The sequence below is a fragment of the Denticeps clupeoides genome, chromosome 10, assembly GCF_900700375.1.
Source record: "Denticeps clupeoides chromosome 10, fDenClu1.1, whole genome shotgun sequence".
NCBI lineage: Eukaryota > Metazoa > Chordata > Actinopteri > Clupeiformes > Denticipitidae > Denticeps > Denticeps clupeoides.
Window position 1 is genome coordinate 9,896,661 of NC_041716.1, and position 288,358 is coordinate 10,185,018.

General features: G+C 43.3%; 9 protein-coding genes and 1 long non-coding RNA gene across 23 annotated transcripts; 3 read left to right on the forward strand and 7 right to left on the reverse strand.

The window, feature by feature from the left end:
* The first annotated feature begins 52,150 nt into the window (after positions 1-52,150).
* Positions 52,151-82,285, forward strand: myt1b (myelin transcription factor 1b). Of its 4 annotated transcripts, XM_028993284.1 has the most exons (22): positions 52,151-52,171; positions 56,232-56,332; positions 60,078-60,132; positions 60,946-60,976; positions 64,031-64,302; positions 65,077-65,967; positions 67,549-67,683; positions 68,397-68,487; positions 68,888-69,010; positions 71,316-71,530; positions 71,796-71,989; positions 74,261-74,518; positions 74,690-74,844; positions 75,488-75,550; positions 75,782-75,850; positions 76,668-76,730; positions 77,196-77,279; positions 78,001-78,222; positions 78,607-78,698; positions 78,807-78,910; positions 79,359-79,502; positions 80,123-82,285. In XM_028993284.1, exons 3-22 carry the CDS (start codon positions 60,078-60,080, stop codon positions 80,264-80,266), a joined length of 3,405 nt encoding a protein of 1,134 aa, XP_028849117.1. In that variant the 5' UTR covers positions 52,151-52,171; positions 56,232-56,332; the 3' UTR covers positions 80,267-82,285. The 4 variants fall into 4 exon arrangements, with proteins under 4 accessions (XP_028849117.1, XP_028849114.1, XP_028849116.1 ...); XM_028993281.1 differs by lacking the exon at positions 52,151-52,171 and having other exon boundaries at positions 55,459-56,332; XM_028993283.1 differs by lacking the exons at positions 52,151-52,171; positions 77,196-77,279 and having other exon boundaries at positions 55,459-56,332.
* A 5,578-nt stretch (positions 82,286-87,863) lies between these two features.
* Positions 87,864-94,898, forward strand: pcmtd2b (protein-L-isoaspartate (D-aspartate) O-methyltransferase domain containing 2b). The gene is made up of 6 exons (XM_028993572.1): positions 87,864-87,995; positions 89,246-89,570; positions 91,969-92,071; positions 92,139-92,310; positions 92,517-92,640; positions 93,121-94,898. The coding sequence occupies exons 2-6, from the start codon at positions 89,264-89,266 to the stop codon at positions 93,597-93,599; spliced, it is 1,185 nt and encodes a 394-aa protein (XP_028849405.1). The 5' UTR covers positions 87,864-87,995; positions 89,246-89,263; the 3' UTR covers positions 93,600-94,898.
* A 1,321-nt stretch (positions 94,899-96,219) lies between these two features.
* On the reverse strand, positions 96,220-105,646 carry kif3b (kinesin family member 3B). 6 transcript variants are annotated; one of them, XM_028994680.1, is made up of 9 exons: positions 105,504-105,646; positions 102,395-103,904; positions 102,005-102,106; positions 100,498-100,620; positions 100,071-100,189; positions 99,664-99,780; positions 98,721-98,826; positions 98,421-98,638; positions 96,220-98,342 (listed from the first exon to the last, which is right to left on the reverse strand). In XM_028994680.1, the coding sequence occupies exons 2-9, from the start codon at positions 103,799-103,801 to the stop codon at positions 98,237-98,239; spliced, it is 2,298 nt and encodes a 765-aa protein (XP_028850513.1). In that variant the 5' UTR covers positions 103,802-103,904; positions 105,504-105,646; the 3' UTR covers positions 96,220-98,236. The 6 variants fall into 6 exon arrangements, 4 of the variants coding, with proteins under 4 accessions (XP_028850513.1, XP_028850516.1, XP_028850515.1 ...); XM_028994683.1 differs by lacking the exon at positions 105,504-105,646 and adding an exon at positions 105,154-105,338; XM_028994682.1 differs by lacking the exon at positions 105,504-105,646 and adding an exon at positions 105,049-105,158.
* A 167-nt stretch (positions 105,647-105,813) lies between these two features.
* On the reverse strand, positions 105,814-120,075 carry pofut1 (protein O-fucosyltransferase 1). 3 transcript variants are annotated; one of them, XM_028993448.1, is made up of 7 exons: positions 119,972-120,075; positions 110,096-110,217; positions 109,494-109,676; positions 109,122-109,234; positions 108,770-108,962; positions 107,126-107,368; positions 105,814-107,039 (listed from the first exon to the last, which is right to left on the reverse strand). In XM_028993448.1, exons 2-7 carry the CDS (start codon positions 110,162-110,164, stop codon positions 106,845-106,847), a joined length of 996 nt encoding a protein of 331 aa, XP_028849281.1. In that variant the 5' UTR covers positions 110,165-110,217; positions 119,972-120,075; the 3' UTR covers positions 105,814-106,844. The 3 variants fall into 3 exon arrangements, with proteins under 3 accessions (XP_028849281.1, XP_028849279.1, XP_028849280.1); XM_028993446.1 differs by lacking the exon at positions 119,972-120,075 and adding an exon at positions 110,526-110,710; XM_028993447.1 differs by lacking the exon at positions 119,972-120,075 and adding an exon at positions 110,389-110,657.
* plagl2 (pleiomorphic adenoma gene-like 2) lies at positions 119,127-146,015 on the forward strand. 2 transcript variants are annotated; one of them, XM_028993445.1, is made up of 4 exons: positions 119,127-119,253; positions 142,645-142,754; positions 143,511-143,950; positions 144,142-146,015. In XM_028993445.1, exons 3-4 carry the CDS (start codon positions 143,661-143,663, stop codon positions 145,601-145,603), a joined length of 1,752 nt encoding a protein of 583 aa, XP_028849278.1. In that variant the 5' UTR covers positions 119,127-119,253; positions 142,645-142,754; positions 143,511-143,660; the 3' UTR covers positions 145,604-146,015. The 2 variants fall into 2 exon arrangements, with proteins under 2 accessions (XP_028849278.1, XP_028849277.1); XM_028993444.1 differs by lacking the exon at positions 119,127-119,253 and adding an exon at positions 125,626-125,747.
* Positions 146,016-150,624: 4,609 nt separating this feature from the next.
* On the reverse strand, positions 150,625-160,678 carry tm9sf4 (transmembrane 9 superfamily protein member 4). Of its 2 annotated transcripts, none has more exons than XM_028993254.1 (18): positions 160,642-160,678; positions 159,355-159,462; positions 158,898-158,997; positions 158,553-158,721; positions 157,556-157,685; positions 157,262-157,385; positions 157,027-157,145; positions 156,805-156,916; positions 155,282-155,352; positions 154,868-155,000; positions 154,611-154,692; positions 154,421-154,496; positions 154,229-154,312; positions 153,903-154,078; positions 153,662-153,725; positions 153,413-153,532; positions 153,125-153,214; positions 150,625-152,609 (listed from the first exon to the last, which is right to left on the reverse strand). In XM_028993254.1, the coding sequence occupies exons 1-18, from the start codon at positions 160,654-160,656 to the stop codon at positions 152,460-152,462; spliced, it is 1,923 nt and encodes a 640-aa protein (XP_028849087.1). In that variant the 5' UTR covers positions 160,657-160,678; the 3' UTR covers positions 150,625-152,459. The 2 variants fall into 2 exon arrangements, with proteins under 2 accessions (XP_028849087.1, XP_028849086.1); XM_028993253.1 differs by having other exon boundaries at positions 154,578-154,692.
* Positions 160,679-161,245: 567 nt separating this feature from the next.
* On the reverse strand, positions 161,246-173,049 carry hck (HCK proto-oncogene, Src family tyrosine kinase). Its single transcript, XM_028993260.1, has 13 exons — positions 172,805-173,049; positions 170,530-170,660; positions 169,673-169,709; positions 167,889-167,985; positions 167,428-167,523; positions 165,887-165,990; positions 165,350-165,499; positions 164,873-165,025; positions 164,428-164,610; positions 164,264-164,340; positions 162,749-162,902; positions 162,449-162,580; positions 161,246-162,369 (listed from the first exon to the last, which is right to left on the reverse strand). Exons 1-13 carry the CDS (start codon positions 173,031-173,033, stop codon positions 162,167-162,169), a joined length of 1,746 nt encoding a protein of 581 aa, XP_028849093.1. The 5' UTR covers positions 173,034-173,049; the 3' UTR covers positions 161,246-162,166.
* A 2,137-nt stretch (positions 173,050-175,186) lies between these two features.
* On the reverse strand, positions 175,187-184,338 carry rbbp8l (retinoblastoma binding protein 8-like). Of its 2 annotated transcripts, none has more exons than XM_028994014.1 (14): positions 184,199-184,338; positions 181,736-181,836; positions 181,587-181,629; positions 180,029-180,124; positions 179,702-179,814; positions 178,990-179,065; positions 178,756-178,913; positions 178,619-178,668; positions 178,334-178,440; positions 177,330-178,088; positions 176,254-176,333; positions 176,123-176,175; positions 175,923-176,046; positions 175,187-175,698 (listed from the first exon to the last, which is right to left on the reverse strand). In XM_028994014.1, the coding sequence occupies exons 1-14, from the start codon at positions 184,288-184,290 to the stop codon at positions 175,610-175,612; spliced, it is 1,941 nt and encodes a 646-aa protein (XP_028849847.1). In that variant the 5' UTR covers positions 184,291-184,338; the 3' UTR covers positions 175,187-175,609. The 2 variants fall into 2 exon arrangements, with proteins under 2 accessions (XP_028849847.1, XP_028849848.1); XM_028994015.1 differs by having other exon boundaries at positions 176,254-176,329; positions 177,329-178,088.
* Positions 184,339-213,535: 29,197 nt separating this feature from the next.
* On the reverse strand, positions 213,536-219,626 carry gata5 (GATA binding protein 5). The gene is made up of 7 exons (XM_028994484.1): positions 219,541-219,626; positions 218,321-218,885; positions 216,824-216,993; positions 215,360-215,488; positions 214,820-214,904; positions 214,205-214,332; positions 213,536-213,730 (listed from the first exon to the last, which is right to left on the reverse strand). Exons 2-7 carry the CDS (start codon positions 218,838-218,840, stop codon positions 213,614-213,616), a joined length of 1,149 nt encoding a protein of 382 aa, XP_028850317.1. The 5' UTR covers positions 218,841-218,885; positions 219,541-219,626; the 3' UTR covers positions 213,536-213,613.
* A 35,405-nt stretch (positions 219,627-255,031) lies between these two features.
* Positions 255,032-256,004, reverse strand: LOC114798806 (uncharacterized). The gene is made up of 2 exons (XR_003751122.1): positions 255,787-256,004; positions 255,032-255,620 (listed from the first exon to the last, which is right to left on the reverse strand). It is a non-coding gene; the product is annotated as an uncharacterized LOC114798806 (long non-coding RNA).
* Between the last annotated feature and the right edge of the window lie 32,354 nt (positions 256,005-288,358).

Genomic DNA, 288,358 nt, shown 5'->3' on the forward strand with positions numbered 1-288,358 from the left:
AGAGGAAGTAGTGTTAAGGCACATCCAAGGGGTCTTTGTTATAGGTCACGTATTAGAGTGCAGACGGATTGCTTTGGCCGTTAAGATATATAAAAAGCAGAAACTGCAGCTGTGTGCAGGCAGTGCATGATTGAGGTTTATTACCTGAAAATGTGCTTATGACCTTTATCTGAACTCTAGTGGGTCACTAGCCCTTGCAATGGTTCATAGTTAGATAATACGTTGATGTATTACAAGACTGTCATTGTGCAACAAGTTTTTTTTGGAGCAATTCATAGTGTTTGCAGTGCGTGTCAGTTCATATCTTGTTTGTGATGTTTTGTAAAACAGAAAAGGTGGGGAATGCCTAAATATGAAACAAGACCACCACCTACTGGTAGAATGCATCTCTTCTCAGGTTGTGGTAATTAGGGTCAATTCAAAATCATTTGGTGTATTAATTTAGGCATTTGTCTGATACAACAAAAATTCTACAAAAAATGCATGTTAAAATACTGACCCTTGTAACACCATTTGTCAAATCCCATTCTACACCTACCACTCCGCATTCTGAACAAAATGTCATCAATATTTTTTAAGATGATAAGATGGTGAATGTGGAGATTATATATATCACAAGTAAAAGCCCCACAAATATTACCATTCTCAACAATTCCATATTACCACTTCCACTTCACATAAAAACACAATAATTATTAAAACTGAAATTTGTTAATGACTTTACAGTAAAGTGTACCCCAAAAAACATATGACTTGCCTCTGTGCAGCTTACGGATCATGCACAATTTTGAAAAAACAAATAAGTGTCAATGGGTGAAAATTTTTTTTATTCATTATTATTTCAGTCACTTTCTGGCCACTTAATGTGGGTCATATCGAAGCCCGCACACTGGAAAGCTATATATCAAAAATTATTACTCAATTGTGTGAGGTGTGCTATTATTTTTATAAGCAATCGGAGTGGGCATGGCCAAGCTATTAACGCTCAAACAGGGTCATTTCCTCTTTGGAATGCATTGAATGTTAATTTTAGCCTTGGTAGCATTTTTAAAATGGTGCCCCTTACAAGTGGTACTGTTACAGTGTCATAGCATTTTTGACATTAAGATGCTAGCATTAACATGCAAATTTTTTAACATGTTCCAAATGTCACCAAATTTCACATGACTGCCTGCTCCATCGACTACTTTAATAATACCGCCTGCTTTTACAGCTGACGCCAGCTTTGGAGGCCATGCCCATTCCGGTGACAAACACCCGGACAGGCCCATCAAAATTTAATGTAACACAATGTAACACAAAAAGTAAGAAAATTGGAACATTAATACCCTGCAAACACAAGAAAGTGTGGGGGATTTACTCTTTAATTGTAATCTCTGTACAGTAGTGGCTTCCAGTTGAATACCGTATCGACTTCAAGATTCTACTTCTCACTTATAAAGCATTAAATGGTATTGGTCCAGTATATCTTAGTAACCTATTTTAACCTAGTCTTTCATAACCCATCCTGAACCCTTTCAATCTATGAGTGAAGGCTTACTTGCTGTAATTTTGTTTGCAAAGTTACTACTGGAAACAGAGTTACCAGTAAACAGATCAAGTTACTCTTGAAATCAGATCATTTGCACTGGAATGAACTTCCAAATAGTTTTAAAAGCATTTTAGAACAACATGGACCAACACCACATTTGAGCAGGCAAAGGGAGGCATGTGGGCTGGGGCTCGGGGCTGGTGGATTTCCATGCTGTGGAGCAATCTTCTTGCCTCCACCCCAGGGTGAAGGGAGACCATCTCCTGGGCTTAGTGTAAACTGTATCATAAAGTGCCATTTTTAAAACATAAAACTGAAACAAGCCCATTACACTTTTATGAGCTCTGAGGCACAACGTTGTACTGTAGAATGCTGCTTAAATGTGTCGGCAACATAAAATAGAATACATCTTATTCAGAGGACATTGTCCATTATCAGTTCATTTGTTCATTTTGCCTTGGAGCATAGGAGGAGTTGATTGTTACGTTGCTAATGTAGCTGATAATGGTATCATTATACACTGACATGCAAAATGAATGACATTGATTATCTTATTATCAGATTGGTTCCCGCCAAAGGGAGGGGTATTTTAGGTAGGCAATCATTTGTTAAAAAAAAGACAGATGTGAGGAGCTGAGTGACTCTCCAGAGCATCTCCAAAAGAACAATGCCTGTGGGACCTAAATGTATTCCAAGAAGATTTGAACCACTCACTGAGGACAATATTAATCCTACTCATGGTAGATGGGTTTTAGAAAACAGAAGATTTTACCACTGGGGACAGTAGTGACCTAGTAGTTAAGGGAATGGACTGCTCCCTGGGCAACATTCATGGCTGCTTGCTGCTCACTTTAATGCATAAATGCAGAGGGCACATTTTGGTGTGTGCACCTTGTGCTGTGCTATGCTGTGTAGCAACCATGACAATTGTATTTCTTGATAATATTGAATCAGTACAACGTTCAGCAAAGGTCATTGAGGAATGATGTGTGGAAGTGGGATGTGCTAATATGATGGTCCAGCTTTACGTTTTATGTGATCTTGGTACCAGATACAACAGTATCAGTGTTTGTTGCTGTTTAATATTGACCAGGATGTGTTAAGATGCTTTGGTTATGATATAAAGCTGTTAACGCAGGATGAGCACCTTTATAAAATAGAAGCAGGTCTTTGAGTGTCAACACAACTTATGTCCACTGAGCCACAGCAAATCACTAAATTCCCTTGTAAATGTACTTAGCTTTTTTTTTATCTGTGTTTGCTTCTCTGTTTATGTGTTTATTCATCCTTGGAGAATGCAGTCACCACGGCGCCTGAGATTAAGGGGTTTTAAGTGTTTGACAATTGGAAAGGTTAAGCCTCCTATGAGCAGAGCCTGATCTTGCTTGTTTTCCATTAAAAGAACAAACAAGTAAAGCAAGCAGCCTTGGTGGACAAGATGTGCATGCTCCTTTTAGATAATTTCATGGTTTATCTATCTATCTATCTATCTATCTATCTATCTATCTATCTATCTATCTATCTATCTATCTATCTATCTATCTATCTATCTATCCACCTGGGCTGCACAAAACATGTGGCTGATGTTTTCTGATGCTATGTAGATGCAGTCAAATGAGCCTTGTGTACAGACAGAAGGCCTTTTGGCCCATTTGAATTTCAGGTACGCCCCAAACCTGTTTGCATAGGGAAATCACAGCCAGGCCTTTCTCCTGTGGGCCAGCATCAACGGACATCAAGGCAGATGTTCTGCTCATGAAACAAGGTGAGTCCACGTTGCTCTTACTGATGTTAATATTTTTAAATCCTACGATATGGTGTAAATGCATCAGCCATGGCTTGTACAGTTTGAGGACGTTTCCTGCCGTCGTCTTTTCTTGTTTGCTTTTACTTTTCCATTTCTTTGGCCTTGTTTGACTTTGCAGTCACAAGACAGGCCACCGTAACGGCTCAGCTTGGTGAACTGAGGGGCTGTGTCTTCTGCTCCCTTTAGGGCATTGTGGATTTTTTGCATTTACAGTCACCTGGGCTTACCACACATTCACTCTTTCGTTGCTGCTTTAGGTTTTCTCTAAAATAAGTCAGCTTTTTGAGTGGGTGACCTTAGGAGGCTGACATGAACACACCGAAATGTCTAATGCATTTACATAGCCAGCAATAACTGAGCAATCCATCGTTTGAGAACAATGATAAAGCTGTTATATTCCATTACCAAGTGAAGTATGCAATGTCACCTTTTTTTTTTTTTTTTTTTTGAGATGTCGAAACACTTGTGGCAGAACAGGCAACAGTACTGAGCAAGACTTTTTTTTACTGTAGACAAGCTGGACACTGGACAGGCTGCCTCGGGCTGTGGATTCTGTACTAATTTGTTCAGAGGAGTGTGTGTGTGAGTGGGGGGGGGGGGGGGGGTAGTAGCAATTTCTGTGATGATCCATATTTCTCTCCTTCCTTTTGCACTCTGAAAGAGCAGCATTGTCTGTACATATCCCCCACTTCAGGAATGCTTGAACATGGATGCTAAAAGGGGGGAAGGGGGTGAAAAAAGTGGACTTTGTGGGTTTTGTCACCATCTGTGGATTGGAGAGTGCAAGATGAATGATCATTTTAAAGCTCACAGTGCTTCAACAGTTTACAAAGTAAAACGATAACTACAGAAGTTCTTTTGCACACTAATCTGCTGCACCTGAAAGGGTGAGTTTTTTTTGGTTGGGATTTTTTTTTCTCGGTATGCACAAATTAGAATGTTATTGATGTTTTTATTATATTTTATGGCTTTGGGGCTGCTGCTTGGCTTCTGTAATGGACCTGGGCGTGCAGTCTCTAAGTTGCCATGGGTTTCCTCTGGGTGCTGTTCAGATTTTTCGGAGAACTGTCGAATGTGATGGTGAGGGTCCATGAAGGACATTCACCGTAACTGTGTTAGGTTGTCTCCTTACAGAGAAAGACTCCAAGATAGACAACCCTTACCCGAAGATATTGGATATATAATTTATTTAGTTATTTATCTTTTTTAACCGCTTTGATGACGCGTCACTCTCGAATGTTTACAGATGGATGTGTGAGTCCGGAAGTAGATTATTGTTTTTTTAGTCATTTAATTTTTTTCCATTCAATAGGTGACCATTGATGCAGTTAGTACTCAGAGGTCATAGGTTGGACCTTCGGCTCCAGTGGCATTTGAATGCGCCAATGCAGAAATGAAGGGTGGCGAGAAAGGTAAGCCTCTGTGGGTACAGTTTAATAACGTCTCACAGTCACTGTTTCTTTACTTCTAGAAGCAAGTTTAGGTTTTCAAAGGACTCTTTTCTTTTTCTTTGCTTTTGCTTTTTTGCAATAAGCAGAAAGTCAAATTTAGCAAAACCTAATTTCCTCTTTTACCAATTAAATTGTCTCAGTGTGCTGTCACCAGAACAACTGCTATGGACCAGATGCTCCATTTACATTTACATTTATGGCGTTTGGCAGACGCCCTTGTTCAGAGCGACTTACAACATGTGATGATCTGGTGTGATGCTCCGGTGTCTTGATGACAGTGCTGGGGATACCATTTTGAAATATCATACACAGACATGACGCGTGATATTTACATATTTTTTGGGCCATGTAACATTTTTATTCATCTTGTGCTTAAATATATCTGCATGCATCCTTGTGTCTGTGTGTGAGTGTATGCCTGTGCTCTTTGAGGTTATTGGATAAATGGGAGCTGCGGTTTAGCTGCCTGCATTGTGTTTTATGGGACGAGAAGCTGTAATGATTCTGTCAGCAGCAAATGAGCTTTGATTTGTGCTGCAGCTGTCCTCCCATTGCCTGATAAACGGCATTATTTCATGACCGCGCACCCAGAAAATGCACACATATACGGCTTTGGCAGCAGTATGTTTATTCATGTGCCTAAATCTTCATTTTGCATCGAATGTGCATTTTCTGTCCCACGTATTCTCGGTTTGTCACATAGACACTTGCATGCATGCACCCACTCTGTGGCTGATTACCATGCTGGCAGAGACATTCTCCCTGGTGCGGATGGTCGATACAGGCCGGAGTAAATTGCAATTTGATATATAATCAGTGAGAAATTACAGTCATTCAGGGCCACCAGCTTGGTGCTTGGTTGTTTCATATAAAATCAATGGGTCCTTCTTTTAGTGGAAACACTGATCTGTATGATGAAGACAGAGTGAGGAGAGCTCACAAGTGCATCTCAGGCAGCTTGGGAAAATAATGCAAACAGCAATCACTGATGTTTGACCAGTAAAGTACTCCTTTTTTTTTACTCTATTTCTTGATGCTAGACGATACCAGTTTTTTTATGGGAAGCCCAGTGATCATTTTAGGGTGTGAATGACAAATTGTTGATTGTGGATCTGAGTTATGAAGTATAGATGCAGCATAATGATTTACAGACTTTGCTATGAATTATAATTGTTAACTCTATCCTCAAATGGAGTTGCTCTAGGGGAATGATCTGGAACATGTTCATCCTGAAATTAATTCAGCAATGTTGTCAAGTTCATGGTTTGGTATAGTACTGATGTACTAAGATGAGCCAAGCAGAGTAATGTATCATTTTATTGTCATGCTTAGGTAATAGACAAAACTAAGGTAATAGTGCTCTTTGACTTGACCATTACAAATAGGTTATAAAAATAACAGCAATATTGCATGAACCGAAGATAATTTGAAAAACAGTTAAATAAAATTATTATACAGTATTATTATTAAGATCCGTGTGTGTGTGTGTGTGTGGTTTTGGGGGGTGTTTGTGTCTTCTCATGTCACTATCGATCACGCTGTTCTCCTTGCCAGGTTAGAGAATGTTATCGGGATTAAGGGAACAGCCCTTGAATGGTTCAGATCATATTTGACCAACCGATATCAGTTTGTGGACATCAATGGTGTTTCGTCTTCACATAGTAAAGTAGAGTTTGGTGTTCCACAAGGTTCTGTCCTAGGTCCGTTACTTTTTTCTCTATACATGTTACCTTTAGGCGACGTCATCCGCAAACACGGTATTAGCTTTCATTGCTACGCTGACGACACACAGCTGTATCTGTCAGCAATGCCAGATCAGAGGCAGCAGCTGAACAATATAGAGAATTGTCTGAAGGACATTAGACAGTGGATGCTCACCAACTTTCTCCTGCTAAACCCTGACAAGACAGAAGCGCTTGTACTTGGGCCTCAAGCAGCCAGGCATAAACTGGCTGACTACACAATAACCCTGGACAGCCTTTCTATCTCACCGAGTATTGAAGTGAAGGATCTAGGTGTCATCATTGATGCAGGTCTCTCATTCAATTCACACGTAGATAATGTCACTAGGATAGCATTCTTTCACCTTAGAAATATTGCGAAAATAAGAAATATCATTTCAATGCATGATGCAGAAAAGTTGGTCCATGCATTTATTACATCAAGGTTAGATTACTGCAATGCATTACTGTCTGGATGCTCTAGTAGGTGCATGAGTAAACTCCAGCTAGTACAGAATGCTGCAGCCAGAGTTCTAACTAGAACCAGGAAATTTGACCACATCACCCCAGTCTTACAATCACTGCACTGGTTACCCATCAAATTTAGGATTGACTACAAAATCCTACTTTTAACGTATAAAGCTCTAAATGGTCTCGCCCCACAGTATCTGAGTGAACTTTTGGTTCTTTACAAATCTGATCAGTATAAAATGCATCAGTTTTATGAATGGTCATGTAAGCGAGAACAACACAAATGAACTGAGCTGTAATGCATTACTTGACCATAAGGTGGCAGTATAGGCAAGTGTTGAATTGACAAGATCATGGTGAGAAATGTCTGAAAATGCATACAAAGCAAATGCATTCTAATTATTGAAATGTTCTGCGTTCAAAGGCAATAATAAAAAATTAAATATCTGCACTGAACACAACATGTCATACCATAACATATATGAAAAGAAATTCAAGATTGGTTTATTGTCATTACAACAGATTACACAGTATACCGTGTATTGTAATAAGGTTTCACACAGACCTCCCCCCCCCACCCCCATAGTGCAATCATAAAAGAAAAAGATATTTATATACAAACTAAAAAAAACTACACTAACTAAAACTAAAGCTTAAATACTGTACAGTATCTCTATAGGTGAAAAATATTTTTTTTCAGTAACGTGAACAGGTCAAACAGGACATAACAGGACAACATCATGTAGGAGTGCTTGTAACTGGATATGTTGGATATTTCAAACAGGACACACAAGACAAGACAAATGTGCAAAATGTGCAGAAATGTGCAAAAAGAGCAGAGATGTATAAGGCTTGAAGTGCATCAGTTTTGGGGTGATTGAGTGCATTGGGAGCTCTGACTGCTTGGGGGAAGAAGCTCTTGCAGTGTCTGGCAGTTACAGTTCTGGTGCTGTGGAACTGTCAGTCAGACGGTAGGAGGGAGAACAGGGGTGGTGTGAGTCCTTCATTATCTTCTGAGCTCAACGGATGAGGTGTTTCTCATAGAGCTGGGAGATGGGTGGAAGTGGAACCCCGATGATGCACTCTGCTGTCTTCACTATCCACTGCAGGGCCTTCTGACAGTGATGTGGCATCAGAGAACGCTCTCAATGGTCCGATGTGAGGATGGGAGGAGGGAGGTTGGCCTTCTTCAGCTTCCTGAGGAAGTGCAGACGTTGCTGTGATTTCTTGGTGGTGGAGGTGGTGTTGAGGCTCCAGGAGAGGTCGTCTGACATGTGCACACCCAGGAACGTCACGCTGTTGATGGACAGTCCATATTCTACCTGAAGTTGACAACCATCTCTTTGGTCTTGGTGACATTGAGAGTCAGATGTTTTATCTCCTCTCTGTAGGCAGACTTGTTGTTGGTGATGAGCCCCACTACTGTTGTGTCATCTGCAAACTTGTTGATGTGGTTTGAACTGTACTGTGCAGCACAGTCGTGTCTGCAGAGTGAACAGCAGTGGGCTGAGCAGCATCCCTGTGTGGAACCTGTGCTCAGTCTAAGGATTTTGAAGGTGTTATTTCCTATAGACACCGACTGAGGCCTGTCTGTTAGGAAGTTCAAGATCCAGCTGCAGAGTGGAGAGATTATTCCCAACTTCATTACAAGCTTCTGAGGGATGACAGCATTGAATGCTGAGCATAAATGGAAGCTGGGTCTTCATGTGCCTCAGAACCAGCCTCTCAAAGCTCTTCATAATGATGGGTGTGAGTGCTATGGGTAATCCTTGAGGCAGGACACTGGAATGATCTTCGTGGTTTTGATGCAGGTAGGTACCACAGCTGAACTCAGCGATGTGTTGAAGATACACTCCCGTTGCAGCCGACCAGGAATGTTGTCTGGTCCTGCTGCTTTCCGCGGGTTCACTCTGCAGAGGGTCATCCTGACATCTCCCATGGAAAGACTGAGGAGAGGGACTGTATTGTGGCTGTATGTAACTGTATTGCGGAGAACAGGATATATTAAAATATGGCACAAATACATTACTCTGCTTGGCTCATCAGTTAAATTGTGTTAACTGACTGACCAGTCATTATTAATGGCTGTGAATAGGTATTTGAACTCAAGAGGAGTCTCTCTGTGCGTTTTGAGGACAGTTCCAGTGTTTTTGTTGACCACACAGTTACTATCGCCGCTAAATGAACACGATGAGTTGTGACATCAGGGTCCTGCTGAAACTGGTAGGCCAGCCATTTCCTGCTCTGTCAGGCCAATTCACGCGGCCGTTTATTTATTTGGGGGGCAGGGATGATGAGCCAGTGCGATATGGCAGATGGAGACGTGGCCTTGTATGAATTGGATTGCTTGCTTTGATGCTGGTGCAGATTGTAAACTGTGATTTTATTAAATCCTTCATTAGGATTCATCAGTGAGATTGGATCAGAAGGTCACTCTTTCCCTCTGTCGTCTTATTTTTTTCTCCACCCCCCGTCCTTTCTTCTCTCATTTGTGAGATAATGTTTGTGTGTGTGTTAGAGCAGAGGTATTGTTTTCCAACACTGAAACAAATTTACTGTGAAAATGGGGAAAAATGATCATTATGGTCTGTTGCTGGAATACAAGGTGAAAGTGACATTATGTTATCCCTCCATCCTTCACTCCATCCCACCACCACCCCCCTCTCTCTCTCTTCTTGCTTGGTGCTTTTGTGGGACGCTGGTGCCACATATGATTTGTATGCCCTCATCTGTGCGCAAAGGGCGCAATGGTGCTGCTCTGAAACCAGATGACTTTCAGGGGGAGAGAGAGAGAGAGAGAGAGAGAGAGAGGGAGGGAGGGAGGGAGGGGTTTGAGTGCAGGGGGAGTGACTGCATTTGGGCAAAGAAGCCCATCAGTGGGAGTTGGAGATGAAGAGAGAAATTGTATGCGCCATATGTCAAGTTGTGAAAGGGGAGGGGGCAGGGTTATTGTATGGGCCTAACACGTCTGTTGGTGTGTGTGTGTGTGTGTGTGTGTGTGTTTGTTTATTGAAAACTAAATCACATTAGCTTTTTTAGACTTGCTTAATGCTGTGCTGTGGTTAAAATTAGCAGCGTTTGTGTGTGTGTGTGCGTGTGTGTGTGTGTGTGTGTGTGTGTGTGTGTGTGTGAGTATAAAATCCTTGACAAGTGTCTGGTCTTTAACCACCTCCCCCAACGCTGAAGCTCTCATCGTACACACCCCTCCCTCTCACACTTTGGAGAACAGAACATCAGGATTCTTCCACAAGACTGCATTCTCACCCCTCATAAGTCACACACACACAAACACAATGCCTGAAATGACTGCACCGCCTCATAACTTATAGTGTCATCTTTACCAGGCATTATAATCTCAGTGAATTTCGATACAATACTAACACATTCATTTATCTACAAACACACACACATACAACCACAGAGATGTTATAATAATGTGCACACAAACTGACACAAACCCATTGTGACGCACCACTCTGCCAGCATTACCTGCATTGAGATCAGGAGGACCCTGGGGCCAAGATAATCAAATACTGTATTGATGTAAAAAAAAATTATATATACACACACCCACATATGTCTGTGTATGTGTGTTTCCTCCTCATACTTATTTGTGGGATCTATAACCCATTAACCCCAGCAGAGGCAGAGTAGGGCTGAGTGACACTCACATAAAGCAGAGATGGGCTACTTTGACACCCTGACACCTCCCATAATGCTTTGCAGCTTGCACTTTTAGCATTCACCTTAATTGTCATTTTGTTTGAACTTCACTGATTTTCAATAACGTATTTTATTTTAAACCGACCAAACATGCTCATTGATCATTTCACACTGTTGCCTTTTTAGACCAGTATTTATAAAGGGTGGAAATAGGCCTCAGTGTGCCCCACTCCATAATATGAGGTGAATCAGAATATGCAAAGAATAAGGCATAGCATTTACAGCCCTTATCCAGAGCGCATTGCAATCAGTAGTTGCAGGGACAGTCCCCCTGGAATCAATTGTCTAGCTCAGGGACACAATGGCAGTAAGTGGGGTTTGAATGTTTGACTTTGTGGTTCATAGGCGAATGTCTAAGCCACTAGACTACTACCACCCCATTTGGTCCAGCATCTTGCATAAGAGGAATAAACACTTTTAGAGAAACAATGAATGCTTTTTCCACCACTACACACTGTGGACATAAAATACTCCAATTCAACTCACATTTCCCAAAATGTCACTCCTTTGTTACCCTTACTGTAATTACCTATCAGAGGGGTCTGCAGTTCAGTGTGGGCTCTTCTGAATGAATTGAAGTTGAAGTTCAGCATTTTTAGCATGTTAGTTAATAAAAGGAGCAATTAATTAAAAGGACACAGAAGGACCTAGAATGTACCTAGAATGTCTTTTTTCGATAAAATACAGGATGAGAATAGATACATCAAACCAGAAAAGTGGAAGCAGGATGCTAATGCATGTTGACTATACACACACAAACACACACAAACACACACACACTGCTACAAAAGCAACTTGCAAGTAAAGATGGTTATTAACCATAAATTTAAAGGGGGCATCTAACAATACATGCAGCAAAGAATATATCCCAGGGTCAGGAAAAACAAAGCACATAGGAAGAATAAACACAATTAAAAACAATATTAATAATCCCCCAGATCATCTTTAGACCAATGCCATGATCTGACCAGCTTCATGAAAGTGACTGCATTAAGGTAAAAAGATGTGGCTTGGACTTTGCTTATGTTGTGCATTTCCTGTAGATTCTCTGCCATGGACAACAGGAGTATATGTACCTCTAAATTGACTGTTGTGGGTGTGTGCACCCGGTGAATCCCAACCCTGTGCCCAGTGTCCAGGGATGGACTCCAGCAGCCACAACCCTGAGAAACAGGTTAGTGAGAGGGATTAAACTGACTTTCATGGTTTAATAATCCGAACCACAGTTTTTTCCATTTTAGCTCTATTCTTCCAATCCAATAACCTACGCCTAAGACTGTTGCATTTTTGAGCATCTTGCATAAACTGCCACCTAGATGAGTATACGTTCCAAGTGTCAAGCAAGGGCACATTTTTTGTTTTATGTGAAGGAAATCTATACACATCTTATTAAGCTCTTTTGTTTACTCTGACATTAGCAGGTTGAGTCTTTAGATGTTGATGCAGGCACCTGCCCATCCCGGGATATTGTGCGGGACAGGGACTCACCCAGAGCGGGGCAACGGCCCAAGGTAGGGCACGTGCTCCATGCACTCACATCCATGGACAGTTTAGTCACTAATCTACCTACCGTGCATGATGTTGACACAACTGCCATGAATTTATTGTTCGGGTCCCGTTTAAATTTATGATTCATAAGATAATTTGAGTTGTAGGAGGGGAGTCATGTGCTCTACAGAGCATTCTCTTTCTCACTCACTCACACATTCCCTCATTGACTCTCAAGCCCTGTTCTCTGTTCTCTCATCACTGCACTTCCATTGCGAGTGACAATCTTGACAAGTTTCATTCCCATAATCCTCACAGGAAAATCTGCAAGTGTTTTGTCATGTGAAAGACTGAAGACTGATTTGTTCTCATAACAAAACTAATAATTTGCTTGCATTTTGCTTGAATATATGGTGTACAAATTGCGTAGTGTGCACATTATTTATCTTAGCTCATTAAAAAGAGCATTCCAGTGTCCCACGAGCATAGACTTGTGTGCTTTGAGGGTGAGCTGGGATGCTAGCAAGTTAGAACCTCTCCCCCTGACTGGTAGATGAGATGGAGGGGCCAGAAAAGGCAGTGGTTAAATGGAGGGGTTAGGTCTGCCAGTCACCCTTTCACTCTACCACAGACTGTCTAGTTTGGGAATATTGAATGATGTTGTTATGGAATAATCTTGTCTTTTTGTTGTAATGAGTTGGTTGGGCACAAGTACACAACTACATCTGCCATTAGTTATAAGAACGGATCACACAGTCATCGCACATTGGGCAAAAATGGAATAAAAAGCAACTCTGTATCACTCGGGAGTCTCTGCCTTCCTGAGCCTGCTCCAGACTCATCTGTTTGTGTCCTTTTTATTCTGACCTTGAGTAGCATTCTGTTGGCAGAAATGCTGCTGTCTTCAATTTACTGGTCTGGTCCTCTGGTCTGTAACGTCAGGGAACTTTATACATTATAAAACCTAAAAACTGTGGGGTGACGAAGACAGAAACAATTTCTGGATAATCAGGGAAAGGCAAGACAAGACACGTGCTAAAGCTTGACTTTATAAGGATCAAATGAATTGTAAGGAGCACATGAACTCTGACCATGTAGGCAGGTTTGAGCAAAAGTAGTGATGGCTGAATATTGAATTTGTTGCCATGAATGTGCTCAGTGATGTATATTGTTATAGTGCATTCAAAGTGCTATATTAAGACTGCTTTTAAATGCAGTTTTGAAGTGTACTTGTAATACTCAGAGCCAAAAATATGTTAATACACTACAGTTTTCAAAATTTAACATGAATATTCTTTTTAATTCATGTTTGATCAGACAAAGCCGATTTATTTAAATATTGCACTATTCTGATCATTACTATATATTTTTTACAGTTTACGTAAAAAACTGATACAGTTTTTTGTTTTTTTTTAATACTGCCTTGCAAAATGTAGCTTATGCAAATGATTAATTATTGGACTAGTTGCATGTATTCTGTTACATCCAAACGCTGATTGTAGGTCAGCAGAAACCCAAAAGAAAAAAACAGAAAAACAAAAATAAGGAAAACACTTTTTTTCTGTGGCCTTTTTTTAACACTCTTCATGATAAGCACAGGTGCACTCAAAACTTGCGTGTAATGTACAGTAATGGACGTCGGATGGAAAGATTCACTTCGCAACTCGTCCATTTGCATGCAAATTGCTGTAAATATCCATTCACCGCCGCCGCAATGTGCTCCCTGCATTTCACTTCTTACTTACATTTGTGCGAGTGTACCCTGCACAAAACAGCTTCATGACAGAAGGAGTGTTTATATGGCTCCATTTTCCCATGAACCACCTTTTTGTTCATTTCCCCTTCCGTCCCAAAAAAAAAAAAAACTGGCAAAACGACATTACATCCTCTTCCAATAACACAAAACTAATAATGGAGGAGGTGCGGGTAGATTTGGTGTTTTGTTTAGTTTTCCTCCGTCTGATATTTAACCCAGAGTCTTTATGTAAATTCCTGTTTAACGTTTATAGATGCATGACTTTGATTTGATGGCCTTTATGCAGCCCGGGGCTATGAATTATGGGATATCACTGGAGAGCTCAGTTGTTTTTTTTGTTTTTTTTTTTCCTTTTCCATCATTGTTGCGAAATGTATTTCCTTCTCTTACAGTTCCACTCTGCTGACTCTGATTGAACAGAAGGCAACAAAAGTACCCACACCCCCCCCAACACCCACCCGCCCGCCCACCTGCCTGTATGTTCCCGTCTCTCTCCCTGCTTCCATTGCTTTCTTAATAATATGCATCTATCTACCCCCCCTCCCCTCCCCTCACCCTTTCCCCTTCTCATCTCAGTCGATTTCCCCCGTGTGCTCTTAAACTGCTTGTGTAATTTCAATACGGACCCCTCTCTTAGCGAGTCCCACTCTGGCTATCTGATAACGGAGAGGATGGGAGAACAATAGCATGGGTGGGGGGTGGCAGGCAAGGCAGAGGACAGGAGAGTGAATTGGCTTACATTATCACCCGGCATCTAAAAACCTCCGACGCGACGCGACATTTCACACAGAGGCTAATGCAGAGGGCCCGCTCTTGGAGAGAGAGATAGATATATATATATATATATAAAAAAACACAGAGGGCCACTCCGTGCATCTGAATTTGGCAGGCCGAGGCTGGAAAGGTTGAGTCGAGCGTCTTTTGGAGCTGGAGAGGGTTTTAGTGCTCTAATAAGCTACTGTGAGTTTGCCAAAGACTTTTGCATGGGAGGGCATGAGCAGTTCGTGTGTGTGTGTGTGTGTGTGTGTGTGTGTGTGTGTGTGTGTGTGTGTATTCGTATCCACATGCACCCTTTATCAGCAAGACAATGCGTGCACAACATCTCCATGCAAGTGTTTTTGAGGTTAAAAAAAAAAAAAACAGCCTTGGAGAGAGATCTAACCGGCCCTTCATCCTCTTCACCCACCCCGCCCTCTTCCCCCTCTTTTCCCTATAAGGCAATATTAATGGGAGTGACTCTTGAGTTGCTGACCAGCTCTGTATTGATCAGCGGCCCTTTCTGGTGTTGGTTTCATTACGCTGTCCGTCCGGGCGCTCATCAATAAAAACCAGGCGCAGAAATGATGAAGACAGGGCTTTTTAAAGGTGCTTTTATTCCCCTCCGCAAACTGCTTTTGTAAGCCACTTCTTTAATGGATCAAGTGCGTGCTACTTCTCATCCTGATAGCCTCAACACATCTTCGTCACCAGGCTGCAGGGCTGTATTGCCGTTTCCCGACACATAACGTCTGTGTTATTAGCTTATTGCACATTGGATGCAGGAAACGCGTTGCTCGCGTTTTTACACCCCGGCATCTTCAGGTGCCTGACTAATGCCGCTTATGATAAACCAGGGGCACTCTCTCTAATTCTGTCTAATAGATTCACTGTCAAGGCTTGACTAGCCTTGTCTGGGAAGCTTTTAGCTACCGCATTAGTCACGTTCGTCTCACAGATGACATCAAGTGTTGCTCACCTGAATGCCCCTTGTGACGGATGCATATTTCCTGGTAATGAGGATCAGATCTCTGTGGCGACGGGAGCACTTTTAAGAACAGCATCCTAATATTATGCATATTTGGCCTGGCTGACAGAAGATCACACTGAACTGCATTTGGGAGACCTGGAGGCTTTTTTTTTTGGGGGGGGGGGGCATTTTTTATGGCAATAGAAGAGAACTGTGATAAAAATGTAGCCGTCCTATTGCTGAAGGAGCTGCCTGGATGCCATATCATCAATGTTTCTTCAGTCTTTTCCCGTTTCTCTCTGTGCACCCACACAGAAGGTCTTTATAGGTCTGTTATATTAACCTGCACACAGCACAAGGCCTACGTCAGACTTTGATCTTTTTTAAACTGGACGTATCATGTGTGATGTTCAATTTGTAATTGAGGGGACTACAATTACAAATTACAATTGCGACCACTTTTGACAAAAAAAAGTTATTTTCTTATGACGTGCAGACATAAAAAAAACAGGCATGATATTATTATTATTCCAGAATTAACCTCAACAAAGTTAGAAATGTCTTATGAAAATGACCCATGCACGGTAATAAATAAACCATATGACTGCAGTGCCCAGCCAGGCTCCATGAATTCTTTTCATCTGTCTCCACCTTAATTGTGTTCACCTGTGTTTACTTGTTTTTGCCCTCTTTCCGTCCACCTATATTTCCTCACATTTTCTTTGATATCATCATAAAAGTGAGCTCTGTTATATTAATCTTGGGACCAAATGTGCATATTTTTAATTTGAGAAATTCCATTGTCATATCCAGTAACTGGAAAAGTACCCCCCTTTGTCTTGTTAGACATCAAATGATGGAATATATCGTACCAGACTGACACAATTATTATTTTTTTATCTGTCTCCTGTCTGTAAATAAAGAATTGAGTGTTCTCTCATTGTTTTAGAAGCTGCGTGTAAATGCTGTGGTTTATAATGAACTGATCTTTCCCACTCTCAGTATTTTTTTTTTCGTGGTTGATTACATTTTCCCTAGAAGAATATGGCCACTTTCTAACCCTGACACACCATATGGCAGAGAGATAATCAGAGTCTCTCCTGCTGATTGGGCGAAGGGTGACTTCTGTAATTAGATCAGATTAGAAGTTAGGTGGGAGGGGGGGGGTGTGCGCCTGGATTGCGCCGTCTGGACCGAGGTCTGGGAGGGGACACCCTAGAGATGAGAGGAAAACAAAGGAGGGGACAGGATGCAGTAGATAGGGGTCTGGAATCAAACACCATGTGACTAATGTGCAGTGGAGGTCTGGGTGAGCGTCTTGACTTGGAAAAAAAAAAAAAAACTTGCACATGGGTCTTTAATATCAGATAATCTAATTACAGCAAATTAGAAGGAAAGTAGAGATTGACCCCCTTACCCCCAAGCACAACTGCCATAGTGCTATAGATTTTATTCCATAATGAACCTCAACATTGATACACTTGATGTGAACAAACAGCTTATTTTGGTTCTGGAGTAAGCGTAGGAGTCCCATTGTAGGATTACCATTCTTTAATTGGGGGGTTGGGGGCTCCTTATTAACGCTGTTTGCATTTGGCGTGATTGTCGACTGCTCCTCCACTCAGCGTTTTTGAGATAATGGACCTAAAAAGGCTCCTTGCAGAAGAAGGAAAGTTATCTCTTCCTCGGCAGCCTTTTTTTTTTTTTTTTATTTACAACAAAATCAATATCTTTGTTCCAAAGGATCCGGTTCATATTTTTGAATCAGATGGTGAGTCTCAGCCAATTAAAATGTCATGAATGAAGTGTTACGATTTTAAATGCAATGGTTTTTGGGATCTTCGAGGGTGCGTGCTAGGCCAGGACTGCGCTGCACGCCCTCGTCTCGCTGTCAGAAGCGTTTTCCAACTCACATTAAAACGTTTGGTGTGTTATATGCCACATTAAAAGTAGTAATAAAGTTTGTGGTGTAGCGGCACCTTCAGCATCGCCATCGCCGGGACAGCGGGGCCGAGAACAGCCTCCCATTCCCCCCTCTGTTCCGGATAATTGTGCGATCCCTCTCCGGCACAGATGCCGCTGGAACGCGGCCCATTATTATGTCACATTTCCGTGGACTCTGCGGTAAACAGACAGGGTTTTGTCTCCGTCTCCTGTTATCCAGGCAGGGCAGTGGTGGCCTAGTGGTTAAGGAAGCGGCCCCGTAATCAGAAGGTTGCCGGTTCGAATCCGGACCCGCCAAGGTACCACTGAGGTGCCACTGAGCAAAGCACCGTCCCCACACACTGCTCCCCGGGTGCCTGTCATGGCTGCCCACTGCTCACCAAGGGTGATGAGATAAATGCAGAGGACAAATTTCACTGTGTGCACCGTGTGCTGTGCTGCTGTGTATCACATGTGACAATCACTTCACTTCACTTTCCAGCGGGTGTCAGGGGGAACTGCGTTGCTAATTAGCCGTCCCCATTGTTGCAAACTTTTGCATGTTGCCCAGGCTGACAGGATGAAGTGAGGAAGGTTTTTTTTTCTATTTTACAAGTGGGAAAGTGGGAGGACCCTCAAGACCTTTAATTGGTTTACCTCTAGTTGCGTTTTTTTTTTTTTTTTACACCCTGTCCTTCCCCCCCGACTCGCAGAACCAGCACTCCCCTGTGCTTGAGGAGGTGACAGAAGAGAAGATGGTTAAAGGGTATCTTTCTCATCTTGCCCTTCTGTCCCCTGTAGCCCTTGCTGAGGCCAGAAGTGCCCAGAGGGAGGTACGTGAGCGTGGAAGTCATCCCACCCCACGGGGGGACGGGGATGGAGTCCTTTTTTGGCCCAGGCTTTTTACTTTTAGCTTCTTTTTTTTTCTATGGAAGAGTTGGTTTTGTAGGAATGGGAGTGTATTTATTTCAAGCTGGATTGATTAGATAACTCACCCCCTGACCAAAGGTAGAGGGGGGAAAAAGACCCCGAGATCACTTCTTTGTCCAGGAACTATTTGCTGTTTCTGTGCAACAGATTCACAATCTCCTTTTTTTTGTCTCGTTTCTTTTATCTCATCTTCTTGCTCTCTCCCAGGCACAAATTCTCTCAGAGGATTTTTTCTCTTTCTGACTCAGATAAGTTACCAAAAGTCTTTTTTTCCCCTGAATTACTAGTATTCTTTTTTTCATGGGGCATTATCACTTTCTTTCCAACTCTGCATAATCTTTGGCAGGCTGTAATTGCCATAATTATCGGCGCTCTGGTGCTCGCTAGGATCCCCTCCCCAATAATAATTAATAAAAATGAAAATGTATTCCATTGGCCAGTGGTTTGCTTTAGGGCCTGGAGAGAGTAGCTGTATTGATTTTCTCACGAGGGACAGTTCTAGCTTTGGTTTAAATCATTGAAGGAGAGGGGGGTTGAAAAAAAGTCTCTTTCAGCCAGGGACTTTAACCGAGAGTGTCAATCGAAAAAAGGCAAGCCCTAATCAGAGATTCATCTTTAATCTTCATGAATAATGAATTTAGCACTGTGGAAAGAAAGAAAGAAGATGCATTTACATAGCCCAACTGACCAACTCATGTTTTTTTCAGCCCTTTTTTTCAGCTTTTTGACAATCAGAATCAGTTTTATAATATTTAACAAGGTCATTTGCATCTTCAAGCTAAATTTAACGGTGCCGTATTGATCTCGGGTGTCACTGCTTACTCATTAAATTGCCAGTGGCCCCGGAGTGGAGTGCACTATTTATGAACTGCTTGTAAAGGTATTTACAGATTCATGGAAGGTGGCTTTTAAATTTCAAATGAGACCCTTGAACGCCGGCAAGGCAGTAAGGGGGGGCTGGGGGTGGGCAATTGACTGAGGCAGCGCAGTATCATGTCAACCTTTTCAGAAAGCCCCTATATTCTCGCACAAGGCCCGTGAAGCGTGTTGTCATGTTGCTATGCTACCTGAATGTCAAGCAGAATGTCAAAGTGATGGCCGTTATTTGAATGTGGTGGGGGTGTTAGGGATGGGGGGTGGGGGTCCCTCTCATCTTCTCCCGCTCGCACTCCTGAGGCCGCAGGAAGTGAGTGAGATCATCTGTTCGCATCAGTGGAAAGGTGGTTGGCAACCTGTGCAGCATCCTCCGAGCAGACGACAGAAGCAACGGTGGCGGCGTAATTACGCATATTATTAGTAATAACGATAATGAAAGAGGCAACAACAACAACAAGAGTGACAATATTAATGAAAATATTAAACGGCTGCCTCGTCATACCGCTGTGATCTCTGGAGCGTCTTGTCACACAAGCCTTCGCGCATTTATACAACAAGCGCAGCATTTAATTTGCATTAATTGGAAAAAAAAATTACCAAGACCCACGGCCATTAAAGTTATTACAGTTTGTTGAAATGACATCCACAGAAGATGGGAATTGAAACCCCTCTCCCCGCCTGCCGCTGCTTGCCCCTTCCTCTCTTTTTCTCTTCCATCACCTCTTGCTGGGGTCTGCAACGGGAGGGGGGGTGGAAGAGAGGTGGATTAAAAGTCGCTCGTGGGAGATGGAGTAGCAGAAGATGATGTGCTTCATAAACTCTGGGGCTAGTCAATGACACCGCAGTAAAATGGGGTGGGGTACACTGTACATGAAGGTTTTTGCCCCCTTTTAGAATCATGCTTGGGGCACGATTGGGAGTCTACTTATAAAGATAAAAATATAGTTACCCAACAAAGACAAGAGAAAGGCATCAGTTTCATAGACCCTAATATTGCAATTGAAAAGTAATTTACACTGGATCCAAACCAGCTAGAGACATTTTTTTTATGACTGACAACCCATTGCATCACAAGGAGAATCGTTACTTCATTTTGTATGCCATGCAATTCATTCCATCTTCCGGTTTTAATGCTGTTTTGTTTAAATTGTGAGGTGGTAGTAACATAGTGAGTAAGGCACTCGCCATTTCGACCCTTCAAACACTAATTTACTACCATTCTCTCCCTGAGCAAGACCCTGAGTTGCTCCAGAGGGACTGTCCCTGTTACTGCTGATGGCAAGTAGCTCAATGGGTGAGATCATCCACGTGATGAAAATGTAAATGACTGTGTCCGCTTGTTGGTTTTTTGTCTTTATGATTTTGTTGTTAATGATTACGGGACCAAGTAATGGTTTTTTATGTTCAAATGTTTTGTTTTTTTTTTGGTCAAGTTTGATGGTTTTGTCGAGGTTTATTTTAATTATATGATAATAATAATCCTGAAATTTCATACAGCAATAATCTCTCTCTGTTTAACATGACACAGTTCTCTCCTGAATACTATTTTTATTCCACTATTACCAGTTGCCAGATGTTTGTTGCCAACTTTTCAGTTTGTTTAGTGTGAAGGATTTTTGTCAGATTTTATGCTCCAAATTATTGTTTTAATGAATTTATTGGTTGTTTTTTGAGCAAATCTTCTTTTTTAATAGGATTATTAGTCTCTTGAGTAGCATGCTACACTCATTATTGCTTTCAAGGCCGTGATTAACTTGATTTGCAGAGCGGATCCATCAGAGGCACATCAGAGGTATGTATGTATAAATGAAAACGTGCACGCGCCATAATGTGATTATGCGATTTAATAAGTAACTAATATAGTTTCGACTCCGGGAACATCAGCGAGCAAGTCGTGCAGAAGTCACCCCAATCCAGGAGCTCTGATGGCCAGACAACCGTGCAGAATGCATTTCACCATTCGGTTAAGCACGCGGCTCAAAACATTTTGTAAGTTAAAATGAACACAATTAGAAAATAATTGCAGTGTAGACATAGCCATGCTCCACGGACAATGTCAAACACAAATAAAGAAAATCAATAGCATATTATTGTTACAATTTCAATTAGTTTATTATTACATGAAAATAGAAGAATGGTAGGCTAGTTTTGTTCATGATTGTGTCAAGTACATTTTCGTTTTTTCGAGACCTTTGCCTAGTTTGTGCATTCTTCCATGTTTATCTGACTTCCATTTCATGTTTGAATTATTAACCCATAGCAGAATACCCTAATTAAAATTTTGTATTTATTGGCTTCATATTCAATGCCCAATGTGTGCATAAATAATGTATTATAATGCATTCCCTTATAAAACTAAACACTTGTAGTGTCCATTTATATAACTTTCAAATGAAAATAATGAATTGCAAACTACAGGATTGCATAAGTTTTATAAAATAGTGCAACTTATTCTGATAAATCATAATTCTGAGCCCATTTGTGATGCATTATGGATGCGTATGGATTCTCGGTGAACAGGAGTCAGTTCACGATGGCTTGGACATGGATAACTCGGAATGTTTGCATAAGAATGAGTAAAATATATTTATGGTGAGATTGAGGAACTAACATGAGGCATCCCATCCCACATGTGATCAAGGAGTCAATAATTCCATATTCGGAGTCTGGGCTCGGGAGGCATTCTGCAGCCTGTTATCCTTCCAAATGCTGTTTTAAATGACAGCCGAGTTTGGAGATGAGACAAAGCTGTTTATATATTTCTTCCTGTTTCTCCATCTTTCTGTCTCACTGTGTGTTCACAAGAAACAGCCCTGTAAATGTATTAATGGTGCAGCATTGCTATTACTGACCGTCTCCACTGCCTCCGAGCACTGCCCCTTGTCACCAAAAACAATAAGCAATTTCCTATCATTATTAAATTCTGAAAAGAAAGGTGAGGACAGAAAGCCAGGTAACTGTTGACTTGTTGTCATTGTCACTGCTGCTAAGTTTTACCGAAGCTATGAAACACTTGCAAATTATTGATATGCGGTGATAATTTCACAATGGGACAGACTTGGGACAACATAAAACATTGTGGACATCACCAGCGCGAGTAAACAAGGACTTGGTTAAGACTGTGTCATGACATTAGATTGTGTGTGGGGATGATCTATGGTCTTGTTCCCCTGGATCCAGTGTGGATGTGAAGGCAGCAGAAATGTACTATATTGCAGCTTTTTTTTCTCCTGACAGATCGCCAGTCAATCACGTACCTGGGATAACCTCAGCCCGGCTGGAATAAAGCAGTCGTACGGCAGAAGGTTGGCACACTTACCCTCCTAAGGTTTGCCTCTATTCTGGTCTGTGAAAAGCATCAGCACTCGAAGCATCATGCTTATTTTTTTAAGGCCTCTACAGGGCCTTTTTCGGCCCTTTCTTAGAATTTACGGACGGCTGAAGAAACATCGCCCCGCATCTCGCTGTCATTTGCATCTGCTGTGGTCCCGTGTGCATGCGTACTCACGTGAAAATTAATCACTTGGCTTGTGAATAAATATTTCTCCTGCCTCGGATAGGTTAGTGCACCTCGCATACAAATATCTCATTCGTATTCTCGCACTGAGCCCAGACAGGGCGTCTGCATCTGTTTTCCTTTAAGTGTGCCGCAACGAGGGTGTTGACAGTCAGGTGTACATTCATGCTCCACACCTGCCTTTGTACCTGAGAGAGGCCACCGTCACGCCCGCTCACCGAGACCCTCGTCCATTTGGGCGCTCAAAGGGCGAGTTCGTTCACACCCATGCACAATTAGGGTTTTTAGTATTGATCTACGGGGGTCTTGAGGCACAATTGCATCACACACAGACGTAGCATAGCTCAGAGGGACTTTCCTTTCCACCTTCACTGAGGTACTTACACACACACACACACACACACACACACACTCCCAAAAAATGCAACTTTAATCAAAGGAGTCTGCAGTGCCTCTTTTCACCTGTCACCTCCCATTAGGCCGTGTGGAGACTGACCTTGGGCCGTCTGCCTCCCCATTAGGGCCGGGCCGGGAAAGGGGAGTGTTATTCCAGCGTTATGCGAATGTAATGATTGCACTGTGAAATCGGGCCCCAGCCCAGAGCCGCCTCTCATTACTCTCCCCCCAAATTAATTTGTAACGTCGATTCGGGCCGCTCATGCATACGGCTCATGCCAGACTGTCCTCACTCAAGGTAATCATGACCCCACCCGGCCCCCCGCGCGCCCCCCCCCCACCAGCATCCCCCAACCCACCTACCCACCTATCTTCCATATCTGCATGCAAGCATGTGAACATGCAAACGTGGCATTAGTGCTTCTGGAGCACATTGCTGCGTACTTTGTTGGGATGAAATGACTTAAATGGAAATTTTGATTTGATGGAGGAGGGGGAGTGAGCAAATGCCTGGCGTAGAGGCGGAGGATTAATGAAAGTGAGCGAGTTGGTGGGGGTGCGGGCAATTCTGTTTTAGGAACAAGGAGTGTTTGATGGTCTTGGACAGATTATGGGTGTGTAGTTAATCCGAGGTGACAGCTACTGTAATAGCCGTTATTTGTGTTTGATATTCACCCCGAATTGAAATAAGAAACGAATTGCTCCATGTTAGGCTTGTTTAGGATAATGGCCTCCGGTGGGACAGGAAGTCTGAGGATGAATGATTCGACTTTCAGCACAGAAATAACACTTTTCTTTGCATTGTTCTTAAATGGTTTTTAATGACCACAATGGGCATTTTCACACAGGCAAATGACCCCTGAATGACCCTGCTTACACTCTCCAATGTTCAGTTTAGCAGAAGGGTCTTTCAACTCTGCAAGTGAATCGCATTTAAAAACTTTCACCCTAGGGTGATGTTCTGACCTCAGGGTGCAGATGAAAGGGTCGTTCCCAGATGTGAACATACAAGGAGGTCAAATTAAAGAAATTTTAAATGCTGAAAATGTCAGAACCGAGCAAGCAAAGGCTAAAACAAAATTGTCAGGGCTTTGGTGTATTGACACTGGTATTGTCATGACCCGGTCCGAAAGGGGTTTCACATTTGTCCTGTGTAATGTTCCCTAATCGTTTTCACCTGTTTAAATGTATAAAGCTGCCCTGTTCCTTTCTGTCTTTGTTAAGTGTTACACGTTCACCATGTTATCGGATGTCTACCCTGTCCTGTTCTTCACTGATTAAACCCCTGTATCGTGACGTCGTGCGAATGCGTTCTTCTTCCTTGTCATCTCATCTCGTCGTCATCTCTGTTCACCTGCCTCGTCGAGCCACCATGGTTGTGACAGGTATATTGTGTCTTTTATTCCTTTTCCATTTGAACGTCTGTTGGAGTATATATATGGGACTTGGGCTACCTGTAATATTAATTTACATAAAATCAAAGAAACTTGTACAAGTACTAACATGTACTAATGGCTATCAAAGCACATCTTTATATATATATACAGGAGTTGTCATTAAGGGGTTGACAAATTTTGTTTTTAAGGGAACCCTCTACACAAGATCCCTGCTCTTCTAGCAGGTGTATGTCTGAGTGCCATTCGTTTTCTACAATTAATACAGAATGCAGCAGCATGACTGGTTTTCAACCTTCCCAAATTCTCCCAGACCTCCCGACTGCTACACTCCCTCCACTGGCTCAGAATTCTAAATACTGATGCTGGCCTACAAAGCCTCAAAGCACTTATTATACCTCGCACTGCAACTCACACTCTCCGACCCTCCAGTACTGCCCGTCCGGTCCCTTCACCGCTGAAGGTACGAGGAAGACACTCGTCTTCACTCTTCAATGTCTTGCCCCCTAAGTGGTGGACTGAACTTCCCCTCGAAGTCAGAACAGCACAGTCGCTGAGTATTTTCAAATGGTAGCTTAAGACCTTCCTCTTTAGAGAATTCTTAGACTTCAGGTAAAAACTACAATAGAGTGCATAAAATGGTTGTATTTAAATTTGGTGCTTTTACTTCATAAAAGCAAGTTGTAAGTCGCTCTGGACAAGAGCATCTGCCAAATGCCATAAATTTAAATTTAAATGTACCACAACAAGCTACAATTAACAATTCAACTTCACACTTATGTATCTTTCCTTTTTGCAGAGTTTGTAAAATGTAAAACAACACTGATAACTGAAAACTGGAAAAAAAAAAAAAGCTTTTTGAAGCTGCAAGTTTTTGCTCTGATGACAGCATTTCACACTCTTGGTTGTTATACAATGGAAATGTTCTCAGTTCTCTAAAGTTCCTATAATAAGGGTTTGTTGGCTCATGAAGCTGCTCAAGATTTCTGCAGGTGGTGATACTGTGATACAGAACAAATACTTTCAATCAATTCAACAAATACACATTTACATTTTAAAATTGTGGAAGTTTTGGAGTAATTGTGAAACAATATTTTTTTTTACCCAATTTATGGGTATCATGAAATTGTGCATTAGGTGTGTCCCGTTTCTGAAGCCAGGTCCACTGACTTTAACTTGGCCTTTGCACTCCACGTCCTTGGAATCCTGCAGCCATCAAGTAATGTTAAATGGGATGGTCTAGCCTAGGCATAATTTCCAATTTGTGACACCAGCTGCCACCAGGGCGCCTGGAAGCTTGGGATATGTTGGGATATATCCACCCCTTTGGATCCTTTCGGAGCGAGAAAAGGGATTTCTTTTCAGCCACATCTTAGGGTCTTTGTACTGATACATCCTTTGCATTTACAGACAAGAATATAGCGGCTGCCACTTCATGGTACAATACCACATAAAACGTCACAAAACAGAGGTCACAATGTGATATGCATTACAGATATGTTCCATTTCAGAGGCGGATTCTTGGTGAACCCCGTCTGTGAAGGCTTTGGCCTTGCAGACTATGTCTTTTTTATGCTACAACCTCTAATGTTAAATGAGATGTCTAGCCCGCTCATAATTTCCTATTTGTGTCACCAGCTGTCGCCAGGGGTCCAGTGATCTGTAGTATACAATTAGAATCCATCCTTTGGATCCTACATAGATGGATCTCTGGTCCACAAATGAGACCTGACTGAACAAAGGTCAACAACCTAGCAACCCCTCAACCATATCCACCATGCAACATCTTAGCAACATCAATACATTTCTTCTTATGTGCCTACCCAGTGGTGATGACGCTAACTAGTGTGAAGTGTGTGTGTGTGTGTGTGTGTGTGTGGATGTTTTTGTGTTTGTGAAAGCACTGTATCAGTATGCCACTTTCATTTCTGTTTTTCTTTTCCTTTTGCTCTCCAACATGAAAATAGTTTACGCCTCTGACAAGAAAATACCTCTAATCCAGTGGCTCGTTGGAGAGCACACAGATGCGATTGGCCAGCTATTATTCTGTGTGGAATTTACGGCGCGGGGTGTTTGTGGTCTCCATGGTGACTAAGTACAGTGCACAGCCCCCCCCACCACCACCACTGAAGAGAATAAGAGAGGAGGGCATGATTGAGAGTGATAGAATAAAACTCACATGCACACGCGCACACACACAAACACACACACAGATCTCACTTATTGAAAAGCACGGGGCAAGTCGAAACCTGCCGCGGTGTGTGTGTGTGTGTGTGTGTGTGTGTGTGTGTTCTCTCTAATTTATCTATGTGCCTATCTGACTATGTGTTTACATGCAAGCCTCTATTTGTCCGTCAATTATGGATAAACCTTCCCCCTCTCCGCACATGAAAACGAACGAGTTTGGGCTGAAGTATTCATGCGGTGCGTGTTTTTGCTGGAAGCCCATCGGTTTCCGCGGCGGAGATGGAATTGGCGGGCGTCGGCTCCAGCTGGGAGCGTGTGCGGGAGAAGCGGAGTGTGTCAGTGAGATAATCTCTGGCAGAACGGCCCCTTTCTCCTCTGTGTCCATACTTCCTCCTGACACCAATCTAACACCATGACAATCAATGAGCGGTGTGAGGGAGAGGTGTGACTGCCGCGGCCATGGATGCAGCCATCAAACAGGCTTTGTGTGCAAGTGTGTGTGTCCAGCGGGGGCTCGTATGGATGTGTGTTTATGTGTGTGCTGTGCCTTCAAGTGTGAATGAGGCTTCAAAATGCATAAAGAAAAAAAAAACTGTGCGTGCTTCGAGTTGTGGGCAAAAATCTGTGCCGGTAGATGGGCTGTCTAATGCACTCAAGGGGCCACCCTGGAGCTACACTGCATGCATTTTCAGGCCTTTCCAGCCCGTTCCAGACCTTCTTCTGAGGTCAGCTTCATACCATATGGCATCTTCTGGCTTGACTTTTATAGTGTTGGACCTCTTTCTACCAAGCTGTTCCAGTCCTGATACACTGCTACCTACCCCTTACCATCTCAGTGCTACTGGTGACCCAGCCGACAGATTGTGAACAACAAGCCTGCGCACACCAACAGTGTGTATCGAAAGTATTTGTTCTTAATCGACTGGTCAAATCGGTTCAGTTCAGCAATAGTTCTTCTCCCAGATCTCCTCTGCCCATTTTTCCTGTGTTCACTGTGAATAAAATGGAAGCCGCTGGTGGGGATCAGGGCTTTGTCATTGAACTGCTGATTGACCTGGAAGCGATTTCAGCACTGCCTGGTTGTGTTGGGGTCAGAGGTGAGGGTCTGCCTGGATCACAGACTGTTGCTCCAGGAGTCCAGTCGCAATGTGAGGAGGATGTTTAGCATGTTTCGGGTACTGGGCAATTCCTCACATCATCAGTCAGTCTCTGAATCTGTTACTGAGTGCTTTGAAGTGGGAGGGTTTCTAGATCTTGTGACAGAGACAATACTTGAATAGCACAGAATTTGTATTAATTAATTAATATATACTTATGTTAGATTAATTTGTGAAATGGATGTATAAGGAGGGGAATATCTGGATACTGTCAGCAACAATTAGTCTTGACTTCCAATGGAATGCTGTGTTCAATAATCTGTCACTTTATAAAAGGTTGTTCATTGTGTAATATTTTCTATTCAAATTTCATTAAAAAAATGACATTTCAAAATGACCCTGAACCTGCGCTTGTGCAAGGTAACACAGACAAATACACAGTCAATTGTGTCTCATCTGGGAGCACCAAACAATACAATCTAACAGCACAGATTAATAATACAATGAACAATACAATGTATTTACTTATTTACAGCAAAGCACAATATGGATTTTAAATGATATGTGTTTGTAATAATTTTTATTACAGTTTATTACAATTTGTCATATTTCAAGGGTTTTATTATTTATGAAATTCAGTGAAACTGTACCAAATTCCACATAAAAAATAAAACAAATAAATAAATAAAGATTCACTTTCTTCTGGGCGTTTGTTTCTCTATCGGTGCCAAGATGCTTATTTTGAATTTCTATTCTTGAACATGCTCGCCTGTTTCTTTCTCTCATGAGATCTGGCAACACTGTAGACCACACACACACAACAGAAGTTACCATAGATGTGGAATCTGCTTATATTCAAAGGCTGGTCCCAATGCCCTGATCACAAGCTGCTGGAGGGCAAACACAAGTCTTCCTCGCAGTCTCCAAAACCATACACTACTCTCACCATGCACGCATTCTACAGCACGCATGGTACACACGTAAGCAGGCCTTCAACATCCTCATCCACGACTGGCAGTTACGGCAACTCTCTAATTGCTTTACTAATTAAAAGGACCGATTGGTTCCCTGCCGGTGCTGTCTCTGCATGGAGTTCGAGCGTTCTCATCATTCTTTTTCCATGGTTATGAACAGAATCAGAGGAGAGATGGGTGAAGGGATAGCTGGGTGGACGGGTGCAGTCTGGCAAGAAGAATATTACAATACTTCTCTATATACGTCTTGATAAACTCTACACATGGACATTCTGATCTTTTTTTGTTGTGACACTTTTGTAAAAACCCTCTTACACTCATGCACACTGCATGCAGCCCATCTCATTTGTAATCTGGGTGAAAATGTGTGCTTATCACAAAGAGAAACCCTTTTCTGAGATTGTGCAGTTTTAAGAGACAACATGGCTTCTGTGATTTTTTGCATAGACATGGCTGTTTATCCCAACCAGATCAAACTGACACAACAACTAGAATCAGACATTAACACTACTTGAGCAGGCCTGCAAAACCCCGCCAGACAATGTGCTTTGATGAAGTGCAGTCTCTCTGATTTCTAGCCCTTTTCTCCTTCTGCACCTGTTTCTTTTGTTATTTTTCTTTCAGCATTGGTCTTAGTCCCAATAAAGACTTTCATCTTTGACTTTGTCCCATAGCTGTTTCTTTTGAAGGACAGGTTGCAAGTGTAGAAGACACAACGTTCCACTGTAGGTGAGACAGATCGTAGACTCGCAATTTTTTTTTTAAATATTACTTAAAAAACACTCTACTCATGGTCTTAGTAAAAATAAAATAAACAAACTAAAAAAAAAAAAGAATAAAAAAATGGATTTAACCCTGCCTGTATTTCTGGTACGAGATGAGCATTGGTAGGAGGTTAAAAGGTGCTTCGAAGTGACCCTTACTTTGGTCTTTTGCCATGATATTTGTGAATTTTTCCTCTTTTACTGTCATTGGCCTGCAGATAGGGCTTCATGCCATGTTTCCATTAATCCTGGGTAAGACCCTGTCACCGGTGTCCTTATGTTTCCCTTCGGAGCTTCATTCAGAAGAATACAATGCACTTTTCCCACGTCTTGCTGAGCCGTCTTTGCCTTCTGTCTCCGCCTGGGCAGCCCTCACTGCTAATTCTGCAAACTGCGAGCCACGAGATGGGAGGCAGAAGGAGAGGAAGAGAGAGGGATTACATTATTTTATTCATTTTTTCATGATGGCCCCGATGCCGTGGATCTTCCTTCTGTCCGGTTATCGGAGGCGTGTTCATTTGTTTGCCTGTTTGTTTATTTGCGGGCACTCGTGTGTAATGACCGGGGTCTAGATTTCCCATCTGGCCCGCACGGACCCCCATGCTCCTGTTCAGTCACTGTTCAGACTTTTGCACACGTCTCAGGAATTCGTTTTATCTAATGTAGAGTCACCCTCCCTCTCAGACTTTGGGTTGTTTGTCATGATTAATAGATTAAGGGAGATCGGATCAGGACAAAACTCCATAATTAATTTCTCTTGCAGATTAAGGCTAGCAGATTAGCTAGCGCACTTTTATTTATATTTGCACACACATTTGCTTAGCCGAGATTCTTATCCAAAATGATTTCCATTCACAAATAAAGGTGGAGGGGGGTGTCGAGTCTATCCCAGCGTTCTACCCATTTGCACACATACTGTATGCACAAATGGGAAGTTGCAATACATGTCACCTGTTTTTCAGAAATTTTTGTGTGTTGTTGTGTTGCTCAGGGTTACATTTATTTGTGTTGTTTTCATTTTTAAAGCTATATCCTGCATGCATCCCATGCTATTATAATGCCTGGTGTGTGTGTGTGTGTGTGTTCTGTGGGTTTGGATAATTCTCCTGTTATTTTTGATCTCATTAGGGTTCAATAGTCCCGGATTTCTAAAGCCTCCCTGCTCATAATTGTTCGCCTTCCAACCCCCCATTAGCTCCCCCTTTAATACACTGTTACAGCTGCAATTCATTGAGTCTCTTCTTCAGTGGGGGGCTCTGGCTTTTTATTCTTCTTCCAACAGCTGTCGTGTGCAGAGAGCGCTGCCACCAGCCAGGGGGCGTCCAAGCTCTCACTCTCACTGACTTCAGTACTTTCAAATCCTCAGAAGTGTGAATTTTCCCCTAACATCCCTTCAAAGCCAACAAAGGGTCAAGAAAATAACAGCAAGGGCAATTTATTGAAGGAGAAGAGAAGAATGAATAAATTAGTAGGGCAGCTCGCCTTTGGTCCTCTTGTCCTCACACAGGGAAGAATCACTGTGGATCAAGATCATTTCGCAATAAGTCCTTCCCTCATCTACAGGGCGCTAGTGCCAATGAATATGACACGGTGTCTGCCAAAACACTCTACTCCTCCCCAGTAGAGTAACAGAGGCTGGGGTTTCTGCATCGAGGGGCACCAAAGCTGATCTTTATATGAATTTATATGAATAGGTGCTTTATATGAATTCCTCCCTTTTTTCAGTTTCATGTCACCTTCAGAATTTTAACAGCTGAGGATGCTATATCTGCAATGATGTCCCATCAAGCAAAGAATATGAAAAACGGAGGAGGAAGGGAAGGGAAAGAAAGAAAATGAGGAAGTAGGGTGCACGAGAACTGTCTGTCCTCACCACAAGCTTCTCGCAATGTAAAATTAGTTTTTGCCAAAATATTTCTGTAAATCCAGATGGTGTGTAACACTTCCATGCAGTACGTGTAACATAGTGGCATGAAAACCACATCATGTTAGCACGTGTATGTCAGAATATTAAGTTGCCATATGTGTTAAACACATATTCATGCATCAAACACAAAAGCACACAAACCTACAAAGTCTGTGAGACGTATCGGATGTCACTCCACCCATGTTGCATCCCTCAAGTCGATTAGTATTCGCTCTGCATTCTCTCTCGCAAAAACATATGTGCATTTATCTACACACACACACACAAAATAAAATAGTTTTTTAGACATGGCCACTTCCACCGGCAGGACCAGCGGTTACTGTGCACGCGTCCACGGCTCAGAACGAGAAGAGATTTCATCAACCGCGCATGCAAATGCAAAATGCCCCCCCACATTGAGAAGCAAATCACACGCACGGTCTCAATGGATCAGGCCAAACAAAAGGTAATAAATCAAGCATGCGCACATAGGTATGTAGAAAACAGTACACGCATCCCAGAAATGACGCGTCCCTGTACATCAGATAGCCATGAATTATACAGATGTCTGTGGGGCTCTATTTTGCCACATAGAAATAGGAATTTAAATAGAAACTGCATTATTCATTCTCCCACTTCTTTTTTTCTCGGGGATTCTGTTTGGAGAGTAGCTCACCGACACCCTCAGCCATTCATCAACATACCTACAATATGACAGAATTTCTGCTCTCTTTCTTGTAATGTTTACAAGATGCACAATTATATCAACTGCACTAGTATGAACATTTGTCAAGACAAAGCAATGACTAGAATGTTAGAATCGCTTCAAATTGAATGAATATGTGAACATATTGTGAAGCAAAATATTTTCTCTGGATGCTGTTGGCTACCTATTGACTATGAAAAAAAGTGGGGGGAAAAAAAACATAAAATGGTATAATGAAGTTATTTCCTGGAAAAAAAGACAAAAGCCCTGAACTGGGGCTGTCAGCATTGATTGTGTACCCAAGGCCTTTCCCCTCACCCTGCTGCTCTCTTGACTTAGTCTCTCCTCCAACAAACGCGTAGGAAATTGCTTCATCTCTGAGAAATTGTCCTTTTCTTTTCATTTCGTGTTTTTTTGTTTTTTTTTGTCATAGCCACCTCCAAAGTACTGGGAACACTGGTAGAACTGTTCCCCAGCTCATGCTCAACATTCCGCTTGCACTCACCGAGAAAATTAATTTAATCAAAATGTGGCAGGTAAGGCACAGGTTATTAATACTATTTAACGGGTGGCAAAAAAAAAACTACTTAAAAAGATTGTGCAGCATTATTTTTTGTGGGGGTCATGAAATCATGAGGCACCTACTTTGTTGGAGGCACCTACTTTGTGGCAGTTATGGTGATTTTCATTGTATGAAAATCCAATGCAAGAGACATCTAGTATATTTTATAGCAGGAGAAAGTGAAGCATGTTTGATGAATCTATTTTTTCAGACGCCTCTTTTTACCTTCATGGCTGATTTGTTCATTTTTACCATCATCAAAAACCACTTCATGAGATGCTCATTAACAGGAGTAAATGATAAGGAAGTGTTCAGCATAAACCTGCAGGACTGTTGGAACCTGGTGGAGAGAAGACAAGAGTATGAAATTATCCTTATATTACTAGCAGTGGCAATGGCCAGAAGCAGCTAAGCTGCACCGAATATGTTTATCCACATGGGCCGCTGGTCAGCAGTGCTCATCTGACATCAGGAATCACTGCAGTAGCAGCATAACAGGAACGCTGTTTGGCCTTGAGGGTAAAACGTGAAGTGAGGTTCAGGAAATTCGTCAGTACATTCATCAGTGATAAGTCATGCTTTTCTTCATTAGTGTGGCGGGCATTTGAGTTGGGCTTGTGCTACACGCCAATGCATGAATACATGTCACCATTGAAATCTGAAAACGGCCAACCCGGCAGAGAAATACAGAGAAACACTTTTTCTCAGTTGTGACCCAGAAGCATTGACATACAGATATATTTATATTATTGCTGGTGAGGTTTGTTGAGTGTGTGAGTGTGTTGTTTACTGCGTGTGTGTGTGTGTGTGTGTGTGTGTGTCTAAAGGGCGGGGTTGACAACTAAAGAGCAGGTGCAATTCCAAGTCTTTGTCTGGTCCACTTTACTTGTAAAAGTTGATGAAAACTTGTCTTGCCTCTATGAAGAGGACAAAGAAAGGGATCTTACGTGCCACAGATGACAGGTGTTTTCTTTTTCACACAAACTGCTCACCTGCCAGGGCTGACTGGGAGGTCAGGGGTCAAAGCGTTTCTTTGTTCCAGTGGCTATTCTTTGTTAAGAAGCTATTTCAGAACACACACACATAAAACCCCAAGCACATTCAGACAGGTAAATCGATACTCCTTATATGAGGAAATGAGCAGCAATAACCTTTTTTTTTTCTCTGAGGTAAACAGTCACACAACACACGATTTTCACATATTTCTATTTCTTCACGCTGTAGGGACAAATAATAGAAATTTCTCAGATAATAACTACAACTCTACATGGTTCATGCTGACTGAGATTTACAGCAAACAGCATCCTTACTTTCCCAGAGTGACAGATTTACATAAGCACACTGACCTTGGATCAGTCCTATACTTTAACCCTTTTAACGGCCTCTGTGAGTCAGATTTACATAGATGGCCACACTGTACCATCATCTCCAGTCCATGTGATGTGTGCTTAAGGGAGGCTTTTTAAACATTTACATTTACGGCATTTATCAGGCGCCCCTTATCCAGAGCGACTTACAATCAGTAGTTACAGGGACAGTCCGCCTGGAGACACTCGGGGTTAAGTGTCTTGCTGAGGGACACAATGGTAGTGACTTTGTGACTTTGTGGCCTTCTGGTTTCAAATGGGACTGTGTTACCCACTAGGCTACTACCAAAATGCACACATACAAACACACTACTTATTACTGTCCTCACATGGCTAATGTTGCTAAAATCAAAAATTATTATGGCAGCTGGAAAATCTACTTGCATTGGCAGCACAATTAAAAACACAGAGGAGGAGGGTCTGTAAAATTGGCTCTCTTTGATATTTGTACATTTGATTTATCGCAGACCAAACACCTGTGATGGTGCAGCGTTAATATTTACCTTTTGTCCTGTTTATGCAGGAGAGTGTCAGCGAGCAGCTGTTCGCTTGTCACAGTGGGATTAGGTCTGTTTGGATCTGGCAACGCAATCTGCTCTCTCGCCACAATCCAAACACAGCCAGGCTTTTACCGTGACCCTCCTGCATCAAAGCCCTGTTTTCTGCCCCCTGTGTGTGTGTGTGGGTGTGTGTGTGAGTGTTTGTGTGCTTCTTGCACCATGTATGCCCACACCTGGATACTCTGAGCTCCATCTGAGCAAATGAGCATCTGAGCTCCTCTGTTCTCCTTTCGCCTTCTGAGAGGGTGGCAGCTTTTAATGTCCCTTTGGAGTCCTGTTCTTTTTCCAGGTGGAGCTCCACAGTCAGATGCCCAGTCTGTGTCAGGCCTAATCTGAACTCTGTGAAAAGTTTTTTTTAAACAGAAAACATTAACATATTCCAAATTATATGTGTGCATAAGTAAAATACTTTTTTTTTTTACTTATTTTTGCTGTTTAAAGGGAAACTTTTCAAATGGCAGTTTACTTGTTACAAAACAAGAGCATGCAAACACACACACACACACACACACGTACCAACAGATTTTTTGAAAAAAAAAACAATTTGCAAACAGATGTATGCAGAGCGCAGCTCTGAGGATGAAAGTGCTGTAATGTGTGGCTGTAATTGGGCTGCGTTAATGAGGGACTTTTACCCCAACATTAACACTGCTGTTCCCCAGCTGTCCGTTCACTCGCTCCGAGACCTGGGGTCTCTCGTACAACACACACACACACACACACTTGTTTATTAACTCAGACAGACACACTGACAGAGGTACACAGATGTACCATTCTCACCATTACATAAGGACACACACTTATATACCTACTCTTAACTCAAACACACACACACACACACACATGGCAACACAGCAGATCAGTGCACTTCCAGCATTACGGCCCCCATCAGCAACACTCTCTTCCTCTCGCCGTCTCCTCCTGCCGCTCTTCTTTACCAGTGTTTGTTGTTTAAATGGCACTGAGAAAATTGGCCACTTTGCGCTCGCGCTGAGCTCCTGCAGCTGCCGGTAATCGCCATGTGGCTGTGCGGACTGGGGCTTCACGGGGCGTGTGCGGGGGGTTAAGGGCAGCCACGAGCTTTGGGTGGATGGTGGGCAGGGGGGGGGGGCGGAGAGATGGGATACGCAGTGAGCAGCACAGAAAGGCCCATTAAGAGAAAATGATAGTTCTGTGTCTCAAACTCCATTACACAGCAAACACTTTAAAAAGTGCACCGCGCTTCATTATGGGCCACCATGAATAATTCAACACTTCAGCCACCACCACCGACCGCCACCCCCAACCCCCCTTTGCTTTCTCCTTTTCCTCTTTCCTTTCTTTCTTTCCTGTGTAAATGAATAGTGTAAGTATTTCAGCTTAATCTCTTACTGCCTTATCTGAAGTGTACTGTTAATTGGAACAGGCGATAATTTCATAGTCTCATAACACCTAGAATAAATCAGACACGCCTTGGAGCCTATTCTTTTTCAGCGTTCTGCGTAAGACGCAGCGTCTTGGGAGCGCATTCAGGATTCTTGTTTAGGCCATGAAATGGTTAGAACAGAGGTTATGATGACAGCGATGTGAACAGGTATTATGAGCAGAGAAAAAAACGAAAGTGAATGGAGGGAAAGGAGAGGAGACGGGTCCTTGCACTCGTTGTTACTATAAACTCTTACGTAGTCACTACAGTTAAATAATTATCTGATAATATTGGGCATTTTTTGATATTGTGGCTCAAACACATTTCTGGCAACACTGCTTGCGTTACTTTGCATATGGAACATTTTAACACAGGGGCCATGCATCACAGTCCCCAAGGGTTGACAATAATAGGCTCCTCCCATTATAAACTTAGTATGTAAAAATATTACTAAACTTTATGCTCTATGTGACAAAAGCAATGATATTAAAAAAAAGTTCTAGCTTCTTCTCTGAGATAAGGAGATTACTAGATTGCTTTATTGTTTCTGTCTGTTTGGGCTCCAAATAGAACTAAATTCTCATTAAACGAGAAATGTGAGATGAATATGTAAGTAAATAAAGGTAACAGCAGCAGGAACCAAATTGTTTTCCTTCTGGACTGAAAAATGCAGTGTTTATCATATTTAATAGGAAGTATTGCAATGAGATAATGTTTGGTTTCACATCTCTATGACACGGTTTAATTAACTTTAGAGTCCAAATGAAACAGTAAAGCTAGCTTACGTGTTTACACAGACATGTGACTGCTCTTCCAGGAGGAAGACTGTCTCCTTTTTCACTACCAGAAACCAGAGGCTAAAATTACCTTTAGAGTTTTAATTACAGTTGTTCTCAAGTGGCACTTACCTGTCTGTAATATCTGAAGACCCTGGTTGATGTGAGTAGACGTCCAAAATAATACACTTGCCATGGTTTGTGTATGTGTGTGTGTGTGTGTGTGTGTGTGTGTGTGTGTGTGTTGTGCCAGTTCTATTCTATGTGCAGATAAAAGGAATAAAACGTTTAACCTGGAGCCAAACGTGGTCAGAATGAGCGAAGGGGAAAGCTGTTCAGAGAAGAAATGAGAGAGACACGCATGTGGGGTTGATCGAAACATGTAAAAAGTCAGAACAGGCGATGCTTTGTGTCACGATGATTGTCAAATGAAAAAAATCTTTCTGAGGAACTGAGTAGTGATAGAGTGTCAGACCTCAGACCCTCCCGTCCTTACTACAGTGGCCTATGGGGGCATGACGTGTGTGTGTGTGTGTGTGTGTGTGTGTGAGTGTTGGTCACTGGACTGCGTGAGGTGAAGCCCTGAGCTCTGTGTGACATTTCCTGCACCCCCAGTATGTGTTGTGACTGTTCCAATTACCCATCAGCCCCTGCCACTCACTCGCACTCCACAGGCACAGACATCACAGCCAACGATGGACAGTCATCAAAACTCCTCCCTCGTTCTCTCTCTCACCCCATCCTCAGTCTGTTCTCTCATCTCATGATGATGCTTATAGGAAGTTATCGCTCTGGTACCTCAGTGCACAAATAATGAGTTGCATTCTGGGATTGTTTCACAGGTAAATAGAAGGGAACACAATATGAGCAAGCCTCATCTTGAAGAGACTATTCGTGGCAATTTTCCATTAAGTGCCTTTCCGATAAAGTCATTCAATACATTTCAGGTTGTGTTATCTCATGTTACAGCATGTCCTTGAGTATATTATTGAAGCGACACCTCCGTTTTCCATTGAATATTTATGTGATATTACTTTAAAAAAAAAAAACTTTAAAATTACAATTCCACTGTGAAACTGTTACGCAAAACAGTAGTAAAAGAAGGGATCAACGTTACGAGATATTGTCACTCCCAAGCGTCCTCTTAGCCAGTTATCATTCCAGGTAGTGCAAACCTCACATGTCATGTAAAGAAAGAAGTTCACCTCATATCAGGGCAGCTGGTTAATCTCAGCTCTTTGTATACCTTTCAACTTCAGTAAATTATGCTGAGAAGCACATGAATTAACAACCCAGACCCAACATGCTGACCCCTCTCATTCCCCACCGGGGTCACAAAGGTGTTTCACTTTGTCTTGCTAGCTACTGCTATCCTAAGGTACGTAGGGCAAGAGGAAGCTGGTGACCGTCAGGTGCCAAATGATGTGCTTCCAAAAGGTCCACTGACATAGCTTTGGCCCTGTCTCTTTCTGGGACAATTCCTGGAAGCTCTACCCTACCAAATTTTCATGGAGGCCTTTAGACTGTGTCAGATACTGGGCCGCCTCTGCCGATACTGCCACACGCTCTCCTCAACCCCCATGACCACTCAAACATTTCTATACCATAATGACATTTGCATACAGATGCCTTCCAAATAACCTCCAGCTCCCCCCATACGGCCCCTCCCATGCAATCAGCTGATCCTTTAGTCATGGCAACAGAAGTACACACACACACACACACACACACACACACACAGCTATTAGTTTACAATATCCCTCAGCCTGAACAGAGCGTTGTTCTGCTCCAGGTGGCCTCAAACACACACATAACTCACAAACACACTCACTTCATTCACACTCGCTCATTTTTTTGTCCCTCACCCTCGTGTCCTACAAGAGGACAGTGTGTGTGGTGTTAGATTATGTGCGAGTCACGACCCGGGTGCTCCAAATTTGGGAGGGGGCTCATTATTACAGGCCAGCCGCCCCCCCACGTCCTCACCCCCACTGGGAGGTGACTGAATGTGAGGGGGAAAGTGAGCGCCTGCTCTGATGGAGATGGTAACTGTGTGTGTGTCTTGGGGTGGGGGTGAGAGGGTCTGGAGAGTGTAATCTCAGATTCTGTCTGAACACCCGACCCACACCACACACCCTCTTATTATTGTGAGGGGTTTTTCTGGTTCTTTTTTGTCTTCTTGAAACAAGCCACCTACTCTTCAGGACATCTGCTAAGCTGATTTGCTGGAGCTTAGCAGCTTCACAGCAGCATCAGGGAGATTAGGTGAAACAACATCCATTTCTGGGCACCACGGTCGCCTTTGTGCCCAGCCCCTCTGATGCAGGGCGCAGTGTGTGTGTGTGTGTGTGTGTGTGTGTGTGCAGGGCCAAATATGTGCAGATCAAACAAGATTTTTCTTCTTGTTTGTTTACTGTGTTCTGAATGTAGTTTTTTTCTGTACAAAGTATATGCCAGCTCAAATCCTTAATCTAATTGATTTGGGTGTCGGACAATCAAAATATAAAACATTTCAGCTCTTCGTGTTTCTGTGCGCACATGGGCATATGCGGCTAGATCAAGCAAAAATCCTGCTGTTCTTGTTTGCTCACAGTGGTCTGAAATCTGATAAAATACTGAGCATCACAAACCCATTTTTCAACTGGACATGGGGATTACAAATAAACATATATTATGATATTTTTAATAATTAAATAAATATATACTTATTCTTTTTGATGTATCTCCAGAAAAAAAAACATTAAAAGATGCATCATATGGATGAAAACATACCGATCAGATATCTCAGTGGCATGGATCATAAGGGTGTTTTTCTGTTCACAAGTATCCCTGCCAGGGGCTCAAAATTTGCTTTCACACAGTTTTCACTTCAGCTCATTTTAATATTTGCATACAAGCAGTCTGCAGAAATGTAATATCTAGGAACCCTAATACTGTGTAATTGCAACCTTTTTATAGGTTTAGTTCTCAGTTTAATTGCTGCAGACTCAGCCTGTTTGTGTGAGTGTGTGCGCATGCACACGTGCATGTGAGCAGGGAAAAAAGAAGAGATCTTTTAAGCCCCCCCCCCCTACAGAGAGCTTTTACTTTTTTGTGTGAGTCCAAATCGAGTGAGTGAATGAGAGAGGCATGGACGGAGGGAGGACGGGGGGGGGTAAAGCGGAAGAGAGGCTCTGCATTTGTCTGATATTGTCCATTCGTGACAGCTGGGCCTAGAAGCTTGCGCTCTTTTCTTCCTCGGCACAAAGCCCATTAAGTCTGCCTCTCGCCCAGAGCCCCCGCGGCCTCCAATGGCCACTGGCTCCACCCTGAAGTGTGGCCGTCCTTTGTCATTGTAATCAGGGCGTGTTTGTGGAGGGCTGCCTGTGTTTACCGTCGGCCTCCTGTTTATCCAGTCTGCTGCCGCGAGGGGAGGGAGGAGGGGTTACGATTTGGGAGCAGGGCAGCCAGTGTGTGGTGAGAAGGAGGGGTGCGTGGGGTTTGTGTATACTTTTTTTGGGGGGGTGTGGGGGATAGGGGAGCCCGTGCACCAGATAAGACCAGCTCACTGAGCGGCCCTGCCCCAGACAGACAGACAGAGATGGATGCCCCCTGGCACCACTGACCTCCGGGTGACTGGCGGGGAGAAGAACTGACAGGGGAAACCAGAGATGACGATCATGAAGAACGGCACCCAGACCCAACTGAGTGTTTTCTTCATGTGTGTGTGTGTGTGTGTGTGTGGGTGCGTGTTTTTATTCTGTAAGAACTGGGATGAGTGGGTGAAGGAAGCCCTGCAGGCAGAGTCAGACATGCTTTCATTTCTTCCCTTCTGTCTTGTTCTGCCAAGTTATGTACTATTGATCTACATACAGGAAGCGCAGTGAAATAAAAGGAAATAGAACAAAATACTCACATTACTTACCCCGTCACACACACAGAGACGCACTTGAGAGGGTGGGGGGATGGGAGAATAATGAAGTCATCATGATTGTGTTCTTCAGAAAGGAACCATGTGCGCCCTTGCGCTCATCAAATGTAAAAAAAAAAAAGTCATGACATTTTGTTAATCCTGACAAAGAAAGAAAGAATGCTTGTATACAATTTTTTTTTATTTAAATTCAGGAATTTGTTATATAGGTTACAGAACTCGTCTCAAAAATCTTCATAGAGGGGTCGTCTCAAAAATCTTTCATAAAAGTGACTACACAATTATAATGAATAATTGTGAGTAGAGTTATTACTAAAAATCAATCAAAGCACAATTCTTGGTAATGAAAATAATGTCTCATGGATCATAATTCACTTGGCTGCTGTAAAATATATACATAAATATATACTGAAGATATCCAAAAAGTATTATATTTGATATTGGTTTTACTAATCCTCAATACAACAGGCAAAAATGCTTATATATAAAAATATTCTATTTAGAATATTCTATTCTGTTTTTTCTCTTTTTTTCTCAGTCTTATGCACAGTTCAGGTCCACAATAATTTCAAAGTTCATCTCCGAGTTGTGAGGAACCCATGGCAGCGAAGTAGAACAGGGTGAACCCCGGAGGTTAAGAGGTTAATGAGACTGTAGAGTGTGCCAAGGCCGACCACAGAAGGACGTCTGGCACCCTCTGATAAAACTAAATAAAGAAAGAAAGAAAAGTGCACCCTGCCCTCCTTAAGTATGAACCGGTCTTTGTCATCATGCGCAGAAAGCAAATTTAATAAGCGCCCAATCCATTCCGTGTTCTTTTCCCCCTTTTCTCGCCATGGCAACAGCGGCGTGGGGCTGTGAGACGAGCCTGCGGAGGACACCATTATCAGGCCCTGCCATCTGTTAAAGGACTAGCGCTGTCCCACACCCGGCCCGGCGGCCTCACCTCCAACTCATACGCGTTTATTACCCGGAGTTACCAGGCGCTGCGCGGGCCCAATAAAGGAAATGGGAAGAGTGGGGAGGACGGGAGAGGAGCTGGAGATGGGAGATATGGTGGGGGGGGGGGGCTGGAGTCGGGTTCAAATGGAAAGGAGGGTTGGGTCGGCTCCTGCCTGCTGAGTGCAAATGGAAATGTAATCCAGGGCCATGCTCTCCTGAGTATTTACCGCCTCTCATTGTGTGCGGCCGAGAGGCAGGAATAATCTTCCACGTGTTGAGCGGCCAGTCCCACCCGCTTCCGATTCCTGAAGAGACGAGGCGCTGGAGGACACCGCCTGAAAAGGGCATGCCGAACCAGTTTCGGGATTTTTTTTAATGAGGAGACTGGGACCGTTTTCCATCTCGTGGGCCAGGGACAAGAGGTCATCACTGGTCCTGAACTGTCATTTGCCAAAAGTGCCTGTGTTGAGCTCGCCCACATTTTAATTAAGTAATTGTGAGGTACATTTAGGGGTTTTGGGGTTTTTTAGATACCTATGTCAGGATTGCCTGCAGCTGGCCTCCACACCTGACTTTAATCCTGATGCCCCATAAATGCCGGAAGTTTCCGCCCGTTCGGGGTCGCTGGCATTTTCGTGAACTCTATGCACGAACTTGACCTTGTTTAGTTTTATGTGTTTTGAGTTCTGGCAATCGCCACACGCCTACGGGTTTGTTTATGTTCTTTATTTAAGTTTAAATCGTTTTCGGCCACCGCGCCAGTCTTTATTTGTATTTCTTTGTTTGTTATAATAAAACCCCCTTCCCAGCATGTCAGACCTCTGCGTTTCCTTCCCCCGTAAGTCCGTAGTCGTGACAGAATGCCAGCGACCCACCCAAAAGCGCAGAGGTAAAAAACAGAGGAGAAGAAACGCCGCGAAGGACGCAGCCCGGCGCGGCGAACGCGGACGGCAGGGGAGAGACGCGCCGCCCGTTCTGGTGGAGCGTTTTCTCCCCGAGAAGCCGTGGTACGCGGCGCCGCGTGATGACGTCACCCCCGGGAAACTCCGCGAAACCCGGAAGCGACAACGTCGGCGGGTGAGTGGGCGGAGCGAGGACGTTGGCGTCGGCAGCAGCGAGGAAGTGACGTGGGCAGCGAGCGCAGAAGATGCGACCCCCACGATCTTCGCCATGTCGAGCCAAGAACTCTGCGCTCTGCTGGCAAGGCTCCCCGTGGACGACACGGACGACAACGAGAGCACGGGAGACGAGAGTTGGGCTCCGCCCATCGCGCCAGTCTGCGATCGTCGCAAGGTCCGTGGGGACCCACGTCACTTCCAGGGGGGTGAGAAGCGGCAACAACAACGGCGGCGTTCCTCCAGCGAGGAGGTGGGCAGCCTCCAGCCCGAATGGCCAGAGTACTGCCCATGGGAGCTTATCGCGCCATGGGTCCAGGATGTCCGCAGGGTGGACGACCCTTGGAGTCACCGGTGGGAGGACACGGATGACGAAAGCGATGATGACGTGGATTTTCGGTGGGCGGTCTGTGCCGGGATGGCTCCGCCCAGCGTGCGCGTCCGAGATCATCGCGGCGTCCGTGATGACCCATGTGACTTCCGGGGGTACGAGGTTGACACGGACGACGACCAGGATGACGCCGTTTGGGCAGTCGGTGCCGGGATGGCTCCGCCCATCGCGCCCATCCAGGATCGTCACGAGGTCCGTGGAGACCCACGTCCCTCCCAGCAGTGTGAGGAAAGCTGGTGGAAGAGGGCGACGGGAGGTCGCCAGCCAGCAACTGCGCTGCCGGGACTGCCTCGCAGGGAATCCTCCATTCCTGCTCCAGTCGCCGACCCGCCTTCCCTCTGCCCGGACGTTCCCCAGCAAAATGGCAGCGCAGCACCAGCGTCCACACCTGCTGGAGAAGACGTCCACCCCCCTCCACACCACACACCAACCACCATCTCCAGCGACGTGCCCAGCCCCGTGTGGGACAGCCCAATTGTCCCGGGACCCTTCAGTGGGGCAGCAGACACAGACGAGATCACTACCATCCACACGTGTCTGACTGGATCAGCATGGGGCTGGAGCACAACCCTCTGGCAGCAGGGAGAGACAGACAGGAGTTTTCGGGACTTCCAACAGAGACTGAGGGCGGAGTTTGATCGGCCTGAGCCAGGGATCGAACTCTGCCCCTCCACCACATCCAGTGCCAGTCAGGATCCGGGGCAAGAAGACCCAGCACTGGTGGGCGACGAGAAGGTCGCTCCTCCCGAGATCCTGGCTGTGCCCCCTGAGGAGGTCCCGGAGAGCCCAGAGAGGGAGCCAGACGACCCTCTCTTCTGTCTGTCTCTGTCTGTGTGTGTCTGTGTGGCATATGTGTCCGTATGTCGCCCCCACTTCCCCTCTTTGTGTCCACCAGATGGCGACCCAGCCGCGGAGCCGAACCCCAGGGAGGAGGTTCCTGACCCGAATGTGCTGGTCCAAGGCGAGGTGGACAAGCCCCAAGGTACCCCTAGGTCCAGCCGGGGGGGGTGCTCCCCCAAAGAATTTTTTGGGGGGGTGCAGTTCGGGTTGGGGACTCCTCCTGAGGGGAGGGGAGGTGGGGAAGCGATGGAGCTGGGTCCTCCGGTAGCCAGTGAGGAGGGCGGGGCAGGCATGGGCCTGCGTCTGCCTCCAGAGGGGTGGAGCGCCATAGAGCCCCCGGGTAGGCATGAGGACCCAGCTGGGACAGGCAGGAAGAGGGCCTGCTTGTCCCAACGGACGCAGAAGGGGCTAGCCGGATGGTCTGGCAATGCCCCCCCCTTGACACCAGGGCCGGGCAGCGAGAGGGGCTGCATAGTCCCAGAAGGCACCAGCCTGGGGTGCCTGGAACAGTCGCCGGAGGCTCTGGGACAATCTCCCTGCGCGGTGCAGGGGGGTGACACAAGACGTGTCAGAGGGGACATGTGGAGACAGGGCCCACACGTACCCAGATGGATCGGCCTCCTGATTATTGTGTGCAGATACGGGAGTCCGGGGCCGTCATGCGGGACCACGCCGGGGAGCCAGGCCGAGGGTCCGGGGCCGCCATGCGGGACCACGCCGGGGAGCCAGGCCGAGGGTCCGGGGCCGCCAAGCGGGACCACGCCGGGGAGCCAGGCCGAGGGTCCGGGGCCGCCAAGCGGGACCACGCCGGGGAGCCAGGCCGAGGGTCCGGGGCCGCCAAGCGGGACCACGCCGGGGAGCCAGGCCGAGGGTCCGGGGCCGCCAAGCGGGACCACGCCGGGGAGCCAGGCCGAGGGTCCGGGGCCGCCAAGCGGGACCACGCCGGAGAGCCAGGCCGAGGGTCCGGGGCCGCCAAGCGGGACCACGCCGGGGAGCCAGGCCGAGGGTCCGGGGCCGCCAAGCGGGACCACGCCGGGGAGCCAGGCCGAGGGTCCGGGGCCGCCAAGCGGGACCACGCCGGGGAGCCAGGCCGAGGTCCGGGGCCGCCAAGCGGGACCACGCCGGGGAGCCAGGCCGAGGGTCCGGGGCCGCCACGCCTGACCACGCCGGGGAGCCAGGCCGAGGGACCGGGGCCGCCACGCCTGACCACGCCGGGGAGCCAGCCCGAGGGACCGGGGCCGCCACGCCTGACCACGCCGGGGAGCCAGCCCGAGGGACCGGGGCCGCCACGCCTGACCACGCCGGGGAGCCAGCCCGAGGGACCGGGGCCGCCACGCCTGACCACGCCGGGGAGCCAGCCCGAGGGACCGGGGCCGCCACGCCTGACCACGCCGGGGAGCCAGCCCGAGGGACCGGGTCCTCCAAGGGGAGGATACAGCAGGGCAGGAGCCCTGTGGTTGCCGCCGTCCACCCCGCCGCCTCCACTGATGGTACTGTTGGGGCTCCGAGGACGTAGCCCTTGGAGGGGGGGCTCTGTCAGGATTGCCTGCAGCTGGCCTCCACACCTGACTTTAATCCTGATGCCCCATAAATGCCGGAAGTTTCCGCCCGTTCGGGGTCGCTGGCATTTTCGTGAACTCTATGCACGAACTTGACCTTGTTTAGTGTTATGTGTTTTGAGTTCTGGCAATCGCCACACGCCTACGGGTTTGTTTATGTTCTTTATTTAAGTTTAAATCGTTTTCGGCCACCGCGCCAGTCTTTATTTGTATTTCTTTGTTTGTTATAATAAAACCCCCTTCCCAGCATGTCAGACCTCTGCGCTTCCTTCCCCCGTAAGTCCGTAGTCGTGACAACCTAAATGATTGGTTGGTCTTATTAACAGCAGATTCCAGGCAGATCCATTCTAAGGTTTGTATTATCCCGGTTACTTCACTAAAGATAAAACACTATCCAAAAAAAAATTTAACTAAAACAGTGCATCTTCACTCAGGATTAAAATGGCAATTAATGGCGATCAAAACCATTGCACTGACACCTATTGCACACTCACTCTGCCCAGGAAGGGGGGACCTCTCTGATTTCCCTTTTCTTTCTCCCAGAGGGGTCTAGTGGAGTTTTTCCTTTTGCTAAGAGAGGGTCAAAGTGTGTGGGGGTGTCAACTGTAGGGCCCGTCAAAGCCAATCGAGACATACCGTCTGTAATTTGGGGATATATAAGAAATGTTGCTGTTGTTGTTATTATTATTATTATGGTGGCTGTAGTCGATATGATTACAACATATCACAACCCCCCCAGCAGCCCCACCAAGATACCGATACCCAATCTCGTTATACATACTTTTACATTATGTATGTAAGTACCAACTCGGAAATAAAAAAAAAAAAATGGAAATACGGAAAGTCGTAGTTAACTGAACTGGTCCGACCCCTCGAATGCTCTCTGCACACACGCCATAGCTTTTTTTTTACGGCATTAAAAACATGCAGCTGCAGTGCTGTGGGTGCTGATACCGGCCGTGTCTAGGAGAAGTGCCTAAGGTCTAGCGTATTTAACCATACGGTTACTGATAACGGTTTAGCCAGGTAAACACATTCTAAAAAAAACACTAGGTTGTTTTGTTTTGTTTTTCGGGACCTTACAAGTGTCCCTTTAGGCCCATTTGGTGTGAGTTTTTGATGCATGCATATCAGAGTGCAAATTAAGTAAGAATGGCAGAGCGGCACAAATAATAAAAACCAGGCTAGTTGTGCTCAGGCCAGGAGACAAGTTGATGGCCAAAGTGCATATCTGGTTAATTAAAGTCATCGGTCCCCAACTGTCCCGCTGATTAGCGCCGTCTCGCTGGCGTCCCTGAACTCACTCAGGCGCACATCAGGGGTCAGCGGGTGCGATGTGCCCGACCAAAAGTTTGCACGGATTTGGCCCATTCCGAGTGATCATGTCTTCACGCTCATGGACACGGTTTTCTTGTTTTTCGGAAGGAACAAGTCATCTGAGTTGAACCGCATCTGTGTATTGCCTTTATTGCCATGCCGAAGGCAGCCGGACACCCATAATCTCGCCTCACTACAGTCAGTGGGCCTGCATGCATAACATGAGTGTTGGCGTTGGGAATTTATCGTGCATACGCTGCTCCGGAGTGGGTGCTCACGGTGCTCCTCTAAATGGGTTCACGCCGCAGTCTTTTGCTATAACAAATCCTCTTACAGTTTTTGCCTTTGTGGTGTATGCTGCACAAAGTATGGACGTCAGGTTATGGGGATGTGTTTTGTCCTGAAATGTTACAAAAGGCAGCTTCTGTATTTCCAAATAGTATTACATTTACATTTACAGCATTTATCAGACGCACTTATCCAGAGAGACTTACAATCAGTAGTTGCAGGGACAGTCCCCCCCCCCTGGAGCAACTTAGGGTTAAGTGTCTTGCACAGGGACACAAGTTGTTACCCACTAGGCTACTACCACCCAATTAGTATTAGTTCTGTTAATTCAAGCAAACAATAATACATGTTTGGTGCATTGACAAGACGAAAACTCCAGTCCAGTCGTTGTTCGTGTTGTAAATGACTCTAGTAGCTGGAAGTGGCTGTTAATGGTTAAATATCTGTGTACACGTAGAGACGAACTTTATTAGCAACAATTAGTCAAGAATTCCAGTGGAATGCTGTGTTTGTTACTTTAAAAGCTTCATTCCTCATTTTAAAATCAGCACAGTTGCACTGATTGTAGAAGCAATGAAATTCACACTATACAGCATCTAGTACATCAGAAGATGTGGGTTGGACCACATCATTATTTCAAACGTTGTCAATTGTTTTTGTTTTTTATTTATTGCTCTTCTATGCATTTATTTCTTTTTATATTTTATGAAATTCGGAATGACTCCAAACTTCTGAACGTTGTGAAGAAATGCACATGGTTGGCTGTTCTTTATAGCAACACCAAAAAGAAATCCGTCTTCTACACTCCTCTCGCTTTCTTTGTGAGCCACGTATGTATGTATATGTGTGTGTGTGTGTGTGTTTTCTGGTTTTCTGTCACGGCTGAAATCTAATTGGTTTGGCAGTGGGGTTTTTTACGACCTCCCACCCCTGACACGCCCCCTTCCAACAGCTTGCGTCGCACCGCCTGCAACTTTTGCGAAGTGAAACTTTTTAGCCCGCGTGGGACAGGAGGGATGGCCACCATGAAGCTGTGTGGAACCTTTCTAGGTGGGTTTCAGCATTTCTCCTCTTCTTCTGTAGAGCTGTGCTGCGTTGGATTTGTCCTGAATGAGTTATTATAAATGTTCTCGAATTTGAATTAAACGCAACAGATTGCAGTGCGCCGTCGGTATCCCGAGACTCTCGATTAAGAATAAGAATATCAAAACTTTATTTTTTAAGTGTATGAATTGTTGTACATGTGTTATGATTGTGTTTCGGGATCCCGGCATGGGGGAGCAGATTTAGAAAGCTGGTTGTTCGAGTTTGAACGTGGATTCGATGACGGTTGGGTAAAAAATAAAAATAAAAAGGAGAGACATTTTATTTCCTAACTGTGACGCGGACCTCAACACTTTTATTGAAAAACTTCTCCCTCCGGACAAAGGGAGCCCCGTTCCCCCGGGAGCGTGTCGCCGTCGCCTGTCTGCTTCTTCCATCTGTCGACGGACTCCCTCATCTGCTCTTCTGTGTGACCGTGTCCCCTGTCGCGACTTGGTGACCCCGGTGTCGCAGCTGGCACTCGGAGAAAGTTTTTGGAACTATGCGGGAAAAAAAGGAAAAAAAAAAGTTAGATGTGAGTTTCGCACATTGCCTTTGTTCGTTCGTTTTTTTATTTCAGTAAAGTAGAGAACGTTACAGAACACAGAAATATACTCCTGTTCTGTGGCCTCCTCCACGTGTGCACATTTTCATCCAATCAGAGGCCACGTCACCTCGCTACTCACCTGCCTGATATTCAAGATTCGAGATTCAAGATTCAAGATTGGTTTATTGTCAGTACAACAGTATACCCCGTATTGAAATAATGTTTCGCACAGAGCCCCCCCTAGTGCAATCGTAAAAGATATATATATATATATATATATATATATATATAGATATATATATATATATATATATATATAGATAGATAGATAGATAGATAGATAGATAGATAGATAGATAGATATATTTCTGTATTTACACACTAAAATATACTAAAATAAACTAAAACTTAAAAACTCTGCATATCTCTAGAAGAAAAAGTACAACTTTGTTGTACAATGAACGGGACAAACAGGACAACGTCATGTAGGATGCTTGTAAGTGGACATGCTGGATGACGTCATAGAAAAACTTTTTTTTTTTACTCTCGTTTGTAATCGGGGGGGACTTGTTCTGCGGGACAGACCTGGGCCCGCGGTCTTTTCTCTTTTCCCCACCCAGTGGGAGAGTGAGCGTGGACAGATGGACGGAGTTGCATGCAGGCCCCGTCTGGCGTCCGCTGTCCGTGGTGCTGTCCGCGCTGTCTCGGGTCCTGAATAGAACCGGGGACGATCGTAACGGTGCATCGTCTGATGGTTGCGTGATTTGTGCTGGGTGTAGCGGAGTGTGTGTGGGGGGGGGGGGTGAGCAGGACCCCGCCAGCGCTCCCCGCACCCCAAAACCTGCCCGCCCCTCTTCACCCTCGTGATTTAATTTTTTTTTTCATCTGCACCCTTTTTAAATGTTTTTTTTTTTTGTTTTGTTATTTTGTGGTTCGGTTTTGTGCGAAGCCTCTCATTGCGTCGCATAACTGAAATCATATTGATGCGGCGTGGACGCCGGTGATTGATTTCACTTCCAATGCATAACAATGGGATTGTAAAAAAGAAAAAAAGAGCCTGGCGCGAAGAGATAAGGATTTAATAGAATTTGTGAAAGGCGAAGGTTGCCTCGTTTTTTTTTTTTTTTTGTATATTCCCTCCGCGCGCGGCGTGGAGACAGGAGATAAAGGGTGGCATTTATGGAGAATATTCTCAAATGGCTTGTAATGAATGGTTGTCATTTTCTCTAATGGCCACAAAACAACAAAGCGACAACAACTGTGTTGCGAGTCGCTCCAAGTCCCCGCTCGGCGACGGGCTGAGGAAACACGCACCTCGTGGCGGCCGTGGTGGCTTTTACTCCAGCCACGGGACTCTTTTTGCGTCGAGCAATAGTCTCACTTTACTTATTACTTACTATCAAACGTATATTAGTCCAAATTCTGCCTTGCAATTCTTAGAGTCTTCGCAAATGTGACCAATTAAGTCTCTTCCCGGGTGAGTTCCGCGGCAGGCCACTTCCGCTATTACGCATGCGCGCAACGGGGCTCGTTGTCTAATTACCTCATTACGCAGTTATCACTGCGAACTTGAAGAACTTCCGTCGTTGGTGGTTTGTTTGCAGTGTTATTATTCAGTTTTAGGTTCTCAGTCTGAAGGGGAAACAGCGAGCAGCGGTCACTATTCGGAAGCGCGGGCGTCACGTGACCCCCCCTTTATCGGATGCTGTCATCTCTGGCTGTGCCGACGTGAGCAGACATCAATTCCGTCCGCGTTGCGGGCGCCGCTGCGGACCGTACCACGTTACCGGGACGGGAGGGGGGGGTGACATATGCACGCTTCTGGTTGAGCATTAAAGATTAATCGCTTGGCGCGTAATGGGGACCTTCTGGTGTCGCGCAGACCCAGCAGCTACGCTTCTTCGTTCCTTTTCCACTCGTGACACTTTCCACGCGCGCTGCGCCCTTCTTTCTCGGTTATTTTTTTTATTAAAGTCGAGTGCGCACAAAGTACACACTTGGTCAGCTCTTAACGTGCACGCAGTAAAAAAAAAAAAAAAAAACAAGGTCGTAACACGCGTCTAACGTGCAGTAACTCGTGGAAATATGGATTTTTTTTTCCAATATAAGACATATGATATGTATCCATATCCATCTTTTTTTTACATCCATCCTTTTCTCCTTAATATTATTGTTTGTATTGCATCAGCCCTTCAGCACTTGATTCAGAAAAAACATTTCCAGGATTTTTTGTGTCTCTCTCGGTGTTTCTCTTCGTACAGACACACACACACACACACACACTCGAGCTCTCACCTCCCCCCTCCTCTCTCTCTCTCTCTCTCTCTCCTATGTAAAGAAGAAGAAATAGAGCGCGCGCGAGTATCTGTACACACTCCCATTGAATTATTACGGGGGGGGGGGGGGGGGGGGGGGGGGGGGGGGGGGGGGGTTGTAGGTTTTTACTACTGCCTCCGTGACGTCATGGCAAAGGGCGGGGGGAGGAGGAGGCGGAGGGGGGGGGGTGGGGGGTGAGTGGCGAGGGAAGGGTTGGGGGGGGACAATGGCTCATGAGGGAAAGGTAAGTCAATATTACGTTTTTTTTTTTTTTTTTTTTTTTTTTCCTCCTCTTCTCTTCTCGCTGACAAAGGCAAATGAAGCCATGTTTTCTGCTTACAAACAAGTAACGTTTAGCGCCCCGGTCAGGAGCTCCGCGTTCGGCGCTGGCAGCATCGGGAGAGACGCGCCGCGCTCCGCGCCGCCGCCGGACTGGATGTAAAATAAGAGAGAGAGAGAGAGAGAGAGAGAAATACTACTAATAATAATAATAATATTACACGCACGCGTGATAAAATCTGGATGTGGGATATCTGGCAGCAAACCGCCTGACGACGAATCGAACTGAGTGGGTTTTTTTTTTTTTTTTTTTTTTTTTTGGAGGAAGAACAAGCTTGATGCTTTTTTATTCGCCACGACGATTCCGGAAATATTCACTTGTTCAGGTAAACAATCTACTACAATAATGACAGTAAAATGTGATCGTGGCGACGATGACCTGCATTTCTGTTCGTGTGCATGTGTAAAGAATATGGCACGTGTGTGCGTGTGTACGTGTTTATTCGGTACAGTTGGGGGTTATTAAGAGTTTGCGCGGATTCGTGGAGATGCCCGACCTCGGCGGTGAAGGTTAAGCGGCGCTGATCGGAATTAAGGGGAACGGAGAAGTTCTACTTCTTTAACTTCTACAACTTCTACCCCGCGCGTCCGCGGCGCCGCGTGGGCCGCCGAGGCAACGTATAGATCCGGTTTTTTTTTTTTTTTAATCTCGTCTTCAGTCGCTTCTGCGTGTCGAACCTCGACGCGGGCGTGGAAATGCAGCGGCGCAGGGTCGAGTGATACGGAGCCGTGGAGGTTTACGCGGGCCGAACTTGACCCAACCCCACCCGCTGCGTGGAACCGGCGGGGAGCGAGGCAGAAGTGACGGGGACGCCGCCGGCCGCCGAGCATGGCGCGCGCGCTTCTCCCGTGACGTGGCGGCAGGTTTTGCGTGGAGACGCGAGCGTTTTGCGGGTCTCGCCGCTCTCTCTCTCTCTCTCTCTCGTTTTATTTTTTTTACGCGTGGCTAAAATAGCATTTGCGTCTCTCACGCTCCCGGCGTGGGAAAGTCGGGGGGGGGGTTCTTCCTTTCGAAATTTTGCGTGACAACCGTGGCATCGCGCCCTTCTCTCTTCCAACATGTTTTTTTTTTTTTTTTGTATTTTGCTCGTTTTATTTTACGCGAACTGCCCGTAGTTAGTTCCATACTAGCCGTGCGTAATAAAGGTCGAACAATGGGCGTAGCGCACGCATGAAGGAGGGTAGGAGGAGGAAGAGGAGGAGGAGGAGGAGGGGCTGTGGCCATTTGATTTTCCGCAGCAGAAAACAGAGTGGAGATGCTCTCTTTAAATGTCAAACGCCCCTAGTGAGATGCGCAGGGTGGGGGGGGGGGGGGGGGGGGGGGAGAGAAAAAGTGAGGAGAGGAGAAGAGGAGGAGGAGGAGGAAGGGGAGGGCAACAGCGCGCCCGTAACCCTTAAACGATTTGGGTTGTTTATATATGTTTTGTCGGTGTGTGTGTGTGTGTGTGTGTGTGTTTGGAACCAGCCTGCGTATTGTGTTGCATGCGGCGTGCTAATGCACCTGATTCTAAGATGGAGGATGCGGAGTGGGGGTCGTGGCGGATCGGGGACTGGCCAGTTGCGTGAACTTCTGGAGACGCACCAACTTGCTGCTCGCCGAGACGACACGAGCACTTGTAGCTGCTGAGACGTTTTCTGTCGCTATACAGTTTAACGCGTTTATTTTTTACAAAAATAATAATAATAATTAACAATAAAACCGCAGACATTGCCGATCAGCAACGGCTCTAGTGGCAGCGGAGCCCAACTGGATCCCGTTATTTTATTTTATTTTTATTTCTTTTATTCCTTCTCCGCTAAGCCACGCCCTCCTTAATAACTTCCACGAGATCCCGATCTGGGGCCTTTGCTTCCCTTGACTGCTCATTTTCACCAGACATCATCGTGTGCGGTTCGTAAAAAAAAAAGGGAATCCAACGGCAACATGGCAATTAATATAATCATTTCAGGCTTATTAAAAGTAAAAAAAAAAGAAAAGAGTGGCCAATCAAATAACGTTTCGAAACGAACGTATGTCGTTTTATTTTCCAACAGTGTTTTGTCCATCTAACAGAAAGTTTTGGTGCTAAATCTGTGCCAGGACAGGTTAAAGTTGCACCAGATGGGTGAGGTGGCGATCGACTCGGTTTAGGGGCGTTGCCGGGGCTGTAAAATTTCGCCCTGTGTTGAATTGGACCGTCGTGGGTCCGGCGACGTGGGAAGGGCAATAAACGCGAAAATTGCGCACTTGTCATTCAGCGCAGAGAAGCCCCCCCCCCAAAAAAACCCTCGCCGTTAATACGCGGTTTTTAAAGAGCCTCGAAACATTTCTGAATGTTAAACTCGTTTTTGTCCAGTGAAGGCGGCGACGAGTGGTGTGTGGGTCTGTGTATGAAAATAGGGCCCTGGTCAAGGCCTTGTCCCGCTCCTGAAAGGCACGTTGTCCCCAGCTGAGGGGCGACAGGAGGGTGGTTTCATTAGAGTCATAGTTCATGTAGGGGCAAATAAATAAAGGGGGAAGGAAGCACGGTGCACTGGAGAATCTTCAGGAGGATAACGTAGCTGATGCTTGGAAAGTTTGGGAATAAATCCTCAAATGGGAAAATGCCGTTAAATCCACCGAGGGATAAAGATTTTAAGACCAAACCTCCAGCTTACTGCGAAGTGCAAATATAAATGAAGATTAAACAGTAATACAAATCGGTAGTCGTGAAAGTAGGTGCGAACTATGAGGAATCCAACGTTTTTTTATGGTTAGTGTGTTGTAAGTGTGCACGTGAAGGTATATGTACATCACTCGGTGATGCTCTCGCTTTGAGCGGTGGGAGGTGAATGAAAGGCTTACGTTATGGAGGAGGGGGCAGTGGTAAAACGGGCCGAGAAGGGAGTGAGGTCGTGAGGGAGAGAATGGAGTGGCACTTGAGAGTGGCACAACAGTAGCGAGCTGAGTCTTAATTGGACGGCTTGTTAAACAAGTCCAACTCTCTCTCTCTCTCTCTTTCTCTCGTTGCGCTGTAGCTCCAGGGACCCTGTGTGTGTGCCCAGCCAGGGACAGATGGGTGTACGGTGCTACAGCCCACTGTCAGGAAGCAAAAACAGATTGGTAGAGGAGTGGGGAGGAGGGAATTAGGGGGGGAGGGGGGCTGGAGAAAAATGGCAAAGATCACCAAAAAAAAACTGAGCAAAACGGCAGGGCAGGCGTGGTCTCTGGCGTCTGCGGGGTCTTACTGCAGGGCTGGCGGGGTGGGATCTGAGCGATAGTGTCAGAAATGGGACTTTTAAAAACTACAACTATAAGTATCATTTAGCCATACATACATCTTGAATTATACAACCATAATTCAAGAAAATATCTAGATATTTGTAGATATGTCGAACACAAGGTCAGTGTGCGATAAAAAAGGGGCATTATGCATTATGCAAGTTATAAGCAAGTCAAGGACATATCAGTGCAGTCTGTGCACAGAGCAGGTTGAATTGCATCACGTTTGCATCACGCGCCCCCTTTTTTTTTTTTTTGGAGAGTCCCATTGTGATGGACCGTGAAAGGTGGTCCGATTCCGGCTCCTATCCCGGTGATAGATGTCATGGCCATTTTTGAATATTACACCCGAGTGTGTTAGGGTTGAACTGGGGAGGGATTTTGAAGGATTTTTTTTTTTCCCATCAGGTTTTATCAGGATGCTCTTTTATCATTTCACCCTACACGTCTTGTCATGCAGTGTAAAAAAAAAGGGGGGGGGGGGGGGGGGGGGGGGGGGGGGGGGGCTATTACCCAGATGAAAAAAGCAAAGTGCAAAAAAAAAAAAAAGAAAAATCTTGATTTATGGATGATTCATTATTTACTGACTGCCCTCCCCTCCTCCAGTTCACCCCGCATCTTCATGTTCTCCCAACTACTAAAAGCTCAATAAAAATGCGCAAATTTGATTGATTCTAATAGCGGACTGACAGAAAATCCAGCTGAGGCACTGTGTGTGTGTGTGTGTGTGTGTGTGTGTACATGAGAGTTCATATGGTAATTGTGTGTGTGCGTGTGTGTGTGTGCTTGTGCAAGTCCTCTAGTTAATAGAAATTCATGTGTGTGTCAGAGGCCTGCAACCCCCCACCTCTCTCTCTCTCCTCTTTCTCTGTTTTCTCTGTCCCTCTCCCTGTCTCCCTTCACTGACCGGCCTGTAGACGTGGCTGAGATCTTGCTCTCACCCCAACTTCCCCTTTGTTGGCTGCTACCGACCTCTCCCATCTGAAGCTCCGAGTCTTGTAGAGCTCCCTCTGCCAGGGCGATTGATTCATTTTATTGGAAGTATATATTTATATGTGCGTCTTTTAGTTTTGGTCGGAGATGCGTTTTGCTGATGGGGATGTTTTGAAATGACATCTGAATCTCCCTCTGCTGATTCTGCTGTTTGTCTGTGCGTGTGTGTGTGTGTGTGTGTGTGTGTTTTCTTTCACCGTTTGTCTCTGCTGATGTTTAAAGTTGAAGGTTTTTTATTTTCTCTCTCTATCGCTCCCTCTCTCTCTGTCTCGTCCGGCGCGGCTGCTGAGTTTGTGGTTTGTTCTGACAGATTATTCCTCCACTCTGCTCCCACAGAGAATGAATTTCGTGGCGAGTTGGTGAATCAGCGGTGGACACGAGGCGACAGGATCAGCCGCTGCAGACCCACACTCAGGCTAAAGAGGCTGTCAGTCAAAGTGAGTGACATGTCACACACCAGGTGCCTGTTAAAAGTGTCCTTTTTTTTTTTTGGACAGCTCTTCATTGCCACGCCCTCTTTTTCTAGAATTTTTTTAAATGGACTGTTTTTAATTGACAATAGTCAGTGTTTTCAGCCTAATATCTGAATAGACTGTTTTAATAATAACTGACAGTGAGAATTATATCATCATCATTATCATCTTAGATCAGTTCAGACTTAATTATTGTTCCATTTTTTTTCCCTTCTCTCATTAAAAAAATTCGTAAGAAGTTTTAGAGGGTACGTCCTTGAGGTGCTTTTATTTTTTTTTTGTTCTTTCATCAGCACAAAAAAGGAGCCCCCCTCCATCCCTCCATCCCTCCATCCTCCCCCCTTCTGCTTAGGTGTGTGAATTGTCTTCTGTGTTGATCTTTTTCTTTTCTTTTTTTTTTCTATCTTTCCTCAATCAAGCCCTCTTCCCTTGTACGATGAAGGGAATGTGGAAAGTGTTAGAGGGGAGAGGTGATGCGACCCCCCCCCCCCATCTCCTATAACACCCCCCCTCAGAGATTATTTTTGCTCCCCCCCCCTCTCTCAGAGTCGGTGATCTCATCTGCAGCCGTGGATTTATTGACTGCGTGGCGTCTCGCGAGGCTTTCGGTGCGGTTAGCATTGTTAGCATCGTCGGCCTGCGCCGATCCGTGTGTGTGTGACATAAACACACACTCAGTTCGAGGTTAATCTTTCCACGAGATGCACACACACACAAACAGGCACGTGCTCAGCGACCAGGCCCGCCCTGGCCTTTGACGGATGGCTGCCCATTGCCGTAGCGACAGTATCGAAGCCCCTTAATTGGCCGTTGCCGTCCGCAGGTAATTTCAGGGACGCCAGTCTCCCCGCAGCTCGGGACGTGGTTGCCAGGGCGCCCCTCTGCACGCGCGCGTCTCCAGGCCCTTGTAAATGTGAAAATGAATAAAAGGCTCGTTTATGCACGCCGGGGGAAGAGGGGTGACCTTCTGCGTGAAGCCACTGCCCCCCCCCCCCCCCCCCCCCCCAGCCAGCAATTTACATATAGCTGTCAGAAAGGCTTCCTGCCCGTACGGGGCAGGGCGAGGGACACGATTAATAACGTACAGCGTAGCCTGCAGGGGGCTCGTATCGCAAACCACACACCTCACCCCCTCCCACACAACTCGCCCTGTCCGCCCTCGTCAAACTCCCGGCCCATTTTCAGCCCTTGACTGTTCCAAGTACCACTAGTGGTACTAGTATTAGTACCCGCTTTGCACGGTGGCATGTTCATTGGCGGTTGAAACTAGCACATGTATTATGGGATTTTTTTTTTTTTGTACAATTTTTTCAAGAGATGAACTTTGTTCGAGCCGTTTCGTCATCGCACATTCCTACTACGCCGATGAGCGGACATGAATAAAAGGCGGTAACATCTTCCAGAAATGAGGAGATGTGGTGAGGTTCGAGTGGCTTTGCCTTCGTGCACGTTTAAATGAGGCGGAATTTGAAGAAGGGGGGATTAAAAGGGGAAAAGGAAAAAAAAAAAAAAACGACTGTGGTACGCTCACCTGTTTGAGGGAGCCGGTGAGCACCGGGTAGCTATGGTTACACAAACATGAAAGCCGACGGAGTCTCTTTCACATCCTTTTTGATTCGTGCGTCAATGTAATAAATAAATGAATGAGGGAGCGTGAAAGAGAAGTAAACTGCTCAGTTTTTTTTCCCCCCCGTTTTATTCTTCTCCCGTGGAGACGACTCAAAAAGCAGGGAAAGAACCAATTTGTTTGTTTTCTCCAGCTTTTCATTCTTCCTCGCAGTCTGTGTAGACCTTTGAGCGTCAGAAGACAAAGTGGCCTTTCTGTGTGGCGTGTGGCAGTCACTTATTTAAGGCAAAAAGTTGGACAGAATGCCGGTCATTCATCACCCCAAAACCCCTGTTCTAACTTTCCACCCGTCCAGCCCTCAGGAGAAGGAGTTGAGCGCATCCACGCGCCCCCTGCCCCCGCGCCCGGGCACAAAGCGGGCTTGTTGCATGCGCTCCCACCCCCCCCTGATAAAAAAAGGGGCAGAGGAAGAGGGAGGGGAGGGCCATCCTTGCACCTGTACGTCCGGATCTCCGTGCAAGAATAACACTTTTAGTTCCCCATCCCCCCTCCCATACGCACACACACACACACACACAGACCTTTCGAACTGCGCACACTAACACACACACACACACACACTGCTCGCTCTTCATCCGCCAAGCCCAGCTCGCGAAAGTCGTCTATCAGCAGGAAGTTCCACTGCCAGAGAGAAAGAAGGGAAAGTTAATGAAGACGAGGATGAAGGGGCACGCTGGAGAGAGAGAGAGAGAGACCCCCGTGTTTAACTCTGCTGTGTCTCTGCCAACTTCACCGCTGACTGCAACAAAGATGCTAAGTGTAGAAAAGGAGAAATGGGGGGGGGGGGGTGTTTGGGTGGAAGGATGTACGGCCTTTGCTGGGTGGGACCAAAGGGGCTGATGGGGGATTTTCTGTAAGTCCAGTAATCAAAGCTAATGGCCCAATTGTGCATTAAAAGCATCCAATAGCTTTTAAAAGAAGAGCACCTAAATGGGGGAGTGTGTGCGTGTGTGTGTGTGTGTGTGTGTGTGTGTGTGTGTGTGAGTGTGTGCACGTTCCCTTATCGTACATAAGGGGGCCAACACCTGCTCTTTTATGCCCGGGAACCCGGGGCCACCGTAGCACAGAGAGTCGGCAAACTGCGGCAGAAGAATTACAGTGATTCCCCCCCGGCCGCTGTTTTTTTTTTTATCATTGTCGTCGCTATTTGGTTAGGATTACGATCATTATTCCCGTCACCCCCACGCAGCGCCGGGGTGCAAATGGCCCCCTCCACAGAGGCCACACACTGCCTCGGCAGCGGCGGCGGTGGCGGCAGCCAATCATATTGATTGTTCAGGTGCAGTAAATTGCAGGGCGATGGTGGAGGGGGATGGGGGCGCAGGGGCAGAGTTGTTACGGGTGCAACTTTCAGTCCTTTCTTTTATCTTATTTGATGCCTGGCTGTTAATGAATGGGGGTTGGTGAACTGGCCGGGGTCAGTGATAAATGCATTATTAAAATTATTATTAAAAGTCACCTCAAGTACATCTGGCCATCGTGGGAGAAGCCCATGGTGATGACTGGCCGCTCTCACCCACCCAACGTCCTCATTCTGGACCATTTAAACCAGCCAAGGTGCAGTATTGAGAGTATTGACAAGGTTGCAGTATTCTCACCCCACAATCATACAAAAGCACAAAGAAGTAGTAGTAGTAGCCTAGTAGCCTGGTGGTAGTAGCCTAGTGGGTAACACACTCGCCTATGAACCAGAAGACCCAGGTTCAAATCCCACTTACTACCATTGTGTCCCTGAGCAAGACACTTAACCCTAAGTTGCTCCAGGGGAGAAAAATCTTCTGCCCAAACTCCTTCGAACAACACCACTTGGTTGCGGCACTTTTATTCCAGAAATCCGATTCCCAACACACACGTCTCCTGCACGTAATGAACGAAATCCCGCTAAGGGTCGACTAGGACACGCCGCACTGTGTGAAAACGTACATGCATTCGAGTTTGTGGCGGTACGGGCGTGTGCATGTTGTGCGAGAGTGATAGAGCGAGGGAGAGAGTGTGTATGAAAGGGCGTGTGTGTGTGTGTACACGGCATCCCCTCCCTGGCGACTGATGTCCTGACCACACGACTCATTTCCTCTGTTGCAGATGAGTCTGGACACCGGTGACAAGCGCACGCGCACGCGGTCTAAAGGAGCTCGAGGTGAGACGCCCACCCTCCCCTCCCCTCCCCTCCCCGCACGCTCTTCCTCTCCTTTTCTCTCTATCTCTCATCTCAGCCTCTACCAAAGGTGCCTAGGGTTTCTTCAGAAAGAAATACGGCGGCAGCGCTTATCGTCTGTGCCGATGTGTTGTTAGCGCTGTGGCGTGGCAGCTCTCAGCCCTGCTGGAACGGGCCCAACCCGGCATTGGCTCTGAGATGCGGCTGGCATGATGAAAGTGTCAGAAACACTGCCGGACAGAGGCGCCGCAGCGCGTTAAAGTCTATCTCTCACTTATCATGGAACTTTCGGTTTACCGCTTTCTGTTCGGCTTGCCGAAGCTTCACCACGGCCATTAAAAAAAAAAAGCGCCGGGGCCTGGTTTCTCGGGGTCCCGGCACTTTCGTCCTGTTTATTCTTTCCACATAATGTCTGGTGGGCTTGTTCAATGTTCATTCATTTAGAAAAAAGAAAAAAAAATTAATAATAATAATAAACTGGAAAAAAAAATAGGCCGCTTTGCAACTCAGCCCTTTTCTTTCTAATTCCACCTTCTCAATTACTAACCCCGGGCAATTAATCATGCGCTTGTGCTGAAGTCTGCACGTATATGAAAACCCGCGTTCGCAAGGAGTGATTTGGCTGAGGCAGCTGCTTTGGGATGGGCGTGTGCGTTTTCTGCTTTCCGACGGGTTGATTTCGCCTAAGTAACGTGCTCATGCGTCTTTCTATGAGGACGGGAATTCTAGGAATTGTCGGCATTTGTTGATGTATGATTTTTTTATTGTTGTTTTTTTTTTGTTTTGCTTTTCCAGTTCCTGCCGAGGTTGCTGGACCAGACGTATGGTAAGAAAACCTGGTTTTGGACATTGAGGCTCTGCCTTCAGGCTGCTGTATTGGCTGAATGGAAGACAAATTCAAATGTCGTATTTGATGCCATCAACACCAGTTTCTCAGACGTACTTTTTTTTTCTGTTGCCAATATTCCAATATGATATTTATTCATTTATTCATTGTTTTGGTGGAGAGGCACATGGATCCATGTGTGCATGAAGATCTCGCTGATCGTGAGCAGAATCAATAGTGGTTCAGGGGTCACACAGACATCCAGTATCTTCTGAAAAGCGAACATGAGGAACTAATGGAACTGTCCAGCCTGTGACTGGCAAGGAGTATCCTGTTTAGCCCCGGCAGGGGGTGTAACGTTTTAAGAGCAGCCTTCACCGTAAGGAGCTGTAAGGTCCCTGAATTGAGCGAACGGCGTGGATACGGAGCTATTAGCGAGCTCTCACGCAGCTGTGTGTGCAAGGGAATCGCTCAGCAGCGTACTGGACAGCGACAGCGGAAGCGCGGCTGCTCAGGGTCGCTGGGGTATCTCACGGTCATCTGTCCTGATTGAGATGGATCGCTGCTGCTGGTTAAAGTGAAACTGCAGTGGCTGCATCCTGCTCTTTATGTGGGCTTCAGTCCTCTGTGAGGCGGTTCTCTGGGGGCCAAGCGCGGGCAAGTTTAGTAATATACAGAACCACTGTTCACCTAAACTGTGGGGGCAGTGGGGCCTAGCGGTTAAGGAAGGTCGCCAGTTCGAATCCCGACCCGCCAAGGTGCCACTGAGCAAAGCACTGTCCCCACACACTGCTCCTCGGGTGCCTGTCATGGCTGCCCACTGCTCAATAAGGGTAATGGCTTAAAAGCAGAGGACATATTTCACTGTGTGCACCATGTGCTGTGCTGCTGTGTATCACAATGACAATCACTTCACTTTTTTTTAAAACTGCAAGTAAAAACTTTTGTAAGATGCTGATAACCGGTTGTTTTTTTACCTAAATGGATGCAGAATTATGGCTAGACTAACCCTCTCCTTTTAGAAATGGACATTATATATACTATTAAAAATAAAAATTTCCACCACTTCTGATCTTCACCTTAAGTCTGCTTTACATATGCAGACTTTTTGTAATAGGAAGTCATAAAAACAGTTTACAGAGGTATGAGAGGCCAATTCTTGGCATGTGTTTCGACTGTGTTTCTGAAATCAATTTCAATTATTGTTGCACACACTTTTTTGTGTGTTTTGCACTTTTTTAATATGCTCTTTCTGAACAATTTTATAGCTACTGATTGGAAGCATTTTTGGGATACAGCTTGGTCTATCCACAGGGAGTTTGACCATGGTCCTTTGTTCAGGATCCCTTGTCTAACAGTGGCCATGTTTCACTTCCAATCACTGATCAGAAATCTTTTGGTGAGAATGGCCTGCAAGTGAGGTGGAGTTCATTCTTTTCATTAAAGATGGAAATTCAGCCGTGGGATTTAATGAGAACTGTAATGGAGCCAATGAGAGTAATGAAGGGGGCCGCAGAAAGAGAGGTGGGGAGGGGGTGCTTCAACAATTGAAATGATGAAAACCTGATTAAATCAACAGAAGTGCGGGGGCTTCCCGAGACATGACAGCAGCTCGGTTTGAATGCAGTCTATCCCATTATAGGCTAAAGTCATCTCCATTTATTTACAATGTGAAACTAAAGTTCCTGTCTTCCATGGGGGATGGGGATGGAGACAGGATTTGCTCTGGAATCCAATTGCTCAAACTGGTATTTCATCACTGAGACAACAGCAGATGAAAAAAACACAAAAACAAGCCAAAAAAAGAAATGATTGAACACATTTTTTTGACCCCATTCAGCTGTCCCACTCCAGGATGCAATGGCTCCGGCCATGTCAGTGGGAAATATGCCCAACACAGAAGGTACTAAAGATCTGCCTTAGCTGCTTGGTCCCCTCACACTCGAATAGCCTCTGTCTCCTGACCCATTAGCCTCACTTTAGAAGCTACAGAGCAAACACTCGCCCCACATCTCTCTCTCTCCCTCTCTCTGTCTTAGAAAACCACAGAATCCATATCAAAGGGGACGCATTAAGCCTCGTTTTGTCGAGAAGCATTAACACTAAAAGGTCCCGTTTTTTTATTTAGTGTTAAGTTCTTCTTGCTTTCTAAACTATGCTCGGGTAGAGTCCTTAGTTAATCTAGGATCAGCACCATAGACAGGTCCTCTTTTTATACTTGGTTTTTCATTGACAAAATGCAGTAACCACCCAGAACGCGTGGAAGACATGAGAGGGTGTTAAGTGATAAAGATTTATACTGGTTTATACTGGTGACACAAGGGTCATGGTTAAGCAAGAATAAACTCAGACCTTTATGGTTTTAGCAGACAGAATAATTCATTTACTCATCATGTCCTATTAAATGTGTCCCTTGGAATTTCTGGTTCTCCGCTCACTGTCTCTTTTCTCTATTTCTCTGATGCAAAAACACACACACACGCACACACAAGAAGGCCATAGGCCAGGCGCTGAGCCGTGTCTCCAGCTCACAGAAAACTGATTAAGCTCCAGTTTATTTACATGTGTACTCATTAAGCAGCCTGAATGTGATGCTCCGTGTTTATAGATTCTTCCATGCCTCTCTCTATCACCCCGGTTTCTGGGTTTATTGAATTCTATCCTTCAGTACTCTTCTCCCTCTCTCTCTTTTTTCTTTTTCGTCTGTGTGTTTCTCTTGCTCGTGTTAATTAAAATGCCATGGTTAAAAGCATGGCTGTGACAGCATCGCGTTGAGACACCCTCTACAGGTCAGCACTCGTCATTGCATCCTCTCTTATCACATCAAGGCACAGATGGACTCTAGTTTGGTTAAAACCTTTCCAGCAGCTGCGGTGTATTTCATCAAGTGCAAATCTAAATCCTATTACTATTCCAAACTATAGGCTCACTCTCATGATGGATTTTGATGAGTATGTGGATATGTAATAACACACTTATATTACACATCTTATTTTATGGCACGGCATAGTTTGTTTTATTGACCTTTTATTCTTCTCTCTTTTGTCCCTGCAGTGCTCTAAGCTGTCCACTAGGGAGAAAGAGGAGGCTACAGGTGGCTGAAGCTGAACAAGAGCAACCCACTTCAAAGAGGAAGTCCCACCCCCTCAAACTGGCAATGGATGAGGGCTATGGCATGGACAGCGATGGCAGCAGTGAGGAGATGGAGATGAAGGAGGAAGAGGAGGAGGAAGAAGAAGACGTAAATGGGAAGGAAGGACAAGATCAGCTAGAGGAGGAGGTGAAAACTGTGGAACCAAAAGCAGAAGAAGACGATGAGGATGAAGGTGAGGTTTCAGATTCCTAGGATGACTATAACTAATGTATGCTATGATTGAATGTACATTACCAGTTAAAAAAGACAAAGGACTGTAAAATAACACACATGAAATAAAATACCAAACAAGGCAAGGTTCTTCAAAGCAGGGAGTTTTTGCTGTGATGGCAGCATGTCACACTCTTGGCTTCTCTCCACCACTTTAAGTCTGATAACGTAGATGGTAGTGAACAATAGTGAACAAAGCACTCATGAAGGTACAATTAGGCAATTCATCAAACAACTTTGCTTTCTCCTGCTTTAAAAAAATACTAAATATGTTTCTTCTTCAAAATGACCTCAATTTTAGTCTCCAAAACTGCCACACAGGAGGTGCGTCCAAACTTTTGACTGGTTGTGTAGATTATTATAATTTGATTCCTAAATATGTATTCTTATAATAGGAATATGGAGCTAGTTCTCCAAACCACCATTCGACCCGGGTGTTAATAGGTGCCTGTGTTCCCTCAATCGGAGGTCACCATAAACACTCCACATGTAATGGGGTGAAAGCTATCACCCCAACCTTTCTTCAACCCAGTTCTACAGGTTACTAAACTAAGCCTTGTTTAATAGTATTCAATAATTAATTATTTTTCCCATGTTAAATCTTTATCAAATATAATGTGATGGATAATTTACTAATTATTGAGATATTGTGTTACTACTGAGAACATTGTTGGCACTGCATATTAGGAATTGTACTGAAGAAATGGACAATGAGGGTTCTTCTTCTGTTCTGCAGAGGAGTGCATGATCATTGAGGCCTCCAGCACAGAGAAGCCCAATGCCCCAAATGGAGAGCGATACTCCAGCTATCAGCAGATAGTGGCCAGTTCTCTGCTCCACTTGGGCCAGGTGTCGGAGGACCAGAGTAACCTGCAATTCAAGCCTGTCACAGTGGACACAGAAAGGAACGGTAATGGTTCTGAGGCTTTGGATGAACAAGTAGACTGTGAAGGGCAGGAGATAGCCTTAGGAAGGAACCACAAATACAACAGTCCAATAACAGTGCAGGAGAATGGTGAGGTGGAAAGCCATGATGATGATGAGGATGATGAGGATGAGGATGAGGGTGCAGCAGAGGAGAGCAGACAGCTGAAGGAGTCTGACCACCTGTACTTCAGTGAGGAACTCAGAAAAAGACCATCACACCAGGAGAAGCTGGTGGTAGGGACAGGCCAAGAGTCACAGCAGGAGGAAATGGTGGAGGAAGATGAAGATGACTCAGAGGAGACTGAGGATCATAGCCCTGCTGACATCATCATCAATAACAGTGTTGAGGTCAAGAGTGAGGCTCACAGGATGCCATCACCATTGGACTACATAACCCACAATGCCCAGTCGCCATACTCCCACAAGACTGAGGGCTCTGAGAAAGAGGAGGAGGATGGGGATGATGAAGCTGAGGATGACGACAGCCTTTCGCTACGCTCTACTGTGACCGATGAATCTGAAATGTATGACATGACACGAGGGAACCTGGGACTCCTGGAGCAGGCCATTGCTCTGAAGGCCGAGCAGGTGAAGGGGCTACGGGAGGTGGGCCGACTTCCGGACCATCACCGCTTCTTCACTTTCGACGATCGGCCCAGCAAGCACTTGGACAGTTTCCGCAAGGGATACTTCAGCAAAGGTACATGACATCCCATGAAGCACACAGAGATACAACATTGGTACCAAACTGTGTATGTGCCCACTGGCCACTTTATTAGAGATGCCTATTATGTACATTGCCCATGTCTGTCAAAGAACAGCTCTTTACATGATTATTTCTTGGACATCACTACCCAACCATATTCCTGATGTATTTAAAGTCCTACCAACGCAACACCCCCTCCCACCTTTAACTTTATCTATGGTCTTTCCTATGCTCTATCAAATAGATCCTTTAAGAAAGAAGACCTTTAAAAGTTCACCAGGAAATTTAGGTATTTCGAATGAAGTGGCCACTGTGGGGTTTTTTTTTTTTTTTTACAAATACTACTTTATTTCTGTATTTTAATGCTAATTATCTTTCTGTTTATTTACATGCATTTTAAACATTAATTTATAAGAATTAATTGCAAAGAACAAGTCCTGTAATAAATTGTGAAAATTACTTAGTTACAGCAGAGAACATCAATGAGTCCTGGCTCTTTTTTTCTTGTTTAGTAATCTAGTGGGCATAAATGGGAGGAATGAATTGGTTTCCAAACCTAAACCGGTCACACGGCCCATAATTACTCCGGGAGGAACTTAGCCGAGAAGCAGGGAGGGAGGCGTGAGTGCGGGGGGTCATAATTAGATTGGTTCGGCTGTTGTTTATTCGTTTATCGGTTTTGTTTGTGTGTTGTTCCTCTCACCGTTGGCACGGCGCCCAGTAATTCCACTGTTCATGTCACTGAGCACGCTCAGTCGGGGGTCCCGGCAAGCCCCCCCCACTCCCTCGCCACACGCTCTGTCATGTGCATGCTGCACTTTGTCCAGGTTTTAATTAGGAGGTACGTGTCCTGTTAACATTTTAACATTCTATTTAGAGGCCAGACCTTTGGAGAGCCACATCAGAGGGAGGCTTTAACATTTCCCCCACTCGCGCCCTCTCTTGAGATAAAATGAGAGGGGGGGGGGCAGCTTTTGGTAGACTCTGCTAATGAGCACCATTTTTCAGTATAAGGTCCAATAAGCCCCACTGTGGCCGAGGGCTCTTCACCAATGATCATAATTCCATATTAAACTGTCTGTGTGTAATCGCATGTAATAGCCTTGATTGGTTCCATAAATCTGGACAGATTACGCTCCCTTCGGTCTGACTTTAAGGCGTCGCAGCGGCATTAACATAAAACTGTGCGCGCGGGGGGCTTTATCTCTGCACTGCATGGCCCACCGTGCGGCGCAGGAAACTGTACAGAGCTGCGCCATTTACTAAGGGCCAAATTCAATCAGCCGGTTTTGCTGAGGAGTGGCATGGTGCCATTTACACCACGCCTGCTAATCGGGGGGTTAGAAACAGTTTGGAAAATTAAAACGGAAAATAAATGAAGGGCTTTTCGTACAACAATGAGCGAAGTGTCGCACTCAGCAGTTCCACTGGCAGAACAATATTTTAGAATGTGATTAGTCGGTTAATAGCATTACATTTTGGTTTCACTTTTGCAACTCCCACAGTTAACGTTGTTAATGTTTCAGCTCTGAAGCCGAGTAATGTCAAAAACCTGGATTTTTTTTTTTTTCTCAGAGACCTCCAGGCCGGAGAAACGTGAGATCAAATGCCCCACGCCGGGCTGTGACGGCACTGGCCATGTGACTGGACTGTATCCCCACCATCGTAGCCTGTCCGGCTGCCCTCACAAGGACAGGATCCCGCCAGAGAGTGAGTTTCTTTCAGCCGGCTGCGTGCTGCTCCTTCATTATCTTCATCTGCTTTTTAAGCACGCGATTAACAGTAGCGCCTTACTAATGGAATTAAGATGAGTTACTGCAGACGTGTGCACATTTCAGGAAATGTGCTGAAGACGGCTGAAGGAGGAGTTGTCTGCAGGGAGATCATCTGATATTGGTGTTAAAAGTACAGGCTGCGGAGTTTTTTTGTACATTAACAAACTTGTGTGTGTGGGTGGTAGTAGCCTAGTGGGTAGCACACCTACACAGGTTCACAAGTTCAAAACCCCACTTTACTTTACTTTACTTTACTCAGCAGACACTTTTATCCAAAGCAACTTACAGGAGGAAGACACCAGCAATTCTATAGATTTTGAGTTTACAAAAACTAAGAGCCCTGATAAGGCCTAACTTGTCAGCAAAGAGCATGCTCGGAGATTGTTAAGTGCTAGACGAAGAAAAAAAATAGATATTATTTATTTATTTTTTGTGCAGTGTGTACGCATGTGCGTGTGTAAGTGTTAGATTTGTCTGAAATACGTTTTGAATAAGAGGGTTTTCAACTGCTTTTTAAAGGTGCTGGTAGTCTCGGCTAGTCGAAGACTATTGTGTCCCTGTAACTAAAGTCACTCTGGATAAGGCCGTCTGATAAATTCTGTAAATGTAAAATGTAATGTTAAATGTGTGTGTGTGTGTCTGCCACAGTTCTGGCCATGCATGAGAATGTTCTGAAGTGTCCCACGCCAGGCTGCACAGGACAGGGTCACGTCAACAGTAACCGCAACACTCACCGCAGGTACATCCCACACTTTTGGTATATATGTGTGTGTGTGTGTGTGTGTGTGGGTGGGTGTGTTGCATTCGTCATTGTTCATCACACCTAGGAACACTTAATCTTAACCATTTCAACCTCTGAGCCCACAAAATGACCCCCTTTTTTTCAATTGGAATATCTGTTTTCAGGAGTGACACACAGATTTCATTGCAATTTTATTTTGTAGCCCAATCTCCAAAATGACGGGTCAGAACGTAAGTGGGCAGCTGCTGTGTCAGAGTCACTCTGCATTTGAGCCATGTCAGCAACAACACGTTCACTGTGGCTTGCATATAAATGTGTGTGTGTGTGTGTGTGTGTGTGTGTGTGTGTGTGTCCACTCAATCTTCCTGTCTATTCTGTTCTTTGCCCTCACTGCCAGTTTGTCAGGCTGTCCCATAGCTGCAGCCGAGAAACTGTCCAAGAGCCACGAGAAACATCAGCACCTGCCCCCCGCTCCAGTCGAGCACGCGAAAGGCAGCCCCAACTCCGACCGCGTACTCAGGTCAGTTTTTCCGTGTGTTTCTTGTATAAACCCGTTCTGCCTTCTGATGTAATTACAGACGGTTCTGCCACTGCCCCTCCGGTGTCGGTTAGCATGTCTGGACCTTTCCGTCACTACTTCATCTCGTCAGCACTTGTGCCACTACCCACAACTGGTCAGCAGAACTGTCAATTCTGGTTAAAAGGGGGAAAAGGCTGAATCTGATTAGCGGAGCCTGATTGCTTCTCGGAGTGTCGCGTCTGGCAGCGAACCTCATTTATTCTTGTGCTTGTAATGAGGCTGCAGACAGCATCATACTGCAATCATGCCTCTCAAATTACGCTAAAAAAAGCTAATTATAACACTCATGAAGAATATAATATAATATAATTTAATCTTTATTTTAATGTATTTGTTGAATCAATTTTTCCTATGCTTATACAGTTATGTACTATCTAAGAAAAAAAAAATCTGTAAATATGTGTTGTAAAGAAATTAATTTGTGTATATTTCTTGTATTTTTTTCAAATGTCCACATATGTTTCTGACAGTCATGAGGGGGCGGAGCTCCAGCTGCTACTCATTTTAATTGGTTGGCAGCAGAGTGGGGAGCCTGGTTCATTTGTTAGTGGGGTTAGTGCCGCTTTGAACCGCTATCCAGGAAAACAGCGCACAAATTCCATGCTTTACAAAATGCAAATGTGTCCCGTCCTGATAAGAGGGCTCTTTAATCCTTTCCCTCTCTCCAGTACAACACTGATACTACAATCCCAAAATCTCGCTGCTCTCCTACCTGACTGTTTCACTACCTTGGGGGTTTCAGTGTCCCTTTTCCCTGCTGGGTTGATTTTGTTCTCTATCAAAGCATTTGAGCTTGAAAACTATTTGTTTTTCTTAACTGTTATTGTCATTTAAAAACAATGAAACATTCTGCCACTAAACACATTATAAAGTCGTGGCCAAAAGTTTTGATAATGGCACAAATAGAGGACAATTCACTCACCAGCCCCTTTTTTATTTAATAACAATTTGCATATACTCAAGAATGTTATGAAGAGTGATCAGATGAATTGCAAAATCCCTCTTTGGCATCCCCCCAAAAAAGAAAAACATTTTCACTGCATTTCAGCCTTGCCACAAAAGGACATAGTGAGATTTTTTCAGTGATCCTCTCATTAACACAGGTGAGAGGGTTGAGGAGCACAAGGCTGGAGATCAATCTGTCATGCTGATTGAGTTAGAATAGCAGACTGGAAGCTTTAAAAGGAGGGTGATGCTTGAAATCACCATGGTTACCTGCAAGGAAACATGTGCAGTCACCATTGCATTGCATAAAAAAGGCTTCACAGGCAAGGATAATGCTGCTACTGAGATTGCACCAAAATCAACCGTTTATCAGATGATCAAAAACTTCAAGGAGAGAGGTTCAAGTGTTTAAAAAAACGTCTAGGACAGACTGATATTCTACAAAAAGTAAAGTCTTTTTCTCTGGTGAAGCCCTTTTCCGATTGTTTGGGGCATCTGGAAAAATGGAGAAGAAAAAGTGAGCGCTACCATCAGTCCTGTCTTGTGCCAACAGTAAAGCATCCTGAGACCATTCATGTGTGGGGCTGCTTCTCATCCAAGGGAGTGGCCTCACTCACAATTATGCCTAAGAACACAGCCATGAATAAAGAATGGTACCAAAACATCCTCCGACAGCAACATCTCACAACCATCCAAGAACAGTTTGGTGAAGAACAATTCCTTGAGCTATAAGGCCAAAGTGATAACTAAGTGGCTTGGGGAACATGGGAAAATTTTGGGTCCATGGTCAATCGAGAACTTGTGGTCAATCCCCAAGAGGTGGGTAGACTAACAAAAACCCACAAATTCTGACAGAAGACTTATTAAGGAATGGGTTGCCATCAGTCAGGACGAATTGCAGAGGTATTGAAGAAACACTGCAAATATTGACTCATTGCATAAACTTGATATAGTTGTCGATAAAAGCCTTTGAAACTTATTAAATGCTTGTTATTATACTAGAATACACCATAGAAACAACTGACAAAAAGCAAACGTCTGGCCATGACTGTACTACCAGTAAGAAGTTTTGACACACCTACTCATATAAAAACCTTGCAGATTTTACATTATAGAACAAAACTGAAGACACTATAATATATACACACACAAGTAAATAAAAAGGTTAAGGTAAAAGAAATGGCAGGTGGTAAAAGTAATAGATCAGAACAGATTAACCAACAATAACCAACAATCAAATTATCTGCAAAAAAAGAGAATAATGAATTCTTTTGTTTTGTTTTTTTTGCCACCTTCACAGGCCCATGTGTTTTGTGAAGCAGCTGGAGATCCCACAATATGGCAGCTACAAGCCCAATGTGGTGCCCACCACACCCCGTGCCAACCTGGCCAAGGAGCTGGAGAAGTACTCCAAGGTGTCCTTCGATTATGCAAGCTTCGATGTGCAGGTGTTCGGCAAGCGCATGCTCGCCCCAAAGATGCCGACCACAGAAACCTCACCCAAAGCCTTCAAATGTGAGCACCACTCGCCCACCCACTGACATTGCCACCCACCGGCACAGTTGGCAGAGCATCTGTCTAAATGGGGTTGGGGTTGAAGCTTCACATATAAACATAGTGACATCCAGGTGGGTACAGAGGCTTTGGTCCCAGCTGAGTTAATTCTGGAACGTGATTGGTTGGTTCCTTGGGTGGGAAACAATAGTTTAAGTAGCAGCTATCATCACTATGGTGGGTCATTCTCTCTCTCTCTCTCTCTCTCTCTCTCTCTCTTTCTCAGCCAAACCAACATTCCCCAAGGCTATGTCCCCCAGCCACAGTCTGCACAGCAGCTACGGTAAAAGCACGCCCTCCAGTGCCTACGACTACTCCCACGATGCCGAGGCTGCCCATATGGCCGCCACCGCCATCCTCAACCTGTCCACCCGCTGCTGGGAGCGGCCCGAGAACCTGAGCACCAAGCAGCAGGATACGGTACAGAAGCATGATATCCCCCTAACCGTGGAACCCCAGCTGGGTACTAACCCCGGAATCAGGCGCTCGGGTAATCTGAGTGCGAGAGGCTTTTTCCGCGCAAGACACAGCTGCCAAAAGTGAAAGGGGTCCCGGTGATATAAGTGATAAGTGATGCCTGTAGGGTTTTTTTTGGATCTCCTCCCCGGCACACACACACACACACACACTCACCCGTTGAGAGGAAGACATGCTGTCAGGCGTGTTAGCAAAATGAATAGCGGGAGATATGAGGTGTTGGGAAGGGTTTGCATCACCTCTGCTCCCGGCCTTCCATCACGTTCCATGCTGCTCCTGTTCCATTCTTCTGCTTCTGTCAAATGAGTGATAAATACAGGCCAGGTTCTGCTCAAGAAGCATGTGTGTGCGTCTGAGCAGGCAGACACACATTAATGATGAATACAGGTCACAGTCATCTCTCTCTCTCTTTTGCCTGTGTATGTCTTTAAGTCTCAATGTTACATGCGTGTCAGTTGGAATTCTACGAATTAACTGCTATATTGACCCCCCCCCCCCCCCCCCCCCCCCCTCGTCGGGGGACACCCCGTTTCCTCTCCTCTGCGTCTTTCTGTCTTCCTTTCCCATTTATTGCGTTCTCTGCCCTTGTTGTCTCTCCTTTGTTCACTGCACGACTTCCTCTGATTTCCTCGCTTAAGTCATTCCCCCTCTCAATCCCCCATAATGCATGTATGTGCCTGCGTGTTTTCATGTGTGTGTGCGCGCATGAGTCCCACCGGGGAGAAGAATACTGTAATTGTACATGCTCTTTTCCCCGATATTGTGATTTTGTAAAAAGCCTCTCTCCCTCAGCGGAGAGAGTGACTACTTCATCATTTTTCGATTTCCTGGCATTTCTCTTTTTTTGGGGGTGGGAGGATAAAAAGGGAAGATTAATGGCAACAGCAGCACAGCAGCTCAGCAGTAATCAGCCTCGGGAACTGTTCTGAGAGCAGTGCCAATTTGCTGTTACTGCCATTGGCCTCTAAGCAGCCTCAAAAGTCATGAGCAGAGAACGCATCCAGACTTGGACTTTTCAAGTCTATCAACGCTAGAATAATTTAAAATGTGATAATGAACAATTCTGTTGAATTGTTTATTTATTCTGCAGTTTTAGTATTGCATTGGTACAAGTGTCCTTTTTACTCTTTACTTTGTGACCGGGTCAAGGGGGCACGTCCACCCTTAAGGCACAAAAAAGACCAGAGGAAAACTCCCAGGAATCCAAAAAATAAAAGCCCAAATTGGTACGAAACACATCAGAGCAGAGATTTTTGTTTTAGGTCATACAAGATCAGGTTTATTAAATGGACACAGTATCATAAATAAAACAAGCAAAACCTTTATTACATGACAAATGGAACAAATACCAATTACTTCCATATTAAAATTGACATCTCTCTTCGTGATTCCACCAGGCAGATCAGGGATGAGGGCAGGATGCAGAAGGGGGAATCCCCAGGAAATCCTGCGCAAAATCACACACACAGTCACAGCAAGCCTCTCATGCAATCACACAGAGAATGATGCAGACAATTATTTAAGCATGCAGTCCAGTGGGTAAAGGACCCATAAAAAAAACCTGGAAGCCTGGGGAGCACAGCGACACTTAACAAGAGTTCGTTCTGTCAGTGCAAAGTCCTACGCAACACAATGGGAACCTACAAGGCAGACAATCCGTGTCACCTAATAAAGTGAAAGGACTATCAGGAAGAGGAACAAAAACTGGCACGGGCCGGGGCAGAATCTCGCTCAATAAATCTCCCGCTTTCCCTGTTTTAAATAATCAGGGACACCAGGAAGCAATCGCGGTTGGAACAGAAACAGAACTGTCATGGCCAGAGCCCCTGTCTACATCTTAACACAATTTGTAACATCGACTATGCTTATATAGTACTGGGACCAAATGTTAAATACATATTCCAATTTGACACCAGCTATATGATATTAATTGAAATCTCATAGCATAGATGTGGGTTGTAACATCCTGGGTTGTGGGTTTGAATCTGTAGCTTGCATGTTTCCTCTGGGTTGTTGGTTTTCCTACTGCTGCCCAAAGGCATACACACTAGGAAGATATGTGACTGAATTGGCCGTCACCTGTGACCCTGGATTAAGCACTACTGAACATGTGTAGAGCCGAGGTGCAAAATGTTCATTTTCAGTAAATTATACTGTGAAACTGGGTTGAAAAATAACAGAGGCTTTATTTTTATTTTTTGGTATCCCCTATAGAACATGGACATTGAGGTGGATGAGAACGGGACTCTGGACCTCAGCATGAAGAAGCCCATTAAGCGCGAGGCTGGCATGTCCTGCACCAGCCCGGGCGTTCGCTCACCAGACCCTTCTTCATCCTCTTCCTCCTCACTCCACTACAGCCATAGCGGCATGACCTCGCCACCCTCTGCACATGCATATAAGCAGGAAGAGTGGGAGGGGCCACTGGATTACACCAAACCCAATCGCCAACGAGAGGAGGAGTATGACGAGGTCATTTTTTTTTTTTAGAAATGATCCTTTTGGGTTTTTTGGGGGGGATTTTATGATTCAAAAGATCTGCAAGGGTTTGCCTCAGTCTGTCTCAACTGTTTTAGTTCTGCCCTGTCCTGTGTTACTTTTTGTTTGATGGCGCCAGACACTTTTGTCACCTCACCCCCACAGATGGAGCACAGCACACAGTCATTTGCTTCGTCGGACCCTGAGGACTGCGAGATGATGCAGGACTGCCTAGAGGACAGAAAGTACCCTGGAGAGGTCACGACCCCTAGCTTCAAGGTCAAGTTCCAACCCAAGGACTGCAAGAAAGAGCTGCTGATGTAAGTGAAAGTTTGTTTTCAAAATGTTCTTGTTTTCACATTTACAGCATTTCTCATTTACAGATGCTCTCATCCAGAGACTTACATAGGTGTCTTTAAAGGACCTACAATGCAATCGTGTCATTGGTTCACTGGGACAATTTGAAGTTCTTGCAACTTTCAGTGAACTATAGGTGGCCTGACAGGGACATTTTATTACAGACAAAACAGTAGGTCAAAGGGTTAGGGTCCCCTGGAAAAATCACTCCTTTTAGGGGCAGCAAGACTATAATAATTTCAGTTTCACTATAGGGTATGGGTATTGGCACTGGTCTGAGCTGATCTGTGGCGGTGCAAGAAGCTGGGATCAGCAGGTTATCAGTAGATTGTAGAAGTGAATGAAGATGCCCCCAGTAGGCAATGGTGCCAAGGGAGCTTGGCACGACGATCCAGTACATTTACATTTACCACATTTTACAGATGCCTTTATCCAGAGCGACATACAATCAGTAGTTACAGGGACAGGCCCCCTGGAGACACTCATGTTTAAGTACTACAGTAGTAGTAAGTGGGTTTCGAACCTGGTACTTTGGTCATTGTTTTTTGTCGAGTTTGTTACCCACTAGGCATCTGCCATGGCATTCATCTGTTTTATTCTTTAAAGGTGCCCCACTCCTGGGTGTGATGGCAGTGGCCACATCACTGGAAACTATGCATCTCACCGCAGGTACACATAGACTGAATAGCCCTATGGGCGCTTATCAATCCTTCATTTCTTTCCTGGCTTCCTATGGCTTTCTGAGAAAAAAAGTATGTGTGAACTGCACTCTCTTTATTTCTGGCTGCTTTTATAATCTGACTGGGATATCTGGTTTCTGTGTATCTATCTATATGTCTGTCTGTCTATCTGTCGCTCTCTCTCTTTCTTTCTCTCTCTCTCTGTTCTTTGGATTTTCAGCCTATCTGGTTGTCCTCTTGCTGATAAGAGTCTCCGGTCCCTAATGGCGGCCCACACCGCTGAACTCAAGTATGTCCGCTGTCCCTCCTGTTTTTCTTTCCTTCCTCTGGGGGAGCTGTGGTGTTGCATGCCTCTCACTGAATCCACTTTACCTGCACTAAACAAAGTTAAACTCGCTTAGTTGCCCCTGCATGCTCGGGGCCCTTCGCTGACAACCTGAGCGGCGTCTCGAAAGCGGAGACAAAAATAGTGACTGCAAGAATCGGTGGCAATACACGTGTCAGAACAGTAACAAAAAAACGTGTGATGCAATGCTGCGGCAATGCTTCAGTCTGTGCTTTTTCACAATTAAAACTATTCTTGGAAAATAGACACCACACACTCGTCCAGATAAAAACAGGGGGTGCCCAACACCCGCTGTACTGTACATAATACCCTTTTGGGTCTGTTATAAATTGCTGAAAAAAAAGGTAGGTCAAATGAATAGAAACATTCGAAAGACAATAACTATTTGCTCAGTTCTCCTATTTTACCGAACGCATGAAAGGGAAATTTAATGCTGCCTATATGAGTCAGTTTCCAAACCCGATCCCAGAGGACCCCCCGGCTAGAACTTTTTTTTTTTTTTTTTTTTCTCCCCCGAATTAATTAGGCAGAAGTGAAACCTAATGATGAATGTGTTTGCTTGGCAACGTGGGATGCAATGAAAGGTTTCAGACAGAGGGAGCAGGACTGAGAAATGCTGTGTTACACAGTATGACTTGAACAGAATTTCTATTCCGTTTGTAAAACCTGAAAGAATAAGATTTTGTTGTAACAATCATTAGAAATACGTTGCATGTACAGCTCCCACAGTCTTTGTGTGCTTTTGTATGCTTTTCCCCAGGTGTCCGACCCCAGGGTGTGATGGATCTGGCCACATCACCGGTAACTACGCTTCGCACAGGAGGTACAGTAAATTACACAGTTTTCCCTTTTTTTGTTGTTTGCGCTAATGCAGCATACTCACACTTACTCACACAGCAGAGGACAGAGAAGCATAGAGGTAGGAAGTGGTTGAGTTTAGATTTGATCCACACACACACACCACATACAGTGAGACACCCACATCTGTAACGACCAAGATTCAATTCTTCTTCTTCTTTTTTTTTTTTTTATTTACTGCTGGGAATTTAAAGCAGGGAACGATGATAACAGATTTGGTTGGCTTGCGCTGTTTTTATTTAACATTGCCAAATAAAACTTTAAATAACTCCACTCACTTGTTGCTATTAAATGTGTTCCCTACTCTAAATTGTGACCAGTGTTTGATTTTTTCAATTTGGCTTTATTATTTCCTGAAAGAAAAAAAAAAGATCTCTAGTGCGTTTTTTTGTCTTCCTTTTTTTATCAGCTTCATATTCTCTGTTTTCAGTTTGTCTGGTTGTCCGCGTGCCAAGAAAGGTGGAATAAAAACGACTCCTACCAAGGACGACAAGGAGGACTCCGAGCTCATAAAGTTCGTACCACTTAGAAAACCGTGGCCTCTTGCTTTACGCTACTCTGGTATTATTATACGTCAATAATAAATAAAATTTAGATATATTGATGCAACTCGGGGATTTAGCAGCACCACAATCATGTCACTGCAGGTTACTGTAGACTAATGCAGCTTAGAACATTTCAATGTCAAGTACAGAAACGCCTGCTTAAAAAAACTGACTAAATGAGTTAGGGCAAGGAGAAGGAGTTGAATGTTGAGTGGGCTTACATGTCTGTGTTTTGTCATGTGATTCTGTTTGGGAGGGTTTCTAAACTAAATTTGGCGAAATGTCACCTTGTGCTTTAATGTTTTTTTTTTTTTTTTTTTGGACATTCGATTTGCACAAAAATCGAGTTGAATTTAATTCAAAGTAATGCAGTTAAGTAGAGAAGTGTTTCTGCTGTGAATGATCAAATTTGTATTGAATTTGAATGGAACAAACCTCAGCAGACCCCAGATTTTCCCAGATTTAGTGCATGTGCAGAAGGAATTTGACCCCCATAAATATTACAGTGAGTGTTCAGCAGGGTCACATTTCGGACCAGAAGCTCAGTAATATTACCTTTCCCAATCACTGCTACATTTGTCTTCTGTTTCCTTCACCACATTTCATCTTTTTCTCTCGTCATTTATTTTTGTCCTACATCTCATATGGTCCATCCACTGTGTGCCTTCCATTGCGTGCCTGCTGCTCCAGATGCCCGGTGCCCGGCTGTGACAGCCTGGGCCACATCAGTGGGAAGTACGCCACCCACCGCAGTGCCTACGGCTGCCCGCTAGCTGCGCGTCGGCAGAAAGAGGGCTTGCTGAATGGAACCCCCTTCTCCTGGAAGGCCTTCAAACCCGAGGGTCCTACCTGCCCCACCCCAGGGTGTGATGGGTCCGGCCATGCCAATGGCAGCTTTCTCACACACCGCAGGTACAACACACATTTACATTTACAGCATTTATCAGACGCCCTTATCCAGAGCGACTTATAATCAGTAGTGACAGGGACAGTCCCCTTGGAGACACTCAGGGTTACACACAAGGTTGAGAGTTTGAATCCCGGCTTCAACCTTTTGTGTGTGTGGAGTTTGCATGCCCTCCCTGTGTTGGTGCAAGTTTCCTCTGGGTTCTCCAGGTTCTCACCCAGGCATGTACACTAGGTGAACTGGCAACTCTGAATTGTTGTGTGGTCTGGGGGTCACCAGGGTCATGGGCTGTGAAAATCATAGATTGTGGTTTAATAGACTGTGCATCTATTAGTTGCCATTTGATGACAAAAACATCCATGTTGATGTCTGGATCTGTGTGTTGCCAGTCTCTCTGGTTGTCCAAGAGCCTCTTTTGCCAAGAGGAAAGCCAGGTTCCCTGGAGACGATTTCATCAGCACCAAATTCAGGGCTAGTGATGGTAAGCCATCTCATCCTTCCATCCTTCTCTAATATACAAGTTTCATCACCATACTGTGTGCTTGGCCTTCTTTTCCCGCACTCATTTTAATTCCGTTCCTCCTTCCAGTTCTTGATAATGATGAAGACATCAAACAGCTGAACAAGGAAATCAATGAACTGAACGAGTCCAACAATGAAATAGAGGCCGATATGGTCAACCTCCAAACACAGGTACAGAGTTATTGTGTAAGTTCTGCAGGTGCAGCGCAATAATAAATCCAGTCCAGCGGCTGTACAATGTGCAGAATATCTTGCAGCCGGGCAAAGTGCATTTGTAGAGATTTATTGATATAAAGACATAAGCGTTTTGCCTGAACAGGCTGAAGAAGGGCTTTTCATGCCTCGTCTAAAGTGCACTGCTGCTACTTTTCTGCAGCATTTTAAATAAATTAGAGTGCCTATGATGACATAAACGTTCGGTTCATAGCTGTGCAGGAGGCGTGAGAGTGCTTGCCTTAGAATTTCAGCTGACCAGGATTTAAGAAAAGGGGCGAGTTTATTCTTCTGATTTATATGGTGAAATCTGCGAGGTTTTATTGTCAGGTAGGATATTGTCAGGTAGTGTGCAGAATCATTTTTGGAGTGACCATTGCAGATTTACCTGCGTGCTTTTCTGCAGATCTCCTCCATGGAGAAGAACCTGAAGAACATTGAGGAGGAGAATAAGATGATAGAGGAGCAGAACGAAGCCCTGTTCATGGAGCTGTCCGGCCTGAGTCAGGCACTCATCCACAGCCTTGCTAACATCCGCCTTCCCCACATGGTGAGTTGCTTATGAGTCCCTCATGCCAAAGGAAAAAGCACATTTGCATCTACGCCAGTTGCAAGTGTTACAAACATTCAGTGAGTTGCAAGTAGGGAAAAAACTGGATAGGAACAGAAAATCCATGAAAATATAATGAGGAAATGATGCAATCTGAATTTTCTCAGCCTGAGTGAGCTGCTCAGAAATATTGCACTGAGTTGCCGACATATTTTTAGTATTTATTTATTTATTTATTGCAGTATAACAGCAGGATGTACAGGGCTCCCCAAAGTCACACAAAAATGCCACTGCCAATCAATCTAACAACCGTACCAGTAGCCAGTAATACAACAGTAATGCAGGATTTTGCACTGCTTAAAGAAACAAGGCAGAAAATGGTACAAAGACTTTCTTCATTTGTACTTTAAGTCATGTAAATGATATCTTACCAGCTTTGCAGAGGACAAAAACTGATCGTTTTACCCAGCTTGCCCATATGACCATAATCTTCTCTCCCTCTCTCACCCCCTCTTTCTATATATGTATATAGATATACACACACACACTGTGCAACATACGCTGCAATTCCTGCAGCTTTTACCAGCACTGTATTGTTCCTTTTTTTTTTTGCTACCCAGCACGAGCCCATCACTGAGCAAAACTTCGACAGCTATGTGAGCACCCTGACTGACATGTACACCAACAAAGACTGCTACCAGAACCCGGAGAACAAGGCCCTGCTGGAGACCATCAACCAGGCAGTGAAGGGCATCAAGGTCTGAATAAATTCCCAAACCGCACAAAGAGAACAGCAGAACAGAAAAAAAGAGAAGAAAAGAAGATGGAGTGAGTGTATTCTGAACGGAGGAGAGAAACAGATTTTTTCTTAATAAAAGGGAGCATTCAGGTGTATTAAAAACAGCAGCTGAACCTTCATCCCAGGGAGTCCTGCAACACAAAATAGGGAATTAAATAATGAGAGAAACAAGGACCAAATGCTGGTGGCACTACTAAACTAGAAGCACTACAAAACCAAAATCCTTCAGCCTGATTTATGAAGTTCAGCGTTGATCCTTTATGTCTCCTTTTATTTTTTGCTTTCTGCTCACAAACCAGTAGAGGGCACTTCACTTCTTCGAATATATATTACCTGCCAAGGGAAAGGAAGAAGCAAGCTACCCAACTGAATCATGTGACCAAATCTACGTGCTTCAGGGAAGATGCCACTCCAAATACCCCCCAAAACCAAATAAAGTCTTCATGAACATAGGAAAAGATTAATGCAAGGATGAAACATATAATGAACATGGCTGAAAGCTTGCTGACCATCGTGCATATCTACAAGAATGGCGTCACATAGCAACCAGGCGAAGACTCCTGACGTGAGAGGCAGATGACCTTTTATCCCCTGATAATGTCAGTAACGTTGTTTCACTTCCTTCCCCATGGAGGGAGAAATCTGTAGCACCCCCTACTACTGAGTGATAAATCACGTAAGGAAACACTTCCAAAACACATACTGTGTAAATAAATTCCAGCTACAAATTTATACTATTTATAAACATTGCAATTGCACTTCATTTCAATATTTTGTTGTTTAATTATTATTATTGTTATAGAAATTATTTGCTGTAAAAGTAATTTATTCCTATTTTATTCCTATTTTTATTTTAACATTTTCTATTTATTTAACATATTATTTAAAAATCGTATTTAATAATTAATGCAATTTTATTTAATCATACTTTCAGTGGCCATGAAGTATGAAACAATGAATCTAATACACCCATATATTAACAAAAATACATTATAATTCTACAAAAGAACCCACCATTAATTTTTTTTGTGTATGTTGTTTTCCTTTTTTAAACATTTTAAGTGCAAATATTTTTACCTGGTAATGTCTTTGGTAATTTCTTGCCAGTTTTTTGCCAGTTGTTTTTGCTTTCCCATAGCTAATGCAAAATTTCACAAATGTATTTATTGTTTATTTAATATTTAAGAACTAATGAACTGTGATATGTTTGTTAATTTTCTGTAATGTCTGTGTGTTTGTGATGACTGGGTCTAAGTAGTCTTATATCCTCTGCTGATATTTAAATAAAGTAAAAACAAAACAAGTAAAAATGTAAATTAGCATTTGATTATCGAAGGGTTCTTTTGCATACCAGCAGTTCTTCCTGTATGAATGTAAAGAAAGTAATTCCAGTGCTGTAGTTCCAACTTTGACCCAGTCCCATAATTTTTGGATGGCATGTTTCATAAGGAAACAGAATTCGAAATTGAGCAAAAAGGACTGATTGGTTCTTTTTTCTTTTTACGTCCTTGTGCAGGGAAAAAATAATTACGATATTTGAGCCAAATGTCTTGGAACTGCATCACAGTTGTTTGTATGCCTTCTTCATCAATTTTACTCCTTAAATGAATATTTTTAGACAAGTGATATCAAATAAGCATACACCCTTGTAGCCTTATTCTTCATTTAATTTTTGATGCACAAAGTGCCACTACCCCTCGCTTTTGTTACTGGTCCTTTACAGCAGCTACTTTTTGGTCATGTGACCATGGCATAAAATAGTCTTGATTGTTACAGATGCCTTTATTTCTTTGCCAATACGGCCATAAATACATTATATACGTACATTCTGTATAAAATGAAGATGAAGCTATATATATCTAAATATAAAAAAGCATACATATATTTTTCCAGTGTATCTCTTTTTCTCTTGTTGTAGCTTATCTGAAAAAAAAAAAAAACCTAACATGTCTAAAAGCTGTGAGAGTTGTCAGTAGCGAAACAGTGACAAACCCAATAATTCCTCAAGTCAGGTGTGGATGTAGGATAGTCATGTTTTTCTACAAATGTAAAAATGCATTTCCATAGATGCCAATATTTTATTGTTTGCTGATTTGGTTTTTTTTTTTGCTTGTTTGTTTGTTTCAGTTTATTGGCTTGCGAATGTGCGTGTATGTCATCCTCATGTCATTTGGTCAGAGCTGACCAGATACTTTGCTTTCTGTTTGGGCATTAGAAGTGGACTGCAGCCGAGTAGATCCAGTTTAATGCACATCATGGTGATTCTCCTCTCTGAGTGTTGTATAGTCATGTATACGATGGAACAAGCAAGGCAAATACAAACATGCGAAACAGTAGGGAGGGGGTAAAAAAATACTGACATTATGCCTGTCAACTGCCAAACAGCTTGTTTTGTCCTCAGATTGTGCTTGTGTGAAAATGGTATGTAGTATTTTTAATGTAAATCATGTTTTTTTATAGTAAAAACCAGAACTCTATGGGTCCCAGATGTGTAACAGGCATGACTTCTGCCAATATGAGTGTACTTCATTTGCCGGGATTAGAGTATTTTAAAATGTTGTGCGTGTTTGTATGCTGTTCATTGTAGATCTGTGTGCTCTGTCGGATGTGCTTAGCTCATTGCAGAAGGCTTTTGTTTCAGTGGACACTTAGGATCCAAAGTAGTACGGGAAAATGTCTTCAAGCATAAGCTGCAGCTCCGTCTGTTGATAGCAAGAGAACAAATATGAGTTTTCAAGGCCAACCGGTTCCATTTGGATTCAGACCTGGGTCAGAGTTTGAGTGATAATGTGTTGGCCATTGGCTCGCTCAGAGCGCAGTGACACAAGCGAGATGACTGCTGCCTCTCAGATCAGTCTGTCATCTGTAGGAAAAAATTTTGCCTATTTAATGACAGTATTTCAAAAAACCTTTCAGTAATGTTTGGATTGTAACACGTTGCTGAGGGTGACACCTGGTGTCATTTTTTTGTCAAAAAGCCTTCAGACAAATGGGAATACTGCATCCAAATACACAGAATATGTTGTCCCAAAATGATCTAATTTTATTCTATTTTTATAATGTGTATAACATTGCCCTTTTTGTCGGTCTTTAATTAGCCATATCAGACATTTTTAACAATTGGCAGTATTAATTGCACAGAAGGTCATTAATAAGAACAGCCATATCTTCATACCATTGGCCGTAAAGCCTAAGAGTGAGAATGTCATGCTTTAAAACTGGGGTTTGTCAGGGAAGACATGCGGCTGAGAACTGTGTCAGTGAATGGCATTGTGAGCTGAGCAATGCTCGGTGGTGCTGTTTCGGTGTCAGTCACAGCTCGAGCACTATGCTAATTGAAGATAAATAATGTTATGATGGTTCTCTTCAGTAAACATTTGAACCCTGTGGTTCTTGCATCAGCAGCATCCTGTGGCGCGGCACACAGCTTAATATAAAAACCACAGCCCCTTATCACGCGCCTAATTACCACAGATCAGTGATAGCCAGTCATTTACATGTCGTATTATAACGGACAGGGAAAAGAAAAAAAGTAATGTATGATCAGGATGCATCGTCTGAAACATACACACACAACCACACAGGGGGAAGGCAGTAGTCTGTTCCGTTCAGCTGACATGACCAAATTTACCCTTGTAGGAACTATAGCTCCGTACTGTGTGTGATTTCATCATGTGTGCCTTTCTCGCTCCACTCACTGCTGGAAAGGGTATGTTTACATTTGGGAACTCAAATTTTTGCTCAGGATGTTCGAGGCGAGGGACAGGGGAACTGGGTGGGGTTAGGTGCTTATTGGGTGGGGATGTGGTGGGATTGGGGTGGGGTGGGTTGGATTTTGACTCTGGAAAAAAAAAAAACATGTTAGATGTGCCTGGGACTGAGGACAGGCAAATAATTGTAACCTGTTATGGCATTTAGACACTTTCTTTTTTTGTTACTGAGACTAAAATAATCAGCAGAAGAAATAATTTGAAGAAAAAAAATGTTCACAGTGATGATTCAGGTATTATACAAAAACGATCAGTCAAGTTCTGGCGAGGCAAAGATTGGAATTTTCAGAGGATAACAAATTCATTTGTGCATAGGGCATTACTTTGGCACCAGTAGAACCCTGTACAAATTTGTATTCAGAAGACAGTGTTATCATTGTTGTATTAAAGACAAAAAAATCTACAAAAAAAAAGTTTGTAACACCAACAACACAGCCAAGGTTTGTCCTGCTAATACATTTTTAAAGAGATAAACTATTTTTACTGCTAATTTTCTAGGCACTGGTGTTTCTTTCCTTACAGGAAAATGAAGAGAAAGTGGGTACTTCCAAAAAACAAAGTCCTTCTCTATTGATAGACACTATTGATTTTTTGTTACTTTTTGTAGAGGCTGTTATTTCTTTACTACTGTGCCATTTTGTAGAGCAGGAGAGACCTTGGATGTGTGTGTTCAGATATCTCTTTTTGATTTCAGTTTATTTCTTTATTATTTATTTCATTTTATTTTTTTTGTAAGTGAACTCTGTAGTTGGGTCTGGATTGTGGCTGTGTCTGTGTAACCCTGTACTGTGTTCCCGTGTCAGTGTTAAACCAGGAACAGTAATGTCTGTTATTGTGGGCGTATGTTTCATTTAATGTTATCTATGGGGAAACCTTAATAAAGAGCAAATAACACTGATCCACTGCAGGTCTACCTTTTTCTTGAGTGATGAGTACTTGGATGTAGGTGGAGAGAACATAAGTTCCCTTCACTGGAAGCACAATGCACTTCTTTGATCTTTGCTGGGGATGATACCCTTCCTGATGCAACACCCCCTTCCCCTCCTTTACCCATACTTGGGACTGGAACCAAGAAACGACTGGTTACATGCGTCCCCAGAGGCTGGGTTTCTCAGGACAGCTCAGGACAACATCATCAACAGACGGTCCAATCCAGAGTTGGCTGCCGCCAGTGCAGCTATAACTTCCTAAACGGGTTGAGGTCGGGAGTCGGTGCAGGCCTGTCAAGTTCTCTAGTCAACCATGACTATATGGATGGAATAGACATGGTGGAATAGACAAGGACCTTTCCCAAACTGTGTCCACAAAACTGGAAGCATGGCGCTGTGTAAAGTATTGTAATGAGGATTGTTAATACAGACCTTCCCTACTCCGTGGCGTGGTAAATCATCTGATGCACTTACACTGGCTACAATGAGATGGGTGGGAAAGTTTTTTTTAATGGAGAGGGGAGGGTAGCTGCGGCTAGGAGTCACGTGGTCACATGAAAAGAGGCTTCGTGGTTGGCTATCACCACAGGCGGCAAAAAAAAAGGGGGACTATTTATTAGCCCGGAGTAAGATAGTGGGGGGGGCAATTTTATGTGGAGTACCTGGTTGTGTAGTGTACAGAGTTAGAGCCAAACCTTGGGGCTGCTTTTTGGCAAGATGGTCTCACTGGCTACGGACAAATTTAAATGTATCCCCAGTGTGTGTATGTGGGTGGGGTCGGTAGCATACCCTGGTGCAGTGTCTACTGAGTGTGGTGGTTCTCTTCGGTGTCCACTAAAGTGTTAACGGCACACCTTGATGGGAGCTGATTATTTATTACAAGATGTGGGTATGTTGAAGTATTAAAGCTGCCCTTACCACCGATACCACTTAGCTTATCCAATCACAGTACCACACTGAGTTCATCAGGAAGAAACATTTTTTTTCATAAATATTTGCGAAGGGAAACTGCATGGTACGGTGCAGATAGACAGACAGAAAAAAATGAGACATCCTCATGCTTTGTGTCATTGTCTTGTTGGAAGGCCTGACCTAAACCTAGACAACGAAAAGATTTTTGCATATTCTCCCTCACTGGGGCAGTGGTGGCCTACCAGTTAAGGAAGCATAAAGACCCGAAAATCAGAAGGTTGCCAGTTCGAACCCCAATCCGCTGAGGTGCAACTGAGCAAAGCACCGTCCCCACACACTGCTCCCCGGGCGCCTGTCATGGCTGCCCACTGCTCACCAAGGGTGATGGTTAAAAGCAGAGGACACATATCGTTGTGTCACCGTGTGCTGTGCTGCAGCATTTCACAATCACTTCACTTTCTTTTCTTTCACTTTCAACATGTCAACATAATGGTTTTCATGATGCCATGCACCTGAACAAGGCTCCCTGTACCTGAGGCTGCAAAACAACCGCACAGCATGATGCTCCCACCACCATGCTTAACTGTCGGAACTGTGTTGCTAGGGTTAAAGGCCTCTACCTTTCTTCACCAAACACAAGCAACATCCATGTGCCTAAACAGTTCCAGTTTAATCATACCCAAGCACAGACTTCCAAAACTCATCTTTACACATCAAATGTTCATTTTCATTTCAGTCAGCCACTAATGTGCCACTCTTTGTGTAATGGGGTTCTTTTGGGATGAAGGCTGTCAGAAAGACTTTGGGCTGAACCAGATTTGGTTAGCTGTTTCTATGTGGTCCGATTAGAGTGTGACACCTAATGAGCCACGCATATTTTTTCACATGTAAATGTGTGCATTCATGACGGAGTGCTGAGGAGTGTTGTTCAGGCTCTTCTGTTTTTTTTAGCACTAAGCTAACAAAGTTCAATATTTTTCCTGTGTTTTTGCTACCTATATTTATATTCTAGGTAATATGTTCTAGTGCTGGTTAGCTGCTTATGTATGACTGTATTGTCTGTTTCATGTTAGGTTCCTGTAAGCAGTGTTATTAATCAGTGTTGTGTATCATATCATGCTGTGTTGCGTGTTTGCTTATGTATGCTTTCTCTGTTTCCTGTAGACCACACACAAACAGACATACACTCAAATTCGTCAATAAATAAGATAACTGATAAGCTGGCCTCCAGGCTCCTGATTCTCTGACCGGAATCAGATCCTATTGTCGCTTCACCACTGTAACCCGTCGTGGGAGTGGTAGATTCTACACGACAAAGGCCCTGAGGCCCACCGCGATTAAAAAAGTAGTCCCTCTTGTGTGTTCCAGTGCCCTGTTCCTTTGAGTCTTTTTATGCTGGTTGAATGTTGTTCAGAAGCCAAGCCAAGCCAAGCCACTTTCACATGGGGCTAACATTTTTGACCACCCCAATTTTTTACTATATTTGATATAAAGCAAGCCTAAAAATCTACCAAAAGCTACTAAATAATACTGGAGAATATTTGATTGTATTACGTTTCATCAATGCTGCAAACATTGGGAAGCCGTTTAGGAAAACTCCTGGGGCTAATAAGTTCGGCCTCAAGGATGGATGGACTAAAGGGGAAATATAAGGAAAGACTAATTATTTGCATTTACAGCATTTATCAGACGCCCTTATCCAGAGCGACTTACAGTCAGTAGTTACAGGACAGCCCCCACCTGGAGCAACTGGACACAATGGTAGTAAGTGGGATTCGAACCTGGGTCTGGTTCATAGGCGAGTGTGTTACCCACTAGGCTACTACTAATTATAACAGTGGTCAAAGAGCCAAAAGAAATGAACAAGGTGAAAAAAAGGTGAGCGCGTATTTCCACGCAACCTGCGGCACAATGTGCGCAGCGGGTCACTATTTCACGTCCGCACGCCACGCCGCTGACGTCACGGCGTGTGACGTCAGCGTGTTTACATGCAACGCAGCAGCGGGGCTCCGACGGAAAGCGGTGCAAGCGCCGAAGCGCCGCGGTCGTGCGTGAAACGGCGACGCAGCTCTTCAGTTCCACGGTAAAAACAACAACAACAACGGCCCGTCGCTCTGGCCATTTTGACGCTCGGTCGGTCGGCCGCGTTGGTCGCGCGTTTTGTTCGGCGGCTTTGCATCCCTCTCGGCTCGGTAATCGGCTCAGCGGCACCGCGTTCGGCTCGCGGTTCTTTTTTCTCCCCAGAACGGAGACGCTTTTTTTAACGCGATTCTGTTTCCGACCGTGTTCGTTTTAAAGACTGCGGCTTTATCAGGAAGTATTATTGCCCCCGACAAAAAAAAACAAAAAAACGCCGTTTTGTCCCGAGTCCTTTCAGCGCTGCAGCGTCACGCGGTGGACAAGTAGGCCATGTGTGTTCCCAAACAACAACAACAACAACATCATCATCATCATGGTCACAAAAACCAAAAAATCGCGGTATGAAGCGCCCACCGCTTTGCCAGATCAGCAGCGTCTCCTCCGATGGCGCCGGGCAGACGCGTTCATTCGTGCTTCATTCTCTCCTCGCCACCATAATGGCTTCGTTTTTCTTGTGTTTATTGTTTTTGGTTTGTTCTCCCGACACCGATAAACCTGCACGGCACTGAAGATGTTGCATTTTGCAAACGTATAGTCATATATATATATATATATATATATATATATATATTTTTTTTTTTTTTTTTTTTTTAATGTAAGTTTTTTTTATATGTAGTCCAAGTTGAATTTGATTGATTGTGGTCGTATAGCCAACAACAGCAAAAGGCCTCAAAGGCCCAGAAATGAAAGGGAATCGCACCTGAATGTGAACGGCGCATCGCCATTTGGCTTCCTTTCTCCGATCATTCTTCGGTGGGGTTATAACTGCTTGTGCCGCCAGTGTCCTTATTTACACTTGAAACGCATTCGATGCCCAGGACACCGCCGTGTGACGCCCCTAAACGGTTTGAATTCCCGGACAGGAGGGGTTGAGGGGCAGCGGTGCTTTACCATTCTTTTAAAAAAAGTTTCCCTGTTTGCTGTAGCCATGCCAAATCAAGTTTGGATTTACCCTTACGGCCCTTTGCTATTTGACACTAACTGGAGGGAAAAAGGAAATCGTCCAGGGCATCTACGAGTTTTTTTTACTTTTATTAAGTATATTTGCATATTTTTACCAGATTGTGGGTTTGGATATTTTCCTAAGTCATTTCTGCTGCGACAGACTGTAGGTCCACCTCATACATTGTGTGTTTTTAATAAAGTGGCCAATGAGTTTTCCTTTCTTTTTCACATTGTTTTTGTACCGAAAAGGGACACTCTCAGCTCAGCATGGGTGGGGCAGTAAGTGCAGGAGAGGACAACGACGAGCTGATCGACAACCTGAAGGAGGCGCACTACATCCGCTCGGGACTGGTGGAGCGCGCCTTCCGGGCCATCGACCGCGCCGACTACTACCTGGAGGAGTACCGCGACAACGCCTACAAAGACCTGGCATGGAGGCACGGCAACATTCACCTGTCGGCACCATGTATTTACTCCGAGGTGATGGAGGCGCTGGACCTCCAGCCCGGCCTTTCCTTCCTGAACCTGGGCAGCGGCACGGGCTACCTGAGCACCATGGTGGGCTTGATATTAGGTGGGTGTATCCAGCATTGCTGATAAAAGGGAGGCGGTGGAAATTTTTCCCATTGGTGTAAGACAGCGTTCTTCTAGTGGTTTTATTCTTCTTTTTTTATTTTTTTTATTTTATTTATTATTAATGTTTTATTCTATCACGTTCCATCTCAGGGTTGCCAAATTTGGTCAGATTTCTAGGTGATGATCGGGTGTCATGCGTGCAGCCCGATTTAAATGCTTAGAGGATGAGTAGTGTATGATTATTGGTGCATATTTTTATAGAATTGTTTACCGAGCAGGCCGATTCTTGTTCCAATTCAAAAACTGCCCAGACTTGCATCACTGCTTGGAGCTTCTCTCAATGCAGTCAGTCTAGTTTGTCTACTAAAAGCTTGTCCTCTACCAAGTCCTTCGGAAATAATAGTCTTTTGATCAGCAGCAAATGTGAGTGGAAGGATTCTTATATATAATGGGAATGATTTGGTGTGAGATTATTGCCGAAAGGCACTAGCGCCAGATGAGTCAGAGATGGCAGAATAAGGTGTTACAAAGTCGTTGTAGGTGTAGTGTCATTGTTATAAAACAAATTACAAAACAGCCAGTGCTTAGAGTCTGTCATGCATTTTCACCAAAGATTAGAGTCTTCTAATGTTGCCTAGCAACAAAACCGACAGCTACATGATTGATTTTCACAGCGATATTTCAAGCTTCATTTGATTTGTGTTTTTGTGTCAATACATTTGGATGTGTTGTTGTTTGCATCAACCATTTGTAAATATTACATTTACCGCATTTATCAGAGGGTGGTAGTAGCCTAGTGGTAGTGGTAGTAGTCTTGGTAGTGGTAGTAGGCTAGTGGGTAACACACTCACCTATGAACCAGAAGACCCAGGTTCAAATCCCACCTACTACCATTGTGTCCCTGAGCAATTCACCTAACCCTAAGTTGAACCAGGGGGACTGTCCCTGTAACTACTGATTGTAAGTCGCTCTGGATAAGGGCGTCTGATAAATGCTGTAAATGTAAATATTAACAATAAGGGATTTATGTTCAGTGTAGTTTTTAAGCAAAATGCAAAATATTGAGAGGTTCATATTTAGGTCCCATGACATTAACTTTTTTTTGTTTTTTATATTGGTCTTAGTGGTCCCCTAATATTATATCTGAAGTGTCTCTGCAAAATTCAGCCTTGGTACAGAATTACAGCCACTTCCAGCCAGTCCCACAATGAGATTTCCCCAAGACGCGCCATTTCTGTGTCTGTAGCTTTAAATGATAATGTGGAGGAGAGCGGCTATAAAGTGAAGTGATTACACAGCACACGGTGCACACAGTGAAATTTGTCCTCTGCATTTAACCCATCGCCCTTAGTGAACGGTGGCACCTCAGATAGCACCTTGGCAGATCGGGAACCTTCTGATTACAGGGCCGCTTCCTCAACCCCTAGGCCACCACTGAGTGGCCATTCATGGAAATGAATGTAATCAACACCATTCACCAACCAGAATGTTTGGCACGAACAGGAAGTCGTGTCGGCATTTTTTCCTGAAAACAATATAATTAACCCACTGTTTCCTCAGAGTCTACCATGACGGAACTAAAAAAAAATACATTTGTGCTCATCATTTTACCTCCAATCACAGAGCAACTGTAATGCTTCACACGTTTTCATGCCATGAGGGTCGGTGGAGTTCCTTTTTTAGGGGAGGGAGATTCTCTTGGCGGACAAAGCAGGAGAAAGGGGTAACCTTTCCCCTTATGACGACATAAGGGGACAAATTCCAGATCCAACTGTCTTAGCTGCCGCTCTTTGAACGGCCAAAGCTCTCTTTATACATATCACCATTTCTAGCCACTGCAGGACCATAGACAGGCTGGGAGAACTCGTATTAATGATAAATAATCTCACAAAGTGAAATTTTCATGATAGGCGACTGTTAAACTTTTCTTCACCAGCTTTTCCAAACATCAGTATCTTGTGCATGCTTGTATTAGCGTTAGCGTAGCTGTTTGTTGCCAACATGCAAATACATTTTCACAAAAAGTGAAATTACAGCCAGTTTTTCATGAGAAACGAAAGTACAACCAACATATTGATGAATGGACATGTAGGATCCTTAGAGCTTTTCCACTAGCATTAGCCTGTTGACATGTTTCTTACTGGTTCTTACCAGTTCTCTAACGCAGTTATTGGATTTCCCATTCAAAATAAATTTCCCGGAAGACCCCACTTTAAGAACAATGCAGTACACTGTGTGAAGGGACTACCTGCTACCACTTTTGCAATTCTCTCTGGAATTACCTTACTGATTTAACTGTGTGTATCCAGGCAATCGGGGCACCTAAAGTTCAGAGCACAGTATCACAAGTATTCATGTGATGCCACTTTAATTCTCCCATGATTCTTTTTCACCAGGTTCTTATGGTGTAAACCATGGCGTGGAGCTACATGCAGATGTTATCGAGTACGCCTACCAGAAACTAGACCTCTTCATCAAAACCAGTGACAGCTTTGACAAGTAAGCAGAATCTTTTCAGTTGCTGATTGTGATTTGGAGTCCTTTCTGAATTGTCACTGGGTGGCAGGTTTGAGTTCTGCGAACCCTCCTTCGTTGTTGGAAACTGTCTGGAGATCCCACCTGACAGCCGGAAGTATGACCGTGTGTACTGCGGGGCAGGGGTGCAGAGAGAACATGAGAACTACATGAGGAACCTGCTTAAAGTTGGAGGCATCCTGGTGCTTCCTCTGGAGGAGAAGGTGAGAAATGCACCATTGCAATGTTTTATAAACCCAATGAAGGGTGACTTAACAGCTCCACTCTGGCTGAAATTACTCCATTTAACTTAAGTTTATGTTATCACGCTGAAAAATGTAAATGTTCTATGGATACAAGCTGCATTATGGCTATGCACAAAGTTGCTGAAAATACACGCAGAGGACAAACATCGAAGTTTTCTCTTCAGTTGACCAGGATCACCCGCACAGGGCAAAATACCTGGGACACCAAAAAGATCATCGCCGTGTCCTTTGCTCCACTTGTGCAGCCACGGCACGACAGCAGCGGTAAAGTCAAGGCAGTCCCTCTACGTAAGTAAAGTACAGTTACACATGTCTTTTATTAAAAGCAAAGTTAGAATTAGAAATAGGTTTGTGTAAAACTATGCAGATCTACTATGCAGCATACAGCTTTTACAACATCTTATTTATTAACATTAGTATTAAAAATGTATATATCATTTCTTCACGTGTTTGTCAGATTATGGGCCTGTATCTGTAAAGTATTACATATTTTGTGTAGTATTTTGCATACTATTTACATTATCAGGAACATTTATTAGCTGAAATTGGTAGAAAATACAATAAGGGTAAGTGAGTATACCCACTATTTGGTCATAAAGTATGGCCACATTATGTTGAAGAAGGTGTGTTGAAATTCAACAAATAATGGAATGGATGCCATAGACAAAGCTAGTATGAAAAAGTGGCTTTGTTTTGTGGAAACTGATTGATGAAGTTTTTAATTGCCTCTTTTAAGAAACTGAATGCGTAAATGCTCTGTCTCACCAGCCTTGTTTGAGGTGCGGACTCTGCAGGATCTGGCCCGTCTGTCCATTCGGCACACGCTGAGGACCACCTGCGGCATGTCCGAGTGCCGAATCAAGAATCATGGTGCGCCGTTCACCGGAGCCCGAGCCATGCATCGCTACGGGCCCCGTTTGAAACGTCTGCGCCTATACCGCCGCCGCGACGACTCCCTCGTCCTCCGCGACTCCGCCATCCCCTCACTGATGGACTACAGCAGCCACAAGGCGGCGGAGGAAGAAGAGGAGGAGGAGGAAGAATTGGAGCAACTGTGCTGCAAGCGAGGAGACTACAAGCTCGAGGACGATGATGGGGAGGAGGGGCAGAGACGAGACGAGGGAGACGAGGCGGGCCGGGCTGAAGCCCCACCTGAGCCGCCTGTCAATCTCCTCCGGGAGAGGATCTTGGGATTGCCTCTACCTGAGCCACTGAAGATGTACCTGCTGTACTACCGCGAGAAATAAGCAGAAGACCTTCACCCCACCCTTCTCCCAAAATGACACACGGACAGGTGGTCCACTCTTCACATTGTTAGCTGTCAGGGTGTGACGCTAGGGGTTCGGGGTGGTGACACTATTGTGCTCGTATCTCTGTTCAGACCATTTACTTTTCAGATGAACTGGGATCAGGTTGGCAGGATGCTTTTTGCTGATTGATGTTGTGAAGATGTTGCTGAGGACAGAGACGAATTGCTAAAGCATTGCAATGTTTTGTGCGTGTGTGAGGGAATGGGGAGACCTTTGGTCTGGTGTTCTCCAGTTTGGTCCATATAATGATTGGATTTTGACTGTACTGTACATCTCTATTGCGCTCCTACACTCTCTGCGGCATCCTGTCTCTGTTCTGTTATCATGTTCTGTGTGTATTCGTTCTTCGTTTATTATGGGGATTCATCTACTGTGTCCACCTACGCAATTATGATCACTTCAGTTTGTAGAGAACTGTTTCATTATGGCAATATTTCCAGTCTTCGGTCTATTACTTTGCATTGATACTTTGTTACAGTATATTGCAATATGTTGTCTGATTTTATAAATGTATTAGTTGTCCAGTATCGGAAGCAGAACGAAAAAAAAAAAAAAAATAACGGAAATATTAGACGTTTTTTATGTTTAATTGTCTGGTGATATTTGCATTTTGTCCGCTGCTTCACGGGAAGGTGACACATACCAGCACAATGGTGCAACGGGGGGGAGATAAAAGTAGTTTTTGTACATAATGAGGATTTGTCTAAATATATATATATCTTTTTCTCCATTTGTATTTCTTTGTTACTTAACTTGGAATTTTTTTTTGTCACCAGCTTTATGCTTTTCCAGAATGTTGAGTGTTGGTTGATTTATTATTATACGCTTTAATGTTTGACATGAGGGGGGGGGTATTGTTTTCTTTTTTTTTCCCATACTAATTGAAAATTATACTGTTTGGGAGCAAAATATAACCGTGCCATTTTGTCATTTCATTTGTTTTCTGACTGCTGTAAAGTTGAACATTTGGGGGCCTTTTTTAACGTTGGGAATAGTGACAATTAACAGGGCATATGCCTTTTTGAAAGTAATGGCTTTATTGCCTATAAATTATGCCCTTTTTTATTCCAAAATTGAATTCATGTAGGCTTTTACAGGTATCAGTAATAGAAAAATGAAAAATGAAGGGCCAATTGCTGCAGTGCTTTTATAGACGTACGGCATGAAGAGTGTACTGTGCACTTGATGTCACATCAAGTTTGTCTTCGCGCTAATAAAATAAATTCAAACAAGAAAGGACTTCTTGTAAGTTATCTGCATCTTGGAGAGGAAAAACCTTACTTCCTGCCCAGCCCCTTTGGTTGGTGTATAATTATTTCAGACACCCAGAAGGCAAAAGTATAAAGAAGAAAACTAGTAAACCAGAGACCGACAAACGCTCCCCATACGCCACATCTTATAGAGCAACATGAAAATATTCTTCTAAATCGGTAAAGCACACAAAATAACACCACATGCAAATTCAAATCTTGTTAGAAAAGTTTATATTTATGTATTATAAGTTAATTTTACTGGATCATTTACTGGGGTTTTGTGTGTGATATATCTGTGTCATAGTTCATTAATGCTTTGCCTTCACTCCCCATTTTCACGTCCTGCTTATAGCGTCCAACAAGTCTCACTCTAAATCAGAATTAAAATTCCCTGACTTTTACATGACTTTCCCTGACCAAAAAGCATAATTTCCATGATCTCCCGTACAAAGAAATGGCAAATACGTTTTGGTGCTGAGCAGAAAAGGCCATTTAAAGGGGTTATAGAATTCAAAATTGCATTTACGTCATTGTTGAATATAAGCTTGGCGTGTTGAATGGAACAGACCAAAACCTCAACTCCATCTCTGACATCCTCTTCATGTTTTATTGGATAAATTCTTCATTTACAGGCCAAATATCTTGAAATTTGCACTTGTCTGGCATGTTTGGCAAGTTATCAAGTGTGTTTTGCATTCTAAAAAGTTGCACAAATTTAAAGCGGGAGAGGTTTTGAGCACAATAACCTGTGACTTTCTGGCTTGTGTGTGTTACCCCTACACTGTGTCCTTGTTACATTATCTTCTGGGGCAGTGGTGGCCTAAGCTGACTTGTAATCAGAAGGTTTCCGGTTCCAATCCCGAGCCGCCAAGGTGCCACTGAGCAAATCACCGTCCCCACACACTGCTCCCCGTGCGCCTGTCATGGCTGCCCACTGCTCACTGTGTGCACTGAGTGCTGTGTCACATGTGACAACTAATCGCTTTCACATCAGGTTTTGGCTACTACACTATGTTATAAATTCCCTGAATGGGACCCAGACGATCAAATTCACTCGACTCGCGCTGTGGAAATTTACTGTAAGTTTTACTGAAATTCCCTGACCTGTAGGAACCCATCACACGCTATCCTAAACAGCCTAGTCCTGTTAAACAGGGTCGTGCATCCATAGACATACCACCCACTCCTCCAATAAGGGTAGAGTGCAGTGTGAATGGCAACAAAACATTGACTGTTAATTAATGAGAAGGGGAAAAACACACACAAACACCACCACTTAATATTAATACATATTCTTTTAATAACTATAAAAGGAAGAAGATGGCATTGTGAACCTCTGCATTCCCAAGTGGGCCAAACATGACAAGCAGTAATGAAACCTGACAACAAAACAGCGCAATGAACAGTAATCCGTAAACTGAGCTTCTGTCCTGAAACTCTCATTAAACTTGATTAAGACATTAGTTTGGGTTCAGTGGTCGTGACTACATAAAATTAATCGGATATAAGACACATTTCACATTTTGGTGACCACACCGAATAATCTGCAATAGTTTGTAAAACTCATAACATGCTGAGTAAGGTAGTGTTCAGCTTTTTGTGGTCCAACAGAGGCTGCTTGATCAAAAGGGCTTTTATATAGTATGTGCTGATCAAGCCTTTATACAGTATCTATTAAAAAGTTTTTCATGTGCAATAAAATCAATCATTCTCACCAGGCATGACATATAAACCAGAAAGTGTGCATTTCCATCAATTTGAAGCTGTAAAAATGCAATATTCTTAAATACTATTGCAAGTACTGCCGGAGTACAAGGAAATGTATGAATATGAGAGAAAACACAAAAATACATTTGTACTTAACCATAAATAATAAAAAAAAAAAAAAATCCAAAAATAAAAGAAAATCTATTTAACAAAACATATCTATATTTACCTGTACATATATGGACATAGATGGTCTTGCAATAATAATGAATCTCTTTCATAACTGCTAAAGTGACACACACACACACACACAGACAGACAGACAATGGGGTCAAAGGAACCTATAATAGCAGCAAGCCATGGCAGTGCCCAGGCTGGTACGGACAGGACAGGACTGGATAGGATAGAGCGTGACTGAAATGGACAGCATTTAGTGACAAAGGCAGCAAGGCTGAGTTATGAGACCGGTGGTGTAGCACAGATGGAGTCTGCCCCACGACAGACACCATTCAGGCACAAAGGAGACCGAGTTGACCAGTGGTGTATATAAAGTCTTCAGGCAGACGATGGATATGTGGGTAAAATCTACAGCATTTTCTGAGAAGGGCTCTATGTTTTCTTTACTCAAATAGCTGAACTCAATGGCAGCAAACTGGAAGTGGATGAACATTCACAATATGCAGTGAATATGCAGCCATTAAATAGAGTTCAACATTCAATTGTTTTTTTCCCTGTCACCAATGGCTGTTTGCAGTCAAATTTAAAGTATTGGGACACTAAGACCCAGGGGAGTCTGAAATTCTCTCAGCCTCTTCCTCACATTGTTGGTAAAGCTTTGGGGAATCTAAGGCACCCTGGATACCTGCTGTTTTTGGTATAGTGTTGCACTTAAAAAAAAAAATTTTTTTTTTTAAAAGTCCCAATCCATCAATCCGACCTTCCATTCAGGTGCTTCAAGCAAAACGGAGTCTACAGACTGCCGGCATAGAAAGTATCTCGCACAGTCAATTACCAAGGGTTATGGTCCACTGAAACACACAGAGGGAAAGAGAGAGCATGTGTCTGACAAACTGTCAGAACCAGCTGCCCTAACTTAAGTCCATAAAAGGAACAAAATCAAAGTCTGTGTTTCATACACACTCTCTCTCACACAGACACACACACAGAGGAAACATGTGGTTCAGTAGTACCGAAACCCATGGCAGAAAAACTGCTATACCAATCAGGAATGAAGATGTAGACCTGGCACCTGACACCGGTTACAGTCCACACGTCGGACAGGGCAGGACCCCTGACCTCTCGTGCAACATCACTGTAATCACAGTGATGACATCACACAGTTGCCTGACATACAGGAGGCCAGCTGTGATCTTCAGTTTGTTGATCAAGAATTCTTTTCATTTTCAGTCTTGCATTGTTAGTGTTACGATGCATCGCGAGGTCCTAGGAGAACGTTCCGGAATTGGTCACGGACATGGCTGGCCAGTTTACAGAACTGAAGAATCTACTGCCGGAAGCTAAATCCTGAACTCTGGACATGTTAACAGAAAGTGGGGGGTGGTCTCATGCCTCAGGACTTGTTGGGGTTCCCAGAGGTTCAGGGAGGTGGGTGGTTCACTTTGGCACAAGCCCACGGGATTGTGGGTAGAGAGGGTGCCCTGAGCCGGAAGGGCTGTGTGCAGAGGTTGGGGTACTCGACTTCTTGCCAGTTTTCGGCCGACTGGGGAGAAATGAAAAAATATAAATGATATAACCAAAAAAGTTCACGGGTTCTATTACAAAGAATCAGATCTCTCACCCAGACTTGGGCTTCTTGGTTGGGCCCCCAATAACAGGAGCCCCAGTGGGGCTGAGCCCCAAGCTGCTGTGCAAGCCGCCAGCATCCACCTGGATCTCATCTTCGTCCCTCAGGGCATCTTCCAGCGCGGCTGCCACTTTGGGTGCAATAACCGGGCCCTCGTACTCCTTGGTGGTCCGAATGGGCATGTCCAGCTCTAACATCATGATGTTCTCAGCCTGAGAATGACAATAAGGGGAAAATGATATAGCATAACATGGACACTGAAATCGAAGAGGAGGTAGCAAAGCTGAGCCATACTCTGTATCTGATGTCAGCTTGCATCATCATGGCCAGCCGAGCATGCTGACTCAATGGCCTCCTGTAGCCCACCGCTGACACCGGCCTTGTCATCATCCTTTGATCACTGCAAGAGATGTTAGTGATAAAAATGAGATGCAAGCCTAAATTATAAATGAAATGAACCATGGACAATTCCTTTTCTGACATCTTACATTTCCAACCTTTCTCGCTCATGTCTATTCCTTCTATGGAACATTACAGATACTTGTCCAATCATCTCCAAACTGGTCTACTGTTACTCATTTCTGGCTGGTCTGCCTCCAAGTGCTCAGGAACTAGGGAAGCATTCATCTAGACTCTTCTAGATGTCATGGCTCCTAGGTGGTGGAATGTACTTCCACTATATGTTTGAACATCTGTGCAAATGCAAGCTGGAAAGAATCATTTTTAGAGAATACAGATTAAATACGGCTGATGTGTATATTTAATAATATACCAGAAGGTTAATATGCAGAAGGTTGAGTTCTGGGTTATTATTTGCAGATTGGGTCCCAGTAAAGGGATTTTCAATGATAGCACTTTAAGAATAGTAAAAAGTTGAAAGGAAAATAAATAAGAAATCTAGAAATAAATGAAGCCTCTCTGGCATTCTTTGAATTTAATATCTTGCAGTGAGCCAGGATAACATTACAGTCCTGGGAAAGGACCTGCTTTTTCTGGAAGGGATGCAACGGTAGCAGTATAGATTACACAGTGACATTTAAGGACTAATACACAAAATCTTTTTATGACCTTAAATTCAATCTTTATCTTTTTATGTGTTTTACAGTCGTTTAACAGAATTTGTTTGGGTTTATATTTGCATCCATTTTCTCTTCAACCACTTATCAGATCAGATATAAATTTTGCTGCCCTCTGCTGGGTCAGCTGCTCATCCTCCCAGCAATCGCTCCTAACTTACTCCTCAATACGGGTAATGGGGCGCAGCTTCCAGGTATCATCCTCTTCATCAAAGAAGGCCCTGTTCTCAGTCTTTGTCTTCTCCTCCAGTGGAATGAAGTTTTCCATTATCAGTGTCCTGACAGAGAAAAAGAAAAAATAAATAAATAAAAAATTTTATATAATATATGTGTGTGTGTGTGTGTATATATATATATATCAGAGAATAAGAAAAAAAGCTGAACTATTAGGTTGTGTCAGGCAATCAAAATAATTTAAATATAAATATATAATATAAAAAGGGTAATAGAGAATCACTAATGAAAAATCCAAGCCTATTAATCTACACTAGTCAAATATGCAAATGAAAAAAAAATAGTTTATTTTTTATGTTTTTTTAAATCCACTGGGACTGAAGAGTTTGCATACTTTAGTTTGAGCTCTCTGGTCAGCTCATTCTGAGTCTGGCCCAGCTCTTGTCTCTCCTTAATATGCGCATCCTGAATATCCTGGATCTCCGACTTCACAGCCTGCAGCTTTGCAAAGAGCTGAAAAGACAGAGAGAAGGTTAAATGAGAGACAGGGTGAAATAAATGGGATGACGGATGGAGATGTGAGGAGAAAAATCATAACAGAGTGAGAAAAAAAAAAAACTTCCCTACAGAAATATAGCCATGCAGAAGCAAATGAGTCAAGTCCAGTCATGTGCAAACATGAGCTCACTTCAGGAAATGGGCCAATTATTGAAGAGATAATGAGCACTGCCAGGCTTGGCCTACAAACCTGGGCACGGCTGATAAAAAGCAAAGAAAGAATAAAGAATGAGGTAAATGTGTTTATATGTGCTCAAACTTGCCTTTTTCAGTTTCTTTGTTTTGATGTCCACTTCCTGCTGCAATGAGCTGTAGGTCTCTTTCAGCTCCAGGGTCTCCTCATCCTGACACTCCACCTGCTGCTGCATCTCCCTTTCCCGCCGTTTCTGCATGTGCACACACACACAATTCCTATCAGAGCATTGTGATTGCAATAACTGTGTAATAACTAACAATAGGCAATAAGAAAATGTCTGGGCAAGTCTACAAAGTTGTACACTTTTTGTATATTGTTAGTTATTACACAGTTAATACCCAAAGATTGGTTAAAGGAAAGTGGAATTAAATTCATACATGAGCATATTGAAAAATTCAATTTCAGCTTGACACAATACTGTAACACAGCGGTGGACTGTGTTTCATACACTGTTAGATTTGTGTCCCTAAAAATTGTGTGACGCCATTCAGAACAGTTTGCTCTAGTGCTGCATGATTAATCTAATCGCAATCGTAATCGCGATGTCAGTCTGTGCGATTACATGAATGCAAAACCTGCGATTTAAATGATTAGTACATGGATTAAATCAGCAACATATCCGATCCGGTTTGTGAGCTGACTGAAGTCTCACTTCAGTCGGATGTGACGTATTTGGTCACATGACTTTTGATTCGGAGACATATGGGTAGACGCCGCATGACGCGCTGCATCGTACGTCAACGTCGCCGCCATATTGCGAGAGGCTCTGCTGTGGCGTGAAGCATATACATGTCTATGGAAAGAAGTGCATAAAAATGCCTCACTCTTGTGCTGCTTGGGGCTGTACAAACCGCTGTATGCTCCAAACCAGATCCCGGGGATTACATTTCATAGGTAAGGCTGGACAATTGTTTTGAATATATTTGTCATTAAAAAAAATCCCGTTTTATAAGTCTTAACCTTAGCTAAGATAGGCTAAGCTAGCGAAGTTATGCATTCCTGTGTTCAAGTCAGCCTCCAAACAACGTTTTGGCTAAACGTAGGCATTAACTATTTAGACTGTTCTTAGCTGTTTAGTTAACTTTTCTCAAACTTTGAAGGTTTCCTAAAGAAATTCACCTCAGTTTACAAATCTTAACCTTAGCTAAGCTAGCAAAGCTATGCATCCCTGAGTTCAAGTCAGCCTCCAAACAACGTTTTGGTTAAACGTATATAATACGGGATTGGCCAAATATAATCAAAACAGTTGTTTAGCCTTACCAGGGTTTGTCATTTGACTGTAATGTAAAAGGGTTTTTGTGATTAATTTAGTAGAATATTGTATTTTGAAAGCACTGGGCATTTCAGGTTGTTATAAGTAGTTTGTATGTTTCACTTTGAAATTAAACATTTCACTATTAGTAATTTGTATGCGACTTTTCATTGATATACAAGCAAGTGTCCTTTATCATATCGCAATCGCATATCGCAATATTGATCTCAATAATCGCAATATGTCTTTATCCCAAAATCGTGCAGCCCTAGTTTGATCCTGCCTTAATTCATCTATTATAGGTCAGTGGGAAATGCCCAACCTGCTCAGCTATTTCTTGTCGTTTCAGATCCAGAATCCTCTGCTGTTCGTTGGTATGATCCACAATGTTCTTCCCGCCAACCAAGAGTTTACTTTCCATCGCCTGGGAGACACAGACAGAAACTTTTATTACCCTGGGTTAGAGTCTCGAGAACAATTCTAACACGGTGAACGCACACTCAAGGTGAAATAGCATAATATCATGCTAAAAAAAAAAAAAAAAAAGCAAGAGAGAGACATTTTCCATAAACAGACTAAATTTAGACTCTGAACACAAACTAGACCATAAATGGTAAAAACGCTCTGCTCAGCGAACAGAAGCAGAGTTAGTTTACAGGCTAACATTAGTAAACTAACCAGCTCAGATTACAGGTCAACATTCCCCCTTTACCTTGACTTTGGCCGCCAGCAGCTCACTGGCATCCTTCTCCTTGCGCATGTCATCCATCTTCTTCTCCTTCTCTTTCAGGAGGCGCTGTTTGTCCTCTGCTACTAGACTACGATCTTCCATGATCGCTCTCCTCTCCTTCTCCAGCTTCTCCTGCTGCTCCTTCCAGTAATCCGCCCCGGACTTGTCCTCATCCTCTTCATCTTCGTCGTCCTCCTCCTCGCCATCTTCCACAAATTCCTCGCCGCTCTCCCCAACTCTCCTTCTTTGTCTTTTCTTCTTCTTCCTCCCAGACCTTTTCTCAAGCTGTTCTTTCAGGCGGGCAATCTCCTCCTGGAACTGCCTGAGCAGGGCGTCCTTGGGGTCTTCATTTATGCGGGGTTTATTCTTGATGTTCTTTGCCCGGTTTGAATACCTCAGGGTGGTCAGGGTCTCCTCCACATTGTAGGACGCCGGCCCAATGTTGGCCACCATGACCGTTCGGGCGTTGCCCCCCAGCGAGTCCTGGAGAAGGCGGGTGAGTTTTGAGTCACGGTAAGGTATGTGGGTGTTCCTGCAGTCCACCAGGGCAGAGATGACGTTGCCCAGGGCTGAGAGGGACAGGTTGATCTTGGTCGCCTCCTTGAGACGCTCCCCCTGAGCTCCGGTCTTGGTCTGCCGTTCACTGCCGGCCAGGTCTACAAGGTTCAGCTTGCCGACACGGATGTGGTTCTCGCCATCGACGCCAAGTTCACTGCACTCTATGGTGATGACAAAGATGGCGTGCGAGCGGGAGCTGTGCTCGTTCATGTTGGTGGCACCCACAGAGCGGTTCTGGTTGCCCAGGTTCATGACGTGCTCAATCTCCCGTACGCTCTTAGTGACGAACGAGGAAAGGTCCTTCACATAAACGCCCGTGTCAGGCCTCTCCTTGAGATCTAGACGACGGGACTGGTCCTTGGACAGCAGGTCCCTGATCTCCTCTTGGTAGATCTCCAGATACGAGGCCCTGACCAGATATTGTTGGTTCTGTGAGCGAGAGATGTGGGTGAAGATGTGTTCAAATGAGTTGGGGATGACGCCTCTCCTCTCAGGATCATTCCGGACCCCCTCCATGGTGTAGGTTTTCCCAGTGCCTGTCTGACCATAAGCAAAAATGGTCCCATTGAACCCTTGCAGGACCGAATCAACCAAGGGCCTGAAGGTCTCATCATAGAGATCCACCTGCTTGGAGCTCCAGTCATAGACCGAGTCAAAGGTGAATACTTTAGGGAGCTCGTGAGAGGAGGTTTTGGGGTTCCTCACTGACACCTGGCCCAGCTTCACATCCACGGACACCACCCTCTCGTAGTTGGCTGCGCGCTCCTTCTCGTTCATCGGTCGGCATCGCACCACCACCTTCACGGTCTCCGAGCTCTTGCTTTTGGACATGGTGACTGAGAACACGAACACCTCACAAGTCTGCTGGTTCGGGCGTATGTGCTTCAAGTATTTGGGGCGGTTGTCACAGTGATAAAGCCACCAGCATCAGTGCCTAGAAGAAAAATTCAATGAAAGAGTTCATCCTGGCTGCAGACAAGCAATGCAAAGCTCTACAACCTATTTATTTAATACAATATTTTTGTTTAAATTAACCTTTGAATTAATTCAGACAATTATGTTATTACATACAACTCAATGGTTGTTACATAAAACTTAATCTAAGTCGGTAGACCCCTTAGGGGCAAGAAATATTTTAAGGCCACCCCCTCTCAACATTAAATATAATTAGTATTGTTAAGTACTATTACAAATATTTAATATAAACAGTACAGGCCAAAAGTTTGGACACACCTTATCATTTATTTTCATGAGCATTTACGTTGGTAGATTCTCACTGAAGGCATCAAAACTACGAATGAACACATGTGGAGTTATGTACCTTACAAAAAGTGGAGATCTGGCCTCCACAGTCACCGGACCTGAACCCAGTCGAGATGGTTTGGGGCGAGCTGGACCACAGAGTGAAGGCAAAGGGGCCAACAAGTGCTAAACACCTCTGGGAACTCCTTCAAGACTGTTGGAGAACCATTTCAGATGACGTCCTCTTGAAGCTCACCGAGAGAATGCCAAGAGTGTTCAAAGCAGTAATCAGAGCAAAGGGTGTCTATTTTGAAGAAACTAGAATATAAAACATGTTTTCAGTTATTTCACCTTTTTTGTTAAGTACATAACTCCACATGTGTTCATTCATAGTTTTGATGCTTTCAGTGAGAATCTACCAATGTAAATGGTCATGAAAATAAAGAAAACACATTGAATGATCTCCATTTGAGAACCACTGATCTGTATAACCTCTACACATCCAGAGCTGGCTTGACCCTCACATGCATTTATCACCGATGGGCACCATGCAACCTCGTTGGCCAACATTTCTTCTTTTTTTTGTTCTTGAAATCAAACCAGCATAAATTATTCTTATCGTTCAGCCCAGATCAATAAATGATGCGGTCCACATTGCCAGGAGGCAAGTTGAGACTCATCAGACAGAAATGAATATTTCTGGGGTCACGTTCCATTTTCCTGATCGAGGTCAGACGCCATTATCTCAGGTACCAGCAAATAAAGCGGATGTCGTGGAGCTCGACGGAGGCTAAAAAAAATAAAAAACCTCGGCAGTACATCTCGGCTCAATTTACCGGTCGTGCGACGACGTGCTCCCCCGTCAAGGTTCTCCGACAGGTCCCGAAACGATACCCGAAATCCCCACCCTAACCCAGAGTTTTATTTTTAGAATTATTAACCTTGACCGCGAGGATGACGAGCAGCATCGTCCCGTGAGAGGGATGAAATGTCTGAACACCTGGCTAGCTGCTGCTAGCGACCCGACGTTAGCTTAGCTGCCGCACGGACAACATTTCATTAGGAAACAGTTGACGTTTCCAAACGTCCGTCCATCTTCGGCGTTGCGCCCGTGGCAAATAAGCCAGTCGATGCTAAGTTAGCAGGCTAATAAGCCGCAGGGCAGGAGGATCGGGAGGGGGGCTTAGCAACGGCAAAACAAATAGATCACAACCAAATATCCCGCAAGATGTTAAACGCCTCAGCACTTAAAATCAACTTTAAAAAGAAAAGGGGAAAAAAGACCGCTTACGGAGAAGGAAGAGGTAGGGTCGGCGTGCGAAAGAGCTGCCAAAGCAGCTGGACCCGCTGCCAAGTGTAGATCCCTGATTCAGAGATAAGTACCCGAAATCCAGCACCCCGAGTCAGGCAGCCATTACCGCCCTCCTTCCAGCATCCAGTACCGCTGCGCGCCGTGTTGCCAGGTGCGCGTATTACACGCATTCAAACCGATCAAAACGCAAGCCGATAGGTGCGCAAACTCGGCAAAGAGCCACAACAATAAATAGGAATACATGTCGTGGGTCAGATAAGGTGGAAATGTATATTTTGATCCACTTCGAATTAGAATACTGTATGTAGGTTCACTTAAAACAAAAACATAAATAAATGCTCTTGACAAGCCCCTCAATAAGGCAAAACATATGTCGTTTCTGAACATTCTGGGAAAAAAAAAGAAAAAAGTGTCATTCGCTTGGCGATAGATCTGATGGCTGATGCTCTTGATAAATCTGGCAACACATGGTCTGTCCCGAACGGAAATCAAGCTTGAAATGTACTTTACTCGGTCATACAAAATGCAGCAGTCTATATCATTAGTACGTATGTACTTAAAGATGCCGTAGGGAAAAGTGTTCTCTTAAAAAGCATTTATTCCCAAATATTCCAGACATCTGTGACAAAGTAAACAATTACAGTTAGCCATTTCCTTGATCATGTACATTCATGTAATTTGGCAATATTTTAGAACAAAGATTAAAAAAATGGGTGTGTGGTAAGGGTTTGGCTCAATATAACTAGAATACAATAAATTATGCATTAAAACATAATTAACAAAATTATATGTGTACCCAAACAGAGAAACAATATTTTTAGCGATCAGTGTGATATTTTTCTTTTTTTATTGGAACATTATTTACTTTGTCACTCTTTGGTCCAAATGTATGTTCAAATTCACATCTCACCATGCAGCTTTTGAAGGAATGATACTGACACAAACAAGTCAAGAAAGTCGTCTATGGGCGATACTTTCAACACTAGACACTAGAGTGTAAACGCATCAGACATTAACCGGCACCACCCTCTATAATTAGCCTTCGAAGGATCGTTTTCAGGCCCCCTTAGTAGGTCAGTTTGCACAGCCCCTCTTCTCTTAATCATCCACCCAGGGCACAGCAATAACATGGTGGTGCCGTGGAGAAGAAAAAAAAAAAAAAAAAAAAAAAGTACCCCAACCAACGTTAAAAAAATATTTATAGTGTAAAATGAACTTATTTCTAAGTATATAGACTCCCATAATAAAGTATATTATTCACAGTTTCCCCACCACACAACCAGTGATGGCTTTTGCAATTCTAAAATGTCTTTAGCATGATCAAAGTTCATCTTTCTTTTTCTGTTTTCCAGGATAGTCCATGCCAAAGAAGGAAGAACTACGTCCGTGAACATCACGCTCCCGTTTGACGAAGGCAGAGAAGGACGAAACACAGTTCCCGATGAAGTGGTTGGCCTGGCCCAGGATGTAAAGATCTGTCTGTGCAAAGTCTGGGCGAAGACTCACCACTTTAACCTGAGAGTTAATTACAAAAATAATTACACACAAAAACATGCAGATTTAGGAAGCATCATGTTTCCTCTCCTTTTCTTAAGTCTTACATTGTCTTTGAAGGCCTTCTGGATCTCTGAGCTGTGGGACTCCGAATCGGTCGCTATGTAGATGGCCTTAGCATCAGTTTTCTTCACCCAGAGTCTCAGTGCACGCCGGATCTCATTCAGGTCCGGGAGGCACATGGTCATGGTGAGGGGCAGGGCAGTCTGCCGGTCGTAGCCCACACACTGTGGGGACGCCATGAAATGAGGGCCAGCTTCTCCATTCTCCAGCATCTTGCAGGCGCTTTGCTATAAAAAGGCAGAAGCCAGAGCAAGTAGAGTGAAGAACATGAATTTTGATTGTGGTGCACACATACAGTATGATGCAAAAGTTTGGGCAGCCGTGTTAAGCTTCATTATTTTCCTTTAAAAATCGTTGGTTGTTAAGAGATAAAAATGTGTCATATAGGACACACACCAATTTAGAACGATATTTGTGAAGGGATACAAACTTTATAGGATTTACAGAAAGTGTGCAATAATAGTTTAGAATTGTTTCTCCTCTTGCAGAAATGACTGCCTCTAAAACGCTTCCTATAGCTTCCAATGAGAGTCTGGATTCTCAATGAAGGTATACTGGACCATTCTTCTTTGGACAGAACATCTGTAGCTCATTCAGGTTTGATTGCTTCCAAGCATAGACAGCTCTCTTAAACTCGCACCACAATAACATACAGGTCTGGGGACTGAGATGAAAATTCCACAACGTTGTACTTGTTCCTCTGCCTGAATGCCTTTGAGCAGTGTTTAGGGTCGTTGTCATGTTAAAAGGTCCGGCCCCAGCGCAGCTTTAGCTTTGTCACTGACTCCTGGGACATTGGTCTGCAGAATCTGCTTATATTGAGTGGAATGAACTTTAACAAGATTCCCAATCCCAGTCGCACTGGCCACAATGCCACCATGCATAACGCCCCTTGTTATGCCCAAATAACCACAATGCCCAATAAGTGACTCCATCTGCAGCAAGATGATGTCTTTGGTGCTGGTCTGTGGGTTGACTCTGACTGGTCTCACCATTCTTTGCTTCTGTTTATCTGAGATTTTTCCTGGTCTGCCACTTCGAGCCTTAACTGTGGTCTTCCATTATCCTCAATATGTTGCTAACTGTGGAACCACAACAGCTGGGATCTCTGAGACAGCTTTCTCCATCCTTCCCCTAAAACCATGATGGTGAACAGTCTTTGTTTTCAGGTCATTTGAGAGATGATTTGAGACCCCATTTTGCTACACTTCAGAGAACATTCAAAGAGGATGGAAACCTGGCCCCCTTAAATACTAGCTCTCCTAATTGTATTCGCCTTTGTATGCAGGTCAAGGGTCACTGAGCTTACCAAAGCAATTCTGAGTTCCAATAATTAGTTATTGGAACCAATAAAATGACAACAGTCTCCAAATGTATGCACGCTTTCTGTAAATCCTATAAACTTAATTTCAGATCTCAAATATCACTGTGTGTGTCCCCGCTGTGATATATTTAACTGGAAATATGTCATAATAAAGGAAAAGGAAAATCGTGAAGATTAACAAGGCTGCCCAGACGTTTGCATCCCACTGTTACAAGCAGTGATAAAGAATAATACAACGTTCATGGTAATTCATGTGCATCCATGGATTTTAAAGACTTTACAAGAAAACATTTGCAATACTCACCCAGTCAGAGCCGATCCTGAGGTGGATGCCCACATAAGGCCTGGGAACATGAGCTGCAATTAGACCCTCGCCCTTGTCCACCATCTTCTCAGACCACACTACATATTGCTGAAGGCCACGGTGCTCCTCCAGGACAGGAAACTGGGCCGGGGCACCGGGGAGAGCAAGAACCGGGTGTTCTGATGGGGGATACCTTCAGAGAGGAGGGACATGCACACGGTGAGTGCTAAAGCACAGTCTTCCTATCCATCCTGGGAGCTATTACGAATGAAACCTTAAGATATTGTTATGAAAAAACGCTGATCAATGGAAAACGCAGATCAAGGTAAAACTGACAGTGTGACTTAATTACCTCTTCATCCAGTGAGGCAGAAAATAGGAGGTAAAGGACAGGCCGGAAAAAAGAAAAGATGTGTCAAATTCCACGCCAACGTAATCCCAAAATGGACCAAATGGATTTCCATCCTGTAATAAACAAAGCACAAATGTTTATTAATATTATTATCGCTTCACGGACTATTAATTTGAACATTATTACAATATTAACAACCAGTCTCCAGGTGGCGCTAATTCTCCACTCATAATGTCAAAATGTGTGTTTCTAGCAACTGGAAAATTCAGCTTCTCACTCGCACACTGTGGCATCTAGAATTACAGGTTACACTCAAGAAAGACAGAACGTGGACTGTTCTGACATTCTGGGATGTGCCGTGGCCCCGCTCACCTTCATGGGGCATGACTTCCTGTCAGGGCTCCGCTGGGCGGACGACTCGAAACAATACGCTGCTCTCTGGCCCGGAGGCCAGTGTTTGGGAGCCAGCTTCTCCATGAAGTCCTCCAGGCTCACGACTCTATGGTACTCAGCCAAGGCCTCAAGCTGGAAAAATTCCTTGTATGGGACATGGACCTGTAGACACAGAACAATAAGTAAGATCTACATGCAGGGAGACGCTGTCTTGCTCTGCTTTTTAACCTGATACAATTACATTTACAGCATTTATCAGACGCCCTTATCCAGAGTGACTTACAATCAGTAGTTACAGGGACAGTCCCCCCCCTGGAGCAACTCAGGGTTAAGTGTCTTGCTCAGGGACACAATGGTAGTAAGTGGGATTTGAACCTGGGTCTTCTGGTTCATAGGCGAGTGTGTTACCCACCAGGCTACTACCACCCTGGTGGCATTTTTTTTACATGTACTGATTCCTTATCAAGGATGAGCCTGGTACCGTTCTGGTGTTCCAACCGGAACAGTACTGAGACCCGCTCTGACTACGTCACCATACAGTAAGCGTTTAAAGCGACGTTTCCTTGTGGCTGTGGCCTCACATTCGTGAACGGTGGCGCATGGTGACGGTAAACAATCCATGGAGGAACCGCCAGGGTCCGGTTCAGCATTTTTGCGAAGGCTACTGAACCCAGGAAATGGTCTGCCTGATTTCCGAACCGACCTGCAATAAAAGGAGACAGTTAACTAAAGAAGTAAAGAAAAAGTATCAACCAGTCATGACTGTGTGAGGGATGCATTAAACGCATCCATTAAACACACAAATGGAACAATTTCCCAAAAAGCAATGACAAAATTCCAAAGTTATTTTCTAAACTTAAAAAAAAAAAAATACCCGTGAAAATAGATGACATGAGGACTCGTCGACGCCAAATTGTAATCGATTTCGCTACCTGGAGAGGTTTTACAAGTAAGCCCCGGTTACGTGGAAACAGTGTTAAAAAAAAGTAGTATTACTGAACAACTAGTTACCCATGCACGGGCAGTACAGGACGTATCCGCTCTCGTCCCACGCCACTCCCTCGGCGCTCAGCTGGAGCGCCGCGCTCAGCCACACGAACGCCAGAACCTCCGCGCCGATCCGTCTCGCCGCCATCGCGGGTCGCCGCGCGGCCCAGAATGCACTGCGCGCACGCAGCTCTTGCGTAACCCCTCAGCTGCCGGAGAGAAGTCGGCTTTACACGAAACGGAAAGGTTTCACACGTTTAAAAGTTTAAAAGTGTGCTTTGTCTGAATCGTCCCTGTCAGCTTCTGAGACTCAGAACGCAACCAAAATACACACATCGTGGCCAGAATGTGAAACACCAAATACATGCATAAAAACAACTGCTGCAGTTATTTATCGTTTTTTTAAAAAGGAATACATATATTTTCAGTGAACACAGGATATGTGCAAACTAATTGAATCATGTCAGCAATGTTGTTTTAAACTTTTAAAATGCAGATGCTTTTGATACACCAGGTCTTATTTTATATAGATTGTGACATTTAATTATTGTTTAATGAACACATAGTTATGACATTTTGACTATTGTCATTTTTACTGCACATTCTAATCTGTATTTAAGCTTGTCTCAGAAAGAGAACGTCTTGGGTTCAGAGAAGAAAAAATAAGATTTATTGTGAAAGATGATTTATGCTTTAGCTGAAGTGAAGTGACACGTTAGAAATGACGAGGAAAGACTAAACGTTGCCACATGGCATCAGAATACACTGGTAGCGCCCACAGCTCCAGAACGCTTTTAATCATTAAGAGATACGGATTCTGCTCTGTCATTAAATCCTTCAGTAGAACACATGTGTGCAGTATGTGGTGTCCCCACCATGACACACACACACACTAAAACACAAAAATGATGACAGTGATAAAAAGATTCCTTGCATTTTAAATGGTTTCTTTGATTGCAGATTCATTTAAGTCAGCACTACATTAACGAGGGTCATTATTCACACATTAGGGAAGAGTTCGAATTATTTCTTTCTACTTTAGCACAAAAACGTTACAACAGAAAAGCTATTTCTCTGTATTTTCGTTGCAAGGTGGCAGAAACGTAATGTGCGATAGGGAATTTTAAAGACGAAAACATGGCACCGCATGCAGACGCCTTGCCGAAGTTAATAGCGTGATAATTGCTAAATGAGGTTTTACTGCACTGGTAAATCCAATGGACACAGTGGGCCGCGTGCGCACGTTCACGCACAAATACGCCCATCAAAGTTGAACAATGTGCACTTGTGCACAACATGCACGCTCATGCAAGTATGTGGAGCACCTCGTCGAGTGCATTCTGTCCCAGGCGAAGCAAGGGGTGTCCCTGGTTCTCACGAAAACCCCCGTGCCCGATGAGCTCGGCCGTCGTGGGCTGCAGCATGGTCTCTTTTTTCTTTCCCACATTGTTCTTTTGACTTCTTTCTGTCTCCCCATCCCCCCGTGACACACACGCTGACAGGCACGCACACACTCCAACACACAGCTTCGCATTGTTAGAGATGGCAGTGATAACACAAAGCACAAGTCGTTTCTGTAACTTCCTTCAGGTAGGAGTGCTAATTCAAGCTTCAAAGGGAACAAAACCCAAGCTTTCCATCGCATTCATGCAGTTGGACTAGTTTGTCTCTAAGTGTGTGAGTCTGTGTACAGTTTGTGTGACAAACTTTTTGAAGTTTTACCAGCACCACACAATGCACTTAAAGTATCCCTAAAGCAGAACTAGAAACATCAACCAAGAACCAAAGAGTGAGATGAAGGCTGCCGAATGGACAAATCACCTGAAAACCTACAGCGGGTTCTCCTACATTAACATGTTAATAAGCACAAAGAGTGAACTGAGTTGAGAGAAATTAATGAACACATAATAAGTAAAATGGGAAAATATATCCGTGCTCTTCCAAAAACTGTCAACATGATTCTCAGTCATGTCACAAACTGTTCAAACAGCTACTGTCAGGTAGATGGTACTGCAGCATCCAGCCCCGGACCAGCAGACCATCAGACTGTAGAACTCTGACCACAAACCAATTTGTATTTCTGTATATATGTCAATTGTTAATGTTTCTACATGTACACATACATACACGTCAATAAATGCAAACCAAGCAAGTTAAAGAAAATTGGTTATGTCCACATTGGGCCTGAAAATGCCATAAACTACAGCTGATGGCCAATACCACCCTATTGTACTGCCTGACAGGGGACAATACTATACTGAAAAGGACACCATGAAATGAAAAAGCTTGATGTATAATGAAAGCTTTCTGAAAGCTTTTCTGAAAACTTTAAACATTAAAGCTACATGCAAAAAAACACAGACTGTCTATACCGATCTTCATTGCAATCCATTATCTAAATTTGTGGTTTCCTTAAAGTCTTCCCTCCTTATCTCAAGACACACAAGGGATTGTATGTCCACTAACAACATCTTTCACAATGATATCAAATATTGAGGCTTCCACGTGCTTCAGGTCTAAAGCATTTGGAAACAATTGGTTGAATTAGTCTTCGGTGCAGGGCCTGAATTTGTACAATCGGACCTCTGTAGGTTACATTTAGTGTTGCATGAGTAAATACAGTTGATATGGGGAAAAGTACAAGAGCTTGTGACACAAATAAAGTGATTTATTGTTTTATGTATTGAATTACTTGTCATTCATAGTGTACTGTTCACTTTATAATTCTGGCTGTGCAAGAGCTATACTAAAAATGAAAATACAAATAATTACAATTAAATTTTGCAAAAAACAGTTATTATGAGTCATACATTAATATGTAGTGTATTATGCTGGTCATTTCAGTAATTAAGACAGTGCAGCTCTATGCATGGACTGAACAATATCTCGTCTTAATAAAAATGACTGACAGATCAAAAAGTAAAAAAAAAAAAAAAAAAACATATGTGAGTGATCTGTGGGAAAATATCAGGGGGTGGAACATGACGTACACGGTCTTAGGAGGAAACACCAGGTCCGCCCATGTGTTTTATCAGCCGGCTGCAGCCCTGTCCTACACCTGATAGGACGGAGCGCTGGCTCTACCTACTGCACTGCCCTCACTCGCTCACTCTATCAGCCCCTGCACACCATCCCTGCACCGATCTACGCCACAACCTCAACCTCTCCTCTTCTTTAGGGGCTTCCCTTTCTCACGCAGTCCCGCTGCAAAAAGGGCTTCAGCAAACCCAGTTGAATCCAATGGAGCCCTAATGGGGCTTTCCTGGAGCTCCAAAACATTGAGCTTTCAGTGTTTCCAAGGTCAGCGCTTCAATGAAGAGAACCAGAGAAAAGCTTGTCCCTCCTCTAACTGCTAACACGAAAGCCCCTTTCTTATTTGCAGAATAACGGTAACACACGGTTTTTAAATCATGTGCACATATTTCATGTTTGCATTCGAATATAGACATTATCCCGTCTATGGAAACATTGTGTATAATCTATATCTATAGTATCTATAGTATAGTATAGTATAGTATAGTATAGTAGTATCACCTACTTTCTATTCCTCTATTTGCACTTCTGATTTGATACAAAATGTATTTTGTGGGGAGTTTAATTTAATGGAATCTAATGCGACAAAATTTAATACTAGTCTAATATGAATTCACTTATACAGCATTAGACGTTATCTTCACTATTTTCACTATGGTATAGGCAATATATTTAAAATACAAACAAAATACTCCTTTTGTGTCCACGGGAAGAAAAGATGATCAGTGCCCCCCTGCTTGCCACCCAGGACTTTTCCCTCTCAAGAACCATGAAAAGGGCAGGGAAGATCTTCACAGATCCCACACACCCTGCACACAGACTTTTTGACTTGACAAATGACATAAGAGCCTGCAGACCAGGATGAGCTATGTTGTTGCACTTCGGTTTAAGCCATTTTGCACCCTGTTTCACAAAATAGTGCTTCCTTGTTGTTCAGGCATGAAATTGTTTGTCATTTTCTTAAATCACGAGAGCATCTGAAAAAACTTTTCTCAGTGCTGCAAAACATTGCCAGAGGTCGATAAAAAGGCGTCAGGCTTGTCCGACCCGACGAGACAGTGAAACAACTACCACAGTAACACCGGCGTAAAGTGCAGGAAGCACATCTGCAGAACACAATCGCACTTCTCATGTGGAGAGAAGTGGGAGGAGTTTGACAAAAAAAAAAAACTGAAAGATGTTGAAACAGCCACAACAACGAGAGCCTATTTATAGGTGGATTTCCGCATTACCTGGAAACAACTGTCAGAAGTTACATGCAGACTAAGGTCATGCAAATCTCTTTATTACCTGGGCTGCATAGTATAAATTAAAAAAAAAAAACTGTATAACTGTATTTAACTGTATTTAAAATGTGCTGGTAACACAATATAATGGATGTTTCTTCTTTATCTCAATCTAAACAGATCAGTGGCACTTTTAAAAAAAAATGCAGTGTTTTTCAGTTTTTACCTACTCGGTTGACAGAGAACAAAGTGTTTAACTATGTTACCTTAAGAACGTGTTACATTCGTTCAAAACCTGAAATTCCACATTTACAAAAGAAATAGCAGAGTTTCACGCCTTCTGCTGACAGCAGTCATGCTTCTCATAATGTGATTCTCGAAGTCAATGTTAAAAAAGATTCTGGGATGCTTACATTTACATTTACATTTACGGCATTTATCAGACGCCCTTATCAAGACGCCCTTACTTACAGGGACAGTCCCCCCCCTGGAGCAACTTAGGGTTAAGCGTCTTGCTCAGGGACACAGTGGTAGTAAGTGGGATTTGAACCCGGGTCTTCTGGTTCGCAGGCGAGTGTGGTACTACCACCATGTTTGATGCTTGAGTTGAAATTCAACAGATTTCTGTTCTCTGCTTCTTCATGCGTGTAAAAATAGCTTACAGATAATTTTTTGACACAATCTATGCATTTTGAGCTGGTTAGTGATACAAACAGGAGGCACGTATGTGTCTTTCTAGACATTTTTCTGTGAAAGGATGAAAAAAAAGTCAGAAAGCGTGATTTACCACACTGCCTGAATGAAAGCAGTTTACATCAAAAAAGGGGAGAAATCCGAAACGTAATGGAAGCGTGGAGCATTTCCAGGAGGAAGGATTAAAAAATGAATGATAGCGAAAGCGCGGTGGGAAACGACGGGGCCCTCGGGGGCCCGAGAGGCCGGAGCCAGAGGTGCTGCCGCCCGACGCTTCCCGACCGACGGGTGTCTGTGATGACTCTTTCGGTGGTTTTTTTTTTTCCCCTCTGTGTCGAAGCTGTTTATCACCCGGCTCTGGTAACATAAACCTCCCATCTGTTTTTAACCAATCACATAAAAAAGAAGAAAAAAAACAAAAAAACAAAAAAAACGCCTCAGCCCATTCAGGAGCCCGTGCTGTTTTTTTTTTTTTTTTTCTGGAGCATTCTGGTGTCAAGGAAATACAGACCAGATGTGTACAAATCGCCCCCCCCCCATCTCCCGTAATTGCCATTGTTGTCATCAACCTTTTATTATTTCTTCCACCCAACTTTGTCGGACACGCGCGGGACGCAGATTTCCATCAGGGCCAAGGTGTCCCGAGACAGGAGGGTGAACTGGGACGACGCCACCACCACCTCCACGGGGTTTGGGCTACCGGCATCTCCCATCTACCCGCTGCAGATGTTTCTATCGGCTCCCAGAGTTAATCAGCTCTAGTTGGGCGGTGGGCAGGGAGGGCTGTCCTTCTTCCTAATGGGTGAGTGTGTGTGCGTGTGTGTGTTTTTTTACGAGGTCCTGGGAGATGTTGGGAGGGGATGGGGAGGGGGGGAGGGGGGGTCAAGAGTGCTGCAGGGCTGCGTGGCATTTTAGGATGGCGGCACTTTAAAATCGATCTGGAGCTCCCGAAATGACAGAGTGCCGCTTTTTCGCAATCAACCTGAGCGTGACCACGGCCCGCGGGAGACTAAAAATGAGCGAACAAACAAACAGAGGGCAAGGCGGAGGCGGAGGAGTCCGGTCCGAGCCAGAGGAATCGCTTGTGTGCGTTCAGATCCCAATCATTCGTTGCCTTCTGGTTCGGAATTGAAAGGAAAGTGCACATTTTTGGCAAGAGCTGTGGGGTGTCTGATGCCACAGCCGGAATTACGCACAACATTTAAACATCACCAACAGCTTCTTTTTTTCATGATGCACAGTGGCTTTATACTTTTGGCCGGTTTACACAAATTGGATCATTAAAACTGCGCAATTGTGGCCGTTTTGGTTTGCTGATGCTCTGGTTTATTGTGCCAGCGCACGAGAAGGACTGTAGGAGTGCCATCATCCTTTTTGCGCGCCACGACGTATCGCTGAACAGAGAATGTTGTTTCCATTCTGTTTTGGTGACACTGGTCATGGCTGCAGGGCAACACACCCCCGTATGAACCAGGAGACCCAGGTTCAAACCCCACTTACTACCATTGTGTCCCTCAGCGAGACACTTAACCCTACGTTGGATAAGGGCATCTGATAAATAATGTAAATATACTAAAGGACAGAGTTTTGTGGCTCAGTTCCAGCGGCCATTGGCTTTTGGTTTATCCCTGATAAGTGCGTCTTGGCTTCTCACGGTTAGGGTGCTTTTTGTGACACGTTTTTTGTGAAACGTGTATTTGTAATAAGCACTGAACTACTCTAAATCAAGACCTAGATCAAGATCCTAGAGAGACGGACAGCGAGAGAAGGTTTATGCAACATTTTACTTTTATACTTTTATACAATAATAATGAAGAGAACAAAGCTAGCTGTTTTCCTGAAATGGATATAAGATCTGACTTTTCATGCTGTTTCGTGCAATCTGCGCTCTCTGTGTTGGCATGACATACGTGGCATGCCACAAAAATCAGAATCGCAGTCGCCTCAGTGTCCTGCGCGTACAAAACTATTTTAGTTGCAATGCAGTGCGTTGACTTGACCTCACAGAACAGAAACTTCAGAAACTTTCTGTATTATAGAGCAATAAACCGTGTGTATGAATTTGGATCGTTTCAAAAAGAACAGCTAAAGTAAACACTAAAGTAAATCAAAGATTTAAACAAATGGGGCAAAAGTTGATTTGAAGAAGTTGACACTTTTCTGTGGAAATACAAAATATAAAAATGACAGTTAATAGCACAAGCATCGTGTTATAGTCAAAATGAGTCTCATTAGTCCAATATCATGGTTTGTAGTTCATGAAAGACAATGAAAGATATGAGCCACGTGCACTGTAGCAGTGTCACAAATTTGATTGTTTAAGGTGAGAACAGTTCTGAAGTGGAGTCACAGTGAATTACACCGAAGTTACTCAACTATTACATTTTCAGCACTTTTTCGAGCAGGGACGTGAGCCCCCTTTTCCAATCCACTTCGCCGTGGGCGATCGAGTCGAAATTACCGCATAATTCATTTGATTTCCGCTGTAATGCGCTATTAAAGTTCGGGGGATCCAGGTCCGGGAAACGAAACTTTCATCCATGACTTTATGTTTAACATTTTTTTGGGTTTTAATCTGCACGCGTGACGTCACCAGAACGGATTCTTTCTTTAGCTTTAACCAAATCCGGCGAGGTGGGTGTTAATGTTAACATCAGTAAATGTTGGTGAACAGCGAGTAAGAAAAAGAGGAGAGAAGGGAAGTGAGGAAAGGTGTGATTCTCTGGACGTGGGGGGGGAGCACACTCACACACACACACACACACACAGACTCGGAAACGTGTTTTTATTGAAGACCCTTCCTCCACCGGAGAGCTGGGGACGGGGAGGGGGCGAGGAAGCGGGTCGGGTTGCCCTGGAAGTAATTCTTTCGCCCCAAAACAGAAGGTGAAGCGGGGAGGGGGGACCACCACGGAGCGCGTCGCACGTGGGAGCCCCGCGGTCCGACGCCCCCCGGCAGCGGGGAGGAAAGCGGGCTGAGCCGGTGTCAAACTTCCAGAGAGTCGCGTAATAAACCCCGCAAACATCTTATCTTACTTATAACCCCCTCGTGTATATAAAACAGGGGGGGGGGGACTCCAGGCAGGTATCACGGATAAATAAAGCTTAAAATATCCAGTCCACGAAACGTAGCAAACATCGTAAAAAAAATAAATATCCTGATATCGAATTAACCAATTTATTTGATCGAATCTTAAAATCGACATATTGGGCTTTTTTTTTTTTGGCCGTGCAGGAGTTGCATCTGATTAAAAAAACACATAATCGGTCGATTATTCCCGTCAGTTGCGGTATTAATGGACGTAGTGGTTCCACGGCTCGAAACGCCGAAGCCCGTCAACAAAAACAACTATGTTTGTGACTTCAGGTATATATTATCCTCGCGTACGAGTGGGCGTCAATTTCACGCCATCGCCGCAAGCCGCGCAACAAGTTTTTTTTTTTTTATTCGATGAAAGTTTTTTTGTTGTTGTTGTTTGTATGTATATATGTGTATTTTCCCCACCGTGCGTTCATCGGCGTCAGCGACGGCTCGCGTTGGAAGAAAAAAAATATATAAAAAATGAGGTAAAAAAAAAAAAAAAAAAAAAAGTCGGTGAAAGTGGCCTGACGTCACACTCCCACAATGCTCGCGCCCCACAACTCCGCCGCCGCCGCCGCCGCCGCAGCAGCAGCCGCCTGAGAGACGCGCTCAGGCCCCGAAAAAAAAGGGGGGAAACGCGGAGAGAAACGGGAAAAACAGCCAGACGACGTGCAGGGGGACGGAAGGAGAGCGGGGACGGTGGCGTGGGGCTCCCACGGTAAGTTCGCGCCCCGTTGCCGGGACTCCTCGTGCGGTTGTCGGGAGCTGGAAAGTTTCCTCTTTTTTTTTTTTTTTTTTTTTTTTTTGGTGGGCGGCTTGTTTTTTTTTTTTTTTTTTTCTTTTCTTGTTCTTCTGCAAGTCCTCGGTACCGAGGCTGCACGTCCCGACGCGTGCATGATCTTTATGTAGTTTTTTTTTTTATACATTTTCTGATAATCGATACATCGGTTTGTTCCCCACCCCCCACACCACCACCACCACCACCACCGGATCGGCGCGGCGCCACGAACTCGCACCACTTTCGCCAAAAAAAAAAAGATAAACACACAACGCGTCGCGATCGGATCTTTTTTTTTTTTTTTTTTTTATGTTTCGCTCACTTCATTAAAAGTACGCGCGGGAGTCGGGCTGTTTGTCCCCGATTGCCGGGGACGAGGCGCCGGGTTCGACTTGTAAACAGAACGGGGCTTCTGCGGCAGCAAATGGCTGAATTTTTACTCATTTTTTCCCCCCTCTTTTTAGTTATTTCCCCCCCGTCTCTCCTCCAGAATATTTATCGGAGCGGGGAGCGGGTCTGGGCAGAAGAAGTGAAGGGCTTGTGGGGGTGGGAGAAGTCGAGAAAGACAGAAGTCTCCTTGAAACATATTTTTTGGAGAGGGGGGGGGGTGCTTGTTGTGTGTGTGTGTGTGTGTGTGTGTGTGTGTAGATTTCCGCACCGTTCTGTAGCGTGTCTGTACCAGCGTGTCACGTCGCATCGCCGTGTTGTCCGAGGAACGTCCAAGTCTCTCACATGGTGGATGGTTTGTGTTGTTGTTGTTGTTGTTTTGCCCACGGAGCCGCTTCCACGTCGTTCTGGTTTTATCTGCTTTTGTAAATGTTTTAATGTCCCAGGTCTGCTGCGTGTCGCGTCTTATTTATGGCGTTTTATGGCTCGCACGGTGCTGCTGCTGCTGCTGTTGTTTTTTAGGAGCAGAATTGACGCTGAATACACGGCGTGACGCAGGTTGAGTAAAGCACGCGCCCCGCTTTTAATGAACGACTTTTCAGACTAAATTGAAGGTCCATTTCCCTTCTCTCGCCGTCGATACATATATATATATATATATATAAATACAGATTATTTCCGAGTCGCGAGGCGTGTCGTACACCTGTAGCTCAGTGTTTCGTGGCCTGGGGTCGAGACTCGCCAACAAGCAGCACCGCGTGGATCAATAATCGATAACACGCCAAGCCATTCGGTGTTCGGGTGACGTTGTCGCGAATGCTTCTGTTTGTTAGCTCCGCGCTTCGTGTGGCCTTTTTATTTTTGCGTGTGTGGAAGTTTCACTGGCGACGTTAGTTTTATATATATATATATATATATATATATATATATATATATATATATATATATATATGTGTGTGTGTGTGTGTGTGTGTGTGTGTGTGTGTGTGTGTGTGTGCAAAAAAGGAAATTAGAGATGAAGAACAGAGGGGAAAAAACTTCCCAAAACAGAGTGACGTCCTCGTCTTGAAGTGTCAGAAGGTCCATGAAGGCCCCACTTCCACCTCCAGCTACATTATACAGAAATGGAAGTCAGGTCGTCACGAGACACCCAGTTTCTGACTGTCTTCACATATACAGTACAGGCCAAACGTTTGGACACACCTTCTCGTTCAATGTCTGAAAGTTGAGTCGCGGCAGTTCTGAGGATGCAGAATGAAACGTCTCTTCATTAAAGAAAGTCCAGCTGCCACGACTCAACTTTGAGACAAATTCACCTGGATGACTGAGAATCTTCACAGACTTCTCGGTCAGTGTATTTTCTTTATTTTCATGACCATTTACATGGTAGATTCTCACTGAAGGCATCAAAACTATGAATGAACACACGTGGAGTTTTGTACTTAACAAAAAAAGGAGAAAGAACTGAAAACATGTATTATATTTTAGTTTCTTTGTTCTGATTACTGCTTTGAACACTCTTGCCATTCTCTCGATGAGCTTCAAGAGGTCGTCACCTGAAATGGTTCTCCAACAGTCTTGAAGGACTTCCCAGAGGTGTTTAGCACTTGTTGGCCCATTTGCCTTCACTCTGTGGTCCAGCTCACCCCAAACCATCTCGATTGGGTTCAGGTCCGGTGACTGTGGAGACCAGGTCTCCACTTTTTGTTAAGTACATAACTCCACATGTGTTCATTCGTAGTTTTGATGCCTTCAGTGAGAATCTACCATGTAAATGGTCATGAAAATAAAGAAAACACATTGAATGAGAAGGTGTGTCCAACTTTTGGCCTGTACTGTATATTATTACTCTCTCTCTCTTGCTCTCTTTCTCTCTCTGTAATATCTCTAATATATCTGTGTGTGTGTTTTTTACTTTTAGGCGGGTAGGTTTTCGTATGCCTCCACTAAAATACCTGAACATTATCTCTTATTAATAGACACTTAGGAAACATGTTCTGCATGCAAACAGCACACAGGACCGACAAAAGTAGTTTCATTTCATTAAAACTTTAAACATGGCCATAGATCCACACAGATACTTCAGCATCTTTATTTCACGGTGTGAAAACGGGGACTTGTCCTTATTTCAATACGTTGGTCACTTTTTGCTTTTTCTCCTGTTTTCTACAGTTTATCTTCATCACGAAGTGTATACGGGGTATATAGCACAAAGTTCCGTGTACATATAGGGAGACGGGTCTTTTCTCATTCTTAAACCGCTCTGAAATGCACTTTTTTTCCCCCGTTCTTTCTTCGTTCTGGCGCAGGATCAGGTTGATGTGTGAGCAGTTTTGTGTTCGGACAAAAGTCGCACTACTTTTCATGCTGCATGTGCCCGTGTGCTTTTTGAAAAGGCAAGCGCACAACATGCCTCGTGCGTTTGTGTGTGTGTGTGTGAGAGAGAGAGAGAGAGAGAGAGAGCGCGCGGCCGAGAGCGAGCACATGTGCTGTGAGGGAGGTTTCTTCTCTGAAAACAACCCACAATCCCCTGCACCTCTGTGGGTACCAGCCTGATTACCATCAGAAAGGAGCATCGGTGGGGATGGACGAGGCGTCGCTCCTGCGCACCTCCGTCAGGTCCCGCCGCGGGGGCGGACGAGCCTGTCTCGGTGATGAACAGGGTTGCGTCAGCGTCCGCATCCATCCGTTTATTAACTACAGAAGCGCCTCCGTCCTTGTGTGTGTGTGCAGTGGTGTGTAGGGTTATTTATTTGCCCAACACAGTAGCTGGGATGGCGGTTGAACCCTGGGTTTGCTCTGGTCATTCGGTGACCCCAATAAAAGTTAGAACAGAAGAAAGGAGGGTTAGAAAAAAAAGAAAAAGACGCTGAGGAAAGTGTGACGTTTTTTTTTATATTAAAAAAAAAAAAAAAAAGGCTGATGGATTGATAGAGATGCTTAGATAACATGGGCTGGTAGTAGCCTAGTGGGTAACACACTCGCCTGTGAACCAGAAGACCCGGGTTCAAATCCCACTTACTACCATTGTGTCCCTGAGCAAGACACTTAACCCTAAGTTGCTCCGGGGGGGGGACTGTCCCTGTAACTACTGATTGTAAGTCGCTCTGGATAGTTTGGTAAATGCCGTAAATGTAAATAACATCGTTCACCTTGCCTCGGCGAGCCCTTATCAGGCTGAAAGCGAAGCGAAATGTCCCCGCTGGCCTCGGAGGGGACACTTTTGCTGGTGCCAGCAGTGTAGGAGCGAGAATGCAGATTTTTATTTTATTTTTTTATTTACTGTCGTATTTATTCTGCGCAGGGTCTTGTAAAGAGAGCCTGAAAAGTGAGATTAATGTGGTGTTTTTTTTTTTTTTTTGGGGGGGGGGTATGCGTATGTTTTCAGCGCGCGCCCGAGCACCGAGGCCAGCGGCGCAAACAACAGCGGCAGGAAAATGGATTTCCTTTTTACCCGTCACCGCTCCGCCGGTGGCACTCTGGTTTATCAGGGGCGTAGAAGTGAGTGGGAATCTGCAGACTTAGTTAGTTAGTTCGTTTGAAAGTAACTGAGTGCAGTAAACAGCGTGTAAACGATAACAGACGCAATCGCGAACCAAACGAACCGCCCCGCCGGGAACGGAGCATCTCGGTGCAAACGCGTGCTGTTTTTGGCAGAGCGGTGTCTCTCTCTCTCTCTCTCTCTCTCGAAAAAAATAAATAAAAAAACGTCTGACACTCTCTCACAGACAGATAAAGAGGAGTGATGGAAACCAGACGTCCCACGAAGAAACACACACACACACACACACACACACACACACTCACACACACAAAAATCAACAGGCGTCACAAACACGCAAACCTTCCCAGCGCCGGCCCGCCTTTTTAATGATGTTCCACACACACACACACACACACACACACACACACACACACAGACAGGAGTACAGATGGTTTTGGGCTGGCACACATTCTGACTGCACTTGCAGTATGTGGCGTCTGAAATAGTACGAGCACGCTAGATGCTTGAACCACATGCTGCCACTCTTCCTGCAGAATCCTTTTCTGGGAAGAGCCGGGCAGCTGTGGCTTTTCAGGACTCGGCTCCATCCATCACGGAGCGACCACGATTTACACCGCACACCCCTCCTTTTCCTCTTTCCTTCTCTTCCACCCTCCCTTCTCCCTCCCTCCCTCTCGACCCTTTCTTTTGCGTCGGTCCCTTTCATCCGGCAGGGGTTTGCACCGATGCAGGCGGCCACCTCGGGGATGCTGAATTCGTTACGGCGCCTTTTAGTCCTTATCAGCTTCTTTTTAACACTAACGGCGGGAAACTTGGACCGAAAAATAACAGGGCAGATGAATAAAAACACGACTGCATACTTTCTACTGATGCGAGGTTTTGGTGAAAGATGCAGCATTAAAGGGATTTTTTTTTATTTTTTTATTTTTTTGGAAGTTGCACTTGCAATGTGCCTGTTTGCTCGATTCTGGGAGCTTCCATTGATATATGAATGATGCACTGTTGCTCATGGGCTCAAGGTCTGTGGGCAAAACAGCGTTCGGTCGAACGCAATGAACTTGTTCCTCACATTTCCTATTAAAACAGCTCAAAATCGTGCGGGGCTCCTTCATAAAACTGCCAGAGTTTCTGTTGTTTATGGCCGCGTCCATTTGGGGACCCCCCCCTTAATTCCGGCCAGTTCAACTTTATTGTTACGCAGCGCTGTGCCAGTGCAATGAAAGGAAGGGGACGACCACCCAACTACGCAATTAGTGCAATTAAAGACGTGCGCGCGCGTGTAAATGAAAAGATAAATGGAGATGGTCGCGTACAGCAAACCTTTACAGAGAGGAGTCGTGTAGGAAAGTAGCCTAGCGGGTAACACACTCGCCTATGAACCAGAAGACCCAGGTTCAAACCCCACTTACTACCATTGTGTCCCTGAGCAAGACACTTAACCCTAAGTTGCTCCAGGGGGGGGGGACTGTCCCTGTAACTACTGATTGTAAGTCGCTCTGGATAAGGGCGTCTGATAAATGCAGTAAATGGAAAGACTTTGTGGAGGACGACTGCATTTTGCGTTTGAGAATTCCAGAAAGCCCGGTCATGCATGCAGCATCTTCCCGCGGCGCCATCGACGCGTGAGTCAGCAAACGAGGGGAAATGTTAAAAGGCTTGGCCACACGAGAACGGGTCCGAACGCCTCCTGACTCAGAAAGAAGAGCGTGGAAGGGAGAAAGAGACGCATCCCACCCTCTCCTTCCTACTCTGACGTGACTTTAAATAACTTGTATGGACCCCACCCGGCATGGCTGTGCCAAAGTCCACGTTCATCAGCAGAGCAGCCTGATTTGAAGGGGGACGCCAGCGTTAACACAGAACCGGGGTCTGTTGCGGCGCAACCAGGATGCGGACTGGCAGCAGGTAAAGCGGGGAAATAAGGAACGGAAGGCCCCACCCACAGCACCGCAGCAGCACACACTGCCGTCTACCGCGGACGATTGTGCCGAAGGGTGGCCAGGACTGCCAGGGCGCTCGATCAGGTGCTTCACGGGCGTTTCTGCGGAGAGGCGGCCTCCTCTGGGCTCTCCCAAACTCCTGTAAATCAACACAGAGGTCCTGGACATGTGCCCACTGTGTGGGTGGGGGGTCAGTTGTTTGCTAATGGTGTGTGTGTGTGTGTTGGAAGAGGCTGGTTATGTCACTGCGTTTTTACTGCTCTCGTCAATCCCCCTTGGCCGCCGTTCAAGAACTGAAAAACGGAGTGGTGTTACACTAAAAGGGCCGACCCACCTGTCCAGGTCTCTCTCTCTCTCTCTCTCTCTCTCTCTCTCTCTGGCTCCGGCTCTTAATCCGAAAACCCTCCCCAGAGCGGCGGCAGCGCTATTCATAGCTCCGGCAGGATCACTGTGGACACACTGTCATGCTGTTGCTCAGGGAAAGCTGGTAATGTGGTCAAAGGTCAGGGTAACTTGGGCCCATCTCACCGTGATACCCAGATGTCTGCGTTCTGGGGTTGACAGCGTTACAGCTCTGAGCTAATTAAGGAACGACTTGCGAGGTTGGTGCAGAAATATTGCATGAATACTAAACGAGGATCAGGTTTGGAATGTTTGCGAGCACATGAGCCACCTGAGCCTTTATCCTGGTCTTCTTGTATCAGCGAGTAGAGGACCTATGCGGAGTTATATTAAGGACGTGAAGGTCAGTGAGACTTGGGCCACTGGTTTCGAAAACTAAGTACAGCTCTATGCCGCTCCATTAGTCACCAGTGTAAGGATAAAGGCATTCGCCTAATTTACATAAATAAGTAGATAAAATCAATTATGCAACACAATCTTTATGTTTGTGCATGTTTTTGGGCATACAGGGCATTGGTTTAAATCGTCCAGAGTGAAGAAGTAGATGGTTGGGGTCCTCCTACTTTCAACTGTATTTCTAAAATATTATTTACATGCATGATAATGAAAGAAAGTGAAGCGATTGTCATTGTGATACACAGCACAGCTGATGGTGCACGCAACGAAACGTGTCCTCTGCTTTTAACCATCACCCTTGGTGAACAGTGGGCAGCCATGACATGCGCCCGGGGTGCATATATTACATAGTGCTGCACTTAGTACAGTCTCCTTGATGTCAAAAAATCGTATCAGCATACGATGGTCAACGTTGATGTTTGTTTTCGGGTCTATTGAATATAGTCACAGCATTTGAAAAAAAAAATAAGATGCTTGTCAAGGTGCTCGTCTATGGAGCAAGCAGTTTTCTACGTCACATCACATTATGTCAGTGAGATGAGAGTTAAGGCCTCGTTCACACGGGGGGTCTGAACCAAGCGTTTTTCTGCCGTGAGTGCGAACTGAACGGCGGCCGTTTTTCTGCCCATTAGAGCAGGTTGAAGCGCCCAGACGGGTGTTCGTCAGCGTTCGGATAAACGCTGCATGCAAAGTTTTCTCGGAATCGATAAACATCAAGTGAATGCTAATGGAACGGCGAACGAAGCAAGCTACGAAGTGCAGCAAAAACGCGTATGACGTCTCTAGGGGCGATGCTGCACTACAATCAGTCCGCCACGGCCACTACTTTTTAACTAGAATGTTTATGCCACCGGCAGAGAGTCGCCAAGCAACGTCATTACGACGTGATGGATTATGTTCTGCGCTGCGTCCTCCACGTCGGCATCGCGATTCACCGATTGCGAGATTAATTTCAACAGCAACTCTCCGAGCTCTGTGCACTGGCTACAGATCTCTGCGAATTCTGCCATACACCTCTTGCTGCCTGTGTAGAATTTCAGCCCATCGCATCCACGCAGCGCTGTCATCACCGGCTGCCCATAATGCAGCGTTATACCTGCAGATAACCATGGAACCTGATCAGGACACAATGCATCCTCCAAAAGGAGTCTTTACCCATTGTTGGACTGAAAACCAAAGTAATTTTTGCGGAGCAATTTTATTTCCATGTCTGCCGGGTCCGATCATCTGAGCTCCTACACTCGTCTCTATCACAGTTTTAAATATTTATTATACCAATCTTTACTCTTAACACTGAATTGTGATTCATGTATTGTTAAGAACGTGCTTTATTTATTAATTCATAAAAAAAAAAAAAAAGATCGACAGCCATGCATAACGTTGCTTTTTGAATGGAATTAACAAGTTTATGTTTTCTCATCACTGTTGATCTGCCAGACCTGGATGTGGGACATTGTACCCCCTGAAAGGCGTGGACTTGGACTCGCATCTGTTACACTAACATGTGTGACCAGGCAAAAACTTCGTAAACTGTGAATTTCTGTCTCTTTTCTTTACCAAGAGCTGACCCCAGTGGCGGGGAATCGTAAAGCAGGAGACCCAGGTTCAATATCAAACAGAGGCTGGGTGGGGGTGGGAGCTGGAAAAAAAAAAATTAAAAAGGAAAAGAGAAAGAAAGAAAAGAGATAAAGACAAATGAGCTTGCTTCTTTTCTTCCTCTCCTTTCTTCCACTCTGCTTTTTTCTTCTTTTTTTTTTGCACCGCACCCCATCCCTTTCTCCCTCTCTCTTTCTCTATCCCTCCTTTCCCCCCAAAGTCTGGAACAACAGAAGTTGCGCGGGGGGAAAAATGAAAGTGGAGTGACAACTGTGAATCCCCTTCTGTGCTCCCTCCAGGGCCAGTGTGAAGTTTTCAGTTTGATTGAAGGCCCCTTTTCTGTGGTGTGCAGTGTGAAAGCTGTCCTAATTGAATGATAAAGTGCCCTGAGATGGAGTCCAGTGAATAGGCAACAATGCCCAGCCTGTGTGTGGTGGAGGGATTTTGGTCCCTGTCCAGCCCTTTCCTCTCCACTGCGAGAGGGGGCTATTATGAAGCTCTCTGCTGGACCCTGTCACGTGACTCCTCCCGCCCTGGACGGGCACTCCTCCCCTTTCGGGCCCGCTTTGACCAATGGGAGTCGGGCAAGGGTCTGTTCATACCGGCCATGTGGTTGAATGGCCTCATTTTGTGAGCGCCTGACTCTCTCTCTCTCTCTCTCTTTCTCTCTCTCTCTCTCTGCTCAGCACTTCTGCGTTTACATACCGAGAAATCGTCATCATCGTAATCTCCGTCGCTTCCGCACGCTACGTGCTTCTATGTGAAACAAAACCGCCGCTGGACAAAGGCACGAGCTGATCCGCAGTGACTTCCTACTGCGCCACGTTAAAGAAGAGGCGCTACGTGCAGCGCTGCGCAATAAGCGCAGGGCTTGTTTTCCTCCCAGTGTAATGTGAAAGGCGTCTTCTGCACACTTGCCGGTTATCTGTATATTGAAGAAGAGAAAACATGGTGAAAGGTGGGTGACAGAAATTAATGCACCCAAACAAAAAGTTTCTTTCTCTTCCTCAAGATTCAGATAAATTCCAGGCACTTCTTTTCTTGTTTTATCTGGTAATTTATGTAAATCCCCAGGACTCCTTTGACCTTACGCTAGCAAACGTGGTCCATGTTTAGCACGTAGCGCTTAGTTTGAAAATGGCGCCTCATGGGTGGTTTTAAACTCATCTGTATGTATACATGTGCTTGCACTGGACACGCCGATAAGGAAGTGGACTCGTAACTCGTAACATGGCTGCCCGTTAAGGTGTCACTAGGGGTGCTCATTAAGGGAGATGGGTTAGATGCAGAGGACCCATTTCGTTGTCTGCCGTGCTGGCTGTGCATCGCAATGACCTTTTGAGAACCTGAACTAAAATGTTGTTCGAGTCTGAGAGGGAAGTCGGCGTACCACTCTTTCCACGCATGTACGTTCATTTCATTCGCGTACCCAGACACGCTGTCATTCATAGCTCTGGGTTTGCACACACTCGAACCCGACCACTTTCATGACTGGCGCGACTCAAAAATATCTTAAAGAAAGGAAAATTCCCCCTCTTCTCCGTCTCCTCCCTTTCCCCCTCCGTTGGTAGAATAGCGGTTTGTGTTAGCCGCGCTTGCTGTAGGCGGCGGGCCGGGGGACCACCCTCTGGGGGTGGGGGGGGTTTATCTCCGGGGACCGGGAGAAAGGGGTCGGCGGGCAGCGTGTTAAAATGTGTTAATGAATAACTCCGGCGCGGCCGAGGAGGACCCTCTCCGGCCGCTCCTCTGGGACGTCCCAACCCCCTCCGTCCCCCAACAATGGCAGCGAGCGATGCTGAGCCGAGATCGGTGCGCGCCGCATGTTTGCCGACGCGGTCGCAGGTCCACGGCGTGCATGCGATACTGCTTTAGATGCGCGTTGGCGTGTAAGGGTAGCCCCGGCGGTCCCGGGGCAGTAGGGTATAGCCGATCGGTATCGGACATCAGAGAGGGGAAATTGCGCGGCGAATATTCCTTCTGGGAGCAGGCAGACAGCGTACGGCTTTATGTGTCTCGAGCCGCGCTAGTCAGCGCTCCACAATCCCTGCCTTTTCCCGTCTGATCCGAAACCCTATAGCCTCACCTATACCTCTGATACAAAGCCCCATTGATTCCCCATCACCGCCTGTCCGAGGATTTCCGCTGGCCGCCATACAAGTGTGCAGTGTGGATGTAACCCATATGTGTTGCTGCTGCTGCTGCTGCTGCTTCTCTCGTTGGATGGAGCTGAAGATAGTTGTCTTGCTCGCTTGCTTGCGAATTTGCAGGCGGGAACGTATTTAATGTCAGACTGTATCTTTTTAGAATATCAAAACGTACCATGACGTAAAAAAAAAAAAAAAAAAAAGATCGAAAATAAAATGTAAACGTTCTTTAATTTTTAATTTTTATTTTTTCAGTGCGCAACATGAAACGGCTTCATGTGTTTTTCATGCTGCAAAATTGAAAACGTCAAGCTTTTCAGAATTAATAGCGAAGCGAGTGACGAAATAGTTGTTTTTTTTTTATAATATTTAAAAGACTTTTAATATAAGATAATGAAGAATTACATTCTTGGGCAATGTGGATTTTTACGGCATTTGTTACAAACAATTACGTTGGTCAGGATATCCACAGTATTATTTAGCAACTGGCTTTATTAAATTATGACAACTGGTATAAACTTTATTTGCAAATATGGAAAGGGGACATCGTGATAAAATATATATTTGAAACTAAAAAAACTGAGCAATTTGTTCTGGGCTTTGATAAATTTCATTTTCCAGTGTTAATTTAGCGCGTTACGCAGGTTTACAGGTCGCAAAGCTTCTCTTTCTTAACCAGTGCAAGTCCTGTCACTCTTTTATTTTGGCCACGGTCTGTCTCTTATTTTCTCCCCATTCCTCGGTCCATCTGCAGACCACTTTGTCTGTTTTCCTGTTGTTGCTGTCATCTTTGCCCGGCGCTCCAAGTCCGATGCTGGAAGTGATCGTGTTTCAAAGAAATGCAAGGAATGCCGGCGGCCCAGCACCCATTTTCAGGTCCTGTTTATGCAGGAATGTTATTTTTACTACTTGTCCTCTATCCCAGACCCCCTCCCCACCACCACCACCACCTCCCTTCGACAAACCAGGCCATCCATGTCCCACACGAACCAGGGAAACGGATGAGGAGTTGGGGTCACTTTCAAAAGGGGAAAAATTATGATGTGATTGACAGGAGCTGGCGGACGGGGAAAAAAAAGAGCTGCCCGCACTAAAACCTGTCGTAGATTTCTGCACACAAAGCCCGGCCGACAATGCCTGTTGTGATAGGTGCCGCTGACGTTGCTAAACTTAGAGATTGTTTGTTGCTGACCCTGTCTGAAAGAGAAAGAGGGGTTGTGGTGAGAGTAACGTGCGTTTAAAAAAAAAAAAAAAAAAAATGATGAAGCCGAATGTGATCTCTCTGTGTGTTTGAGAGAGAGAGAGAGATCAACCCTAATCTAACAGCGCTTAATCTGAGTTTAAAGCATGTTTCCTTTCCCAGTAAATTAAGTTATTGATTTGCAAACAGATGTATTTTTTTTTATGCACTTCACATTATATGTAGTGTGTCTGTCTGTCTGTCTGTTCTGCATCACACTGGTAAGCCAGAGGTGCTTCTGGAATAGTACATTTATACCCTTGAACGAGCTGAATATTAGTTTTTTTTTCCCCGAATCCCATCTGCACACACATGCGGCAACCTGTGTGGCTAAACCGCGTCGAGTGCGAGGGTGAAATGAACGGAACGAGTCGAGAACGTCAGGAGCAGAGGAGCAAGAGTTAAACGAGGGAAGGAAGGCGTCGAAGAACGAGGGGTGGGGGGTGGAGTTGGCATGGTGCCGGTTGGCAGGGTGCCCACTGCGCCGGAGCTCCGTGTCACAGCCAGGACTCCCTGCCAGAAGGGGTTTCCCCGTTCACCTCAGCGCTGGTGCATGTGCACACAAACACACAAATATACAGTATGCCATTAACGTTTCATTAACTTGCCATATTACTGAAATGAAACTTTTCCAGACATGGTACAGTTTGGTTTAAGAAAAACTATGCAGCACATTTTGCAAAATCCACCATGTGCAGACCAACAATATTGTGCATATTTCAATAATTGTTCTCACAGCATAAGAATAAGGAACCTGCCGATTGTGCAAGTTGTCCCATTTAAAAAGCGAATCATTTTCATCATAGGCATGCTTCAGCTGTGAGAGACAGAATGTAAAAAAAAAAAAAAAAAATCATTTTGTATTTATTTGTATAACGGTGCAGATAAGTAGGGCCTTTTGAAATCAGTTTAGTTCCTTTTTAATTGTTCCTATTTTAATTCTTCTGAATTCCATGTTTTTCATTATAAACATATTTATTCATCTAAAAACTGTGTGATGATGGAGTGGGTGTGGAAAAATAACCTGCACTGTTCAACAAAGTGCTTGGGCATTTACTGTTTGCTTTTGTAAATAATATGCGCATTTCATGTAAAGAACTATTTCACAATATTACACATTTTTCCATTTGTAAAATAAAAGTGCTTCAAGTTTGACCTCAACATAAAAAAAAAACGTAGAAAATAAATAAGCATTGTGGAGACCTGGAATACAAAAAAAAAGTTGCTGCTTCCATAATGAACGGAAACCTTGTGAATAAAATCACATTTTGAATTGGCTGATTTATTTATTTATTTTTTTGCATGAACAAGAGTTTGCTGGTGTGAACATCTTGCGCTAGTTTACGTCTTCTCTCTGAGTTATTGACTGTAAGTGTTCTTCTGATTTCATAAAAAATATTTTGGGGAATAGCACTAAGAGTCGAGTTGTGTAATCTCCTGAGGACATCTGTGTTCCAGCGAGCCAAGCTTAAACGTTGCATACGAGCGCGCAGGCTCGGAACCGATCGGGCAAGTGGTCCGGATTCGGCACCACCGGCCTCTTCGCCAGAGCTGACCGCATGTTTACATTGCGCTGGTGTGCGAAAGTCCCGCCTCAACCGGAAAAACACGTGGTGAGCTGCAGCAGCCAGAAGCGCAAGTAATAGATAATTCTGCGTTTTGTAGCCGATTCCATTTTTATTTGATGGGTTCTGCGATCCTGTCCGTGTTTTCTGTGTCAACAGCAAAATGCCATCTCAGTACTTTGACTAAGACTTTTGTAACCTTGGTTGGCCATAAAAGCGTAGGTGTTTTCTGTAGGTGTTTGGCAGGTTTGCCCATTTTGGCCAATTTGGTTCCAAGCAGAACTTCTCAAGAGCTGGGCACAGGTTTTTTTTTTTCTTCTGCTTTTTACGTAGCCACTCCTTCGTTGCCCGGTCGGTGTGTTTTGGGATTAGGGCTGTCCCAAACGATAGTTTTTTAAAACTATTAATCTAGCGATTTAAAAAAATAATAATAATAATAATTTTATGCTGCACCGATGCATCTAACTATTAATTTTTCTTAATTGTTTAGTTCAGTTTCGATTCTTTTTCCACATTAATATAATATAATATAGCTATTAATAGATTCTAATTTAAATATTGGAACGAAGTAATTTAGATATTTGAATGGCCAAAGCACACTCTACACATTCTGCTCAAACGGTCGGATCTGGAATTTGTCCCCTGGTTACCTCCCGTTTCTCACTTGTCTTACTTTGCCCACCCAGAGATTTTCCCACCACTCCCCTAAAAACATAAGTCCACCAACAGTCATGGCTTGAAAAATGTGTGATGCATTGCAGTTGCTTGGTGATTTGGATGTAAAAATGAGCACAAATTTTAGTTCCATCATGCGAGACTGTGAATAAACAGTGGGTTAATATGCTTTTTTCTGGAACAACATCGACACAACTATTGTTTGCACCAGACATTGTGGATTGTAAATGGTGTAAATGATGTCATTTTGCTAATGTCTCCTCAACTTCTACAGGCCGCTCTCCTCCTCATTTTCATTTAAAGCTACACACACCAAAACTAGTGTTACTAATAGTAAATAGTAGTAACAATTAGTTATCAGTTACTAATAGTGATCTTTGTTACTGTGGTCCCAGCTTTGTTCAGGTCATTGACCAGTTCCCCTGCGTAGTTTCCTCACCGTTCTCAAGATCATTTGTTCCCGACAAGGTGAGATCTTGCATGTAGTTGGGAAAATTATTAGAAAATTGAATAAATACAGGATCAATAAAGCCCCAGGTCCCTTGACCTGGGGCTTTATTGATCCTGTATTTATTCAATTTTCTAATAATTTTCCCAACTATTGATCTCTTCTCACCAAGCTTCTTGCCTGTTGTAGATTGGCTTGTCCCAGTCTTGTGCAGGTATACAAGCTTGTCCCTGGTGTCCTTAGACAGCTCTCTGGTTTTGGCCATAAGTGGAGGTTGGAGTCTGATTGTTTGATGGTGTGGACAGGGGACTTTTATAGCGAGAATGAGTTTAAACAGGTTCCATTAGTACAGGTAGCAAGTGAAGGATCTTTGAGACCAGAATTCTTGCTTGTTTCTAGGTGCTAAATACTTATTTTCTGCACCCTGTAATAAATTCTTTAAAATCATACAATGTGATTTCCTGGATTATCTTTTTTTTATGCTCTGTCTCTATTTTACTACATAGTATTTTTCTGATATAAGACTCTTTGTTATTGCTCAGCTTTCAATTTCCCATGAAAGTAATATTCATTTCAAATCCATCGTTTCAACTCAAGACCGGGACGTTTTCTTGCATTGCTAACTTCAAAGGCCTAAATGAGCAAGCAGGATGTGAGAAATTTTAAGAACCCATCGTTTGCTGTTCTGGCATATAAAGTTAATCCATTGGATGATAAACAGCCTGCTTTTTTCATGTGTACCTTCAAAGTTAACCTGAAGTCTTGCATCATGTATCTAATATGCATGTACAAGGGATACGAGTGTATAACCTGCTGAAAGATGACTGGGATAACCGCAGTGCAGTGCGAGTATAGTGTTGCCCAATAGATGTCAGAGGAAGCAAAAAAACTGCTAAATCTGTCTGAAAACTGTTTATTATTTAACTGTTAACTGTGACTTGCTATTCCATATTGTGGCATTGGCGCATGAAATATCCGATTCATTGGGAAATATCCCAATCTGGCAACGCTGAAAATGTTGCTTTAACTTCTTCCCCCAATGGGCTGCTATAGAGAATGGCACATAATTGACAAATATGTAGTCTAAAAATCAATGTCCTTCCACAACAAACTTGAACAGACGTCAATAAAGGACTACTTACCTGAGGTGCTGAATACCCACAATTCCCCACAATTTCTAGCAAATTGCTCAGAAGGTTAAAAAAAAGTCCCATGTATTAGCATCTTTTGTCACATGCTACTGCAAGAACAAATTGGTCGATCAATTAAGAATCATTTTGGACTTTTCTGCAGTCGTTTTGTTATATTTGTCAAAACCGCCCAAACAGGCAAGTTTTTCAGCTGAGTAAAACATGAACATTTTTTATAGCTGCCGTTGAATGTTTAAGCTGTAGTTTAAAGGAGACCCCAGGGGAAGCCTTAAGCAGTATTTTGCACTGCTGTCCCCTGAAATGCGTGCACACACACACACACACACACACACACACACACACACACACACACACACACACACACACACACACACACACACAGCTTCATTGCTTGATGGCTGGGTGGTAACTGGCACTGAAATTCTGGGCAGCCCACCCCAGTCAACCATTGTTCTTCAACAAATTAGTCCTGGGTGGCATCCCCTCATTAATTGGCCTTTGTTTGTGGAGCATGTTAATTTTCTAATTAGTCGTTCTACACCCCCCACCCCCCCACTCATCATTAAACAGACGCGTGTGCCAGCCAGATGTCTTTGTCTTACGACCATATTGAATCGGCGAAAGACAGGAAAAGACAATACAAGAGAGAGAAGGACAAAAGAGGAGGGAACACAGAAAGCATTTTAAAGGAATATGAGCCGTCTTTGATTGCTCTGACCGCACTTTTACTTGTGCTTCACGATGCAGGTACTTGTTTAGAAGTAAACAAGAAGTCTGAGAGCCCATGTGGAATGAGAGACAAAATCCCATCAGTGTTCATACTGTAATGGCTCTGAATAGAAATCCAGTTTCTTATTCCTCTGAGACATGTTGGGGAATTGCAGAAATTGCCCAACATTATGCAGCTGTGTTGGCTCACATTAATCCACACTTTAATCTTGCCTGTTTATTTTGGTAAATGTGGCCCAAATGCGCGAGCCCAAGACCGCAACAGCACAAGATGAAGGGGTGGATAGGAAGAGAAAACAAGTCGGAGGCCGGGCTCATTTTGGCTATTTAGTTTGGCACGGGGCTTAGGGGGGGGGGGGGGGGGGGGTTGGTATATCTCGTTCACCTATCGTAGCCGTGTCAAGGCCTGTGTGTGGTACATAAGGAAACAAGTGCTGAAATCAGATCACATAACACACTCGTACGTGTATTGTTGTTTTCTTACTGTGGTTTTCCATTACAGTTGTATTTACTTCCGTCACAGCTTCGAAGACACTGTAAGTCTTGAGAGGTTTAGATGCTACTCTGGGCATCCAGGTATGCAGAAGAATTCGATCACTGGTTCCAGTGCATCTGAGAGCGTAAATTAGGCACGACAACACCTCCTGCTTATTAGTCGTGGTTCAGAACCAACATCTAGATATACATGTATGAGCCATAATATTAGGACCACTGATTGGGCATCTGAAAATGTTCATTATCTGCTTACCTGGAAGAGAGTGGGCAGCAAGTGATGTTGCCCGTGCTGACCTGTGTCATGAGCATCATTTCAATGGGCCAATGGAATGATGCTCAAAACTAAAAAAAAAAAAAATGCTGGCCGGGTCTGAACAATCACGATTTTTAATACATCATGATTGCTGTCTGTGTCACTTACCCGAGGAAGACATGACCCCAAGATGCACTGTGGGAAAGAAGACAAGTCAGCAGAGACAGCAAACCTTGGGCCCTGCGTTCATGTGGATTTAACTTTAATGTGTACATTGTCGCTGACTAAGTATACCCATTCATGGAAATGGTACACCTTGATGGTTAAACAATGGTCTGAGGAGCACCATGAGTTCAAGGGTCTTGACCCTCTCCAGCATCTATGGGCATCTAGACTTGGTGCCAGATACCACAGCTAACCTTCAGAGGCTGATTAGAGTCTGTACCTTAAATGGTCAGCGCTGTTTTGGCAGAAGAGGGACCTGCTCAATACGAACGAATAAATATCAGTTTTGCCACGGTCATAAATAATCAAAAGGTCACAGACACAAGAGAGCGAAGACCCGGCACAAGCACCACGTCTTGTGTATTTTTGTTTAATAATTAATATCGTACAGTATCAGTTTCAGTCCGCTAGTTTGTTGGGACAAGAGCCATTCTGTCAGTGACAGTTGATGGTTAGTAAACTGCACTGGGCCTTGATCTTTTTTCTTTTTCTAAACGTGTAAAGGAAATAAGTTCAACAAGATGAGCGGGGTGAGCTGTCCTCGTGTAACTGTCAACCACAGGGCCTATGTTTAGCCACAGCCGGACAGGCTGTTGATGCGGCCACATCCCGATCTGGAGGTCTGGCCTGACTGCATGCAACTGCCAGAGTCAGGCAGAGGGCTCGGCAGCTCTTCCTCTCACCCTCGCGTCTCGACCACACGCCCGCGCACAACTGCAGAGTACAAACGGAGGGTCAGAGGGGAACTGAAACCTGTCAGCAATAATGATTGACAGATGACCAACAGACAGACAGGCAACACGTGTTCCTAACATGCAAGAAAGGGAAGGAGCGAAACGCATTCAGATTTCAACTCCACTGTTTTGTTTCACCAATTCGCTGACTTCCCATCACTCACGCTCCACTCCTGGGATATTTAAGATTTTATTTTTTTTGGTGGTTGACCATGTGATTAATTAGACTTCTAAATTTGTAATCAATGTCCTATTTTTAGAAATGTCCTGGTATTTTTGTTACCAGCGGACATTTCATTAAGTCATCATGTGTGTCCTGTTGTGTTAATATCGGCCCTTGGATGGGAAATAAAAGCAGGTTGAATTATAATTTTTCGTGTGTGTGTGTTGCTCATGCTGTCAGTATTTCAGCGCATTTATCAGGTCAAATCCAAAGGACTGTCATTGGCCCGGGCACGATTCTTCTGAGATGCGGGCTGCAGTCGTTGTGGGGTGTCTTCCACAGCAACCCTGTTGTGTGTGTTTTGTAGATGCCCAGTGTTACTGGTTGTGCCTTTGAATCTGAATTTGTGCACGGTGGACAGTGAGCTTTATGCTGAAGGTGTGAGCAGTGATTTCATCATGCTGGGGGCTATAATGCAGGTGCTCAAACCGACTGCACTCCTGATGTTGAGAGCTGTTGGCTGCACAAGTGGCCCGCTTCCGCAGCAGATTGAAAAGAAATGCAACACACACACACACACACACACACACACATTCACGACCCCCTCCGCTCTCCTATCTGGTTTCACTTGTTGTGGACCCCCCTCCCCTTTCCTCTTCTGTCACCCAATGTCAATGTGGTCAGTAAACCATGACTTACCATCCTCTGAGGAGCCTTTGAGGCTATCGCTAAACTAGTGCTTCTCTCTCTCTCTCTCTCTCTCTCTCTCACTCCTCTTGCCTTCCTCCGCTTTGCTCTTTTCTTCCTTGCCTATTGCTCTCCTGTCACCCTCTAATAACCTCAGTGTCTCACTTTCCCTCCGTGTTTTTTAATCTTACCTCTTTCCTTGCCTGTCTGTGAAATATGTTTAGGCTTAGTTCTTTTTTTTTATACTCCGTTCTCTCTCTCTCTCACACACACACACACTCACTCAATATGGCTCATCACCTTAGGTCTCTGAACTTTTCTATTTTCGGTGACCGCGCACCGGAACAAGCTCGGGCCCTCGTGGTCTGCTGACTCTCGCTTGTACTGTTCAGAGTTCAGAGGCAAGCCGTACTGTTCTGGGCTGAGCATTAGGAAGAGCCGAAAGGGTTAATTTTGAAGCCACAGGAGCCACTGCAGTGTACAGGCTGACCTTTGACCTATATGTCAAAGGAATGCAAAAGCCCTTTAATCTCAAAGCAAAACTCACTCTCTCATTGACCGCGTTGTAAGATACACACAAATGCTAAACTTCTCATGTGGGTAGTATATGTACATTACTGTAAGAGTACTGCTTATATTATTTTATAGAGTTCTAGCATGTAAGAGCGAAGTGTAAAATAGGTGCCCGAGGATGCATGCGTGCCGCTGGATGGATAGGAGCGAAGTGTAGACGTTGCCGGGGCTTGTTGTGTTGCCGGTTTTTAGGCATGTTGGATGGAGTTGAGAGTGGCTTAACTTTAAGCTTGGTTTAGACCCCACCCCCCCACCCCCCCTCCTTTCCTTCTCGCATGAGGTAGACCCTCTTCATAGAGGACTAGCCATTGAAGAGGGGAAAGTAGGTCAAAATGTTCGGTTTAAGGAGGGGCTTTGGCTGGGCAGATAATTTTTCAATAGTAAATTCTTGTAAAAGTGCTTCATAAATTAATACCAACGAATCAATTGTGATTGTGAAGTGATGCACTTGAGACCAGGCTTTCCGCTTTAACATGTTAACATGATTACGGGCTTTTAAGTTTGATTATTTCCAGAAAAAAACTTTCTGAAAAATTTTATTTTTTTTTAATTTATAATCAATACTGGAGAATTTGTTTTGTTTTTGATTACAATTTTTTTTTATGCAATTCTGTTTTCTCATATTGTTTTCATGTTCATGATGTTTTCCACTTAAACAGTCCTCTGTTTTTAACCGTCACCTTTGGTGAGCGGTGGGCAGCCATGACAGGCGCCCGGGGAGCAGTGTGTGGGGACGGTGCTTTGCTCAGTGGCACTTTGGCGGATCGAGATTCGAACCGGCAACCTCCTTATTACAGGGCCGCTAGGCCACCACTGCACCTTAATGAGTGATTATTGATTATTTCTGTATACTAAATGTTTATATATTCATATAGGACAAGCTTGAAACAAAACCAAAAGCAAAGCAGACCTTTAATCCGATCAAATGTTCTAGTTTGCCTGATCACAGTGACGTGTAGGGTCATGTTATCCACCTATTTACATTTTTCATAACAGATCTGTTTAAATAGTGACAGCTGGTACAGTAAAGGGAAAGTCTAAATTAATTTGCTGCGTGCATTTTACCAGCATGACTTGGGTCCAGTTGACCGTCATTGTGGCCAATAGTGCTGCACGATTAATCTAATCACAATCATAATCGCGATGTCAGAACGCAAAAATCTGTGATTTAAATGAACATATCACTCATTCTCTCAAAGTTTGCGAGCTGACTGAAGTCTCACTTCAGTCGGATGTGATGTATTTGGACACGTGATTTTCGATTCGGAGACATGGTTAGACGCCGCATGACGAGCTGCATCATACATCAACGTCGCCGCCATATTGCGAGAGGCTCTGCTGTGGCGTGAAGCATATACATGTCTATGGAGAGAAGTGCATAAAAATGCCTCACTCTTGTGCTGCTTGGGGCTGTACAAACCGCTGTATGCTCCAAACCAGGGATTACATTTCATAGGTAAGGCTGGACAATTGTTTTGAATATATTTGGCCATTATAAAATCCCGTTTTATAAGTCTTAACCTTAGCTAAGCTAGCAAAGCTATGCATTCCTGTGTTCAAGTCAGCCTCCAAGCAACGTTTTGGTTAAACGTAAGAACTATAATATGGGATTTTATAATGGCCAAATATAATCAAAACAGTTGTTTAGCCTTACCAGGGTTTGTCGTTCGACAGTAATGTAAAGACTTTTTTGTGATTATTTCATTTTGTAGAATATTATATTTTGAAAGCACTGGGCATTTCAAGTTGTTATAAGTAGTTTGTATGTTTCACTTTGAAATTAAACATTTCACTATTAATTTGTATGCGATTTTTCATTGATATACAAGCAAGTGCCCTTTATCATATCGCAATCGCATATCGCAATATTGATCTCAATAATTGCAATATGTCTTTTTTTCCCCCAAATCGTGCAGCCCTAGTGGCCAACATGTTACTGAGACATTTTGCTCTTTAATTCTTGCCAATTATTGTTGTGATATGTCTGCACACAATGTATTAAAATGTATTTTAAAGATGCATCTATATACTCTGAATGTATTAATTTATTAATAATTTCTATAAGCGTGTCAGTTGTGGTCCACAATGAGGACAGGAGCATGGTTATGATGTGGAATGCGTGTGTTGAACATGGTACAATAGATCAGAATGAACAGAACGTCACCCCCTGCACGCATCCCCACTGTGTGACGACCACCGCGCTGCAACACAGCTGCCAGTCACATTCACACACAAGAGTTCTGCATGAACGCTGATGCACATGACATGCGTAAATTTACACATGGGCACGCCCTCCCTCCAAAACAACTATGCATATTAATCATACTGTACTGTGGTACAAGCCTTGTGGGCTTGTACCACATTTACTGCCATTCTGTCCCTGAGCAAGACACTTAACCCTGAGTGTCTCTAGAGGGACTGTCCCTGTAACAACTGATTGTAAGGCAGTCTGGATATGCAGGAAATGTACTATATTCTACATTCTGTAAATGGAATAACTTTCATTATTCAGTCATGATCACAGTGTTTTAAATCCATTATTCTGTACCACTTTCTCAAACACATGCACACACACACTATATACTTTAGCAATTATTATTGTTTTTTAACCATATGGACACACTTGTTACACAATACACTTGTTAAAGTTTTTAACTAAACTGAACTATGGTTTGATGCATGTTTTCAATAGTGGTATAGATGACATTTGTCATTTGCAAGACTCCCAAGTAAATGAAAGTGCTGATAATCTATCTGCACATTTGGTTTGGTAGTGGATCTAGTCCTTAGATGATTGTAACAGAGACCATGACCGTGATGTTCACTGGTGGCGTAATTGGTATTACATGCAGGTTAAAGGAAGGGGAACATGAGAGGATGGTAGGAGACAGGAACGTTTGCACAGTTTTGGCAGATGGACTGGAACTTGATATTTAAAGGAGAAATTGCTTGCCAAAAATAAATATTGAGGAATATCAATTCTAATGTAACTATTTTAAGTAGTTGTGCCAGTTAAATCCTTATCCTTAAAACCCTGGTGCTAATGTGGGTTTAAACAATGATGTGTCTGGCAATAAGGTTAACGCTACCTCAGATGTGACTTGTTGATCAGAGCGGCTTTAAATTGTCCAGAATGAGGACGTAATTCATGTATTTGAAAAAATGAAAAATGGCTTTTGTCAGACTTTCAGAATAAAGAGCAGTGTGCTCCTGTAAAGGCTGTCGGAACGTGTGCGCCAGTATTCGAATGACCGTTTCAATTTTGGTTTATCGATATTGGTCCTTGGAGATGGAGATGGCCCGCTGCTGATTGGTCACGTGACTGACGTCGTGGCCAGATCAGCAGTTGCCCGGCTTGACTTTGGACTGAAGCTGCATGACTCAGGGTGACCGCCGGCGTTGTTATTTATCGTTAAAACGTGCACGAAGGGGCCCGATCTACCTCCATCTTTGTTGTCGTGCATAAAAATGATGACTTTACCGGTGTTGGTAAAGTGAATTTGAAGTATTCCATGCCACCCCCCCCCTCCCCCTGCGTGTGTAAGACGAGTAGGATGAGCAGTCGGCTTTTAGCACCGTAAACAGTTCGCCTGCGCTGGGGGCTGTTTGTATTTCGCCGTTTTCACCGGGATTACAGCAGCCACATCCCATTTCATAACATGCGCATGCATGTACACACATGCACGGTGGCACACACATGTGCGCACAAAGGCTGCTTTGTGTCAGGGAATTGGTGTTCGCACACGGCCTGTCATCTGAGAACCGGCGTAAATCTGGGAGGAGAGGAAGGGATGCACCCACTTCCCGCTGTTGTTTTTAGGGGTTAGAGTTTGACACAAGTTACAGTGGAAAATTTGCAGCCTCCTCGGGTTAACGTCGGATAATTTTTCATTGCATGACGAGCGAGCGCATTCTTGCCTTTAGCGCCCCCCAGTGGACATCCTCGGAGGGTTCAATGAGTTTAAAAAAAGGATGTGTGTTAATGCTTGTTTTTTTTTTTTTTTTTTTTTTTTGCATTTGCAGGACATTGAAAATGTACAGCAATACCTTCTCAACCCCAACGGTAGCTGTTGGGACTGGGTGAGTGAGCAAAGCAAGGCCGGTTTTACTGGGACATATTCACCAGAAGGAAGGTGAGTGATGTTTAAACATGCACATGATGATTATTTGAGGGCCGCAACAAGTTCTGGCACCTCGCCTTTTTTCCTCAGGAAATGTGAACGCATTTATACCCGTATACCGCACTGTGTTTACATAAGGAATGCCACTAACTATGCATATGGCTTCTTTTCATATGCATTTTCGCTTACTTTTCCGGTACGCGTTATTGTAAGATGCTACGTATACCTTCATAGGGACTTATGTGGAAGTAGCTATAAGGTTCTTCCCAAATCTACTAGTAGGTCAAGAACCTTTTATTTTTATCCATTGTTTTATTTATTTTTTTATTGCAGTTCAAAATTGGTAGATTATTGTGACAAACTTTTGTCGCTGCAAATATGTGCCCCAGTCTGTTAAAAACGGACTCCTCTAGGGTTGAGTAAACAGTTGATTTCTATATTTAGTGTTTAATAATTTGCATATGTTGACTTTAAGTCGATAAATGAGTTGTGTAGAGTTAGCACAGCGCCGCTAATTTAGGGCGACCAGATGTCCTCTCTTCCGAACATGAACGAATTATATATGTAGTGTTATCTTCATTTTAGAAGAAGCTTGTGGCTCCTGGAGCTTTCTCTTTTGTGGGACTTTGCGTGCTGCCGACTTGTAGGTCTAGTAGGATAACTCTTTCTCTAGTATTAATGCACGCAGTGTCATGCTGGAATAGAACGATTCTAGGCCTAATTTTGCCCAGAAAAAGTGGATGCTGAGCTTTGTCTGTCATCTTACAGGTTCCAACAGACCTGAGCACAAAGCCCCTTCCACTCACCATATTCCCCCAACCCATACATTCAGCCACACTTCAGGTACCACCCACGCAGCGTCCTGAGGACTGTGGACACACAGCTGCCTCTCAATGGCAAGGGCACCCTAGGGCTGTCATGGCAGCAGCCACCACTGATGCCCAACGTCATATTATCACACTGACCCCAGAAGACAAGGAACCACGAGCTGCCGCCAAGCTGTTTGGAAGCACAGCGCCGTCGAGAGGGGAGAGACAGAGAGAGAGGGGGGAGAGAGCAGGCGGGAACGAGTGTTTGGTTTGCGGGGCTCTCTTCGGCTCCCAGGACAAGCTCCGGTTCCACGCCTTTTGTCATACGGGGGAGAAGCCATTTCACTGCTCACAGCCCCACTGCCCCAAGGCCTTCAGCTCCAAATATAAACTCTTCAGGTAAAAGTGATCACCTATTTCTTACCTTTTGTACCTTCATGTTTCTTCATGCTTTTCCCAGTGAAATATCTGCTTTGACATGTTCAAGGCACCATTAGTGCTCTTTTATGACCTCACCACCTTTCTGTAATCAGAACCGTAAGTGGACACCACTATTTGAAACAAGTGCTTTTCCTCTGTACCCCCCACAGGCATATGGCCACACACTCCCCACAGAAAACACACCAGTGCTCGTTCTGTGAGAAGATGTTCCACCGAAAGGACCACCTGAAGAATCACCTGCAGACCCATGACCCCAACAAAGAGGCCTTCAAATGCGAGGAATGTGGCAAGCACTACAACACCAAGCTGGGGTACAAGCGCCATGTTGCCATGCACTCAGCCACAGCAGGTGATCTCACCTGCAAGGTCTGCCTCCAGAGCTACGAGAGCACACCTGCTCTCCTCGAACACCTCAAGAGCCACTCAGGCAAAAGCTCGGGCGGTACCAAGGAGAAGAAGCACCCATGCGATCACTGCGAGCGTCGCTTCTACACCCGCAAGGACGTTCGGCGCCACATGGTGGTGCACACAGGACGCAAGGATTTCCTGTGCCAGTACTGTGCCCAGCGATTTGGTCGCAAGGACCACCTGACTCGGCACGTAAAGAAGAGCCACTCACAAGAGCTGCTGAAGATCAAGAACGAACCGCCCGACATGCTAGGCTTGCTGGGATCTGGGTCGCCAACTTGTGTTGTCAAAGAGGAGCTAAGCCCAATGATGTGTACCATGGGACCCACCAAGGACCTCATGATGGGCAAGGCCTTCCCAACCAGCACCCCGTTCCCTATGGGCATGTACAACCCTCACCACCTCCAGGCTATGTCCAATCCTGGAGTGGGCCACCACCACTCTCTAATGCCTGGTCCACTGTCAGCTGCTATGGGTATGGGCTGCCATATGGAGCCCCCATCCCCGTTACACCACCATCACCCACATCACCACCATCACCCTCATGCTTCACCTCCATCTGCCCTCCCCCAGCAGCAGACCCCACACCAGTCACAGCAGCACCCTCAGCAGGGGCCACCCCCACCCAAGTACCAGCTTGGATCTACCTCATACCTACTGGACAAGCCCCTCAAGGTGGAGATGGAGAGTTTCCTGATGGATCTGCAAAGTGGGCTGCCTGTTCCTCCACCCTCAGCCGAGCCCCACTCGGTTTCCTCACCCTCAAAGGACACGCTGGAGCCTTCTTCTGGTCTCCAGGATGAACTCTGTGGAGACTCCCTGCTGTCAAAAAGCCCTGCCATCATTGCAGAGTCTCTCTGTGCTGCTAACATGGATTTCTCCCATCTGTTGGGTTTTCTGCCTCTCAACCTGCCTCCCTACAGCGCCCCCATGAGTTCTGGAGGCCTGGTGATGGGCTATTCCACCTCATCAGCTGTTTCTTCATCTTCCTCCTCGTCATCGTCCTCACATGCCGCCGAGCCTCACGCTGTCGCTACCACGGCAGCAGCGGCAATGCCTCTTACCTCTTTGCAACCTCAACCTCAGGAGCAACAGGGCACTGGCGGGAGCCTCGGGCTGGGACCCCTGCACCCCCTCCCACCAGTGTTCAGCTCCAGCCTCAGCACCACCACCTTGCCTCGTTTCCACCAGGCCTTTCAATGAAGGCCCCACCCCGTCCTGCTCTCCCGCCCTCTTCCTGTAGGCATATAGGCCCCAGGTGGTGGAGGGGGAGCAGGGATGGGGACTTAAGGTCCATAGGGCCATAAAGTCTCCGTAGGGGTGGGAGAATGAAACACTTGAACACTTAGAAGCCTTAATTAAAGAGCACAAAGCTTTTGATTGAGCCTGGAAGAAACCCTCTTATTGATGAAAAGGAACACATAAGAAATCAAGCTTTTGTTAGACTTTCATTATGTACGTATAGCTGATTTTAACCTCCTTCACCTCCTCCAGCCCATCCCCCCCGTTTCTCTTCTTCTTCCATGTAGTTAGGAGGCAGCGTTAGTAGGCCTGAAGGTGTGGTACGGCATACGTTACAAAGTAATAATATTAAGACTATTTTTTTTTAAATGATTGCAGGTAAAATAATCTAACAGAATAATAACAAAAATACTAGTGTGGAGTGGAGATCTTTTTTTTTTTTTTTTTTTTTTTTTCCCCCCCTTTCTTTCTGGCTTTCCTTAAACGTGAGCACTAAAACACAACATTGCTCCTCCTCTTAACGCAAGGTTAGGTAATAACTGATCTTCTACAAACACACTTTATCGCCTCGACTGCTGAAAATTAGTAATGTAAGGGTTACAGGTTTTAAAACATGATTATCATAATTATAAAAAATAAAAGACAAATAGAAATATTAGTAAACCACAAGGGGAAAAAGGAACTCCGTGCATTCTTTATCTTCTAAAACCTTGTTTCAAAAGTGCATTTAGTTTTAGAAATCAGGGACCATTCAGTCAAAGCAATTATGCTCCCAAGGGTATAATACCTGATGGGGATTTGAACACAGAATAGCCTGCTTGAATAACATTTAGCATTTGGATCCCTCATCCACCACATATGACCAGTGATCTCAAGGGTGTAAAAAAAAAAAAAAAAGAGAGAAAGTTAACCGATGTTAAAAAAAAAAAAGAAAAAAAAAAGATATATACTTCTTCATTAGAAGCACTTTGTTTACAGAGTTAGGCACTTGATATTTTCGGGTCTGCAGTGTCCCGGTGAGCCCTTTATATCCTGAGACAGATATTCTTTTCTTTTGTTGGTGTTAATAACATAATTAATAACAGTGCCACGCACCACAAACCAGCCAGTGGTCATAAATTCCAAGTGAAGTACTTCTTGTAACAATATCTGGGATTCCTGTCCTGTCCTTCTTCCAGCACTAATTTGAACCAGTTTCATTTGACATTATTATACATAATAACCCAGTTTCCAGTGTTCCACCTCTCGCTTCCCCAAACTGCAGATAGAAGATATATTTAGTTAGCGTTCTATCAATAAATAAATGGTAATAACCCTGACATATGTGAATTTTTTGTTTTGCAGTGTACGAATGCCACATGAAAATACATAATTGCTTTTATTTTAGTAAAACATAGATAGTTTTAAATCAAATTGATAATATTTTTGTATAAATGTCTGGCAGGTTTACATATGCGTGTATCTTGCATCATATTGATAAACCAATGAAGTATTAGCCTTTATCATTATAGCTTTTTTTTTGTTTGTTTCTACATGTTTGTTTTTTTTGCAGTATAAAAATTAACAGAAATCAACTAGGAAGAACATCGTATAGAAAGTCCCACAATGGTATGTTTTAGGTAAATCTGTATATTTTGACCCACAAATAATGAAATTGACTTTGCAACTTTAAGGGTTATCAGAAATAACCACAAGTGTGAAAGAAACAGTCGGATGATCAAGATAAATTCATGTGTAATACCATGAAACCTCGCTGTTCGGAAGAAAAAGAAATCTTGTAATCTCGCAGCTAAAATTTGCACATTGTGCAATTGTTACAGAAAGCACTGAAATCCCGTTTTTTTTTTTTTTTTTTTTTTTGTCATCAACTGATTGGATGTGACCAGATTTGTTTTCCTCAAACAGTCATCATGATCACGCGCCAGTATTGTGTTCAGGTCGTCTTACTGTTGCCATTCTAAAAAATGACTCCCTACCGTGTGCAGAACATAATATTTCCTTGGCTATGAAAGTTTCAGTGTTCTGGGCTAGTGCCTGCTCCACTCAGTGTAACCCTTCAGACTAAGTGTGTATTCCCCCCTCCCTAACGTCATGTCTTGTCCGTTTTTCACTGTTTGTGAATGTGAAGAAAAGACAAAATGTTCACAAGATGGAAATTGGTGTCACAACACAAAAAACGAAATGCTGCTTTTCTGCCATGGCTGCCCGCAGCCATAAACATTTCAGTCTGGAATGGAGGATTTAAAAAGAACTGATTTTTTTTTTTTTTTTTGTGGTCCCCTCTATGTAACCTTATACAGCTGCTTCTTTGGAACAGAGCTTCTGAAAGAGGACACAGTACCCAGAACAAATACGCTATTATCAACCTGGTCTTTGACATTCAAAGCACGATTGACACTTGATTGGGATATTGCCTAGTCGTTTGTTATAATATTATTATTATTATTATTTTCTGTTTGTTGAAACAGGACCTCAAAAACAACACAACACATCACCTCATTTTATTTTTATATTTTTTTATCATACCAAAAACCTGGGGAGAAGAAACTACTGTTTGCACAATAGCTGAGATGAATCTTATTAAGTATTCTGTTTGTGATAGTGTAAGAAAAGCTCTTAAAAAGTGAAAGAAATGCAAAGGCAATAATATTGTGCTGTTATTGTCTTGTGTGAGTCAGGATACATTTTCTAATTCTATATGTTCATATAAATGCATTATTTGCTAAACATCTCTGTTTTCTAATTTATATATATCTAAATTCAAATTGGATGAGTAATAGAATAAGAAATGAATTTTTCAAGCTGAATAATTTCTAATTGATACCATCAGTCAAATTGAGCTCTTTTTATATATTTTTTCTGACTTACAAATGTTATGTAATTTATTTGTTAACAATATGAAAATACAATTATTGATTAAACAAATTAAAAGCATATTGGCATATTTTAAGTTTGTCCTCCCCTGGTTTCTGTGAACTGATCTGAAATCTAGCACTTTTGAACCTTTAAAAGGACTTTTTTTAATGTTTTAATTTTGTATTTGATCTTGTACATATATGTGCCATTAGATATGTAGGCTTTTATCTTTTACATGTTTCTTCCTCTTCCTAAAGAGTAACAGTATTGTTTGTAGTTTCTTATTGCCCCCCTTGCCCCACTAATATCTTTTGTGATGCTCCCATTGTTTTTTTTTTCCTGCCTGTATTAACTGTATTAAGAGCAAGAGTCTAACGGCCCTTCAGATTATGACACATTGGCATAGATTTTGCTCCATCACCACACTGCAAATGAAGAATACAAAATTTATTACACAAATGGACATAATCCTCACGTCAGCAGTTGTGAACAGTTAGACTGAACAGCAACTATGGTATTCTGTCCATTACTCATTCTTGTGATAAATGTTATTTTCTTAGTGTACAGACTTTTGTTGAAAAATAAGTTTTTAAAAAATTAGCTAGTATTTTAAACAAAGGTTGTCAGACTTTTGGCTCAAAGAAATTTGTCTCAAAAGACCGTGTAGTCTTGTTATTTCTGCTGTTCCTGCTACGGATGCACTTAGCCTTACAATTTTCTTAAGACTAGTAGGTGCAAAGCTATGAAATTAAGGGAATTTATTTTGGGGGAATGAAAATAAAATGGCAGATAAAAAAAAATTTAATCAAATATTTTTTAAGTATAAATGTTCCTTTTCTGCATTATAGAATGGAGATTGGTGCTGTCTGCTAAAAAGACAAGATCCTTGTGTAGTTCTATATATTTTTAGCTTAAGTCTCGCATTCCAAGCTGTTTATCTATTTTGTTTAGCAATATAGTATTTTTTTAGTACTTGACTATTACCACCACCTCTGGAGAAAGGTGAAGGAAATTCATCTTTACACTATTTTATATAGCAAGGTTTTTATTGCCTACAGGGAAATTTGTATGAAAATGTACTACAGTGATGGAACATTCTGATCATTTTTTTTTATATCACACTCACAACTCTATCACTTCCAGTGTAAAATGACAGACTTGTATATTGGCTGATCCAAAGAGATATCATAACAACAAGCCTATTTACTTATTGTACAGTACAGTGTATCATTTGACTTGTAATGTGTTATGTTTAAAAAAATTATTAAAAGACAAACCCACGGTTTCATACTTTGGGTGCTTTTTTCTCCCTCCTTTTCCTGGGAAAGGGTGAAGGTTGAATGGTCACACAAAGTAATGTTGTTGTTTTTTTGTTTTTTTTTAACTTTCTCTTTACTGTTACTTTTTTTGTTTAACACTGATTTTTGAAATTTGTTTCTGAACCGGGAAACAGATGTAAGGAGGGAAAGCAAAGTAGTTAATGCCTCGTACAGACACAGGAAGAGGGGGTGGGGCCATTTGCAAAAACACAAAATAATTAGTCAGGGTAGGGTAACATGGGTGAATTATTTAAAAAAAACAATGCACTTTTTTGTTGGTTGAAACAGCACAGCACATGGTGCACAGAGTGAAATTTGTCCTCTGCATTTAACCCATCACCCCAAGTGAGCAGTAGGCAGCCATGATGGGCTCAGTGGCTGATCGGGATTCGAACCGGCAACCTTCTGATTACGGGGCCGGTTCCTTAACCGCTAGGGCATGTAGTTTATTGGTTTGGCGATGGGGAGACAGGTGAGTCAGATATGACAACGGCTCATTACAAACAGCAAGACTTCATCCTAAAATCCTATCCTGATGGAACGGGTTGGCTGATTTGTATGGAAATTAGAAAAGGAGCGGTGGGGTCATGTCAGTCACCGTTTTTATTATCAAGACTAAGAAAGATGTATCTTCTGACAGAATGCTGGCCTTCTAGTGGATGATGAGCCTCTGCAAAGTAAGCTTCCTTGCTATTTAGATAAATATTTTAATTGTCACTTTTATTATTCCATACATTATATAACTTGACATTCTCTAAAATTAACAAAAGAAAAAAAAATATTTAAAAAAAAAAAAAAAATCATGCTTTCAGTTAAAAACATTGACATGATCTGTAGGTACAGAACCTCACAAGAGCGAAACCACGAAAAAATACAATGCACTTATATTTACATACAATGTAACCTCACACACCAAATAAAAACATACATCCACCCACCCACACACACAAGTACGGCAGGCAATAGTCTGTACAGCCGTAGAAAATATTTGACGTAGTTTGTTGTTCCGGGCCAAACACAAATCTCATGGAATCGCAGTTTGTGAAAATTTGTGAGTTGGCAAAGCAGCTAGAGGGCAGCCCAGAGCTACAAGACAAATTCGAAGAACAGAGGGATGAGCTGGACTTGAACTGCGGGTCTCTGAGAAAGGCGTCTAACACATCCAGTTCTGGGCCACATGAATCTCAGGAAAGGTCACTGCACTCTAGGCTTTGGTGTTCATGCTTTTCACACTAGACAGACAATGGTGGAAACATGGAAGAAACTTATTAACCGTAATTACATTCTGGCTAGGTGAGACGAGTGATCCATTAAGAGATGTGGCCAGCTGAAAACTTATCGACTTCAACAAAGCACACAGGGCCTTCTGGACATAATCACAGATATCATTCATTCATGTCCATCAAATGGCTTCTAGAAGGTTAAAAACCTGCTGTGTTTCCCAGCTATGAGTATATATGCATTCATTCACCCCAAATTAATTTTTAGTATGCAATTATTTTTTTTAAAAAGGAATATAGATTATTACAATACCAGAAATGAGGCAGGGGAACGCAGTTTTGTCATAATTTAGCATGAGACCAGACCAACAAATTACCCAAGATCAAAACAGAAAATCCACGAATAGTTCATATATGCATGGCTTCAGCAGCAGGTTTTTCCTGATAAATGAACCATCCTTAATTTATATAAGGGCTGAAAGGATATGGGTGCAAACATGCAAAAAAAAAAAAAAAAAAAAAAAGGCAGCCTCACAGTGAAACTCACAAACTAACCTAGTTTGTAACACTAAATGGCCATCATAAAGATCTTTCTGGAACTGTAACAAAAACTCAAAAAGAGTAATGTAATGATTAAAAGGAATCAATGCATATGTAAATTCCAAAATTATTACTATTTACTTTTAGATCTAATTATCAGATTACAGTCATTGCACCATGTCACATTTGAACCAACAGAGGTTATATTTACACGCTAAAAATAGGTAGTGATACAGGAATTATGGTAATTATTTCTGTAAAACCACAAATATGTTTTTTGAAGATGGGAGAGGAAAATGAACAAAAAACATCTGACAATAACAAGGATGCTCTGTGTGTTCCTGCATGTCCAGGTTGTGCATTCCTCTGGTGCCAGTAATCTACATTAGCAACAGTATAATCTCAATTTGACCACAGGCTGACCACCAATGGGGGAAGAAAAAGAGATGAGAAGATGAAAAGAAGGGGTGAGGAAATAAGCTCAATGTTCACATTAAGAATGCGTTTTGTTTTTTTTTAAAAGCATTTGTTAAATGATACAGTATGCCCAAGACTCCCCATACACGTCAAGCACTAGGCCCCAACCCCATTCCCAGACAACATAAAATTAAACAGACCACACCGTTTCACACACTTTGGCCCACGCTGTGTATACAGGTTACATATGTATTAAAAATAAAGAGAGAAAAATCCTTCCCCTGTGCTCTGCAGGAACAGAGCAGACAGTCCATCCACATTTGCTTTTTACGAGCAATTCCACAAAGGTCCAGCCAAAAAGGGGGCGATGTGCCACAAAATCCTCTGACATTGGAAACACTCGTAGCCAGTGCTCTTTACAAACAGAAAAGAAAAAAAAAAAGAATGGAAAAACAATGAAGTAGCTCAGTCAATTTTGACAGCAGCGTAGATCTTTCGTATGAACATGTATGCAGCGTAGAAGCCGATTGTCCCTGTCAGCAGCCAGAATGACAACACCATGAGGGCTGTGTAGCCGAAATACAGCAGGGAAGGGATGAACTCCACAATGTCCAGCTGTGGAAGGGAACAGTGAAACAGAATAATTGCAAAACACAGATTGTAAAATCTGTTCAGGATTGACAATATTTGCATTCTAAAATATTGCACTAGAATTTGTATTCTAGTGTATCCATGGTTCTACATATATTAAAAAAACATTTACACACCTTCACAAACATTTAGACTAATATTCAGTGCAGAGAAAAAGGGATTATAAATGGTAAATGGGGTTTGGGGTGGGGACATCCAGGTCATGGCAGGCCAGGTTTTGACCAAAATGTCATAAAATACAATCTGGTGGTGGTATTTGTGTGGCGCTGACCGCTCAGCTGGGTGCAGTGTAAGATGCTCTTCCCATAGAAAACAAGGACATTCAGAATGCAGTGCTGTGAAGGACGTTAGTGCAGAAATAAATCACAGGGACGGAGAATTTTAATCCATTCATTTATGAGCTGTAAGACCTGTGATATGGCAGGACACACAATGTGGTCTTAAAACAAAAAAAATGGAGGCACAAATGGAGGCATTACCTTGTTAACAAAGTAGAAGATAGCATACACCAGGACATAGAAGGCGGAACCTCCAGACACCAGGAATGTTCTCCACCACCACCTGTAGTCCTGCAGAGATAAGCCAAACATATGATGGAATGGCAGATGTATAAAGAAATTATTTGAATGTCCATTCACCTTAAGGTTGCTTCAAGGTTAAGCCACAGACTCATAAACATATATGTATTTATTTTATGTCAAAGCTTAACCTTCCTTGTTCAGTACAATAATAGGCACAAACACCCAATCCGACAAACATATTCTTACCTCTGCGCAAAGCTGGAAGTAGACCATGACAATACTGATCTGAGAACAGGATACTACCAGAATGATGAAGACCAAGAACAGGAAGCCAAACAGGTAGTAGAACTGGTTCTCCCAAATGGCCTAAGGAGAGAGAAAATACAAGTGAAATCCAGTTCTTCAAAAGAAAAAGAAACAGAGTAATTGCAACTATACAGTGAGGGGGGGGGTGGGGGGGGGGGGGGGGGGGCAGCTTTTGTATATAGGACTTACACTGAAGATGAAAAAGAGCTCTATGAACATAGCCCCAAATGGCAAGATGCCAGCCATCAAAATTCTGAAAGGCAACAGCAGAAGTCTGATGACGCATTGGGCAGGCATGTTCAGAGCCAGTCAATGCAGAATATTCTTAACAAAACGTCAAGGCATGTGAGAAAAAGTTATTTGTGGCATGCAGGCCGTTTCTCTGCTACTGCAGGATTACAGAACTTTTGGAATCTTGTTCAAAACTCACCCAACAAACTTGTTCATGTACCAGCGCTGCTCTGGCACTTGTCGCGGAATCTGATTGGTGCGCACAGGATTGTCATAGGGTTGCTTGCGGAAGCCGAAGTAATAGCCCAGGTAAACCAGTGGCATTGAGATTCCAAACCACATACATAGCAGAGCCAACATGGTGGTGAAAGGTACCTGGTGGGTGCAAACAAGAGTCAAACAAAAGCTTCCTTAACTATTACTCCATCTTCAGATATATTATATTTAAATACACACACATTATATATTCTTTTTGAATTAAAAATCTGTGATCACTAAACCTATAATTTACAATAATAATCTTACTGCTCCAGAAGAGTGCTCCCCCCAGATAAAACAGTTGAGAACAAAACAGATGCCAAACACCACAGCAGGGTACAGAGTTGCAGTCTGTAAATGGGAAGGAAAAAATGTGAAAGGTTATTTTTATATATACACACACACACACACACACACACACACACACACACACACACACACACGGGGGTGGGGACTCACACAGAAAGCACCCTTTTTCCACCTGTGGCCTTTAAGGGTGCGATAGAGCCTCCCAGCAAAGTAGCCTCCAAACAAACTGTAAACGAAACCAAAATGCTTATTCATTTTCATTCCCTGTGTTTATGTACTTGCATAGGCTAACACACACAGACTTAACTCAGGAATGTTGACTGTATGTGGGCTTTCATACCCCATGAACATGAAGAGGAAGCATGCGGTGGTCATCAGAGCCCCACGACTGGAGGGAGATAGCATCCCCAACATGGCCACAACTGCAGAGAGGCAAGAGTCATGGTCATACTCATCGGCATGTACATCTGATGTGTTTTAAAACCACCTCAACATGTAATCATAAAATCACTACACTCGATAGTCAAGAGAAGGTCAAATGAAATTTGAAGTTTGTAGACAAACAATAAAACTCAACCATCTCTTAAAAGCACTCACAGATAACAATGAGTATCATGCAGAAAAGCTGGATGCCTGATCCCAGGAGAGAACTGAGAATCATGGGATACCGTGGAGGACGGAATACATCACCGTGGACATTTTTCCACCCAGACTCTTCCATAGTGTCTTCCTATGAGACAAAGAGAACTATGTGTCAGCTGTCAAAAGAAGTGTTACGCAATTACAAAAAACAGTAAGTACAGCAATGCCTTAAATAAACAAATTGCAGAAGGTAAGCAGTGTTGTGATGAACTGCAGAATGTCTACATTCACATGGTAAGATCATATCAAACTCGCCCCGTTTACAGCCCATAACACATGTAAAATCCCTATAGCCAGCAGGAGACACACAGAGGCGCACTTCATTAGAACTTCATGTATTTGGTATGGACCATGATCAGCTAGCCTTACAATGTCATCCTCTTTGTTGTAGTGAGCAATGTCCTTCCTCAGAGTCCTAATGATGATCATGCTCAGGATGCCTGGAAAACAACAAGGACCATAAACTAAAGGAAACGGTCATTTTAAAACCAATGAGTGGCATGTTACCCGATATCAAAAATATAAAAACATATTTACAGTCATTTAAAAAGCACAATATCTTATTTCTTAAAATAAAATTAATCAATAACTATGTAAATACACCCAATGCAGTCATTTGCTTAGCCCGATTGTTTGGCATATATGGTTTTAATATTGATGCAGTGCAGAACATAACTGATTATGTCATAATGACATTGCTTGGTGATTTTCTGGTTGTGGCCAAATAATTCTGGTTAAAATGTCATGCTGGTTGTGACTGTGGCTGCCTGATCTGGGTACGGCGTACAGGTAGAAGTTCGGCCTTGTCCACACGGACAGGTATTCATGTGAACACTGAATACTGTTAAAAATGGTCATTATACCGGACAACCTTCTCTGGATATTTATCGAGTGTTTAAAACATTTTACGATATTTGTATTTATTGACTGCATAGTAAAATGTATGGGGTTTTCCTGATTAAAAGGTCACCTTCAGCTATAGAGCATATGATGGTATAAGATGGGTAAAAGTCTCCCTTTTTTTTTTATGAATTAAGAACTATATCCAAGGTCGAAGGTTATTTACCACCTAGAGATCTGGAGCGGGTAATCAATACATGCATCACCTCACGGCTGGATTACTGCAATTCATTATACTTTTGTATTGGTCAGTCCTTAACCCACTGGCTGCAATTACTGGAGAAGCGAAAGCGGGACAACATTTTCCCCCATTCTGGCCTTCACTTCTTTGGTTACCAGTGAAGTTTAGGATAGAGTTTAAGATTGTTTTTAGAGCTTTTAATAAGTCCACTCCTCAGTGCCTATGTGACTTTCTCCACATCTACAGTCCAGCAAGACAACTTCGGGTCATTTGATCTGCTGCTCTAGGACTACGCTTAAGACTCGTGGTGGCAGCTTCCCTGACATGTTCTGTTCTGCTTCCACTCTAGAGGTTTTTAAGAACAAGGTGAAAAAGTCACCTTTTCTCTGCAGCTTTTAGATAGAACTAGATAAGGAGCGATGTTTATTGGTAGTTTTGGTACTTTTATTGTTCTATGACCTGTTTTTATGTTCTAAACGTTTTATGCTTGCTTGTATTCGTTCTTGGCTGTCAATTACACAATGTACAGCACCTTGGTCAACCGGTTGTTTAAAGGTGCTCTATAAATAATCTTACTTTGATATAAATATGTATAAAATACCGAATACACTGCAGTAAGCTCAGCTCAGACATTTCTGAGAAGAACCTACGCATTGAGCATTTAGCAATAAATGGAATGCAATGGCAAAACATACATTTGAAGTTCACAAGTAAGGTTTTCATTATTGCAAATAATATAACAAACACAAAGGTAGCACTGCTGTGTGTATTTCAGCTTACTTATCTTACTTATCACTTAAATGTGACCTACCAGATAAGAAGAAGACCACAACCACAGAGTTGACAATGGAGAACCAGTGGATCTGTACATCACTCATGGTGAGGTAGGTATCCCATCGTGATGCCCATTTGATTTCACTCTCCTGAAGGGAAATTAGGAAAATGAAGATAAAACCTATTCAGAATTTGATTATTAAATAGATGTGTAACTATAAGCTACTGCAAAAGGTAGATTTCTTTTATTGTTCATTACCTCCCAGTGGACAGAATATGTGAAGAGAAGGCTGTTGTGTTTGCTGGGGTCAATGTCCTGAGCTACAAAGCCACTGGTCTCAGGAAGGGTACAGGAACCTTTATCATCTGCTTTCAGATCTACAGGTGGAAGAGACCACCATAAAGGAGAGAAACAAAATCGGTCCAGTACAGAGGAAACAACCAGAACCACATATGCAGTAAAAACTGGTCAGAGGCTGGGCCAGAACTCTCACCATCCATCCTAATACTCTGTGGCACCACCTCAAAGCGGACAACCCTGAAGTTGTGCTCCTCCTCATCTTCCACCTTTTCTTTGTGGTAGTACAGGATGAAAGACAGGTGGTTGTGCAAATAGTACTGGGGAAGCAGCAGATGGAACACAGAGTATTACTGAAGGGCTAAAATATAATAGCATATCGGAATTTTTATAACATGTGCTGTGAATGTGTGACTGCAGTTTCAAGGCAAGCATTTTTACATAATGTTGCTATGGAGACTCTTGTAATATCCCTGGGACCATGCCGTACCTTGCCATTTTCCACAAAGCCGAGCCTGTATCCATGCTCAAACTGAACAGACTTCTTCTGCTCCTCGTCCGTTCCTGGCTCAGAGTTTGGATACTCCAGCCGCGTGGCCACCGGCAGATTGTCTGCAATCCTGATAAATGTAATGTTAAAAATAAAAAAAAATAAAGTAACTTTAGGTAATCCGGTTTATTTGCTATATTTCACTGATTTCCAGGAACATATTCATTAGTGGCACTGCTCATTTTAAACTTTTACAACTCCAACGACCTTCGGTCTAATGGCCAGGTTGACAAATAGAGCAAAATGCAAAATTCTATAGGAGAAGCTTGTGAGCTTTATCTGGGTGTAGTCCCTTTGTCAATACACATGTGGAAAATCATTACGAAGTTTGAAGTAATACTGACAACAGGAATGGCTTTTGAATGCATACACCACATTATACACTCAGTCTGGTTTAGGAATGAGTCGGTCAGGTTCCTGAGAAACGTTTTGTTTTGTTAGACATTTTGTTTGTAATGTCTAACATGTATTTAGCTGAAAATGAAGTTCAATTTTAACTTCATTGCAAAAGATAATTGTAACGGTTCTGAATGGCTACATTAATGATGCTTCTTCTGAGAAAAGCTGAGCTGTTTCTGCCACGCAGCCAGCAGAAATGGGGCAGGTAGGTAGTTTTTAATTGCCATGACAAAAGCTCTGACAACTACATAAAATATCTAGAGGGGTGAGGAACTCACAATACAATATGTTTCATTATACAATTATATCATAATATATTGTGATACTGTACACACTGTGATATTCTACAGTTTACTGAATGTAAAACCAGAGCTGATATACAAGATGCTGTGATCTTGTGTGGATCACATTACATTAATAATTCAGCCAAAACAACTCAAAAATCAATATTGGATGTGACTGTATGAATATCACAATATTGCTGTATCGATATTTTCTAACATCCCTACTAGAGAAATTAAGCAGCATACAAACTCACAGATGGACGTAATACTCTTCCTGAATCCTTTCAACCACCAACTGACTCTGATCCAGGGTCAGCTTGACTGGCTGCGCAGGCGACCCACACACCACATTACATTTGCGCTCCTGGTTCATCAGGACATTGTAAGGTGTGTTCACAATACGGTCACCACGAAGAACCTCACCTGAAGAAAAAAAAACTGTTTTATTACTACTCGCTCACATTTAGACTGTGACTAACAGGAACTGAACTTTAAAAATGTGCACCAAAGATGCAATACAAATGGAAAAGTCTGATTGAAACGGATTTTGTAAAACCCCATGACATAAAATCAGCCACAGATCTGGATGTGGCACATACCAAGGTTCTCTGCTTTGTAGACCACCTTTTCAGGCTGGCAGAAGGGGAGAGAGTAGTACTCATATGGCAGCTGGGTGCGGGAGCTGGTGAGTTTCACCGCCTGCAGGAAAAAAACAGACAAGGGCATTACATCGTTCTTACACGATTCTTTCCACTGGCAGGATTTGATCAGAAGACCAGAAAATTGCACTACATAATCAATAAAGACAGTTAAAGCAGAAGATACAGTTGAAAAAAAAGATAAAAGACGCATTACACAACACACGTGACAGCGCACGGGGTAAAACAATAAACCGGTGTACCACTTCAATTTTGGAAAGCCAAATGTCATTTCTTCATAAAATGGTTTTAATTCTGAGAATGGTAGAGGTAACATAGATGGGATGGATTTTTTTTTTTTCAACACACACAAGTTGTATTTAAAGTCACAAGTGCAATCACAAGCAGTTAAGCTCACCTTGATCTCAACAAGGCTGTCCTGGTGGAAGTTCATGGGTGCAACTCCAGGCACGTAAAAGGCCTGTGCCACTGGCAGCAGCGCCAGCAGTGCCAGAGCCCACGTCTCCTGAAAAGCAAGAACACCGACTGATTAGGACACATCTCTAGCGGCAAAAACACAAGAGTGGAAATAATTGCAAAATACTGAACATCATTATTTAGACTTCCATTCAGAAATCTACTAACAGATCCAGCGAGGACTCAGCTTGGTCGAATGGTAAAGTGATGGGTTTTAAAAGCACCATATCAGGCTGACGCTGCAGAACGGGGGGTCACGCAGTGATTTCACCCACCAAATGCCAAAGCAGAATCTGTGCTCCATCGTACGCACCTAGGGTTCAAATCCCACTTACTACCATTGTGTCCCTGAGCAAGACACTTAACCCTAAGTTGCTCCAGGGGGGGACTGTCCCTGTAACTACTGATTGTAAGACGCTCTTGATAAGAGCATCTGATAAATGTTGTAAATGTAAATTTAAACACGCACTAAATCACGTGTTTACATTACAAACATTGCATTTTTTAATAGGGGGGGGGACTATGATTGCACAGTGTCACAATCTGAGTCGGAAACTCACGGGCACGGCCAGCTAACCAGAGGCCTAAAACACGAGGAAAAATTAAGAGTGACTTAAAAGATACATCGACTTATTCCAGAAGGCCGAGTTCAGTCTTCTTTAGCCTACAACATCATCATCACCCAAGGCGAAAAAAATAGACCAGAACTCAAACTGCAACGCTCTCTCTCTTTCTCTCATACATATACAATACAACGACCCGAGTGTAGAGAGACATAACACCAAAGTGTTACAGGAAAAAGAAAATTACAAAGTACACAGGATGGTAGTAGCCTAGTCGGTACCACACTCGCCAATGAATCAGAAAACCCAGGTTCAAACCCCACTTACCACCATTGTGTCCCTGAGCAAGACACTTCAACCCTAAGTGTCTCCAGGGGGACTGTCCCTGTAACTACTGGTTGTAAGTCGCTCGGGACAAGGGCGTCTGGTAAATGCCGAAAATGTTAATAATTAGCCATTAGCACGAGAGGGTAAGCTAACTGGCTAACCAACTGGCCTGGACACTCACGAAGAACACAGAGGTAGGCTTAAAACTTAAAGGCAACACATCGCAAAGCGACTAGAAATTCGGAGGGAAAGATTCGGATTCACATCATGTCACTGCAAAACGAACACGATTTCCACATTAAACAGCGGGAGAAAGTGGATTTTCCGCCTGTACTCACCACCGCCGCCGCCATCTTGAATCCACGTGTCACAGGAGACGTCACAGGGCGGAAATGAGCCTGAACACCACGTGATCCGGAACCTGCAGGTAGACGTGCAACGTTGGGTGTGTAACGGTGTTGAACGTGCGGAAGACGATAGAATGGACTTGTGAATTAACTAATACACAATTGAGAGAATGTACTGGATTGTAAAAAAAAGAAATCTTTGTAACAGTACATATCCATTAAAAGCAAGGTGTAATGAATCAGACAGGAAACACAAGAAAAAGAGAAACATCTGTACATATGGAATGTATATAGTGTGTGGAGAACCTGACAAAAGCCTGGAAAGATCAATTGGCCAGGGAAACTCAGCATGTTTGGAGAAGAGAAATGTTTGAGAATTACAGATGTAAAAGTGAAGCGATTGTCATTGTGAAGCACAGCAAGCACCGCACATGGTAACACAACAAAATTTGTCCTCTGCTGTTAACCATCACCCTTTTTGAGCAGTGTGTGCTCAGTGGCACCCTGGAGGTTCGGGATTCGAACCGGTAACCTTCAGATAATGGGGCCGCTTCCTTGACCGCTAGGCCACCACTGATATAAGTGTACAAAAAAATTTATTTAAATATTTTTATTTAGGTTATCATGCCAAATTCAAGTGCAGAGTTTAATCTACATACACACAAATGTACAGAAGTAAAAATGAAACGAGATAAATAATTATTGGCATATATTTCTAAAGTTTCTAGCAAGGCTTAGACTGAGTACAGTTGATTTGACAAATTTTCACAGTTTCTAAAAACATAAACACACAACTGCATTGATCCAACAACCCACAAAGCAAAATTCGGTGCAGCAAAAGAAACAAACAAAAAAATGCTAAAACTCACATTATATAGAAACTATTGACAATTTAACTGAAATTGCACAGCAGAAAGTTCATAATTTTTTATGCTTATACAGTATAATGGCTGAAAGATCAAATGAGAAAAACAATTTTCAAAAGAGAACCTAACATAGGTCATAATCTTTTTCTCTCTGTTTAACTAGTAATATAATTAATTAACAAGGGCAAGTTTTATTGAAATTGATTTAACTCATCGTACTCTCTTTGTTGCTTGTTTAATTGTGCATTTGCGAATTAACATTTGGGTGTATAACGTGGTAAAAAACATACAATTTAATGTAATTGTACCTCTTCCTGGCACTGTTGTAACTGCAAGCATAACATCTTTCTTGTTCATGTGGAAAAAAAAAAAGAATTCTAAAAGACACACTTATGAGCCATGACTTAGTTGAAGTGACTACCCAGTACTGTGGCTACAGAGTAAAGCGACATTTAAAGCTATGGAGGCAGCTTTCATGAAATGGCTCTGAACATGGCACTAAAAAAAGAACATTTCAGACGGCGGTGCCTAAATCAGACTGACAAGGCTTCGTGTGAGATATATGCAATTGTCTTTTCATTGTCACGGTCAAATATGTGTCTGGTACTTCATTATGTTTTTTATGGTTTATGCAGGTAAACGCCAAGCTCTTATGGCTGCTGCTGGTACTGGCTCTCAGTGGCAGTGTAGAAGTCCTCCAGAACGCTCTGCAGATACTCAAAAGTTGGCCTGTCTTCCGGCTTGTTCTTCCAGCACTCCAGCATGATGTCGTATAGCTCCTGCGGACAGGCATCCATGCGTTGCATGCGATAGCCTCTCTCAAGTGAGCGGATCACTTCAGGGTTAGTCATGCCTGCGTCCAGATAAGAAAGGGAAGAGTTGGATGAGGAGCCCAACATATTAAAACAGATACAAAACAGCCATCTACAGACCTGGATAAGGTGTACGTCCGTAACTGATGATCTCTGTTAGCAGGATGCCAAAGGACCATACATCTGATTTGATGGTAAACGAGCCATAGTTAATGGCCTCAGGAGCAGTCCACTTGATGGGAAATTTGGCACCTGAATTAAATACACAATAAACTTTACCTCTACAAAGCAAAAAAAGAATGCTGTCTGGTCCCTCTGTATTTCAAGGAAATGATGTGCACTGTCAGCATCTTATATGTATAGCACATGTGGACTAGAGATATCCGCCTATATGAGATATGAGGTTGAGGATCACTGTACCTTCTCTAGCAGTATATTCATTGTCCTCTATGATGCGGGCCAAACCAAAGTCAGCAATTTTGCACACAAGGGCTTTGGAAACCAGGATGTTGGCTGCACGCAGGTCTCTGTGAATGTAGTTCATCTTCTCGATGTAAGCCATGCCCTCTGCAATCTGAGATCAGAGAATTTCTTTTTAAGCTTATTACTAATAAAAAAAAGTAATTTTGGGGTCATGTAAAAACATCCTTATTTTTTATAAAAAATGTTTTGTCTATTAAAGCAAAAAATCCTGTCCAGACATGTAGTATAAATGACAACGGTAGTTAAAATAGAAAATGAATTAAATATCTGCATAAATGGCCCATTATCAGCAACAATTTGTCTTGAGAATGCTTTGTTCACTAATGCAAGTCTCTCCCTTTAAAGGTTAATTGATTATTAGAAAGCCATTTTTTAGCACTGCTGAACAGATCAGAGTAGCAATAAGTCCGGTCTTTTTCAGATTAGTGCATCAGCAAATGTAGGCTCAAATAGACAATTGTGACCATTTCTTTCTTTTAATTTCATTTGGGAATATTTTGTATTCAATTTTTTTATGTAAAACAAGGAATTTATTTTTTATTTCCTTAAACATCTGTTACACATAGGTACCTGTACAGTGGTGTTTGTCAACGGACCCAAAACCATGCCCTTGACATCTCCTGCATTAAAACCCTTAAACAGCTGGGGGCAGACTGTGTGCATGTGTGTGTCTTATTTACCCGCCCCTACTCAAACACTTCCTCGTTGTCAAACTGAGGATGTGCGTCCACTTCCTGTGATGACAGTAAAATAATGTGTCGTGCCTAAATTAGAAACATACACCCATTTCTAGCAACTTCAGGTTCTTCTTTTTCAGATCCGGTCTGACGGTAAATGCACATGCTGTAGCTACATGCAAAAGAAGCTTGTTACAGTAGAATTTAAATACATGCATGGTTTAAAAATGCCCAACATTTTTTAAATAACCTGCGTTTTCCATTTCTCCCTCCAAAAAACCGAAAGGACATTCACACATACGTCTTGCTCAGGGACACAATGGTAGTAAGTGGGATTTGAACCTGGGTTTTCTGGTTCGTAGGCAAGTGTCTTACCCACTAGGCTACTACCACCCACACAAACAACTAAACCCGCTCTCAAAGACTCTCAAACATGTTGCAGTTAATGATAAATGAAATCTCGTTTGAATATTGAAATGCCATTTTCAAAAGGGAAGCATTCAAAATGGGATGTCTGTTAGGGACCCAGTGTCCAAAACAAGAGAGAACAGTTAAGCACTAAGGCACTGTTGTACAGACAGGGTACCAAACAAAAGGGAGACCTTCAGAGAATAATGATCTAAAAATGTTCTCAAATGTTTTAAATACTTTTCAAGGTCCTGGTATAACACGGTTGTTGGAACTGAGCTGAGACGCACTGTTTGCTCCAAGTGAAATAAGGTGTTGGTGAAGTGAACACATTTTTGATACAACTGGGGAGAAACAGCTTAGTCACCTGTGCTGAGAAATCAATGAGTTTTGGTAACTGGACACGGTTGCCTTCGTCACTCTTGAGGAAATCCAATAAACTTCCTGTAAATGCACACAAACACAGAAATTACGAGATAGCCCACTATTTTTGTATAAATGTGTAAATACACATGATCTCCTGGTCCTCACCTTTTTCCATAAACTCTGTGATGATGTATATGGGCTCCTCCTTGGTCACCACAGCATTGAGACGCACCAGCTTATCGTGTTGAAGGGACTTCATGAGGTTGGCCTCCATCAGGAAGGCCTCCACTGACATGCTGCCGGGCTTCATGGTCTTAACTGCCACCTTGGTGTGCTTGTTGTATGTTGCTAGGGGTTAAGAACACAAGACCTCATGCCACACCCAAGGTTTTATTTTTGACAGTCATTCTTAAAAGGCAGTTTGACCAAAAACATTTTCAGGTGATAAACATTCTTTCCTTTCTGAAAGTCACCATCACTGTAGCTTTAATCATGCAATCTTAAACAAGGAATATTTTAGTAGACAAGTATTTTTTTAACAAACTTAACCTAATTAGCTTCTCTTATTGACTGGCCAAAATTAAATTAGGGTTAGGGCTAGCTCACTTACCCATCCAAACCTCTCCAAACTGCCCAGCCCCAAGCCTCCTATCCATTTTGAGTGACTCTCTGGGGATCTCCCATGCATCTTTCTCCCAGGGCTTCTGGGGCTTGGAGCTTATGCAGGGTATGGTGAGTGTCTGACAGAGCCCATCACTTTGTTCTGCACAGCAATGACAAGAATAAACCAACACATTATAAATAGAGTTCCAAATGAAACTGATTGCATGAGCTGAGGTGGCTCAGTGGCCCTGCATTTGTAAAAAAAAAAAAAAAAAAAAACCACACAGGCTCACATACACAGGCAGACAGTTACTGTGTATATTTTATGAAGTTCTTTGAATAACATGTGGCCTTAATCGTAAAAAAATATTTTATTACAGCAAGCTTTTGTCTTCAAAATTCATCATGTTGTATATGTTGGAGGGATAACCAGTACACACAGTGGACGTACATACAGTGTGTAATTTCAGTGCAAAACTCTTACTCTTGTAATGGCTGACTAGCTCTTGCAGGGTGGAGAAGGTGACACGAGGGGAAATGTAGAATCCTCCATTATCCAGGGTCCGGATCTTGTAATGCTTGACTGTGTCCCCTGCTTGTGCATCACTGTCTCTCACAGAAAGAGAATAACTACCTAGTGTTGGAAAAAATAAACATATTCACTAACCAAAGCAGCACCCAAACCCAGGTATGAGTGCATATTTAGTGAATTCATGTACCACACAAATATAGTGCAAATTGACAAAGTACAGAGGAGACATAGCAATGGGATATTAGAAAAAGTATTAGAGGCTAATATTGTAAGATATGATTCATTTCAAACTTATCATATATGTAATGGTTTATGCCATAATGGCAAACATTATGCCTGTCATGGCTGCCCACTGTTCACCAAGGGTGATGGGTCAAAAGCAGAGGACACATTTCGTTGTGTGCACCATGTGCTGTGCTGGAGTGTATCATAATAACAATCACTTCACTTTCACTAGTTTCTAGTTTGTACACAAACTAGTTTCCTTACCCTGTGTGGTCTCACTATCTCGTATCATGTAGGATCCCAATTTGTTCCCTGAGGCCAGCAGTTGCCTCTCAGCATCCTTCCTGCTCACACCTTTGAAAAACCATCTGAAAGTGGTGAAACATCGGGTTCTTAGTCAACACCATCTAAATCTGCATTTGTGGTAGGCTAATGCCATCAGAAGTATTAAATCAGGGTTTGGTGACTTGTTCAGGGTTTTTGCAGGTTTAAGGAAGCCAATTTTTTAAGGCTACTTTTATTAAATTTAAGACCCTGCATCAGGGTCATCAACTAAATTTGACCAAGGGCCAGAGGTTTTCTCGACAGACCTTGAGAGTGCCAGATGCTCTTCTTAAATACAATGTTGATTGTGTTTTATTATTAAGTAACATATTAATTTTCCTTCCAAATTTCTGTTATTTTTGTATCATTTGTAAATGTTAACTGACCTCTACTGCTGCAAGCCACTAGGGGGCAACTGCAATGTTTTTGTTTTTTACCATTTGTGAGTCATTTCCAGTGGTGGTTTTTGATATGGGACAGGGACTGTTGCCCAAGATTTTTTTTTCTATAGCCCTGGTTTTATTCGGTTTTCGATTGCCCTTTAGCAAGGAGAAAGTGTACCCTCCATTTGTGAAGTGTGCCTGCTGCTTGCTGTGGAGCGAGGAGAGGGGTGTGTGGCTGGAGAAACATGTGATAACATGTGATTGGGGGTACCAAACAGGCTAGGACCACCTGTCAGTGCCAAATCAATAATACTTGTTGATCGGTTCTGCGCAACAGTTTAGCTTTAGGCTGTAACATGGTGCAGGGTTCTTACACAATTTCATTCTCTTTTCAAATTCCATGATTTTCCAGGTTTTTTAATGACTGTAGGAACCCTGGTGGTGGCTTTTGGAGTATGCAAGCACAGAACTGATCAGGCAAGTGGTACGGATTGGGTACTGGTCATTTCCGTGCGAGTGGATGTGTGCAGTGACTGATGGATTACTGACAGATTGAAAGCTAGTTTCATTTGAGTTATTGGGTCTGAGGTATTTTAGACATTTAAAGACATTTAAACTCTGGATTTGAGGATTACTAGTCATTTATTATGATATCAAGTTGAAATGAACTGTAATGGCATTACTAAAATTCAGCAGAATCTTTGAATTCCCAGTTCTTCATTCAGCAAAATGTTGCTCAAGGGTTTAAAGTGGTTTCAAACCAAAAGCACTCATTTACATGACAGGGCAGACCAGAGAAAACACCCAGCAATTTCAAGACTGTGAAAGATAAAGATCCTGTTAAAACTCCAGATGACTGGCGTTTTGGGGATGGAGGTGTGAATGTGTCATAAAGTTGTGCTTAGTTGAACATTATTTGACGGTCTAGACTTGGCTAAATGGCATCCGGTTTCTTCTCTTCTCTCCCACTTATTTCCCAATTTAGTTCAGTTCCTATTATTGTAGCTGCATTCTTACTGGGTTGTCTATGTGGAAGTATTCATGTTGACCCCTAGCCTCACTACCAGCATGTAAAAGTGTAAAAGATTGCACGCTCACTCCTCTGTCTCCAGAGTGTCTTTGGCCACATAGTTACTGGGGATGTAGCCCTCTTTCCCACTGGCCAAGGACTTCGCCTTCCACCATTCCCCTGATCTGCATGGAGGAAGAGAAGAGAGAAAGAAAGACAGTAGTTACATCATATAGCATATCATATAGCAAAATGAAAAGCAAAACTAATCTCAAATAAGATTATATCAAACCCTAGCTCAACACTAGTTAGTAAAAATTGATTAAAATTTTGGTCCAAACTCTTAACTCTGAGAGGGTAATTAAAAGAATTAAAGTGTAATACTTGTATACAATACAGTAATCATACAGTTTATGATTAGAGTTCCACTAACAACCAAATGAAAGTGGGGTTAAAAAAGTGAGAACAGAAAGGGAGACCTTTATTAAAATATCACAATGCACATGGGTGTTAATTACAGTGGCTGTTTATGACATGAAGCCATGCTTACTCTTCTAAGATCTTCAGCTTGTCTCCTTTCTTAAAGCCCAAGTCCCCTTCATGCATACCCTCATAGTCGTACAGTGCAATGGCAATATTATCCAATCCTGGAAAAGCAAGTATCCAAAATTTGTGTAAGATGTTTGAATTTGTCAACTCTTCACATTATTTACCACATTTCAAAAATCACTAGTTTGTATGAATGGTAAATTGTAATTAATAGTTGATTCTATTTTGAGTCTATTTTATGTATATATATATTTTATTATATTTTTTGTTTTAAAGTATTTTATTTTATATTGTGTTTGTGTCTTGTGTCTCTGTGTACTTGTGTGTAATTACATAAGCAGTTTCCAACACAATTAATACATTTTTCTGATTCTTATTAGTTTTCTTACAATATTGGACAGTAGTAGAACCTACATGTTATAAAGAAATGATGGAGGTGGGGTGAGGTTTTTACAGAGTCAGAATCAGATCAGATCAGAATTACAGGATCAGATGGCTCTAAAGGCCGTGGGGCCCACGGGAAGTCACAGTTTCAGTTAATCCATTAGTATCTTTAAAATGTGCGTAAGCAAGGGAGCCACAGTTTGAACGACCGGCATCCACAAAATACCCCAACGCTGTGTACTTGAGCTGACATACAGTGCTGGGCTGGTCTTTTTCTGCTACTTTTTGAAAGCGCTAGTCATTTGATGCTCTTCATCAATATGGAATGGTGCAAGATCTAAGTGACAGTGATTGTCATTGTGATACACTGAAGCCCAGCACTTGGTGCACACAACGAAATGTGTCCTCTGCTTTTAACTATCACCTTAGTGGCACCTTCGCTCACCATCTAGTTCTGAAGCAGGTGAGAACCTGGCCATTTTTGCTCTTCAAGACTCTTTTGAATGCATTAACTGGCAAATGTGCTGAAGTGTTTCAAGAGGCTGGTCATGAAACATATGGAGACCCTGCTGCCCTCCATCCTGGATCCACTGCAATTTGCCATCGCCACCACCCTGCATGACCCTCACCCACATAGACAATAGGGATGCATGAATGCTGTTCATAGACTTAAGTTGAGCATTCAACATCATCATTCTTGATTGTGAAACTGAGCCTGCTGGGCCTGAACATCTCCCTCTGCAACTGAATCTTGGACCTCAGTCTGTCCATATGGGGATCAGTATCTCCAGCACCGCCACACTGATCACTGGAGTTCCTCAGGGCTATGTGCTCAGTCCAATGCTGATCATCCCACAACTGTGCAGCGATGCACAGCTCCAGCCACATCATCAAATTCACATATGACACAACCATGGTGGGTCTCATCAGCAAGAACGATGAGTCAGTGTATAGAGAGGAGGTGCAACGGCTGATGGGCTGCTGCAAGGTCAACAATCTGTTTTTTACCACTCTAACTATTGTTGCTGCCATCAATTTCTACATGAACTAATCCTTTTCATGAAATAGTCCCACTTCATTTTCATTTGCAAACACCATAATGAAAACCAGTCTGTACCCGTTGTTTTTGGAATTGAGTTAGCATGCTGTTCAGGACAACGACAGTGGCAGGATTTGCATGACTGTGATTTAGCTTTTCTCAGGATATCTCATATCTCAAATAAGGGGCTGAGGACACAAAGATCTATGGCAGAATTTAAATAACACATAGTGCAAGGGGATTGTTTGCTAGTGACATATGACACACTGCAAAAATATCCCCTCAACACAATAAAGACATTTCTGCATATATTACATGGTTTTCTTTTCTGCTTCTATAACGCAGTGTTAAACAATACTGACCTTCTGAGCTGGTGGGGGCATTTGAGCCACTTCTGTTCTGTGAAGAGACAGAGGAAATGAGAGCTGTGAAGGGATCATGCAAACTCATGCAAAGTTGTCTGCTCGGAGGTGGGCTTCCATATTGTACCGCATGCCAACCTAACTGAGGTCTCTTAGTGTACGATAGGTACAAAGGAATACCAAATAAAAAAATGAAAATGATAATGCTGTGAGGAAGCACTCTAAAACCTTTTCTTTCGTCATCTATTCTGAGTCTCTGTGGTGACAAGCCACTTGGTCAACATTTTCCATTTCACGTTTTCTGTCGACCTCTGAAGACGCTCAGATACCAGAAACATCTGAGTATGACATCCCATACTGAAAACCGGTAGGAACAGTCTGGTATTCATGTGTATTTTGTCTGTTTGTTCTATATAAGGGTCTTTCTGGATTGAAGGGTGAAGGCAGAAGTGTACTGAACAAAATGTGCTGAGAAGGTTTGGTAAATGGACACACGTCATAGCTCTCACAGACAGTTTTTTTTTTAGGAAAATGTCCCAACTCATATACGTGCACACTCAGAAACTGTTTTGTTCTGATGATGTTCCATAAAATATGAGTCCTTCAGGCCCACATATCCTAGTTAGTGGATGCATGATAGTGTGCTACGTAGGTGTTCATGTGAGGTTCTGTTTTTTAACTATGCAGAACACATACAAGGTGTGCTTTATGAAATGTTTGCTAAAGCATTTCATTTGCCAAGCATATTGCGGGTTCCTTCAGGATTAATAAAGTTTTCTGATTCTGATATTGGCCTGTGGTCATGCATTAGTATTTTTGTGAAAATTCTCAAACAAATTCCCCCTGTCACTACTCACTGCTTTGGTGCCTAATGTGGGATCTTTGACGTAGTGGGCAGTCTGAAAATGGGTGTTGGACTCGTCATTGCCCACGGCTTTGCCAGACACATCTTGATCTTTCTTTGAGCCGACACACCCCATGGTGAAACCTGCAGAGTGGCAAAAACACAGATCCTTTAGATTAATACTGTGAGCTCCGTATCTCTCTGTGTATTAAAAGCCTTATAGAAAGACAGGAAAGGTGGCCCAGACTGGCTGATTGATATATAACGATATATGGTTAGTCTGTTCTACTAAGAGAGACGTTTGTTCAGCGTCCCTTTGGGCCCTTGTGATGGCACAGAGGTTCGCAATCACAGTAGGAACACTTGCACAGTAAAAACACTTCCAATGGGCAAGTAAATACAGAATGGCTACCTACACCACTGAGTATGGGCCACTTTTATGTGTCACGTTCATGCAAGGCAATAGGTGTTCATTGGCTGGTGAAAGTCAGTCTAATTTTGTCATTAAGTCTTACTGCACAATCGTGCGTACGCCGCTGTAACGCAGTTGTGGTTGAGAGGTGGTGAGTTTTTAAGGAAGTGACATACTGGAAACAGGTTGTGTAAAGACAACCACAGAGAGGGTTGAAGATAGATTCAATTCAGCTCTTGCTGGCTAAATATGAAGCAGACATCAGTTTTCAGTCCAAGTTTCAGAATTAACAAACGGCGTCACATTATTGTTTGTCACCAAAAATAATTACTGTCCCTTCAACTATCTTACATTGTATTATTTTCTGTCAATATTGTTCACAAAATGTTGATAATATTGTCACTAGTAAGCTTTAGTAACTTTTTTTTTAAAGTTAATTCTTTCAAGAAGGAATTTTAATAAAGAAATAGTTCGTTTGACCGAATTTCCATCTAGAACCTCAAATTGCTGTTTTCTTAAAGCCCATTTTAATGGCATTTTTACAAACAAGCGCAGAGGGTTTTACTCATGCGCTTTAACCCATAATGTACAGAAATGCATAATATTTCTAGATTATGCAAGACAAGTAGAGAAGAGTCGAGTTCAAGTCGAGCCTTAGGGTCAATGTAAATGACCTGGCCTTGGTCAAAACGCTTGTCTGGATGGTAAGTTGAAAATAGCCCTGCTTGACAATGAGAACCTTTGTTCCCCATTTCGCCATGAACCCGTTCCTCTTTCACAAGATTATGGATTATCATCACATTCTTTGACTGTTAGATGCTCGAGAAAATGACATTTTTTTATGATTCATTTCACGGTCGAAAGACAACTTCCAAAAAAAAAAAAACCCAAAGATTTTCATCATCACCATGGTATGTTACATTATTTTACATTTACAGCATTTACCAGACGCCCTTATCCAGAGCGACTTACAATCAGTAGTTACAGGGACAGTCCCCCTGGAGCAACTTAGAGTGTCTTGCTCAAGGACAATGGTTGTAAGTGGGGTTTGAACCTGGGTCTTCTGGTTCATAGGCGAGTATCTTACCCACTAGGCTACTACCACCCACATGTGCATCTACAAGTTGTTGATAATCAAGTCATTCCATCTCCCTTGAATTCACAGTTAACTGCTGAGAAATCAATCTGACTGGGGAAAAAACATCATTCCCATGACATCATTCCCGAGAGATGCAAATATCCTGGGTATTCCCTATCCTGGGTATTCCATACCCCTGGTGTCCCACCATCTCCGATGCTCAGAAGGGAGTCCAGAGAGCTGAGAGCCTGACACACGCACACACACACACACACACACACACACACACACACACACACACACACACACACACACACACACATTTATTAGATGCTATCACATACACACTTTCTCGCCAGCTCACAACCTTTGCGTGCATAGGATGCAGATTAATCTCCGTAATTACAAGCAAAGCTGCAGCCGGAGGGCAGGGAGGTGCCGATAAAAGTTCTCCCCTAAGATGGAGAGGGTTCCTCTCGTTGTAAAACACAGATAAACGCACACAATGCCCAGCCTTCAACATTTCTCAGACTGAAATAACCCCTTCACAACTCATAAGCGATTTAAAACACAACATTTTCCAGAAAACAAGTGTTTTGTGTCATTCATTTTTCAGCAGTTTTTAATTCCGTGGCATAAAACGTTAAAAAGTAGGATTGGGTCATTAAGGGCAGAAATAGTAGAATAGTAGAAATGTGAGGAATAAACGAACGAATACTTACATTTGCAATGTTGGCAAGGCAAGAAATAAAGAAAGGAAAGGAAAAATGAAATTGAAAACACTTCCCCAACTCTTACTTTTCGACCCGTTTCCGCGAGCCTCCGCGTAGTAAAGCTCCGTCTCCTGCTTTCTTTCTTTTTTTTTTAATCTAGATATCGTTTTTAGGTGCTGCTCAGGTCCGCTCCGCTGCCTCCTCCATCCCGGTCGTCTGGCCACTGGCAGCCGCGCGCGCGTTACGCGCCCGTTACGCAGGAGGGAGGTTCGCGCGCGTCGCGTCGCGTCGCGTCGCATCACAGACGGCCGCATTAGGGGCGGCTTAGTCTAATACTTCCGCGCGTCTGTGGCATTTCAATTTTTCGGAAGTATAGCCTTCCGATGCAAATGTTAAACCTATGGAAAATAAAAGCTTTTAAAGTGCAATGGGTGTGTCAATTCACACTATAATGACAATTCATATGTAATAGTTACATATGCAATAAGTGGCCTTAATTTTATTGTCTGTTCAGCATGCAGGAACGTTACCTCACCTATCTCTATCACAAAATTCACTTAATGTGTGGCAGAACTTGTGTTGTGTCACCAACGACTCTAATCCCCCAGCGAATGTCGGGATTAAACATCTCTTCCCCAAGGCACACACCAGAAAGAGGATAATGCTGTGCGGTGGCAGGCTGTAGACCAAGTAGGGAGCTACGGGGTCACACGGAAAAGGAGTACGAGGGGCTTAAGCAAGACGGAATGGACCCCGAGGCCGACGCCGAGGCCCGAGACGCAGCTACTATTCGCCAGCGTGGTTCAAATGCGAATGCAAAACAGCGATGCCTTCGGTACAGGCCAGAGGGTGTGCAAGCCTTTCATATGCAAAGTACTAAAGAAATGAGGAAGGAGTCCAGCTGCATGAACAGGAGATAACTGTAATTATTAGCCATAAGTACATCTGCAAAACAGGCCCACAAAGCTGACACGTCAAAACAACGAGAGCACTTCAGGTCAACCACGATCTATACACACATTAAATGACATATATTCTAAACGTACTAAGACGTTATGTAAACCGGTACCTTGGATGCCGGTTGTTTACATTTTTTTTGTTAAATTAACATGGATTTTTTTTAGAACGAGCACTATTCTGTTGCTATAAACACGGACGTGCAGTCAGATTACAATGTTTTTTATGTCCTTACAAAGGATTAGGAAGACTCAGAATAGAAAATAGAGATTATGCACACAAGAGCAGGAATTCCCGTGATGTCCAGTCACTGCTTCTTACAGGCATACCGTATTTCCTTTTCCTGTGGTGGCCACGGTGGGGGTGTTTCCTGGACATTTTCTTCATCACAGGGTCGGCACGGGAGGCACTACCCTTTTCAGGCCGAACAATCATTGTAAGCAGTTCAATGACAGATGTCATTAAAATAAAAAAGCTGAAGCTGCATTGATGTTCACAAGGAGTCAAAAGAACAAGATCTTCCTCTTTCACTTGCAAACTTGTTTGATGGTGTCACACACACACACACACACACACACACACACACACCTTCCTTCTCTTACCCACAAAGTGGCCTTCATGGAAAATCAGCTCTTACTAAAAAAATAAAAAAAAAGTGTTGTCACACAAGTGAAAGGGGAAGCCATACACACACTCACTGGTCACATCTGCACATCACATTCACAGCACCAATGTGTATAAATGCAAATATTTACATGCCTTAAACCTGCCACAGGAAAAGATAACTTAACAAAAGGTTTACCTTCATGAAATGGAGCAAAGACCATAGGTAACCATAGTCAGGGGGTTAATAGGGATTTGTCACATAGGGGAGGCTCGTGTACCAGGTCACATCAGGAAGAGAACTGACAATTCACTTCCCATTTTGGTCCCCATTGATGCAGCAACTATTAAGTCCCCTATTATGATTTTTGTTGTTTTTGCTTTCATTACAGCCCCCGTTTTTTACGCCCCCTTTCGGTGTCTGTAGCATTAAATTCAAATGAGGAGGAGAGAGGCAGGGTGAGGTGGAGAGCGGCTTGTAGAAGTGAGTGGCCATTAACAGAAATTCCGTTATCAACAGCATTCACCAACCACAATGTTTGGCCCAAACAGGAAGTCATGTCTGCGTTTTAACAGAAAAAAAAATTATTAACCCGTTTCTTCAGAGTCTCACACGACGTACCTAAACAAATACATTTGTGCTCATTTTTACATCAAATCCCTGCAATACACTGCAATGCTGTGCAAACAAAGGTTGAGAATGAGGAGGTAACCTATAACATAAGGCGAGACATTTTAGATCTGACAGTCTAAGTTGGTGCTCTCTGATCGGCGAAGCATAATGGCCAAAGCACACTCAACCTTGTATTAATGTTAAATAATCTCACAAAGTGAAATAGGGGACCTTTAAACATATCCAGCAAATAATAATCTGTATTACTGTATGAATGTGTCAGTGGATGTTATGTTGTCATTGGACCATGATCAGTTTTAATGCCATTAAGTCATGAGATTTATACAGATTTACAACTCATAACTAATGCATTGAGAATTTTTTTTTATCAAAATTTGACTGACAGAAATGGAAATGCCAGTTTCCAGTCCAAACTATGCTAAAAGGATACACAATCTATCAGAACAAATATATATTACAAGAACACATATGTATTCCATATTTAACATAGTCAACGCTATTAATACAGTACTTGACCAGGGTATGTACATTTGCAGTTATAAATGAATGAATATAAATGAATATAAATGAACTTAATGTCAATTATTCAACACACATAACAGCCTGTATTAACATAAGTTGTGCATTTGTCGATTTATGCTGTTATTTGCTTAAGAAAACCTTTTTTATTTGGGGTGAAGCCACAAACTCTTGCATTCATCCTTGTTCTGTGTCTCCAGGACTCTTGCCTTGCAACGGCACACTCATCCTCATGCGTTTTCTCTTCTGAGATCGCCAGTGAATACCTGAGCAGAGAGGTCAAGTTCAGATTACGATACAAATGAACAAAGCAACCAGCCAATCAAGCATATTTTGGACTAAATCTTTGCACTGATTGATTATTTCAGAAAATATAATTTGTTTCCTTCTATTACAAACATTACATGCCCTTAAATATGTTATAATCACCGTACTGCACTGTAATACTAAATGCTTATGCATCCAGAGGATTAATTCAGGTAATTCTTACTGTCTGTCTCCTGCAGTTGCCTCCTTCTCCTAGAAATCTGATTGTCTTCCTCCTCCTCTTGCTCCTTATCCTGCTCTCCCCTTTCCTGGACAGACTCCGCCCCTTCATCTGTGGTCTGCTCTTTCTGGGGTGAAAGTGAACAAATGAGTTCTGAAAGCAGTCACATCTCTGATGGAGAATGAGCTCTTCAACGGACCTACCCTAGCGCTGTCATGTGCGGACATCTCGTTTTTTAACACATCCAGCACCACCACTGAGCAGAGCCGGAAATAAAGAAGAAAGTTAAATTTGAATCATACACACAAACTGGAATAGAATATCTGTCTAGTACCTGGATGAAGTGAGCAAGCAAGAACATCTTTCTTTTCTTTGGCTTCTGGAATGCTCTCCTCTTTTCTTTGTTCTCCCTCCGGTAGAAGCAGAGTAAAAAAAAGTTACTGATGACATCCAATCACCACTTAGTCAAGCTAAGCCATTGCCAGATAAATGTTGGTTGTTCAGAGGGAGATAATCTGTTTCCATGTCAGAAAACCCGCTGAAACTAAACATTTTAAAGCAAACCAGGCAATAAATCTTTTGAACCCTGTCATCTGAAGAGTGTATATCCAGAGTATATTTTTAAATGGCCCACGTTAATCTGGAAGTTGAACCTAGGTGTTAATGTGAGGTGAGCCTGAGTTTCGCTCTGTTCAGGTATCTCAGTTACCATTGTGAATGCTCAGCGGCTCACAGATTCCTGAGCTTGATGTGCTGTAAGTTGATGCCATCCCTCCACCTTCCCAGTTCCACATATTGGGTTATTGCCATTGTTTTTTGTTCTTCCCTCCAATGACCTTTCTTCCTGTTCTGTGGCCTACTTGTTTATGCCAGGAGTTGTTATTTACTCCCTCAGGAAGTGTGACATTTATACATTTTTCATGTACATGTATGAACATTGACAAACCCTGACCCAAGGATTTGATGGTAAAGGGATTTCCAATATCATACAGGGAAGCAACAGGTTTGAGGTGTTAGATCCATTGCTGACTAGCTTTCACAACAACTAGGGTGTTAGTAGCCTAGTGGGTAACACACTTGCCTATGAACTAAAAGACCCAGGTTCAAATCCCACTTACTACCATTGTGTCCCTGAGCAAGACACTTAACCCTAAGTTGCTCCAGGGGGGGGCTGTCCCTGTAACTACTGATTGTAAGTCGCTCTGGATAAGGGCGTCTGATAAGTGCTGTAAATGTAAACTGGTCCAATGGGTCCATCTCCTAAACAACATTCAACAAGTGAGATCGCACCCGATTGCACCATCAAGCACAAGAAAATAAATGACTACCTGGGTCCTGTTCCTTGACTAGCTGTATCTCGTCATTGAATCAACCAGATCATGTTATGAATCTGAATGGCAAATCCTTACCTTGGAATTCTGCTCTTCAATCCTCTGGTCAGTTAGATGGCTGGAGAAGGACTCAACCGAAGAAGCGGAGGGTGGGTGAGGTGAATATGATGAAGAGGACCAGAAAAGTTTCTGACCACTTAAGATACTACTCTCACTGTCACCACAAGTGGGGCTTTGCGTCTGCTTCATCGAAACAGTGACTGATTTTGAGCGTCCAGAGTCAGACAGGTCCAGTGGTGCATCTGTATCATTTTGGATGTCCTTCTCTGTTTTCACCGCAGGCTCCCTCAAGTTGGGAGAGACTGAAACAGCCCCCTCCCTCTTATGCCAGAAATTGATGTTCTCATCCTGGTCCGTCAAGCTCCTCTGGACTTTTCGGGGCAGGCAGGCCTGCACAGGTGGAGGGCTTTGGCCTAACCATGGACTCTCCTCAGAGCTTGGAACCCTCAAAACCCTGGGAAGGGAAGGACCCTGAACTAAGCTGGGTAAACACAGCAGAGAGTTCTTGCTAGCATTGACCAAAAGGGACCCCCAGTCAGAGTTGTCCAGGACAGTGGACCATGGCATGGCGAGGCCAACCGATTTTATGGGGTGAGGTCGGAAGGGGATGGGGTTGTGCACTGGAATGCGGCTGGGCTTTTCATCCACTGTGCCAGAAGAGGTGGAGGACGAAGAGAAGTAGGAAGTAGAATTGTGCATCTGCAGGCGGAGGGGAGATGGAATGGATGGAGAAGCAGGGGACCTTGGCTCTGCTGAGTCTACATTTTGTAGGAGCATTCTACAGAGAAAGAGAGAGAGGATGAGTGATTGAGAAGGGACCACACACACCACATCTGTAAACCTGAACAGGTACTGCTGTGTAATATTAATGCACAGTTGTGCTTTCCTGGTGCTTTGTTGGCCGATACTCTGCACGCTATTAAGACCATACAAGCATTCAAGGGCAAAAAAAAAAGATGTTTGATGGCATCAACACCCTGTGAACATCAACATGAGAACAATCTTCACGTGTGCCTGTAGTACCTTTTCTCTGTCGATTGAGCTGATTTGCAGCTATACCGTTCCAATTTCCAGGCTGCTGGTAATGAAAAGGGTCCAGCATGTGATGAAGCATGGGTCCTGCAGGACTCCTGCTCAGGAGACAAAACTGGAGATTAACCTCCTACCCAAACTCTATTAATAAGACCGTTTAGTCTGGTTAATGGTTTCAATTCAATTTCCAGGAACATTTCTGGAGTACTCCCATTCAAATTTCACATGACCACACATCTGAGGGAATTATACCTAATGCACACATATTTCACTAACCCGTTCTTGCTCACTCAGCTCCAAAAATGGCTTCAATTCAGACAAAACCTCTGGAAAGGGAAGGAAAGTGAGCATTAATTAATGCTCTGCAACTTTACTTCAGATTATTGTCATGTTTCAAGTAATTTCTTCAATACCCTCCACGGTGCAGACCCTGCCGAGTTCGGTTTTGCCCACGAGGCCACCTGGTGGCGGGCTAGCAGTCTTCAGACTTAACGTTGTCACTGGATCTGAGCCATCAGGAGGGTGTTTGATCTGTGGTGTCCCTGCCTCAGCCAAGACACCTTTCTGAGTTCTGGGGAAGGAGGAATTTCGCACTTTTGACCGTTGGCTAATGGAACATTTATTTGGTGTAATTTAGAAACACTTACTTCAAGGATGCCTGAAGGCCTTTGACTTCCTCTTGCAGTCGTTTATTCTCTTTCCGGAGAAGGTTTAGTTCACTTGCTGCAGTGGGAGATGTTTGTTAAAGAGGGCATGAAAGGCAACAGTACACACAGTGTCAAAACTAAAAAGATATTGTTTAATTTTAAATGCTCATTGACAGTGTGTGTACATTTGCATAATCTAAATACACCTGTGCAAGTGGAACCTATCTTATTTAAACCCAGCAGATGATAATGTGAGATGCAACCAGAGTTGCAATTGGAGACTGATCATATGCTCACTGGCAAATTCGTACTGGAATGACTCAAAAATGACAGCTGTACCCTATTTAAACAATGAGGGGGGAATGTGAAGATGGTTGTACATGCAAATCTTGAAAGGAATTTTGCATATAAGAGTGGTCAAAAATTACAGCAATTATACAATTATTTTTGGACAATTATGCAAACGCTTTTCTGAGCATATCTACCCAAGAGGGCAAAGCTAGCTAGTGTGTTCTTAACACAAGAATATAAAGTGATATTATTGTTAAATGCTTGAAATAAATGCATATAAATGCACCTTTGTAATAATTGTAGTATCATATTTAGCTAATTTCAAGTACTTTCTTTTCACATTAATATATGTGATGCTACACATCATTTGATAAATCTTTGTAACTCATGTCTGTGCAGTATGAGTGAAAGGATTTGATACCAAGGATGGAGATGTGCTGTAAGCTCTGGAGCTGGGATGTCTCATACTCCTGCTGTCTGCGCTTGGCCACATCCTGGGTGACTATGCACCGGTCACAAAGACCTGCTCGTAACCTACGAATTCCAAAAGATTTCTGCTGTCATGGGACCTGACACAGGTGGACATCTTCCCTATTACACAGCATAATAATAATAATAATGATAATAATGATAAGAGGAATTATATAAATGTTATGAAATCCATGGCATTTCCTGGATGCAACAAAAATATTACTGAAACATCAAGAATACTAAACACGCACACACACACACACACACACACACACACCTGTTTTCCAACTGCTTGATGTTCTCTGTGAGATTTTTCTGCTGCTCTCGCAGCTGTTGATTTCGGGTAAAAAGCTCCTCCATTCGTTTTGTGTCACTGCAAACAGTACAAATTCATAATCTTTCCTTTTTCTTCTTCCCTCACAAGATTTTTAATATGTGCATAATTTTTAGTCACCCTCAATTCTGATTGCTTGCATGCGTGCAAACTGTACTTCTTTTTCTCCTACAGTACAGGCCAAAAGTTTCTCTTTCAATGTGTTTTCCATTTACGTTGGTAGATTTTCACTGAAGGCATCAAAACTATGAATGAACACATGTGGAGTTATGTACTTAACAAAAAAAGGTGAAATAACTGAAAACATGTTTTATATTTTAGTTTCTTCAAACTAGCCGCCCTTTACTCTGATTACTGCTTTGCACACTCTTGCCATTCTCTCGATGAGCTTCAAGAGGTCGTCACCTGAAATGGTGTTCACTTCACAGGTGTTCCTTAACAGGGGTAATTAGTGGAATTTCTTGCTTTATTAATGGGGTTGGGACCATCAGTTGTGTTGTGCAGAGGTCAGGTTATTACACAGCCGACAGCCCAATTGAACAACTTTTAAAATTCATATTATGGCGAGAATCAATCAGCTAACGAAAAATGTGTGGCCATCATTACTTTAAGAAATGAAGGTCAGTCAGTCCAGAAAATTGCAAAATCCCCAAGTGGAGAAACAAAAACCATCAAGTGCTAATACAAAACTGGCACACATGAGGACCGACCCAGGAAAGGAAGACCAAGAGTAACCTTGGACAAGTTCATCCAAGGCACCAGCCTCAGATATCACAAGTTTATCAGCAGCTCAGATCAGACACCAGATAAATGCCATCCATCTCTAGAACAACTGTTAAAAGGAGACTGCACAATTTAGGCCTTCATGGTCAAATAGCTGCCAGGAAACCACTGCTAAGGAGAGGCAACAAGCAAAACAGATTTGTTGGGGCCAAGAAACACAAGGAATGGACGTTAGACCAGTGGAAATCTGTGCTTTGGTCTGATGAATCCAAATTTGAGATCTTTGGTTCCAACCGCAGTGTCTTTTTAAGACACAGAAAAGGTGAACGGATGGATTCCACAAGCCGGGTTCCCACTGTGAAGCATGGAGGAGGAGGTGTGATGGGGGGTTTTGCTAGAGATACTGTTGGGGATATATTCAAAATTTAAGGCTCACTGAACCAGCATGGCTACCACAGCATCCTGCAGCGACATGCCATTCCATACGGTTTGTGTTTCAGGTGACGACCTCTTGAAGAGAGAATGCCAAGAGTGTGCAAAGCAGTAGTCAGAGCAAAGGGTGGTTATTTTGAAGAAACTAGAATATAATACATGTTTTCAGTTATTTCACCTTTTTTTGTTAAGTACATAACTCCACGTGTTCATTCATAGTTTTGACGCCTTCAGTGAGAATCTACCAATATAAATGGTCATGAAAATAAAGAAAACTATCGAATTAGAAGGTGTGTCCAAACGTTTGGCCTGTCCTGTATGTGAACCAATGCTACATGACACTTACCTGCACTTCTTATTAGTCATTTCCATTACTTTTTCATGCCATCCTATTGGATGAAAATGTTGCCTATGAGTGAAATTGGTTCATCTACAACACATATTTTCAGATAAGGATCACACATTAGCTGATGACGTGTTGGATTCTCCTCTCACCTTCTACTTCCTGCTCGTGAAGCTCCTTCAGCCTCTGCAGAAGCTCACCAAAGCTGTTCATGGCCATGCTGGCACTGTCAAATGTTGCCCATGCAATGATACTGCAAGAAAAGCGACACCCAATGACAACGTAAAACTCGAGCTGAAAGACATAAATAACTCAATATAAATGTGACACATGGTACAAGGACCTAAGAAATGCAAAGGTTTGCACTTGAGACATTTAAAAAGAAAAACTTCCAGGAGCAATGCCTGAGCTTGAGAATTGCCTGAGGCAGAGAAGTGGGTGTGGTTCCCTCATTCAGCCAATGTCCTCCACCCACCTCCCTGATATGTAAACTAACTGTTCTCTCTTGAAGCAAGAGAGAACCTGTTCATCCATACCTAGATATCATTGACGGCTTGTCAAATGTGTCATACTGAGAAGAACTTGTTAAGCAAGAAAAAAAAAAAACACTTTAGGCTGAATGTGACACAAAACAAAATGAAAGCTTTATTTTGTCTGATCAGATCTGTGTTGGTCTTATGAATTTTACTGCAGTAAATTTACTTATTCATGTTTTATTTATTTAGGTCCAAGAATGCAGATTTCCTGGGTGTGAGCAATTCAACAGTCGACTGTTGTGGGGTATTATGTATTATATGTTTGTTTAAGAAACATTTCCAAGAAATGTTCCTCAAGAGGGGACTTTCTTCAGCCACAAACAGATCTTCCAAAAGAAGGGCTTTCTTCTAAGACGACAAGTAAATTGTACAAAACCTCAACCATGCATGTACATACTTGCCCTGCAGAAGCACCACTACATATCTCATTGTATTGAACAAGCAAGTCTTTGATAGCTGGCATTGTGGCATGGACTGGGCAGTATTGAGAGTTGGCAGTGATATTCACCTGATAAATGGCATCTATGACTGGTTCTTAAGAAAAGAATTACAGTGAGACTAAATCCAGTGCATGACTCTGGTTTCACTCACAGATGTACAAACACAAACAATCTATCCAACATGTTTAACTGGTTTGACACATGTGAAATTCTCAGCATAGATGGGGTGGGGAATATGTCGATTCCCATGACCACTTTTGGTCCCTTGAGCAATGTTCCCAATCTCTTCAATGTTTCAGGTGTTTGTTCTTCTTGTGACCCCTATCTCATAGACCAAAAAGCCTTCTATGAGACAGAGAGGACTGGTTCAAAGGATATTTTAAAATTGTATACATCAGGACACTTCAGCTCAAATCCAGATCCATCCCTCGTTTCCAAATTGTTTAAGTATTTACAATGTTATCTTTATATTTATGGCATTTATCAGATGCCTTTTTCCAGAGTGACTTACAGCCAGTAGTAGGAACAGGGACAGTCCCCCTGGAGCAACTCAGGATTAAGTGTCTTGCTCAGGGGGCGACTACCCCCCACCCCAAGAAGTTGTGGATTCTGATGGACCACTGAGGCTTCACACCTGACTTACAGTTAGGGGAAAGCTAGAAATCAGCATGAGTTGAATAACCCTGGTATGCAGCTTGTCCGTGGTCATTACAACTTAGACCTGGGTCACAAATCTGGGAAATGAATGGCAACTGGCCAGTGACATTGTCAGGTTGAAAATGGACACATCTTTGAATACAGCCACTTGCATATAAGGCATTATGGGTCAAATAGGTCAAATGTTTACTAACCCTACATGTTAATGTTGACACTTGAAAAGCCTGCCACATCATACAGTTTTGTTCTGTTTGCACTGCAAAGAGGTTGTTGAAGTTGGCATGCGCAATGCTGCAACCCACATTCTTGGTTATACTAAGTCGTATTTATGGTAAGCAACCAAGTCTGTACCATTCACACAGTTATTGTTTGTTAGAAATTCTAAATCTTTCTTATTATTTGAATGTAATTGCGCAATGTGCCTCATAGATCTTAAGAAGGATCTGGCCATACCAGATTCTCTGCCAACTTACCACTGTCTTGACCGTAAGGCATGTTAGATGGTATTGCAACATTGATTCTCGAAAGCAACACTAACAACGTTAAGAATTTGCATTTCACGAATTTCATTTCCAGTGACCTTTTTCTTGACTCTTGACCCTTCCATTGACCCTTCATTTGCATCCATGCATGCATCCATCCATCAATCTATACATACATACATAGTCTTTAACATCATAGATAGGAATGTCTTGATGTAATAGATGATGTTATCCAAGGTGTGTAGTGTATTTAAGCAAATGCATTGCTGGAACCGGACCTATGAGTCACTGGACACAGGAACCTTAACGTACCATGTTCTAAAACTCCACGAAGGTCCATAAATATCACATAGTCACCAGTGATCTAGAACATAGTTTTCGCTATTAAGATCCACACACTGAACCCTAAGTTATTTAAATTATGATGATGCCTGGGCATCACTGCTATTCATGTACTTGGGAATAAAGCATTCAAGACCATGCAGAAATGAGCCACTCACCTTCTACAGGCCAACACAGGAACGCCCCACCCCGCACACACCAGCCCAGTGAGGCTATGACCACCGTACAGTTTTAGGTGTGAAGATTTCATAGAAAGAGAAAGAGAGTGAACGAATGAGGATCGCACTCGTACAGTTAAAGAGGGAATGAGTTTAGAAGGTAAGGAGGAGTTTCTGGCATGCCCAGGTTCTTCTCTTCCCCACACCCTCCTCCATGGCGTGAATCCCTGCACCACCCCCATCGCTGGCGGGGGAACAGGTTAGGGCAGTCCCCCCTCCAGCACAAACTCCAGTTCTTCCTAGATTTTCCGGTTCTGCAGAAATCTCAAATAACCAGTACAACTGGATCTGGTGATTCTAGAGGGTAAAGAGAGAACACAAACTCACACCATTTGATAGACAAACACATTATTTGTTTGTAATATGAAGTTTTGATATTCATGAAAATCTTACAAATTCAAATAATCCAAGACATATCCTGTAATTGGAGATCCTGACCAAATTCAAACATGCAAATATTAAAAAAGAAAGTAAATGTTTAAAATAAATAAATAGAACTGATGGACAGTATATGTTTTTTCTTTATTTCGATACAGAATTCTAATAATTGTAGTCTTTCTAATTCCACATTACTGTCAATAAAGTGAATGTATTGTGCTCAGGAAGGTCTTAAAGCTGTTTGCTTGACTTAAATCAAACTTTTGTCGACTTTCTGCACTGTACTCACAGTAATGACTCTTGGTCATAGTTCCAGGCTATAGAAAACACACAGATATAAAATAGGGCCAATCTAGCAATCTGCTTTCATGTTTTTCTTTGCATTCCCAGGAAAGGCAACTTGAGTGAAATTGTGCGTTCCCAGTTACTACATCCTACCAGGATACAATAATAAACCCATGAGAGTTGCTGGCACTGTGTTGAGTTTCCAATGCTTGATTTGAAAAGATGAAGAATGAGCAGGATTACATCTGTTTGAACCATATGTTAAGCAATGACTATAACACCAACTAATACACACTGGTGTTATATAAAGATTGGAGATAACCATTGCTCTTTGTGTGAACACATGTTTTGGCATTGCACAGCAAACTGGCACAAAGGTACTCTGCCAGGGAAGATTGTTAGGGTCCAAGTGTTTAAAGGAGGAAGGATGGGGTTGAGAAAGGTTTTATTAAAAAAAACCTTATGAACCTTTTGTTTGTAATATTCTGAACATTACAAACACAATCAGCAATGAAATATGTGTTTAAACCACAAACTGGCTTGGAGAATGGGGTCAAAATAAACATAACTCAATAACTCAAAACTACTTGTGATAGTGATTGTTTTGTCATTGTGATACACAGCAATCACAGCACATGGTGCACACAACAAAATGAACCCATCATTTACATTTAAATTTACAGCATTTATCAGACGCCCTTATCCAGAGCGACTTACAATCAGTAGTTACAGGGACAGTCCCCCTGGAGCAACTTAGGGTTAAGTGTCTTGCTCAGGGACACAATGGTAGAAAGTGGGATTTGAACCCGGGTCTTCTGGTTCATAGGCGAGTGTGTTACCCACTAGGCTACTACCACCTCAATCACCTTGCAAGCAGTGGGCATCCATGAAAGTCACTCAGGGAGGAGTGTGTGCGGATGATAGCTTGCTCAAGGGGACCTTGGCAGTTTGACATCTATCTATCTAGTCAGTGCTGTTTTTAAGGGTAGAGGATGACATTAAGAATATAAGGGGGTATCATTGAACATACCAGGATTCCAACTGACAGGTTAGACTGGATTTCAAAATGAAATGTCCAGCATGTAGGAAGAAACATATAGTATTTGCACAGTACTGTACGATGTGCTGAACAACGTGCTAAAAGTAGTCAAAACAACATATGGGTGCCATGTGTATTTTTTCATATTCTAGTGTATTCAGTGAATAAATAGTGAAAGTGGAGTGATGCAGCACACCACATGGTGCACACAATGAAATGTGTCCTCTGCTTTTAACCCATTAAACTTAGTGAACAGTGGGCAGCCATGACAGGTGCACGGGGAGCAGTGTGTGGGGACGGTGCTTTGCTCGGTGGAACCTTGGCAGGAGATAAGAGGAGACTCCACTAGGCCACCACTGCCCCTTCAACCTTAAAACCTTCTACTATCTTAAAAGGTCAGTATGGCTTAATAAACAGGCCACAATCAAACAGCCCCTACAATATACTGAAAGAAATGCATGACATTTTATGCATTTCCCTGTTACACATGTAAAATACTTGTAGCCAGTGGCCTAACAAATAGAACAGTGCTCAAAGCCCCAGGTGAGCAAGCCAGAGGGAACAATGGCATAGGAAAAGACTTGCTTTAATGGTAGAAAACCTTGAGAGAAGCCTAGACTCAGTTAAGTTAAAAATACATCCAGAAGATTAGGGCATATAAAAGTTAATGCAGTCCACTTGTGTACAATGAAGTAAAATCTAGGTAGTGTGTTAGAGTCCCAGCAGGTGACTATCAGATGGGGTCAGCAGAGGGCCAAGCATGACAGCCCATGGAGATCAGCAATGTCATGTGATCACTCCAACCCAGGAAACTTCACTATACCATCCACAGTGGAGTTGATGGTGAAGGATAGAGAAAGGAGAAGAGTGAGTTAGTGATGAGTTAGCAGAAATGAAAAACTGAACAGAGAACTAGACATTTTCTACTACATCAGCGTTACTAATTGTGAGGAAAGTGTTGTTAAAGTCTTGACTGTATAAGTAAGTTTTAGCCTGGATTTAAATCCTGACACTGTGTCTGATTCCTGAACAGTCCTCAGAAGATTTGGGGCTCTATTAGCAAATGCTCTATTTCCAACAGTAACTTCGTAACTGCAAACATGGAGGACAGCCAAAAAACCTTCTCCCAGAGAATGAAGGGAGCATGGTGGTAGGGGTGGTAGTAGCCTAGTGGGTAACACACTCGCCTATGAACAAAAAAAACCCAGGTTCAAATCCCATTGTGTCCCTGTGCAAGACACTTAACCCTAAGTTGCTCCAGGGGGGACTGTCCCTGTAACTGTCCCTGTCGCTCTGGATAAGGGCGTCTGATTAATGCTGTAAATGTAAATGTAATGGTGGGTGATGATGGACTATTAGGTTACTAAAATAAACGAGAGCAAGACCAGCTTTATAGGTGATAAGCAGAATACTGAAGTCAATACTGGAATTAACTGGAAGCCAATGTAAAGAAGACAATAGAGGTTTAATGTGATCATACCTCCTAGTGGGCATAAGAACCCTGGCTGCAGTGTTTTGGATGATCTGAAGTTTATTCAATGAAACAGAAAAGAAGAATTACAGTAATCCAGTCTAGATGTTGTGGATGCATCAGTTACTTTATCTGCAGAGATGGAGAGAAACTGCCTAACTCTAGCCATGTTTCTTAAATGAAAGTACGCCATCCTCAAAATATTTTATATGGTAACAATCAAATGACAAATCAGCATCAAAAGTCACACCCGAATTCTTGACAGATGTACTAGGACCAGTTGAAAAAATGCACACTCCAATCTAAATTCCATCAATCCACGTCTCACCCCTTTTTTAAGGCCAATCACCAACACTTCAGTCTTATCCGGGTTGAGCATAAGGAAACTGTGGGTCATCCGGTCTTTGATATCTTCAGACATTTTTCTAGTTTGGTAAACTTCATCCAACTTGCCAGAGATGTACACGTTGGTGTCATCTGCAGAAAAATGTAAATTTACCCCATGTCTTCAGATTAACTGAACATGTGTCTGAATGCGGTCTTAATTTTCCCACCTTCACTAACCTACACTTTTTACAAATAAGTTGGGTTTCACCGCTAGTGGCGGCAGGAGCATAAACAATAAACAGTCTGATAGTGAAGTGATTATCTTTGCAATACACAGTGCACACAACGAAATGTGTCCACTGCTTTAAACCCATCGCCTTGGTGAGCAGTGGGTGATTCTGAGGCCACCACTGCCCACCACTGAATTCTACAGTTAGAAGAAGAGATGGAAGAAAAATTTACAAGCAGATGCATGAAGCACATGAGTACTCATAATGTGTACATTTTATAAAAATAGAAATCTTTTGAATGAGACTTTAAATGGGGGCCTGAACTTCCTTAGTTCATAGAAAGACTCGTTTACTTCTGAATAAGGGGATGGTACTAGCCAAGTGGATTAAACTTGCCTATGAACCCCATTTATTAGCATTGTGTCCCTGAGCAAGACACTTTACCCTGAGTTGCTTCAGGGGGTGTCACACTGAAGGTAAGGCAGCATGAGACACAAGTGCTTGGCATCATTTTATTTGTTATAGGAACTTGAAACAAAGGGCATAAGGGCCAAAACTTAAACAGAAATGCAGTGTGGTTTATGCTATCCAAATGCAGGGTAAGACAATGCAGATGAGTGACAAATCAACATGGAAAGGTAAGACCTATATGAAGGGTACACGTATTATACAGAGAACTGTGTAACTACTGTTTGTATCTGGATAAGGGAGTCTGATAAATGCCATCATTTTAAACATAAATGTAGATAAATTATACAAATTACTATTAACATGGAGGTCTGTGTCAGTTAAGTGTGTATAAAACAGGGAAAATGACACAAAAAAGAGAAATGAGAAAATGACACAAAATGATGATTAACAAAACATATGTTGCTAGATTGGAAAACAAACCAAAGCATAGGGTAAAAAGATTATGAATGCATTGTTTTCCTTAATTGCCATAAATTATCACTAAGAACTACTGATTCTCAGAACTTTTGATTCTCAGGTTTACTGCTTAGTTGGACTTTTCATGTACAGGCTAAGCATGCCTGGGATTGCCTGGGAGCAGACTTGTTTTGAACACTAGAGGGGAGTGTTGTATTAATTTCTCTTCCATCCAAATATTTTTTCCAACCTTTTGATTAACCCAGATTAAACCAAATGACCGTCATTTGTAGTAATTGCCACATGCATTTCAACCCATATTACAGTTAGGAGTATTAATGATACATTAAGCTTGTTACCCACACCATCAAAACATACTCTTGGTATATATTCTCCTAAACTTCCTTGCATATCTCGGAATGTCTCTACACTGTGTTTGGAGTGAAGTAGGTCAATACAGGAGAACAAACAGTTAAATTCAGTCGGACAATCATATCAGAACAAGAGCTCTTTCTTACGTGATTTCTTCTCAGGGGCTTTTGCAGTAAGGGAATGGATGGCAGACCCCCTGTGTTTGAGTCTGTACATTCTACAATATACATATACCACTCACACACACATGCATGTGGCACTTCTTTATATACACATTGCTTTTTTTTGTAGTTTTCATGTAACTTGTTTTATTCCATCATGTAATCTTATTGCCATCTATGTTCTCCTATCCTACTATGGACTTACTTTTGTGCTTCTGGTCAGATTTAGCATATTGTATTTACAATACATTAATTCAGGTTATTCAGGTAAAAATGAAGCCCCACAAAAAACTCTATTAATTTATGATCATTGCCATGACCTTCACAGAAAACACATATTAGGCCTTCTTTGACGATGGTGTCTCCTTCCTTCACCCCCCCCCCCCCCCCCCCCCACTCTCTCTTACACACCCACACCCACACCCACACCCACCCTCCTCAGAACAAGGAAGAGTCCTTAAAAGGCAGCAAAGATGACACATCAGTAAAGCCCACCAAAGAACTACCCCCATGTCTAGGATACTCTAAAATTGACAAAAGATCCGCATACCTACAAGAGCAGGACCTTTTCAGTGACACCCTTGCTGGACTTTTGCTGGACCGATCCTTGTTGTGCTTTTCCATTGCTTTACACAGAATATGGCTACTAGTTTTCACATATTGCTAGGGGCTTTAACATCCAATATTGTTACACCCGCCCCAGTATGTGCGAAGAATGTGAAGACACAATGTGGAAGAAGCTGGTAACATGTTGCTATCATTTGTCCTGCTAATAGCACTGTTGAAATACATATAACATCAGGGCTCTAGACCAACTTTTGTTGCACTTGTGCGCCTAACTTTTTTTCTGAGGTGCACCAGATTTTAGATGGCATCGCATTTAATAATGCAGTTTTACAGGTTCACTTGTTTTCTTTTTTAATTGCTGTCCATAGGCAATATTGACTTGTAAATGATTAACTAACAATCTGGTTATAATAAAGTTGTTTATTTGAAGCATCATTTTGTTGGGGCTCGGGCTTGCACAGTAAATCAGGTGACCGTTTTGATGGATGCTGAAGCAATAAAGCGCCGGCTAGACGATGCCGATTATGTTCTGGTTGCACTGGCAATGGAAGCAAAGTCTGAGGTGAGGAAATTTTTTTTACCATAAAATATGATATAAGAAAAACTTATAAAGCATGTTGGTACAGTCATGTTAATTTTTAATGTACAGCATTTTGGTCAGCTGCTTTGTTGTGTTAAAGTGCTTCATAAATAAATATGGCATGGTATGGTGGTGGCATCCGCTGCCTATTAACCTAGTGTGTAGCCTAGTGTGTGCTACCTAGTGGGTAACACACTCGCCTATGAACCAGAAGACCCAGGTTCAAATCCCACTCACTTCCCTGAGCAAGACACTTAACCCTGAGTTGCTCCAGGGGGGGACTGTCCCTGTAACTACTGATTGAAAGGTGCTCTGGATAAGGGCGTCTGATAAATGCCATAAATGTAAATGGGTCTGACCTTTAAGGCCCGATTAAAACTCTAATCCGTGGCTACATCCAATCTGTCTATCTGAGGGGTCCAGGCAACGCACCTCTCTGTCTGACCGCAGTGAGCACACTTTCAAACATAGAGAAATATCTAGACCACAGCCAATTAGAGCTGGACCCCGCCCTTTAAAATCTCTGATTGGTTTAGAATACAACATGGACCTAATACGTGTCTGTTGCTTGAACCACAGGAAGTTTACGGAGAAGATTTTTTGTCGCACCATTGAGAAATTAGGTCGCATTTTAGATCACACTCTAGAGCCCTGTAACAGACTGTGAAGTCCTGAACATGTGGATCCTTCTAGGCTCAACATCTGCAACATCTCCACAGCTATAAATAACATTTAAGCAGACTGCAGGAATTCAGTTGTGGTTTTATTAAAATTGGATATTGTATAGGTTGTGATGGATATACCACTCACTCTCATTGTTTAATGACTCAGAATGGTTTAGATTCACGAGGTATTGCACACACATGCGTGACCCGCGTTGGGCCGCTGGCGTGCATAGTCACATATGTAAAGAGTCACTCTAACACACACACACACACACACACACACACACACATATACAACCCTGGATTCCATAACCTCCCTGCACACACTACATTCATTGTCCTGGCAAAGATAAGACTTCAAAGCTCGAGGCAGATTTACAAGACACAACGGAGATCCTTTTAAAAAATACTGCTGCGTAAATGTTTATGCAACAACTGAGCTGTCAGACGCAAGAGGGCGGAAAACGCCAACTTCTCTCCAGAGCGGGACAGGGCCAGCGGATCACTGGGTTACTTATGATGTCAAACAATTTTTTTTATTTTGCACACTGTGAGCGAGTGTGAGGCCTAAATATAACTGTTTTTTGTATGTTTTATTTAGGAAAGAACTTCTATACTAAAATTCCTTTCTACACTTTTTTTTTCTTGAAGTGAAGCACTTTCATTGTGAAGCACACAGCCCATGTGTCCACTGCATTTAACCCATCAGCCTTAGTGGGCAGTGGGCAGTCATGAAAGGCACCCGGGGAGCAGTGTGTGGGGACGGTGCTTTGCTCAGTGGCACCTCGGTGGTTCCTTGACGGCTCGGCAACCTTCTGATTACGGGTCCACTTCCTTAACCGCTAGGCCACCACTGCCCCAATTGTATTGTGTTACTTGCAAAATGCTACCGTGTTGGCCAGTTCATTAAATCTGAGTGAAGTCAGACATTTTATATTATTCAATCTGAAAATCCATTATTTCCAAAAATAGGGGGGGATTTGCAAAATTGCAAACTGGCACTAGCATAAACAGTAATTTTGAATACTGTGATCCTTTTAAATGAAACTTTGCTTCAATGAATAAAGTCAGATGTTTGCATGAATCTTATGCTTCATAAGCTCATGTGTCTGGATGTTAGACTAGTTGTTCCCAATTCCGTAGAAGTTCAGTAAGCATTCAAAGTGCTGTGAAAGCAGGTGACAGAGGACGTGGAGTCCTTGTCCTCCTGAAATGGGACAACTAAAGTAAGTCATCACAGTGTCTGTGTTGTCAGATATAGTTGCCTGTTTTCAACCTAAAGACTAACATAGAAAAGGTTTAACAATATCTCATCAACATCCATGTTGAAAATCCAACATATTTCATAATACATTTCAGGAATATATTAAGTAAGAACATAAAATATCCACTTTAACTTTTGCAGCTTGTGCCTTGAAGGTGTCAGAAGAATCTGGAATGTAAAGTTTGTACTTTTACTCATGATAAGCACAGGAACAGGATTGGTAGGTGTCACTTCAGCTTCCTCCAGTCCTCTGCTGTAAGACTCAAAGAAGGCCTTATGCCCTGAAAAGGATGTGAAGGTGATGTGAAGAGTCCTAAAGCTGTGTGTTCTCTACAGAAGACAGAGTTGCTCTCTCTTTTTTCTCTGTAGTAGTGCCAGAAGACACCATGGCAGGACTGGAGTGGACAGTCAGAGTCCAATCCAAGCCCACCCAGGGGGTTAAATCGGCCCTGGAATGTGAAAGAGGCAGAGCAGCAATTCAGCTTATAAACGTCATTTAAAAAAACTATTTCATAAAGAAATTTTATGGCAACGTTGGGTTTAATAAGACTAACAGTGCTTAATTAAAAAGCTTAACATCAATCAATCAATTATTTTTCTAGTAGTCCAGGTATGAGTGTGTGTGTTCATGATGTTCTACAAGAAAAAACATTTACTCAGAATAGTGTTGCCATGTGACCCTTTCTTGCGGTCCAAACACACAATGCCCAACAAAACAAATTGCAACCACGCCTCAAAGATACACATCAGTTTTACAAAGATACATATATGTATGATAATAAACACACACTTAAAACTCTTAACACACATTAAACTCAGAGCACACACACACTGACACATTTACTTGAGCATTAATACATATAGGTTGTCTGAGAGATGATGACGAATATCTGCGTGTTTTCTTCATTTTTCAGCGTTCTGTTTTTGGTGGATGTCCTGTCTGTGCCATACTACATCCTGTGTCAGCACGCCCATTTCTCTTCCCGCCTGTACACACATGCTGATAAAAAAGCTAATGAGCTCATTTTGTTTTTTGCTTTGTGTAGATGTTTACTACTTTGGCAAAAATATTCATCATACAGCTGTTAGTTCCTGTTGAGAAATATGATCTAGATTACAGGATAATTCCAGAAATGGGACAATTTACCATATGCAGCTCCACCAACCATTACAGAAAAGAACATACATATTAGTGGATCTAAAAAAATTAATGTTGTGAAAAAGCACGTACATATTATCATACTGTATTTCAAAAGGTGTAACCTTTGATTACAATATATAATCAATATATATACAATATACAATATTGAATCAATATGCCAAAAAGAAATATTGCCTGAATCTGAACTTGGAATTAACAAACTATTTTTGAAGATGCCCTTCCTAAGCACTGAAAAATATTAGCTTTTATTGATTATTGATTTGATGGATTTGTGTCTACAGAAACTGGTGAAGCAAGTACATTATACTTTATATATCTAATCTGCTCAAAAAAAAAAAATGTGATATTGTATTGTCCACACTGTGCGTAATTATTTTGCTACTGGAGCAAATTGTACAAATGTTTAAAAAATCTGGGGAAGAAATGTAATTATTCTGTCAAACCAATGACACCAACAGCATGCTGAATTAGATTTTTTTTTAAGCAATAAAAAAAAATAAAAGTCCTTAAGACCAAAGTCAACAATACATGAATAAAATGAATTCATGCTGTCATTATTCTGCCTAGTGACACTACATCAGCATGGAGAATTAGAAAAAAATGAAACAATTCATAATAAAAGTCCTTAAGACCAAACTCATTTTGTTATTGAATAAGATTCATTCACACTTAGTGAGTAGATGGCACTGGTCAGATCCATCTTCATTTGCACTAATAGAAGTTTGAAAGAGGTGGGCCAGTGGGTCGAGCAGCAAGGCTCGGGTTTGCATCCATCACGTGGAGCCTTGAGTAGCGCCCAGAAAAGTGGATGAAGGGAGGGGTGGTAATGTTTTGAAAGGGGCTTTCTGGGGAAAGCACATTTTGACCCCTGAACTTCAGCATTATAAACTCTGTTCCCCTCTGTCACCTGCCCACCCTCCCACCACCCGCACCAGTGCTGTTCCCCCCAACTGATGGACAGGGTCACAAGGACCGAGTTCTCTCTCCAGTCATACACAGACGGTACTTATGGCACGCAGAATCAGACTCAGACTCTTCTAGTGCAAACGCACTTACACAAACATTTGTGTTCCAATCCAGATGTTCAGCAGAAAGAATGTGCACCGTAACAAGCAACCTCCAATCATGTCATTAGTATATGGCCACAAATCATTGCTTTCCAGTTCTTTTTGGTCTATGCCTTAAAGGAGCCATTTGCCAGTAAAGTCACATCAAGTGTACACTATTAAGCATTATGAGAGAGCAAAGCAAGTTTTTATGCTGAATTCATTTTTTAATACATTCATTTAGCATTAATTCAAATCCAAAGACAAATGTACCAATCAAACACAGAGGGCACTATTTTCAAAATAGTTCTAGGCATGGGGTTTGTTGATTTGCATAAGGTCAGGCTTCCTCAGGATTAACATAGATAATTAAAACAAGAAAGAACCCATTGGTAGTTATCTGTATCTTGTACAAGAGAAACTAACTACCATTCTTATTGGAGTGCAATTGTTTTTAAATATTGATGTTTTTACAGGCAGGCTATGAACACCAGGAAGTGGGAGGAGCCTGATGACTGACAGCTCTCACATATGCTACATGCACTTTGAATGTCACAATATGTCACATGCCCAAACATCATGCACAAGACAGCATTTATTAAAACCCTGAAACCTTGAAACCAGGCTTAACACTTACTGATGTGTGCATCGCCAGTTCAAAAATAGTGCCCAGAACACACCTTGGGTGAGTCACTTTATTGTATAATTTGTTGATTTTGTAAAATCTGAAGTGCCAACATATTTTCTTTTTCACTTGATTTAGTTTCCAAATTTTAAGTGACAAACACAGTGCGATACTGTTAATTGGCTTCCTGTCCAAGAGGATTCCTTATTTCTCTCCCAATTAGTGGGTTAATCACCTCAGTAAGTGAACAAGCATTCCGGTGGGAAAAAGGGAGAGACAGAGAGGTTCCACTGAGGTGGAGGAGTATGAACGAGAGAGAGAGAGAGAGCTCTTCTTAAATCAGCAGTGGCTCCTCCTTCTCTCCACTCCTCTCTCCTGCACTCACGAGGACAGATTTACCTGATTTATGCTCTGTGTCGAGGTCACGGCCTGTGGACCAGCCATCACGCTTCCTCACACACTCATAGAAACACACCCAAGTACGCAGGCCTGCACTCGACAAACACACCGCAGCCTTACTAATGTACTGGTGAGAAAAATAAAATATTGTGTAGTGAAGGATGCATGTCTCTGTGTTGGGAAACAAATTAACACATTTGTTCGCCACAAAAATGCACACTCTCCGGCCTTTACCGCAGATGCTCACGCACACACACACACTCACACACACGCACACACACACACACACACACACACACACACACACACACACACACACACACACACACACAGAGGCATGATGTATGATAGCACATAAGTGAAAGCTCATAAAAGTTCATTAGCGCAGAAGAATGTGCTTTGCTATCTCTCCCAGGCTAACCCTATTCTGGCCCCATTGGCTGTCAGCGAGGCCATTTGTCCTGCCTTCGTCCAATGACAGCCACCCTGAGACAGGAGCCCGGCCAATCACAGCACGCCAAAGTCCTGACATTGAGGGAGATGCTCCCAATCGCTGCGGCCTGTTTATGAGCTCCTGCCTGCTTGACAGAAACCAGAACCCATGGCAGTTGGGGGAGAAAAAGGAAGAAAAAAAGCAATTAGGCAATTACACGGAGGGAGCCTATTAGGAGCCAGGATCTTAGTGTTTTCTTGCCCTCTTTGCTGGCCGATAAGGGTCAAGGCGGAATGAAAATCTGTTAAAAAAAAATGAGAGAATGTGTCATGCAGAGGGACGGAGAGGAAGAGTGAGGCAGATTAGGGGTTTCGCTGGCTGGGAGTCTGTCTTTATTTTACAGCAGACGGATTACTGAACTCTGCTCAACTTTGAACTCGGTGCGAGGATGATTAAGCAGGACGCATTTCGCTGGAATGACATCGTTTTTAAACAGAGCTTGGAGAATGAGAGATGTGACATTTATCGAAAGAAGAAAAAAAAAAAATCTAAATCCTTCTCCCTTTTGGACAGATGCATCTAGATGAGACTCCAGGAGTGATGTGTGGAGTTCTCAGCCTATCTACCTTCCAAAATAAAATAAAATCTGCCAAAATGACCATGAGTCATACTGAGAAAGGCAAAGCGCCACACACGCATATGGCGGTAAAGGCCATTTACATTCTGTACGACTCGCACACGCACAGCCGACGGGCCGTGCAGCATCCCCTTATCTGACAGGCCTGAAGTAGTGAGCTGCACCGGGCCGTATCTACGCTATCTGCACTACTTGTCTCTTTAAATATCTCTCCTGTCACTCGCCAGTGTTAACCACACACAGATAGAAAGGCAGGGAGGGAGAGGGTTTTGAAGCCACAGTTCAAATTCGACTTCGTGGAACTGCTTACGAGCACACAGGAACCCATTCAATTTCCCTTTACCTCAATGCTCTCAAAATTTGCAATGCAATCAAAACACAAACTCTAACTTTATGCAATCTATTTCAATCAATCTCATGCGTCATCTGTCTTATTGGGCAATGAAGTAGCTGCAAATACCCTGCCCCAGTGCACGGCCACTCTGATTGACAGTGAGATGTGGGTTGTACTGACATGAAATGGGCCCTTTATACTGCCGAGAGAGTAGATAATTTTTTTTTAAAGTTTGGTCCATGTTACAGTAAAAAAATCAAATGATACACATGGCTAATTCTTATGTGACTGGGAAAGAAAACTTGTGATGTTGAATTTGCAGGCTTGGTCAGTCAGTAAATGTGATGTTACAAGAAACTCAATTAGCTTTTTTTTTCTTTCTCTGATTTAGATAGGAGCAGCTACTGTGTATCTTTGTCACCATTCCTCCATTGCCTACTATGATGACGATAATGATCTGTGTCTATTAACAATTGCACCGAGGAAACTGACCCGTAATCAGAAGGTTGTTCGAATCCCGAACCGCCAAGGTGCCACTGAGCAATGGGCTGTCCCCCTGTCATGGCTGCCCACTGCTCAGGGTGATGAGTTAAAAGCAGAGGACACATTGTGTTGTGTGCACCGTGTGCTGTGCTGCAGGGTATCACAACGACAATCACTTCACTTTCACTTTCAAGGCATCTGATAGTCTCCAGCACAAGTGGGTTCTTACTCAGCCATTAATGGATTTCTGCATCCATTAATGAGTTTGTCTGAGGTCTCTACGCTGGTATGCAGATGTGGAATTCATGAGTGCAGGCCATCCAAACCGTCTTTCTCTCTCTTCTCCTATCTTCGCAGAAGAACCATCTAACAGACTCATAAATTTTACCCACAATGAGGCCTGATACACCTGGGTGGTCTGTGCAATCCTCCCTTCCACATTACAATGACATGAAAACATCTCTGATAAACAGATTCTTCTTTTCTTTTGGTAAGTTAAGTGTGTGTGTTTGTGTGTGTGTGTGTGTGTCGTGTAAAACTTTCTTCCCCCTACACAGCATCACAGAGTCTGATGTCCACTGAAGCCATTTCAAAGCTAATAAACAATTGTCAAGGGAGAGGCAAAGCAGAGAGAGCATTGGCTATTCTAAAAGCACATCAAAGGATGGAGCAGAAAGCCGCCAGGCTCAGGAACAGGAACCACCGCACACACACACACACACACACACACAAATCAGACACGTACACAAAATGCACAAAAATGTACACCGAGAGCCGTCCCCAATTCATTTCCTTTTCAGTTCTCCATATGAATTAAAGGTGAGTTGCACCACGTGTTTACATTTGATCTGTAATGCCAAACTATTTGTTTGCTTCCAGTTGACATTTGCGACGCTGTTGACTATGCTAAGGACCCCCAACGCACTCTTGAGGACAGAGGCTTAACAACGAACTCACCAGCAACTGCAGCCCGGGCAATAAAGGGCAGAATAATCTCCCTAAATCACCACAGAGTGTGGCAGACCAACCCCGGCACTTGATGATGTGTACATTACTCCAATGAGAGATAAAAGGAGCTGCTCGGTGTGTGTTTACGGGTGTGTTGAATGGATGAGCCCAGGAGCTGCTTCTGTACACGTCTTTATTGAAGCGAAGAAGATCCCTCTTACAATTTATTTGCCCATTTTATAAAAAAAAAATGTTAATAATAGTAAACCTGATCATGTAAATGATCTCATGTAAGTAGAAAAGAAACAAATAAATGTGTTGTTCATAATTGCGTGACTGTCCTCTCTTGTCGTTTTCCCAGGTCTTGATGACAATTACTTTATGTTTACTAGCCTCAATGCAGTATCTGCGTGATCTTAAAGCAAATGAAATGAAAAGGTCAGAAAGTTAGACTTTTAAGAGGTTGTAACAATCCAGAACACTGAAGATGGCATGCTTATTGCTGTTGTTATTAATGATTGGGTTTTAAATCCGCCCTCAAAGTCAGTGAAGTGCAATAACAGGACGCTGTAGGGTTCCTGTTGCTTTGGAATGCAGCAGTGGTTTCGCCCCACAGATATTTTATTTTGTTTACAGTATTATTGGACGGTTGGCATTTTCCGCAGCTCACAGGCCGCCTCCGCCGACCCAACGCAAGAGAGGAGGAGACAACTGGCCCTGGTTGTAAATCTGCGGGCCAACCCTTAACGCCTGAAAACGTCTGTAACGTTTCCAATGTTTGGTGGGTGTTGTAGGGTACTGTAGTTGCCTCAACAGATGTAGGGCAGACCACACCCCAGAAAAGCAGCAAAAAAGAAAAGGGAAATGCAGATAAAAATTCCTAAATAAGTCTAATTGAATTCAGTTATTTCAGTTCAGAAAGAGAAACAATCATTTCAGATGGCCGATTATGAGTATCGATCATCAGGTTACGGGATTGCAGCATCTGTGATGGGCGGAGTGATTGCACCTGGAATGACCCTGGTGTCTTTTTATTCCCCTCCCTCAGTGCCAAGCATCTTTTTCATCACCGCCCTCCACGGCCCGGATCTGTGAGGGTCCCAGTCAGTACAGTAGAGGAGCCAGTCAGGCTGAGAGGGAGAGAGCCAGCCTCCGATTTGTGGGCGGGATGGAGATAAGGAAACTTCACAGCCCATGACATAAATCAAGACATGACAGCAGGACACTGACCAGGACCACTGATAAACCAGCAGGGAGGGAGGGAGGGAGAGAAAAGAAACTGCGATTTCACATCACTGACGTTTCTAAATTGAGTATTTAAGTGAGAAACTAGAGTACAAGAACCTACATTGTGTATTTCATATAGTTTTGGATGTCAACATAGATGTCCATCAGCCATATGTCCACCACCATAAATCATTTTTAAAAAATGCACATAAGCATTAACATTGAATTGAAAAGTCAGCATGACCAGCACCAAAAGACAAATGTGCAGGTCAAAGCTGGTAGTTGCTGGTATGACCAGTGCCGAAACATACCTCAAGCTGACTTGTCCCCCATCTTAACCAGATGCTGTTTTATCAGTTGTAATGAATAATCATAATACTCTGTCATTTCAAAGTGTAGGATCATTTACAAAAGCCATTGCTTTTGAGCAATCCAGCTATCGTTAATGCTGTAATTGGTTTGGAAGTGGCTGCTAATGAGCAGAATATGAACACGATGTAGAAAGGCCCATTATCAGCAAGTCAGTCCTGAGTTCCAACAGAATGTTCACTCCAGCAAGTTGTGTAAAAACTGTGTTAACTGTTTTTACACTGTTAATATAATTCATTGATTACTAATATTACTCTTTGAAAAATTATTATTATAAGAATTATTTAAAGTGAGGATCATTATTTCAACTTTGTCAATGACTATTTTTTTTTTATTCGTTACATACTATTTTATTTTCAAATTCCAAAATTAGGTGATTCCTACAGGAACTGTAGTGTATTAAAAAAAGTCAGTGGATCAGTTCTGCAGTGTGACCTGAAGCCCCGTGAATGTCACAGGTGCGCTGCGACTGAGGAGCTCAGGCCCAGACCGGCCGTCTGTTTGCCTCGGTTTGTGTGTATGGCAGTGCAACATAACACTGGCGCTGATCCACCCCCCATGTCATTTATTTGCCCGATAGTTAGTGTTAAATATGCAACAATGAGAAAAACGGTCGGCCATGCCGACCTGCTTGTTGCCAGGTCTTTTATGAAAACATAAACCGAAACAAAAACTTTGAATGATACAAACATTTGCAAAAAAAAAAAAAAAAAAAACGAGCTTAGATGTAAGTGTTCGAACGTCCCCACATGCAGACCATACATACAAATGATATGGTATTCATTTCCAAAAGTTACTTAAAAACAAACAAACTTGGCAACAAGGTTCTTGATTGGGTGCAACAAGTTTAACCAGTTAATAGTAATCTTAACATTTAAAGTAAATCAATCTAAATGTATCATGCATGGATTCTTACATTTTTGTTTGTCGTTTTGGCCAGTGCTAGCCTTCTGCTGGAGGTTATAGATAGTAGATTGTGCTGTTTCTGCTGTGTCTAACTGGTCATAGTGGCAAGGTCTTCGTCAATTATGGCGCCTGTTCAGTAGTTTAATTGTATGGGTTTAATTAATGCTGGTCGTGTTAATCACCAATATATCCTTCACCATTGCAAGCATTGGTACAAAATGCTTATATTCATTTCGCGAGGCTGTGCCATACCAATTCCGTGCCAGCAGTGTAGATCCCCCACACTACTGTAAATCAACTTAGAGGAATGTAAGCCTTTGCAGTAAAGATGAACAAACATGCCTCTTAGCCCACACACCTTTCTCTCAGAAGCAATTAGTCTAACACAGACCCCCTTTCTCCATGCACCTTTATCGTATACCAGCTCGCACTTACACACACACATAGGTACACAGTCACTCCTCTGGCTTATCACTGAGTTGTGAGACGGAGCTTGTTCTGCGAATGGAAAGAACTACCAAAGGACATTAAAGCAAATAGGAGTGAGCTTGTTTTCCTGGCCAGACTTTCAGGCTTGCCTCTGGAGATAGCAACTGGAACAGCAACGCTACGCAAACGTACACCAGCTTATCCTCCCACCACCGCTTTCACAAACCTCTGGTGCAGCCGGACGAATAAACCCGCGCCGAGCAGTCACTTGCACTCCCAGAGCGCAGTAAAATACGCACATACAGACGAGAGAGGTGTTTATGAAGTTGAGCGAGAGAAAGAGGGGGAGGGGGGGAAAGGAGGGGAGAGCCTGATAGAAATGACCCACGCTCTGTGTGATGTATCTGGGGCTGGCTGGCCTGACGCCCGTGGAGCCTGCTGCCTGTCAGCGTGAGTGGCCTTATCTTTCCCAAACATTTACTTAACCCTTTGTCTTACAGGACTCCGGACAATGAGGCACTGAGGAATCCCAGCAAGGACTCGGCCGGCGGGCCTGTTCTTTACTGATACCCCGCCACACACGCACCATGTCTGTCCTGCAGACTCCACCCGGCCTCGTTCACGCATGACCCTCTTTCCGTCGCCATCTTCAGTTTTTTTTTTTTTTTTTTACATCATCTACATGATCCGGGCAGTCACCAATGTTCCCATGGACAGACGAGCTACGGTCATTTAATCTGGCTGCCTACCGTCCTTGTCCCAGTATGCCGGCACGAGAGCTCGGCTATGAAACCATGTGATCATTGCACCTTTTCCTGTTTGACCTATTACGTAACGATACAAAACGAAACAATAAACCAATAGACAAAAAAAAAAGAATGTTACCATGATGCAGCACTGGATATTAGGCTTCTCCTGTCAGTTCCGGGTCAAAACCCACAGATGGATACGTTTGGAACAGCTAGTCAAGTTGGGGTTCAAATTAACATTCCCAGTTGAATTAAGTCAAAAAATAATACAATTTCCTCAAACTTTATATCCTGCAAACATGCGTTGCACATATATCCCAACAGAAATGTACCTACTGTCAGGTTAATTACAAATCGGAACAATTGTATCTTTTTTTTTTTTTTTTTTTTCCTGATCCACCACGAGCCCTCGCAAAAGCTCCCGCTTGACCTTTCTGAAGTATTTCAGTGGCCATCATACAGTACACCATAAATTCCAGGGGTTATCTCTGTGTACGTAAAACGCACGTCCCAGAAGAATGCCGTAATCAAGCTTTGTTTCTGCGCCTGCATCAGGACAGGGGGGCCGTCGCGTTTGTCAAGCGTAACAAACGCACGGCCGCCGCGAGAGATGATGCCGGCCTGCGGAGGAAAGTCAAACGCTCCTCCTTTTTGGTTCTAGGCCTTTACGAGAGGCCACCCTGCGACCCAATCAGTGGCCAAAGCAATCATTATTTCTCTGTTGCTGACAGGGCATGAGGACCGGGGTAAAGAATTGTGCTGGAGTTAAGTGGAGCAATTTGATGAACTCTTGATCCCCGACTGGACGGGACTTTGCTGAGAAGGAAAAATAAAAAGAGAGACGGAGAGGCTGCAAACATGACATAAAACACTTCCAGGCCTCTTCTTACTCCTTCACACAATCAAACAAATCATGATTAAAAAAAATTTTGTAAAGGAGGAGGCTGCGGGATCACATCTATAAATCTGACGGATTTCTGTTGGACCCCAAATAGCCAACCCCCTCAACCCAGTTTGACTTCGCCCACCAGAATTATTTCTCTCTCTCTCTCACCCTCTGCTTTTTAATGCATTCTTACAGAAAAATAAATTGGGTGGATATATCTGCTGAGAGCAGAATAGGACGTCGGGACAGGGTTATCCAGAGTGCATTCTCAGAAGCGCTGCAAGGGAAGGAGGAAAAGTAGAAGAAGAGAAGAAAAAAAAAAACACAGAAAGGGGTGGAGAGGGAAGAGAGAGAGATACCAAAGGAAATGGAGAGGAGAGATTAAAAATAATCAGAAAAGGAGGGGAGAGAGAGAGAGAGAGAGAGAGAGAAGGAAAAAAAGAGAACGGAGCCAGACAGCGACACAGACAGAAACACTCACTCCGTTTCGAGGATATCCTGCTAAGAAGCAGCGATCAGGGGAGAGCAGGGGGAGATAACAAAAGAGAAGAAGAGAAAGGATGGGAGAGGGGGGGGGTCGTCCACATGTGAAGCAGGCCTGCGTCTTTACGATGGCCATGATTATTATTTAGTGGTGCCATTTCGGAGCGAAAGCGGTGACATCATGAGGGAAGAAGGAGCCTGCTGGCACCGTCTCTTCAAGCCAATCAAGGATGAGGCCTGACTGCACTAGACATGCTCAGGAAAACGAGCCAGCGCTAATACCCTACTGTACAGTCACGTCCTATAGTCCTTTCCGGAGTTTTTATTGGTTGCTGAGCCTCACGGGCCGGCTTTCTTCTCTCTGCGGATGGGAGGGGGGAAGGGGCGCATGAAATCTGATCATGGGTGCCAAGGAGTCTGTTCTCTTGTCTCTCGGATGTCTTAGGTTTGGTTGGTGGAATGTAGCTTTTTTTTCCGCCACTCCGGGGCGCGAGGTGCTGCCGAGTCGGGGTGTGTGTGTGTGTGAGATAACCAGTGCATGGAAAAGGTCAGAGGTCAGATACAGGGTTCAAGGCCAGCTATGACTGTATGACACAGTGTTGGTCCGAGTCACCGACTGGCGCTGGATAACGAAGAATCAAGAGTGGAGCTGACTTGGCCGGAGCGGGGGTCTGAAGGATGAGAAGAAGGAGGGATCACATGATTTCTTGTGAAGCGACTGTTTATTTTGTGGACTGCGAGGCCACGTTTTAATGAGGTTTTGTTTCCAGGCTAATGAGGGGAGAGGTTTCGGGGTGATGGAAGTTTATTTGTGGCCAGTGGGGGTTTGTGTTGTGCCGGTGTGGTGGCAGGGGGTTGTTTTCACGGTGATGGACGGTGCAGGGGAGTTGGACGGGGGTTGTGGATGATAGCATGCCCTGGTGCCGGTAAGAAAAACACCCCCTCCCCGGAGTCGCAGTCGCCATTCTCAGCCTGACGCAGAGACAGAGGCGTCTCCCTGGGAACGATTCAGCCGATACCTGCTACACATCACTCCACACCTCCAGCGAGCACCAAGCACCGAGGCGTCCTCTAGTGTGCCTGATAAAATGCCCATGGCGCTCTCCTGCTAAACAGCACCCCTCCGCTTCGCTGTACACCCAGAAGTCATCGGTATAAAATTCCTGAACTTTTCACCACACCTGTGCATTCAAATTTTTGGACATTTTTGAATTGTGGGCAATGCCTTTGGTCTTGTGCCTACAACAGCATCTTGACTGTAGTGTTGTGAATAGGGAGTGGGACAAAGATTGGTATAGAAATATATTGTGATATTTCCTTTGGTCATACGTAATCAATTTTTTTATAGCAGAAAGGATCAACTGAAGACTCATTTCAGCAGACTTTGTGTTATTGACTCGACAGTATTATGATACCACTGTTACCTTGGGCATAAAAGTACTGTTGGATTCTCTGTGATTCCAACCCTTATTTCCAATTAGAACATAGTTTATTTTTTTAATTATTAATTGTGCTCACAACAAAAACTTGTTTTCCACAATTAAATCCATCTTCCAGCATTAATACAGTTGGTCGCAGCTCTAATAATGCTGGTCGCATCATTGCAAGTAGCATTATTGTGAGGTCATGTCCATCCAAAGAGCTCTCTCAGCCAATCGGAATGCCATGGTATACCATGGTAACATGGTATAATAATGGTATAATGAAGTATGCATTTAAAAATATGGAATCTCCATAACATTTTGAAAATACTGTAGGTGTCTCAACCGTCTCTACAATTATGGGATTATCATGAGTCTGGCCATCTTGTTCTAGCAAAAGGAGAAATTGGTGTAACAAAATATAAGGATGATCAGATCAAGAGAGTATTTACATAAGCATTTCCATAAAGTTTTAATTTGGGAAATTATGTGATTGGCATTGTATGTTAAGCAGCTTGTGACTGATTGCATTTACCATGCATGTGCGTGTTTGCGAACGTGCATCAAAGGTTGTGCTTCTGTTTAATATTTAATTGGATGAGTTGACGATGCTTCAGTTTGAGCGTCACATCTGATCAAACGCTTTCCCCGAGGTTCACCTCTCCCCTTGCTGTCCTCACAAGACAATCTGCTCACAGGACCAACAAACACAAATAAGCAAACAACGGCAACAATGCAGCTTCAGACCCCCCCCTCCTTTTTCCTTATCTTTCCTCCAGGGTTGTTGGCTTAATTCATCCCCTCTGGTTCCGACTCCTCTCCTCACTCTGTCATTCCCATCTCCCATCTCTCCTTGGCTCACCCTCTCGGCTCATCTCTAGGGAGAGACTGATGGGAATGGGGGGTGGGGGGGTGGGGGTGGGAAAAAGGGGTGCGGTGCACGACGCGGGGGCTGAGTAGGCCTGGACTTGACCCCTGCTTTCAGGGCTCCACTGAGTCTCCACTCTTACCCTCCCTGATGACAGATGGATGGACAAATGCATACCCACACACACACACACACACACACACACATACACACACATGAATGCATACACACACAATCAGACACTTACAAACACACAATTTCTGCTAGACAGCCTGACAAATTGCACGAATACATGTACTGTACAGACATTTAACATGTAAACACACATACATGTGCAGTTTCCCAGAAGAACCTTTGGATGCTTCCAGAGACGTTCCAGAGCTCTTTTTAAAAAAAAAAGCACTAAATGGGTCTGAAATTTCAAAGTACGAATGCATGTTGGAATGACAATTCATCAAAAGTAACCCCCAAAGTAACCCAGTGTTTGTATTTATTTATTTATATCTTTTTTCCTCTGTTGTGTAATTCCAGATACACCTCTGTGGACCAAAATCGTGCCAAACGAACCTCCCTCCTGAGCCTCCGCAGACCGGTTCCCACCGGGACTGCCGTGCCAGTGCACAATAAATATCCCTGCTGTGTAGAAAATCCATAGAACATGCCGCTGCAGTGCTAGCAGGGTATGCCGGGGCTAAGCTGTTTAACGGCACTTTAGCACTAGGTGTGAGCCAGCTGTATAGCCAACGGCCATAAATTAAGTTTTACATAAAATGGGAAGGGGTTCAGGCCGGGAAAAGATAGGCGGGTGAGTGGACTGGGGTTTTATTAATTGTGCCTTTGGACTTTTTCATTCTTTCTGTTTCTTTTTTTGTAGTTTTTTTTTCTTTTTCTCTCATTCCTTCCTGCCACCTTTTTTCCCCTCACAAGGAAACAATCTAACCTGCCGGACAGGGAAGCCATCGTTCTCAAATGTCTCTGACAAGTCATTTGTGCTGTGGTATTTTGGCCAATGGGAAAAAATAACTGAGGGAGAGAAAGAGAATGAGCCTCGGTTTAGCAGGCATGCAGCTAATAATATCCATGTGATTCATCATTTATTTTGCTTGAGCAGGAAATTGACTGGCTCTACCCCACACACACACACACACACACACACATAAACAGACGCACTCATACTCAAGGACATGTAAATGTTTTGCTGATAAAAAAATGCAATGGGGCTGAGAGGAGACCCCAGAACCCTCAACCTGGTGGGAGAAGAGATAAGACCCCCATCTGCCTTAGAACAGTGACCCCATCACCCCTACACATGTAGTCAGCGAAATCGAGTAACACTGTCCTATTTTGTCAGTATCTTGCAATACACACAGACACTTCTGAGCTGATAAAGCAGACAGGGTGCACACACACACACACACACACACACATCTGTCATTAAAACTGCATTTCAGTTGCATTGCATGTTAGTTAATCTAGTAGAGAGGATCAACAGCTGTTCATCCAGAAAGTGAGCATTCCAGTCAGGATATAAATGGTTTATAATAGGACAATGCATGCACACTCACAATCACGTTGTTTCACTCATCCCTGTTACAGTTGAATACAAAGCTTTGGTATTTGTAGATTTTTATTTAATTTGATCACCCATCTAACTCTAAAAGAAGGAAAGAGGTAAAGGTCACATTAGCAAGCATGGGCATGTTTGATATCAGTCTTTGTAGAAAAAAGTGAGTTAGAGGCGGTAGTCATACGTATGTGGAAAAACATAGTGCAAGGCACCTGCCTGCCACTGCACTTCATACCACACGCCACACCATATGTGCTTGTAAGTGTGTGTGTTTTTGCACATTGTCAAGCTAATTATGTGAAGACAGATAGATAGAGAGATGTGCTGTTTAGGGCTTGCATGTCAATCTATGTGAGCTGATTGTGTGTGTGTGTGTGTGTGTGTGTGCACATGCACGTGTGTGTTTGTGTGTGTGTGTGTGTGTGTGTCTGTCATTATACTATTTCTGTGTCCATAATCTTTGTACTTTAGTTTATGGGGCCCTGGTAGCAATCCAGCCTTTGCCCGGTACACACCTTGACCTTTGCACAGGAGGGGCAGTTCTTGCCGGAATTAGTTGTGATGCTTGTCTGTGTGACCAAGCACGACTGTAAATTAAAAAAAATGTGTACAATACAATATTGTACAATTATTCCAATGAAGAATACAATGAGCCTATGATAATATATAATACATTTTCACTCATTATTAATTGGTAAACCTTAACAATTAGTTATATGCTATTTTGTATTTTCATTTCAAGAGCCTCAAAATAGCAGTTTACCATGCAAAAAAAACATAGAACAACTTCTGTTAGATGTGGGGTTCTGTTGATGCAACTGGGAATTGAATGGTTAATCAAAATATAATAGGGCTCCTGGTGAGAGACCCCCAATGGGACTAACACTGCAGCACCAATGTTTCTGAGTGTGGGTTCGCTGACATGCATTCATGTGTGTGTGTGTGTTTGTGCGTTAGTGTTATCTTAATCAGCAGGAGGGCCGTGAAGCTGCTTGCCACTAAAGTGCCAAAGCCCACTGAAGCCACAGGACCAGTGAAGGCAGGGTGGGCTTACTATGCGGGTGATGTGGTAATGGTACTTCTAACCCCTAAGTGAGTGTGAGTGGATGGGGTGGGGTGGGGTTATGCATTGCAAGGTACTGACCTCCACGACAGCATTCAATGCTGTCAGTGAGGGGACAGTTGTTTATTTGTTTATTTATTAGGATCCCTGTCACCTTAACACCGATGTGAGAGGTAGGCTGCCTGTTGCCTCCATACAATGAGGACCTATTTAGCATTAATCCTTTTTTTTAATCCTTTAATGAAGGGTGGGTGTAGGTCTGTCTTGGAAAGTGGTTGTAAAAAAAAATCTGAAAAAAGCTTTCTTTGTATTTCACATACTGTAATGTATTATGCCTGTACAGTATTTTTAACAGAAAAAGGATTTTTTAACATTCCCCCCTTATTTGATATTAATATATTATGAAGTAACTAACTGGAGTAACTGCTTTGTTTATGTACAAACACTGCATTAAAAAGCATGTCTTGCTTCTTAATAAAGTGACCTTCCATATTTACCCACTGTGTTCAACACTGACAGCCTTTTTGTGGTATTTTTAGAATTTGGTTATCATTAAACATTATTCCTGACACGACATGACACGATTGGTTTAATTTCTAAGGATTCATTAGGATATGTGAAGCATGTTTCCAAAAAAAGGACCTCAAAAGTAAGTTATTCAGTTTGTCTGAATTAAAGCATTGAATTTTAATAAACTTTATGTATTCTAGATTGAGGAGTGATAACAGGGGCTATGAAAAAGCCTTCTTACACTGGTCCAACATGATGTCCCCTAAGGTTCTATTTGCCTAAAATATATGGTGCCAAACATCAGAGGTCATCTTGGTTTTTCAGTACACAATTTCAGTGCTGGACGTAACCCTGGCTCAGCAAATTAGGAAACTAATTTGCTAATTTGTCATTGTGAAAACCATTCATCATGCCCTACAATAAGGTTTTTGAAATGTGTCCTTTATTAACTGCTGTACACAGGAACAGAACGTTCTTTAGGTCATCATAGTCAGAGCATAAACGTTTAAAGAATGTTCTGCGTCTGAATTCTTAGAAAGGGCTGAAGTGCAGACGCATGCGTGTGGGCAGCTTTACCCGCTGAAGTGTTCACTCACTGCTGGGCGTTTGCCCGCACCTTGCCCTCCCCATCCAGCCCTAGTGAATTGGACATTAGCCCTGGCCATTTTCCACATTACAGATGTTCAAAGCACCTCTTCATTCTCAGACCCTCCGCATCCACGGCTTTACAGCTGCCTAGGTCATGGTGACATGTTTTTGAATGGCTTTGTAAGATGGTCACTGCTCAGCATTAACAAAGCACTTTCTGCGGTCATCACCTTCAAAACAACACGAGGACATCAGATGAGGACATCAACTGTGGATAAAGCCTGAGGCAGTATTGTGGGTTCTATGAAAGATTATGTACTGAATTGCTTGGGGTTTTGAAGTTTCATGTCACTCAAGAGTTCTTGTCAGGGTTGCGGCTGCTGGAGACATATCCTGGGACACTGGGCGCAGGGCACACAAACACACCATTCACTCACACACTCACCCTCACAGACAATGGGTAGAATATTATCAGAGAGTCTTATCAGTGAGGGTTAGTGGGTAAGGAAGCGGACTCGTAACTGAAAGGTGCCACTCACCCCCTTTTCCACTGCTCTGGTTCCCGTGCCAGTTCCTAATTTTAAAACCAGTGCCATGCTTTCCCACAGAAAAAAAACATGGGGCCAGGGCCCGAAAATAGGCACCAAACATGTATGATGAAATAAGGGAAGAACTCGGGTGGTTCCCAGTTCAGCACCGGCCGAGCACCTGTAGTGGTAAATGAAGTAACTGAGGTCCCCTTGAGCAAGGTACCGTCCCCACACACAGCTCCCCGGTCGCCTTTCATGGCTGCCCCATTACTCACCCAGGGTGATGGTTAAATGCAGAGGACACATTTTGTTGTGTGCACCATGTGCTGTGATGCGTGTCACAATGACAAAAGCATTCACTTTCAATTAATTTTATCATTGTCATTGACATTCAAATATATGGCTTTTCTCACTTTACTTTTCACGTGTGATGTATTGAAATGACACCTTGCTAAAAAAAAAAGCATACTGTCATTAAAAGCATACTGTCATTTTTTGTATACAGCCACTGGAGAGGTATGTCTGCTCCTATAAAGAACGTTTTTTCACAACTGTGACCCACAGCTATGCGGAGGCATTGCTTAGTCATTACATCATTGGTGACATCACAAACACCCTGTTTCATCATGGCTGTGTGAGTGACGCGTCCCGCCTGTCCTGCGGCTCGGGGCTGATAAACCAGGGGTTTATCAGGCCTCGCTCATTCCTCCACATTCACGGAACCATCCCAGTGAAATCAGCCAGTGGAAGGATGGGAAACCAGCTGCTTTGGTGGGAGAGATGTCATCACCGCCTCGCAAAATTTGTCCTGGAACTATTCAAAACACACACACACACACACACACACACTATTCTCCTGTTTTTCCACCTAAGCCCCACTGTCAGGCTGAGCGATAAATTGGGTCCTGAGGGGGCTGCTGTGCGCACAACACTCGGAAGTTTTGATTTAGGGCCTGAATATTAACTGAATAAATACCAGCGTTCTAGACCACCTCCCTCCCTCTCTAGAACCACAGCAGCATGCATATTAAGAACAATATTCATTTTTTTGTGGTGGAAAGAAGGAAGAAAACAGGGGGTTTGCTGGGGAAATCAAAAACTAAGAAAAACTTTAGTCATAATCAGCCTTAGATGTTCTGAGTGTCTATCTCTGTGTGTGTGTGTGTGTGTGAGAGAGAGAGAGAGAGAGAGAGAGAGAGAGAGAGAGCAAATAAAATAATGACCACCATGACCCCTATATGAGCTGCCTTTTTTACCTGAGGTCAAAAGAATATTGGCAGCCGTTTCCTCCTTACATCAAAGCAGACCTCTGGAAGACCCATCAGACGAAATTGAAAATGAAAGAAACTTTTTGAAATGTATCGTAGAAATAAAGCTGGTGGTGAAGAGCAGGACTTTCAGAACACACACAACACCTCCCACCATGCACCACCTGCCTTCCCGGATTGCCGACCTTCCTTGCCATCGACCCGCTCCGAGTTGAAAGTTTCCTAACGACGTGTCTTATTGAATGCAAATGCAGAGGTGAGGGTCATTCCCTAAAGCACTTTGCTGTGCTGGTCAATCTGGCGAGGGTGCTTTGATGGCGTGCTTACACAGGGACAATGGCTCCGATGTTTGTTCTTCTCTGGAGAGGAGGGGCGGGCAAAGGTGATGCAGGAGGTGTGGGGTGAGGTCGGGGTTGTTTCTGAGGAGGTGAAGGGAGGTTGAAGTCTCTCATTACCTTCTACAAACACACAAATTCAGACAAACAGGATTTCCCTACAAACTCCAATATGGCCCGGAAATATAAAACCTTCCAAATATTATCATCATTATCATCATTACTTTTGTTGTAGTGCAGTGCTGTGGTGTGTCACACGTGACAATTAATCACTTTCACTTCACTTCAAAGTTACTGGATGAGTTCCAACCTGGTATCAGTCCATGTGACATCTTATAGATATACAGTATGTCACTGGCATTACCTATACATCAATACAGCCTGTCGTCAGAGCAACAACAACCCCGGCAACAGATAACATAAACTAATTTGGTCCACGGCAATAAAGCAGGGTGGCGGTGACTCTGCGTCGCCACAGGGGCTGTAAAGCAAAGCGTTGGCTGCTGTCGTGCTGGGACTCATCTGGACTCGGAGCACAAGTGTACCAGGCGGACCCAGGTCCTGAGGACCATAAAGCCAAGCTGGAATGCAACCTTTGGTCAAAAACACTGGCCACACGCACACACGCACACAGACACTCACACACACACACACACACACACACATGCAAATATGCATGCATACGTAACTCCCCATGAAATATGCACAGTTCCACTTGGTTCACCATCAATCAGTTATATGAGACAATATAGTGAGCAGAAAATAAAAATATATATTTTTTTCCTGTAGAAAAATTATAAAAAAAAAAAAAAGATCTTTAGCAAAAAAAAAATAATTTCTAGTTTTTGTTTTGGATGAAAACTTTTGCGTTCCAAGTTTAGGTTAAGTTTAGTTTTAATCCTATGTAACATAATAAGAAAAACATGAATGGTCATTTTGAATATTTTATTTTGAGATTACATGATGTTTCAGCCCGGGCTGAATTTTAAAGGTACAATAGGCAATTAATAAATTATTGTAAGATTGTTTCATAAAAGTAACAAAACATTTTTTTCTTCAGCATATTTTGATGTTTTATGCACATATAGATCATCATGTTTTCACTCTCTCACAAACCCAATTTAAAGAACAAGGTTGTGTTTTTACAAAAATGCCATGATTCATTATTTTATTAATCTAAGAATTTCTTTTTGAAAGAGCATCACATGACAGGTCACATATGCCCAGCGTCTACATTTTAATCTTTCGAAGCAATAAAATAACATTCATTCCATTGCTCATCAACACAGTACAGCAAAATACATTTAGGTTAGTAGAATTCTGGCAATTTTTGAACACAATTTAAAATAAAAAGTGAGGATCATTGCACTTAAGATCAAACAGGTATGCTATTAAGAGTACAAGAAATCAGTAGACAGTAAACGTCCATGGTCTCTGTCCTTACAGACGGAGAATTACGTAGTCGGACGTTGTTGAGGTCACCACAAAATGCGTCTTTCCAAAGGGCATTATGGGATAGTCTTGTTTCTTGGCTGTCCTTATCTCAACATAAATAAGAGTTAATCATTTACGCGCAAGTCGTGAAGCCGGCTCTTCCCTTTCTCGAGGTCTCCCGCTTGCGAGTGCTGGCGCTCGGCGACAGGCCGCCGCGTCGCTTGCTGCTCGTTTTTAAAAATCGGAGTGGACTTGACTTCAGAACAGCAGTTGGCAGAGTGAACGTGCTCCCCGCCGACAGGCGTGGCCGTCTCCTTCCGTGGCCACCACTCTCGGGGACAGGCCTCTGGCAGTCTTAGGTAGTTCTCGTCGTAATGTCTCTGAGTCCAGGGAGGACCGGAACCCTGTGGGTCACCGGGCCACACTGTGGCTGGTTCCAAAGGGCCAGATTATGCTTGCGACAAGGCGCACCATGAGTTTTGTGGGGCAATGGAGGTGGGTGTGAACGTAAAGTCCTCATATTTGATGTCCACATGCCCTGAGGTTGTGCGGTCCATCTGGGAGGTCTATAAATAAAAAAGCAAACAAATAAACATAAATAAAGAATTATGTCTAATATATTGACAAAAATATGAATAAAAAAAAATATGAATTTTTATAAAATTACTGTCATTTATGTATTTCTCATTTTTATGTAGTGATTTAAGATGCGTCCAAAATAATTCTCTTTAAAATATATATATATATATATATTTTTTTTTACAACTAAATACTGTGTTTTTATATTGAGTATTCTGAATGTACTCTGTCAAACCAAAACCCTTTTTATAGAATGTTGATAATAATCCTAATCCAGGCACAACTAATCCTTTTCTAGACTTCAGGAGTCTCAGGTGTATTTATTCGTCTTCATTTCATACTTAATTCATCTTATTCTGGGAAACTTCACTGCAAATCCCAGTGGGTAAACATGCTGAATCCCGTGCCATGTCTGCGTGATGTGGGGAGAGCTTTGGGTGTGTGTGTGTGTTCCTGGTTACCTGGGTGACTGGGACCACAGTCTGTCCAGCGTATGGGGAGGGAGTCATGCTGGGTTCGCTCTTTACTGTTGAGGCGTTCTCTGATGAGGAGAGTGCTGAGGGGGAACTCGTACCAGAGGCACAGGAACCTATAGAGGATGCAGAAGACATTGTAAATGTTTGTTGATACTGTTAAAAAATTATATATGTGTGTGTTTGTGTGTGTGTGTATAATTATTATGTATATGTTATGTATATATCACTGTAAATGTGTATTAATTTGTGTGTGTGTATACACACACACACATACACATATACATTTACTGTTTTTTATATATATATATATATATATATATATATACACACACACACACACACACACACACACACAGTGAGGTTACATATAAAATGGAACCCTCTGGATTGAAAATATATATAATTAATTGAAATGTTAATTTGGTGAAGATCATGTTCTGAACAGTTGGTAAATTTTCTGTTATTTGCTATCAATGATGCTACATAAAGTAAATAAAATTAAATATATCATTGCTATAAACTTTTAACTCCATAATCAGCTTTCATTTAATATATTCAGGTTCCATTTATCACTGTCCTGTTTTTTTTTTTTTTTTTTACCTGAGGAGGTCTTTGTCTTGGGCACTTTGGGCTTTCTTTTTCTTGTCTGAATGCTCTCCTTCTTCATGGCTAGTGGTCTTGGCACCTTTGTGAATATAAAATAAATATTGATTAGTCATTGGAAAATTCACACTACTGTCAAGATACCTGACTTGCATTTTCTGACGAATGCTAACGTATATACAATGTTGTAATATAGTTTTTTTTTTTAAGGTGAGAACATATTTCTGGTCTACAGTGTTAATTAAAAAAAATTCATTTGAAAAGTTTTGGCATCATATTATGTTTTTTATGCATATGTTTATTGCCATTGTTCCGCACAAATGTTGTTCCATTGCAGAATGGAAACACTTCTACTGAGAACCAGGCGCTGATTCAGAATGTTTACTCTGGTGACTAAGGTAGATTCCAGCCCTGGCTTTTTGGTCCCACTGTGCTGGGAGCTGATAAGGTTCCCATTCTCAGTCGGTCCCAGGAACAAAAAAGAAGTGTTGGCTGGGGACTAATTCAGCATGAAAAGTGCCACCGTCCCCTGCTCACCCCATGAAGCTTCATGTAGAGGCCGCAGGCATTGCAGACGGGTTCTCCCTCTGCGTTCCTGCGCCACAGCGTTGTGGTGCTGGTGTGGCAGTTGGTGCAGCACAGGCCGGCACGACGAGAGGTGGTCTGCTGCGGAGACAGAAAAAAAAGGGAAAACTCAGAGCCCTGTAGTGATCAAATCTCATTTTCTCAAATCTTCAATTTCTGCTTATGGCAACATAAAATTATTTAAATTCCATAGTTTATGCAGCTCAGCCACTGAACGAGGATAAAAACTTAACACATTTTGACACATTGAAAAACAATTCTATATTTTTATGTGGAACATCAATATTTCTAAATCAAGTATTTTCAATCAATCAAAAGATTATAGACAAGTAAATCATTGAACGCTGTAGCAGGAAACAAATACAATTATTTTTTTTAAAGGCTGAGTGTAATGACACCATCAAGTAAAAGCGAGAAGATCCCAGACCAGCTCTCACACTCCAATGGGACGTTAATAATCGCAAAGGAGAAAATAGAGAGATGACAGATGAACAGGAATGACTGTGGCAGGGCCTGCATTGCCTCGCTATCAGCTTGTTAGGGCAGACCAGCAGGATTTCTCCAAAAAAAAAAAGAAAAAAAAAGAACATACAGTAGTCAAGTTGTCACGGTGCTTTTTTTCTCTCGCCGTAACGCAGCACCAGCTAAAAACAGACAAATCCAAGGACAAGGTCACTGAGGGACAAATAAAAACAAGAGAAAAGTGCAAGCTAGGCGTCGGCCCCGCCGGCTCTCGGCAGCTGCTGTGGAGGGCCGGGCCCTGGGAAGAAAAACAGCGGTGAAGGCCTCGCTCGCGTTCACAGATGACCTTCCAGCCAGAACCGACTGACCCTGAGGCTCCTCTGCCGCTTTCACCCTCTCACTACCTCCTCTATTGTTCACTTCCTGCTGCAGGCCACAAACATTCCATATAACTTTTCATAACGGCTGCAATAAACTTAAAAATTAATACATTACATAAAAAAAAACGACTGTGACGAAAAATCCCTTTTAACTGGCCATTTTTCATTTTTTTTGGTGTATCTTAATGTACTTTTACTACTACTACTACTACTAATAATAATAATAATAATAATAATAATAAAATACCAGTACATTGGTTTAACTTGATATAAGCAGGTGTAGTCCCATCATTATTTTGAAGCTAGTCAAGTCAAGTCCACATTATTTCTAGAGCATTTGAACTTTTTTTAAGTTCCACTGCACCAAAGTGCTGTACAGGCTTAAAGCGAATCTAGGCCATTTCGAGCAACTTTGGGGACTTTAGGTAAAAGGGGTCAACAGGGTTCTACATGTCAATCGAGCCCAGATGACTTCGAGGGGAACAAGCCTTGCTGTGCGTCGCCTCTCGTTTTGCGCGGCCCTGCGTCATTTTTACACGGTCCCTTGCGAGCCCAGCCGGTCCCGCACACTCACCAGGCGCTTCTGCGGCTTGATGAGGGGTCGGTTGATGCCGTTCATCTTGTGGTACAGGCCGCAGGCGTTGCACAGGTAGTGTCCGGTCCCGTCTCTCCTCCACAGCGGGGTGCTGATGGAGCCGCAGTTCACGCACTCGCGTCCCTCGCCCGGCACTTCCTCCAGCATGTCTGCAAAGCGCCAACGCGGGACATTTTAAATAACTTAAATACAAATATAAGCGAATAAGGCAATATAATGGAAATAATATAATCTTAATAAATATATACATGCGATATATATTTTATAATAGATGGTTTAGTGTTAAGTTGAAAGAGTTGGCGACAAAGCTACATGCACCTGGGGACATTTTAAATAATTATCAGTAGAATTATAAGTGAATAAGGCAATATTATGGAAATAATGTAATGCTCTATATATATATATATATATTTTTTTTTTAAGAGTGTTTAGTGTCCAGTTGAATGACTGGGCGACAAATCAACGTCCAACTGGTGACTTTATAAATAATTATCAATAAAAATACAAGTGAATAAGGCAATTATATGGAAATAACATAATGTTAATAAATATTTATATGCGATATATTTTTTAAAAGAGGGTTTAGTGTCCAGTTGAATGACTGGGCGAAAATAATTATCAAATAAACGGGGTCGCACGATAAAGCCATCGTTGTGATTGGCTATGAATAATTAAAGGAAATATACAATAAATATATATTTTAAAAAAGAGGGTTTAAAGTCCAGTTGAAAGAGTGGACGGGGGAGGGGGGTCTGAACCGGGTCATCGATCCACGCACTGATGAAGTGAAGGGTCCCACTCGGGTGGAATGTCAAACGGGGGACTTATCAGCGCTAAAGGTCCAGGGGTCTCCTATTAATCAGACCACTGACACGCGACCGCTTTCTAGTCATTCATTGTTCGGAATTCCGAGGCCAAGGAGACGAAGAAATGCGCTTTATTCCAAATGTTGAGCTGCAATAATGCTGGTTTATTACGCAATTGCTATTATTTTACTTACATCAAAACCATTTGAAACAAAATAATATAATTTTTTTAAGCAGGGCTTTTTTTGGTTTGTTTGAAATTAAAATCCCATAATTAATAGGAGAATATTACCTATCGTTCTGGCCGTTAATCACGATCCTAATTGATGAAGGTGTCTGATGAAGGTGACGACTGTTGTGACAGTGAATCGTTTTCACAACTGCAGTGTGTGTGTATTGTGTGTGTGTGTGTGTGTGTGTATTGCGCATTTTTCATCAACAGATGAATGAAAGCGGGACCCCGGCGCATTTGCACTTAAATGAAAGATTTAAACGAATCAAACCCTGGTCACGTGGACAGGATGTGTATTTGCTTTGAGCGGGACGAACCGAATACGGATAGGTAATAATAATAATAATAATTTAGATATATTTGAATAAGAGAAAATGGATTCATGGATTATCTGCATGCATTTGAAATGTTGATTGAAAAGAAATGATCGGTTCATACCGAAGCTGGATCTCCGGCCGGACAGACCCCCCTGTCGCCCCTGCAGGCTGATCATCCCGCCGTCGAAGTGGCCGGGCGACCACGACGTCGCCATGTCCGGGCTCATGTAGGCCGCGTAAGGGTTCGAGTAAGACCCCCCCACCGACCGGACCAAAGCCCCCCCGTACTGGTCCGCGCGCGCGCCGTTCCCCAGCATCAGCGGGCTCTGGTAGGCCCCGTCCCGGCCGGTGCTGCTGCTCACCGGCGGGCTGTGCGAGTAGGAGAAGCCCGGGGCCGGGTGGGGGCTGGCCGGGTTGAAGGCGGCGCCGTCCGCGCCGCTCTGCGGCCAGCCGTGGTGCCCGCCGAGCCCGTGGGTCTGGTGGGCGGAGTCGCACGTCTGGAGGTAGGGCAGGGTCTGCAGCATGGCCGGGACGCGGGTGGTGGGCACGTAGACGGGCGAGCTGGCCGGTGGGTGGATGTAGTTCCCGGTGTCGTGGGCGTAGGGGGACGGGCTGGAGGACAAGGCCAGGCTCTGGTACATTCTGGGACCAGGGTCACGGCGACGTCCCAAAGTCCGGGGCTCCTCCTGAGACCAAGGGAATCTGATCGGTGACCACAGTCCAGAAATCCGTCATTTACGTCCAAATTAAACGTCCCCTCCCTTTCCGTGGATACTTTACACGAAGCACTGAATCTACACTGATGCCCCACGACGGATGAAAGCAACATTTAATTATTTCGTTAGACGGCTGGAACTTCTTTTTTTTTTTTCAATTTACAAAGTGTGACTGTTATATATGGAGTTGTATAGCATGATTAAAAAAAATCATTTTAAGGTGGATCCTTCACGCCTAAGAAGCGGTCACTAATTTCCCATCTCAGAAAAATAATTCAAACAACCAACGGTTGATATAAACCAATGTACAAGAAATACATTTTATAATCAGGCCTACATGTAAAATACGCGTGTGTGTATTTATTAAAAATAAATAAACAAACAAATAAATACACAATAAACCTACAACTTCAAAAAATTATGTCCGTATGTTTCTTGATTTTGTCCATAAATTTGTTCCAAAATCTTTCACTCCGACAGACGTGTAACGGGTGGGAAATAAATCACGAATCACGTTATCGGAACCACTTCCACCTTCTCGTTAAATCGTAGCCGTCGCAGATAAATCTGTATAATATATCAAATACACCGTCGTTAATGCGGGTCTCGGCCGGAATTATCTCACCAGATAAGGTTCGGCGGGCGGCGGGTGATAAAGTCGGGGTCCGGCGGGCTGAAATCCGGGCGGCTGCAGGGCTCCGCGCTCCACGGTAATCTCGCTCGCTTCTCCACCGAGGAACTTTACTGCCGCTTATTTGTACGACGGGACCACGTGACGCGGCCCGAGGTAGGAAGAGGAGGAGGAGGAGGAGGAGGAGGAGAGAAGAGAAGGGAGAAGGGGGTCTTTACCTGAACGGGACCCACCTTTACGCTGAGGAGCTCCTACAATAAACGTGAATGGGAATAACTATGCATTACTAAAAGTGTAATAAGCGCGATATGTACTCATTTATGTATTATTCTTGTTATTGCTTTTAGTATCAGTTAAAATATGCATTCAATATATTACATATTATAGATTACTTATTACATTTTGTTTTAAATTGGCTCCTGCACCTCTCCCTCCGTTTTTGGGGTACTCGTGTGACCATCCTACATATTTCCATGTAAATGTACATTTTTTATTGTGCGCCCTGTCGGCTACTGTGTTTTTTTTTTTTTTTTTTTTAAGTAAAAAGCATTTCTCCGTCGCTGGAGGAATGCTGCGCGCTTTTATGGGTTCCCTATAAAAGCCCCACTAAGATAAGAGATACGAGCGACAAGTCACCGTCGTGATACACCGATAATCACGCTCATTACACTCGCCTGGGAATACTGTTATCTTAGCGGTGCTGTTTGACTCCCAGCGGCCCGAATAAAACGTGTGGACGATTATTAAAAAACAAACAAGTCATCAGGTAATCACATTAGCACAAACAGTTTTTTTTTGTTTAAAAATACGCTTCTTATAATTAAAAATAATATATTAATAACACTAAAAAATATTATTATTATTGTCGTTCAGTTACAAGTACAACTCAATTTATTTGTCAGTTTTGTCTTTATTATTATCTAATCTAGCGTCTGTCTAAGAATTTATATTTTACATAATTTATATAAATATATAGAAACATCTGTGGACAGATGGGAGGGGGGTTAAATAAGTGTGTTCCTGACCTGTGAACTCGGTCATTTTCTGCACGCGCCCCTTTCTTTTTATTTGATCATTAGGGGGGTCTAAACACATACACACACACACACACAGACACACACACACACACTTCCACCCTCCTGTTAATTTTCTGCGACTGCCTTTTAATCACGAGCGGCCTTTGCGCGTCTCAGCGTCTCTCATGTCTCCTCTTTTCAGTCTGAACGGGAAATTACACCCAATTTCCACGAGTAAGGGGGGTCCCGAATCAACGAATTTAATTCCCAGAGAAGTGTTCATACAGTTTTATATATATAAATATGACTCTGGGGAAGAACCATGGTTGACTGATAATTCATTATTTTATCTGCTTGTGTTCGTGTGCTTTCATAACCTCAATACATAAATATGTTTGTTATATGTAAACAATCAAATAAAGTACTTTTATTATAATAAATTGATATTGATTGTAATATAAATTATGTTTATTATACTTATTGTAATATATATATATATATAAATTTGTATGTGTATTTGACTGAAGTGTGTGTGTGTGTGTATGTATATATATGTTAATGGTGGCCAGATTTCTCAGTTTAAAATTCTAGATCGGGGGCCACATTAAACTATAACTCAAAAGACTGAGCTCAAGAAATAATGTTTATGTTTTTCACACGCCATTATACAGTATAAGCAGCAGGGGCATTATTAATCTGTTTTTGAGCTCCTCCTGATTGCTGGACGGGTCATTTGCAGTGCTTGGCGGTGCAGCCATACAGAGGATAACCCAGCAAGGCCGCCACGCTGTCCTCAGGGCCTTATGAATGAGGTGCGTTGTGAGGCCCGCTGCTCGCCGGGCTCATTACGCAGTCCATCACACGTGCCACGGCGCTGAGCACTGGGGGCCGAGGGTTTTGCGGTGCAGCCTGTATCCCGGTCCTAACACTTTAAACCATTTAATCAGAGGCCTGAGGTGCTGGGAGGTGGGATACAGTATGACACGGGCTGTCTGGGGACCATGAGAACTGCTCTGGGAAGAACAGCCCTATACAGGCTAGTGTTTGATGATATAAACAAATCACATTGTATTATGCATTTACATTAATTCACACTACCATTCATAAATGTCCCTGTCTTAGTTGGGAAACAGTTGTGCATTCACTGTGCATCAAATGGATAAAAACTCCAGTCTAGTCGTTGTTCATGTTGTAAATGACTCTGGCTGTTAGTGGTTAAATATCTGCATACATGTAGAGAGGAACTTTATCAGCAATAATTAGTCTTGGGTTTCAGTGGAATGCTGTGTTTGTTAACCCACGTCTCTTCATTTTTTTGCTTATTTCAGTAACAACAGTTGCTCTGATTGTACCAACATAACTGGTCAAATTCACACTAAACCGATATCTAGTACACCAGCAGATGTGGTTCAAACTTTGTCCATAATTTTCTATTATATATTTTATAATAGACATTATAATGACATTTCTAAATGACGGTACTTTATTTAAAAAAAAAAAAAAGTACAGTGTTATGCAAGCACAGTGTTATGCAGTACAGAAATGCTCATCAGAAAAACAAACTAAATGTAAAAAAAGAAAAGAAAGAATAGAACAACTATCAACACCTAGACAGATAATAGCAGATTTATGTCATAGTGTAAGTGATGCGCATGGAAAACAATTTTGAATGGGAGCTCGGACGACATCTTCACGATAACAGGGCCGTGTGGAGACGTCTTGTCCTTTTCTTTTTACATAATTAGGAAACAAACAAACCAAAAAAAATTCTGGAGGTCAATGAAGGTTTGAGTTGGAAGTTTTCATTTACTTCTCAGATAAAAACACTTCACTGTATTGGTCGCTTATACCTTCTATTTTATCTTCCATATTTTTAACATTAATAACATTTATTTAAAAATATCATTTAAGTGCTATAAGTATCTTGTACATATTTCCGAAAGTTACAAAATGGTATTTCAATAGGCAATGGAAAGTCAGATTATTAGTTCGATTATAGATTATTGTTAGGTGGTAAATTTCGGCCCAGCGGTACAGATAAGCGCGGAATGCGGTGATGGAATAGTCTAGATGGTGAACTGTACCGGTATTGGACGTGCCTGAGACATGTGGCTCGTTAGCTGACTACACCGCGATGTGGTACAATTGTGATGTAGTCTGTAGAATTTTGGTAAAAACGCACGAGGCCGCATGTGTGAGAGTGGCCATGCCCGGGCTCCTGCAGCCACGCGGGGACCCGTGGAGCCAGGCTGGGCCACAGCCGGAGCTGGGGAATGTGGAGCTGGAGTCAGGCTAATCTCTGGCGAGCTGAGGGACTGGCTCCTGTCTGCCTGTCTGCCACTTCCCTATCTGTGTGCTTCGTTTCACACTGTCACTCCCCTATCTGCGCTGAAGCACCAGGAGTAAGCGGGGCTCCCTGGCCAAAGCACTACCAACATACCACACACACAAAAACATGCACAGGCAATCTGCGTATGTCCATACCACACAAAAACACACACAACACACCAAATATGGTCCAAAAACATTCATTTACATGCATTACAAAAAAAAAAAAAATTCTGCCGTGAGATTCAGCCCCACTGGTCCTTGGGAAGCCCGGTGGTGAGGAGGGTGTGTCCTATTAAGTGCTGTAAGTGTAGATGTTGGGAAATCCCTCAGATAGGACATGGGTGTATGGCCGCGTCAGCTTGTTCAGGCAACGTGTGCCAGAAAGGCCATTTTACCTGCGCAGCCTCTATTCCAGCATTGGGGTCAAAGTTTGCACTCGTTTGCGCAAAAAATTGAAAGGGCTGCTGGGATGGGTGTGAATTCAGTCTGAAAAGACTGGCCCCTCCCAGCCTCCCGCATGAAAAATGTTTTATAATTTTTGCACTCTACATACAGTGCATGTACATAGAATAGTGCACATTTCTTCATTTACCAAATAACCATAATATATATTTTGCATATCATATCATATATCATATCTATCGATCTATCTATTGCATATGTTTGACAAATGTGACTTTTTTTTTTATATCTCTGAAAACGCAGCATCATCTTACATGTGTGGTCCAGACACAGTACTGGTAAGGCAACACTCACTATCCTTAATGGCCTTGCCCTGTTCCTAAGGGTCCATTGGCGGGAACACACCCAGGGTAGGGAGCTAGCCCACCACAGGGCATGCACATGCTGTACATGATGCTTTGTAGGAATCTAGAGTGACCAAATCCGAGCTTCTGAAAAAGAGGACACCTCAGTGCGAGTGAGGAGCTGGGGTGGGTCGTTAAGTGACCCCGCAATTTGCGCATATAAAAGGGGAGTGTCGGAGGGGAGTGTTCATGATACTTAGGCTAGCGCGAGAAGGAGGGGGGCCGATCCACTAGCACAACGGATGTTTAGGCAGCTCAACGGCCAGCCAGTTCTAAAAACCCGGTCAAACGCAATTTCCAAGTCTCAAAATGAGGACGTCCCCCTAAGCAGTGGGTCTCTTTACTTCACCCCGCAAAACTGTTTGATTGGTACGACACGCAATTCGGGTCTATTGTACCTACCCTTTTTGTTTTGTTGATTGGTAAATGTGTTTTTTTTTTTATGTACTGTTAAATGAAATTTTTATCGGCCACCATACATCTCAGCCGAGATTCAAACGCACAACCTTGGAGGTGTGAGGCCATGTTGCCAACTGCCGCTCTACCATGCAGCCACCATGACTTTTTATTTGTCTTAAAAATTGTGAAATGCACACATTATGAGGTACATACCTGCAGTCTGTGGGCGCATACGTGTGTGAAAGATCAGCCAGTCAGGTAATGAATGGGGCTGGACGACGGGGAGAGTTTCTTTATTACTGGGCCCTGCTGGTGACTCACGGTGAATACCTGTGCAGAAGGTGAGAGGTGCTGCAGCAGTCACTGTGTCAGAGGTCAGACGCGGCGACGCTGTGCACACAGCCGCCTGGCGTCTGCAGGTACACAGGGCCTGTCTGTCTCTCTGTCTGTCAGTCTCTCGGCCCATGCTCGTGGGTGTAAACTGCGTTAATTAAACTTCGATCCAACACTTTAGCCATTTACCCAAGGCTGCCTGTCTCGGCCAGATCAATGGGGACCTTTTCATTTCTCACCTGTGCATGCAGTGGGAAAAAGAAACACCTGGGTGAGATAAGACGGCCCGGGCCGGATATAAGAACCGGCGGTGTGACAAGAGCCTCAAATGGCCCCTCTAGACATATTGTGTTCTGCTGTTAATTATCAGAGGTGTTTAAGTTTGGGTTTAGAGAGGAGTGGTACGACTGGGGATTTTGTTGCACTTGTGAATTTGGTCACGTCTCAAGAATCCATTTTACTAATATGCTGGGTGGCTGCAGTAAAGTGTGTAACTCGAAATGACAGAAAATGAAATGTTCAGCAAACCTCTATCAGCCATAACAATATGGACTCCACTACAGCCCTGAGCATATCTTGTGGCACCAATCTGTCAGTAGCAGATCCTTGAAGCCCAGTGGTACCCCAGTGGGGTGGTAGTAGCCTACTGGGTAACACACTCACCTATGAACTATGGGCTCAAACCCCACTTACTACCATTGTGTCCCTGAGCAAGACACTTAACCCTAAGTTTCTCCAGGGGGGGACTGTCCCTGTAACTACTGATTGTAAGTTGCTCTGGATAAGGCCGTCTGATAAATGCTGTAAATGTAAATTGTGGAGTGGCAACTCCAAGGGCTCTTTTTTCCACCACATCCCACAATCCTGAAATGTTCTGTTGGAACAGCGATTTGAGCTGCAGTACCTCTTTTTTGTCTGACAACATGAACCGTGCTGTGATCCCCATATGCATCAATGAGACTTGGAATATCCCACAAGAGCTGCAGTTTTGGAGATGCCGTGACCCAGTCATCTGGCAGTACTGTCTCCAGCTTCGGCATCAAATGTCCCACCCAATGCCAGGTGCCATTATAATAATAGAATGATTCACTTCAACTGTCAGAGGTCATAATGTTCTAGCTGATCAGTACCAGGAGCATCTTGGGAAATGTACTCATCTACAGTGATGAGCGCAGACTTTGCTCCAGAAAGCCATCAGCGGTGACACCGAGCACCGCCTTGGCACCGCAGCAGTAAAATAAATGAGCAGCATTAAAAAAGCATAGGCTGTGAGAACCCCTCCACGCTTCCTTTCTCTGAGAGCGCGTATGGTTTGAAAAGGAACTGCAGTTATCTAGCTTTCCTGAAAGACATGTTGAAAAAAACCCTCCTCCTCCCTTGTAGTGGACGTCCTAGGAAAGTAGTTTTAGGGGTTTTTGTCTATTCAAATAGGCATTAGTACTGAGGACACAAGGATTAGCTTCTGAGCAAATAAAAGTGCAGGCTTTAAAAAAGCCAGTACTAAACCTAAAAGTTTTCCATATTATTCTGGAACTATTTTTATTTAAATGATGTACATGTCGTTTTGAATGACTGTGGTTTTATACATTATGTGGATCTTAGTTACTTTGCAGCTGGAATAGTCTTATTTTATAAAATATGCATGGATTCTTTTAATCAATTTAACTAGAATTAATTTTGTTTCTAAAAAGTTTTTTGTTTGACTTTTGTTTTCAAAAGTCAACGTGTTTCTGATTTCAGAAGATCTACCAATGAATCCCACTTTCTGTTCCTTATCGTTTGACTGCTTAATCTCCAAAAGAACGGCCATTTCTCCTCTCTCAGATCAACGGTAATGAACGGTTAAATAGAGTGTGAAACATCCCCACCGTGGCACCATAAAAAGCTCATTTGCACAGATCATTTACCACGCGACCACACAACACAGCCTTGCAACCAGCTGTCAAAAGGCCAGCAAATCACTGCAAACAAACTACTTAGCCAGGGAGCGAGAGAACAAGAGAGGAGTGGAAGACAGCGAGAAGGATAAAAAAGAGGATCGTGAGTGGGAGTCTGAGAATTGATCAGGGGAAGTGTCCTTTGCTCTCTTGCCGGTGGGCATGAGTGAGCGTCTATCTGGTTAATCAGAGAGGAGAGAGGGGGAAGCAACTGAGACATGACATACAAAGAAAGAGAGAGAGACTTAAATTATTATTATTTTTTGCTACAGGACAAGCTGGTATATAGCCAGTCAATATAATTATATAGTATAATAATCTTTCTGTGTGTATTATTTAAAATTTAGTTTACTTGCCCTCTTTAATATCTTACAACCATCAAGGCAAATAACCTATATACAGTACAGGCCAAACGTTTGGACACATCTTCTCATTAAATGTGTTTTCTTTATCTGAGGAACACTTTATTTGAGGAACACACGTGTAGTTACGACCTTAACAAAAAAGGTGAAATAACTGAAAACATGTTTTATGTTCTAGTTTCTTTGTTCTGATTACTGCTTTGAACACTCTTGGCATTCTCTCGATGAGCTTCAAGAGGTCGTCACCTGAAATGGTTTTCCAACAGTCTTGAAGGAGTTCCCAGAGGTGTTTAGTACTTGTTGGCCCCTTTGCCTTCACGCTGCGGTCCGGCTCACCACAAACCATCGTGACTGGGTAAAGGGCCGGTGACTGTGGAGGCCAGATCTCCACTTTTTGTTAAGTACATAACTCCACATGTGTTCATTCATAGTTTTGATGCCTTCAGTGAGAATCTACCAACGTAAATGGTCATGAAAATAAAGAAAACACATTGAATGAGAGGGTGCGTCAAAACTTTTGGCCTGTACTGTACGCAAACTCATACAGCTAATAAAACAGAGTCTGATGCTGAAAATATTTCTAAGATGAAACACATTATGGGACCAATACAATTGGTCCAACATGTCACGGAGAAGCTCAAAATGAATACACAACATCGGTGCACCCAGTCACCATCAGGTATATAGTTTGTAAAGAAAAAGGCGAAACATATTATCTACATGGTCTGTCAGTCTGGGGCATTGTGTTATGCGAAATAGGTACAGGCACCGGTACGGTTATAGCAGTTATTTGTGCGTTCTGCGTTACGTGTTTATGAAAGTTATAGGTCATCGTTGGCAATGCCCATGATGTCTGCGCTGCTAATGCTGCCAGCGATAACAGGACTCCATAACAAGTCTGCCATCCTCTATCTTATCCCTGGTTTTGGTTCATGATTCCAGCAACTGGGACACAGTGTTCCGTCAGATGTCTGTCTTTCAATTTCACCCAGAACCGTGTCACAGCCAGAACAAAGCACAGACAAATTTTAAGAATGACGCTGTTCCTTAAAGCCTAGACAATGCAATGCTGGTACGCTATTGTATTGTTATACTTTATATTCAGTCACTCTAGGATGTCTGACCCCCCCCCCCCCCCCCCCCCCCCCCCCCACCTTTAATATATAATTCATTACAGTGACAGTTAGTTTGCAAACAGGATGGGAAAACGAGCTGCAACTACGAATGGAAGATAGTAATTGCACAGAACTGCAAAGTTGTGCAGGGTTCACGGGGGACTGACCCTTGTGACCGAACACGGCTTAAGATCCCTTAATTACATTTTTATTTTTTGTAGTCAGCTTATCAGAGTCATCAATGATGTGACGCTTTTTTTTTTGCTTTTGGTTGATGCAATCAATAGAAACACTTCCATCCCAGTGGGCCAGTCAGGGCGGAGGTGTTGGGTAGAAAAGAAATCCTAAATGTCCAACAGAAAGCCGGCAAGCGGTACCCCCGGCGCTGGTAAATCAGTAGAGCGAAGCTGTAAAGCGTGAATCACTGCTTGCACGTAGTGATGCACTTTGCTTCGAAGGGCAGAGGTTGAACAAGGGTGATGTCAGAAAACAAGGAAAAGACGTTTGCACTGGAGTAAGGGGGTAGAACGCTGCATCTTGTGCAAGGACTGAGCAAACAAACCAAAAAAAAAAAAAACAGCTGACCACTTCCCCCCTTACGTTTCACCAATGAAATGGTCGTATTTGACATTAACAGTGACATGCTCCGTTGCTCGACATTTTCGCCTCTGTTCTTGGAAAGCGGTGGTGGCTCACGTTGGCGAATTGAATGGAGCCGCTGGAAGGTGTCGGCGACGTCCTGGCCCTCCAGGATCCTGTTTGCCTTTCCCACACCCCCTCACCCCGAACCCCCAGCACCTGTCCTCACCTGAAGACTGAAGGGCCTACTCGCTCAGAAGGTCCGGCCGTGGCATTCCTCAGACGTGTGTGTGTGTGGGGGCATCCATTAACCCACATGTTATTTGTATATGTGTATTTTTTTGTTTTATTGGGATATTTCCTTCTTCTTTGCAAAGCAGCAGGTGTTAAAAAAATTAACCCCCTGGCTCTCCAACTCGTTTGTTTAAATATGATTAGCGGGTTTACGCAACAGAGGAGCTCCAGCAGCCTCACCTTCCCAATTCTGCTGACCGTTGATACTCGTTATCACCGCATACACACACGCACACGCACACACACACACACACACACGCACACGCACACACACGCACACACACACACTCGTTTGCACGCAATGGCTGCACGTGGTTTTACCTGCACGTCGGCGAGAACCGGTGACGTGAAGCGCATTTCTCTCAATAAAGATAATACGTGTGAAATATGAAAAAAAGAGACAGCAGCAGTCAGTAAACGACAAAGACGCGGACACACGCAAAAAAAAAAAAGCGTTTATTGGGATTTTTTTAAAAAGAGAAAAGATTTGTCCGGGTCGGGGTGAAACCAGGTGGGTCCTTCTCTGACCCGCTGCTGACCCCTCCGTTTAAGGTCGCCGTGCGGTCACCTGCCGTGCGAGTACTCGCCTTCATTATACCAAAAAGGGGCTTTACCGCAAAAAAAGAGAAACAGATAAAAAAAAAAACATTAAAATTACATTTTATACGGCGGAAAAGTAAGATCCTCCATAGCGTTAAATAATCGTAGAAATCGTAGAAGTAAAATGAAATAAAATTGAATTAAACTAGGAACGTACGAAGGAAGATAGAAGTAAATAATTGAATGTCTCGGTAATTCGTTTTATATTTATATAAAAAAAATATATATTTGTCATTAGCGGTCACCTCTACTGACCAGAGAAGAAAACGCGTCCAACAGCAGATTTTTTTCTTCTTCTTATGATTCTCGTGTCAGTAAAAAAAGAAAAAGAAATACGTTTTAAAAAGACACAACTTCCAATAGGAAGAGACAATGAAGACATTACTGTGGTTCTGTGTCCTTGACCACCAGTGGGAAAAAGGGTGGCGGTGCTGCACTTTAGAGATGGACCGGTGGGGGCGCTACAGCACACGAACCGAATTCAGTTTTAATCGGAATTAGAATCGAGTTGATTGGCCAAGTGATGCATGAAAGGACAGATTTTTTTACAATATAGACTAAATCATATATTCAGAAAATGTAAAGATTACAGAAATAAAACCACAAGTGTGATGTTGTGTAATGGGGCTGTGGTGGCCTAGTGGTTAAAGACGCTGCCCCGTAATCAGAAGGTTGCCGGTTCGAATCCCAATCAGGGTTAAGTGTGGTAGAACTAAGGGACAGAAGGGTAGTAAGTGGTGTTCGGACCTGGTTTATAGGCGAGTGTGTTGCCTTATTGCATTAACCTGATAAGAGGTTAAAACAAATAAAACAAATCTTTTTCTGCCATTCACGAATTTCCTATTAATTTGGAATGTTTTTTTTCCTCAAACATATATCAAATTAACATATGCTTTAAGCGGCCATTCTTTTTTTTTTTTATCCGTCCCTATTTCTCAATCCTCATAATCACAGCGAGCCCGTCAGCGAAGCTTGTTGTTCCCACCGCCGCCGCTAGATGGCGGCGTCGCCAGCATTAAAACAGTCCACAGCGCCACAGCACCACCTCTCCGTTGTGTAATCCCATTAACTCACTATGAAATACATCATATTCTCTCTGACACACCCCCCCGAGGTGCGGTCACCGGAGATGCCTTTAATAATTCCCCCGGTGTTGAGTTTAGAGGAGCTGGGAGCTTAGGCTAACTCGCCCGCTAATCATATTAGCCGGCACTTCACTAAATAAAGCCGAAGAGCCGGCTCATCAAATCACCACTGCCGATAAATGGTTCCAGGGAACCTAATACTCTGCTCCGCCCGTGGGTGTGTGCGGACGAGGAGGTCTGGTGCGTGTCTTCTGATGGGTCTACTCAATAATGAATGAATATGTGTTTCCTGAGACATCTTTTAATGTATCATTTCGTTGAGAGAGATAGAGTGAAAGAGTGCTGAGTATGATGATGCGTGCTGTTTCTTAAACACACACACAACATTTCAAATTCAAATTTATTTGTCACATACACAGTCATACACGGTATGATGTGCAGTGAAATGCTTTTTGCGAGTGCTACAGACCACAGTATTGCAAATGTTGCAAGTAAACAATGAACCAAATATTGCAAACATAACCAAATATTACACTTTTACGTCTTTAACATAAAATATGTGTAACTGGTAGGGTGAAGGTGTGCAAATGAGTTACAGACAATGATTAAAGAAAAGAGAAAAAGAGCCATAAAAAAAAAGAGCAGGAAGGTAAAAAGCGCAGAGTGATTTTGTGCAAAGGGATTTTGTGCACACAACTTCAAAGTTAATATGTTCTGACAGACTGAAAAGCAGACAGCCGACGAAATCTCCTGATCCGTGTTGCTTCTGCGATGATCTTCCTCAGGAAGCAACTTCTACGTTTGGTGATCTCCCCGGGGTTGCGGTTGTCGGGAAGCCTTTTTGGGCAGCTGGGTGCAGGTAATGTGAGCCCGGAGTCCGGAGCGGGAGCGGGGGGCTGAAAGAGGTGTGTCTGCAGTTTGTCAGAGATCCCAGTGCAGTTTATCAGTTCCTGAGGGGGCTCTTGCCTGCGCTATTCTGGGACACCTCTTCAGTAAGCACATTGCAAACTGACTGCGAGAGCCTCCCTGTCTCTCTCTCTCTCTCTCTCTCTCTCTCTCTTTCTCTCTCTCTCACACACACACACACACACACACACACATACACAAAACACAGCAGACATGCTGAACATGATCATTCAATGTGCACATTTCACCAACTGTAATACTGTAAGGTTATTTTTCTGCTGCTTGCACATTTCTTTCACGTTGCAATGCACAAGTAATATTTATTCGCATCGACACCACACTTATTTCATTTTACAGAGAAATTCTTCTGTGCATGAAATCATTGAATCCATATTTAGCAAATGTATTTATTTATTTATTTATTTATTTATTTATTCACTTTAGAGAAATAACTTCCTGTCAAAAACTTCCTGTCAAAAATGTTTTCATCCCAATCCACACTGCTTATAGCGGACACATTCATCATTAAACAATTAGCTCTTGGCTTCTGGGAAACAATGAGCAGGCAGCGAGGAGATGTTTGTGCCCCCATTTAGTTATGAAATCAGGAAGACACAAATGCTGTGAAATTACTGAACATGTCCCATGCTCAACATCTTAAACCGTGAAGGGAATGTACGGCCTTACAGCACCTCAGGCTAAAAGTTTGACCCCCTGATTGATCTGTTGGATCTCTAAAGCAATGTTCTGCAAAAAAGGCATGAGATATGTGACTCTAGAAAGGATATGTCCATCTTGTATTGTAGCAAACACCTTTTTTCCTGCTTTTCCGACCAGATGGTGGCATAGCGGTTAAGGAAGCGGCCCCATAATCAGAAGGTTGTCGGTTCGAATCCAGATCCGCCAAGGTGCCACTGAGCAAAGCACCGTCCCCACACACTGCTCCCCGGGCGCCTGTCATGGCTGCCCACTGCTCACCAAGGGTAATGAGTTAAATGCAGAGGACACATTTCTTTGCGTGCACCGTGTGAGGTGCTGTGTATCACTTCACTTTATTTATTATTATTAGATATCTGGTCATAGATGAGTCCATATCAAGTCAGAATTAAAATGTATTAGTTCTACTACAATAATTCTGAAGCCGTTTTGCTTGGCCTTTAGCAAGAATAATGGAATGGTGCCATGTCTAAGTGTTGTGCCCATAGACCTCCTGATGTCTTTTTGCTAATGTACCATAAACGTTGACTGCAGGGATAAGCCTCTCCACCTGCTCTGCTTGCATTGTCGTCAGCTTCATCTGGTTCTCCAAGTCCAGGCCTGCCTGTGCCATACACCCTGTCAGTTCATGGCCTCTAATGAACCTCTGCAATGACAACAGTGCATATAGGTAAAGTGCGTGCGCTGCAGGGACCAATAAAAGGGGCAATCTAGAGAACATACGTTGCGCGTGAGTTACGTGTGTGGAGGGCTGGTCTTAATTAAAAACAACAACAGCAAGGAAAACCGACACAGTAACAGCGCAGGAAGGGGCCAACGGGTCTCCTTCGTTTTCACATCAGCGAACGGCCAACAACCCATGTCGACGGCCATGGTGAGAGCGTCAGCGTTAGCTGTGCACTCAGCGGCTATGATTCCCCCCCGTCCGTCGGACAATGATGGATGGGCCAGTCAGTTTTTAACGAGGTCTTATGTTCTTCTCAGAGACCGTCGCTGCCGCACAGTCGGGGAACGAACGCGCAGGAGCTGGGGAAAATAAGGCTGCGGTCACTGAGAACCACGGGAGCGTTGCATTTATAACACGGCACTCCAGAGACGCCGCCGACTGTGTAATGACCGCATCTCAGCACAAGGGACCGACACGAAGGATCGATTTAGATGTTACCCCAAGGTGGGCAGCTGAAGGATAAATGGTGGTTAAAGATGTAGGCCTGGTTCTCACAAACACCCACAGGCCTGTGACTTGATGCAGCTAAAAACGCCAAACAGACATTGCTTGACATTGTACAAATTTATTCGTGTATAGCCATATGCTGAGATCCACAGTGCTTTCAACAAATCTGCCATGGACAACATTGGTCGTTTGCGGAGACAGGACATTTAGTTTAGATGGACTCCACATAATCGATGGCTAGGGGCAGACTGTCTTTGATCCACACAGTGTAAAAAATTGTCTTATAAGATCGTCACTCAGAGGTTGGAACAGCATTCCGGTGATGGGTGAGATATCTCTTTTTGGACCTCAGGCTTCTCCTCGTTTTTTCCTCAACTCAACTCCATTGCACTTGAATGGTGACAAAAAATAATGAACCTTACACCATCTCTTGCAAAGCATTATAATTTATAAAAGTAGCAGAACCAATGTTCTGTTTCTCATTCATTTAGGTGAATTTCCTGTGGTCTTACTAGAAAAGTTTCTTTGAATTCCAAAACAATTAGGTCATTTTAAAACCATTTAAATGAGATGCAGAGCTTTAAAGGAAGTTTATCAAATTGTCTATAGGTAATGTGAAGTTTAAGAATATGTGTAGACATTTTGACTGGTTGTATGCCTTCCACCATTTCAGGCCTATCTGGCAGTCTGACCAGTCAGGGTTTGAAGAACCAAAGGACAACTTCTACCATCACCAGAGTATTATGGTCATAAATTACGTCACTGACAGTTTTGTTAGACTAGAGATCATCTCAGATGCATTTATCTGTATGTTACAGCAAGAAACACCAATAATTGTCTTATAGAAGAGAGTATTAATAATATCAGCATATTACCAACTCTCCAGAGAGCCCTTGAGTGTCCTATATGCAGAGTGTTCATTTAAGGTCTGCCTATATGTACTGTTTTCATTAGTTCTGTGTACTTGTAATTAGACCACTGAGGTCTCCTGATTATGAGCCCTTCACTGCATATTGCTTAGAGTTGTGTTTATGCATTTGTGCTCAGCCTTAACATTAATTATTTGTGAGCCCCTGCTGCTCAGAACTGTCGGTTTTCCTACAGTTAGTACTGGGTCCTGGGTATTGTGTACAGATTAGGCAAATCAGCCTTTCAGTAAGTCTGGATGAAACAACTGCATGTCACGTACAAAGAATACAGCGTTGTTGTAAAACAAAAAAACACTTCAAAAAATATAGTAACTGTTACAGGCAAAAGGCAAGTATAACAAGATAAAATGTGCAATATGACATGTGAAGAGAAATAAGGCGCATGTGAGGCACACAAAAGGGACAACACAGGCAACAGAGTCATCAGTACATCGTCCCTGCGTCAAGTGGCGGACCCTAGTGGCTAAGGCTCACCAGTGCTGGGACATGACAGTGGTAAACTGCACAAAAGCGCGACCAAACACAAAATAGCAGCTATTTATATCTACATGGTCGTGTGTAAACAGAACAGATTGAGTTCTGTAACCAAATACAGCTCTGGCCTTAAGGACTGGTAGTGTAAACCGAGCAGTTCAGCTCTTTTTGGGGTGAATGTGAAGACATAGGCGATTATGAACAACTGTGATGAAGTGTTGTTAGAGTTATGGCTTGAGTGCAATACTTGCTGCTTTGGCAAACTTGTAAGACCTGTTGAACAGTGAGCATAATCATTAATGCTATTCAGCTAATTGGTTGTACTGAACTCCTTTTCTGAATTTTGATTATGATTCTGAAACGTCTAGTTACTTTCTACTAATTGAATTGTGTGGTTGTGTTTCTCAACCCTACCCTAGGCATACAACTTCAGGTCAATGATCTAACAATGAAGATGAAGGGTCTGTGTTGATGATCACATTCTGCAGTACGATTCATCATCACTTCCGCTGTGTCGTACAGACAGAAATCAGGCCAGATTTATATATATATACGTAACTTTCTAATGAAGGTTTTAATTTAATGTACAGAAAGCATTGTCTTTATCGCGGTCCCAGTGGTGCGTGAAATGAGCGTCTGTGTGGGTTGCGAGGTGACGGCCGAGCGACAGGATGCCCCGTAAGCACATTTCCAGCCTCAACTAATTAAACCTCCACAGAATAACTGGCGCCCTATTAGCGCTTCAAAACTGAACCCCGCTAATAAAGCAGCTTGGATCGATGCCTTTCATTACCAATTGTGCTGTTTTCCTCTAAATTAAAAAGTGCAGCAATGGCCGTTCTTGTGCAAAAGGGGGGTGTGTGAAGATTATATTATTTCAATTTATTTAGTGATTATGTAGTATCAAAATCTCTGCCTGGTTTGTTCAGTGTATCGCAGTCTCTCTGTCTCTCATTTTCCCCGTAGTTCCCCTGGCATCCACGCCATCTGAGAGGTGGTCTTAGCGTTAGGAGAGGGTCAGTGGTGCGGTGTTCTCCGTTGACTCTGGGCTCTGCTGACGTATCAGAAAGCTCAGGCCGAGCGCAAGAGTCCGCCCATTCGCCGGGCCGAGCAACGTAAATAAATAAACAAACAAACAAACAAACAAACAATCAAATAAATGACAGCCATTAAGGAATTGATGCATTCTCAGAAGAACTGCATGTATTTGTTGCGTTTTTTTTTTTAACTTGCATAGTAAAAGAGTTTAATTTATTCATGAAAAGCTCATTTACGGACCCGCAAGTGGGAAAATTATTTTCCTGGTCTCCCTCGAGGGCTTCATATCTGACTGGTGTCATATTCGCACCGTAATTGATTTTTAAGCGCACGTCTTTTTGTTTCGCCTTCCTGTGTTCCCCCACCCCTCTACTCCGCACCCCATTGATTTCCCTTCGCTGCTCTCCCTCTATCTATCTGGGCCCCATCGTTCCCGCGCTAATCTCTCTTCTCCCGTGCCACCGCCACCTGCTCTGGTCCTGCTGGAGAGGCCTGTGATCTTGGGTGAGAATGGGCCGATGAAGACATTTAATAGATAGCGGGGGGGAGGGCAGTGCTGGGAATGACTTGGGCCAGAAATTGTTTGAAGGCAGAGTGCACTTCCGAAGGGGGAGGAGCCAGGCATCACTAATCAATTCATGGATGCATTGCAAAATCAATGTGCTGTATAATTAGGGCAATCCAAGGGTAAGAAAAAAAAATCTACACAGTTCTGCAATTTCCTTTTTTTTGCATTGGTGTAGATGTACTGTGTGTGTGTGCAAAATTTGGACTGGCCTCCTTCTCCCTTCCATCTTGGTCCCATGTCTTCCCCTGTCACTCATAGTATGGTGCTCATAAATGAGCTTTAGAGGCCGCATCTCTCCAACACGCTCCCCTGGGGCAATTCACCATCCAGGCTCCTGTGTTCACTTCCTGAATTATTCACCACCCCACGGCCACCTGGGAAATGAACCACTGTGGAGGTATCTGCTCCAGACTCTGTGAGAGTGTTTTTGTTTGCATATTTGCGTTTTGCGTGCGTAACGATTCCTTCCGCATCAGCATCCGCATCCGCATTTGGCCTGATTTTTTTTTTTAAGGAATACTCAAAACCCTCAGTCTCCCGTGTTGAACGTTGTATGGATACAAATTCACCATTCAGGGACATCTGCATACTTTCATTAACCTGATGGAAGGTCACTAATTACTATTTAATTTCCCCTGGAGCATCGCTGGGCCATGGTAAGGGTTCAAACATCTGATGTGGGCTAACCAGTTTCAAACTACTACATTTCTGTCTTGTTATCACTGCTTTTATCCTAGTGGTGCGGCTGCACTGCTGGTGTGAAACTTTCATCATTCTCCTTTCACCCGTCTGTTGTCTTTATTGCTCTTAAACCCTCCTTTTTAATTACTTAAAGTGTTCTCCGGCCCTGTAACTCAACAATTGACTGGTATTTATACTGCTTTTTTCTCTCTCTTTTCTTCCGATGCTTTGGTGTTCTATCTATCATTCATGTGTCTGATCCAGCTGATGCAAGAGCCTGACGATTCAAATATGGACAGGCAACGGGTCTGTCTGAACCTCGATCATATGGAGAGGTCTCTGTCTGTTGGCCGCTCAAAGTGCGAGAGCTGAATAATCAGGTCACGCTGGACGCTGCAGTGCAGGTCTGCTTTGTGGAGAGCGCTGAGCTGGAGGCTATTCGGCCACGGGAGTAAACCGCATTTCTCCTTGTGTGAAATTAGCTTGCGTGGTAACACTCTGAAATATTCACACACACACACACACACACACACACACACACACACACACACACACACATACAGAAGTCAAGTCAATTAGGCTTTTATTGTTATTTCAACCATGTAAACAGTGAAACAGAACAACATTCCTACACAATGTTACACTTTCATAGTGAATCACAATTCACTCTCTTAAATGGGCAACTTTTATTATAATAATAATGAATAAATAATAAAAAAAAAATCATAATATTGATATAAGTAGTATTAGTAAGAGTGGGTGTGTATAATTTAGTGGTCTGGCGCAGGGTTTTTGAGGTCCAGAGTCCTTTTAATATAACTCATTTTAATGTAACCACCTTTAATTTCCTTTGTGTACCAGCAGAGGGCGACTGCCAGCAACAACACAGCACAGCAGGTATTAGGTCCAACTGGACAGTGAAACGAAAAGAGATGAATCAGCTTAAGCTTAGATTCATTTCATATCAAAAATGTCCTGCTGAAAAGTGAATGTTTTGGAAAATGGAAGTTGGAAGTGTTCAATGAATCATTTTATTTATCAGGGGCACATCAGCAGCAGAACAAGAGAGGATCTACCAAAAATGAGCTAAGATGCTGTCAGATTAAGTGAGCGATGAAGGAAGTGAAAGAACAGGGACAGGTTGAGAAAGAAACGATGAGATGGAGAGGTCTGTTATAGACAAGAAATGAAAAATTGGAGATGCACTGCAAAATTACGAAGCAGGAGAGGAGCGAGCGAGAAAGAGCAACGGACGGAAAGAGGGAGAGACTGCTGACTCCAGCCAAGAGCAGGCACTTTTCCCCCCTCGATCTTAATCGCAGCATTGATTCGAACATCTCAAAGCCCCAAGACTAGCCCAAGAGAGTGAGGAAGAGAGAGACAGAAAGACAGTGAGAGAGAGAGAGAGAGAGGGAGAGAGAAAGAGCAATGCATGGAAAGCATGGCACAGGGCACCTGGGATAGTGTGGGGTGTGTGTGTGTGTGTGTTCATGAGACAAGTGTGTGATCTTGACAGAAAAAATATCTAAATGAGGTATAGTGCCATAAAATGTGTTTTATGCGATTAGTCTGGAGGTTAACGTTCATGGTAATGCTGCTGGGGATTTAGCACTGTAAACCGCAAAAAATCAATAAATACAATGCCGGGTGCAATCCGTTTTAGTACACAACCAATTAAATATATTAATATATCACAAATACACCCATCTGACACAGCTTTACTTACTGTGGAGGAGTCAGTGTGTGTGCGTGCTTGTGAAAAGGTGCCACACTTTTAATAATTTCCTCCTGCCTCCTGGTTAAAGGCACAATTCTTGTTAATTAATTTCGCTTCATTTCGCATTCATCTGAATAAGTGTCGAAGGGGGACAGTGTGTTTGAGAATGAGGTGTTTAGGGCTATTAATTACACTCTCCCTCTGGGCTACATTTGAGATTTGAAAGTTTACCTTTCACCCCCTTTGATAGCTGCCCGAATGATTAAACAACGACGGGACCCCCCTCTGTGGAATTATGGGAAGGAAAATCGTTATGATCGACTGGGATCCCTGTGTTGCGAGCCTCCCAATTGTCAGATATATATGTGTTCCCTTTCACATTCACAATGACGTGTAAAAAATGCAAAACCATTTAATTTATTATTTAATGACTAAAACAGACACATGTTTCATTCATTTTTTCCCCCATGCAGTTACGGCTTTAATCTGCTTAATGACTTATAAAGTCTGTCCGGCAATGCAATGGTTAAAGAATGGTTTAAATTATCTCTGAAACCTTCTCTTTATGGTAACAACCATAAATATGCCCCTATGCCTTTTTTTGGTAAGACATTTTGGAGCACTATTTTCAATGTGGCATTAAGCGCAGCGCTGCAGGCTCAGCATTTGTTTGTTTGCTAGACCAAAGGCATCTTTAGAATTTCAGTATTTACATAAATAGATAAAACAAGATTGGTGTTCTCTGCATCTTGGAGATGAGGAATTAAAAACCCTTTTTTTGCTGGTCCCCCAAAACACATGATCTTTAATAATGTTTTTATGAATGCGAGGAGCAGATGATTGACTGCTCTCATGCACACTAGTAACTGATGGTTCCTCTTTTTTTATTTGCTTTCATTTCATTTGTTTATTTATTTGTTTGTTTGTTTATTTAAATGCTGTGGATGGATTTGACTGTACAATATCAAACAAGCCCCACGCAAAGCACTGTGCTTTGCGCTAGATTGGAAATAATTTCCTTGGCAGGGGGGGGCAAGAAACGGTGTGATGTAGCCCAAAAGTTAAAAAAGGAATTCATTACATTGTCAGAAGTAAAAAAAACAAAAACATGAAAATAAAATTAAATGATAAAAGTCACCTCCCCCTTGACGAGCTGCCAGGTGGCATATTTAGTTATTGCAAGAGAGCATCTGCCAAATTTTCAAGTGTCCCCTTGTGAGTTCAAACATCATGGAATGGCAGATGAAAACAAACGTTTGACATTTGACTGCGAGACCAAGTGCCCCTGCAGCCCAACAACTGAAAGACAATTATTCACGGAGCAGTGCGTCCATGTTAAAGTCTACTTTTCCATAAAATTGTGCTTCTGGATGGGGGGGTGGGTGGCCTTCAGTCAGGTCCTCGGTGGGCTGGTTGCTCCAGCACCCTTCCCTGCTACACTGGAGCGGAGCAACTTGCACACTCCATCAAACGGGCATAAATTTGGCAGGGGCCTAAAACAAACCCCTGGCTGCAGATCTCGTTGTGTCCACTGGCCTTTCTCAACCTCCATGGCTACCACAGGACGGGGTTAAAAGTGGACCATTTGCTAAACCAAGATTATGCAAGCAGAACAAATCTGGATGAAAAAAACACAAGTTCATTACGGCCTTCGAGTGCCAAGTGTAAGTAAGTGCACTGGAGAAAGCTGTTTCAGCCCAAAGTGACTACATATGTCTATGCAAATTTCAACAATTGCTATTTATTTATTTATTAATTAAAATTTTTGTGGCAGGACTGGTCTTTATGGAGAAAAACGACCTGAAAACCTTGAACAGTATCCATAGACAGGGCTGTCCACTCACATGCTCTTTTCCTCTGTGGGAGGGGGAGTAAAGGGGTGCGGTTGGCCTAACTCACTGCTCATAATCAGTACTGATAGGTCTTAATTCTTATTGTGAATTATGAATTCCAAATTCTTCAAATTGTTCAAAGGGATCAAAATACTAAGACATGCCCTATGGAGGAAGAGGAAGATGCCCTATGGAGGAAGACATGATAAAGTCACATGAAAAAATTGAAAGTGAAGTGATTGTCTCCATTTGGTGATCAGTACTCGGAAGGAATTTCAGCTTGAGTATGGCACCTTAGACCATTCTGACTGTCTTCTGAATAACAGCTCACATTTGTCATGACACAAGGAAGAGTACAACCCAGGCGCAGGAGCTATACAAATATATCTTTATTTTATAATGGACAAACAAACATATAGGGCTCTATGTTCGGAACGCACTCTCACCACATCTGAAACACAAACCCAAGACATGAAGATATCACTTTGTGAGATTATTTATCATTAACATGAGTTCCCCTAGCCTGTCTATGGTCCTGCAGTGGCTAGAAATGGCGATAGATGTAAAGAGTTCTTCGGTCATTCTGTTTTGTCGATCAGAGAGCAGCAGCTCAGATGGCTGACATGGCGCTTCACTTCTACAGGCCACTCTCCTCCTCGTCCCGCCTCTCTCCTCCTCATTAGCATTTAAAGATACAGACACAGAAATCTCGTTGTCGGACTCGCTAAAGATGGCTGTAATTCAGCATCAAGAGACTTCAGATATAATATTGGGGAACCACTAAAACTTTTTTAAATGCAAGAAAAAAATGAATCTCACGGGATCTTTAATGTGATGCCATGGAGCATGTGGCACAGGCACACAACATGGTGAAGATGGCACAGCGGCTGAAACACAACTACACGTCTACACAGCGGTCAGACGAACCACTGAGGTGCGAACAACACTAGAGAATAACTAACAAACAACTACAAAGGAGTGAGGCTTGTTGCAAACTACACTGCCCGATTACCCAAATCAATATGGAAACACGCTTAATAAGGGGTACCGTGGGACCACATTTAAAGTCTGTAGTAAAATATTTTAAAATAAGACATATTGGGGGTTTATTTAGGGCATTGACATTTTGGTGGGTGCTGGTAGAAATTTGATTCATTTTATTTTTAAAAATGGGTGAATCTGATGCGATAAAGGCAAGTGGTGCTTGTTTTCATGAAATTCCTAGAGAAACTCCCACATCCATTAAATTACAGTTACTAAGTTTTAGAAAAGGAGAGGAATATTCAATATTATTTACCATTTGTAATATCTTTGGACGTGTGTGGAGTAATAATGTAGAATTGCACATTCATGTTCGGTTCACAGATTTGATTGGGAATTCATCTTTGTCATTGTGACTTTTTAAAGACAACTTGTTTGCCTCGCACACGACACGCTTTTTGTTCAAGTTGGATTAATCAGGTCAGCCCGCTCTTGTGCGATCAGGCAGAGTGCGGCGGACCTGTCTGCAGCACGCCAACAGCTGGCTTAATGTGCGCACGCCGCAGAAAGGGATTCGCTGATGAACATGAGCCCCAATTCACTTCATAAAATATACAAGATGGCCAGGCGTCTCCTGTAATCAATCAAAGTTGTGAACATGCGAGCGCGCAGATGAATGCGCGCCTATTTGTATGCATACACGCTCACACACACACACGCAAGCTTGCTTTCTCCTCTCTCTCATGAAAGTACACACACACATCAGTCATCGTCTCTGCTTCGCCAGACCTATCCTCAGAAGGATAAACCGTTTCGAATGCTCATCACGGACATTAATGTTTTCCAACAGTTTCTGCTTTCAGCACAGGCGAATACAAGACACCGTCATGGATCCTTTAAAATAAAAACCGCTTTGCTGTAAAGAAAAGCAAACTGCAAGCTAATTAGAAAAAGAGTGCACGCCCACCCCTACCCAGCAACCTCTACGCCATCCAAAGAATCCATAATGTCTGCTGGTGTCCTGCTAATTTGTATTTAGCTGTCCAAAGGCCCAGTGGGGCCCATGATGGATCCATTTTGCATTGACTACAGTTCAGGGGGACACTGTGCGCTCCGGCGGAACGTCGGATCTCGGGCGCAGTCGCAATTTCACTCAATATAAACTGCAAGGCAATCACAGATATCTGCAGGTAGGCAAATATCAGCAGCCACAGCCTGAGATTTTATGGTGCGTTAACGTTTCTTTTCCATGTACAGTCAGCATTGCCAGATTCTGTGGTATACATTCTGTGATATTCTCAACATGAATGAGAATACAGTATATTTAAGCCAATCTCCAAACAGTGTCTCGAAAAGAGCGGACTCAGATAACGAGTTATTCAACTGCACTGGGTAATATTATCATTTGGACGCTTTAGAAAATTTGTTGGGCTGAAAAGCATCAGCGGAATCTGGCAACATTGTTGGAAGTTGTTACAAACTCAGCATAGTCTTATCTTAACACGTATGTATAAATGTCACGTATCTGGATCATTAATAATTTTCTTAACCTTGCATGCATGAATAGATCTGGCAAGCTACAGTAGTTAGCAGTTAGCAGGTTAGCGATGATCTAATTACCCTGCCAGCAGAATGAAGTTCTGTGGAAACATGCTAGCAATGTTTTAACACGTCTTAACGCAGAAGCTAATTAAGTCCTGAACTCCGGCATTCACTGTTTGGTTGAATTTCATCAATTGCGGCCCAAATATTATCAGGCATTTTTCTGGGCTGTAAGCGCAACAACCAACACAGAGGCTACTACAGTTAAAAGAATGTTTAGCATTCTCTAAACCTTAAAAAGCACACAAACCAAAGCTGTAAGGACTACTGAGTGAAAGATGAATGGCACAGGAATGGCAATAACCTAATATGTTCCACTGAAATAATGATAGGCGAGGATGAAGAGATGCAGAATTTCTGTCTGTCAAATTTCTGACTATACCTTCTAAAAAAAGTGTAGTGATTGTCACTTGTGATACACAGCAGCACAGCACACGGTGCACACAGTGAAATTTGTCCTCTGAGTGGACAACCCATCACCCTGAGTGAGCAGTGGGCAGCCATAACAGGCACCCGGGGAGCAGTGTGTAGGGACGGATTGGGATTCGAACCGGCAACCTTCTGATTACAGGGCCACTTCCTTAATCGCTAGGCCACCACTGCCCCAGATGTTTCTAGATGTTTCATTTTGATTGGAGCACAAGCATTTTAATTCCGTGTGACTAATTGTGCAGTATTTGAACAGCATTTGCCCTGTTGTAGTTTTGGGCCTTTCAGCAGATACTAGGTTGAAAGTAATAGAATCACACAGCACGTGTTAAAAGACAAGAGCTTCTGAAAAGCTCATCTTTATGCCTACACAAATTGGAGCCGGACGGATATTTTTGTATTTAGACCATGGAGGCCTCAGTGGGACCTGGAGCTGTATTTAGCCCTTCGGCAGCTGGAGGACTTCCTTGGCAGGCGGAGCTACCAGTAGCATTCAGGGTAGCTCCATGTCTCACTGGCAGGTGCACGCAAAGACATTCCTCAAGGGCCTAGTTTGGCCATGTTAGGAGCGACCTTGAAACGCGACAAGGAACAATAAGCTATAAATCAACGTAGAATGAGAAAGAAGTCAAGTGAAAAAGACGAGAAGAAAGAAGCTAATAATAAAAAAAAGGGAAAGAGGGACTGGGGGGGACCCACCGACACCTGTCACTCCGCATTTGTTTTATGGCCATCAGTGGGCAGTGGAGTGGTTGGGTTTCTCTCTCCCCATTTCTCTCCCTCCATTGTTTAGCAGACTCAGCAGAACGGGATCCGTACTTCAGCCACTGACCTTCAGGACCAAGGGGGAGGCAGACAGGGAAGGGAGGGAGCAAGCGACTGCTGAAGGTGCGTGTGTGTGTGTGTGTGTGTGTGTGTATGTTGGAGGGTGAAGAGTGGAAATGCTTAACACCAACATTGGGCCACAGATTGCTGAGGTAAAACTAAAAGGACCTCTCAATTCCTCCCTGTCAGTTCAGCCAAACTCCACTGAGTTTAAAGGTGCAAGGCAACATTCTGTAAAAATGGAGGACATCAGTATGCGTCTGGAAAGATATGCAAAGATACGATTACTGTCAGCTGCAACTCGCTTGACAAATGTTGCTCGCTCTCTCACTCACTTTCCATAACCGCTTGGACCTACTCAGGGTCACGGTGGGGACCCACCCAGGGCGGGGCGCCAGCCCACCACAGTGTGCGCACATGCACACCGTTCACACACATATTCGTAGGGTTGCCAATTCATCTAGTGGACATGTCTTTGGATGGTGGGAGGAAACCACACACTCAAGGTCCAAGACGGGATTGAGACTCACAAGTTGTGAGTCTACGTTGCAAGCTGCTGCGCCACCACAAATATTATTTCTTTTAAAATTTCACCAACTAAACCATATAATTGATTATAATTGGCAACTTAAACATTCACCAACCAATTCAGTAGTAAATGAACTATTTAATTTACAAATTAACTATTTAACAAACAAATAAACTATAATCAAACTAATTGTAAATCATTTTGCACTTCACAAAATATAGATCTTTAGTCATTTAATGTCCTAGTGACTGACGTCATTTAAATGTGTGTTTGAAATTAAATTAAACTTTTTTCCAGAAATAATGTCCCATCATAAAGACATGGTCACATGACTGATCATGCAATCCCATGCATTCCTTCAAAATTTCAGTTTTATGTAGATGTGTGGTAACAAGTAGGAAACATTTGTTACATGTAATAACTGGAGATTTGCTGGAATGGTCAGAGGTGAAGAAACATGTTGGTGTCAACTGTAAAATTATTGCTTGACAACAGACTACAGAAGTGTACACATCTATTCCCGAGTTTATGTTTGTGAAATATGGTGTGTGTCTCTCAAACCATCTGTGTTTATGAGCGAGATTGTGCCTGTGTGCTTTGGCAACTGTGATAAATCTCCTCTCTGCATAAGCTGCCATGTTTTATGAAACACACTCATAAGGAACGCTAAGTGAAACACATTAAAGAGCCTGTGATTTGCCACTGGAGCCATTAATAAGGGAAATACACGCAGGCCTAATTTATTAACACTCAGCGCATGACATTCATTAGAGCACCAGCACTCGTATTTACGAAAAAAAAGAAAAAATGTGTGTGCAGAGGGAATTGGACTCGACCTGGGAAACGACACACAGATTTGAAGGATCTGCTCGCATCTCCATGCAGGGTGTCATTTTAATCTATTTCCAAGGCCCAAAAAGACTAATTGGACATCATCCAAATTACAGATTAGTCACGGTCTCCTCTTTTTACGTGAAACTTTTTTTTTTATAGGCAGTTAAGCATAAATTAACACTGATGGGTATCAGGGGGGAGAGGTGGTCGGCACTTTTAAAGGAACAGGTAGATTTGCTGACGATACAGAAGTTAACCGATCCAGAGCCACACACACTTACAATTTGGCCGAGCGGCTCATCACCATCACTTGATCAGTAAATCTTCAAAGGGAATTTTACCACAGGCCAAGTAAAGTTAGGGCAAAATTTAGGAAAGGAATAAATCATGGAATGGCCAAACATAAACCCATTGTAAAACAAGGTGATGCGGTCCGCTGGCAAGAGTTGAATTTGAAAAAAAAAAAAAAAATTCTTTGCAGGGTAAGGCCATGTTCTTAAAAAGTTGAAAAGTGTGTTGTTAACATTTTTGCTTGTATTTTACTACAGCCTGGTTAAGCCAAACATAATTTACAACTGGTTTAAAGTAAATCATATTAATATTGATAAATGTACAAATCCCTTTAGAGTTTCTACAACACACACATGTACAATAGTGAAAGAAATAACAAGCAAGGATTTTTAAAACAGTGAGTGAGCTGAAGAAATAGAAACAAATATCAAATGTGAACGTATCACAGACAGTATAAAACAGCATTGTAAAGTGATGACGCACTGAGGCAGTTTGTGTGAAGATATTAGTCCATATTCATGTCTCTGGTGTGAGGTGGATGCACTGTGTGTGAACGTTGCACATACTTAAGTGCATTTAAACCACTGACCCTTTATAGTGCAGGTTGAATGATGTCTGCTAATTATCATTTTACATTTACATTTTGCACAGAGCTTGCAAAATTCTGATTCAGCTGCAGAATTTATAAAAGAATGCTGTCTGCTATAAATAAAACCCAGATACCAATTACCAATTTAAGTCTGGTCTCGTTATGCATTTAATTAAGTGTAAGGCATAATGAGCCCATTAATGTAAAATTATCAGACAATTTCATTTCGTACGATCACGAACATGAAAAAAAAAAGTGTTTTAAAAAACAACCGCTTGTGAACTAGCTGGTACCGGCGATGTTACATTAATTCCTTTTTTTTTTATTCCTCACGATCCCTCTTTTGCAACGCAGTGTGTCAATACTGAAGCACCAAGTGTAAAAAGGGATGAATAACAGTCTCTAATGACTAGCGTTGGTAGTGGCCCTAATGACCTTTCAGGGAAAAAAAAAAAGTGTAGAGAGACAGTTTGGAAGACTGAAAGAACAGAGGACACACTGGGAAGAGCAGAACATTTATTTCCCAGGGAATGGATTTTTTGTTCTTAGAAAATCGACACAAGGAGTGATGTCCAGATTAATGCCAATACCTGTGCGCTAGACTTTTCGGTCTGGGACGGGTTCGGACCACAACCTTTTGGCCTGGCTCGGGAACAACCCAGAAATGCTGACGTGCTTGTTCCTGTGCCAGAAGCTTTTGATTTTAGACCCACGGCAGGAATTTCAGACAGGTGGTCACATGGAGCTCTCCAACTTTGCCCAGTCTCTCTGTCCCTGCGTGAACATTATTGTGCATATGCTGCAGCAGCAGATGCACGACTGAGAAGGGCGAGTTGCACATGTGCACCTTCCTTATGACCGCGGTAGGAGCACACTAGTAAAGTCCATGGCTAACAGTGCCATGGACTCTTTTAAAAAATAAGTTCTGCCACTGGCCGGATGGCTGGTGATGAAACCTGTGTTCAGGCCACACTGGGACACCTGCAGGGAATTTATAAAAACCTCTCAGCTGCTTGCCCGGGGCTTTATAACAGGGATATAGGGAGACCAAAATACCCCTGCGGGGTCTAGGGTCGGGTTTCAGGGCAGACCTCTTCTCCTAGTCTGGGTATGTGAAGGAGTCCCATACTTCTGACATTGGAAAGAATGACAGGGACCACTCATTGCAAATGGGCCCTTACCTGCTCCCCTCTAATTCAGGGGCGACACAGTGAAATTCCGAAAGGGCCATACACCACCAAATCGCTCAGGTCTCTGTCTCCCGTGACTACGTAGTTGGGAGATCATTACTCTCTCCCGTTGCCTGGTGGAACTACATTAAAAACATTTATCAGCATTCCGGGGGCTCTGTTATATTGGAAATTTATACAAAATGACGTTTTCATTTCACCCAATAGGCCTCTGAGGATAATGTCCTATAGCGCAACTCAAAGCAGTTAAACTAATATTCTTCTACACATCCTATTTAATCTCACACTATAGGTCTTGTCCCAAGGAGGGTAGAACTGAAATAATTGAAAATACAGGGTGAAGGGGAGGGGGAACAACATAGAACCACAGAACAAACAATTAACAGCAATAACAATAAAACAGTCTCGTCGCACGTAGAGATTTTATTTCCTTGTCATGGTTCTCCTTTCAAAGCGTGTAGAGAGAAACTTTTCCTTTCAAACCCAAAAGCCTCCATCCTCTTTCCATACCATGACTGTCGTGCGAGGATTTAACCTGAGGACTCCAGTGAAGGTCAGTAGAGATGACACCAGTGGCCCGATGACACATTTAGCTTCTGCCCCCCCACCCCATCCTCGTGCCAAAATCTCGCCAGAGTCTTCCGTCCATCCCCCCAACTCTTTCTTTCCTCTTTCCCTGTCTCTTGCTCTCCATCCACATGTCCTTTGGGTTAGTTTAATGGAACATTTATTTCAAAGCTATGTGTGCAGTGTCTGTGTGTGTGTGTGTGTGTGTGTGCTCATCACACCAGAGCCACTGCTCACTTTGCACGCATCAGTGAATATAGTGGTCACACGCGCAGAAAAAGGGCAGGAAACCCTTCAGCCGAGTGGAAATAAGGACCTGGGCATCGAGTGAGGTGAAAAAATTTTACATCTGCGCACGAAGAACTTTTCCTGTGAAGCAATTCCTTCTGCATGGAAACAATTTGTACAGCACAAATGGAACTGTGCTGTTTTGATGTTTCAGATTTTTGTTTTTCATTGACAAATGTTACAGTTACTCTACCTGCTAGTATCTGCTTGTTGGTAGTTTTGGAAGAATGGATAATCAAAACCCATCAGAGCAGCAAACTGAACAACCTGATATGCAAGTCTCAGTTCGGAATGCCCCCCTCAACCACTTTTCCTTTTTTTTTTTTAATTATAAACATGCCTGGACAGAAATGTTGTAATAGATCATGACCCTTTTAATCATTCATTACCTTTTATCATATAAGGATTGACTGAGTAGTGACAATAGATGACATATACAAACATTCCATTCCTTTATGTTAAGTAGCTTTTGTAATTTTACATAGACAGTATGAACTGTAGATTGTTTGTTTTGATGAGAAGATAATGGCCAATGACTAATTACAGGTATAATGTCCCAGGAATAATGTTAAAATACTACTGACTTCGGTCAGCATGTTATGTTTCTTATTTCATGATGTTTGGATGTTTCAGGGAATAGGGCCAAAAAAAAATTAATACACTTGTTATAGTGCCACCTGTTGGTCGGTTGTTTCAGAGGACCCATACTCCAAAAAGGTTCTACGTCTATGGTCTGTGTTGTAATCTTACATCTAATAAACATATACCCCAGTTACAGCTATAACCAAGGTACGCCTGTCTCCAGAGAAGACAAGTGGACATAATTCTGAACTAGATCCCTGCTGCTTCCACTTCCTGTAGGGCGTATTTTTTAGTGGAAAAAAATTGTGGCTGAGGCTTTGAAAGATAATAATGTTCATGTGCCATTCAGACAAAGAGGCCAGCCTAATTTAATTAATACCCCCATTATCAACTCAAATAAAGTGCATTAATTACTGTTACTGCAGTGCTGGCAGAGCCCAATACTTGCACTGTAGCATAGAGATGAAGAGAGAAAGAAACAGGGAAAGACATAGACACATGAATAGCGCTTCTCTCGGATTGCGGGCTCGTTCCCTTAATTACTTAATCAGGCCTGGGGTCGAACACAAGAATGTGTTTTTATGCTCTAATGCCTAGGTGCATTGTCTCTAATATTCTAATGAACGCACCTCGGTGGGACTTTGTGGTTTGAGAAGGGAAAAAGGGGAAAGAGAGAGCATGCGGTGCAAGACAATGGAAAGAGAGAATAGAATGCAGAGTGTGTGTGTGTGTGTGTTGGGGGGGGGGTAACTGATACAGAGCCTCCATAGGAACTATAGGAGGAATGTGTGCTTGCAGGCTGGAGGAAAAAAGATAGAACAGCTGGCAGGGATGGTGCAAGGAGACACACTCCTGCCAACCAAAACCAGCTGAAAGAAAGAGACGCAGGGTCAGGGGAAACGCAGCCTGGCGCAGTGAACTGAACACTGGGCCAGACCTCAGGCACGACATGCTGCTGACAAAGTCACCTTAAGGTCAGGTGACAAAAAGGAACATACCCCCTTTTGTTTTTCTTCCATTTTCCTCTGCCTGCTCTTTTTCTGGGTCCATCTCTGGTGTTCTTTTGTTCCCTACTCCCCGTTTGGGCACAGTAGAAGCTACTGCAGAGGTGGCAAACAACTGTTGAGATGTGTGAAGTGCTAGATTAGGCATTTCTGGACACTAAAGTTCCCTGCTGCCTTCTCTGATGAATCGCTGCTTACGTGTAACATGATGCAGTGCAACTCAGCAATGAGAAGAACACAAAAGAGGCGTCCAAATGGCTCACGCTTCCTGTGTTCCAGTGTCCTGGAGTGAAGACCTTTCACAAATAATTCACAGGAACTGATGCAATGTTGAACTACCTACTTTTTTTAATGCATTCATATCGGGACACTGGGCGCAGGGTGGGGACAAGCGTTTGGGCAGGAAACCATGGCAACATGGGGAGAGCATGCAAACCCTGTACATGCGACAACTGGACTTGGATATGCAAGTGTGACTGTGTGACCCGTTATTAATTACATGGTAAATGTTTTTTTTTTCTTGAGACGATTACTGGACATAAAAAATAAAAAAGCACAAGTATACAAAAAAATAATATTTTTTTATATCCCAAATATCCCTTTTCAAATTATGTACATTATTATTGCATTTGAATATTGCAGTAAGTAGTCTGGTTTTAAAGGGTGTGCAGTAAAGAGCACGCTACCTCACACTGACTGAACATTTGTGCAGGACAGGAAGAGGACTTGTACTAGTGGCCCTGGACCACAGCCAGGTCTTACAGCAATCAGTGATGTAAAGAACCAAATCTGGTTATTCTGGGTATTCTGGTAATCTGGTTATTTGCATGGTCTTGATAAAGCGATGACAGTAAAAATCACCCAAAAACATTTCACACACACAAATACCCCCCTCACAGTCATCTTTTGTTTTACTGTGTGCATCTGGTCCAGCTCAGGCAGTTTACTGCATTGCAGGCTCCTGGTTAGGGTGTGCTGTGCTGAAGGGGGAGTGTGCTTCCGCGGAGAGAAGCTCGCACCTCCTCAAGAGCCTGGCACACTGCTGCTCATTTCCTCCAATCAACACACACACACACACACACACACACACCCAAACACACATACATAATAAAATGAGCCTTGTGTATTCAGAGAGGAGAAGCGATTGATTTAATGCATTAATGTGTCACTTGTCTTTCTTTCTTCCTCTCAGTCTGAAATGCTGACTCCATTGAAGCCTTGGTGACAGGCCAGCCAGGCTTGGCATTCAGACGCCATCAGAAGAGAAGAACACACATTGTCGAGGAACATAGTTTCATTTTGTGATGATGCTGGGTACCAGGGTATGTAATGAGTTGATAATGAAATTGTAACTAAACAGAGCCCCTCTGTGGCATTGTATGGTGAATGAGGGAGCGTGATTGCTGCAAGGTTATTAGCACTCTGAACAGTTCTGATCGCTTGAGGCATGGTCACCACAGGACCTCTGAAGGCCAGGCAGTATATCTTGTGATCCTGAGATCATGCCTCCATTTTTTCAGCACATCCCACAGATGCATGATTGGGTTTAGATTATTGGAACACATCAAACTCTTCCTGAGCAGTATTTGCAATTTGTTCTGCTGAAAAAAGGCTATTAGCATCAGGGAATACTTGCCGACTTGGTGTACAAGGTCTACAACAATCTTCAGGTAGGTGGTACCTCCACCCAAGGTGTCTCAGCAGGACATTTTTGATAAAATCATGCTGGTTTGGCTTCTTCCCAAAGTACATCTTGTCTCCATCTGTTCCCGAGATAAATATCACACTGCGCGCCCAGTCGATTTAAAAGAAATGTGATTCATCAGACCACTTCAGCCTTCTTCCATTGCCCCACAGTCTTCATGGGTGGGAGTGGCCTAGCAGGTAACACACTCTCCTATGAACCAGAAGACCACAAAGTTACAGGTTCTAAACCCACTTACTACGATTGTGTCCCTGAGCAAGATACTTAACCCTGAGTGTCTCCAAGGGGACTGTCCTTGTAACTACTAATTGCAAGTCGCTCTGGATAAAGAGGTCTGAGAAATGTTTTTTGGCTTTTTCTCTGCTTCAAACCCATCATTTACAAGAACTGACTGTTCACTTGCTACTAGATAAATCAAAAACAACATTTATTTCTTATATAGCTGTCACGATGGCTGGACATGGCGAGGAAGGAGGATGCATACGTACAACGTCACAGGACAGGGGTTTAATACGTAATAAACAGGACAGGGGAACATCACCAAGCAATGACCTGACGGCGAACAGACACAAACAGGATAGTTTTATACACTGATACACAGGTGATAACAATCAGGGCACACTACATGACATTACCCCCCCTCAAACTCACGACCTCTAGGCGTGCCATCAAAAACGGTCCATAAAAGGGGGGAGGAAGTCCATAAGGACGAGTGGTGTCTGTCCTGCACCGGCGGCTTCAGGCCCGGGCCAAAGCACGGCTTGTCTGTGGGGGACCGGCATCCTGCACGCTGTCCGCAAGCGCCTGTCACTCCGTGAGTCTCCGGCTCGCCCCGCTGGGAAGTCCGCCGCTTTCCTCGTCTTGGTTAACGCCGGGAACACCTCAACTGCGTGACTGGTCTCCTCGACCCCACGGTAGCTTTCTTAGGCCATCGAGGTCCGATTACCAGAGGTGCATCGCTGGAATCCGGACAAGATGGCAGTGTCGGGGGATGTCCATACATGGAACCTTGGACACCACCAGACATGGAACTGTGGGGCAGACGTCCTCCCGACGAACCACGGCTCCTTGGATCTCAGCGGGACGCTGTCGGCTGCGTCCAAATATGGTCAGGTCATTCTGTCACAATGGCTGGACATAGCGAGGACATAACGTCACAGGACAGGGATTTAATACATAATAAACAGGACAGGGGAACATCACCAAACAATGACCTGACGGCGAACAGACACAAACAGGATAGTTTTACACGCTGATACACAGGTGATAACAATCAGGGGACATTACACAGGACGAACATAAAACTCAGGTCCGAACTCCGGACCTGGAGTAACCCCTGCCAGATGGACCATGACAATAGCCCATAATCACATACAGTATGTCTCAATAGGCTTTGACAGGCCCTACAGTTGACACCCCCCACACTTTCAAGATCCCTGAAGCTTTAGTTGTTACGTTGGTGGTGGCTGTGGTGACCCTCTGGTATGTTTCATGCTAAGTCATCTAGTTTATTGCTAGGGACTAGGATTCATCTGGTGGTCACTTCACTGGATTCTGCAGGTGGTCTGGGCGCTTGATTCAGTGCCTCGGAGAGAACAAACTGGTACAGAAATCCCACTCTTTGAAATGGCGCCATTGTAACAATGTTACTCATGTCACCTTTGACGTTGCTGTCATTTTGAAATAGAGTGAGTGACAGGGCTTTATGGGCAAATGGCTGGTGAATTTAACAGCATGCTGTAGGCAGGGCAATCACATCACCTTCACTCATGTAGGTTTTAGGACTAATTAAAGTCCCACATGGCTTAACCTGGAATACAGAACATCCTGGCTAGCAACTGGCATATCAGCATCAACTTCAATAAAACATCAACGTTATTTTTATTTAACTTTTAATTTGAAATGTAAAAATGTATATTGTATTCTAAAAGTATTCTGTTCTGTCACAATGGAGATCAACAGTGTACATCGACAGCTCACCTGACGACAGTTCCCGGAGCTTCTGTTTCTGTTTGTTCTCTTTGTGCTTCACTAGATTTTACCCCACTACACACCGACCCAAACCATTACAAAGAGCTCACAGGGTCATGGCTTCATGGAAATGGCACAGTAAAGTTGGAGTCGAGAAACCCACGTGCTGAATTGTGTCGCTCTCGAGCCGGGTTGGGTCTAACTTTTTTGGGCAGATTACATCTATCCTTGCTGTTTATTTTTTTTGCACTTGGACACAGGCATAGGGGTCTACAGGGAATAAAGGTTGGGAACCACTGATGTAAATGACTTTAAACAGCATCTACCTGTAAAACCTTATCCCTCTCTATTTGATCTGTTAAGTTTGATCAGTCCACCTTTCTCTGTGACTTTTGAACTAGAAGGATTTTTAGCAGTACAAGTAGTATGGTGAGCAGATATCCAGGAAAACTAAAAGATGAAGAAAAATCAGCCAATAGGTGTGCAAGTCCAACCTACTGGCACTGATTGACACACATTCCTTCTGCTGAAAAGTCATTCTGCTGAATGTCGCTTTATGAAATAAAAATGCCATCGGGGAAAAAAAAGCCATTTTGAAATAAAAGGCTGATTCTGAAAAAAATGACGTTTGAAATAAAAACCATGAAGTAAAATGACCATGAAGTAATATATCTCAATGATAAGTGGATTGCAATATATTTCAAAACACTTAGATGTATAACAAACTGTGTTCAATTTTTTATTCACAGAAACACACACACACACACACACACACACACGTATACATATATATATATGTGTGTGTGTGTGTGTGTGTGTGTGTGTGTGTGTGTGTTTCTGTTCATATACACACCTTCTCATTCAATGTGTTTTCTTTATTTTCATGACCATTTACATTGGTAGATTCTCACTGGTAGATTCTTCAGTGAGAATCTACCAATGTAAATGGTCATGAAAATAAAGAAAACATATTGAATGAGAAGTTGTGTCCAAACATTTGACCTGTACTGTACATATATAATTTTGAACACTTTTCAATACTGTTTGGCCCTCAAACTTGTTTCAGTTTGTATTCAGCTCAGTTCTTTAATAAAAACAGCGTTTTTGTTACTGTGTGTGTGTGTGTGTGTCACACATACATAAAAAAGGCTAAGACCAATGTAACTGTATCTATAAAATAACTCTCACAGACAGAACTCCAACAGTTCAAAGGGATAAAATTGCATCTTATTTGCAAATTCTTCATACTTTCAATGATACCATGTAGATGTGGGCATCATCATGCTGGAATACAACAATGTTCAACAGGATCACTTTCAATACACTTGTATTGAACTGCAGTGGCCCTTAGCTCCGTGGGGACTTGTGAATTTGCCACATTGCAGCAAAATGGCCCACCAATGTATTTTTCCTCCCAGTCGTTTAGGATTTCCCCCCGAATTTGTCCACTGCACAGCAGCACTGTGGGCAGCACTTATTGCAGCACTGAATGAACATCGCAATAGACCAACAGCAGACTGCGCCCTGTGAGCATGTGTGAGAGGGAGATAGGCGAGAGGCGATAGGGGGGAGGTAGGGTGTGGAATGGGTGGGAGTTTAAGGGAAAGAAAGCAAGAGGCAGTCAGTAGTGGTGGTATTAACATTCCGGTGCACGGCGAGCCACTGAAGGTCTGGTATCAGTCAAGCTGTCCTCTTCATGCCTGGGTGACCATGCAGCAGCGGCCTCGTGGAGGAGAGGGACAGACACGCACGGGCACTGACAGAGACACCCCCATCGCCATGCCAACAGTGGCGCTGTGGGGGAGGTTAAGAAAAAAAAGAGGGTCGATTTAACAGCAATCAACCTGCAGATCACAAAAGCTCTGTAACCTGCCACCTCCTCAATGGCTTCATCATGCTGCCACTTTATCTCTCTGACTGCCTATCCTGCTTCCTTTCTTCCACTCGCTCGCTCACTCACTGCGTCCTGCTGGTATTTGGGATTCCTTTTGCCATCAGAAATTAAGCTGGAACAGAGAGGTGGTCACTGAGCCAGGAACTGGTTGCACCCATCGCTGACACATGAATGGGTGAACACACACATTATCAAGCCCCCCCACACACCTCATGCACACACATGCAAGGCTATTTCGGTCTCCCATGAAAGTTTAGTAAACTCAGCTGCCCCCCCACCCCCAGCTGAGCTGCAACCGGGCAGCTAAATCACAGGCTGACAGGCCCTTTCTTAATATAGCTGCCCCCTGTGTAACCAGCCCAGAAAAGGAAGAGAGGAGGGGACAACTGCTATGGCTGTCTCACTAACACACACTCACCTTTGCATGGTCTCTCATGTATGGACACCACACCCACAGGATCACAGACTGCTTCTTATGCACAGTCTTACTTACAAGTAAACTCATAGACTTCAAACAATACACGCCATACACGTGTGTGTGTTGCATTCACAACAAATGAACTTTTCACAACCTTTAGAAAACATCATTTGACCGCACAGAACTCCATTACATGGAAAGATGGCAGAAACGACTGAAGTCCTGTCTCAACACTGATCCACACTTCTGCTCTCATGGCGATAAAGCCGAGCTCTGATTCGCAGACGCTGAGGTCCGCACTTCCACCAGCTATTAGCCGTGGTAACCGTGGTGACAGCCAGTCCAATATCTAAAATTTATTGCCATGCTAATTACGATTATCTTGACACGCATTAGTGCAATTAACTAGAGAATTATGGAAGCCGCTATAACACAATGGGTGTGTTATAATGAAGTATGGCTGCTTTATAATCGATTTGTCCGAGAAGAAATTAAAAGAAAAGAAAAGAAACTTGGGGCGTTCGGAAAAGACTTTAATTCTGCCGTTGACGTCTCGTAAAGAAGGGGGGAGTTTTAACTGCTGATGCTGGGCGTGGAGAAAAGGCCAGGCCACAGGATCAGCAGGGACATATCAAATGGATGGGGACAGGTGATCGATGGGTTGCCAAAGCAATCTGTGTATGAGAGCATGCAACACAAACACACACACACACACACACACACACACACACATAGATACATCAATGCTGTCCTTACACAAAATTTGATTTGAGCAAGCGGATCATAGTAGCATGAGGTGTGTCACTGTAACAGAACAATCAAAGAAAAAAGTCATATAGAGCACAAACAATGACAGAGACTGAGTGAGAGTGAGGTCAAAGGAGACAAAAAAAAAAGAGAAAGAAATACTGTTTCTAATTTTCAACTCCAAAAAATATACCAAAATACCAAAATATCTTCGCTGCCGGGGCCGTCCTCTATGCTGGGGCAAGAGGGGGCAATGCCCCCTTAAACAAATGCTCTCCCACCTTCAATCAAACATTTAGAAGTTAAGAAAGCACATAATAAATTACCCACAAACTGAATATGGATAAGATTTACTACAGTAGCTGAAAATCCAGTGTAAAAGGCACAAATTAGATGATGTATTTCACCTCTAAGCTCTGTTTGTGTCCAGCGACCCCCCCCCAGCTAAACATCTAGTCGCTGTTAGTATGCAAATGAGCCAGTGTCAAGTTTCTCAGTAGGTAGGGAAGAACAAAATGAGAGGGAAGCTTAGAGGAAGCAGCAAATCTCTGTCTTCAAAATCTTGGCGACTGGTGAGATAATTAACAAATAAAAAAATACAACTATATTTGTAGAGACAGTGGGGGACTAGTCCATTGTTCTTCTCACAGTTTCAGTCACGTACAGAAGTGTTTCTTTCTCGATCCCGCAAGCACCACTGTCAGCCAGACACAAAGTAAAGCTTCTTCACTTTCCACACCAGCAACTCACAAAGGGAAAGTTAATGCTATGAGATGCTTTAATTTTTTCAACAATGCCCGCCCCTTTTTTAGTTTTGTTAATATTGCCAATAGTAAGAAGTGTTTTTGTAATGAGGAATGTTTTGTTTTATTTTTTAGTTCTCCCCTGAAGGATTGCCACCTTATCATGGTCAGGGAGTTTGTGTGAGTCAGTGACCCTAAGGTGGGACACCTAGGTTGGACAGGTCTTAGGGTAGAGGCCAGACAAAGTCCAATCCAGTTACATGAGAAAAACAGTTATGCAGCGCGCCCCCACTCATTTCCCACCTCTGTTGCCACCATGTGCCTTCTCTGCGTCGTGAGTTTTTCTTTAGAGACCAGGAGACATTTTTGGATATCTTGAAGTTTGAAGTTTCTCTTCATTCACATCCTTGCTGCTTGGCACTGCAGTCATCAAAGACAGGGATACGCCTAACAAAGACAGGGATACGTTGTACTTTATTTACATTAAGGGGGCGGTGCTTAGATCTAGAGATCAAGCACCTGGGTGACAACCGCAAACTAAGCTTGCAAATGACGTATTCAGGTACAGCAGCCTGCATCAATCAATCAATCAATCAATCAATCAATCAATCAATCAATCAATCATTTGTCCGGTGTCATCACATTTACCTTAAATGCAAAATACAGTGTACTGCACCATTTTATATGCTGCTATGTCAGCACATAAGATCATCATATTTTAAACAGGTTCTGAAATTTGTGACCTTACACCTGTCTATAACCGGCCCTGGTCCACACATCAAATCTATACAAAACACACAAAAGTAATAACAAAAAAATTACAGTGATGAGGTGCTCTTCACGAGCTATACCACTGTCCACACTAAAAAAGGGTCCGATCTGACCTGGCGTCCAAAAGGAGACGTCGTTTCAGGGGCTCCAGAATGCTTATTTTCTGAAACGGGTTCCAGAGTGAGTTTCTCTTTTCCACAACTCTGTGTGGATGGCAGAGCAGCGTTTTTGTGAAAATGTCACGTATCCAGGGGATGCCCTGGGACGGCGGAAGCAGGTGATCCCAACAACATTTAACCAGCACCGGTCGAAGATTTGGTGCTCAGTCATCAAGTTGGTGGTCCTTGTTCTTGAGTATTTGCAACACAAAGCTGTATATATTAACCAACTGAATGTGTTGCAACCGTACTAAATGTTCTTCAAACTCGGTTCTAATTCTGGTTCAGGGATTCTTTTTCATGTCGGAATTCTAAAAAAACTGAGTTAAAACTATATACCTTTGTGAACCACTGATATAGGGGTCAACAGTACATTCTTTCACAGGGTCCACAGTTCCAAGCAGCACCCCAGAATGTAGGACTTGATGTAAAGCGTCAACATCCAAGATCTATCTGTCAACTGTGCCAGTGGGCAATACGGATGCCCCATTGGCAGGGCTAGATGTGCTGTGGCCTGGGTGTCATAATGCATAATGCACCAAGGTGCGGCCTCATAGACGTCACAGCAGAACATGGCCAGAGTCAATTACGGCTCGGAGCAGCTTGGTTAAAATATCAAGGTCGCAGCGGCTTCCTAGTTGCCGTACGTCATTTTTCACCGGCTGCGTCCCTCAGAGGTCAAATGCATTTAGGCTCCATTTATTAACCCTAGAGTGGTACCTTTGGCAGGCAACACACTCAAACAAAGAAGATGAGATGGTGGGGGGCATAGATGAGGTTTTGCCACTTTATTTAATGGAGTGGCAGTCACTTCCCCCCTCTCAAGAGCACCGGCCCACTAGCAGTGAGCAGGAGATTCAGGAAACCCACAGAAAATTCAGTCTGCTCATGTTGTCATAAGCATTGGGGAATTCATCAAGAATTTTAATATAAATATATATTTGTATATTTGCACACATATTGTGGTCTAGTAAGACTCTAAAAGATTAAAAAAATGCAGAGAAATCATATGCTCTGTTATGCAGAGAAATCATATCCAAATAGATTTATGAAGTGATTTTAATGGAACTGAAAATCCTTTCTATAAGGGATCCGTATAAGCTTTTGCTCCCATGATAGTTTAAAGTAAATAGAAAGTTGGAGCATTGGTAAGCCCATGCATAAATTGTCTAAATTACTGGTGCTTCTGTCACAGTTTGTGAATTTGAGGTTATAGGTCACATTAAAGTTGGAAAAAGACAGGTCTCATTTTTTCCATGTGTCCACTGTACCAAAATAAACCATGTCAACAAGGACACAAAGACAGGTGTGCCATTGAGGTGTGACTGTATCGTCATCATCACTCAAGAGAAACACATTAATCCAGACGCTTTGTTTATATTGGCAAAAAAAAACAAAACTTGGTCTTGTTTGGCTGCCATGGAGCCAAATCTACTGCTGGCTAATGGAACACATTTAATTAAATAATGTGATGTATGGGTTGCATTTCTCTCTGGGCAGTCTCTGTTTCCTAAGGTCAACCAAGGTGACATAAGTGGCCTAAAGTGCCTATTCTCATTTTCCAGTGAAAGCATATCAGTTTTTTTTTTTTATATCCGGGAAGGGTTCTTTGCAGATGTTCATTTCTTGCACTTTACCTTAAACCAATGAACCTTTTTGTTTTTTCAAGCTAATACATTTTTATTAATTAACATGCAACATGCAAGGCTAATTTGGCACATCCAGTTCCCCTAAACTGATTTTGGATTGTATAAGGGAACTGGAGAACCTGCACTGAACCCACATAGATACCAGCAGAACTTGCATACTCCAGGCAAGAAGTAGTAGCCAAGTGGGTAACACACTCGCCTATGAACCAGAAGACCCAGGTTCAAATCCCGCTTACTACCATTGTGTCCCTGAGCAAGACACTTAACCCTAAATTGCTCCAGGGAGACTGTCCCTGTAACTACTGATTGTAAGTCGCTCTGGATAAGGGTGTCTGATAAATGCTGTAAATGTAAATTCAAACCCACCTTTTTTTGCAGTTGCCATGAAAAAGAAAAGCACCATGCCACCCGTTTTGAATTCTGACCACTGATTAAGTTCTTTTGAATGGTGTAATTTTTTATTCCTTAATCTGCATGAAGCAGATATTGGTGGATGACCAGTAGCTCTGTGACAGGAATGACTGGATGTTTCCTGATAAAGCCCTGTTCCCTCACCTATTCGCGCTGCTTTGTTGAGCTCAAAATGAAAATGAAACTAAGAAGCTGAGCTTTTAGTGTTTTACACCTGAAGCACTGCTGACTCAGGACTGGGATGGGGGTTGAAAGGGAGGCTGTTTCCTGAAGGACATCCCACCCCTCTGTCACCTCTCCCTGGTCCCACTAGGAACACCCTGGAGGATTGTGGGTAAGTTCTACCTGTCCTGTCACTTCCCTCGTGGCCCTCCTGCTTTGGCCTTTTCTGGCCTCAGCTGGCCTGGAGCGCTTCTCTCTGAAGAAGTCCAAAAATGCTGACTAAAGACAGCATGCAAACCATGGGGTCGGGTGAAGAGTCAAGGAGAGAACCCATCACTTAATGCTTCTCAGTGTGTGGTGATCGGTTGGTGTAAGTTAACCTCCCCATTGTGAGGTAATGCCTGCTCTTAATGGAACTTTGGATTAAGTCATTCCAATGAAACGTTCAGCATTCTGTCAGGCAATTTGGTCCACCTTCTGACATTGTGACTGCAAAACATTTTATTTTTTAAAAGTCTTTGGATCAAGGTGTTCAGATGAATATTAGACGCAGATAACCTGCTGTTTAAAGCGACAGATGTGCATGGGCCACAGGCAGGTGATGGCTGAGGTCAGAGTGGGGTGTTGAAGTGAAAGAGATTATATGAAGGAGAGGCCGCTGTCACTCAGGAGATGAAACCAGCCAGAGAGAGAGGTCTGTCCTTCATGGACTGGACATCTATTGTTTCAAATGCACTCTATCTCATCTCACACACACACACACACACAAAGCACCTTGCCAAAGTATTCCAACCTGCTTCCTTTCGGGAAAATATGGCTCCGCAGCTTCCCATTGCATCTGTCAGCAGTGTAATGGAATTACAGGATCCCATGATGTGGAGTGGATTGTGCTGTGGGTTCCTTCACACTTTAAGACATTTTCCAATTTAAACTGCTTCCTTTTTCCCCACCTGCCTTCCAGGGATGGGTCTGCCGATCCAGTATGTGGAAGGGATTGTGGTGGCTGCCACCAGCATTCCTGGCCTAGTCCATCCATGAGATCTGATTCGCCATGTTGATCTGCATGTCCTTTCCATTAGGACAATTTCCATAAGTCCCCCACTGGCATTTTCCAATGTCAAGGATGCTGATCAGAATATTCATTCATATTGATTTGTTCAGCAGCCAAGATCTCTCCCCTACTTCCCACCTCATTCCAGCAGCTTCGTCCACATTCTTTAAACAAAGAAGTATGAAACAGAAAAAAGGGGACATTGAAAACAAATAGTAATGTCAAGCTAATTTAGTTAACAATGTGCCATGATGCCAGGGGCTGGAAACAAGAATAGGTGGGGACTTGACTAAGGCATGTCCTTCAATATCTTGTCTAAGAGACACTAGGATCTGAATAAAATACATCAACCAGGCATTGACAGTCACAGCAGTATTATTTTAGAACGTTTCAATATAACTGTTGTTCCATTCCTCAAGGTAAAGAATAATAAAATGTAAGTATACGTCTTCAGTTAGCCATTTTATTTAAGTTGCTCCGGTGGGTTTTAAATGGACAGAGTGAACTTAAGAAGCTCATGGCAGTATCCCATTCCATTACCCTTCTAACGTCCAGAGGTAGAGGACCTTAAACAGACAGCGCCATTTTTTAAAAAGGCATAAAAGTCCATTTGTGACAGATGAACAGGCATGAAATGTAAAATGAACGGATTTTCTGATCCCGGATGTGGGGGACGCTTAGCCTCATGTTTAAACGCCCCACTACCTTCTCTTTAACTAAACCTTTAAAATTCTGCATGCTTAGGTGCACACAAAATGTCTTTCAAATCATCAAATAATCCACATGTAATGAATTAGAATACTCTTCATTTGAGGCCAGGTGAACTGTGCTTAGCCATAATTACCTTCCACTATTTTTCATGCTAAGAACAGATGAAAGTCAGGAAAATGAGTACAGGAACAGTGGCTCACAGAAAAAAGACAAACCCATGGGCTCTCTGCAGTTTCATTTTTGTCTTAAGTCATCCTCACTGTACCCAAAGGGTGACCTTTCAAAATGGGATTTTATACATAAAGTGAAATAAAGCAGAATTAATAAGCAGAAATGATCATTCTTGGTAGATGATGATTCTTTTTATTTTATATCTTTTCACGAGAACCTTTTTAGTCCACCCCCAAAAACTCCTTCCAACAGCTGACATTTTTCTAGCCTTTGTCTATTAGGAGAAACAAAATGTTTAGCACCTGGGCATAAGTAACAGTGTTGGAAAAGAATGAGAAGAAACATTACAGTAAGTCACTTCAGAGCCTCAGGGAAGCCTGACTTCAAAACTACAGCACTGATCTGAGAAACAACTGGAGTGTACTAAAGGCAGGAATGGAGGGATAATGAAAGGAAAGGAGAAATATTACACAGAGAGTGACATTAATGAGGGATCAGACGGAGCACAGCAGAGACCAAAGAGACTGAATACAGAAATAAAAACAGGAGCAGGATGGAGGCCAAGAGGCAAAATAGAAAGAAGCTCAAGAAAACTAAAGATCAGCCACAACAATACGATCACCACTTTATATAGGTTCACATTTAGGTGTTCGAATTGATTGGATTATGTTCATCCACATGATGTAAAAGACCAAGCCAACTTCTTCCATTGCTCTAGGATCCAGTTCAACACAAAGGTCAACATGTGGCCACCCATGTTGGTGGTTCATATTTTTCCTTCCTTGGAACACTTTTGGAAGGTCTATGACCACTGCAGACTGAGAACATGCCAGTCTTGTTGGTTTACTTTCAGTTTACTTTGATAACTGCTGTGTAACATCACATCAGGGTCATATGAGTTTTTTTAGGGGTGGCCTAGCGGTTAAGGAGGCGGTCCTGTAATCAGAAGGTTGCCAGTTCGAATCCCGGTCCACCAAGGTGCCACTGAGGTGCCACTGAGCACCGTCCCCACACACTGCTCCCCGGGCGCCTGTCATGGCTGCCCACTGCTCACCAAGGGTGATGGTTAAAAACGGTGTGCTGTGCTGCAGTGTAACACAATGACAATGACTTCACTTTCACTGTGTAACATGCTAAATGAATGAATACTATACGAATTTCAGTTAAATAACTTATGGCTGCTCCCGTTAGGGGTGGCCACAGGGGATCAGTTGGTCCACACATAGTAATAGTGAAAGTTGAGTGATTGCGATACATAGCACAGCACACGGTGCACACACAACAAGTTGTACTCTGCTTTTTTTTAACCAGTGGCCACCCATGTTGGTGGTTCAAATTTTTCCTTCCTTGGAACACTTTTGGAAGGGCCTGACCACTGCAGACTGAGAACATGCCACAAAAGCTGCAGTTTTGGACATGCTGTGACCCAGATGTCTTGCAATCCCAACTTATATTCATAATACAAATTTGTTACCCAACATTATCTTGTATTTTGTTGATCTGCTGTGTAACTGGGAGTGAACATTTTCAGTCATTCATTTCTGAAAGCTCTTCCTGAGTCTGTGAATTATGTGAGAGAAAATGAAGACTAAAATGCAGACCTTTACTCCTCAACACGCATTATGTTCAGCGCTGTGAGGGCTCACAAAACTGCTGACCTTGGTTCAGTGGCAGGTGAGTTCTGACTGCGCAGTGAGCTCGCCTGCCTCGGCAAATCGTTGGCGTGCCGCAGATGAAATGTGACAGGCACAAGCGTTAGAGGCCACGCAAAAAATAGTCACCATACGGTCGCAGTGAGTGCAGAGCCACATAGCTTCAGTTACACGTCCAACGCGATCAGCTTTCAGCTGAAGCAACGGAGGGATAGTGAGGGGCAGAGCGAGGCCATGGGGATGCGGAGGCAAGATCCTGTGGCACAGTGAATGACAGATTAATGGGGATAAATGTGGGGAATAAGAGAAAGAGAGTCCCTCACACATGATGCTCTTGATGCTGTAAGCTCTATAATTGCATTTATTGAGAATTTTCCTGTCTTCACATCTTCATTTCTCCAGTGAGCCATTAGGCACAGCCCTGCAGCCCACTGCCTCAAACAGGAAGAAGGGAGCAAGTGCTTGGGGTCAACAACAACTGCATGACACAAAAATGGTTCCTGGAAAAGTAAGGGTGAAAAAAACGAATAAGAATATCAATCACCTTCTTTAAGCTCCGTATAGAGAATATTACACATGTACCAAACCCTACTAGACAGCATCGAAAGAATGACCTTCGTGCCATCCCAAATACTGCAGCTCTAAATGCCAGGGACAGTTAAATCTTGGCTCAGGCCTGCTGCATATTCTGAAACCCCCAATGTGATACAGTTGCCCATGAGGCTATGAAATGTGGACACGGATCCCATAAATCTGATTTCATCACACAATCTTGCAGCGGATGATTTCTGTATGTGAAGTCATAAAAAGAATTATTAGGAACATTTGTACAATTCCTTCATGGGGCGTAATAACTCAAGAGCTTGTTAGCACCTTCATTAGCCCTGTGTGAAACTTTATGATGCGTCACAAATGCTAATGTAGTGCTTATGCATCTCTTATATCATTGTTTCATTGGTAACCTTCAAAGATGACAATCTGCTCTTCGCTATATTTTTTTCTTGTTGGTTTACTTTCAGTTTACATTGAAAACTGCTGTGTAACATCACATCAGGGTCATATGAGTTTTTTAAGGGGTGGCCTAGAGGATACGGAGGCGGCCCTGTAATCAGAAGGTTGCCAGTTCGAATCCCGGTCCACCAAGGTGCCACTGAGGTGCCACCGAGCACCGTCCCCACACACTTCTCCCCGGGCGCCTGTCATGGCTGCCCACTGCTCACCAAGGGTGATGGTTAAAAACAGAAGTCACATTTCGTTGTGTCACCGTGTGCTGTGCTGCAGTGTATCACAATGACAATGACTTCACTTTCACTGTGTAACATGCATGAACTTAATGTAAATAAAAAATCACAATTCCCTCCAGAGGGATCCCACCAGAGAAGTAGTGGGCAGGCGACACAGGAGTGTTATGCTCCACTTCCGCCAGTATGGTTAAAACAAATAAATACTAAATGAATTTCAGTTAAATAACTTATGTGTCCTATGGCTGCTCCCGTTAGGGGTGGCCACAGGGGATCAGTCGGCGTTGCTGTCCACGCATAGTAAAAGTGAAAGTGGAGTGATTGTGATACATAGCACAGCACACGGTGCACACACAACAATGTGTACTCTGCTTCTTTTTTTTTTTTTTTAACCTGTCACCCTTGGTGAGCAGTGGGCAGCTGCACTGTTTGCATTTCATTTCATTTGCAGTTCTTTATTCAGCAGCATTATTTTTACATATACAGTAGCTCACTGGTCTGTGATTAAATTTTCTTCAAATTTGATTCTAACCATGACTATGTGTCTATACATTGGGTGGCACATCTGTAAGCAAATAGCAGTAGTTCCTATAGATCCATCTTAAGAATCTTTATCTGGGTCAATATCTGAATGCGAGTGTAAATTCATGTGTGAATTCACCTGAAAATCCCAAGTTGAGGTATGTTGAAAACTTCAATACTAAAAATAGGGATGATGCACAGCCTGTATATCTGCATACAAGACACAAAGTAAGACAATGTGTACTTGGCATTCATGTACTGTAGGACACAATGCTAGGAAAAGTTCAGAGCAGGTGCTCTCTTTCAGCAGCAGCATATAAGCCTTTGGTGTGAGCACAATGCATACAGAAACAATTTGTGTTGCTCAAGCAGCTGATCTGCACTGAAAGCAATTCAAAGATATTTATATCGTACATGATCTATGCAGTAATTTATTTTCTTTATTCACCGGGACCAATTCACAGAGCTACCCTCTTAGGGGAAGCTATAACGTGCTTCCTGATGGATTATGCATTATGGGTATTTCAGAAGGCAAAGTCCTCAGCGAATGTTATGCTAAAGCACTCCTGTTACCCCCACCCCCACACACTAATTATAATTACCCTTCTATCTCCTTCTGTCAGCAGATCCATTCCTTATTCAAAACACACACAATAGTATCTAGAGTCTAGAACATCAAGTATAAGTAAACAACTATTACATTTACGCATCTGGTTGAGGTTAAGAACACCAACTAGCCCAGAACAACATAAATACTTAAATAAATCTGAGCAACAGATCAGAAGGAATTCAAGCTTAGACTGTAGATCCCTATTAACACTTCTCCTCACTTAAACAAATCCACTGAAAGAGAGCTCTCCTTTTATCAGTAAAGTGAGGTTAAGTACAGGGACAAAAAGCCCCGACTGCAGAAGGTCTGTTCATCTAGGCATTTATTATGGAGACAAAATGGCACTTACTGTACGTTGAGAGGCAGAGGCTGCGACGCCAAGTAGTGATTATATTTTGGCAGATGAATGCAAAGGGCTGTTTAATCTCAACTGGATAGTAAAGTGTTTATAGGGAATCAAGAATCTGTTTAATGTGTAAATGTATAATGCTGAATTCTTATTCATTGCATAGATTTACAATACACATAAAAGCAAGTACCGCAATAGATACAGATATAGATATTACTGACCTTAACAGTATTGGAAAAAAGCAACAACACCCAATCAGAAACCCAAAATTATTGCAAAGAAACAACTGCAACCTCATATGTTATGTCATATGTGCAAAAATACGTCACTCACTCACTATCCATAAACGCTTAATCCTAATTATGGGTTGTGCCCTTTCAGGGCAGATTGAATACTCATGAGCTCACATGCTCATACCTATGGGCAAATTAGAGTCAACAATCCAACATACTTTTACATTTAAAATCTTTATCAGATGCCCTTATCCAGAGTTACACAGTCACCCTGCTGGACTTGGTTGTCGACTGGTTCATAAACAGGTGTGTTACCCACTAGGCTACAACCAGCAACAAAACAAAACAAAAGTACTTTTATTTCCATTTTATTGAGTCAATCTCAGTCTCTTTTATAGCTTATTGAATGTTATTGAATGTTATTATTATTGTCATTGTGATACACTGCAATACAGCACACGGTGCAGACAATAAATATGTGTACTCTGCATTTAACCCATTACCCTTGGTGAGCAGTGGGCAGCAATTAAAGGTGCTCAGGGAGCAGTGTGTGGGGACTACCTTATTCAAGGGGACTTCAGTGGCACCTTGCCAGTTTGGGATTTGAACCTGCAACCTTTTGAGTCCACTTTCTTAACTGCTCTGTTACCACTGCTTCTATTTGCGTTATAACAAGCTTATTATTTTTATGACTATTTTCAAAACCTTACCATGTCCAGGCTGTGGTGTAAAAAGTACTTAAACAGATGAATACAAATTTCAAATGGCGTGTGGTGGTGCAAGTGTAGGATAGAAAAGCAGCATGCATCGAATTTGTGCCCAAGCATGGAACAATTTAAAAGTGGAGCAAAATGGAAATGTGTGTTGCTTCTCTGGTGGTATTAAAAGTGTGTGAGACAAAACTTGATTGGGTAGTAGGGCCAATTATTGTGACAAATTTCACAACCTTTATCCATGTGGTTCTATGAGGTGCCATCGTCTCCCACAGCAGAAGAAGAACAATGTAGAAAATATATAAATGTGATGGGCATAGCTGCTTGGCCCTCAATTAAACCAGCCTATAAGGTTTGCTTGAGAATATAGAAGAAAGACCTTTAAAATGCAGAAAAAAAGTAACCTTTAAAAAGAAATGGACAGTGACATCCGTCCTCAGTAACAATGTGCCATTTCATCTACCATTAAGAAAGCCATCGGGACAACGATGTGGCTGTAAATGACCAAAAACTCCCTTACACTCAATTTTTTAAATCACACGTATTGACTCCTGACTCTGTTCTATAAGCTGAATAGAAGTGTAAGTGAAACAATTTCATATAAAAGTTTTATTTCCGACAATTTCTGAATATTCTATACTATACGTATTTGTTCTCTCTCTTACTTTATGAATACCATATTACACATTTAAAATGCATCATGAAAGAATCTATCGCTAAGTCTACTGGATTCTGGTCTGATGCATTGTGTTACAATAATGTATACAGTCCCACAAATGAAACGATAAAACCGTTCTATTCTTACGGAGCACCCACTAATACCCTACAGATGGGTACTTTAAGCTTTTGTAATGGATGACAGGCTGTAAGCTGCTGCACTGAGATTGATGGTCTATTCCTACAGGCATATGCAATGTATAAAAACACAAAGACACACTAACTCTGTCTCACACAAAAACACACCGGCAGATCCACAAGGAAAGACATGAACAGCTCAGTGGGACCTGGAAAAGAACACACACACACACACACACTCACTCACACACACACCCATACACATAAGGACAGCATGTGCACCATGGCTTGGGAGCTGGGAAGAGTGTGTACACTGGGTACAGTATACACTATGCAGCGCGATGAGATTAATGATAGTGTGTGAGTGTGTGTGAGTGTTGGGGGTGATGTATAGTTGCTCTTGGGAAATGTGACTGGTTTTCTTATTTCTGTCCATTCCTTCCAGCCCTAAATAAAAAAACAACAACTCACAAACATATCCACATACTCATCACATTGCCTCTGTCAGTGTACATATACTTTAAATTAACTTGGGGAAAATAATGTTTAATCCAATATAATGCATTTAATAGAAATGCTTCGAGGATGTATTTGTGTATGCAGGTCATTAGCAGGATATTGACAATCCTATGACTACATACGAGAGTGTGAGTTTTTGTCACGTCCTGCCTGTTCCAACCATCTTGACACGCCCCCCCTCGCCTGAGTAATAGGGTTTATGTCTGTGTCTGCGTGTCATGTTGTGTGTGGCCACAACTTCTGTTAAAGCCCCATCCCCTAGCATGCACTTGGCGATGTCCTTCGCACTTCCGGGTTAAAGGTTCCTGGTCACATTCCCTCCCTCTGGCACTGCGGCATGGATACAGATACTCACCATGTAATAAATAAATAAAAAGTCAGATACGGCCTGTTATGTCTAATTGTTTCCCCTATTTAAGCCCATCGGATCTCTGTCACAAACCCTGTGGTGTTCCCCAGGTCTGTCATTCCCATAAGACTGGTTTGTGTTCATTGATTGTTTGTTACATTTACATTTATGGAATTTAGCAGACGCCCTTATCCAGAGCAACTTAGAATGTGCTTTCATGTTACCATCTATGAAGTAATCAGTTCTGCTTTACTAGGACCCCCAACTATTAATACAATAATTTTATTTCACTTGTATGAAGTATCTGGGTGACCTGTATTGATAGATAAGGGCGAATCCGTCTGATAATATCAGTCAATATCACTCGAGACGAGTGTTGGTTGTCCATAGTTACTCCAAGGTTGCATTACATGTATCATACAGGAACATGTGGTATCCAGGTACAAGGCTTTGGACTTGTGACTTTGGACAAGCAGGCAGCAGTGTTGGGCTGTGTGGTGCTTCACGCACCGTTGAACCAGAGGGAATAGTTTTTTCAGATCATTTGACATTACTGTTTCCATGTACCTCAAACTATGTTCATCTTTTTATTCAACTCCTCGGTGACTATCGTTCCTCTGCATCTTGGGTGTGAGACTTTTTCAATTTTTCAATTTATTTTTTGCGTGTAATGGTGTGTTTCTGTCACCCAGAGCATGATCTTTAATTATGCTGTTATTAAAAAAATAGGAGGAGTCCATTGATTGACAGCTTTTGTAAGTGCCAATGACAGCTGGTGATGCAACGCTTTTCACATTCAGTTCAGTTCAGTGGATATCATCATTAATGCACCAGATCTTACCAGTTCTTCGTACTTTCAGCAATACATCTCCAAAATGGAGAGGAGCGAGAAAGATTCCTAAGGGGAGAAGAACTATGCCTGAACCATAAAACCATATGGCAATTATAAAAGCTAAACAACAATAAATATTTTACTAATCACACAGAGAAATTAAGGTATATCACTGGGTACAAAAAAACTGTTCCTTTCAGTTGATTGTACCTCAAAAAGTACAGGAAAGGTCCTTTGTGATACCATGTGGTACCTTGAAAGGAAAATGGTTTGGGAAAGTACATATTTGTACTCATGAACCTGTACCACAAATAATCACAATTAATTCAATGTACCAACAAAAATGCTTGTAAATGGCTAGATTTCAGCTGCACAACAGTGATAGAATGGCTTTGACCAATCTTTCCAAAAGTTGCCAATGTTCATGTTTGTAAAAGTAATTTTTTCACAGCAGCATAACACAACAAAGGACAAAAGGAATGTACATGAAATTCATCAATGACAGAAAAAAATCACTGACAGACAGACTTAGTGGACTAAAACTCTGTGCCTGTGATTTGAAGGTTGCCGGTTCAAGTCCAGCCTCCCCATGTCTGTGGCTCCTTACGCAAGGTATTTTACATTTACATTTACATTTACAGCATTTATCAGACGCCCTTATCCAGAGCGACTTACAATCAGTAGTTACAGGGACAGTCTCCCTGGAGCAACTTAGGGTTAAGTGTCTTGCTCAGGGACACAATGGTAGTAAGTGGGATTTGAACCCGGGTCTTCTGGTTCATAGGCGAGTGTGTTACCCACTAGGCTACTACCACCCTTGTATTTAACCCCCAGCAACCAGTGGGCTGCCCTTTGCAGACCACTACATCATACTTACATGCAAATATACTTTTAAATTCCAGTTGTGACAGGTACACTATTGTGCCTTAAATGGTACAGATGACTATGGTACAAAAAGGTACCTGCGAGGATAGGTACATTATTGTTCTTCAGACAAGCATTTGTACCCATATACTTCAATTTCTCTGTGTGTTCCAGAGGCTTATAGAAAACTGATTTCACCAGGACCACACTCTGTATTTTTTGTCTCCTTCTGTCAGTTCTTGGCCCATCCGCTTGTGCTTGTGGTTAGTAGAGGCAGAGATCTATTCCAAGGTGAGATCGACAAACAGGACACACAGAGACACTGTCTCATCTGTTTCCCTACAGGAGTGTAGGAATTACCCACCAGAATCCATCGCTGATAAGGGCGGTGGTGGGCGCCTGATTGAGGTGTGGAAGGAGACTGTATAGTACTGTACAGACTGTACAGCGCTAAACTGTGCAGACATAGATCCTTCTGTCCAGCAGAAAACCAAGCGGATTCATCAGAAATGACTGAACGAAGACCTGATGAAATAGCTGTCACTAAGTGGATGGTCAACAATCCAGATGCCAAGGCATGGACTACCCGTGGATTTGAGGAAATCAAGAAAGGACGCATATACTCATTTGAGACAATGAGAAAATATGGTACAGTCCAACTGCCTGAAATGGTTCATATTCCAAGTCTGTTCAGGTGCAAAATGCTGCAGAAGTCAGTGAGTTCAAAGTTGACCCAATTTTCAGGTAATAGTTTTTGGAATTTGCTTCTTACAACCCCAAAAATTTGATTGATATGAAAAAAATCTGAATCAAGATACTAGGTTTTTCTTTGGTCTCAGGAAGCTATACACACTTTTTTTTCATGTCACACACACCTCCCCCCTTCTTTGCCTGCACCTTCCATCCTGAACTGCGTCACACTAATTTCAGGACATTGAATAAAATGTTGGCAATAAATCAGAGCTGCCATGGCAAAAATACACACAGATTCATCACAGGATTAGTTTTATTCATTTCTCTCGCCTTGTTCCAGCAACCCCGTCTCTCTCTCTTTCACCCACTCTCTCTCTCTCTCTTTCACTCTCTTTTTGTCGCTCTTCTTTTTTCACTGTCCAGAAGCAAAACGCTGTCCATGTTCTACTAACCTGCCTAAGATGCACTAGCACGCTTGCAGCACTGTGAAAAAGAAGAGCCGGTAGAGCCCGCAGTTTTGTCTTGGAGCTGGATGGTTGGCCAGCCAACAAGCTTTCAGGAAAGCTGCACTCCAGCAGGGTTACAGTGAGGTCTTATCAGATGGCTTGTTGTCTTCGTTGGGCCACCCGGATCTACCTAAAACGTCAGGACTCCATTAAAAACTGTCCCATTGACTTTTGTTGAACTCCTACTCAACTAGGTTATGTTTTACAAACGCTTTGTTGCTAATTTCATATTTGCCATGTATGTATATGATGTACACAGGTTTCTAATATGAGCATTCCTTGTTTGGTTAAAGCAAATGTTATAGTCTGGATGTACTTTCTGGAACTGAATGTCCAGTTTTGGTCTAGCAAAAGGAAGTTTCAGTACATCTAAAACAAATCTTTGTTCACCGCAACAAAGATTTGGGCCTTGTAACACGTCCCTTCCAATATGATCACAAGTCAGAAAGTTGTGTAGTGCGAGCTGTACACCAATAATTCAAGCTGTAGCTGTGTGAACCTTTCAACCACAATCCAGCCAGAACTTTTTATTTTCGACCACTTAACTCCAACTTTTAAACAACTGGTGTGAAGTTTGTGCCATACTGGTCTTTCAAAAATCAGTTTACCAAAGTTGCACAGTACAGTACACAGTGCTATATGATGTGCCCTCATTGACAAACCCAGCCATCCCCATCAATTAAGGAACTGATAGGGTTAAAGCAGATGCTGTAGTTGCTTGTTGCCGCAGAAAATGCAGACTCTCTCTGTGTGGTAGATGCTGTTTCTCTGGTCGGTCGCTGGTGAGGTGCTGAAGCCCTGGCTGTTTGTAATGTGCAGCGGCCTACCGGGACTTTTACTTTCGCAGGAGGAAATGATCTCGCAATGATGAGCATGGCGAGCGGACGGACGTAGGGGGATGGGGGCATGTCCTCACAACACAACCCTGCAGTCCTCATATTAAGCAAACCATCATTCCTCATCCAGCTTCCATTTTGTTCTATCATTTTTTTATTGGTATTACAGTATGGAGCAATTAATGTTACTATATATGAGGTGTTTACGATGTGCAATGTGCATTTGGTTGCAGGGCAACCAGAGCCCCTGTATGAGGCATCAGTCCATTGCAGGGCGAAAGAACACACACATGCATGTGCTACTCACACCCAGGTCTAGTTTAGCATTATCGCTGTGCCTAATGTTCATATATTTGGTTGGTGGAAGGATACTGGGGAAGCCTGTGTGCCTGCTGTGTGTCTTTACAGAGATATTTGTGGGGCAGTGGTGGCCTAGCGGTTAAGGAATCGGCCCCGTAATCAGAAGGTTGCCGGTTCGAATCCCAATCCGCCAAGGTGCCACTGAGGTGCCACTGAGCAAATCTCCGTCCCCACACACTGCTCCCCGGGCACCTGTCATGGCTCAGGGTGATGGGATAAATGCAGAGGACAAATTTCACTGTGTGCACCGTGTGCTGTGCTGCTGTGTTTCACATGTGACAATCACTTCACTTTTTTTTTTAGATATATTTTTTTAATGCTCTTTGTAAATGTGTAATTGAGGGATACCTGAAATTGCTTTTCCTCCCTGGGACCCTCTGGACATTTCATTGGACCCCCTAGAGTTTTCAGTTGCTTTTCTGTGCTTTTACTTCATGTCTTCCCATATTTAAAATGTTTTTTTTTTTGTCTTCTCCCAGCCCTTATCTCTCTCTCTCTCTCTCTCTCTCTCTCTCTCGATCCCTTCCTCCTGTTATGTCCTCGAGTGGCCAAGTGAATGATTATCTGGGGCAGCAATGAGATCCATCACTGCATGGCACGGGCAGGCAGTTTCCTGGTGTTCCCTCAGAGAGCCGGTGTTCCCCTTTAGATGCCAGCGCTCTCGCTCTGTTGCGGTAGAGGCGAAAAGTAAATTAGCTGGAGCACAGTTACACTAATTAAAGCCTGGGCTTGATTTAGTTGTGTCGTTATTGCCAAGCTAACAGAGTTTTGTTTAGCACAAGCATGGAAAAAAGAAACAGAAGAAAAGTAAAAAAGAGAGAGCCCATGCACCCTCACATTGCTCCATGATGACCAGTGCTCCAGGAACCTTGTTCATAGACATCCACTTAGAGGGTAGTAGTGGCCTAGTGGTTGAGGAAGTGGCCCCATAATCAGAACGTTGCCGGTTCGAGTCCCGATCCGCCAAGGTGCCACTGAGGTGCCACTGAGCAAAGCACAGTGCTGTGCTGCTGTGTATCACAATGACTTCAGTTCACTTCTTCACTGACCTCAAGGTTGATTGAACAGCGCTATGAATTCAGGGGTATAAATTGTTGAAAAACACATAGCTTTCATATATTAAGCCTACAGTAACTACACTATTTCAAATATCAGTATAATCATTATAAGGAATACACAACTATGTGCAATATCTTTATACATTCACATTTTCAATTGTAAAATGTTAAGTATTTGAAAGAAACAGTACAAACTGATCTTGGCAATATAGACTGTGCTCATTCAAAAGGCGAAAAAACCAATATTCTATTGTGGGACATTATGTTTTCTTTATTTGCCCACTATTCCCTTTACATAATTTGTAATCATGTTAATTTATTCTTCTAGATTTCCTGTTGATACACAAGTATTTAATTTATGGCATTTATCAGACATCCTTATCCAGAGCAACTTACAATGAGTGGTTACCGGGACAGTCCCCCTGGAAACAAAGTATGTTGCTAAGAGACACAATGGTAGAAAGTGGGGTTTGAACCTGTGACTTTGTGGTCATCTGGTTCATAGGTGTGTTACCCACTACTACCAGCTACTACCAGCTACTACCAGCCAATTTAGCTAAAATTATAAATTAGGGGTGGAAACATTATGATTCACACTTTCTATATCCCATGGTGCATACCAACACAATATTTTATATTTGAGTTTAATATAATTTCCTTTCTGCCCTTCTCTTGCACTTCTCTTGCACAATGAAAATTGCAACCCCCAGGATGCATATACTGTATATGGACTTGATTAAAGTTGATCTATGTAAATTGCATTATTAAAATGTAAAACATACAAATGAAGAAAATAAATGAAACAAACAAACAAAAAACAGATAGGCATTGTTTTGGCAAGTACATAACCACAGATGCAGAGGTGCATTTCTCATACTGGAATGTAAGTGAGTGGTCTGCCTGTCCCTTTAACCTTTAGTGTTGAACAGCTGATTACAGACAGAGCTGAGCGGCTCGATTATAGAAACAGACATACTGTACATTACACACCACTTATTTCCACACACACCTGTTGCTGCTCAGCTCCGCTATAGAACAGACGTGGATGGATTCAATCGCACAACAGTCGATGTGAGTTGTGCATTTCTGTGTGTATGTGCCTGTGTGTGTCTGTGTGTGTCCAGCTTCAACCAAGGACCTGCAGCTCCTGGTATGAGGCACTTTAGACCTTTACAGCAAAAACAATTTATCTGGGCATACAAGGTAGTTTGTTACCTCTTTTTCATATTTTTACACATTTTTTAGCAGATTAAAAAACATTTTAATACATGAAAAAAGACACATACAGTATTTAGGTTGTTTACTTTGAGGTTGATCTTTTGAACTGCACATTTTTGCACACAGGACGTGTGGAAGTGTTTTTATTCTATCTTACCTGAAGATGATAACAATGACTGTCAAAAAGTTGGTTCCCTATTATTAAAAATGTCATTTAAACCTATTAAAGAAAATTAATGTTGTGGGTCATGTGTTATATGTCTGTGGGTAAAGGGTTTTAATGTTTAACACTATTGACATCAAGTCCCTGCCACAAGTAACACAAGACCATATCCAGGGAAACATGAGTTAAAGAAGCTGGAGTGACAGGGGAGGTGGGAATGGGAGAGTAATCACACCTGTCCCACCCCAACAAAACCCTGACACTGACCGTCACTGCTGTCCCTGTCATTTACCCTGACTTTAAAACACACACATGCACGTAAGAACCCACTTACACAACACAGAGTCACACAGAGGTCACAGGATACGCATACGCACAGAACACTGCTCCTGAAGACATACAGTAGCTCAGATTCTGTTACCAAAGTGGGAAATTGCAAAAAAAAGAATAAATAAATAAATATCCCCGCCACCGCTACAAGAGACGAGTTTATATTTAGACGTCTTTATCAATTCAGCGCTGACACACTATACTGGCCCTGTCTGGCACACATACAGTAATTCACATTCAGTCATGAGGATGAACTAAATCTCTCTGTCATTTATCTGCTGTAGCTGCGACGGCGGCGGGAACTCTCATTGGCCGCATTCAAGCAGCCTGACGCACTGTTTGACATGTGGTTTATTTTACTCTTTCGCCCTCTCTATCATTCAAAAATCAAAGGGCGACGTGGGTGGAAGCTTTATTAACAACACGTCAGGAAGCTGGGGTCATTTGTCATTGTGATTAAACACAGAAAAAAATGTTTTTTTTGGACAGTTTAAACCCCCTTCCCATGGCCAACAGTATAACAACCCACAGAGGCTCCAAGGCGTGCAAGACTGACTCAAAATGCAGCGTGTAGCTGGCACTGTCCGTCAGACCGGCAGGAACGCCACAGGGCTCCTAATCCATCCGTGTCCTCCACTGCATTTTTTGGAGCCAGTCCAGTTTGGAAAGGCACCTGCCCAATTTACCAGCAGGCCGAGTGCTTGGGGGCTGGAAGCCATTTTGTCCCCCAGGGTGGTTAACCTCTGGTGCTCGGTACACGCCCTGGATTCAGACACCAGCTGTTGCCTGTGGTTTTGAACCCCCTGAGTAGATTGGAGGCATATTGTTTAATTAAATTTACCTTTTTTTTTTTTTTTTTTTGTCTAATGACTTCACTCAAGGCAATGGCAAATAACAAAATGGGTCTGAAGCGTTTGAATTCTATTAAACCTCACCTATGACCAGCTGTAAAGACGGCGCTGTCTCTCCTTTTTCCTTTTGATGTGTGTATGTGTGTTTCTTCTCTCAGATTGACAAATTGAGTGTGTGTATCATTGCCCACTGCAACTGGTGTATTCTCAGCCACCAAACCAAAGCTCACAGGAGGACAACATGGCCAATTTCTATATGTATAAAAAAATCAGATATCATATGTACTTAAGAACTCACAGCCTTTGCATAACACTTGATGCACCTTTGGCAGCCTCTAGTCTTTTTGATGGTTTGATGCTCACAAGCTTGGCACTCCTATCCTCGGCCAGTTTGGCCCATTCCTCTTTGCGGCACCTCTCAAGCTCCATCAGGTTGGATGGGAAGCGTCGCTGAACAGACATTTTAAAGTCTCTCCAGAGATGTTCAATCGGATACAAGTCTGGGCTCTGGCTGGGCAACTCAAGGACATTCAGAGTTGTCCTGAAAGTTGTCCTCCTTTGATATCTTAGGGTCGTTGTCCTGCTGAAAGATGACCCCCGTCACCTATTGTTTTTTCCACAGGTGAACTCCAATTAAGCTGCAGAAACATCTCAAGGATGATCAGGGGAAACAGGGTGTTGTGTATAGAATTATTGGAATAAGTCTGTAACATAACAAAAGGTGGAACAAGTGATAAACTCTGAATACTTTCTGGATGCACTGTATATCATCAGGACTTTGTTAAATATACGGAAAAACAAGACAGGGACGCTTGCCAGTTTTTGTATAAAAAAAGTGCCCAGTCTGGCAACACTGATATGGCCTGTCTAACCTCTTTTTCTCTTCACTATTGGTATCCCCTACATGCCAAATGGGCAAAATAATGTTTTTATGAATGCTCTAACATGTCTATGTATTATGCTATTATTGTGATCTTTATTAAAATGAGCATACTGATCACCTAGCTAGACAGGTATTCAGTAAATGGCTGCTCCTCCATGGCATATATGGTCCTCATTCCGTACTCCTACCACCTATGGTCGTGGCCAGTTTTAAATAACATCCGCAAAAGAAGTAAAGCCGTTATTCCTCAGTTTTTCTTCATGGTTGGATCTGTGCATTTCTTTATTTTCTTATACTCTTCACACTTAAGAAACTGAGTTAGGCAGTTTTACAAACACTGCTTCTTCAATGAGTTAATTTCACTCACAATCGCACAAAACAGGGCAATCAGAGCACTGGCAACATTAATCATTTCAAATTGGAAAAGAGAAGTTCTGATTATCTAGGATTTAGAAAACATTTACAGTCTCAGACATACAGCCGCTGTGTTGATCTTTGATGAACTTTGCAGCTATGGGAATATTTATTTTTCTTTCTGAGAGATTCTGCACATTTCCATTTCACTGGCAAGCGAAGACGGCACACAGTTATTGTCTAGACCTTTGTCTAATAAAAGAACTTTTAAGCCAGCATTTCACAGACCACGGATGTTTTATAATCATCTGTCATAATCATTAATGCTTGTTGCAATGATGAATGGGAAGAAATGTGGTGCATGAGAAAAGCATTACTTTGCAGTAATCATATTTACCTGTCTGCGTTCTCTGCGTGTAAAACCGAATCTGCTTACTTTTCAAACACTCACTCTTTACCACGAAGATAAATCAGATGTGGTGCTAACATAAAAAAAAAGAAGCTCTAAACAAATGAGCTTTAAATATTGCTGATATGTCAATGCACATTTCTGATAATAATACCTCCTTAGAACTGTAAAATCTGTATGAAGTGTTAACAGGACAAGATGCAGAAAACTGTGTGCAATTGGAAGCTTTGAATGTTCTCGCAGCTCAGACTGAGGAAATTATTAAAAGTCTAATACATAAGAAGCCAGCAGCAGCCCACCCTGTCTGCTAATACAACTATGCGCCTCACAAGGTGATAAATAGTTATTGTAGCCCCAAGGCTGCCCTTAGTCTTGCCTGAGAGGATGAAGAAATATTCATGTCAATCAAACTCATGAAGGTGCCATATTGACCAATTATGCACTGGCCTGCCTCGGTGATGCCATTTAGGAGGTCAGGAAGTTGGTGAGATGCAAAAGATAAAAGATCTGTTTACCAGAAGTGACAAGGTTATTAGGAGTTGCCAGACAACGGGGATCATTAAATTTCTCTTAAGACAGGCAGATCGTAAACGAATGTACAAATTAAAACACAGATTTTCTAGTAGAGGGTGTTCAAATATAAAATGTTTCTGTCACAGTAGTGTTAACAAAATCACAAATAGTGAGTCTGGCTGATGACAATAAAATGAATACAAAGTCAAGGAACAAAATAATAATACAACTCTTTACTCTGATTCTTAATATCTTTGTGCATATGTCCTTTAGGCTCCCCGTCATCCAGCATCAGAATTATTAATTAATTGCTTAACCGACTCACTCGGTGCTCTGGAGCCGGCAGGTGTGAAGACGCCTGGGCGAAGGGCCTGGTGGTGAACACTCTCCGCCTGTGACAGCTGTAATTTGATTCTGATCATTTGATATTAAGACACCCCGCTGAGGGACAGATGAACAGAGCGGGGAGTGAGTTAATGAAGGACGCGGCCGAGTGTCCCAGCAGCAGAGCGGCACGCTGCTGGAGAATACTTACAGAAAGCAGACGTGATCAATCCATCACACACGCACACACACACGCACACACACCTAAACACTTGTACTACCTGCACATAATTGTTCTGTTTGTGTTGTTTGTATGGAACCTTTGTATGGACGTTTGTTTTTTGTTTTTTTTTATCACCCATCTTATCTTCTACACAGATGTTGTCTTAAAAGCCGCCTCCATCCTGCTGATGCTGATCCTACATCCCCTCCCGCCAGGACCAAGTACCACCAGGAGGGCGGCAGCGATCCCCTACATCTCATCTCGTCCAGACACACCCGGAAGATGGGTCTTTCTTCATATCCGCCTTGAGACAAATCTGCTGTCATAATCCGAACCCATGAATATTCACCCAGATCGTCAGCACATTTTCATCCATTTTGTGATAATTGTGTGAATTTTTTTTTTTTTTTTTTTGGAAGAACAAGCAAAAAAAAAATTTTTTTTCTGTACCCATACGCCTTTCTCTTTGTCTCTCAAACACACAGTCACACATAGGCACACACACACAGGTGCGGACACGCTCACACATTTTTCCCATGAGCACTTGAGCAGCGGAGATTGCCTCTTTAAGGTGGAAATCAATATCTTTTCTTTTCCCATCTTTCCCCTCCTCCTCATGTCCTCTCAATTCCCTGACCCTTCTCCTTCCTCTATACCACCCTTCCTCCCTCGCTCCTTCCATCTCGCTCTCGTTTTTTATGAGACGCGCACTTGCTCCACAGAGGAGCCAATTCATCTGAACATGAGGCATCACACCACCAATACAGCAGTACACAACCGTGCACACACGCTGTCCATAAATCTGCAGTACGGGAACAAAATGCATTTTAATACTTTTATTCCTGCTGTAAAGTGCAATCAAAATCATTCCGATCCAAATATTCATTACAATGATTGTGAACATCGAACATGTTCACCATGAACCAAGGTAACATTATCATCTGTTTGGAAATGTCTGGAAAATGCCAGTAACAGCACTTTGCTAATTGATTCAGTTTCGATATTTTCTATTTGGTTGACCTTTTACACACAGCTTATGAGAAACATGCCACTGGTGTCAAAAATGTAAAATTATACGCTTACAGTGATTTACCAGTGGTGCTGATGGCTTGCGAATGAAGCATTTTTTCAGAACCTACACAGTTGCGGCCTGTTTTTTTTTTTTTTATGTGATTGTAGCTGGAACTACTAATGACATGCACACACTGAAGCACAAACACACACACATGCACACACGCACATACATTTTTTAAATCATTGCATAGTAATGATTCTGTGACATATCTGCAATATAGGAGTTATAAATGTGTAATCGTTTATACACAAATAATTAAAACTCTTTTGCTTCTTGTTACTATGAAAGATTTGTGAGGACACTTGGTCCTCTAAAGGATTTTAATACAAAACACACACACTTACAAGGCACTGCAAATATACACGACACACACATAAACACACTCATTTCCTAAACATATTTATAAGCAGCACAAGAGTTCTTTACTTACTACGGGGGGGCTTGGGGGGGGGGGGGGGGGGGGGGGGGGGCAATAAAGACAGACACCATCAGTCTGTCAAACCACACCACCTCACCTCCTGACCATACATAGCTGAGCCGCCGCAATCTGAGTCCAGCCCTTGGCTGCTGAACAGGGTCAGGGGCTTCGGGTCTGGAGGACAGGGCACCTCTTTATTTGGACTGGCTAAAAATACTGGCTTGGTGGTGTGGTCCATGGGTCCTGGGGTGGCTGATGGTGGGTTGGGGTTTCAAGCTCTGACCTCAGAAATCAACCCCCCCCCGAGTTGATCAGAGTAGCCACCTACTCTTTTTCCCCACCCCATTTCTGACCCCCCACCTGAAAATCCCTCCTCTAGCACCTCCCCCACGTGTTATGGCCCTTCCCCCCATTAACCAGCCCACTGTCGTCAGGGTGATCCACACTTGAGGGGCTATTTTTTGCCACGCTTCACTAAATAAGGCCAGGGAGCACCGGGGCATGAGCGCCAGGCCAGGGGGGCGTCCGGCCGAACGTGGCTTCAGCCTGGGTATAAAAGCCCTGGGACGGTGGGGGGCTGCGCCGCTCACGCTACCTACGCTCTGATCTGCCCTGTCTTCTCCTCCCGCGTCCACTCTCTGTCTCGTTTTCTTTTCTCCCCCCCCCATTTCTAAATTAGCAAAGCGCTTATCTGGTCTTTTCATTTCTAATGAAGGTTTACTAATGACTCTCACTCCCCGTGGGGAGTGTGTTCCTTTATTTTATTTTATTTTTCCGGTGGGCTTTGTCTTTGACCTCTGCTGCATGGATTTTACAATCTGAGGACTTATGGACTGAAGAGGTGTGTGTGTGTGTGATGGAGAGGAGGAATGAATGGAGATGGTGTGAAGAAGGGCAGAGTGGGAGTGGGGAAGACGGATGGCAGGGAGACCCGCACTCTGCCTTTTATCTTTCATTTTTTTTAACGACCCGTCGGGGCTTTGCCAACATCGCTTTCATTAATTCCTTCTCTCTCTTTCATTCCTTCTCTCTCTCTCTCTCTCTTACTGTCGTTACACTAACCTGCCTGTTTCTTATCCGTCAATCACTTTTTTTCCCCCTTCCCGTCCTTAACTCGGGTTCTTCTTTCCTTTCTTGCTCTCCTTCATCTTTCCTCCGCCTCCCTCCCTCTCTCCGTCAGCAGCACACCGACCTCAGACTCCTCCTCCTCTTCCAGTCCTCCTCAGAGCCGCAGAGCAACTTTGGACAGGTGGGGAGGAGGGTGCAGGGTGGGAGGGAGGGACGCCGGGACGCGTTGACGCACTGAAGCGTCCCCTTCAGCTCCCAACGCGCCAGCCATTGGGCTTCACTCCTTTATTTATTTATTTATTTATTTATTTATTTATTTTTTTAATTGAAATTTTAGTTCTGAGCTTTAAGTGGCACGTGGAGACACCAGGAAGTGCAGAGAGCGCTTCTCTTCCCTCTCTCCTCCTCTCTCCTCCTCTCCTCTCCTCTCCTCTCCTCTCTTCTCCTCTACGCATCTCAAACTCTCAAACGCTGAATCAGCTGGAGGAGGAGAATGTACGCTCCCCCTCCCAGCCCACCCTCATCACCTCCACCTCTGCTCTGCGCTCTGCTCCACACAGGCCGACGCTCCTGCCTGATCACCGTCACACCGGTAAGTGTGTGTGTGTGTGTGTGTGTGAGTGAGAGAGAGAGAGAAAGAGTTAACGATTTGGTTCTGTGTGTGTGAAAGCATGCTTTCTGTACCACAGTCTGTGCGTATTAGTGAATGTGCGCACATGTGCGCACGTGTGTGTGTGTGTGTGTGTGTGTGTGTGTGTGTTGGAATGCAGCAGCAGAGAGAGAGAGAGAGAGAGAGCTGCTGTCTGTTCACACATCCTGCGCCTGTCAAAGTTGCTTTAGTGTTAGCGCTGAGGCTAGCAGCCGCGCTGCAGTGTCCCCGGCCCACACGGAGCTGCCTGGAGTGATGAAGGATGGCCAGATTAATGGAGCCGTGGGACCGGAGTTGACTTGATAGATGAACGGAACGTCTATTCGTCTTAATGTTACAGGGAAAAAAAAACAAAAAAAAACAGTAAATGATTGCTCTTCAGATTCAATTCCATTTTCAAGTGGATTTAATTGCTTGAGTTATGGCACCAAAAAGTATACGTTTTTTTGTTAACGGTCATTTGAAATTAACGCAACACCCAAAAAACGAAATCCTCAAAATTCTTTTTTTTCCATGTATAAAAATTGTGCAAAAGAGTGTTTTTTAAGGTCAAATGGGGATGCCACGTGGTCATGTGTTATAAGTTGGATTTACAGTGTGCAGACAGTGAGGTGGAGGGTGGCGCATTCCCTCTCCTTCTGCTCACCAGGTGGGGTTACGTTGGTGTGTTTAGTTGTCCCTGTGATTCTTCTTGCTGTGGTGGACTGAGTGAGAGTGAAATAAAAAAATACACTCTTTCACCCAACAAGCATCCCCTGTGTGTGTGATCCACACACAGCAAAAGTGCCTGACATGAAAAAAAAAGTGCATGATCAACTGAAAGAGACTAGGTGTGTGTGTGTGTGTGTGTGTGCGCTGGTCACACCAGCTGCAGAAAGATCATGAGCAGGTTTTGGGGTGGGTGGTCTTGGGGCCACTTAGTCTGATTCCTTCCTCTGCAGAGGGCTGCCAGTGTGTGTAAATGTGTGTTGAAATGTCTGTGTAAGTGTATAAGGGGCTGGTCGCTATCTATCGGCTCTGGGTGATTTACTCAAACCTGCGTCCGCTGCGCGTTTAAGGGAGGAAAAATGGAGTGAAAGAGGAGAGGTGATTTATGGAGAGGACTTTTAGTTTAATTACTCTGTGTTCAGCGCTGATGCAGCCAAACTCAGCGCTGTGAGCGCGCGATGATGGGGAAGAGACAGGATGTAGTCTGCCGCCCAGTGTGTGTGAGTGTGAGCATCCATGAGAGCTTCTGGTAGTGTGCTGTAAGATTTAAGAATGTAGAGTTACTGACGGCTTCAGCTGCCCTGCACCTCTCAAAACTTTTACCCTTTATGGTACTCTTTAGACTTTTGGTTATCACTCTATATATCTATATCTGGATCTATGTATCTATGTGGTGCTCACATTGTTACATGCCTTATTTTAAGTATATATATATATATATATATATATTTATTTATTTAATGCAGTGCTATTGAACTGTATTGGACAGCATGTGCTCACACACACACACACACACACACGCGCGCACACACACACACACCATGTATGAGCACAGGCCTGTTCAGCTCCTCTGTGTGACCTCTGCTGTAATTATCAGTCAGGCCTGATGGCCGCTGCTCCCAACACACACACACACACACACACACACTGACATCGACATGCCAGCAGCATGGTACACGGCTACATTTGCACTTTAAAAGTCTCCCGGCGTCCGTGTCTCCAGACTCTGTTCTCTCTGCAGCTGTAACCTTTACTTCACGTCTGATTCTCATTCGTTCCAACTACCACCTTCTTCTATCTTTTAATCTAGCAGATAGAGTGTGCTATCTTAGTGTAGCTAAGTGAACGTAGAAGTGAGTTGGCAGCCCTCACACACACTAACACACTGACGTATGCAAAACATGCAAACAGAGTCATTTTTTCCCCTGTTCCTCACCGTTTACTTGACACACTTCTTGGCCCATTCATTAGGGTCCAATTCATTAAAAGCAGCAGCCAGCTACAGTGCATTTGCCTGTAAATTGTTATTGATCTGCAGAGATGGTGGAGGGGCGAGTGGGGGGGTTGGTGGCTCTGATAAAATGGAGAACCTCCTAAGGGGTTGGGACAGGTGAATACGCTCCTCTGGGCGCATCCCACAGCAGCATCACTTATACTGTACGCTCATACTCACACACACACATGAACACACCTCACCGTGGTGTAAAAGTGTGTGTTGCTAACGTGAAATGATCACACACACTGACCCACGCCTACATCAGTTAGATGAATAGCTAAAACAGCCGCACCCCAATGGCAGGCTGCCTCTCATGCTCATCACAGCCCCCTGTCACAGGAGCTTTACATACGATACGCAGGGCCGGGCTGTGCCTGTGTTAGTGGGTGTGTGTGAAAGGTAGAGAGAGAGAGAGAGAGAGAGAGAGAGAGATTGGCAGAGGTCAATGAGAAAAGGATGGGAGGGGGAGAGAAACAATGGATGGGGGGTGCTGGGTTCCATAGGGGCTACATTATGGACCGTGCCGCCAGGGCGAAAGGAACGCCGCTCCACGCATCGCAACACAAGCTGCCCTGCGAGTCAAACTTTGCCGACTGTGTGTGTGAGTGAGCGTTCATTTGTCATAAAGAGGCTGTACTTCAGAGAAAGAGAGGTCAGAACTGGAGAGATGAGAGCAAGAAAGAGACAGGAACAAGAAGAAGAGAGAAAGGAAATCACATAGCATGAGAGAGAGAGAGAGAGAGAGAGAGAGAGACTGCAGCGGCAGCACCTGGGACACAGGGACTGAGGAAAGAAGAAGAAAGGAAGACTGTTGCACTTCTTCCTCTCCCATCTCCTCGTCTCATTGTGTGTGTGTGTGTGTGTGTGTGTGTTTTTTTTCCTGCCGCTTTGGTGCATTGGCCCGGCTGAAGCTTATGGGACTCTTACCTGACAGCTACCCGCTAGGTAAGCGCCAGATCTCGCTCTTTCTCTCACACCCTTCCCTCCCTCCCTCTCCCCCCATCGCTGCTGCGGCTGCATCTCTAAGTGTGACACTCAAGGTGAATCGCGCAGCGCTCCGCATGAGCTGCGACTCCTCCAGTCCGAGTGGAGCCGGCAGGACCGTTTGCTCTTTTTTTCTTTTCCGTAATTGAGTTCCAGTTTTTGCGTTTACGGCCAGAGGCAGAGGGTCGGCTGTTAAACACATGCAGGAAATCGTGTTTTGGTAATCCGGGTCTCTGATGGTTCAGTGATGTGACAGATCCTGTGGAGTAAAAAATGACGAGTAAAGTTCAGCAAAAAACTAAGTTGTACGATCACACACTTCCTGTCCGCCGAGGATCGGTGACTGCTGTAAAGAAGGCGTGGTGGGGGTTTCGTTCTTCGACAGCTCATTCAGAAGAGGTGAAAGGTCGGGGAGATGCTCCCAGAGCCACGCGTTAATTGGCCACACGGACGGGACGCTACTGTCGAAGCCCAATGTTCTTGCTTGGGGGACATACTTCTTTATATGCCCATATGAACCAGACCAACTATGGAATGTAAAGAAGTATGTGTCCCAGGTGGGAGAGAGCCGGGAGGGGCGGGCGTCTGTTGTCCAGACGCACGGAAGTTGCCTCACAGCCAGCAGACGTCCACGGATCCTCTCAACTGTTAACTAAGACCGGAGAGAACAAGCGCCTTCACGACACTGTCTGATTTGATAAATGACGGTCCACGCGAACACGCCAACATATGCCAAAAGGGAGGGGGGAAAAAGGCGAGGAAAAAAGCCCTTGCGGTCTCGTATCCGCCGGCGTCCTGTGGAAGGACAGATTCAGAATCATTATGAAAAAATGCCGCACCGTGATTAATGTGTGTTAGTTCAGTGCTTAATGAGAACTTTTCTGTAACATATGTACCTTGACAGGTATGCAGTTATACTCCTCGTTGTCTGAAAGCGCTTTCTAATGAAGAATTGTAGTTGAAAACGTGTTAAAAATAAAAGGAGCTGGTGTCCAGGACGGCCTCAGAGGAGCCGGAAGACTCATCAGGCTGCATTAGAAACATATCATTGACCAAACCAGGAAATGTCCAAATTTAAATAATCACTTTCTGGATGAAAATGATTTTTAGCTGTCAATCTCTTCTATTCGGCTCAGTACTTTAACCAACATACGTTTTGAATGGTTACACAAGGAGAAAGTGCTCATGTAAAAAGTCCTGCGTATGTGTGTGTGTTTGAGATGACCCCTAGTTCTGAGATGGTCATTTGGCTTGATGTGAGACCCCTCCCATCTTATGGGAAAAGTGATCCACTGATATAGCCCATTGACACACAAACACACACACACACACACACACACACAAGTCCTGGTCAATAAGTGTCTGTATACAAAGTGCTGTTTATGTGTGTAATTTCTTTGTCAATTTTGTTGTAGAGTTACCAGGCAAAGCTCACCAAAAAGGACAGGACAGGGTGGGACCCTGTGAGGGTCGGAGGTAGAGGATTGTGGGACAGGATCCATGCAGGAGAAGCAGGAAGGCGAAGCGGATGTGGTGTGCGACGGCGGTACAGAACGTGGACGTATGCAATTACCCTGTTATGGAAAGAGCAGAGGCGAGGGATACCGCGGGGGGGGGGCGAAGGGGAGGGTGGCGGAGGTTGTCGTGGTGATGGCGCGGTGGGGGGAGGGGCATATTGTTCTGTCACTTTGCCTGTGTCAGCAGGTGGAAGTGCTCATCAGGACATTAAATATGCAGCAGTGCTGACTGCGGCACCCAGCCGGCCGTGCCCCGGCCAGTCGGACAGGGCTTCGGGCCTGCGGGGACGAGGGGGCTTGTGAGTGTGTGATGAGGGTACGTGGCTTTACGTAGGTTAACCCCGACACACACGCACGCACCACGTAGCGTGCGCTGATAAGATGCAGGATTTAGCGCAGTGTAGCCAAAGCTGCTCAAACGCTATCAGCCAACAGACGACATGGATGAACTGGGCTGGAGCGGCTTGATAAAGCGGTTTAACATGCGGAACTGAAGCGCCATCGCGCGCTATACTGCGTCAAGGTGAACCACGTAGAGGTCACTGCCAGCG

Bases quoted from the DNA above. Each gene is read 5' to 3' on its own strand.
- myt1b (XM_028993281.1), top strand. From the start codon at position 56,012: ATGACATCTGAATCTCCCTCTGCTGATTCTGCTGTTTGTCTGTGCGTG. The intron at 69,011-71,315 runs GTCAGTTTTTCC...CCACCTTCACAG, and splicing joins AACTCCGACCGCGTACTCAG to GCCCATGTGTTTTGTGAAGC. The intron at 71,990-74,260 runs GTACAGAAGCAT...TATCCCCTATAG, and splicing joins GCACCAAGCAGCAGGATACG to AACATGGACATTGAGGTGGA.
- pcmtd2b (XM_028993572.1), top strand. From the start codon at position 89,264: ATGGGTGGGGCAGTAAGTGCAGGAGAGGACAACGACGAGCTGATCGAC. The intron at 92,072-92,138 runs GTAAGCAGAATC...ACTGGGTGGCAG, and splicing joins ACCAGTGACAGCTTTGACAA to GTTTGAGTTCTGCGAACCCT. The intron at 92,641-93,120 runs GTAAGTAAAGTA...CTGTCTCACCAG, and splicing joins AGTCAAGGCAGTCCCTCTAC to CCTTGTTTGAGGTGCGGACT.
- kif3b (XM_028994680.1), bottom strand. From the start codon at position 103,801: ATGTCCAAAAGCAAGAGCTCGGAGACCGTGAAGGTGGTGGTGCGATGC. The intron at 100,621-102,004 runs GTTGGGCATTTC...GTGCACATGCAG, and splicing joins GACAAGAAATAGCTGAGCAG to AAACGGCGGGAAAGGGAGAT. The intron at 100,190-100,497 runs GCAAGTTTGAGC...CTGTCTTTTCAG, and splicing joins AAACAAAGAAACTGAAAAAG to CTCTTTGCAAAGCTGCAGGC.
- pofut1 (XM_028993446.1), bottom strand. From the start codon at position 110,649: ATGGCGGCGAGACGGATCGGCGCGGAGGTTCTGGCGTTCGTGTGGCTG. The intron at 110,218-110,525 runs GTAACTAGTTGT...CTTTTATTGCAG, and splicing joins CCTGTACTGCCCGTGCATGG to GTCGGTTCGGAAATCAGGCA. The intron at 109,235-109,493 runs GTGAGCGGGGCC...TGTTTATTACAG, and splicing joins GGAAGTCATGCCCCATGAAG to GATGGAAATCCATTTGGTCC.
- plagl2 (XM_028993445.1), top strand. From the start codon at position 143,661: ATGGCAGCAGCCACCACTGATGCCCAACGTCATATTATCACACTGACC. The intron at 143,951-144,141 runs GTAAAAGTGATC...TACCCCCCACAG, and splicing joins TCCAAATATAAACTCTTCAG to GCATATGGCCACACACTCCC.
- tm9sf4 (XM_028993253.1), bottom strand. The intron at 156,917-157,026 runs GTAATGAACAAT...ATTTCCCTTCAG, and splicing joins CATATTCTGTCCACTGGGAG to GAGAGTGAAATCAAATGGGC. The intron at 153,726-153,902 runs GTGAGTTTTGAA...GTTGCCTTTCAG, and splicing joins TACATGAACAAGTTTGTTGG to AATTTTGATGGCTGGCATCT.
- hck (XM_028993260.1), bottom strand. From the start codon at position 173,033: ATGCGGCCGTCTGTGATGCGACGCGACGCGACGCGACGCGCGCGAACC. The intron at 169,710-170,529 runs GTGAGTAGTGAC...GTCTCTTCACAG, and splicing joins CCACATTAGGCACCAAAGCA to AACAGAAGTGGCTCAAATGC. The intron at 164,341-164,427 runs GTGAGGACCAGG...GTGCATTTACAG, and splicing joins CACAGAGTTTATGGAAAAAG to GAAGTTTATTGGATTTCCTC.
- rbbp8l (XM_028994014.1), bottom strand. From the start codon at position 184,290: ATGAAATCTTCACACCTAAAACTGTACGGTGGTCATAGCCTCACTGGG. The intron at 181,630-181,735 runs GTGAGAGGAGAA...TTCATCCAATAG, and splicing joins TCACGAGCAGGAAGTAGAAG to GATGGCATGAAAAAGTAATG. The intron at 179,815-180,028 runs GTGTGTGTGTGT...TGGAATTCGTAG, and splicing joins ATCAAGCAGTTGGAAAACAG to GTTACGAGCAGGTCTTTGTG.
- gata5 (XM_028994484.1), bottom strand. From the start codon at position 218,840: ATGTACCAGAGCCTGGCCTTGTCCTCCAGCCCGTCCCCCTACGCCCAC. The intron at 216,994-218,320 runs GTATGAACCGAT...GGCGCTTTGCAG, and splicing joins CGGCCGGAGATCCAGCTTCG to ACATGCTGGAGGAAGTGCCG. The intron at 213,731-214,204 runs GTAACCAGGAAC...TTTTATTTATAG, and splicing joins CTGTGGTCCCAGTCACCCAG to ACCTCCCAGATGGACCGCAC.